This window comes from Musca domestica, unplaced genomic scaffold (genome assembly GCF_030504385.1).
Source record: "Musca domestica strain aabys unplaced genomic scaffold, Musca_domestica.polishedcontigs.V.1.1 6, whole genome shotgun sequence".
NCBI lineage: Eukaryota > Metazoa > Arthropoda > Insecta > Diptera > Muscidae > Musca > Musca domestica.
The window spans coordinates 12,362,677-12,651,034 of NW_026712363.1; the positions used below are offsets into that span (position 1 = coordinate 12,362,677).

Below are 288,358 nucleotides of genomic sequence, written 5' to 3' on the forward strand. Positions count from 1 at the left end.
AAAGATTTCGATGCTCGTTACGCCGGAAGTCAATGCACTGAGAACCGGCAAGTAAAGTGCATTAAAGAAATGATTGATACCTCCATGGCACCCGTGAGCTGATAAAATTGACATGTCTGTTATATATGTTCAGTGCATTGTGATTTTCTTCCAAAAATGTAGGTGCCATGTATTGGTTATCAAAGTTTATAGAAATATAGCGCGATATTGTGGGATTTTTTGTAATTAAGCTAAGTAAACACTTCAGATTTGGTCAGGCGTTGATATTGCAGTCTCACAATTAACACACACCTTTCTTAAAGCGCATTTGCGATTATAAACAATTTGATATAGGAAAACGTGAAATAAATCCTAATCGTGTAAAATTATTTTGACTAAATGGGTATCAGCTGAGTTTGATTGCAGATACATATATATAATTAAATACATAAATATTTATTAAAACAGAAAAACGTGCTAATAACGGGTTTCCATCAAAAATATTGTATGAGCTTTGCACAGTCCAAGTATAAAGATGTGGGTACATAAGCAACTTGAAATCTTCGCATGGCATATTTTGCGACGTATCATAAAGAGATGTCAGAGACGCTCTCGAATCCTGCCTTGGTTTTTTCCTTATAATTTGACATTAATTTGCCTAGATATGATACCAAGTTGCTTATGTACGCTCACCTTAAGGTCCCCCTTCCGAGCCAGCTGACTACCAAACGTAATGTCGATACTTAATGTTTATAATGTGTTCTATTCAGACCTCCGAAAATCTCACTTAAATTCGAGTAAAGAGTGAAATTAGCTTGAAATCGGGTGGAACAACTCCTGGGGGTAGAAAAAACAAAACGAGCAAAACTATATTTTTCATCACCTCGGGAGCACTGTCACTAAAAGCAAAAGTTTGAAGAGTAAACGCCTTAAAAAACTCCCACATTTTGAGGAATTCTGCTCGTGAACAAGTCTCGCTCCCGAGCGAATATGAGCAAATCTGTGCTATGGTTCTACCTTTTGTGGAAATTATTATCTATATGTATTTACGTTTTTTCTGTAGCCCCCATACAACTGACATTAATTTGCCTAGATATGATACCAAGTTGCTTATGTACGCTCACCTTAAGGTCCCCCTTCCGAGCCAGCTGACTACCAAACGTAATGTCGATACTTAATGTTTATAATGTGTTCTATTCAGACCTCCGAAAATCTCACTTAAATTCGAGTAAAGAGTGAAATTAGCTTGAAGTCGGGTGGAACAACTCCTGGGGGTAGGAAAAACAAAACGAGCAAAACTATATTTTTCATCACCTCGGGAGCACTGTCACTAAAAGCATAAGTTTGAAGAGTAAACGCCTTAAAAAACTCCCACATTTTGAGGAATTCTGCTCGTGAACAAGTCTCGCTCCCGAGCGAATATGAGCAAATCTGTGCTATGGTTCTACCTTTTGTGGAAATTATTATCTATATGTATTTACGTTTTTTCTGTAGCCCCCATACAACTGTACCCCCTGTTATTCAGTTTCCTGATTCACATTTTCTAACGTATCTCCTGAGAGAAAATTGCTTATGTAAGTCCATATCTTCGTATAACTCCCATATAACGATACCTCCTCATATTCCGTATTTTAATGATTTTAACTATATTATCCACCGGAATCGTTTCAAATTTCGTATTTGCAGTTCGTAACGGATACTACAGCCTGTGACAGAAAACTGCCTATGCAGGTCCAGGCCTTCGTATAGCCTCCATATAACTAACTATTGCTACCTACATACGGCATTTTTATGATTTTAACAGCATTTTTATACCCTAAGCCAAATGGCTGGAGAGGGTAATACGGCCAAAATATGCCTCATCGAAATAACGGTCTTACACCCTAGGTCTCTTTGGACCAAATCGATCTAGCGATGTCCGTCCGTCCGTCTGTCTGGATGGCTGGTGCGCACGATAAATTTCGAAGGTAGTATCCGAGTTGGTCCAAACTTGATGCATCGTAATATTATTATAAAACTTAGATCGAGTTCGGAGATGGGCATTATCGGTCCACTCCTTCTGGTTCGAAAAAAAAAAAAAAAAACAAGTAAAAAAGTATCGGTCGGTTTTGCTGATAGATGTATACCCTCAGCCAATGTTCGATTTTTTTTAAATATTTTGACCTCTTTTTTCAAACTTTTCAAACTCTTGACCCTCTATGGAGTGGGTTTGGAAATAATGGGTCAATATTGTCCATTTCGTATCGGCCCTAAATAAATATGATATAAATATGATATTCAAAATGTTTTGCGTTTGTGGGGGCGGTATCAGAAGGAGTGCACGGATATATTCCGTCTTCCTACCAGATCATGGGTTATAAAAATGGTAGGATGTGTGAAATTTGAAGACAATCGGACTCTTACATCACATTTTTTAAGAGTTATAATTATTCAAAATTTTGACCCAATATCGGACCAATATTGTGCACTTTGGCACGAGATCTAGAACTGACTCAAATATTAGGATTTGCAAAATTAGATTATTGCTTCCCTTTCTTTGCAAATTTCGAACATTTGTGGGGGAGGTACCAGAAGGAGTAGACCGACTTTGCCCATCTTAACACCAAACATTGGGTTACTATAAATATTGGGATGTGTGAAATTTGAAGACAATCGGACTCTTACATCACAATTTATAAGAGTTGTAATTATTCAAAATTTTTGACCATTTGTGGGGGAGGTACTTGTTGGAGTGGACCGATATTGTCCATTTTCAAATCTTAGTATATGCAAAGTTGGAGCAAAATCGCATTATCCTTTCTCCTTCTGTGCAAAAAATATATTGTTTGAAAAATTCGACATTTTGTGGGGGAGGTACCAGAAGGAGTGGACCGACTTTGCCCATCTTAACACCAGACTTTGGGTTAATATAAATATTGGGATGTGTGAAATTTGAAGACAATCGGACTCTTACATCGCATTTTATGAGAGTTGTAATTATTCAAAATTTTGACCCTTTGTGGGGAAGGTACTGATAGAGTGGACCGATATTCTCCATTTTCACATCTGACCTATTGCTGACGCAAATATTAGGATATGCAAAGTTGGAGCGAAATTGGATTATCCTTTCTCTTTCTGTGCAAAAAATATATTTTTTGAAAATTTCGACATTTTGTCGGGGAGGTACCAGAAGGAGTGGACCGATATTGCCCATCTCCGAACTCGATCTTAGTTTGACAAAAATATTACGATGTACCCAGTTTGGACCAAATCGGATACTCCAAATGTCCTGAAACGGATTTGGCCCAAAGATTTGGTAAAATTGTATATACCCTCTGTAGTCATATGGCTGAGGGTATAAAAAACATTTTACTGCACAGAAAGAGAAAGGATAATCCGATTTTGCTCCAACTTTGCAAATCCTAATATTAGCATCAGTGTTATGTCAGGTGCGAAAATGGACAATATCGGTCCACTCCATCAAGTACCTCTCTTACAAAGGGACAAAGATTTGATTCATTCTAACTTTTTTTAATGTAAAGTAAGAGCCCTATTGTCTTCAAATTGCACACATCACAATATTTATTAAGACAAGGTCTGGTGTGAAGATGGAATATATCGGTCCACTCCTTCTGGTACCTCCACCAAATCAAAATTTTTAATATCCATGAAGCTCATAAAACGCGCAATTAATATTCGATTCCATTCAGACTTGGTACATCACAACATTTCCATTAACATAAAATCTGTTATAAAGACGGTAGAGATCGGACCATTCCTTCTGGTACCTCCCCCACAAAGGGTCGAAGTTTTGAATAGCCAACACGATCATAAAATCCGAAATAAGCATTCGGTTCTCTTTATATATCACACATCCCATTATTTATACTAACACAAGATCTGTTGTGAAGATGGAACATATCGGTCCTCTTCTTCTGGTATCTCCCCCACAAAGGTCCAAAATTTTGAATATCCGTGAAGCTCATTAAACGTGAAATTAACATCCAATTCCATCAGACTAAGCACATCTCAATATTTTTATCAACACCAAATCTGAGCCCTCTCAAGTACTTCAACAACAAAGGGTCACAATTTTCAATCCTTTTACCTGTCATAACTTGCGAATCAAGTCAGCGATTTTTTACAACTTGCTATATCTAAATATTTCTCTCAACCAGAAACCTAAGATGAATACGGAATTTATGATTTTGCATAAAACCGGATATAAATGTTCGATTTTCTTGTAATTTTGCCCATACCAATATTTTTATCTGCATTAGATAAAGTATGATAATGGAATACTTCGGTCGGTAATTCGGTCATATTAAGTGAAGTAAGTAAACAACATAGACCAAACCTGGCACGTCGCAATGTTTATATTATATTTATTAAGGACCGATACGAAATGGACAATGTTGGCCCATTCCTTCGGATTCTACTCCAGAGAATAATCCTAACAGAAATCAAAATATATATAAATAATCGAACAATGGCTGGGCATACAACTGTCGGCAAACCCGACATTTATTTGAAAATTTCCAAATGTTTACCAAATGGTGGAAGGTATTGAAAGTTAGACCTGGCCGAACTTACTGCTTTTTTACTCGTTATTACTTTATTATGTCCATCATATAATGGTAATTGAATAATTATTTCGAAGTGCCCACTTAATAAATCCTCATTCGCGTAGCAGCTGATAACCACTTTTACTGCACCAAAGAAGTTGCGTATGGAACACTTGGGCATTTCCCCAAACATTTGCCATTCTCCAGCAGGCACTTGGTTATTTTTAATAAGCCCCGTGATTCAACCTTAGCCCACTGGCGAAATGGAAAATGATACATTTCAGTTTGAAATGTCGGTGTTTGTTGAGTTTTGGAAACATTGTGGAGACAAATACAATTGAATAATGCATTTTAACCTTTTTCCCATAATTTAAAAGAGAAAACAACTACCTGACTGTGAATCTCATTATGTGTTTATACAACATTTCAAATGAACACATCATTATTTCAGTCGCCAAGTTATTGACATTTCTTTTCAGGTATTGAAACGTTCTGCTCATAATGCATTTTAAAATCAGCCAATGTTTTTGTTATGTCAACACTGACTGACATATTGATTTTTGTAATGAATTTTTGGTCAGAGCAGGTTTTCAAAAGAAAGAATATTGTTATAAATTAATATATGGCAAGGGCAGGTTACTCTGTGAGAAAAAAATCTCTCATTACACATTATCTGAAACGCATTCATAATGATAATGACAGAATCTCTACACGATAATTGGAAAGAAGTACTTGCATAGCATTTTAACAGCATACACGAAATTCACATTTCGTATACGAGGGTTGTGTTTTTGGATTGTCAAGAGAGACACAGACTGCCGATTAAAAAACTCTTTGCGGTAAAATGAAGTCCTTGCAAGCGGTTAGAGTGATTTTCACAGACAGGTGAATGTGGCTAAATCGATATAGAATTGTGCGCTGAATCAGAGTGTATATGCTTTCGGTGGTCTAAAGTAGTATAAAACCAGTAAGGAAAAGTCAAAAGTCGGGCGGGGCCGACTATATGCTACCCTACACCACTATGCATATTTAGTATAGCTCCTGCAACAAAAGAATTTATTTGGAGTAGATCATACCCCCTATCAACATTTGTTTTAGAGCAGTTATAGTTTGGTTTCAGAGGTAAGGAATATATGGAAGGCATATCCAATTCTGAATCGATTTTCACTACATTTGACGGAGACATTTCAATTTTTTATATCAAATAACATTTCTGTAGAGTACATGATATCACTTCGAGAAGGATTATATTAAAAACAATTAAAAAAGCTGTAAATTCGACCTGAAATAAACAGTGAATAATGTAGCTAAAAGCATTAAAATACCGTATATAGGGAGGTACCGTTATATCGGTGCTATACGAAGACCTGAACCTGCGTAGACAATTTTCTGTCACAGGCTGTGGCATCCATTACGAACTTCAAACACTAAATTTGAAACAATTCCGGTGAATAATGTCGCTAAAATCATCAAAATACCGAATATCGGGAGGTACCGTTATATAGGGGCTATACGAAGACGTAGACCTGCACAGACAATTTTGTGTCTTAGGCTGTAGTTTTCATTACGAACTTCAAACACCAAATTTGAAACAATTCCGGTGAAAAATGTCGCAAAAATCACCAAAATACCGAAAAAAGGGAGGTACCAATATGTGGGGACCATACCAAAACGTGGATCTATATCACCCATTTTCAATACCAAAAGTCCTGTAGACATAATACACATTGCAGTAAAATTTTATCAACGTACTTCATTTCGTTCGGAAGCTAGAGGGATTTCTACAGACGAACATATGGATAGACGGATCAAGAATATATATACGTTATGGAGTTTAAAATGTATATTTCGATGTGTTAAAAACGGAATGACAAACTTAATATACCATCCATACCATGGTGGAGGGTATAAAAATGGAATGCTCTTTTCACTACTCTATTAGAATTCGTTCAAAACCTTCTCTGCGTGTTTTCTGAAAGAAAATAAATGCATAACGACCTGAGTCGCAACCAATGCACCTTCTCTATCAGAAATCATCAAGTTTTGTGCCCTCCTTCGTATAATTGTTTTAAGAATACATACAGATATGTATGTATGTGATCACACATGGGCGCAATTAGGGAATCAGTATAAAAGTGCCTATTCCACCCTTTAATGCTACCAACAGAATGCAATTTGAACGTAAACCCCGAACCACAAATGTTTCTTTTTCCTTTTACATTGCGTATTTTCTCGCATTTCTTTTGTTGTTTCATTCTGTTTGCTGTTTTATTGTCAGCATCAAATTCATTGGGAAAGATGTTGGAACATTTGGTGGTATTGTGGTGGTGGTGTGACGAGTTTTCTTTTAGTTCCAATTTTATATTTGTTTGAGTTACCTTTACAGATTTTGCGCGATCTCCCTGGAGAGAGTGAGAATTGAGATTAGATGTGTGTGCGTCAGTGATGGCAAAGTTGTACCATTTTCTGTATCTCGCAATTCCAGGACGAAATGTATCGTTTACGTTTTGTCACTGCACAATCAATTGGTAAAATTTACCGCAGCTGATCATCTGGATTAGTTGTCAAAATTGTTATTGTTAATGGAATCACAGCATGAAAGATAAGCAAATCGTAGACAAATTTTGGCCTTTAGTCTGATTGGTGTGACACATAAATTACGCATCTTTTTAAATTACGTATGTTAGGTGATAGTGTGTATAAACTAACCAATAAATAACCGACAAAACACCAACAAATCAAACATTCAAAATTTTTCTACAGTTACAGTCCATTCAAAAAACAAATTCGGCTGGACAGAACTTTGAAAACTGTCCACCATCTGGAACGAATTTGGAAATTTTTTAAAAAAAATAAAATCGGTTAAAAATTCTGTTAACAGAATTAACAGAAAGTTGTCATTATATTAGGGTCTATACGACGACGTGGCCCTGTATAGGCAACTTTTGTCATAAGCCACAAGAATACATTGCAATATTCAAATGCGAAACTTGAAAAAAATCGGTGCATAATTTAGCTAAAATCATCAAAATTCCGAATATAGGGAGGCACCATTATATGGGGGCTATACCAAAACATGGACCTGCACAGACAATTTTCTGTCATAGGCTGTAATATCCATTACCAACTTCAAATACCAAATTTGAAACATTTCTGGTGAATATATATTTAGAGGTGTTACAAACGGAATGACAAACTTAATATGCCCTCCATACTACGGTGGAGCATGGTAGAAATATAGAGGTAGCCGCATCGACACAGTTGAAATTTTTAGATGAAAAATTATTCAAATTTGCAAAATTTACAAAAAAAAATGGATATCGTATACGAAAACTTATAAAATCTACTAAAATCCAAGAGTTGATGCATCTACCTGTATTCTTCTACCGTGATGGTGAAAGGTATAAAAACTAGGTTAAGACACTGCTGCTGGGACAATGAACTGTCAAACCAATTTTAAAATTAAAAAGTTTGAATTAAAAATTATTTAAGTTTATAAAAATTGTTGAAAAATGCATATCGTAACAACTTCCGATTGGTGTTGTATATAAAAAAAAACTTATAAAAACCTATTTATATTAAAAAAAATCTAAATGTGATATATTGATGTTCAAAGCGTTGATGCATTCATAAAGTTTACTGAATTCATGTTGCCATATTTTATAATGATAATATGACAATAAAATAACAATCGTTTATTTTATATTGAAGAACTGAATTATAGATTTATATCACGAAATTAATTACAAAATTGTCTTGTTCTTTAAATAAAGATGCCACTAAGAAAAAAATGCAGTGACTACCAATTACTTTTACAAATAGCTTGCCATATCACAGTAAAATAATAATTTATTTTAACAGAAAGATGTAATAATGAAACCCCGATAATGTGAACTTTATCCTTTACTTTTCCTAAAGTATGGGATAACAAAATTGGACTATAAAGGAAATATAATAGCGAACCAAAGTGTGTCTCGTTACCCTAACAATTGAGTCGAATTGTCGTAGTCGTTTGACACGAAAGCTCTACAAAAGAGAGCGTTTCGAGAGAGAAAATTTGACAGTTCTTTTACCGAGAGTTTGCAAATTCTTGCCGGACAAATATCTTCTTGAAATCACTTGCAACTTTTCTCCTTTTTTGCGGTGATTTCTATTTGGTTAATCAATATTAATACATCTGTATTTTGCAAATCGCAAGCCTATTTATACGCACATTTTTAATTTTTACATGCTTTATTTCTTTTTATGGCGGACAAATTGACAAATCAGCTGATTGCTTCCAAGTTTTTTAAGGGATTTCGTCTGATTACCTTGTAACAGTTTTCTTACAAAAGAGAATAAAACTGCCTTATTCTCTAGACACTTTCCGCAGGAAATGCAACCAGACAAACCTATTGTCAACATTTGTCTCTTCACGCTTCGCTTCATTTTACTGGAATTTTGCTTAAAAAGATAATGTTCAGTCCATGGTAAAATTAAGAAGGTAGTCATATCAAATAAGCATATCCATCTCTGACTTTTCTGTAATTTACCTTGTCAAATTTCGCTGAATAAAAAGAGGTCCCCATTTCTTATTCCTGTGTATACAATGGATATTTGGTGCCAGATATCTTATAAAGCTCGGAAATACCTCTGCCAAATTTTATCAAGATCGGCTCAGATTTGAATAAAGCTCCCATATACAGGGTGGGATGAAAAAACTGCAACCAACTTCAGACTGCTGTCATTTCTAAGCCACTTGTCCGACAGCTGTTAAAATTATTCCAGTGATAGCTCATTTTTTGTTTAAAAGCTTACAAAACATTTTAGTGAGAATTTTCCAGAAAAAAGTTATTCGTGATGAAATTTAAGCGTGACAGAGTGATTTCTTTATATTTGGCTGGAAAACCACAAGATAACTCTAGCATTTAAATGTGAATAAATCTTTTGTGTCTCGTATCATCGCAAAATGATCGTCTTTACTTGCCAAAGAGGTCAACTGAAAATGTGCACCTTCGGTTGGCCACCAGAACTCAAGCGCCGGCCATGGTGATGGTGTGGGCCGACATAACAGCCGATGGTCGCTCTCCGCTCGAATTAATCGACAATGGCATAAGAATAAATGCCGAATATTATCGCGAAAATATTCGGCCAAAATGTTTTCGTGCCCAAGGCTTTAATAACATTTTGGCCGCAGATCTTGGACATTCTAACAGGACTCAGCACGCGTCACCCAAGAATGGTCACAAAATGAGGTTCCTCGCTTCATTGCAGCGCACAGTGGCCACCAAAATCTCAAGATACCAATCCGTTCGACTATTATATCAGGAGTATTTTGGAAAGCAAGGTTGGCACTAAAAAATACCAAAGTGTCGATCACCTCAAGCAAGCGCTTCGCCGAGAATGGGCCAAAATACCGTAGAGCAACATTCAGGCAGCGTGTGACAGTTTCATTGGCCGTTTGAAGGCCATAATGCGTGCCAAAGGTGACCAATTCGAAAAAATCTAAAATTATTCTAAAATTTGATGCTATTTCCGACATTATTTGCTTTCATTCAATAAAATTTAAAAAAATTTAAAAATTATGGTGTTTGACTTTGTTGTAGTTTTTTTTATCTCACCCTGTACATCTTCAACCGATTTCGGGTTAATTGTACACCAAATGGCCAATATCTGCCCAAAAGTTCTGAATCTTGGTACATCGGACCGAATTCTGTCTAGAAGAAAGTACATTAAATTTGGTGAAAATCGGCTCAGATATATCTATATCTCCCATATGTATGTTTCGTCCGATTTGGTGTTTAAATCCCTCACATTCGTAATATGCATTCGACAACAATGATATTTGGTACCCGATATCTTATAGAGTTCAGAAACATCATTGCCATATTCTATCAATATCGGCAAAGATTTGGATATAGCTCCCATGTACATGATTTATCCGATTTCAGTTTTATTGTGCAAATAATGGCTAATATTATCCCAAATGGAGTAAATTTCTGGACGTATGTACGTTTCCATTTTGTGGAACTCAGATCCCTTATATATTTTTTTTAATATAATCCTTCTCAAAGTGAAATCATGCACTCTATAGCAATGTTATTTGGTATAAAAGATTAAAATTTATTCGTCAAATTTTGTGAAACTGTAACTGAAACCAAACTGTAACTGCTTGAAAGCCAAATGATGATAGGTGGTAGATCTACTTCAAATAAATTGTTTGTTACGGGAGCTCTACTAAATATGCATAGTGGTGTAGGATATCATATAGTCGGCCCGCCCGAATTTTGACTTTTCCTTACTAGTTTAAATTGTGTAGCATATTTGTGTTTGACGTTGAATTGTTTGTCAAAAATTAACACGATGTAAAATTCTACATAATTAAACAGCATCCGAAAACAGAATCAACGTTGGAATTTTGTTTAGTGTCACCCGCTTACAAAAAACTATACAGGGCGAAACGGCAAGATCGATGATATGTGTTACAACATGATTTTTTTTCAGCGTCATCCTCATTCTATGTAACAACGTCCCAAGCGTTGGTTCTATTTTGGGATCTAGGCAAAGAAATTCGTTGTCTGCTGCTTTTTCTCAAAATTGTATTTTCTCAAGTCTTTTAAAAACTGTACACATTTAAAAATGCCATCACTGATAATGGGTCGATGGTGGTGGTGGTGGTTGTTCGATTCGTTCGTGTGAACACAATCAAGGCACACTTACTGTACTCACTGTATGTATTAATTATTCTACTGCTGCTGCTGCATACTGCCCGATCTGGCACTCGATGTGTGGTGAATGCTGTGTGCCTGCCTGTGAACCGCCAGCCACTGATAATTGTTTTATGTTGTTGTATTTTTGAGCGCATTCGAGAGTTGTCTGTATACATTATCGATTTTGTTGTAGAATACTCGTTCGTCGCTCAGCCAGCTCGCTTGTACGCTCACTCGTTCGAACAACACCTTTTGTTATGCGACAAACAACAAGGAATGATCATTCGTCGTCGAACCGCCAACCAGGCATAACGTCGTACGAGATTTGAAAGTCCGAAACGCGGCGCGACATTTTGGATTATTTCCACACACTTTTGTTTGAAGCGACAAAAAATACGCTTTCGTTGTTTTTTTGTTGTCCAAAAATTGTTTATGTTTTGTTTGCCGTTTTAATTAACAACACCCAGTTAATAATTGAGAGTAGTTAACGAACGGTTAACTTGTGGTTTGAGAAAAAAACCGACATAATTTGTGAAAATTAATTGAGTGCTCACAGTTTCCCTCTACGCGTGGCATTAATTACAAAAATTGTAAGAAATAAATAAATCGAGGGAAATTAAAGAATTTAAATTCAAAAATAAGCGCCGGTTATTGGAGAATTTCAAAGCAAAAGAAATAAGAAACAAAACTAAAAGCATGAACCAAAAAACACTAAAGACTAACAACAACAAAACACAGCGTCGACAAATAATATCAAAACCTTTAAAACACAACACGCACCAGTCTCATGCTCAGAGGAAAATTTAAAGAAAACATCAGCTAAAAAAAGAAAAATTGCTGAATCAGGAAAATAAAAACCAGCTAGCAACACCAGTGTGTTATATATTGTGATAATATTCATAAATAAATCCAAAAAGAAGAAGAAGAAAAACACGCACAAGAAGAAAACCAGTTCCTCCTGCAAAAGAAGAGTCCTATTATAATCGACAATACATAATAATCAACATCATTGCCATTGCCTAGGAATTTCTTTTAAAATAATCAGACACACAACAAGCCAGCCAGTCAACCAAATCACCCAGTTGATAATAAACACCAGTGAAAACATTGTCCATTAGTTTTGTAACAAGATTTAAGGTTAGTATCGCCGAGGGCAAACAAGAAACGCTTCTTAAATATTGCTATGATGCGCCTCGATTTTGTAGATTTCCCATTTAAATAGTCTTATCATAATCACAGCATAGCTAATTAGCACCTTACATTCACGAAGCATGCACAAACACAGTGTTTTGAAATTGTCATCCAATAAAACAGCATACAACCATATAACGTTTACACTTGAGTTTAGAATTCCCAAAGCTAGGCTTTAAATATTTTAACCCATTTGTTGCGGAGACCATTTATTTTCAATTTTTTATTTAACATTTAACACCCACCAATCTTGACCTGCTGATTGCCTTAATAAAACTACATATGACTAAAAGGGGGGTACGGTATGATACTGTCACAGCGATAGGGTTAAATCTGCATAATTTTAACTTCACAATGCCGGCGCATAATTCCAAAGCAATGTATGACATCTTTCGCAATCAAACCACAGTTTTTCAAAGTTTTAATAATTTTTCGCACAGATACTTCTCAAGGTCCATTGAAGTTCATTTATTATTAAAAAAAGACCTTCACATATAAATCTGGATTTTCAAACATTATTTATTTAATTTCATGATGTGGATTTAAGGTGGGAGTACATATAAAGCTTGAAGTCATGGCTAGGCATATTAATGTCAAATGATAATGGAAAACGACGACAGGATTTTAGTGCGGCTTATGTACTTATACCTTTATTACTTAATCTTTTGCTTTAACTCCTTTAATTGTCCTTGTTCGAGGAAAATGAAAATTTGTTAGAAGTTTTAATAGATCAGCTAGCATTAATAGGTGATCTTTATTATTCAACAATCATATATAATTTTTTACTTTCAAAAGATATTTCAATTCATTTTGCAAGAAATTTCTTGGTCATATTTCTTGCATGATAAAATTACGAATGTAAAGTCATTTTAAATAAGACTTTCTATCTCTATATATTCTGTAGTTCACCTTGTCAAATTTCTTTGAATAGAAAACAGTTTCCCATCTCTGATTTCTGATTTGACCATACCAAAACGGGAACCTTTATAGGCAATTTTATACTTCAAGCATTGTCATCTACCAAATCTTCTTAAATACCAAATTTGAAACAATATCGTGGGTAATGCTAGGAACACAATTGGAGCGAACGACGGTTTTTTTCGCGGCGTATGTTCGTCGTCAAAAATAAAACACATATGTGTATATGGAAGTGCACACAATCACGGCACCGGCGAAAATTTCGTCGGTCGCCGCGAACTCAATTAGCTTTATTTCTATTTCATACGCCGGCGACCGGCGAACAAAACAGTACAAGGTGGCCATACTTGTACGAATTTTATGTGTTTTAGTAAATAAAGTTACTTTTTACTTTAAAATTTATTATGGTCACTCTACTATCTGTTACTCGTATAAAAAAAAACATAATTAATTTGTTTATTTATTTGTGTACTTGCGCCTGAGTGAAGATGGATATCAGTGAATTTATAATAGAGAAGATGGACATAAGTGAAATTATAATAGAGAACGTAAAGAATTGTGTGTTCTTGTATAATTCGTTGTAGTCAACAAATGAGCAAAAAGTAAACAACTTCATCAGCTGTTTTATAATTTCGTCGGTATTGTGTTCCATACGACGAATTTTCGCGGCTCATTTTGTCGCCGCGTAGGGCGAAATTCGTCGTTTGCTCCAATTGTGTTCCTAGCATAAATGTGACTAGGATTATCAAAATGCCGAATAACGGTGGGTATCGTTATATGGGGGCTGTTCCAAAACGCGGACCTATATATACTATGTTCCGCCACCAAAGCTAGAACTCATTGCGAACTGCAAATACTAATTTTTAGACAAATCCGTGGAAAAATGTGGCAAAAACCATCAAAATGCCGAATATCGGGAGGTACTGTTATATGAGGGCTATACCAAAACGTGGACCGATATATCTCATTTTCAATACCAGCCATCCTAGATATAATACAAATTGTCTTGAAGCTCTACGTCAAATTTGGTGGACTGAATCGTTATTCAATAGACGTAGAGACGGACATCGTTAAATAAACTTAGAATTGTGTGCTGATTATGAATATATATACCTTATGGGGTCTACGACGAATATTTACCACCTTTTCAAGGTGGGTGGGTGCAAATTCTACATACTTTTATCGAACTCATTTCAATTACTCGTTTTACTCTAATATGTCGTTTACATGACATATAATCAAAAGTACTATCTATTTCATGACGCGTTCTATGTTGGGTGTAAATATATTCATAGCCTACGTTCTTGGCATAGTAGAAGAATACAGACAGATGCATCAACGCTTGGGAACATTGATATGTCAAAAAATTTAAAATGTTTTTTCAAATATAATAGATTTTTATATGTTTTCTTATACTACATCAATCGGAGGTTATTATAAACAATTTTTACAAACTTGAACATTTTTTCATTAAAAATTCCAAAATTGCCAACAGTTCATTGTCTTCTACCATGGTTCTTAGTTTTTCCGTCTCATGTAGGTTTTTGATTTTGGCTTACTAAAGGCAAAATAATTTTATTGGCTTTTTCTATCTTTTATAATTTAAGAACTCTCAATTTTTTATTAAGAACTCGCCATGTATTTTAATATTTCGAAAAAGACTAGCTGGGATTGAAAACATTGACATGTCAAAAAATTTTAAATGATTTTTCAAAAATAAGTAGATTTTTTTTATAAACAATTCCTACAAATTTGAACAATTTTTCATTAAAAGTCTTAAATTCCAAAATTGGTTTGGCAGTTCATTGTCCCAGCAGATGTTTCGTTGCGACTACCGGTATTCTTTTACCATGGCCTAATAATTTTATTACTTTAACATTGTTAAGAAAATATGGGTTTGTCATCATTTGAAGGTGGTAATTCTGTAGTATTTTCACCTGATTTTGACATATTAAATAATTTATCCGTACTATGGGAATTTCTCAAGGAAATTTTGTTATTTCCCTAGATTTTCGCATTGACGCCGAAATTCGTAATTAATGGAAAGTTCATCTGTTTTAGACTTAAAAATTGACAATCAGTTCAATAATCTTCATTGCATTACAATTAGTGCAATATTATTATCTAATCCATTTTCATTCATGACAATTTTACAATAATTATAACCTTACTCAATATATCACTTTCACCACTGACTTTGTTTGTCTCACAACACTTTTTATGTAAATTAAGCATTTTGAAGTATAAATAATTGTAGCCGCCTATTATACACTCAAATTGGCTAAACAAATGCCTTCATTGATTCGCACCAGCTTGTTTATTTTGATTTTTTTTTTTTGATCAATTGTTTTGTTTACATTTTGTAGTTATTGTTATCGTTTATTAAAATACGATTCTAAATGATTACCTCTTCTTTTCTTTTGTTTTTGTTATTGTTTTCTCTTTGCAGGCAAGGTACCTAAAAATAGTAACTATTTAAAGAAGAAGAAGAACAGCAACAACAACTCAAGAAGAGAAAACAAAATAAAAAAAGCATTTTCAAACTGTGATTAAAAGAACTTAACGTCAAATCATCTCTGGTTTAACGTAAACAACAACAACTACATCATTTCTTGGTTAGTGTGTCGTTTCTTCTGCGTTTACTGTGATTATCAAATCTCAGGCTGCTAAGGCGACAACAACAATACATATCATCAACATATTTTAATCTTCTACTAAATATTTGTTGTTGTGACAAATATCGCCACTAATACGCGCTTGGTTACCCAACCGCGTCAGCCTAATTGGTTGAGAGCAAAAGATTAAGAGACCTTATATTAAGTTAGTGTTTAGCTTCGAGTCGTGGTCATCGTCGTATAACGACATAAAAACAAACAACATCACTATGATTTCCCACAGTCCACCCATCTTTAGTCATAGTCCACCGGTCAGTTTCTTAGCCGACTTCATGAATAATCGTCAAAGTTTAAAGTAAGTAAAACAGAAACATAAAACATATAAGTGTAAACATTTCAGATATGTTCGTAAACATTCGTGGAATCTTTGTAAATAGTTGAGTGTATTTGAGATAAAAAAGTATTTTTTTTTTCTAAAAATAAACAATGTTTTCAGATAATAATGTTAAAGTACGTTTACACACAAAATCTTTACCAGGGTTACACCTGATAATAGTCAAATCACAATAAATCTGGCTCCATAAAAAAATACATTAAATTCATTGAGATTGGTCAAATATCAGAGTTAACCTGGGTAGAGGTGTGTGTAAACGTACCTTTATTCTCAAGACCAAACATGATAGAAGAATATAGGTAGTCGCATCGAGACAACTGCTGCGACAACTAACTGTCAAACCTAATTTGAAATTAAATGAAAAATTATTCAAATTTGTAAAAATTGTTAAAAAATGCATATCATAACAACCTCCGATTGGAAAAACATATAGAAATCTACTTTTTTTTGAAGAAAAATTAAAAAAATTTTGACATGCCAATGTTCCCAAGCGTTGATGCATCTAACTGTATTCTTCTACTATGAGACCAAACAGAAGTTGAGTGTATTTGAGATAAAAAAGTATTTTTTTTTTTCTAAAAATAAACAATGTTTTCAGATAATAATGTTAAAGTACGTTTACATACAAAATCTTTACCCGGGTTAATCCTGATAATAGACAAATCACAATAAATCTGGCTCCATAAAAAAATACATTAAATTCATTGAGATTGGTCAGAGTTAACATGGGTAGAGGTGTGTGTAAACGTACCTTTATTCTCAAGACCAAACATGATAGAAGAATATAGGTAGTCGCATCGAGACAACTGCTGCGACAACTAACTGTCAAACCTAATTTGAAATTAAATGAAAAATTATTCAAATTTGTAAAAATTGTTAAAAAATGCATATCATAACAACCTCCGATTGGAAAAACATATACAAATCTACTTTTTTTTGAAGAAAAATTAAAAAATTTTTGACATGCCAATGTTCCCAAGCGTTGATGCATCTAACTGTATTCTTCTACTATGAGACCAAACAGAATCAACATCATTGCTCATAGTTGTTTTCATTTTTGTCATGTTGTTGTTTCTTTTTTGTCAATTCTGTTTTAGGCTTAACAGGAATTTGTTTATTTTCTTATTAGATGTTTGTAACTTAATGTGTGTCTGGGTGACTTGAATAATTGACAGTAATTTGTGTTTTTGTCATTCTTGTTTTTGTTAGACCGTGTTTACACAAGCTTCAAGATTTTCGATCGTTATTAAAAGCTAAAACAGAATTAACGTTGGGGCCGTTGTTATATAGTTTTTCATTGGCTCACAAGAATTTAAATTATATAAAAGTCATGGCGTAACACACATCGCTCTATTATATTTTTTTTTGGCAACGCGTAGCACACAACAAAAATCTAACTTTGATTCTGTTTTGGGCCTAATTCTCAAAAATCAATAAATGTTAATGGAATTGACACAAATTATTTTATTAAATAAATACCAAATGTCGCTGATAGCAACTTTGAATAAATTTCTTCAATTACAGCTAGTTCTTTTTCATATTGACTGAAAATATCCACAATATAATCAGATTGTTTATTTCAATTACCTTCACTTAAGGTCAATTGATCTTGACGAAAAATCCATTAAATAATAAATATTCTCTGACTGCCCAAGGCACGTGTAGCTATGTTTAAATGCACTTTTGTTTAAATTTCATTTTTTGTTGGAAAAAATTTACTCCTGTAGACACAACAATAACAGACACAAGTTATTATAAAAATAACAAATATTTAGATAAGCGGCCGAAATAGTTCGGATACGACTTGTCTTATCAACAAACAACGTCTTTTTTATAAATTAAATGCATAATCACATATTCATATAAATATATTTTAAATACATTTTCAACAAAAAAAAAATGTACAAAACAGCTACTTAATTAAGTGCAAATAAAGGAGCCACAACTTTTTTTCTTTCTTTAACTCAAAATGCAATGCAAATACAATTAAATGGCAATTATCCATCGTTTGATGATTAGGGAACAAAAAACAATTGTAATTGCGCTTTTGTACTTTTCCACAACTTCCTTTGAACAGTTAAAAACGACTTTGCCACGTTTGCATGATTCGCATTAAATATTCTATTATTGTAAATTTGTTTGAAAAAAGGTCCGATATTTCATAGCTCTGTCATATTTTCAAAAATTTTATAATTGATCCAATGTGCAGCAATAGAACTCTTAGTTAAGGGTTTCAAAACTTGTTCTTTGTGCAGATATTCAGGAAGATAATTCTTTACTTCACGGAAAGACTAAATAGATTTATCTAGTTACTTTTCCTGCAGGACTTGTCCAGCATCTTCTTTCTGAGAGAGTTAGATATTTTTATTCTCTTTTGCAAGAAAACTGTAAAAAAGTAAACAGAGAGAATCCCTGCAAAAACCTGCAAGCAATCAGCTGATTTAAAAAAAAAACACTTTGTCCGCTATCAAATGAAAAGAAAGACCCAAAAATTAGAAATGAGTTGAAAAACAAAAAATTGGCTTGCAATTTCCAAAACAACAATGTTTTTAAATTGTTTGGCCAAATCTAAAACTTGGGAAGGAGAAGAAGAGTTATGGCAATGAGAAATTTATCCGGCAATAATTTGCTCACTCTCAGTAAAGTGTCAAATTTTCTTTCTCGGACCGCTCTCTTTGAGCTTTTGTGTTAACAGAATTCCAGTAACAATTGCAGCAATTGTTACAAATTTTAGGGTAACCAGCCACACCTATTATCATCGTAAATTACTCAATGTAAACGTAACATTAATGTTCACAGTTATAGGTACCAACATATTTGAGTTTAAAAAATAAGTAAAAAAACAGTAAGTTCGACCGGGCCGAAGTTTGAATACCCTCCACCATTTGGAAAGAATTTAGAAATTTTCAAATAAAAAAAATTAATAGTATTGGCATACATGTTACGGGATACCGTAGTATAGAAATTGGATTAAGCCAGACTATTGCAACAACAGAAATAAAATCTGTTAAAAATTCTATACAAATCTCAAAAATAACGAATATAGCCGTTATATTGGAGTCTGTACGAAAACGTCGACCTTCATAGGCAACTTTTATCATAAGCCATTGCAATATTCAAATACGAAACTTGAAAAAAAAGATCGGTGAATAATGTAGCTAAAATCATCAAAATATCGAATATACAGACGTACCGTTATATCGTTATTATAGCGTACGAAGACCTGCGTGATTACAAAAAACGGGCGCACAGGGCTAAATCGTCTTAGAATTTTATGCTGATCAAGAATATATGTACTTTGTTATGTTTAAAATTATTATTTCGATGAGTTACAAACGGAATTTCGAACTTAATATGCCCCCCATACTATGTGTGGTGGAGGGTATAATAATCATATGTTTTATTAAAATAAGTTTATTGCCAAAAATACATTAAACAGTCGGCAATAATATGGAAACAAATTGAAATCACTTGTCGAATATGTAGACATTTTGATGATGCATTGAAAATAATACAAATTTCTAATTAATTTTCATGAAAAACTTTTGATTTTATAAATAGTATTTATTGTTCATGAAAAATCGTCTATTAACGTCATATCCGTTGGCACTAAATACGAAAATATTTGTGTTTTTTTTTTTCAACAAAATTGCCATAATTCAAATGTATGGTATTTTACGACATTTATCTGAAAGTTCATCAATAGCAAATTTAATGCAAAAACACAAAATCCTTCTTTGGGCCAAAAACAACAAACCGGTCGTTGTTTGTCTAAATAAGTGCCAATCGCAGAAAATATATTTTATTTTGTTTTTGCAATATACATAGTATTAGTATTAAAATTTTAAGGTCAAGAATAACCAAAAGCTTTTAGGGACCGTTTCAAAATATTTTATACAGAGAAATATATGAAAATAATTGGGTCCTCCGATGGTACAATGGGGGAGAAAATTCGCTTTCTGTCAGAGTTATTCAAACTTAGGTGCAAAGAGTTGTTTTCATTTATTTGATGTTTTTCCTCATTTTTAAACCCAGTTAAAAAGCGGAAAAGATTAATTAGATGGATGGAATTTATTTCAAATATTGGGTTTTTAATACTTGACTTCCGTGGAAAACTTGTTGACATCAAATGTGAACCGTATTATTCATATGTCAAATAAAATTAGTTTTTTTAAACATTTTTTTTTTTTGGAAATTTTCCAACCATTCTAAATTACGTTCATATACAAATCATTATTCGGTTAAACCGTGATAATTGGCCAATCACATTATCGGGATTAATAGCATCAAACTAATTGTATGTAAACGTACTATTAATTAAATAATTTTATAGCGTCATTTATAGTGCCAAATTACAAATACGTGTCGTATTTTAATTAAATAGTAATTTAGTTTTCAACACGTAGTGCATGTTGAGCATAAAGCTTTTGCTAGTCGGTATAGTCCGATATTTTTTGTCCTGCTGTATTTAATGGAAAATATTTTTATTTTGAGTAAGCAAATTACGTATACGCTTATGTTTATACACGCGCATTTCTATATTTCCCCTTAAATCATATGATTGGGTCAGATGCAGACAACGTTAAAATCATCATCAGCGTTGCTAAAATAAGACCAATCATCATCATCATTGTCGTCGTCGTCATCATCATCATCGCCAAACCAGTGATGACAATCGGTATAATAAACATTATTTCTAGAAATATGGGACACTGATTGCTGTTGTGGCAAACAAAAGAAAGCTAACATACAAATTGCCTTGATCTTGACGTATTATTTTCGTTTCGAAATTTTGGGGAAAAATTGAATAAGTTTAATTTTGCGAAAATAAAAAACATCATAAAATGTTATAAGTTTTTATTGATTTATTATATGACATAGAAATAAGAATAAATTATGAAGAAAGAGAACAAAAAATCCAGTAAACATATATTTAAACGCCTAATGTACTTTTACTCAAATGCGTTTTGTATACAAATACTCCAAAGAAAATAACAATCTTAATCTAAGTTTAAAAAATTAGGAAAACCATGGTAGAAGAATACAGGTAGTCGCATCAACACAGCTGCTGAGACAATAAACTGTCAAACCAATTTTGAAATGCAAAATTTTGAATGAAAAATTATTTAGGTTTGTTAAAATTGTTGAAAGATGCCACCACCTCCAATTGTCGTTGTATAAGAAAAAAATATAAAAATCCACTTATTTTTGAGAAAACATTTTCGAATATCAATGTTTCCAAGCGTTGATGCACCCACCTTGATGTCTTCTTTTTTTTGGAGTCCTAGTATTCATGTACCATTGCTGTGTAGTCGATTATTAGTTATCGATAATTATTTCGAGTTCCTTGTTCCTTTCCATTTCTCTTTACCATGAAGAGAACCATGGCAGAAGAATACAGGTAGATGCACAACGCTTGGGAGCATTGATATGCCAAAAATATTTAAATATATTTTTTTTTTCAAATATAAGTAGATTTTTATATGTTTTCTTATACTACGTCAGTCGGAGGCTATTATAATTCGCGTTTTTCAACAATTTTTACAAATTTAAATAATTTTTCATTCAACATTTTCAATTCCAAACTTGGTTTGACAGTTCATTGTCCCACCAGCTGTGTCGACGCGTCTACCTATATTATTCTACCATGAAGAGAACATAGTCTTAAAGTACGTTTACACTCACAAATCGAGTGGAAAAAAATATCAGCGAACATACACTAAAACACCGGATATGGTGTCACTTTTAATTCTTAAAAGAATTGAATGATCAGTTTAAAAATTAGGAGAACATAGTCTTAAAGTACGTTTACACTTACTAAATCGGGTGGATTTCAATTGTCATATTTTTTCCATAGACGTATCTTTTCCATTGTAACCCTACAACCCTGGACAAAGATTTGCAAGTAAATGTACTTTTATTTCCGTTCATGGCACAATAAAAATGTGTTACTCCATATTTTCAAAATCAGACAAAATTTCATAATTTGTTTCCGTTTTTGTTTACTGTCTATTATTAACTGTAGTTTTAATACCATGACTTCAATCACACTAAGTGTTTTGACAGCTCGTCTAAATGACCAGCAAATGGGAGTACCGCCCTGCTTCCGTTATTTAGTGTTATGTTATGTAAACAAACAAACAAGGTATTTAAATAAAACTTCCATTGTATTTAATGGGTATCTATCATTATGTAAAACTATCAGCTGATCATCATATAAATCAACTTAAACCTGGTCTTAATTTTTAGAATTTGATAAAGCTGGCGAATCGAAGAATCCCTTTGTTTTTGCCAAATCCTACATAAGAAAAAAAAACCAAAGACCTAAAATGGTAAAGACTAGACAAAATGCATTTTGAGAAATGGTTTGTGTCTACAATACATAGAGTAACTGCTCATGGCAGTAACATGTTAATATAAAAACCACAATTACAGAAACGGATAACAAATAAAAATTTGAAAAATCCAAAATTTTGACTTCAAAATTCTATTCCATGGACTTTTCCGAAAATTTGCACATTGCCTTAGCGGTTTAAATCAGTTAACATTGGTAACTATGTTGTTATGATATCGTAACAACAGAGGTATTTTCACAGGGTTACCATATCTTGACTCTGTCTTGTCCTATCTTTACACTTCTATGTCTTTGAAAAAACTACAGAAAAAGACTACTTTTGTAAACGATTTGATCATAAACTTAGTTTTTTTTTAGTTTTCATGGTAGAATCAAAAAGGTAAAGTCATGCAAACATATGTTTACAATTTTTTCAAAATTATTCCTTTGACAATATCTCATTGTCAAAATATATATTTATAAATTCGTCGTAAATACACAAATCAGAAATGGAAACCTAACTTTTTTGCAGTGAAATTTTACAGGGTAAATTACCGAAAATTCAGAGATGAATATGCTTATTTGAAATGACTTTACCTTCTTAATTTTACCATGTTAGTTTTTACACTATTGTGATTTGTCTCTCTTTCAATTTCAACTCACAATTATTCTTTTGACAGCAAACTTAGTTGTCAGGGCTTACAGGACGACCTTATGGTGGCCATGATTTTTACCTAAAGCTAGCTATAGGAACAATTGGCGGCAGGCATTCATTTCGCTTTTTATCGTAAATAAAAAATAAGACTATGAAAAACCGACCACTTTTACCATTTAATTTTCAATTTGACTTAAGCTACTATGAAAAATCGCATATGTATCCATTGGAATTTAACATTTTGTTATTTCATTTATTTTTCGCAAAACTCGGAAGATATTTTCTAAAAATAACAATATATAGACAATGTTTAGCATTGACCGTGGCGTTCAACCCTCAGCACAGTTGTATGTAATGTCATTGAAAGATAATATGAAAATTCTGATTGAGGGTCATAATTGTCATTAAAATATTTTAAATGTTGGCATTTATATTAAAATATATAATAGACTGGTAATTAAAAAACGTCCCAAATAGTAGACACATCGTAGATGGAAGACAAAGATATAAATGCTTTTGTTTCTTTTTTCTATTCTTCAATGTAAATATTTTATATTAAAATAATACGGTATTTACATGAGCATTCATTTCAGGGTCAATTGCGACATGGGGAATATTTTGCTTAAAAAGTGAAAATACTTTTAATCGGGACAATAACTACTAATCTGAATACAAGAATCATTTTGACATATCCTATCAAAATAAACCCTGATAATGTTCCCAATCTAAATAATAAATGTTGCTTACATTTATATCAACATGTTTAGACGTGACAGCTGAATCCACACGATTTATTATATATATATCTTTATCCGTGGTAACTTTTATAATTGATCAATCACAATAAATTTGACCATGTAAAACATACGTCACATTTATTGTTACAGGTTAATTATCACGGTTACCACGGGTAAAAATGTAATGAAACCTTCCCGTTAGCGCTCATTTTGACCTGTTCCTGTTTTGTGCGCAAAATTTTTCCACTATCCCATTGCTCCAAATATTTACCATCTCAGCTGTGTGCCCTGACTTGGCATTTCTCTACATAACGTGTGACTAAATTTGAAATTCTCTATAAACAAAGTTATTTAATCAAACAAATTCGTAGAAATGACTATCACCTAGCAACATAAAGAACCAATAAATAGGCATATTACTAATAAAACATGACCTCAATTTGTTTTATTGTAGATATTAGAGTGGGTAGTAAAAGTTGGCACATATAAACGCCTAGTGAACATTTATATATACTCTTGAAATTATTAAGAGCACATGCACTAGCAAAAAGACTTGCTTTGAAATATATTTTATTAATAAAAATATCGATAGTTCTACAATATTACTAATTCGGAGAGAAAGTTTATACTAGAGTAGATAATTCTGTTAGATCATGTAGTATAAACGTAGCTTCAGCCCACTTTATCAGATAACATGGTAGACAGGTAGTCGCATCGACACAGCTGCTAGGATAATGAACTTTCAAACCGATTTTGGAAGTGAAAATGTATTGATTATTGAATATTGAAATTTGTAAAAATTGTTGAAAATACGATTTGCGTCGTATAAGAAAACATATAAAAATCTACTTATTTTTTACAAAACATTTTAAAAAATTTGCGTTGATGCATCATCCTCTATTCTTCTACCATGGTAGATAAGTTCTAAAGCTACTAGTTTGCCATACTTCTACAACATTTTTAATTTTGTATATATTTTCTTTTTTCCATTGCAGTTGTAATGATGAGCATAACCGTGCATCACGTTATTGCCGCCCTCCAGTTATAACATTGGCCTCAAAGGCTATGGTTAATAACGCCCAGCAACGTGTAGCTAGTCCTAATTTTGGTGGTACATCGTCTAACGATAATAATCGCTTAAATTCCACATCTAATAGTAATACTAATAACTCTAACGCCCAATATAAGGCAAATATAACAAGCTTCATGCCAGAAATGGGTCGTCGCCTTGAACGCATGACTTCGGCACCAACATTGCCGATGACACCGAAATCATGTCTACGTCGTAAATCCTGCCTACATAAATCTTCAACGGAATCGATTGAAGTCACAGATAAGGATACCAATACGGATACCAAGTGTTCAGAAAATAATGGGTAAGTTGAAAAATGTTTAAAAAAGGAGATAAATATATATTTTATATTTATGTGAAGATTTCTAAAAGTACGTTTACATACAAAATCTCCACCCAGATTAACCCGGATAATTGAGAAATCACAATAAATTTTCCGTATGTTTTCTATAACTAACAGCCTGTTCCACGATCTCGAAAGAAAATTTGTGCGAACGAAGGCTACTCACTCACTTTCGTATAAGAATGCGTTCCACTAACTTTCGTTCTTTCTTTCGCATAGCCTTACGTGATTCAGTGTTGCTAAATATTTTTTTGTAAAAATTAATCGCGAAATAAAGCAAAAAAAGCGTCAAATGTCTAATTTAAACGCGAAAAAGCAGCAGTGGTGCTGTCTCAACTGACATTTCAGTTGTAAACAAACAAATTGTAAATAAACAAACAAAATAAAATTTCTAGTGATTGTGTTCAAACTATTTGTGCTCTTAGAAAATAAAAAAAAGAATATTTCCGTAGCCCTATTTTTTATGGAGGAGGTTCGAAATGTGCCACGGAGGCATTTAAGAGATGCTTCGAATTTATTTGAAGTACCTAACAACCAGTAAGTATGATTGTATTTTTACATTTTTGAAATAATAAAAAATGATTTTTTCTAGGTTTGTGGCCAACTTTCGTGTGTCGAAGGAAGTTTTCGGGCTCTTTTGGATATGATGGAAGAGAAGTGGGTGCCCGGTTGCAGAACTACCCAAGTCCGCCCCGATTTAAAACTTCTTCTGCTGCTTCCAAAAATTGGCATTCCTCTGGCGAACACAGGATTCTCCTCCATTTACTCAACTAGTGCCCGCAGCTGTGTAGTTGATGATTTTTTCGTGCTGGAATTGAGAAAATAAAAAAAATATATATTTGTTGTTCACATATTAAATTGCATTTATTATTTTAACTTACATTTCTGTTTCCATTTTCAATCAAGCAATGTTTATGTTAAAACAATTTTCCTTAATTGTTATTATACGATAGCAAACACACAAGTGACTGATTTTGACATTTGTGTTCGCATGCGTACGAAAGAAAAAAGATAGTGGAACGCAAAATTACACTGAAATGCTTACGTTTTCGTTCGCTTTGATTTTCGTGCAAATTTTCGTTCTGATAGATTTTAGTGGAACGGAAATCAGCTGTTTGTCGTGTAAAAGTTGTGCGAACGTGTTCTTTCGATATCGTGGAACTGGCTGTAAATTTATTGGTCAATAATTAGGGTTTACAAGGGTAGAGATTTTTTATGTAAACGTGATTTAAGGTTTCTGAAGATCGTTAATGTGAACAAGGTGTTTATATGGATAATAGCCCGTTTTCATACCAAATCTTTGCCCGTGATAATTAGTGTCCAAACACAATGAATACAACCGACATTTCCCATAGACGAATTTATTGTGATTGAACAATTATCAGGGTAAACCTTGATGACGAATTTAAACACATAGACTTTAATAAAAGGTGTAATATAGATTGGCAATTGATCTATAAGAGATCTTTGATACTAAATTATTTGATTTTTAAAACATAATTTCAGTGTAATCGACAAACAATAGCAAGTTTTTTTCTTTGGAGAATTAAAGGTGTTGGCATCATTGCTAGGCATATTAATTTCAAATTATAATGGGAAACGGCGGCAGAATTTGAGTACGTCTCTGGCATCCCTTTATGATATGTTACAAGATATTCCATGCGAAGACTTCAAGCTGTTCATGTACTCTCTCTTAATCACTCTTAATTGTCTAACCTTCCTACAATGTTAGTGAACTCACGGTATATACATAAGCCTATCGATATTGATATTTGTACACATGTATTCGATTATATTAACAATGAGATATCATTTTATAATAACGAAATCATGTAATGCCAATATAATACACAGTCTGTGGTTATTAAAAAAAAAGTTCAAATTACATATATAACCAAGCGGCACATATATCTGAGACAGTATACAAAAGTGTTGAAAACGTTTAAGAATAAATTGAGTACAACGCACATAGTATGTATCACCCCAATTTAATTCATTTCTACGTTTTATTAACGCATAAAACACAAATCGGTAATGGAGAAGAGAGATCATGGTGGAAGAATACAGGTAAATGCATCAACGCTTGGGAACATTTATATGTCAAAAAATTTTAAATGTTTCTTTAAAAATAAGAAGATTTTTATATGTTTTCCTATACGACGCCAATTAATTTTTACAAATTTGAATAATTTTTCATTCAAAAATTTCAATTCCAAAATTGGTTTGAAAGTTTATTGTCCCTGCGGCTGTGTTGATGCGACTACCTAAATTCTTGAACCATGAGAGATATGTAAAAGACAATAAGCTGATGTTTGTTTATGTTTGAGTTTTTTCTTTACTTTTAGTCGCTGCTTGTCTATAGTAAAAAAAAAACATTTCTAATCCAGTTTAAAGAGGAAGTTAATTCGTACCATAAACACGGATGTAATAACTTATTTAATTCAAATCTGATCTCACATTTTAATAGCGACCCTCTAAAGCAGTTATGAATTAACTGCTTGTTTGTAAAATGCCAAGTTTATTATTGGCGCCAGTTTTGATTTCGTTGTCAAACAACAAACATATTTAAATATATATGAATGTATATTTACGTATATTAAATTGATAGAACCAAATTACGCTATAACCACATTTATTAACAGCAAATCCACTTTTATAGATTACAAATGTTAAATGTAATACGACTATTTTAGTCATGAAACCACTTAGTTTTATTCTAAAAATACAAGCTATCAATAGCGAACAAATACATTTAAAAATTACATATTAATTATTTAATACAAAGAAGCTACTCTGAAATACTTCACAGTTAGTGTGAACCCTTTATAGAACAATGTATATTTTTACTAATGGATTTTTTTAAAAAGTGTCATTTATAAAGTACAAACATAAAATGTAAGACCCTCCAGACAATTTCTGTTTACTGTCTAGCCCCTTGCGAAGCACGAGACCAACACTTGGCCGCTAGTTAAGTTATATTGAATATTTGTTTAACTGTGCCAGTGTACCATTCATCAACTTATATTTACTTTACATAACAAAAAACTTAAGATGGGGAAGTTTCTTTAAACGTTTCAAAACTATTTGAAAGTAAACATAGACAGAGCTTAACGTTAAACATTATCATCAAGATTATTCCGGACTGATCAAAGTTTAATGATGATGAAGATTATGTGTAGATAGCTAGAAGATTACAAAATATCTAAAATGATATGTACTTTTAAGTCATTTCGGTGGTCATATGTCTTTATCTAGCTTTTACACAAGACGAATATCATATTTACCAAAAAAACGTTACTCGTGTTAACCCTGTATAATTGTCATCAATCACAATAATTTTAACATATTCATTGTGATTGGTCATCGGGGTTATCCCGGCGTCAGGGTTTATATGTAAAGGTACTCTAATACTCTTCACCCAGATTTGTATGTCACTATCATATCTATGATAGAAGAATACAGGTAGATCCATAAACGCTTGCGAAAATTGATGTGTCAAAAATGTTAAAATGTTTTGCCAATAATAAGTAGAATTTTATATGTTTTCTTATACGACGCAAATCTGATTCTATTATGACATGCGTTTTACAACAATTTTTACAAATAATAACAATAAGCAAACATATAATAATTCATTCAACATTTTCAATTCCAAAACTGGTTTGAGAGTTCAGTGTCCCAACAGGTGTGTCGATGCGACTACATGTATTCCGATTAATTTTAATTAATTTCGATTAATTTGACTACGGAAAACATACGATAATTATTGGAATTAACCCTGGTAGAAATTTTGTATGTAAACGTATTTTTCTTCTATACAGTCCGGAAGTTCGTTTCTGTTAAACGTTTTATATGACAGACTCCTACTTCTAGTAATAGTCTTGGCTTGGCTTGGCTAAATCATCAGAAAGCTACCATCTAATTTAAAAGTCGATACAATATTGTCTAATATCAAACTCGTCTTATAACAAGTTTACATACAAAATCTCTACCCGGGTTAACCCTGAGAATTGACCAATCACAATCATTTAAATGTATGCTTTCATTAGACCAATTACCTTTACTGACTGTTTTGGTGAATAGATACTGATATGATTATTCCTATCATTATTAATTACGATATTTTGTCCCATGCATCCACATTTGTTGACATTTTACATAGACGTCATTGAATCTTCTTAACATTCAACTACATACAAATACATCTGAAAGTATCGATTATGCATCTGGCATAACGCCGACAATCGTGCTATTTTAGTGTTTTCATTTAGTTTTGTTTACAATTGCAAATTCGATTGACATTTTACCAAAAAAAAAGTTCCTGACGTACATCACACTTGACAAGATTAAAACTTTTGGCGCAATATAAACACTAGCACATTTTCATTTCATTTATTTTCTATCGTATATTCTTTAACAATCCGGCCAGTTTGGCAGCCTAGCGGTCTACGATATATATGTATGTATGTATCCACTACCAAAGAAAAAGTTTATATTTAAAAATAAATGTATTTTTGTCACAAAACAAAATACAACTTAAATAAAACTAACGACAAAACAAGAAGAAAAAACCCTTAGAGAAATTGTTTGTGTTATGCTGATCACGTGAATCGAACGTGTACACAATATGATAGAGTGCGGAAGATTTTTTGTGTAGAGTTCTTCACGTTATTATTGTAATGAAAACATATGACTTTCGCTTATACATAAAATATTTATTTTCTATTTTGGTATGCATGATAATGACAAAAATCTATGATGTTGAAATAACAAAATCTAATTAATTTTAAGTTATTGCAAAAGCAAAAATCATTTTCATTCAAAGCAATAATACTTTTTATGTTATAAAATTGCAGATAAAATGTTATGTAAGGGTCACATTATGTGTCAATTGAAGACGTTATTATTAATGTAGGAATGTGTGATTCCACTCACGAGTAATTTCATGAAATATCTGTGATGAAACTGTAAAAAAATGTTTCATCACTTTATTTTCATATGAAATTATGCATGTGTGTAAGGGGGCAATAAATGTATGTATTGAGTGTAAAGATGTGAATACATAAGCAGCCATGGTAGAAGAATATAGGTAGATGCATCAAAGCTTGAGAACATTGATATGTCAAAATGTTTTTAATGTTTTATCAAAAATAAGTAGATTTTTAATTGTCTTTTTATGCGACGCCAATAGAACGCTGTTATAATATGCATTTTTCAACAATTTTAACAAATTTCAATAATTTTTCATTCAACATTTTCAATTCCAAAATCAGTTTGTTTGTTCATTGTTCCAGCAGCTGTGTCGATGCAACTACCTATTTTTAAACTAAAATGAAGATGCCATTGTGAAAAAATGCACTACCAGTTACTTTTACAAAGAGCTTGCCATATCTCTGTAAAAAATGCATATATTTTAAAGGAAATGTGTAATAATGAGAACCCGATAATGTGAGCTTTATCCTAAGTAAGGGGAGCTTTCCTAAAGTAAGGGATGACAAAAGTGGACTATAAAGGAAATATATAAGAACGGACCATAGTTTTACGCTACAAACATGAATTTTCAAACCCTGTGTTTACAAAATACCAGCCAATATGCGTCCCGCAAATTACAAAAAAGTAAAATCTCATTTGATTTGTAATTTGTTTGTAATACCAAATTTGTTATTGTAAAATACAATTTTGATTCAAGACAACTTGTCTTGTGTAAACGCAATAACATATATATTAACATTAGCTTTGTTCCAGAACCTAAAAGAATCTACTAGTATTGCAAAAAAAAAAATTTATTAAAGTATGAAAAACTTTTACGTACTAGCAATTCTAGTTCGATTGTCATCCATTCAATAAATTTAAAAATAAAAAGTAGTCAAAAATTAAAGATATCTGAGTTAACGGTACATCCAGAGTTTTCCTTGACCATGGTAGGAGTAAATGCATAATGTGGCTATGAATGATTTTAAAACATATTTATAATTTTCAATTAAAAAAACAAACGCCCACCATATTGTTCGTTTTCTATTCAAACAAACACATACACATTGTTTTTTATTTCGAATTGATTAGATTACTTCTATAATTCGTAAAAATTCCCGAAAATTTTCATTTTCAAAAGATAATATACTATTCGTTTCATTTTTTTGTTGATAACATGAAAACAAAGGCATTTTAACGCCTTCTTCCATACACACATATATCGGTATTTTTAACCATAACAAAATAAAAAGCAAGAACAGCTGTTTTGGCTAACAGCTGTATGACGGATTGGATGTTTGTAGTTCCTTAAACCATACCGATCCCAAAGACAGTTATAAACAATGTTATGGGACAAATTTTTTATAATGTTTTCGACATGTTTTTGTTTTAATACTACGTTAAAATTGTATTGGAAAAGATACGGAAGCCCTAGTTTACGATGAACGGCATCAATGTAAACGTAGTCTAACAGTACAGTGTTTAATTTATTTTAAATAAGTTTCTCACATTACAAACTAATTTTTAATGCAGATTAAAATTTAGGCATGTAAATAAAACTGGTTTCGAAAAAAACTAATTTCAATTTCTTTTTTAAATATCCCAAATTGAAATAAAAATTAAAAAATGAAACCTTTACTGAATGACTCAACAAGTTTTGTTTACCTTTTTTTCTGTTATCATCAATGACCGCTTTTATGATTCGAAAATCACCTCTAAAATAGACATTTTCAATGTTTATGTTAACGACCCCACAAAGTGTGCCCGCCGTCTCCGCTAACACACATAATGAGAGCTCAGTATGTTTGAGCAGCAAACATATGTACATATTGGTTATTTAACCTTACAATGTAGTGTGTGAGAGTGTTATGAGTGCTGATCACGCGCTTGGTGCATGTTGCACATTTCACACGCAGCAGGTTTTTTGTTTCTCTTGTCGCCCAGCAACGATTCGATTTTTTGATTTTTTCTTGTATATTTGTTTTTTTCGAGTTTCTGTTTAAATATTCAAAAAGTTTTATATACATACATACGTAAAAGAGTTTATAATCAGTGTTATAAAAATATCTCTGCAACTGGTTGTACTTTAAGGTACAATTTTAAAGAGAAGTTAATATCTGGTTCCCAATGGCGTTTAATGGTTTTTTTCTGATTAAAATATTACTAGATTTTTTATTATTATTAGAGAAATAATTAAAGTATTATATTAGGTAATCGATTTAATTTACCCAGTGAAATTTGAAATGAGGATATTTTTTTTTCAAAAAATACATTTTATATTTTAACCAGTTTTTAAAGTAGGTGGTTGTAATTGTAAAATGCATTTTACAAATTAAGGTTTAACACGTGTGACATGTTGAAAACGGATGCTTAAATCCAACCCGATAAACTTCCATTGCTCTGTTTTAAACGGAAACCCTATTGAGCTAACAAGCATTTGAAAATTTAGGTTTTACAATAATTTATAGGAGAGTTAGTAAAAATCTTACCTTCATATATTAATATACAGCAGGTCCACCAAAACATATAAAATACAACTCAGGGGCTAAGACATGTATTCGTTTTCAAAGACTTTAGAAATTTTGAAAAAACTTATTAAATTAAAAAAAATATTTCAGAAGTAGGATCTAAACTGTATACTTCATCGATTTCATGCAAAAAATAGGTAATATCTTCTATGGGTGCTTCAATGAGCATTCTAAATTATGATCGGTTGATAGCTCAATAACAGCAAAACAGCATAAATGTCATAAACCTGGAGGAACACTAGTAAAAAGCTCCGGGTTTTACTATGTTAATTTTATCTTTTTTTGATTTTTTTAAACTATCAATAATAAACTACAAATTGTATATCATACACTACAGCGGTTAGTTTGGCAATCTATAGGTATTAAAAAATATATTAAAAAACAGATGTTCACATTTTCATACATAAATGTTATTCGATTTCTATTTAGTTAACATATTTCGTTAACAAATTATTTTGAGTTTATAATAGCTCACCGTTTTGATTTTTTGAATACATTAATACAATTTAATTTAATAGGACTTGGCTACTACATGTTTATATGCAATGCAAATGTGTTGCCATGAGCAGAAACAAGTTATTTTATCTATGAATTATTATTTTTTTTTTTATTTTTCAAATTTATAAAAAGCTTATCAAAGATTAATAGATTACCCAACACACATATTCTTGTAGAAACGCTTTTAGATAGGGAGCTTTTTTTACACATCTGATTTTGTAATACTTTGCGAGAAACACTTTCCTTTAACCGGCTTTTACAAAAGACAAAAGGACAAAGTTTGTTATTTTTTAAAATTTCTATCACATATGCATTAATAATTATTTGGACGTGGTGGTCTTCCACCCATGTTGTTTTCTTTTTAACGATCTCTTTTTCTCAAAAAAAGAAAAATAATTTTTTTACCAGACATTACGTAGGCGTATTTACATATTTCGAGGTTTTTATGGCGTACGAAAATAAACACAAAAATGCCATTGCAAACGATTTTATTTTGTTTTTACAGTGGAACCATCAAATCGTTTGAATTTCGATATAATTTATAAAATTTAATGGACATTTTTTGTATATAATTAAAACAATTGGTGCCAATACAAAGAAAAAAAGATAATTTATTAGTAAGGATAAAAAACTGATATGAACATTATGAATATTTCTTCGAAATTGCATTCTCAGCTACTCGACTTGATTTCTTACAAACGCGTTATAAAAAATCTACATTTTAATGATCTGACAAAATAAAAAAAGGTATTGGCTTAATTTATGTTGGGGAATCCAGACTTTTAAAATCTATGGGTGTTAAAAACACAATTAGTTAATAAATTAGCGTGTGGTTAGGGGTTATTACACATCATATCAGACACAATAAATTCGACGTATATTTTCAAATTTAAATCTTTGAAGCTCGATTTAAACAAAAAGTATACCATTCCTTAATTTTCAATCGCCTTCATACATTCATTGCCATCAATGATCAAAACAATAGGTATTTTAACATTGCAAAACACTTGCCAATCGCCACCTGACACACACAAAACAAACAGAAGAATTTACAAATTGAAATTTTATTGGAAGAAACAAAATGTCGCCGCCCGCTATGGCGTTCAATTTAAATTTGCCAAATTAAATTCTTGGCAGACAACAAATCAAATAAAAATAAATCCTAACATATTTACTTACTTTTTATGAATTTATATCGAAGGCGTTGATACGACACACCATCTCTGGCGCCAAATACAATTCACCTTATCACCTTAGCGAAAAGCAAAATCAAATCTCCGAACAACTGAAAAATCTTACATGCTGGTCAGGGCCATTTGTGATGAAAGCATCAAGCTCAGCAAAATGAACAATGTATGTATGCAGATAATTGAAATCGGATGTCAATGAACAGATTTTCTGTTGTTCTTCTTTTTGGGGTATGGGGTTTCATTACTCTGCAACCACTTGAGGAATTTTTAAAACGCAAATTGTTTAAAACACGCGCAAGGAATTCTAAATGGCAGAATTATCTTACGGTTTTTAGAAGTATTTTTAAAAATCCCTATCAACCCTTAACTACAGACGTCAAATTATTCGAACGTTAGTACAGACCACCTGTAATTTTTACCGGTTATATAAAACACATAAAATTTCTGTAAAACAATTGAAAAATTTGTTTAATATATGTCTCTTATATATTTTTTGTATATCAAGATCTTAAAAAAGTTTTAAAACTATTTACTTTAATAAAACCGCACAAGTTTTTTTTAAAGCAAAATATATTCAGTTATCCCCGAAATTGAAAAATCGTAAATGCTTACCGGTAAAAAATACCGGTCATCTGTAGTTAAGGGTTAAAGTTCCGAAAGTTATTCGCAATACGAGTTCAAATATTTTTTTTTTTTTCGAAAAATCATCACAAATATGCAATAGATGTAAAATAAATAACATTTACGCTTATATATTTAGTAAGCTTCAAAAACATACGCCTCAGAGAGCTCACAATTAGAAAGCTATTATAATCCTTCAAAAATATATGTTATAGAAATTATTTGCAAACAAAATACTCTGTTGTACAATAAATCTTATTTTGCGCGAATTTGGAAAAGAAAACATTTAAAAATATTGACATTTTAAATTACACATAAAACAGATTCGGTGTAAACATCACATTTGTCTAAATAAGACTACCTTCACACTACAATAATCTGTCTTGATAAACTACAACCTCATAATTTATTTGGCTTTAATTATAGCACCTAATGTATTTATTATACATTTTTCATTAGTCAATAATTAATAATTATGTTTTATGTTTCTTCTATTTTAGCCATCAACGTAAAAAAGTGATATTTGCCGATGATGAAGGCCTTTCTTTGACACAAATCCGTGTAATGTCTGAACCTTCAAATGTCCCTCCATACTGGAGTATGAAATTCTTGGAACAGATTACACAAGGTTTGGTTACACCCCATCCTGCCGATCAGTGGACTGTTGACTTTAAACAACCTGCCTCCGATTACTTGGTCTTTAGGTAAGTCTCATTGATCCATTTGTGCGAAATCTTTCGTTTCATTTGTTATTTTTGTCATGTTTTCTTTTTTCAGACAAACCATTGAACGTGATTTTGTTTCACTTGAAAATGTTATTGTCAAAGACGAGGAATCAATTGTGGTTGGCACCGTAAAGGTTAAGAACATATCCTTTGCCAAAGAGGTAGTTGTACGTGTTACTTGGGATGATTGGAAGAGCCAACAGGACATCTTTTGCACCTATAATAGAGCTTACGGTCCTGCCACATGTGCCCATGTGGTATTCGATACATTCTCATTCAAAATTACCCTTCCACCATCATCCAAACGCTTGGAATTCTGCATATGCTATCGTGCTGATGGCCAGGAATATTGGGATAATAATGGTGGCAAAAACTATACCATCACCAAACGCTCGCCCTTCTATTATAATGCCTTGTCGCCATATGAAAAGAACAACACATCATCTGCCATGCGCAACTCCGCATCTTGCCAGAGTCAAGTGAGATCAGCACTGAGTGCGGCTTTGGCAAATAAAAATTCTGATTCAACGCAAAATTGGCAACAAGAGCCCAGTCCTTATTGGTAGAATTGCAGATGTGATGGATGACCATGAGCAGGATCATGAAACAAGGTTTAGAATATTTATAAACTTGTACAGCAAAGGCTTTGCAGCTTTCAAACAATTGGGCTGCAGAGCTAAACTTCAAAAACCCCCCAGAGAGCTTTAAAATTGTTCCCTTTTTTTGAAAGCATAAACTATATAGAAATAGGGTTATTTTGTATGTAAAAATTAACTTTATTCGAAAGATGAAGGGACATTGGCACCAAGAAGAAGAAGAATATCAAAAGGGAATGCAAAATATTGAGGTCCTCATAGTGTTTTTGTAAAACATAGAAAGTAACTGAGGAAAATGCCCTTCAAAAATACAACTAAGATCAAATAATACTGATAATAACAAATTGAAAGAGAAACAAAGGTAAAGTTCTCTTCAGCTTGCATTGTTCCTCGGAACATCATGCCTAAATTACAAAAAAAAAGAATTAAAAAAACTATTTTGTTTAAGTCATGAGATTAACGAAATCTCATGGATTTTAAACTTGTGAAATGTGAATTGATGTTTGCTAATGATCTCCTGTCCTGTTTTGAATTTGGATATGTCTTTGTAAAGTGTTCATGTGTATTTTTCGTTATGTATCTTATGGATCTCTTTTAATTTTGAAAATGTAAATTTTCCAAATTCAAATCAGTGACTTTTAAAAGAAGACTTTCTAAACAGAGCTTAAGATTTGTCACATATGAACATTGAATACAAAGTGAGCAAAATCTATATGGTGTATATTATGTTCAAATTTTGAGCATATTCATAAAATTAAGACTTCAAGATATAGATAAATTATGATATTGCTAAAAGTTATTGCTCTCCAATCGCAAACATATACACCACTTCTATTGATTTACTAAAAATCACAATTTTTATCAATACAAGATAGGGTTAATGAGATTTTAACAAATGAATTTGATTTGTTGTGTTCGTGTACGAACAAGCATTTTATATTGGCTAAAAAGTTCCCCGAATGAAAATTACACATTAAAACTAAATGATTATTGTCAAAATGTTGATCATTAAAGTCTATATATATATAATTTTGTTTTAATTTTAAATTAGCCAAGGTAGAAATATGAATCTATACTTACATTTGTTTCGGAGATCTACTCAACATCAATTCAAATTATGCAGAATTTGCAATCATCTCAAATCAATATTGAGTTGTATAATGAGCTTAAAAAACTAAATACAAATAAGCACATTATAAATATTTATACACTGGAAGTCGCACAGTCTGTCTTGTGACTGCAAATAGGGGAAAATCGAATCGTGAATAAATACTAAACATTTCTGCAGTATCTGAAATGTTTATTGTTCATGAAAATCCCCTTGAAATGGCCCAAACAAAATCTCTCCCAAAAAAAAAAAGGAACAAAAATACTTTAAAACTATAACTAACTACTACTTTTGATATGACTCATGAATTTAAATCAAACCCAGAGAAATTAACTACAATCTTTCGATGCCCCTCAATGTTTGATGGAAAAACAAATATCCTCTATGGAAAAAATATTTATCGATTTTAAACCATTATGGTTATATATTTTTACACATATATATAAAAATGGCTTCAAGTTTAAATTGTTTATATGTAACGTTTTGTTTGCTTGTTTTGCTTTTTATTTAATTTTTTTGTTTCTTTTTTCAATACCATCCAAAAAAGATTATAAAATGACTCTAACAAAATTTCTAGAATTCTTCGAATATGTGGCCTTATAATAAACAAGAAACGTTTTAACCATTATTTTATATGTATATTTTACAACTTTTTTTTATTAATAATCATCAAAACAAAAAAAAAACTAGAAATCCTGCAACTTAAAAGACTGAAATTGTTATTGATGAAAAGAAACAAAAAAATATATCCCACAATAATTGTCAATTATCCTTTATGTTTGCGTTTTTGTTTATTTCTCGTAAAAAAATTTACCCCAACAAATTCTCAAGAAAAAGTAATAACGTTTGATTGTGTTTTTAATTTTGCCTTATATGTTTTATTTACAATGAGTTTTTTTTATTTTACGAAAATTTTGGGTATTTTTTTGTAATATTGATCATAAGTCTTTACATAGTTTGTAAATAAACAATAAAATAAAACATGATTTGCAAATACACATAGTTTTAATAATTTCCTGTGTAATATTTAGTTCTAAGCGTTTTTTAGTTGTATCCAACAAGCCATAGCTGTTCTTTATACTTTTTTTTAATAATTATATTTTAATATACGAACTGTACGTCCTTTCCTGTGAACAGTCGATTTTCGAGGACGTTTAATGCTATTATTTTAATATACATCATATTTTTCATTTTAATGCCATATATTATATACACATTAAAATAGGGTTTTCAAATAAACAAAGCAATAAATGATATATATTTTTTAATGAAAGTGTATTTTCATTTCCCTAATACTTATGACAGAGAAGACATTTTCTATACTTTTGGAAAAAAATATAGGCTTGGGTTTACAGGGTGAAATAAAAACTTCAACAAAGTCAAACGCCATACATTTTTTTTTTAAATTTTATTGAATGAAGGAAAAATGTCGGAAATAGCATCAAATTTTCGAATAAGTTTAGATTTGTTCGAATTGGTCACCTTTAGCACGAATTATGGCCTCCAAACGGCCAATCAAACCGTCACACGCTGCCCAAATGTAGCTCTGCGGTATTTTGGCCCATTCCCGGTGAAGCGCTTGCTTGAGGTGATCGACACTTTGGAATTTTTTAGTGCCAACCTTGCTTTCCAAAATACACCACACACAATAGTCCAACGGATTGTTATCCGGAGATTTTGGTGGCCATTGTGCGCTGGAAATCAAGCGAGGAACCTCATTTTGTAACCATTCGTGGGTGGCGCGGCTGAGTGCGATGGTGCTGAGTCCTGTTGGAATATCCAAGGTCTGCGGCCAAAATGTTTGCATGCCCAAGGCTTTCATACACCCTCCAGAATATTTTCGCATTTATTCTAATGTCACGGTCGATTAATACGAGCGGACAACGAATGTTTTCTCATTGGAGAAAACCTAATTCGGCAGTTCACCACTTTCGACCAAGCGAAGCAACTCTTTAGATTCTATTTTTTTTCTGTCGCGGTGTTAGGGATTTCAATTGCTTTACCCCGAGCTCATTTTTCAATATTTGCCGAATGGAATATTGCGAGCAATTTTTCGGCCACTGCGACGCGGGTTTCGATCAAGTCACTTCTTCACTTTTCGAACCATTTCTGATGATGTTCCTGTTTTCTTCTGTCCACTTCCTTGACGTCGGGCTACGCTACCAGTATCTCGTTAACGAGCGATGGTACGAGACACAAAGGATTTATTCAAATTTAAATGCTGGAGTGCTCTATAAAGAAATCACACTATCACGCTTGAATTCCATCACGAATAGCATTTTTCCTGGAAAATTCTCACCAAAATGCTTTGTATGCTTGTAAACAATATAATTAGCTGTCACTGGAATTTTTTTTTCCAAAGTTTATTGCAGTCTTTTTCATCTTTGTTTTTTTTTTGCTGTTTTCCAAATTGCTAATATTAGTCCAAATAGAATGGAATTTGGAACATAGCATAAACGAATTTGAACCCAGAAGCATATACGTAATTTTTTGTGAAAATCGGTTCAGATATAGCAATAACTCCCATATTTATTTTTCATCCTATTTGCTATTTTTTCCCACAGTCGTAATATACACCCTAAAACAACGATATTTTGTGTTATGTCTCCGCTAATTTGTTTAGATTCTTGTTTTCATCTGATTTCACGTTTATTGTGCACCAAAGGTGTAATATGAGCTCAAATAGGGTGGATTTACCTATAACTCAAAAAAAGGTTTGTTTTAATTGAAACATTTTCAAAGCCGAGAGGTACAAATCTCTTTAGTGGAAATCGATTCGGAGTGTATACCTCACATATGTTAGTTCCTTTTGTTTTAAAATTATAACTGCTCCAAAGCCATAACACGCATTTAAAACGATCATTGTTCGTATGATCTTTTTCACATACAGAAATTCCCAATATAAACATTTATTTGTTACGAGTATCTCTACTAAATATGAATAGTGTAGTGTATCATAAAGTCGGTCCCTCCCGAATTTTGACCTTTATTTACTTTTGACTTTATTTTAGGAATGGGCCAAATGTCTTTCTGGGCCTTCTTAAAGCCCTTACCTAAAACCTGACCTACGGAATTTTCAAAAAAATATCTTTAACAGCATGGGAAAATTTCTAGCCAATTTTTAATTAAGAGTAGCACAGGACAACCCTCATCGTACGTCCCTCGAAACAAATAATAATACACATTTAACTTTATAATTTTACCGGCTTGCTGAATTCTTTATTTAATTCTTTCGTTTGGTTGTTTGTTTTCATGGGGATTGTGGTAGTTTTGATTTGATATTGGTTGTGTATGAACATTTAAATAAACAATTACAATTAAGATACAAACTAATATCAACAAAATAAATCTACAATGAACATTAAATTGAAGTAACATTAGGGGATATAGGTGACGTTATGCTATTAAATGTGGGTCAACAGTTAGTGTGGATAATTCATAAAATTTTTAAGCTGTGTTTTTCTCTTTTAACAGGTAACCATTAACGTTTATTAAAATAAGGAAATGTCAAAAGAAAATGCTTTCAGAATATGGAATGAATCGTTTGATACAATTTATAAATGCCACTAACTGCTCATTCTTCGAAGAAAAGTGGTATAATTCGTACTAACATAGATACTAATGCCCCTGATTACTACGAAGACTGGCGTTACTTAATAGATCACAGAACCCCGATTGTAAACAGCCGGTTAATACGCGTGTTTTTCCCGTGACCTATTTTCAATTGTTCTATTGTTTGCTTTAGAGTAGAATAATTTATGTTCCGCTTTGAGTTTCTGATGCGTCCGAAATGATTTTTAACTTATATAGAAGAGCTTATTAGAAAGGTGAATTGAATATCTTATTTACTGCTCCTAAACTACTGCTGCTGCTTTTGCAGATGTTTATTGGGACTTGGCTTCAAGTTTGGCCTTGAGGGAAGCGGGCATCTCTGGTGGAGGGGGACGGGGCAAAGCCAAAGCTACCTTGACACCATCGTAGATGAACCATTGCAAGGCAGTCAATGTACCAATCATAATGATACGTGGAGTCAAACCGTTCCACATACCCATGAAGCCCAAGGATTTGGCGACTTGAAGAGCGGTGGAGCCCTTGGCTTGATTCAATTTGGAAACAACGACATCAGCTGGATGGGATACAATAGCGCAGAAGACACCAGCAATATAACCAGCAGCGAATGTGACAACCAATTGTTCGCCCTTCGAGCATTCGGAACGTGGCTTGGGCACAACATGTCTGAGGAAGAAAAATAAATGAATACACTTTATTTTACAAATTACTTTCTCAACTTACTTGTACAACAATTCAACGGTCTTTTCGAAGCAAGCGAACTTCATCATGGTGTATGGAATTTGTCTCATCCACAATGGAACCAAACCCTTGTAGAAACCGGCAATACCTTCTTCCTTCATGATTCTGGGCATGGCAGCACGCATAGTAGAGGCAAAGCCAGGAGAGGTTTGAATCTTAACCTTGGCAGCTTCGAATGGAGCCAAAGCAATATCGGCAAAGAATTCAGCAGAGGCCGAGGCAGCCAAGTACAACCAGGTACGGTACAAGTAGGCGTTTTCTTCGCCCAAAAGGTTGGCATAGTATACTTTGAAGACTTCGTAGAAGCCGAATTTGCAGAGACCCTACAGGAAAAAAAAAGAAGCAAGAATGTTATGGTGTATTTTGAACTATGCGCGAGATTTTGTGAAATGTTATACTAAGCAACATCAAAATAGTTATATTTGTTGTAATTATGGCCATATTAGAGTGAAATTATAATTGTAAGTATTGGAATACTAATTTACAAAATTAAATAAAATAGGCTAGTTTTAAACAAATTAAATGGGCCAAGAAAAATCATGTTAACTATATTAAAATTAATTCCATGCATCCCTTGGCCTCTTTTATTATCTTTTCATAACTGAACTTGGTAATAATCCTTTGATCTAGACCAACACCATAACCGGTTAAGAAAAGATAATCAAAACTTGATAAAAAAAAATCTAGCAGTGCTACTTTTATTTGTTTAGACAAAAGGTTATGAAATTTGAAATAAACTTACATAGAGTAGTTGATATTCATATCTTCACTGCAAGTTTTTAAATGTGAAATAACTAAATCTACCTTAATATGCTCAAATAGTAACACAAAAGATATTCCAAAAAATAGTATCAAAATGTAAATCTTCAGAATACATTTATCAGGATTTAAATAAATGCTCATTAGAAGATAATTGATTTAATAATAGGTGTAAAAAACAAGAGAATATGTATTAAATACAAGGTCGCAATATTTTATACCTATATATTGAAAGTTGGCTGATTTCCAATTGCGTCCCTCGTTCGAAGAGAGCTACCAATTATATAAATATTTTTTGTTTATAAAAGATAATACAAACGCAATACATTTCGTTGTACATTTTTTAAGACAATTCCGAAAAATATTCGATACAAAAGAATAATACTCGAACAAAGAATGTGTAAGAGCACATCTTGAATTCTTCAATTTAAAAATGTTAATTTCAATGGCGAGTTATTTCTCTGAATCCGACAGAATATATCCTAGATAAGATATTTTTGAAGTGTAATGGCAACAGTGAAACGATTATGTCACTAGTCTCAATACATACAGGTATGACGTACATGGCAAAATAAACAAAAATAAATATGAAATGTCTGAAAATCTTATAAAAGATAATATTTATATAAATTTTGAAGACTTGAGCAGGACATTTTTAATTTTTTGAACCCTTATCTTTTTAAATGAAAGATAGAGGTTAAGTCAATAGCAATTGGACTTTGTACCAGCGTCTTTTTTAAACTACGTTAATAATTATTTTACAAAATCAAATATTGATTAAAAAATTCAATCAGTTAGAGGAGTAATCACGAACGGTAAACGTGTCGCATTGTGTAGATAAGAATCGATGCATGAAAACGATAAACAAATTTTCAGTCCACAACCGAAATTATTTACACCCATTGTTTACTCTTTTACCCAAATCTTCTATCAATCAAATATGTTTTAATGCTAAAAAAATTTCACGTGATAAAATCCAATTCGGCAAATTATAGCAAAAGTTTGTATAAGACAAACAGAAAAAGAAGAGAGAGAGAGAGAGAGAGAGAAAGTAATCTGATTGATAGTGTTAGCGAAATTAAAACTACATTTAAGATCCATAGAAACTGTTACATTAATTCGATTTAAATACATGCTTGAAAATGAAACAGATATTGATTTTCCCTAAACGTCATTACAGTGTTAACATTTGTTACATAAGAGATATGGTCCCTTTTCTTTTTCGTACTTTATTTTCTATTTTACAAATTCCATTCCAAGTAGGCGTAGAATTACTACTTTATCAACTCACCTGAGCGGAGTAACCATACAAAGTAGGAGCCCAGCCCTTGGCCAAACCACGCATACCCTCTTCAGCTACGGTGACCTTGAATCCATGGAACAAATTCTTGTACTTAGCTTGATCGACTTGCAAGCGGCACTTAACCAAATCCAAGGGCACAACAAAGGTATGAGTAGTACCACAGGACAGAACACCACCAATACTGCACAAAGCGAAGTATTTCATTGAACCAAATTCGCAGGAATCACCATTATCGGGGGTGGCGGCAGCTTGGATTTGACGTCCAACAACTGGGCCGGAACCCTTGGCTGGTGTGTCGCATTGCACCTTAGTGAAAGGAGTGCGCAGAGGTGAGTTTTTGGCAGCTTCTAAAAGAGAGGCGAACATCTTTGATTTCTGACTCGGTATGTGTCGATCCGTTAAGCAAACTGTAATAAATTTAGAAAATGTTTTGAAAATTAATATCTATTCCAATATATGTCATAAATGTTTAAACAAAAAAACAACTTTCAAGTTCAATGCCACCCATATTTGAGTCATTTGTCTGGGACAGTGGCAATTTTTGTTTTTGCACATGATATTTTTAGGTTACATAACGTGGAAAAAATTCCAACCACACAAAAATGTCAAAATTTTTCCAAATTTCCATAAAAAATAATATTTTGGAGTTACTTTTGTCCTTAAAAGTATTATTATGGAATTGCACCTTAGTTTATTTAACAATTATACTATCTACAAATACATTATGCAATAAATTTAATTTTTTCGCACTTTTTTGCACTTACTAAAATTCCAGCCAGCCACAGAGCCACGGGTTTGAGATACAAAAGTTCCAGAGAACGACGGTAACGAAGCCGAAAACTTGGACTACGATGGCAGAGAAATATGAACATAACGCCGTTGTTCTCATATGTCACTGACATTGACTTCCAAACAATGCAACACAATTTTTGTTACGATTTGTCGATCAACATATTTAAAGCACAAAACAGAAACAACGTTTTATTTTCTTTTTGGTAATTTAAAGCCTCAACGCAAAACTATCCACACAGTGATTCTGTGGTAGGGTTTATATAATAGATCTCACAATAGTTTGAAGCATGGCTCAATAAGGTTTAATACATGGTAGAAGAATACATCGACACAGCAACTGTCAAAGCAATTTTAATTAAATTTATTAAATTAATTAAAGATTATGAATAAAAATTATTCAAATTTATAAAATTGTAGTAAATGCAAATAATAACAACCTCCGATTGGTATGTATCGTATAAGAAAACTTATAAAAAATTGTTGTTGCAAAATGGTCAGGCTTTATCCCTTTATTGTTGTTTTTATAAAAACAACGTTTGTTTATTAGTGGAGAACGATGGTAATGTTTACCAGGGGGTAAGGCAGGTACCTAGGTTTCGGAAAGAGCCACTAATCCTCATCAGTTCCCTTGTTTTTGTCTGGGATATTCTCCCCAGAAGTTATTTTAAAAATAACTTCTATGACAAAAAACATTTTTTATCCAAGTGACGAGATCATAAGCTCAATAGAAGAGGAACCAAAGAATTAAATAAAACTAAAATTCTTTTGGAAAGTCTTCTAAATCTTACAACCGCACTTATAAACATTTACATCTTTCTCCACTTGTTATGCTTTCGTTCAATCTGAACGAAGTAGCATAACCATGTAAGTTGGTTTTGTCTGTTACAACAAAAACCCCTTCGTCGACCGTGCCTTGTCTATTAATAGAACAGTGTGGCTTGTTTGTTCGGGATACCGTTGTTGTTGTTGTTGTAGCAGTAGTACATATATGTGTTTGCGTTCTGCTAATCTGGTTCCAGCTCCAGGTTTAGAAATTCGGCTACTTTAACGGGCTGTAGCCAGAGATCTTCTGGAGTGAGTTGGGTAGGTTTGGCTGTGCAATTAAAGAGGTGTAGCGTATAGTGCGGGCCTGTATCGCACGCCGGGCAGGCGTCACGCACATCTTCATCAATTCGTGCCCAATACGAATTGAGATGACTACACCATCCTGAACGTAATTGCGCCAAAACTACCCTGGTTTGTCTAGGCAGCTGACGTTCTTCAGCTGCAATGGATGGAGGGTGGACTCCGAGGACGGCATTCACTTTAAAACTGCTAATAGCATCCGCGACTGCATCGGTGTGAATGCCACTCAGACCTGCCTGATAGGCTTCTTGATCTAGAGGTTCTCTCTTATAGCGCTGGACCTCCCTCTCTAGATCATGTATGTCCTTCCTGACACGCCTGGGTGGCGGAGATTTATCCACAATATGATGGTTGGGATGACTCTCGCGGTAACACCCAAGCAGGTACTGCAACGAAAGCATATGATTATGCTGACGTAAGGGAAGGACTTTCGCCTCCTCATGTAGATGGTCCACTGGTGTCATGAGGAGGCACCCTGTCGCAGTTCTCAGGGCAGCGTTCTGGCAGGTCTGGATATGCTTCCACTGCGTAGCACTAGTATTCGCAGACCACACTGGAGCCGCATAGCTGACCACAGACCGACCTATCGCGTTATAAGAGGTCAACAAGGCTTCTTTGTCCGCACCCCAAGAGCTGCCGGCTAGCGCCTTGAGGACCTTGTTCCTACTTTTCATCTTGTCGGAGATAGCTGTGGCTTGCGCGGACGACTTGAACATGCTGTCGAACGTGACCCCAAGAATCTTGGGGTAGTTCGTGGTCGGTATTAGATTCCCCTCGACCTGAACATTCAGCTGTGTTCTCATCTCCGCAGACCATGTGGTGAAGAGTGTGGCCGTTGATTTCGTGGCGGATATTTTCATATTCCTCGCGTGGAAGTATGCGGCAAGCTCTGTGAGATAGGGGTTCAACCTTTCGCATATGTCATCGACCACTGGACCCGACGCCATGATCGTACAATCATCCGCATACGTTACGATCTCAATGCCGTCTGGAGGGCGAGGAATTCCGGAAATATAGAGGTTAAACAGTTCCGGAGATATCACCCCACCTTGGGGAACTCCCTATTTCACTCTACGGGCTTTGGACTTCTTGTATCGGAATTCCACGTACGACTGGCGTCCACTCATATAGTTGATTATCCAACGTTTCAAACTTGGCCGGAGGGTAGTTCTCTGCACGTCCTCGAACAGTGTGGCATGATTGACCTATCAAATGCCTTTGATAGGTCAAGGGCTACCAACACTGTTCTGTCACACGGCCTGTTCTGGTTCAGTCCTCTACTAATATGTGTGGAAATGACGTGTAATGCTGTTGTGGTACTGTGTTGTGGACGGAATCCGTGCTGGTGGTTGGCAGCTGTATAGCTTTCTCTAATGCTGGGGAGGAGTAAAACCTCAAGAGTCTTTGCTACTGGCGACAAAAGCGAAATCGCGGGATACCGTAGTATTTTGTTCTTGCAAAATGGTCAGGCTTTATCCCTTTATTGTTGTTTTTATAAAAACAACGTTTGTTTATTAGTGGAGAACGATGGTAATGTTTACCAGGGGGTAAGGTAGGGAATACCTAGGTTTCGGAAAGAGCCACCAATCCTCATCAGTTCCCTTGTTTTGTCTGGGATATTCTCCCCAGAAGTTATTTTAAAAATAACTTCTATGACAAAAACCCAAGTGACGAGATTGTAAGCTCAATAGAAGAGGACCAAAGAATTAAATAAAACTAAAATTCTTTTGGAAAGTCTTCTAAATCTTACAATCGCACTTATAAACATTTACATCTTTCTCCACTTGTTATGCTTTTGTTCAACCTGAACGAAGTAACATAACCATGTAAGTTGGTTTTGTCTGTTACAACAAAAACCCCTTCGTCGACCGTGCCTTGTATATTAATAGAACAGTGTGGCTTGTTTGTTCGGGATACCGTAGTATTTTGTTGTTGCAAAATGGTCAGGCTTTATCCCTTTAGGGGGTTTTTGTTGTAACAGACAAAACCAACTTACATGGTTATAATGTAGAGCTACCAGCTGTTTACAATTATTTTTCTTTTCTTAATCTTGCCAATTCTATGTATTAAATTGAAAAATTGAGCAGTTTGGATTATATTTATAAAAGAAATTCTGGGTATTCCATTCGTCGCGCTATTTAACTCATTTTAAAAATAAGGAAAAATATGAAGTAAATTAAAACAACAATGACAGTAAGAGAGCATAGCCTCAGTGTAGTATTTCTCTAGTTTTATGAAGCTGTTCTACCTCCTTATTGTACCAGGATTTTGACTATTACAGCGTTACCTAAAATTCGACGTACTCGGTCGATATTTTTCACCATACAAGTAAAACACAGTTACCCAAATACGTCTGACATTTCAAAGTTGAACATTTTCAACCATGGTATAATTATTTCAGTTAGCAGCAAACCGCAGCTGATTTGACCTATACTAACACTAGTGTCAAATTCGATTTGACATTTTTTGCCTAATAATAGAAAATTACGTTGTTGTACTTTAGAAGACTAGTAAAACTAGCAGAAGAGAGAACAGTTCGAAATGTCATTCTCAATTAGGTGTGCTCAAAAAATAAGGGAACGGAAAATTAGCAGAAATGCGATAAAATGTCAAAATTCAAAATTCCAAGAGTAAACAGTCCAAATCGGACTGGTGAAACCTTACTGAAACGGACGCCAAAATTTAAAAAAATTAGTATTGAAGACGATACGTTAAAACTAATAATCTATAATAATAATTAATAATCTGATTCATCATTCAGCCAGTCCTCTTCACTACTGGAATCATCCAAAAGTGTTCCATATTTTCTCTTTTTGTTTTTTTGCACTACAAATATTAGTTTTTCCTTTAGTTTTTAAGTTGATCATTTCTTTATTTTTGTTATGACGCGGAAACATTGAAATGTATCGATACATTTTTCAATCTTGTTAGCCCTGCCAATTAAATGTCAAATTCACAATTTGCACATTTCTGCTCGGCCAAATTCATGTAGCTAAAACAAGCAGAAATGTGCACCACTCAGCGCCATTTTTTTCTGGAGAGAGCTGCAAGTTTTGCTAGTTTTGCAGTACGGGAACGCGTTGTAGCAGAATTAGTACTAATTTGTAGGTTCTGGAACACAACTAATGTTTTTATTTGGTATATTATAAGATTTGGAATTGGCGTATTTTGGGTAATACGGACGTACAAAATATTTTACCATAGTGGGGATATGAAATATTTGTATACGCCACGTCGATTTTTTAACGCTATTAGAAAAATGTATTGACATAGTTTGGAGAAACCTGTATTTCTAAATGGTTAAAAGTTTAAAGGACCAATACAAGGCACATGTACGGGTTGCCCATATTCGACGGACCCATGGGCCCATTCCAATCACGAGGCTTGTCCGCAGGCAACATTTTTTGCGTCAATTGAATTTTGTACGGGAACAAATGCAAATCAATGCGAATAATCCGTTGTAAAGTGGACCGAGCCATGCCCAACTGCTGATAACGGCGTTTTTGGGATGTTCTTGGGGACCTCTCAAAACTGGCTCGTACGGCAGCGATATTCTCGGCCGATCGCCTTGGTCGACTTTTATATGGCCTCTTCGGATTAGAAAGAGCCTTACCAGTCGAAAATTTTTCGTATAAACGCTTAATGGTGTTCTTAGAAGGCGCACTTCTCACATTTTATAATGTTTTAAAAGCACGTTGAGTTTTCACAATTGACTTCTTCTCATGGTAGAAGAATATAGGTAGACGCGTCGACACAGCTGTTGGGACAATGAACTGTCAAACCAATTTTGGAATTGAAAATGTTGAATGAAAAATTATTTAAATTTGTAAAAATTGTTGAAAAACGCGAATTATAATAGCCTCCGAATGACGTAGTATAAGAAAACATATAAAAATCTACTTATATTTGAAAAAATATTTACATTTTTTGACACATATATGCTCGCAAGCGTTGATGCATCTACCTGTATTCTTCTGCCATGCTTCTTCTGTTCGCTTAGATCTGCCGATAGAAATAATGTTGTCATTGTAGAACTAAGAAGGTAAAGTCATGTAAAAATATGTTTACAATTTTTTTCAAATTATTTCATAAATCCGTTGTATACACACGAAATTAGAGGTAGGAACTGTTTTTTATGCATTGAAATTTGACAAAGTAAATTACAGAAAATGTATAGTTGGGAATGCTAATTTGAATGGGGTTTATTTCATTGTACCATGAATGTTGTTATGAAAGTTACTGTTTTGGTTCATAACTACAGAATTTTTGAGAATTCCACTATAGGTGATGTTCGACCAAACACAACCAAAATTTAAATAAATGAATTGCCTAAAACTGTGTTAAGGTGAGAGTACATAAAATACCTTTTTTGCTGGCTTAAAGTGAAAGTACATGAAGATCTTGTTTAATGGCATAAGTCATTGACTGGCTTCTTCGTAAAATATCAAAGGAATTTTGGATGGACTTAGTTGCGTCGTTGCAATTTCATGTTGCATCGGTCCAAACTATATTGTGGATTATTATATTTTTTGCATTTGCATGCCTGATTTAGCATCTTTTCTGTTGTGTAGTATTTTTACAACTTCTGGCAACACTGATCGTCACCTGTACGTTAACAAATTTTCAAAATGCGTGAAATAAGGGGATTTCCCTTTTCTTTATGGTGCTATATGTATTATTATGCTATATATATTATTATGCTATATACATATATATGTAAATGAATTTATTTTTGTTATGTTTTTTCTTAGTTTATTGTTTTGTTATTCTTTATAATAAATTTAAACATATTTTGATGTAAATGAAATAAATAAAAATGTATTCATACTTGTTTTTTTATCAAAAGTATAAAATTTTTTGCCTTGTTTTGAATATTTTCCACAGTAAATTACATTTCAGTGAATTTTGTATATGTATAGAAAAAGGTGATTCGATTTGCGTCGTTTTCATTTGCGTCGCGATTCTCCGGTCCAGTACTCTTTGGATCATAATTTCCTGAAATACGTTTTCGCCAGTACTCGATTGCAACCTGACTTATGTTTGAATCCTAAGGATCGCCAAAATGTTTCTCTTCATTAAGAGCATGGCTCAATAAGAATGCTTGGTCAACTTCAAAGAACTACAAAAATGCAACTCTGTGCTGGAGTCACAAAGTGTCAAATAATATCAACGCTTGGGAACATTGATATGTCAAATGTTTTTAAATATTTCTTCAAAAATAAGTATATTAATATATATTTTCCTACACGTCGCCAATCGGAGGTTGTTATAATATGCATTTTTTAACAATTTTTACAAATTTGAGTAATTTTTCATTCAAAAATTTCGATTCCAAAATTGGTTTGACAGTTCATTGTCCCAGCAGCTGTGTCGAAGCGTCTACCTATATTCTTCTACCATGGGATGTTCGCTGAATAGTCCAAAAACATCCCTTAGTTTCAGCTTATGGCTCCCTTGTCTCACACAGATGATTTTGATGATTTTGTTTTCCCATTTCTTATTCGTAAACAAATCAATCACACTGTTGGTCCGTATGCTTCACACTAATTCGTAAACAAGACACTATCTTGTATTCTCTTTTATCTTTATTGTTTGTATCGTGGAACGCTTTTGAATTTGATTGACCCAAAATGGCGACGAGAAAATCAGTCGGCCGGCTTCGTTGTCTGGATTGTGTGTGTTTTTTTGCACGAAAATAAATTTGTTGAATTCACATTCGTTTAATAATAAAAATAAATAATATTATTAATATTACAAAGAGGCAATCATGGCTGATGCTGATGTGATATTTTTTGAACACGTTAAAAAAAAGTTAACGGCGTCAAAATGACTACCTAAAGCCGGCCTCGAGTTGAAGGAACTTACTCCCCCGGTTCATTTAATGAATGTGGCCAGCGGTTCGATTTCCTCATGTCTCATTCGTAAACAACAGAGGTCCCTCGGGGATTTTGCTTTCTCGTTCTTTTTTATCGGGCATTTCTTTTTGAGATCTTATTTGTTCCGTTGGGGACGTCTTTCATTTTGGTTTCCCACGCGCTCATTCGATGATTCCACTATATAGGAGATATAGCATAATTTCGATCATTTCGTTTATTAATAAAAATATATAATATTATTAATATTACACACAATCAATCATGGCTGATGCCGCTGCAAGACAGCTGCAATATGAATATAAAGCGGTATGTATAAACTATTTGCGGTTCAACGGAGTATAAATCTAGCGTGCTTTCCGTGCTTTCAGTAAACGTTTAGTGATATGATTTATTAGTAGATGTGTAAATATTCCTAATGCTTATATATCGTCTTTGTTTAGAATTCAAACTTGGTATTGCAAGCTGATGTGCGTTTAATTGAACGTCCCCGCCGTGATGAAGCCACTGGAGAAGTTGTGTCATTGGTGGGCAAATTGGATGGCACTCGCATGGGTGATCGCTATCAACGATCCAAGCCAGAAAAAACAGAAGAACGCAAGGCAAAAAGACAGAAGCGTGATGAAGCCCAATATGATTTTGAGCGTATGAAAGGTGCAACTCTTCTCTCTGAGGGTATTGATGAAATGGTTGGCATTGTTTATCGGCCAAAAACTCAAGAAACGCGGCAAACATATGAAGTCTTGCTGAGTTTTATTCAGGAAGCTCTAGGAGATCAACCACGCGATATTCTCTGTGGCGCCGCAGATGAAATCTTGGCGGTATTGAAGAATGACAAATTGAAGGATAGGGAACGCAAAAGAGAAATTGATGGTCTGTTGGGTTCTGTAACAGAAGAGAGGTACATTGGTTAATTATGTTTATGTTTTTAGATATTTTTTAATATAAAAATATGCATTTCTTTCTCCATCAGGTTTGCTTTGCTTGTAAATTTAGGCAAGAAAATCACAGATTTTGGCTCAGATGCAGTGAATGCTTTAACGGCCAATATCAATGAGGAGCAAATTGATGAGACTTATGGAATAAATGTACAATTTGAAGAATCAGAAGAAGAAAGTGACAATGATATGTATGGAGAAATTCGCGATGAAGATGGTCAAGAGGAGGGAGAAGAAGCAAAAATTGATCATACTCTACATGCAGAAAATGTAAATGAAACTTTTTGGAATTTTTGGTTTATGTGGTCTATTCATAATATTACTTTTCTTTTTTAGCTTCTGGCCGAGGAATCTGTAAATGTGAAAAAGGAACGTGGTTTACATCCTCTTGATATAGACGCCTATTGGCTGCAACGCTGCTTAAGTAAATATTATAAAGACGCTATGGTATCGCAAAGTAAAGCAGCTGATGTGTTGCGCATTCTAAAGGATGCTGCCGATGAGAGGGACTGCGAAAATCAACTTGTTTTGCTGCTGGGCTATGATTGCTTCGATTTTATAAAACAGTTAAAACTTAATCGGCAAATGATTTTATATTGCACGATGTTGGCCTCTGCCCAGACCGACAGTGAACGGCAGCGTATACGGGAAAAGATGCGAAATGATCCCAAATTAGCTAAGATTTTAGTCCAGCTGGACACCGGAAAAACCGAAGATGACGAAGGATATGGAAACAACTCCAGAACGAGTAAAATGGATAAATCACAAATGGATGAAGGTGGTCAGGGTACTGCAGGTCAGGTTGCTGGTCAAAGACAAGTTTTAGAGTTGGAGGAATTGGCCTTCACCCAAGGTTCTCATTTTATGGCTAACAAACGTTGCCAACTGCCTGATGGCTCTTTCCGTAAACAACGCAAAGGCTATGAGGAAGTACATGTGCCTGCTTTGAAACAGGTTCCATTTGAGGATAAAGAAGAATTGCAACCCATTGATAAGTTGCCCAAGTACGTTCAACCAGTCTTTGAGGGTTTCAAGACACTTAATCGTATCCAATCACGCCTGTGGAAAGCCGCATTAGAATCAGACGAAAATATGCTGCTTTGTGCTCCCACGGGTGCCGGTAAAACCAATGTGGCATTGTTGTGTATGATGCGCGAAATCGGCAAGCATATAAACGAAGATGGCACCATTAATGCCGATGATTTCAAAATTATCTATGTGGCCCCAATGAAGTCTTTGGTACAAGAAATGGTTGGTAATTTTGGGCGTCGTTTATCGTCGTACAATTTAACCGTTTCGGAATTGACTGGAGATCATCAACTAACAAGAGAACAGATTGCTGCAACTCAGGTTATAGTCTGTACTCCCGAAAAATGGGATATTATTACACGCAAAGGGGGTGAAAAGACGTTTACTTCTTTGGTGCGTTTGGTAATTATTGATGAAATTCACTTGTTGCACGATGAAAGAGGTCCAGTTCTGGAAGCTTTGGTGGCCCGTACTATTCGCAATATTGAAGTGACCCAAGAGGATGTACGCTTGGTGGGATTATCTGCCACATTACCTAACTACCAAGATGTTTCGACGTTTTTGCGTGTTAAGCCTGATAAAGGTCTTTACTACTTTGACAACAGTTATCGACCTGTTGCATTAGAACAACAATATATTGGTGTAACAGAGAAGAAAGCTTTGAAGAGATTCCAAGTTATGAATGAAATTGTCTATGAAAAGACAATGGAACATGCCGGGCGCAACCAAGTATTGGTTTTCGTTCATTCTCGTAAAGAAACTGGTAAAACTGCTAGAGCTGTTCGCGACATGTGTTTGGAAAAAGATACGTTGGGTAGTTTCCTAAGAGAGGGCTCTGCTAGTATGGAAGTTTTGAGAACTGAAGCGGAACAAGTTAAGAACACCGAGCTTAAAGAGTTGCTTCCCTATGGATTTGCCATCCATCATGCTGGCATGTCGAGAGTGGATCGTACTTTGGTGGAAGATTTGTTTGCAGATCGACATATACAAGTTTTAGTTTCCACTGCTACATTGGCGTGGGGTGTGAATTTACCCGCTCATACAGTCATAATTAAGGGTACTCAAGTTTATAATCCCGAAAAAGGTCGATGGGTTGAGTTGTCTGCCTTGGATGTATTACAGATGTTGGGTCGTGCCGGTCGTCCTCAATACGATACAAAAGGTGAAGGTATCCTGATTACTAATCACAGTGAACTACAATTCTATTTATCACTGCTTAATCAACAATTGCCGATTGAGTCTCAATTTGTTTCCAAATTGCCGGACATGTTGAATGCTGAAATTGTTTTGGGAACAGTACAGAACGTGAAAGATGCTGTTAATTGGCTGGGTTACACATACCTATACATTCGTATGCTACGCAATCCCACCCTATATGGAATCGGACATGATGCACTGAAAGATGACCCCTTATTGGAACAAAGGCGTGCCGATTTGATACATACAGCCGCCCTGCACCTTGATCGCAGTGGTTTGGTAAAGTATGATCGGAAGTCGGGACAGTTCCAAGTTACTGCACTGGGTAGAATTGCATCGCATTATTACTGCACCCACGAAACTATGATGACTTATAATCAGTTGCTGAAACAGACTCTATCTGAAATTGAATTATTCCGTGTATTTTCATTGTCATCTGAATTTAAACATATCGCTGTGAGAGAGGAAGAAAAGCTCGAATTGCAAAAACTAATGGAACGTGTACCCATACCCATTAAGGAATCCATGGAAGAGCATAGTGCCAAGGTTAACGTACTTCTACAGGCATATATTTCGCAATTGAAGTTGGAAGGTTTCGCCCTGATGTCAGATATGGTATTCATTACCCAGTCAGCGTCACGTCTTATGAGGGCCATATTTGAAATTGTTTTGCACCGGGGATGGGCTCAGCTTGCAGATAAAACCTTGACATTATGTAAAATGATCGATCGCAGAATGTGGCAGTCTATGACGCCATTGAGACAATTTAAGAAAATGCCTGATGAAATTGCTAAAAAATTGGAAAAGAAAAATTTCCCATGGGAGCGTTTATACGATTTGGAACCCCACGAAATTGGCGAATTGATTAGAGTACCAAAGTTGGGCAAAACTATTCACAAGTTTGTCCATCAATTTCCTAAATTGGAGTTGTCTACCCATATACAACCTATAACACGATCCACGCTAAGGGTGGAATTAACAATAACTCCGGACTTCCAGTGGGATGAAAAAGTTCATGGCATGTCGGAAGGTTTCTGGATTTTGGTAGAGGATGTGGATTCGGAAATTATATTACACCATGAATTCTTTTTGCTTAAAGAAAAATACTGTCAAGATGAACATCAATTGAAATTCTTTGTTCCGGTATTTGAGCCTTTGCCACCCCAATACTTTTTGAGAATTGTATCAGATCGATGGATTGGTTCAGAAACCCAATTACCCGTTTCGTTTAGACATTTAATATTACCCGAGAAGAATATGCCTCCCACAGAACTTTTGGATCTGCAACCGTTGCCCATATCGGCTCTACGTAATCCCAAATTTGAAGAATTTTATCGCGAAAAATACCCTCAGTTTAATCCCATACAAACACAAGTCTTCAACGCCGTCTACAATAGTGATGATAATGTCTTTGTTGGAGCCCCTACCGGTTCGGGAAAAATGACCATAGCTGAATTTGCAATTATGCGCTTGTTTTCACAACAAGCTGATGGGCGCTGTGTTTATTTGGTATCTAAGGAAGATTTAGCCGATTTGGTATTTGCAGATTGGCATACGAAATTCGCTAACTTGGGACTGAAAGTAGTTAAACTCACTGGCGAAACAGGTACTGATTTAAAATTATTGGCCAAGGGTCAGTTGATAATAACCACTGCTGACAAATGGGATGTGTTATCGCGTCGTTGGAAGCAACGCAAAAATGTGCAAAATATACAACTTTTTATTGTTGATGAGCTGCAATTAGTGGGCGGTGAGGATGGCCCAGTCCTGGAGGTTGTCTGTTCGAGAATGCGTTATATTTCTTCACAGATTGAAAAACAAATTCGCATTGTAGCTCTCTCATCCTCGTTGGCTGATGCCCGAGATGTTGCTCAATGGTTGGGTTGCAATACAAATGCCACTTTCAACTTTCACCCCAGTGTGCGTCCGATCCCGCTAGAGTTACATATACAAGGTTTTAATATCACACACAATGCCACTAGGATTGCTTCAATGTCGAAGCCGGTGTATAATGCTATCTTGAAGTACAGTCCTCATAAGCCAGTTTTAGTCTTTGTATCTTCACGCAAACAGGCTCGCTTAACAGCCATTGATATACTTACATATAGTGCTTCAGATTTGCAACCGAATCGTTTCTTCCATGCCGAAGAGGAAGATATTAAGCCATTTTTGGATCGCATGACTGATAAGACGTTAAAGGAAACACTGTCACAAGGTGTGGCCTATCTCCATGAAGGCTTAACTGCATCGGATCACCGTTTGGTTGAACAACTTTTTGACTCAGGTGCCGTACAAGTGGCTGTCGTTGCTAAAGATCTATGTTGGGGCATGAGTATTTCAGCCCATTTGGTCATAATCATGGATACGCAATATTATAATGGTAAAAATCATTCCTATGAGGACTATCCAATTACTGATGTACTACAAATGATTGGTCGTGCGAATCGTCCCATTGAAGATGCCGATGCCAAGTGTGTACTTATGTGTCAATCATCGAAAAAGGATTTCTTTAAGAAATTGCTTAACGAACCGCTGCCCATCGAAAGTCACTTGGACCATCGTCTGCATGATCACTTTAATGCCGAAGTTGTTACCAAAACAATTGAGAATAAGCAGGATGCTGTCGATTATTTGACTTGGACATTCCTCTACAGACGTCTCACCCAAAATCCCAACTATTATAATTTACAGGGGGTAACACATCGTCATCTTTCCGATCACTTGTCGGAATTGGTGGAGAATACATTATCAGATTTGGAACAATCCAAATGCATTAGCATTGAAGATGACATGGACACTTTGCCACTTAATTTGGGCATGATTGCTGCGTATTATTATATCAATTATTCGACGATAGGTGGGTGTGCATTAATTCGCATCAATTCTTATATTTAACTAACAATTTTTCTTTCACAGAACTATTCAGTTTGTCTCTTAACAGCAAGACCAAGGTGCGCGGTCTTTTGGAAATTATATCTTCTGCAGCGGAATATGAAGATATTGTTGTAAGGCATCATGAAGAAAATATATTACGTACATTGTCTCAGCGTTTGCCAAATAAATTAACGGGTCCGAATGAGACAGCACCCAAGTATGTAAAATGCAGAGCATTTTTTATTTTTTATTGCATTTGATTATATGTTTATTCTCCGCAGATTTAATGATCCCCATATAAAGACCAATCTCCTACTGCAGGCTCATCTTTGTCGCCTTCAATTAGGACCTGAGTTACAAGGTGATACCGAATTGATTTTAGGAAAAGCAGTGCGTTTGATACAAGCCTGCGTAGATGTGCTCAGTTCAAACGGCTGGCTTTCGCCAGCAGTTGCAGCTATGGAATTGGCACAAATGGTAACACAAGCCATGTGGAGTAAAGATTCATATCTGAAGCAGTTGCCACATTTCAATGCCGATATTATAAAACGTTGCACAGAAAAGGTAAAATTTTGCTGTAAAATTGTTTCTTATATTAATCGAATTATTCGTGTTCTAGAAAATCGAAACAGTTTTCGATATTATGGAGTTAGAGGATGAGGATCGTTCTCGTCTATTGCAACTGAGCGATGCACAAATGGCCGATGTGGCTCGTTTCTGTAATCGTTATCCAAATATTGAGATGAATTTCGAAGTTGTTGATAAAGAACACATTAATTCTGGATCTACTGTCAATGTTGTTGTGCAATTGGAGAGAGAAGATGAAGTAACTGGCCCTGTTATAGCACCATTCTTCCCACAAGTAAATAGTTTAATTGTAATTCTTTACTATCATTTAACGTCCTATCATATTATCCTTTACAGAAACGCGAAGAAGGCTGGTGGGTTGTCATTGGTGATCCAAAAACAAATTCGCTGCTATCAATTAAACGTCTAACATTGCAACAAAAGGCTAAAGTTAAACTTGATTTTGTTGCACCCAGCCCTGGTCGCCATGATTATACATTATATTTTATGAGTGACTCATATTTGGGCTGTGATCAAGAATACAAATTCGACATAGATGTGGGCGATTTCCAATCAGAAAGTGAAAGTGAATCGGAATAATTTCTAATATAATATAATAATATATGCAGTTCTTTTTGTAGACATTTCTTCAAAATAAAAATAACAAAACAAATTAATTTAAAATTGGCTTTATAATTCAAATGTGCAAGAGCGGTGTAATGGAAATCAGAATCGATGGGTCCCACAAAAAGAATTATCCATTGGCGCCTAAAAGTATACCTTTTTTAATATATCTGTATCAGAGTGCTTCTGTGCAAATTTTATTCTATGGTAGAAGAATAAAGGAAACAGATATGTCAACATTTTTAAAATATCATATTAAAAATAAGTAGATTTTTATATGTTTTTTTATACGAGCCCAATCTGAGTTTTTTATGATATACATTTCAACAAAATTGTTTCATTGTTTTTAACCAATAAATTGTTTCAAATTTGGCATTTAAGACTCGCAATAGATAACAATCCTTGTAGTACCTTTCTGTAACTGTGGTTTTTATATTAACATGTCTCTGCTATGAGCTGTTACCAAAGACCTAAAATGGTAAAGACTAGACAAAATGCATTTTGAGCAAATGGTTTGTGTCTACAATACATAGAGTAACAGCTCATGGCAGAGACATGTTAATATAAAAACCACAGTTACAGAAACGAATAACAAATAAAATTTTGAAAAATCCAAAATTTTGGTTTCGAAATTTTATTCTATAGACCTTTCCAAAAATTTGCATATTGCTTTAGCGGTTTAAATCAGTTAACATTGGTAACTATGTTGTTATGATATCGTAACAACAGAGGTATTTTCACAGGGTTGCCATGTTTTGACTCTGTCTTGTCCTATCTTTACACTTTTATGTCTTTGCTGTTACTCTATGTATTGTAGACACAAACCATTTGCTCAAAATGCATTTTGTCTAGTCTTTACCATTTTAGGTCTTTGGAATAACAGCATACGACAAAGACATGTTAATATAAACAAGTAAAAAGGCTGTAAGTTCAGCCGACCAATCTTTGAATACCCTCCACCATTTGGAAAAAATTTGGCAATTTTCCAAAAAAAAAAATAAATAAATAAAATAAAATCCGTTAAAAATTCTGTTATGGTACGTTTACATATAAATGGGTTAACCCATTTGGATTAAAATTGTCATATCCATTACTTATAGGATAAGTGTACCAGTAGTCGGCACTTTTAGGATTTTCGATTTTTCAATCTTTCAACATTCTGAGTGAAATCTTTATATGGTAGGAAAATAAAGTTGTTCAGATTCCAATTTTTTTTTACTTTTCGAAATAATAAACACAAATTGAATTTATTTTTATTAAATTGGCAAAAATTGCAATTTTTACTAAAATAGTAGTTTTTTGCTCGTAGTCGGCACCATTTTTCAATGCTCGGTATGTCTATTTGCCAGTAGTCGGCATATGGTATTTCAGTAAAAAATATTATTTTGTATATTTTTTTACACCACAAGGTGGTCAGGGTATTATGTTTTTGTGCATTTGTTTGTAACAGGCAAAAGGAAACGAGATAGACCCATAGTTCCTTTTGATGATCTGCATAGAATCACATTCTGAGTCGATTTATGCATGTACGTCCGTCCGTCCGTCTGTCCGTCCGTCCGTCTGTCCATGTATTTTTGTAAACAAAGTACAGATCGCATTTATTGCCCTATCCAGATGAAATTTTGCACAAATCATGTGTTTGGCCCAAGGACGAACCCTATTGAAATTGGAGATAATCGGTAAAAATATAGATATAGCTCCCATATATATCTTCGTCCGATTTGTTTTTTTTTGTGCACCAAACGTGTAATATCAGCCCGAATAGTATGAAATTTTGCATATACAACCAAATTAGGCCTGAAAATAAGTATGCCAAAATTTATCGAGATCGGTTCAGATTTGCATATAGCTCCCATATAAAACTTCGACCGATTTACGTTTTATTGTGCACCAAACGTCTAATATTTGTCCAAATGGGATGAAATTTGGCACTTACGACCGAATTGAGTCTAGAAGCTAGTATGTCAAATTTGGTGAAGATCGGTTCAGATATAGTTATAGCTCCCATACATACTGTTCATCCGATTTGTTATATTTCTTACCCACAGTCGTAAAATGCACTCCGTAACAACGATATTCAGGGAAATATATCAAATATAGCTCAAAAATATCATTGCCAAATTTTATTGAAATCGGTTCCGATTTGGATATAGCTCCCATGTATATCTTTATCCGATTTCAAATTAATTGTGCACCAAATGGGCAATACAAATCCGAATTTAAAAAATGCTTCGGCATATATAGTCCTTTGAACTTTAAATTATAATTATAATTACATTATATATTATAATATTATATATATATTATTATAATTATAATAATTATATTATTACATATAATTATAATTACAATTAATTAATTATTTATAATTATAATTAATTATTTATAATTATAATTAATTATAGCGTGTATGTTGAATTCTCCCATTAAAACGTTTAATTGTCATGCGGAGCTCTACTAAATTAGCAAAGTGGTATAGGGTATCATAAATTCGGCCCCGCCCGACTTTAGGACTTTCTTTACTGTTTTTTCTTTACAAACAAGCACTATCGTACGCGTTGAAAGACACTCACTGACGAAACCCGTTATTCTCTCGTAATAAATGATCGGAGCTCATTTTTTTACAGAAAGAGAGCAGAGAACACTGCATTGCACATTGCACGTCAATTATTAATTTGGAATTAATTTGGAAAGTCTATGGAATAGAATTTTGAAACCCAATTTTTGGATTTTTCAAACTTTTGTTTGTCATTTTTTTCTATAAATATATTTTTTTTATATTAACATGGTCCTGCCATAAGCTGTTACCCAGACAGTATAGACACAAACCATTTGCTCAGAATGCATTTTGTCTAGTCTTTACCATTTTAGGTCTTTGGCCGAACTTAGGCGCACTTACCCTACTTCAAATAAATCATATTGAAGTGGATTAACCCTGCAAAAAGTTCTAACGTAAACATGGTATTAAAATCTTAAAAATTCCGAACGTATCCGTTATATTAGGGTTTATACAAAGACGTGGACCTGCATAAGCATCTTTGGGAAAATTATTGAATTTTGTAAATTTTTGTAAAAAAGAATATCAAAACAACCTCCGATTAGTATAGTATAGAAAAAACTTCTAAAAATCTACTTATTTTTGAAAAAAAAAAAACATATTAAATTTGTTAACCTATCAATAACGTTGTTCCCAAGCGTTGATGCATTCACCCATGGTGTGATTGACAATCATATGTTTTTTAACTTTTTTAATTTTTGTTTGGGAACAAAACTGTCAAATTCAATTTTAGGCATATTTTCATTTAAATTTCAAATTGTGTTTTTTTTTTGGAACTGACTTATCAATTTGTTAGCATTTCGTCCGTTTTCTAACAAGAGGCAAGACACATGGAATAATTTATAAAAAATAGATGTTGGGACAAACGAAAACCTATAACTGTCCAAAAGGATGAATACAAAAGAGAGTCAAGTAGTAGTGATTGAATTACATGTAAAATGTTCTATACTCGAAGATCATTTCTCCCGCTTTTAAATAATAAAAGGAGCTAAAAAAATAATTACTTCTCTACAAAATGATGAACCAATTTCTTATTATGGTTGTTGTATAACCCGAAAAGATAATGTAAATATTTTGCATGAACTCAATCTCGGGTTCCTTAAAACGGAATTGTGAAGGAGTTTAATTCTGAATAACAGCATTTGCATAACATAATTTCAATAATGAAGCGATTTTCACCAAATCCAAAGGCAACAATGCAATTCTTAAAAATCGTGCTTTTTTATAAATGTTGAAAGTAAACTATAAAGGAAATAAGGACATGGACAAATCACCATTTTCAATCGTGATTTGATAGAAATACAAGCTATACAGATAATACACATTCTATTGTATGTTTGAGAACTTTTACAGGGTGAGATAAAAAAAACTGTAATCAACTTCAGACTGCTGTCATTTCTAAGCCACTCGTCCGACAGCTGTTAAAATTATTCCAGTGACACCTCATTATATTGTTTATAAGCGTACAAAAGCATTTTGTTTAAAATTTTCCCAAAAAAAAGTTATTCGTGATGGAATTCAAGCGTGAGAGTGTGATTTCTTTATATTTGGGCTCGGGGTAGAGCCATTGAAATTCCAAAAAGTGTAAGAATTTACACCGCAACAGAAAGAAAATAGACTCAAAAGAGCTAAAGTTGTCCAGCAGTTTGTAAGCAAACAAAATGATCGTGTTTACTTGCCAATAAAGGTCAGCTGAAAATGTGCACCTTCGGTTGGCCATCAGAAATCAAGCCCCGACCATGGCGATGGTGTGGGCCGCCATAACAGCCGATGGTCGCTCTCCGCTCGTATTAATCGACCGTGACATCAGATATTTCGCGAAAATATTCTGGAGGGTGTATTAAAGCCTTGAGCACGCAAACATTTTGCCCGCAGACCTTAGACATTCCAACAGGACTAAGCACCGCACTCAGCACGCGCCACCCAAGTATGGTTACAAAATGAGGTTCCTCGCTTCATTTCCAGCACACAATGGCAACCAAAATCTACGGATACCAATGCGTTGGACTATTGTGTCTGGAGTATTTTGGAAAGCAAAGTTCGCACTAAAAAATACCAAAATGTCGATCACCTCAAGCAAGCGCTTCGCCGGGAATGGGCCAAAACACCGCAGAGCAACATTCGGGCCGCGTATGACTGTTTCTTCGAGCCAAAGGTGACCAATTTGAACAAACCTAAACTTATTCTAAAATTTGATGCTATTTCCGACATTTTTAATGTAAACAAGTAAAAAAGCAGTAAGTTCGGCCGGGTCGAACTTTGAATACCCTCCGCCATTTGGAACGAATTAGAAAATATTCAAAAAAATAGAATCCATTGAAAATTCTGTTAAAATCTTTAAAATACCTAATATCGGAAGGTGCCGATATATGGGGGGATATACGCTATTGTGGACCTATATAGATGGGGGATATACGATATCGTGGACCTATATAGACAATCTTTTTGAGGGGGTAAAATGCCTACAAGGGACTCCTTTTGTGGAATTTCAGACAATTCCATTGAAAAATGTGGATAAAATCATCAAAATACCAGATATCGGGTGTACCGTTATATGGGGGATATACGATATTGTGGACCTATATAGACAAATACCTTTCAGGGGTTAAAGAAATCCTTGTGTTGATTTTCAGAGACTACCATTGGAATATACAGCTAAAATCATCAAAATACCAAATATCGGGGGTACCGTTATATGGGGGCTATACGATATCGTGGACCTATATAGATAATTCTCTGCTGAGGTATAAAGTAGCCACAAGGAACTCCATTCACTCCGTTTTATGGGGGATATGCGATATCGTGGACCTATATAGATAATTCTCTGCCCTGGTATAAAGTACCCACAAAGAACTACTTGTGTGGATTTTCAGACAATTCCATTGAAAAATGTGGCTAAAATCATCAAAATACCGAATATCGGGGATACCGTTATATGGGGGCTATACGATATCGTGGACCGATATAGCCCATCTTCGAACTTGACCTGCCTGCAGATAAAAGAGAGATCTGTGCAAAATTTTAGCTTCCTATCTTAATTCGTTTAGACTGTAGCGTGATTACAACAGACGGACAGACGGACAGACGGACGGACATGGCTAAATCGTCTTAGAATTTTACGCTGATCAAGAATATATAAGTTAACACCACAAATATTCAAATCTCACAAATGTATCATCATGGACAGCAACGACAACAACAACAGCAATAACTAAATCAAATGCGCGTGTTATAATGCTGACATGCAGTTTCCCACAGAATGACCAGAAGGTATTCCAGACGACACACGAGCCGGTGTCCAATAACAATACAGGTGTGGGAACATGCAAAGTGCAGTAGCAACGGTGCAGTGCGATGAGTATAAGTTTAGGGTAGTTTTAGTTATTATTCGCTTTTTAACTTTGAATCTCAAATAAAACGGATGTTGCTCAAAAGCGCTAGCTTGCGAGACAACATATTTTTTTTAATAAAAACTTACAAATAAAGTTTTAATTGGCGCCCGAGCAGGGACCAGCGTCAGACTGGTCCGAACCCGATTCGAGATTAAAGTCAAGTCAAGCCTTCGGATGGGCCCCTCAGTACCTTCGGTGGAAACAGGAGCAACGTTATGTTGCAGCCCCTGAAGCCCGCGACGCGGAAAAATAATAAGTGATATAAATAAAGCCTCCGGAAGGGCCCCTTAGTACCTTAACTGTGAAAAAGGAGCAACGTTATGTTGCAGCCCCCGAAGCCCGTGACGTGGAAAATATAGAAGAACATAAGTTGAATAAGAAGATATAAAAATAAATATAAATGAAAAAGTGAAGAGTTTAAATAAAAAATATAAATATTAAAAAGTTGACAAGTGAAAAAAATAAATGAACAGTTAAACACTCCTTAGAAAAAAGAGAATAAAGTTTTTGAAAAAAAAAAAAAAAGAAAAACCATTTAATAAATAATCCTCGAAGGAAAAGTAACTAGAATATTAAAATAAGTGAACAGTAAAACACTCCTTAGAAAAAGAGAAGAAGTGAAAAAGTGAATAAATGAAAAAAATTAAATTAGAAAAGAACCATTTAACAAACGATACTTGAAGAAAAGTAAAAATAACTTAAATATAAAAATTACAAAATAAATGAACACTTCTAAAAAAGGGAAACTGGAACTGGTGAAAAAGTTAATAATTAAAAAAAAAAAAAAAAAAAAAAAATAAATAAGTAAATAAACCAGTTGACAATCCATAATAAAAAGAAGAACAAATCCATAATAATAAGAGAAAAATCCATAATCAGAAGAAGAAATCCATAATAAGAGGAACAAATCCACAATAAGAAGAGCCAACCTGATAACACAACAACGGATTGGACGCACCATTAATCAACAAGATGCTGATTTTTTTGTAAGAATTAGATATTAAGCTATAAACTTAAAAATAATATTATTTTATCGTGTTTGAAAAAAAGAAAGCAAAGAAAATAATTGAGAATTTTGTTTGAAAGAAAAAAGATAAAAAGGAAAATCGTTTAAAATTTTTCTGTAATTCTCTATTATGAATGAAGAATTAGAAGAATTGACATTGAAACTAAATAATATTACCATGAATCCAACCAGTAGTTCAAGAAATTCCGGACTCAACGACAGTCAACGTGAGGAAATTGTTCGTATTGTTTCAGGCCTACTGTCAGGCCAAAATTCAGTTTCAGATGAAGGTTCAGATGTTCCGATAGGTACTGTGTCTCCAAGATTGGAAGAATTAGATAAGGTCCCAGATCTTGTAAAATCTATTAGAGAATTCTCTGGAAAGCCAGGCGAATTTAGTTCATGGCGAAAGTCCGTAGATAGGGTGTTAGACCTTTATTCATCCCTCAAGGGAACCGGCAGACATTATGCCATTTTGCACACAATACGTACAAAGATTGTAGGCGAAGCAGATACTGCGAACTCCGCTCGATTGGCAGCGGATACGCAAATGTTTGATGGTCCATTATTCCGATAAAAGGGACATCGGTACTTTAGAGTACCAGATGAACGTCCTGTGCCAAGGACATAAGAGCGTAACAGAGTTCTATCAACAAGTGTACCAAACACTTTCCCTTATTTTGGATAAAGTATCGTGTCTCGATTTGGAGGAAAAGAGTCTTAGAGCAATGACTGACACATATAGGGAAAAGGCATTAGACACGTTTATTAGGGGATTGAATGGAGACCTTCCTAAATTATTAAGTGTGAAAGAGCCAACTTCACTACCACAGGCCTTACACCTCTGCTTGAAATTGGATAATATGAGTTTTAGACGGGAATACGCCCACAAGGGAGCAATGAAACTGGACGCGAGACAGTCTCTGAATACAGGAATGAAATTTTATCCTGAATTAGCGACTATTCCTTCGAATAGAAGTAGGAATTTGCCAACAATCCAATACCGTTATCCAAGCGACGTTAATAATCCACAATTTCAGCGGCCTCACTTTGGAGGACCCCAACACTCCCAATTTGCTCCTCGTCCTCAAGGAGTACAGCAATTTTTCCATAAAAATAATTTCGGAGGTCAAACTCCCAATTACAGTAATCAACGTCCAGAACCCATGGACGTCGACAGGTCCACACAAATGAGACCTCAACAAAAACAAATCCAACCTTATAAGAGACCAGCACAGTTTTCTATCCAGGCTCCAGTGAACAAAGTTCAACGAAACTTCCATGTGAATGTTGGATATCCTGAAAATGATTCACTTATTGACAGTGACAGTACAGACTTACCTTACGAGACCAGGACCGAAAGTTGCGACGAGTATTTCATGCAGTGCCCTGATAACGTTACCACAGAGGACTACCAGGACCAAGGGACAGACGACGTCCCCGCTAATTTCATTGACATTCATTTTTTAGATTAGGGTGTTCCTCGTTGCCGTACTTCCAGGCTAAAACGAGGAACGGGAAAATTTTAGACTTCTTATTAGACACGGGAAGTAGTAAAAATTATATTAAACCCGGACTGGTGAATAATCCTAAATCAAACGCTGATAAATTTAAAGTAAAATCCGTGGGAGGAGATGTGGAAATTTCACAACATACTCTCATAAATATGTTTGGTATCGATGATGTTCCGATTAAATTCTTCCTATTGCCCGGTTTAAAATCATTTGATGGTATCTTAGGCAATGACAGTATGAAAGAACTGTCAGTTGTAATTCATACTTCAAAGGATTATTTTGTGGTAAAGGGAGGTAAGAAAATTGCTGTTAAACAACGTATGTCTCAAAATGTGAACAATTTAGAGCTGAAGATGGACGATCTATCTGAGACACAGAAAAAATCCATTTACGAGATTGCAAGTCGGCACCGGAATCTATTTTCAGAACCGGACGAAAAATTGACGTACACTACCATGGTAGTGGGTGAGATCCGGACTAATAACGAGTCCCCAATTTATGCAAAGAGTTATCCTTATCCCTTGGCATTAAAAGATGTCGTAGAGGGAGAAATAAACCGTCTGCTACATGATGGCATAATAAGACCATCTAGATCTCCCTATAACTCACCGATTTGGGTTGTACCCAAAAAGGATGATAGTTCCGGAAACAAACAGTATCGACTAGTGGTCGATTTTCGGAAACTTAACTCCGTTACAATTTCGGACAAATATCCCATTCCCGAAATAACCGAGGTTTTATTAAATCTCGGCGGAAATAAGTTCTTTACCGTCGTAGACCTTAAAAGCGGATTTCATCAAATCCCGTTGAAAGAAGGAGACAAACAGAAAACCGCATTCTCCATTAATAATGGAAAATACGAGTTCAATAGATTGCCCTTCGGGTTAAAGAACGCACCGGCGATATTTCAGCGCACGCTGGATGATATTCTCAGAGAATTGATCGGAAATATATGTTTCGTATATGTCGACGATATTATTATTTTCAGCAAGGATGAGCAGTCTCACGTCGAACACATTGAAATGGTTTTCAGGACCCTAGAGTCGGCCAACATGAAGATCCAACTCGATAAATGCACATTTTTCAGAAGGGAAGTAGAATTTCTGGGATTCGTTGTGTCCAGGGAAGGTATCCGGACAAATCCCAAGAAAGTCGAGGCAATTCTTAATTCTCCAATACCTAGAACACTTAGGCAATTGCGTTCTTTTTTGGGCCTCTCAGGATATTATAGGAGATTTGTGAAAGGTTATGCAGATATTGCCAAACCATTGACCGAACTATTGAGAGGGGAGGAAGGAAGAATTTCTAAAGCATCCTCCAACCAAATTCCCGCAACTTTGGGTGAAAATGCTATAAGGGCATTCAACGAATTAAGAAATGCACTAGTATCACAGAAAGTATTATTGTCGTATCCTGATTTTCAGGAAGAATTCGAATTAACTACCGATGCTTCTAATGTGGCTTTGGGTGCAGTGCTTAGTCAGAAAGGCAAACCCATTGCATTTATTTCACGAACACTGAGTAAATCGGAAGAGAATTATGCCACAAATGAAAGGGAAATGCTGGCAATCATATGGGCTCTATCTTCTTTAAGAAATTACCTATACGGTACCAGGAAAGTGATCATTTATACCGATCACCAGCCCCTGACTTACGCGCTGAGCAGCAGGAATACTAATTCAAAGATGAAAAGATGGAAGTGTATTCTCGAAGAATATGACTATGAACTGAGATATAACCCAGGGAAACAAAACGTCGTGGCTGATGCCTTATCCAGATTACCACAGACTTCCCAGGTTAACACTTTGACACCTACTCAGCATAGCTCCGAGAGCTCTCCCGAGAACCTTATACCGAGCGTAGAGTCACCCATCAATGTATTCAAGAATCAGATACTTTTGAACATTGATGATTGTTCGACATACCAATTTAAGATTGTTTTCCCAGGCTTCCATCGTCATATTATTACAGAACCTTTTTATGACGAACAGAAAATGCTCTATATTCTCAAACGTTACTTGAATCCATCAGTTATCAATGGTATTAAAACACCAGAAAACGTGATGGGAAGAATTCAAAACGTCTATCCAAACCACTTCCTTCAGTACAAATGCCGATTCACTCAACGAATCGTGGACGACGTTATTTCAGAAGCGGACCAGGAAAGAATAATTATCGATACCCATAACAGAGCACATAGGAATGATAAAGAAAACAAGATTCAAATATTGGAAAAATATTATTTCCCCAGAATGTCCAGCAAAATAAGAAAGATTATTAAACTGTGTTCTACATGTAAGAAGAGCAAGTATGAGAGGCATCCCAATGAACCTTGTCTGGGTCAGACTCCCATACCTCGATATCCGGGACATATTGTTCATCTTGATATTTTCTGCACCGACAAGAGACTAATTCTGACATCGCTTGACAAGTTTTCTAAATACGTCAAGGTGAAATTATTGGACAGTAGGTCAACAGAGGCCATAAGGAAACCTTTTCATGATGAGAGACGAAATGGGAATAGATGTTTTCACTACGTATAAAAGTGAGGTAAACGGTCAGATAGAGCGTTTCCACTCGACTCTCGCAGAAATCATGCGCTGTCTGAAAAGCGATGGAACTTCTAGAAGTTTTGAAGAGCTATTGGAAAGGGCCGTCAACGAATACAATCACTCTGTTCACTCTACAGTGAATAGGAAACCCGTTGATTTGTATTTCGGACGAACGGTAGATTTTTCACCACAGGATATCGAAACCGTAAGGAGGAACACTATTGAGCGACTGGAATCGAAACAGGCTAAGGATTTAGAATATCATAATAGAAACAGACATCCAGCAAAGGAATATGTCCCTGGACAAGTAGTTTATGTGAAAAGGAATAAGCGATTAGGTACAAAATTGAGTGATCGGTTTGGAGAAGAAGTAGTGAAAGAAAACCGTAATACCACTATTTTGACCGAAAGCGGCAGGGTTATTCACAAATACCACATTAGGAACTAATACCACCAATAATTATTACAGACTACTACTTGGACGCGCCTTGGGCGACTTCAGCATTATGGACTATTCAAACGCAAGACTAATAACTATTCAGAACGGAATTGCTCGTAGACAAAATGGGACATTCAAGATCATCCATTCAATCGACATTACCCAGTACAAGAATCTTACCTTGGATATTGAATACCTGCTTGACAAAAACGTTACATATAATCATCCGCTCCGTCCGTTTATAAGGCAACAGATAAATGATATCAATGGGATCCTAAATCGCCTTAGTCCAAGCAGGAAGCAGCGGTCGATAGACTTTATCGGCAGTGCTTGGAAATGGATTGCGGGAACTCCCGATAGCCACGATTTCGAAGTCTTGGAGCAAAAGATCGGGAACATTTTGGAAAATAATAACAGGCAGTTAATTATAAATAGACTCGTATCAGAAAGAATATCAGAAATTACAAATATCACAAATGAAATCATAACAAGTAAAAAAGCTGTAAGTTCGGCCGGGCCGAACTTTTAATACCCTCCACCATTTGGTACAAATTTGGCAATTTCCAAAAAAAAAAAAAAAAATAAATAAATAAATAAATAAATAAATAAAATAAAAAAAATCCTTTAAAAATTCTGTTAAAATCTTAAAAATACCGAATGTCTATGCGACGACGTATACATGCATAGGCAACTTTTGTCATAAGTTATTACAACATATAAATGCGAAACATGAAGAAAAATTTGTTTATAATGTAGCTAAAATCATCAAAATACCGAATATAGGGGGTACCGTTATATGGGGGCTATACCAAGACGTGGACCTGCACAGACAATTTTCTGGCATGGGCTGAAGTATCCATTACGAACTTCAAATGCGAAATTTAAAACAATCCCGGTAAATAATGTCGCTAAAATCATCAAAATACCGAATATCGGGGGGTACGGTATATGGGGGCTATACGAAGACGTGGACCTACATGGTCCATTTTCTGTTTTCTGCTGCAGTATCTATTACGAACTTCAAATACCAAATTTGGAACGGTTCCGTTAAATAATGTCGCTAAAATCATCAAAATACCGAATATCGGGGGGTACGGTATATGGGGGCTATACGAAGACGTGGACCTACATGGCCCATTTTCTGTTTTCTGCTGCAGTATCTATTACGAACTTCAAATACCAAATTTGGAACGGTTCCGTTAAATAATGTCGCTAAAATCATCAAAATACCGAATATCGGGGGGTACCGTTATATGGGGGCTATACGAAGACGTGGACCTGCACAGATAATTTTCTGTCTTAGGCTGTAGTATCCATTACGAACTTCAAATGCCAAATTTGAAACAATTCCGGTGAATAATGTCGCTAAAATCATCAAAATACCGAATATCGAGAGGTACCGTTATATGGGGGCTATATGAAAACTTGGACCTACATGACCCATTTACGAACTTAACCTGCCTACTGGAAAAATATACATGTGTGCAAAATTTTAGCCTTCTATCTCAATTTGTTCGAAAGATAGCGTGATTACAACAGACAGACAGACAGACAGACGGACAGACAGACAGACAGACAGACAGACACACAGACAGACAGACGGACATGGCTAAATCGTCTTAGAATTTTACGCTGATCAAGAATATATATACTTTGTTGGGTCTGACGTGAGTATTTCGAGGAGTTACAAACGGAATGACAAAATTAATATACCCTCCATAGTATGGTGGAGGGTATAAAAAGAAAAAAGGAAGGATGGAATGACGAAACTGCCAATAATCTTGAAAGAAAATTAATTTTGATAGAAAAAGAACTAAAAAATATTGAATTAGCTATTCAGTGGGCCAAGGCCGATATAATTAACACTTTTATCCTTTCGGAGATTGAAATAGAAGAAATTAATAAGATTTTCAAAAATTATAATATCCCAGTTTATAATATAGAAGAACTACTAACTTTTGGAAGCGTAAAAATTGTAACAAATAAAAAAGAAATTTTATACATCTTAAGTATTCCAATAACTATGAAGGATGTTTGTAACGTTTATTTAGCAAAGGCAGTTAAGTCGAGAAATCTGATAGATAAAATAGAATACCAAAATATATTACAATGTAACAATTCAATATTTGCTATAAAGGATAAATGTAAAAAATACTATGATCTGACAATATGTCATAGAAATAACCTAATAGAATTAAGAGATGATTTTTGTATAACTAGTTTGTTTAAAAATAGAATAGGGAATTGCACTCAAGTCAACAACGAGCATGTTCCTGCGGTCGAAGAAATCGGAACGGATCTAATACTCCTAAACCAATACCAAGGCACCATCAGCTTAAACAAAGAGATGACTTATTTGAACGGGACGTATCTCATCAAGCACTTCAACAGCACAATCGAAATAGATAGCAGACAATATTACTCAAAGGAAATTACTGGTAACAAACCCCTTCCTGCATTCCTATAACCAAAGAGTTTTGACGAAAGGGTGGAAGAAGTGATATCTCTGGAACTTCTCAAACAACTTAACACCAAAAACATAAAAAGATTGGATATCCTGGAAGTAAGAAATCTGTCAACAATTGGAATATGTGGCTTCGCTGTATCTGTTCTGATGATAATAACAATATTCCTGCTGAGAGGAAAACTTCATAAACCTACCAGAAAAACCATCGCTACCCCAGATGAGACCGAGATGACAGAAAATGGGGAAGGTCCTGAAGTAAAACAACCTACCACTTCTAAGGACTCCAAAGCTTCAAGCATCTACAACATACATTCGTTCTAGACAATCGGGACGATTGTATTTAAGAGGGGAGGAGTTAACACCACAAATATTCAAATCTCACAAATGTATCATCATGGACAGCAACGACAACAACAACAGCAATGCGAATGTCATCCGAAACGCTAAGTCATCTAAAGCGTTGGGCCCGGACGGAATATCAATGGTAATGTTGAAGCAACTGGATACGCCGGGAGTTGAGTATTTAACCAAAGTCCTTAACTTGTCGTTAGCCACCCACATAGTTCCCGAAGCCTGGAAATTGGGCAGGGTGGTCCCGCTACTGAAGCCTGGCAAGGATGCCAGCAAAGGCGAATCATACAGGCCAATTTCGCTTTTGTCGCCAGTAGCAAAGACTCTCGAGGCCTTACTCCTCCCCAGTATCAGAGGAAGCTATTCAGTTGCTAACCATCAACACGGTTTCCGTCCACTACATAGCACTACAACAGCATTGCACGCCATATCCACACATATCAGTCGAGGACTCAACCAGAACAGGCCGTGCCACAGAACAGTAGTGGTGGCTCTCGACCTATCAAAGGCCTTTGATACGGTCAACCATGCCACGCTGTTCGAGGACGTTGAGAACACTACCCTCCGGCCAAGTTTGAAACGTTGGATAGTCAACTATATGTGTGGACGCCAGTCGTACGTGGAATTCCGGAATAAGAAGTCCAAGCCTCGTAGAGTGAAACAGGGAGTTCCCCAAGGTGGGGTGATATCTCCGGAACTGTTTAACCTCTACCTTTCCGGAATTCCGCGCCCTCCAGACGGCATCGAGATCGTAACTTATGCGGATGATTGTACGATCATGGCGTCGGGTCCTGTAGTTGATGACATATGTGTCAGGGTGAATAATTATCTCGCGGAGCTTGCCGCCTTCTTCCACGCGAGGAATATGAAAATATCCGCCACTAAATCGACGGCCACACTATTTACCACATGGACTGCGGAGATGAGAACACAGCTGAATGTGCAGGTCGAGGGGCATATAATTCCGACCACCAACTACCCCAAAATTCTTGGGGTCACATTCGATAGCATGTTCAAGTCTTCCGCGCAAGCCACAGCTATTTGCGATAAAATGAAAAGTAGGAACAAGGTCCTCAAGGCGCTAGCCGGCAGCACTTGGGGTGCGGATAAAGAAACCTTGTTGACCTCTTATAAAGCGATAGGTCGGTCTGTGGTTAGCTATGCGGCTCCAGTGTGGTCGGCGAATACAAGTGCAACGCAGTGGAAATGTATTCAGACCTGCCAGAATGCCGCCCTGAGAACTGCAACAGGGTGCCTCCTCATGACGCCTGTGGACCACTTACATGAGGAGACGAAGGTTCTTCCCTTACGTCAGCATAATCATATGCTTTCGTTGCAGTACCTGCTTGGGTGTTATCGCGGGAGTCACCCTAACCACCATATGGTGGATAGAACTCCCCCACCCAGGCGTGTCAGGAAGGACCTGCACGATCTAGAGAGAGAGGTCCAGCGATATAAGAGAGAGCCTCTAGATCATGAAGCCTATCAAGCAGGTCTGAATAGCATTCATACTGATGCAGTCGCAGAGGTAGTCAATAATTACAGTATGAATGCCATACTCGGAGTCCACCCCCCATCCATTGCAGCTGAAAAACGTCGGCTGCCTAGGCAAACCAGGGTAGTTTTGGCCCAACTACGTTCAGGATGGTGCAGCCGTCTCAATTCGTATTGGGCACGAATTGATGAGGATGTGCGGAACGCCTGCCCAGCGTGTGATACAGGCCCGCACAACACGCTGCATTTGTTTAATTGTCCTGCCAAGCCTACCCAACTCCGTCCAGAGGATCTATGGCTACAGCCCATAAAGGTAGCAGAATTCCTAAACCTGGACATTGAGGAAGAACCAGATTAGTCGGAAAAAACAACAGAACGTGTAAAACTGCTACAACAACAACAACAACAGCAATAACTAAATCAAATGCGCGTGTTATAATGCTGACATGCAGTTTCCCACAGAATGACCAGAAGGTATTCCAGACGACACACGGGCCGGTGTCCAATAACAATACAGGTGTGGGAACATGCAAAGTGCAGTAGCAACGGTGCAGTGCGATGAGTATAAGTTTAGTGTAGTTTTAGTTATTATTCGCTTTTTAACATTGAATCTCAAATAAAACGGATGTTGCTCAAAAGCGCTAGCTTGCGAGACAACATATTTTTTTTAATAAAAACTTACAAATAAAGTTTTAATTTATATACTTTGTTGGGTCTAAAATGATTATTTCGATGAGTTACAAACGGAATGACGAACTTAATGTACCCTCCATACTTTTTTTGGTGGAGGGTATAAAAATCGTTGGAGTCGTTGATGCTATTAGAAATAATTTTGGTGTTCGATGGTGGTGTTTTCATTATAGAAAACTCTCTGCGGCTTTTACAATTTTGTATAGGAGTTGCAATCGGACTTATGGACTCGAAAACCACTGCACAGATTTTCCTGAAAATTCCCAAGTATACTACAACATTGCAAACATAGGCTATATAAACTTTTGAAATTCCACTTGGAACTGGATATATATAATCAGAATCGGAGGTACCTCTCAAAATTTAGATTTGATATGCACATATCTATTGATCGATTAGAGATACGGTCTCCAAATTTGGAATGAGTGACGAAATTTGATCAAAAAATATATTTGCCTAATTATATTGAAATCGGTTCAGATTTGGATATAGCTCCCATAAATATTTTCGACCGATTTTGTTTATTTGGTGCCCCAAACGTGATATGTATATTCGATTTCAATGAAATTTGAAATGTGTGACGGTATTTGATCAGAAAATAAATTTATCAAAATATATTGAAATCGGTTCCGATTTGGTTATAGCTCCCATAAATATTTTCGACCGATTTCGTTTATTTGAGGCCTCAAACACGACATGTACGTTCGATTCCAATGAAATTTGTGACGAGATTTGATCAGAAAATAAATATGTCAAATTATATTGAAATCGGTTCAGATTTGGATATAGCTCCCATATATATTTTCAACCGATTTCACATATTTGATGCACCAAACACGATACGGATGTCCGATTCCAATGAAATTCGACATGAGTGACTAAATTTGGTACAAAAATAAATTTGTGGAATGATATATGTAAATCGGTATAGATTTGGATAAGCTCCCATATATATTTTTGGCCGATTTCACATATTTGAGGTTTGTGTATATCTCCAATATATGTTATTCGATTGATCTCATGTCCGATTCCAATGACATTTAGAATGTGAGTGAAATTTGGCATGTTCCTACATTTCTCATGGTCAGCTGTTCTTGGTATGTTCACGCGGTGGGAGACCGATCTATTTGTTTTTTTTTTACGCATTAAAGAATTACAATAATTATGATTTTTAAATTTTTGAATTTGTTTCATTTATTTATTTTGAATGCATATAAAAGCGAAAGGAGTAGCGAAGCTTGCCGGGTTCAGCTAGTTATTATATAAAATCAAAAATCGGGGAAGATTACTTTTTGAGGAGCTATAAGAGTCGATCGGCATTTTCTGAAAGTAGATCCTATTTAAAAAAAATTATGTGCCTGAAAATGATTTTTCCCAATTAATTTTAAACAAATGTTGGACTTTTATTAAAGAATTTCTGGAGAGATCCGACAATTTAGCACATTTGCCTCTAAGACCAGATTCATTGTCAAAAAACTAAATAATTCTCTTTTTATTTGTTATCAGAATGTAAGGGGGCTTAATACAACATTAACATTAAGTTTATATACTGAGAGCCATGGTTTAATTAAGAAGGTAAAGTCATTTCAAATAAGCATTTTCTGTAATTTACCTTGTCAAATTTAACAGTTTCCCAACTCTGCAAAGAAAATAGTTTCCCATCTCAGATTTGTGTGTATACCATGGATTTATAAATATATATTTTAATAATGAGATGTTCTGAAATGAATAATTTAAAAAAAGAAAAAATTGTGAACATACAATATTAGTGTTCTCCGAGACTTGACTAAAAACATCTATATTAACTAGTGAAATTCTATATTCGAAATATCAAATATTTAGAAAATATCGTGGTTGTAAAAAAAGTGGTGGCGTCCTTATAGCAGTTAATGCCAAATACACTGCTAATTCAATCGATCTAAATTGTTTTCTTGAAATAGAGTTTAGTGGAGTTTCCATTGAAATAAGCAAATTAAAATTGTTTACAACTTGTTCTTATATCCCTCCTTCATCATCTGATTAGTTCTCTGCTTTGTTTGTTTTTTTCTTTTTGTTGTTCTTTTTAAATCAATTTCTCTTGCGTTTTTATCCTATTCGAAACCATGTAAAAATAATCCAGTTTCTTTAAAAATCAGTGGTTAGGTTACCTTCCCCACCTTTAACTTTGACTGATAATCCAATTTAGGACAATGAGAGAGATTTAAGGGAGAACACACTATTCATGATTTTTTAATAATCTGCTACATATTTTTTAAATATATTAATAAGGTTTGTGTCAATTTCAGATAGGAAGGCAAATTTTTATATATATTTTTATCATTATTCCTTTCTTATACAAAAAAAAATAGTTTTTTGTCTTCAAATTTAAGAAGGCTTTCAAATGGTTAATTATTTTTTCTGGCTTAACTCAATTTTGTTATTTGTTGCTGATATGAAAATTAACAAGTAAAAAAACATTAAGTTCGACCGGGCCAAACTTTTAATATCCTCCACCTTAGGGTAAAGGAAACATTAGAAGAAATGTGGCAAAAACCATTAAAATGCCGAATATTGGGAGGTACCGTTATATGGGGGCTATACCAAATCGTGGACCTACACATGCAATATTTCGCTAAAGGAGCTAGAACCCATTATGACCTATCAATACCATTTTTCAGACAAATCCGTGAAAAAATGTGACAAAAATCATCAAATTACCGAATATCGGGAGGTACCGTTATATGGGGGCTATACCAAAACGTGGACCAATAATTACAATGACTCGCCACACGACATGGGAACCATTTTGATCTACAACTACCAACTTTCAGAGAAATTCTTGAAAAAATGTGTCAAAAATCATCAAAATACCGAATATTGGGAGGTACCGTTATATGGGGACTATATCAAAACGTGATACATACGTGATACTAGGACCCATTATTACCCAAAAATACCAATTTTTAGACAAATCAGTGAAAAAATGTGGCAAAAACCATAAAAATACCGAATATCGGGAGGTACCGTTATATGGGGGCTATACCAAATCATGCACCCATACATGCAATGTTTCGCCTCCCGAGCTTGAACCCATTATGACCAAAAAATACCAAATCCGTGAAAAAGTGTGGCAAAAAAGAATTAAAATACCGAATATCGGGAGGTACCTTTTTATGGGGGCTATATCAAAACGTGGACCTATACATGCAATGTTTTGCCACACACACAGGGACCCGTTATGACCTACAAATACCAAATTTCAGACAAATCCGTGAGAAAATGTGGCATAAATTATCAAAATACCGAATATCGGGAGGTACCGTTATATGGGGACAATACCAGAACGTGGACCGATATATCTCATTTTCAATACCAACCATCCTAGACATAATACAAATTGCTCTGCTAAATTTTGGCGCTCTACGTCAAATACTGTGGGCTGTATCGTGATTTCAACAGACAGACGGACAGACAGACAGACGGACATCGTTAAATCGACTTAGAATTTATGCTGACTATTAATATATATATATACTTTAAGGGGTCTACGACGAATATTTAAGGATGTTACAAACGGAATGTCAAAGTTAATATACCCTCCTTTCCAAGGTGGAGGGTATAAAAAAAACATGCAACGAAATGCTTCTTTTGAATTTATCTCTGATTTTGAGGATCTAAACCTATTGGCCCATAGAGAGACCTACTTTATGGGTGGTTTTATATTGGTATTTCTTTTAGTTTTTATCCACTGAGAAATAAAAAGCCAAATAATAAGTTTGTAAAAAATCTTTGTCTGAAACCTCCAAATACCTAATATAAAAGTGGACTTACTTCACAATATTTTTCAGAGAGACATTTTCAAAATACCTAAGTACCGTCATATATGGTCAATATATAATAGTGGAACAATCTTAACAAAATTAAGCAGGGTGAGATTCTGTCAATTCTAAACTCAAAATGTCAAGTTACTCATGAATGGATTTACAATTGTGTTTCGAAAAAATTTTTTAGCAAGGAGAGATTATATCTACTCCGAACTATAAATGTCAAGTTACACATGCTTTAGTTTAAAATTGTGGTCAAAATATTCAAAATACAGAAATTCAGGAATTAACGCTATATGGGGGCCTTGCCGAAATGTGGACCGATATGTCCCATTATTAATACCAATCATACTAGGAGTAATATAAATGCCATAGAATGCTTCCCTGATGCTAATCTTCGTTTTTGGGGATCGCACCCCACTGTAAGTCGGTAACAAAAGATCTGTTACATAAATTGATCATGTGTAAAGTGACTTCTTCCACAAATATCTGTAGCAGTTTTGTTACACACATCTAGACACTCCCCATAATTTTAAATCAAATATAAAAGAAGTTGTTTTACATATCACCTTTTTGAAGAAGTCCATTCAGAATCATTATAAGTTGTACTATTTCAAGTTTTTAATGCATTCGATTTGCATCCATATCACTGAATTTAACATTTTTCACTGTAACATTTTCAGCTTTGGTCAGAATTGGATGTCGATAAAATCCATAATAAGATAGATAGTTTTTTTTACTGAGGTTTCGATGTAAACATACCCCGGAATTATACGGATTGGTATCCGGAGATTTTGGTGGCCATTGTGCGCTGGAAATGAAGCGAGGATCTTCATTTTATAAACATTCTTGGGTGCCGCGTGCGATGGTGCTGAGTCCTGTTGGAAAGTCTAAGACCTGCGGCCAAAATGTTTGCATGCCCAAGGCTTTAATACACCTTCCAGAATATTTTTGTGATAACATTCGGCATTTATTCTGATGCCGCGGTCGACTAATACAAGCGGAAAGCGACCATCGGCTGTTATGGCGACCCACACCATCACCATTGCCGGCGCTTAAGTTCTGATGGCCAACCGAAGGTGCACATTTTCAGCTGACCTCTTTGGCAAGTAAACGCGATCATTTTGTTTCTTTACAAACTGCTGGACAACGAATTTTTTATCATCGGAGAAAAACAAATTCGGCAGTTCCTCACTTTCGGCCAAGCGAAGCAACTCTTTAGCTCTTTGGAGTCTGTTTTTATGTGTTGCGGTGTAAGTTCCTTCACTTTTTGGAATTTCAATGGCTTCGCCCCGAGATCATTTTTAAATATTTGCCGAACGGAATATTGCGATATGTTCAGCTCACGAGCCATTTTTCGGCCACTGCGACGCGGGTTTCGATAAAGTCGCTTCTTTATTTTTCGAACCCTTAAAACTCAGGCAAATTATTATTCCCAATGTTGAATTCTGGTAAGATGGTCCGATCCGAGGGAAATAACGGGCTTTCTATCAACTGTGACATTCACCACCACGCAGGTGTCATTTTTATTCAACCCATAATTTTAAATCAAATAAAAAGGAAGTTGTTTTACATATCACCTTTTTGAAGAAGTCCATTCAGAATCATTATAAGTTGTACTATTTCAAGTTTTTAATGCATTCGATTTGCATCCATATCACTGAATTTAACATTTTTCACTGTAACATTTTCAGCTTTGGTCAGAATTGGATGTCGATAAAATCTATAATAAGATAGATAGTTTTTTACTGACACGCAGATATATCGTTCTCTCCAAAAAGACTAAATATTCGTCGCGGCCCGATAATGTTATTTCCCACCAGGCTACTTTTATATACTATTATACCCTACACCACAAGGTGGTCATTATACCCTACACCACAAGGTGGTCAGGGTATTATGTCTTTGTGCATTTGTTTGTAACAGGCGAAAGGAAACGAGATAGACCCATAGTTCCTTTTGATGATCTGCATAGAATCACTTTCTGAGTTGATTTATGCATGTCAGTCCGTCTGTTCATGTATTCTTGTGAACAAAATGCAGGTCGCATTTATTATCCGATTGAGATGAAATTTTGCACACAACATTTGTTTCGCCCAAGGACGAACCCTATTGAAATTGGAGATAATCGGTCAAAATTTAGATATAGCTCCCATATATATCTTCGTCAGATTTGCCTTTTATTGTGCACCAAACGTGTAATATCAGCCCGAATTGTATGGAATTTTGCATATACACCCAAATTAGGGCTGAAAATATGTATGCCAAATTTGATCGAAATCGGTTCAAATATAGCTATAGCTCCCATATATATTTTTCATCCGATTTGTTATTTTTGTCCTCCACAGCCGTAATATGCACTCTGTAACAACAATATTCAGGGAAATATATCAAATACAGCTCAGAAATACATTTGCTAAATTTTATCGAGATCGGTTCAGATTTGGATATAGCTCCCATATATAACTTCGTCCGATTTATCTTTTATTGTGCACCAAACGTCTAATATTTGTCCAAATGGGATGGGATTTGGCACATACGACCGAATTGATTCTAGAAGGTAGTACGCCAAATTTGGTGAAGATCGGTTCAGATATAGCTATAGCTCTCATATATATTATTCATCCGATTTGTTGTATTTGTTACCCACAGCCGTAATATGCACTCCGTAACAAGGATATTCAGGGAAATATATCAAATACAGCTTAGAAATATCTTTGCCAAATTTTAAAGTTACAAATGCTTCGGCGTATTTAGTCCTTTAAATTTTAAATTATAATTATAATCATGGGGTGTATGATTGAATTCTCCCATAAAAACTTTTACTTGTTATGTGGAGCTCAACTAAATTAGCAAAGTGGTGTAGGGTATCATAAAATCGGCCCCGCCCGACTTTAGGACTTTCTTTACTGTTTTTTTTAAAGTTATCTAACTGTTTGTTAGATATTGCCTGAGCCCTATTTTCAAAACAAAAATAACAACAAACCGTTTATTAATGAATATTCAATTTATTTAGCACCAATTTTTTTTCGTATGAATTAATTAAGTCCCAAAATTTCACTACGATATATTGATATGTCTTAAGTTCGTTACCATTTGAAACTAGATTAGGATTTAACAGTGTTTTAGAGTTAATTTTGAAACAAAGAACAAAAAATTGTTATAAATAATATTATTGAGTGTTTTGTTGCAAAGTATTGACAAATTCAAATTTTAATTAACTGACACTGAACTACCTCGACTGTTGGCGGTATTGCCAGCCGGACCATTGGCAAAACTGTTGGTAGAAGCAAAATTAATCGTCTGACCATTTGGCAAATTGAAATTCAAACTATGCGAGGCTCCAGCAGAATTTTGTGCGCCAAAACGATTCAAATTCAAGGCCTGAGTACCGGTGCCAGCCGCCGAGGCACCAAATGAACCGGATGGTCCTTGAGCATTGAAGGCCTGAGCTTGTGCATTGGCAGCAGAACTTTGGAAGCCAAAGGGTGATGCATAGTTTTGATTGGCGGCCGCATTAGAAATGGCTTGCGATTGTTGAAACTGGCGCTTGACACGACGATGTAAAATCAGCGGTACAATGTTATTGTTAAATTCTGCAAAAATAGCATTACGCGTGCGTCTCAATTGAGGGCGAGGTTTGGGTTTGATGTACAGTGATGATTCGACAACGACCTCATCGACAGCAATATTGCCGGCTACATTAAAGAAAGTGTTAAAATTTATCAATTCGTTTTCAAACAACCGCGAACATTCACTTTACACTTACGCAATGATTGGGTCTGGATATTGTGTTGATTGGCAATATTTGAATCATCTGCCGCTGCCACAATTCCATTAATTGCAACGAATATCAATAAAACAATAAAACACTTCATGCTGGCAATTCACACAAACAGGCAGTCAGCCAATTGTTCGAGAGGGTAGACGGTATTTACAAATGAGTGATCTTTACACAAGCAGCTCCAAAAACATACTGAAGCCAACGCCAAAGACAGCATTCGATATGTGCCAACAACAAATGTTTTTTGTATCTTATGGATATACCACTCTCACTTTTTCTCGCATACATGCCTTTGGCCCGCACTCTTTACACACAATCACTACATTTGTCACACAAGAAAACCGTCCAAAAAGACCCCCTCTTTTTGAAAATCCCATCTCATGATCCCATCATAAAAAACGCCACACAGTGAACTTGAAAGTTCAGAGTTTTTAAGAATTTTATTTATATTTTTAGTTTTTTTTTTTGTTAATTTGAAACTAGAGTATCGAGTTTGGATGGGAGGTTAAAGACATGCATTTTTTGGGCCAGAAAAATACGAACAATCGATCATCATCTCCTTAGGCAACATTTAAACAATAGTACTTCCTTATGTACAGTGTAGAGCAAATGTGCTGCAAATACAAATGGTGCGTTGCTACATTGCAAAGCGCCGAAACTTATCTTTCTTGTGTTGTAATTTGAAATGAGAGGTTTCGATGTAAACATACCTCGGAATTAAAGTCAAACGTCATAATTTTTTCATTTTCTTTTTAAATTTTATTGAATGAAAGCAAAAAATGTCTAAAATAGCATCAAATTTCAGAATAAGTTTAGATTTTTTCGAATTGGTCACCTTTGGCAAGAATTATGGCCTTCAAACGCCCAATGAAACCATCATACGCTGCCCTAATGTTGCTATGCGGTATTTCGGCACATTCCCGGTGAAGCGTTTGCTTGAGGTGATCGATACTTTGGTATTTTTTAATTCCAACCTTGCTTTCCAAAATACTCCAGACACAATAGTCCAACGGATTGGTATCCGGAGATTTTGGTGGCCATTGTGCGCTGGAAATGAAGCGAGGATCTTCATTTTATAAACATTCTTGGTTGCCGCGTGCGATGGTGCTGAGTTCTGTTGGAAAGTCTAAGGTCTGCGGCCAAAATGTTTGCGTGCCCAAGGCTTTAATATACCTTCCAGAATATTTTCGCGATAACATTCGGCATTTATTCTGATGCCACGGTCGACTAATACAAGCGGAAAGCGACCATCGGCTGTTATGGCGACCCACACCATCACCATTGCCGGCGCTTGAGTTCTTGTGGCCAACCGAAGGTGCACACTTTCACCTGACCTCTTTGACAAGTAAACGCGATCATTTTGTTTGTTTACAAACTGCTGGACAACGAATTTTTTTCTCATCGGAGAAAAACAAATTCGGCAGTTCCCCACTTTTGGCCAAGCGAAGCAACTCTTAGCTCTTTGGAGTCTGTTTTTATATGTTGCGGTGTAAGTTCCTTCACTTTTTGGAATTTCAATGGCTTCGCCCTGAGATCATTTTTAAATATTTGCCGAATGGAATATTGCGATATGTTCAGATCACGAGCCATTTTTCGTCCACTGCGACGCGGGTTTCGATAAAGTCGCTTCTTTATTTTTCGAACCATTTTTGATGATGTTGCCGCTACCAGTATCACGGTAACGAGTGGTGGTACGAGACACAAATGATTTTTTCACATCTAAATGCTGGAGTGCTCCACTTGTGGTTTTCTTTTTTTTCTGGAAAATTCTCTCCGAAATGCTTTTGTACGCTCGTAAACAATATAATGAGCTGTCACTGGAATTAACAGCTGCCGGACGAGTGGCTTAGAAATGAAAGCCGCATGACGTTGGTTGCAGCTTTTTTAATCCCACCCTGTATCTGTGGGATGAGAAAATTTGATAGAAATTATAAATGTTATAAATTAGTGACTTAAAACCATTAAATTTAATAAAAACCCATATATCTAATAACGAGAATAGCCTGTCTAACAACCTGCATGTTTAGTTGCATTTATATCTCCGATGTTCATGTGTAAAAAACCTGGTCGTTGACTATTGACTATTTGTAGAAATTTCCATATTCCTGTCATCTAATCTTTCTAGTGTACTTACTTGTCTACCTTGAGCAACTTGTGCGTCTGGTGCTAGTTTTTCGACTCTGGGATCAGTAGTGTTCAACTGCCGAAGTCCATTACTACCTTCAGATATTTGGTTTTTTTACTAATCTGCTGCCACTGTGACGATGTTCTGGAAACCCCTTTTTTCTAATCTCCGAACATCTGAGGGACTGGACAGTTTTCTGGATAACCCTTAAAACTCAGGCAAATTATTCCCAATGTTGAATTCTGGTAAGATGGTCCGATACGAGGGAAATAACTGGTTTTCTATCAACTGTGAGATTCACCACCACCCAGATGTCATTTTTATTCACCCCGCACGGGTCCAAGAAACGGCGTAGAATGAAACCTAAGTATTGCTCCTTTAGAAAAATTACAGATTATAGTGGATTCTATGTTTGAACGTGTATCCATCTCACCTCTATATTCATCCATCTTCCAGTTTTATACATCATATGAGCTCTGGATCTGTAGAGTGTGATATGGTTTTATTCCGGGGTATGTTTCAACGACAATACTAGATCGTACTATGGCTAGAGGTGAGAATACATTAAACACTTTTTGACTGGCTTAAGTCAAATATATCAGTTTACAAATTTTGAATAGTTTATTTCTAAAAGAATTCAATTCAAAATACATTTCGATTACCAATTTAAAATCTTGAATATGGATTGAATACTAGCTGTACGGCAAGTACAGCAAGTACTTTGTATGAATGTTGCCGAAATACGTCGAGTGTTAAAGATTCCACAGTTTAACAAATTTAATTTTTACAGAACCTATTTTTATACCCTCAGCCATATGGCTACAGAGGGTATATATCATTTGATACGGTCAGGTCTCTTTAGACCAAATCCGTTTCAGAACATTTGGAGTCGATCTAGCCGTCCGTCCGTCCGTCTGTCTGGCTGGCTGGTGCGAACGATAACTCTCGAAAGGAGTATCCGATTTGGTCCAAACTTGGTACATCGTAATATTTTTGTCAAACTTAGATCGAGTTCAGAGATGGGTTCACTCCTTCTGGTACCACCCCCACAAAAGGACGAAATTTTCAAAAACAGGAAAAGAAACGATAATCCGATTTTGCTCCAACTTTGCAAATCTTAATATTTGCGTCAGTGCTAGGTCAAGTGTGAAAATAGACAATATCGGTCCACTCCATCAAGTACCTCCCCCACAAATGGTCAAAATTTTGAATAATTACAACTCTTATAAAATGTGATTGTCTTCAAATTTCACACATGCCAATATTTATGTCAACCCAAGGTCTGATGTTAAGATGGAATACATCGGTCCACTCCTTCTGGTACCTACCCCACAAAGGGTCAAAATTTTGAGTATCCATGAAGCTCGTAAAACGCAAAATTAACATCCGTACTATTCAGACTTGGAAGATCTAAGGTCCGGTGCCAAAATGGAATACACCGGTCCACTCTTCCTGGTACCTCTCCCACAAAGGGTCAAAATTTTTGAGTATCCATGAAGCTCGTAAAACGCAAAATTAACATCCGATTCTATTCAGATTTGAAGCTTCTCAATATTTTCATGACACAAGATCTGTTATGCAGATTGTAGAGATCGGACCATTTTTCTGGTACCTCCCCACATAGGGTTCAAGATTTTTAAAAACAAAACGCTCAAGGAATTCGAAAAAAAGATCCAAATGCATCCATACATCTCCTCAAGTTTCCCACATACAGACATTATTTCTAACACAAGATCTGTTGTGATATACATCTGCCAACTTATAACTGTCATAACTTGCGAAACAAGTCGGCGATTCTTTGCTATATCAAAATATTTCTCTTAACCAGTATTTTGATATGAATATGTAATTTGTCGGAATTTATGATTGGATACGATTGTTCGATTTCCTTCAAATTTTGCACATACCAATATATTTTATCTGTATTAGATTAATGGAATACTTCGGTCCGCTATATCTATTTTTTCCATTTTCCGAAAATGTGCACATATCTCATACAAAGTAGAAGAAGTAGTCGATATAGTCCAAATCTGTTACGTTCATAACTAAAGGCTGGGGGTATACATCTGTCGGCAAAACCGACTGATACTATTTTACTTGTTTTTTTTTTTTTTTCTTTTTATACCCTACACCACAAGGTGGTCAGGGTATTATGTCTTTGTGCATTTGTTTGTAACAGGCAGAAGGAAACGAGATAGACCCATAGTTCCTTTTGATGATCTGCATAGAATCACATTCTGAGTCGATTTATGCATGTCCGTCCGTCCGTCTGTCCGTCCGTCTGTCCGTCTGTCCATGTATTTTTGTAAACAAAGTACAGGTCGCATTTATTGCCCGATCCAGATGAAATTTTGCACAGATCATTTGTTTGGCTCAAGGACGAACCCTATTGAAATTGGAAATAATCGGTAAAAATTTAGATATAGCTCCCATATATATCTTCGTCCGATTTGCCTTTTATTGTGCACCAAGCGTGTAATATCATCCCGAATTGAATGGAATTTTGCATATACACCCAAATTAGGTCTGAAAATATGTATGCCAAATTTGATCGAAATCGGTTCAGATATAGCTATAGCTCCCATATATATTGTTCATCCGATTTGTTATTTTTGTCCACCGACGTCCACCATATATATTATTCATCCGATTTGTTATATTTGTTACCCACAACAGTAATATGCACTCCGTAACAACGATATTCAGGGAAATATATCAAATACAGCTCAGAAATATCTTTGCCAAATTTTATCCAGATCGGTTCAGATTTTGATATAGCTCCCATATATATCTTTATCCGATTTCAAATTAATTGTGCACCAAATGGGCAATACAATTCCGAATTTAAGAGATACAAATGCTTCGGCATATTTAGTCCATTGAACTTTAAGTTAACATTATAATCATAGCGTGTATGATTGAATTCTCCAATAAAAACTTTTATTGTTATGTGGAGCTCTACTAAATTAGCAAAGTGGTGTAGGGTATCATAAAGTCGGCCCCGTCCGACTTTAAGACTTTCTTTACTGGTTTTGTAATTTGAAAATAAAACCAAACAATGGAAGGCATGTAAATGTTTGGAATTGGTAAAAACGACTTTAGAAGAACTTCGAACATACTGTTTTTGTTGCTATCAAATACTAGTATTGTGAGTTTGTTGTGGCCCAGAAGTTTGTAACATTCCAAAATATATGTCCTATACCCAACTTTCATCGCACCGAAAGTTATATCTCCACAAACTAAGTCAATATATATGTATGTACGCGTGTCTGTTCATTATAAATTGTAATCCCTTGACCGATCGTCATGGTATATTAAAAAGAGGACGAGGTCTATCCGGATAGACATGTACGCTATTCAAAACTTTAGGCATTGAAAATACATTGTTGTATACTAAAAATACATAAACGTTCTTTAAGCTCGCACTTTTGTTAGATACTGTATGAAATACAAAAAAAAAAACAATGTAGGAGACAAGAAAATAAAAGACAATACCACTGCTCGCAAACTTGTTTTCTCCGACTTCGTCGTAGGTAGGTGTTATTTATTGCATTAATTGCTGGAACTTGTTTCCTATAAAAATCGAAATTATTCATATTGACATGTGTGATCAACGAGACCAAGCCAGAGTTCCATAACAGATGATTGCCACCAATAAGAGATTGAGTGCGAGAGAGTTTGTCAGAACCGGCTAGGAGAGTCTACCTCTTTAGAATGAATGATCACTCTTTGTATTACAGTTAGAGATGACGATTCAGATGTTCTTCTCTATTGTCCTCACATCAGATAATTAAACATAAGTGGTCATACTGTACCACTCGTACAGTTTAAAATCAATATATATGTTATTAGTACAAACAAATAAAATAACGATAATTTATTTTTCCTATGTATTATTGTCTGTTTCAAACACGTTAACATTCAATAAAACTTAAAATTACATATTGATCTTCATGGCATATCTAGTCCATCACTTCTAGCCTCAACGTTCAAATTTAATATATAATAACAAGTAAATAAGTAAAAAAGGAGCTAAGTTCGGTAGGGCCCAACTTTAAAGTACAAATTTGGCAATTTCTAAAAAAAAAAAATTAAATCCGTTAAAAATTCTGTTAAAATCTTAAAAATACCGAATGCCTGGACCTGCATAGTCAACTTTTGTCATAAGTTATTACAATATTTAAATGCGAAACTTGAAGAAAAATCTGTTTATAATGTAGCTAAAATCATCAAAATACCGAATATAGGGGGTACCGTTTTATGAGGGCTATACGAAGACGTGGCCCTGCACAGACAATGGCATGGGCTGAAGTATCCATTACGAACTTCACATGCGAAATTTGAAACAATTCCGGTAAATAATGTCGCTAAAATCATCAAAATACCGAATATCGGGGGGTACGGTATATGGGGGCTATACGAAGGCGTTGACCTACATGGCCCATTTTCTGTTTTATGCTGCAGTATCTATTACCAAATACCAAATTTGGAAAGATTCCGTTAATTAATGTCGCTAAAATCATCAAAATACAGAATATCGGGGGGTATCGTTATATGGGGACTATATGAAGACGTGGACCTACATGGCCCATGGCCCGAACTTAACCTGCCTACTGGCAAAATATACATGTGTGCAAAATTTTAGCCTTCTATCTCAATTTGTTCGAAAGATAGCATGATTACAACAGACAGACAGACACACAGACGGACGTGGCTAAATCGTCTTAGAATTTTACGCTGATCAAGAATATATATACTTTGTTGGGTCTGACATGAGTATTTCGAGGAGTTACAAACGGAATGACAAAATTAATATACCCTCCATAGTACGGTGGAGGGTATAAAAAGAAGCTAAGTTCAGCCGGGCCAAAAAATACCACTCAAATGAAACACGTTATATGGGGGCTATACGGGGGGCTTGTCATAGGCTGTACGAACTTTAAATACGAAATTTAAAACAATTCCGGTAAAGATGTCGCTAAAATCATCCAAATAGCGAATATTGTTGGTACCGTTGTATTGGGGCCATACGATATCGTGGACCTACATAGACAATTCTCTCCAGGAGGTAAAGTACTCAGAAGGAATACCTTGTGTGAATTCTCAGACAATTCCATTGAGAATTAAAATTATCAAAATACCGAATATGGGGTGTACCGTTATATGGGGGCAATATAGGCAATTCTCTTTCACTGGTCAGGTTTGGCTTGTTTCTATTTTCTTTCGTCCACTTGTTTAACGTCGGGCTACGCTACCAGTATCACGGTAACGAGCGGTGGTAAGAGACACAAAAGATTTATTCACATTTAAATGTTGGAGTGTTCTAACGATAGCCATTTGTGGTTTTCCAGCCAAATATAAAGAAATCACACTGTCATGCTTGAATTCCATAACGAATAAATTTTCTTCTGGAAATTTCTCACCAAAATGCTTTTGTACGCTTGTATCAATATAATGAGCTGTCACTGGAATAATTTTAATAGAAGTCGGACGAGTGGCTTGGAGCAGTTTGAAGTTGGTTGCAGTTTTTTCATCTCACCCTGTATACAGATAATTGCAAAACTAGTAGATACTTGCAGATACTGGTACGGATCATCTGACTTAAGGGGTTAAAGGGTTTTTTAGCCAGTAGAAAATACATTCTTCTGCATTTTTTTTTTCGATATCATAAAGGGAAAATCGATTATCAATGCAGACCGTTTGTAACATCACTAAATATTCATTATACCCCCATAAAGTATATATATTCATAATCAGCTTAAAATTCAAAGTCGATATCCCTCTGTCTGTTGAAATCACGATACAGCCCACATTATTTGACGTAGAGCTTCAAAATTTGGCAGAACAATTGGTATTGTCTAGGATGATATCGGTCCACGTTTTGGTATAGCCGCCATATAACGGTACCTCCCAATATTCGGTATTTTGATAATTATCACCACATTTTTCCACGCATTTATTTAAAAATTGATTTATGTACGTCGTAATGGGTTGTAGTATTTTGATGATTTTTGCCACATTTTCCCGCGGATTTGTCTAAAAATTGGAATTTGTTGGTCATGATGGATTCCTTCTCCGGTGGCTAAACATTGTATGTATAAGTCCACATTTTGGTATAGACCCCATGTAACGGTACCTTCCGAAATTCGGTATTTTGATGATTTTTGCCACATTTTTTCGCGAATTTGTCTAAAAATTGGTATTTGTGTGTCATAATGGGTTCTAGATCCGGGGGGCGAAACGTGTTGTTGTATAGCCCCATATAACGGTACCTCCCATGGTAGAAAAATGCAGGTAACAGCAAGTGTTGTTGTAGAACAATCGTAACAACAACCACATACAAATTTGTTTTTGTACGTAATACAAGTGTCAGAGTTATGTGCCCAAAAATATAAACAAAATAATTAATTTCCAATAAATTATTTTAATTTCAAAAATATACATTTTTGGAATTTGGATTATTACATTGAAAATGCAGAAAATAGTTCTTAGAATATTCCTCATTCCCCTGAATTCATAGTTGTTAGCTGTTGGTCCTAATCTCTCAACACTTCAACCAATCGCTGGAAAATCGCGGAAAAGGCAACATCACTTTCAAATTGAAACCAAACAGCATACATACATAAAGTGTTCTAAATTTTGCAATTTTAGGAAACATTAAATATACGAATATATTATCTAACGTGGTGTCGCTGTTCCTTAACCACAAAAAAGTTTCCGACCATCGCCTTTGTCGTTTTGTTAAGTAATTTAAAAATTGCAATTCCAAAATTGGTTTGACAGTTCTGTGTACCAGCAGCTGTGTCGATGCGACTTCCTATATTCTTCTACCATGTCCACATTGAATTTAAACACATGTATGACATACATATATAACATACCGATATAAGACATACATACCATACCGACATGATATACCGATATAAGTATAACATACAAATGTTCAAAGTTGAATGATTTAAAATAAGTTAAATTTAACAAGACAAATTACAGGTGGAATACTTATTTACAATGAGTTTTCTTTCCTAATGCTACCATGGTTTCTGTTTTTCTAATAAACTACCATAAAACTAGACTATACAATTATAGTTGTGCTTCAGAACCTGCCAATTTGTACTATATTTTCGATATCATAAAGGAAAAATAAACAATTTGGCAACATAATTTTTATAACTTTCATTTAAAGAATTTTTACGGATTAATTGTAACAAATTCCCTTGTAATATTTGGCGATGTTTCCCCCGAAAAAAGTCGGGGCATTCTCCTTCCTTTTTACATTCAGAATACACACTTGTGAAATTCTTTCCCTTTTTTACATTCAGAATACACACTTTCCCCTAGAAAAATATTCCCAAATTCGAATTTCGTTCAGAAAAATCCCATCGGAATGATGCTAGCCGCTTTTTTCTTTTTCTTAACCAACCAGTCTACCAATTACAACTAATAAATTGTTCTGTAAAATGAAACCAGATTTTATACATTTTAGCATTTATTCTCTTATATATTTACTATTCATCAAGGAAAATAATCATAATTTCCACAAACTTGAATACACATATTTTAAAATTAAATGATACATTTTGTTTTATTTTACACAAGTCACATATTAAATGGCGAATAGCATACTAATACTAATAGGAAAATCTCAAGTAAAGTAAGTATGCACATGATGTTGATGAACGAAAAAAATGAAAAGTGCGATGAAAATAACTAATTGAATAGTTACATAAAAAACAAAAACAAAGCAGTGATCATTGTGGACCTTAACGTATATAACAATTCTTTGTAATCTAATGCAATAAAATTCGCACAAAACTGATTACAATTGAGGTGTTGGAATCATATAAAATTTAAAAAAAAAATCTTAAAAATATATCGGATCTAATTTTGACATACGCGAGAGGTAATACTAATGAGAAAATTAAGAGACAATAACAATATAAACTACTAAACAAGCATAATCACACATTTAATTTTATTAAGGCCAAATTACAAATAAAATATATACTAAGTAATGAAAGCAAGTCATGGATACGTTAATCATGGACTACTGAAGAAGTTCATGACATTAAACGATTCTATATTTCGAAGAATTATCATTTAACATTAGTTATGGTAATATATCTGCTTACATTTCATTGTCTTTTACACAATGACAAAATATTGATGATCGTACCTAGTAGTGGAAAATACATAGTAGTAAGATAGTAAATCTGGCGCATCAAAGACGATGTATAACATTTCAATTGATAAATTCATAAAATAATGTTTCAAATTACTTTCGGTTTACTCCACACCATGAGCAAATATCATAACAAGACCAGGTTCAACCATAACATCTTCGGCCATGTGTGCATTATCACAACTCAGAACTAGAACAGCTTGTTTGCCTGAAAAAAAAAGAAATTACAAATAAAAATAAATCATATGGAATTTTGTAAATTCTGCGAGATTCAGGTTTCTGTGTAAAAATCACAGTACAAACTAAATAATAGCTTATATTATTAATAGATGTAACCAAAGTAACCAATAATAAACATACAAAACAGGTAAGGAAAAGTCAAAAGTCTGGCGGGCCGACTATTTGATAGCCTACACCACTATGCATATTTAGTAAAGCTGCCGTAACAAAATAATTTATTTGAAGTAGATCATACCACCTATCAACTTTGGCTTTAGAGCAGTTATAGTTATATATATATATATATATATATATATATATATATATATATATATATATATATATATATATATATATATATATATATATATATATATGGGACTTCAAACATCAAATCGGATGAAACATATATATAGGAGCTATAACTATTTCTGGACCGATCTGGATAAAAGTTGACAGAGGTATTTCTGGGATGTATCTGACATTTGGTACCAAATATCATTGTTGTGGAGTGCATATTACGCATGTGAGGGACCTAAACCCCCCAAATCGGATGAAATATATATATGGGAGCTAAAGCTATATCTGAACCGATTTTCTCCAAATTTGATGTACTTGCTTCTTGCTTCATTCCCAATTTCCTAATCCTTAGCCGTCTGCGTTATTACTTCATATAAAATAAGGTGTATCAGCATATCCGTGGTGCATTGCGTCCATTATGACCAATAAAAAAGAAGTACTTCTATTATATAAAAGAAAAGTACAAATTTTATTGTTCTTGAAGGCTCATCAATATCTCCCCATTCCCACCTTTCCAGGCAGAAAATGTCAATATGGTAGAGACCGTAAAAGACTAAAATATGTGATGACTGGGGCTTTACAAGACAGCCTATAATAAGTACAATTGTGAGATGAAGAAAATTAAACGCAAATCCTGGTTCTGCCTTAAAAACTCAATAGTGATGTACCCAGACATTTTTTAAAATATCCTATGTCCATCAAAGGCATCAAACAAGGAAAGTATATGAATTAACTGTATACCATAAAGATCAACCAACCTCCTATCCGTCGATCATTTAGGAACTATTATGGTTGCCTATAAATGCCACATCTGATGCACCGTACACTAGTACAGCTTTCACACAGGGTCCATGACATGTATCGGGGGTAAAATCTTCTTTCATTATGTGTAGTAATTCTCGTTTTTACTAATATTCAATTTATGGATGTCTGATGTAAGGCTCCCTGACATATGTAAATAATTAACAATTCACAAAAATATGGGACAATAATTTGTGTATATGAATAAAGTCTTAGATTTTATAGACTCATATCAAATTTTTCTGAAATAAATTTTAAATGGTACCTGGTACCCGCCGACAAATGTAGTTGTCATATATACGGCGGTTATTCTGTCTAGTCTCCAGTGAACTCAAGCCACGAGGCCAACGACGCTCATGGCAATTTTCCATTAGATTGTCTAAGATATGGGGAGGGCAGCCAGACTCTGACAACGCTCGTTTAATCATCATCTGAAAATATATTGAATGGGAATATTAATTGTAAAAGTTAATAGAATAATTTATAAATATTCTGAAAAAAACCCACTTGTAGAGCATCATCTGGTGTTGAAATCATACCACCCCAACGTGTAACTCGTGCTCTAGCCAAAGTACTACTCCAACGTATTACTTCGTCACGTTCCATCTGGTCGGCTATAGCTCGTACCGCTGGGTTGGACACACGCATAGCACGCATAAAATCCTTAAATAGTTGCACTTCACGCTTCAATTCATTTATAGTTAAATTTTGATCTGCTATTTCTGTTTTGAACTCGACCATTTTCTGTTGCTGTGTTAATATCATGGCACGCAGTTCTCGTACACAGTTGTGATCCTTGAGCTCGTCTTTTGGTATAACAATGCCACATCCCTTTTCACATGGTAATGGTTTTTTTGGATTATGTTCACATTCATCTAAATGAGCATTTAGGGCATCAAGTTTCAATACCAACGTACATCCATGGGCTGCGTTATCACAAGTTATAGAGAGTCTAGGAAAAAAATAATTTGTTAGTGTTTTATTTATTCCAATATATATTTTATATGTTTCAAATTGTAGGTACTTCAAGTCCAACTAACTTTGGATGTAATCAAATTAACTTTGCCGATTTACACTCAGGCAAGTTAGTCCTGCATGTGTCTATTAAGGATTTTAGATCCTTCCATAGGAAAAATATATGTATCAACAACAAAACAAGTAGATATTAAAAGTAGAAACAGACGTCAATTTGATCCAAACATGAAAAAAATCTTAATATGTTTGCCAAGAATTATTTAGTTTGAAACTGTATATTATGGATTTGGATCTAGATTTGTCACTGAAATACATGTTCTTTGAGCTAAGATTTCAAAAGACAGTATCTTCCATGATTTAATTATCTTACCTTGCTAAAAGATTTCTCAAAATCCTGGGAACAGCTCTTAAATTTGCAGTGGTCAGTGAATTACGATCAACAGGACAGGTTGGCTGCCGGGAGAGCCATTCATTTATACATGCACGACAAAATGCATGCTCACACATCGCCGCCTATAAAAATTAATAGTAAAATCGGCTCGGAATTTATAATTCAACATTAATGAATATACGAACCTGTAAAGGTTCCTCCAATACGCCGGAACATATTGGACATGTTAATTCTTCATCGACCTCGCCCTGGAAACGATGTAGGTCATAACCCATTGCTTTCTTTATTTTCTTGTTGTATCTGCAAGTTGGTAATTATTTGCGGAGGAAATGGGGAGAGAACCAGAATGTTGTGACAACAACACAACAACACTATTCACGCTGCTGTCTCCGTATATGTTGCCAGGCACCAACAATACATACAACTATAATTTTATGCACCTTGAAAAACCAGAGTCTCAGGCCGCACTGGCCAGCTAATGAGTTTCAAATTCCACAGTTAATTTCTTTAAGACTTTTATTGCGAAAATAATTATTTATCACAATTAACAATTAATTAAATGTTTAAATGTTTCATTACAGTGCTTCAAGCTATTTTCCGTCTTTCTGTGTATATTTGTCTGTTAGTAGGGATACTTAAATCGAATTTTGACTTATCGATTAATAGATTATTGTCGAATTGAAAGATTATTGTCCGTGAAATTAATTAGACCCTATCCACACAAGAGTATTTTTTAATATTGCAAATTACGTGAAACAATGCGTTTGTACGCACTGAAGGTTAGGGGAAAACTGATATACACTTTTTCACGTGTTGGTTATATTTGCTTTGTTGGAATATTTGTTCGAAATAATAAAAAATTTTGTTATTTCTAATTCCCTTTTTTTTAATCTTCTGAGTTTCACTGGGTTTTTACAGTGGTACTGGGGTACACTCCAAAATTGCAAAGGCTTCCGCAAAGGCGTGAATGTTTGTGAAAAATTATAAAGATTTTTAAAAATTGTTGAAAAATTCATATCATAGCAATATCCGATTTGCGTCGTATAAAAAAACAAATAAAAATCTAATGTTCTTCTACCATGATTCAAACAATACCGAATAAAACCATGGTACAATAAAAGGTAAGGTAGAGCTATCAGCTGAATATATGTTTTTATTGTTCTGAAAAATGAAAACAAAATATTTTCAAAACGAATGATTGGAAAAAAAGTATATGTTTTTATTGTTTTGAAAAATGAAAAAAAATATTTTCAAAACCAATGATTGGAAGACACCTACTCTGCGGCTCGCGTATTTAAGCTATTAACCAGTTTAGCCATGAAATTGAAAGATTAAACAGTTTGGATCAAATTTTTGAGAGAAAATACAGGCATTTCATTCATTTTTCGTGTTATTTAACTCATTATAAAAATAAGGAAAAATATGGAACAAATGAAAACAACTTGTTGTATATAATTTTGAATGAGTCTGACAGAAAGCGGGCATAACCTCAGGGCTGTATTTCTGTAGTTTTACGAAGCTGTTCTACCTCCTTATTGTACCATGCTACAACCAAAAATGATCAAAAACGATGTAGAGGAAAAACTAAAGTTAAAAAAATTACAGAATAAGTATTCATATTTGCTCTGTTCCAGGACTGCAAGGATGTGAAAGATTTTACTACGATAACCGATTTTCCCTTTATGATATCGCAAAAAAAAATGCAAAACTAGTAGATTTTTGCAGGTTCTGGAACAGACAGATTATTTGATTAGTGTCTGCAAATCCAAATAGTAAATTCATTTTTAATGTGTGTGTACATAAGCAGCTTCAAGTCTCCGCATGGATTTTTTTGAAATATAAATGTAATTGGTATGGTACCAATGTAATTGTTTTTGACATTTCATAAAAGGATGTGAGAGTCACACTCGAATCCTGTCGTCGTTTTTCCTTATAATTAAACATTAATATCCCTAGACATGATGCCAAGCTGCTTATGTACCAACATCTTTAATTGTAGTTTTGGCCAGACTGTAAACAATACGCTTACAATTCTTTGTATTGTCTAAAATGTGATGAATTTTTAAGTTTGGAACAGAGTTGGATAGTATTAGTATATAGCGTGACACAATTACAGAAGGTGGAACAAAACTATCCCCAAAATATATATTTTTTCTTTTGGTGCTCCTATTCTGTCAAAATATATACAAATTTTGTGTGTATGTGCGTATTGTTTTGAAATGGTAGAATCAACGAGGTAAATTCATGCAATAATATGTTTAAACATTTTTTTCAAAATTATTCATTTAACAACATCACATTGTCGCACAGAGTTGCATTTTTCTAGTTGAGCAACCTTTCTTAATAAGCCCTGGTAGATAGGTTTTGTGAAAGATTATTAATAAATCTTGTCATGGGAAGATATAGTTGAACAAACCTAAAAAAATACTTATAATGTGTATCAAAACGTTTAAAATGTTGTATCTTATTGAGCTTTTAATTTCTTTATCAAGCTAGCTTTAAGACAAGTGAAATAAAAAAAGTGAAGTTGCACAAAAAATATATTTATTTTTCACAAGGATTGGATCGTGGTAAAATTATAAAGGTGAAGTCATTTCAAATAAGCATACCCATCTCTGCATTTTCTGTAATTTTCCTTGTCAAATTTCACTTCATAAAAACTAAGTTTCCATCTCTGATTTGTGTAATTACAATAAATTTATAAATGTATATATTGACAATGAGATGTTGTCAAACGAATTATTTTGAAAAAGTTGTAAACATATGTTTGCATGACTTTACTTCCTTGATTCTACCATGGATTGGATCATCAAGAATTATAAAAAATTATTCATTTGACAACATCTCATTGTCAAAATTTGTATTTATAAATCCATTGTACATACATAAATCAGAGATGGGAACATGTTTTTTATGTAGTGAAATGATAAATTACAGAAAATGCAGAGATGATTATGCTTATTTGAAATAACTTTACCTTCTTAATGGTATAATTATATAAAATTGTTTTGACAGTTCATTTTCCCAGCTGCTGTGTTGATACGACTACCTGTATTCTTCTACTACGGTATATACAATGCATGAATACAAAGTCGCTTTACAAAATCCTAAGGCTGGAAATACATAAAACGCATATTTGGCTGGCTTAATGCTAGGAACACAATTGGAGCGAACGACGAATTTCGCCCTACGCGGCGACAAAATGAGCCGCGAAAATTCGTCGTATGGAACACAATACCGACGAAATTATAAAACAGCTGATGAAGTTGTTTACTTTTTGCTCATTTGTTGACTACAATGAATTATACAAGAACACATAATTCTTTACGTTCTCTATTATAATTTCACTTATGTCCATCTTCTCTATTATAAATTCACTGATATCCATCTTCACTCAGGCGCAAGTACACAAATAAATAAACAAATTAATTATGTTTTTTTTATACGAGTAACAGATAGTAGAGTGACCATAACAAATTTTAAAGTAAAAAGTAACTTTATTTACTAAAACACATAAAATTCGTACAAGTATGGCCACCTTGTACTGTTTTGTTCGCCGGTCGCCGGCGTATGAAATAGAAATAAAGCTAATTGAGTTCGCGGCGACCGACGAAATTTTCGCCGGTGCCGTGATTGTGTGCACTTCCATATACACATATGTGTTTTATTTTCGACGACGAACATACGCCGCGAAAAAATTCGTCGTTCGCTCCAATTGTGTTCCTAGCATAAGTCATCGGCTGGCTTCTTCGTAGATGAACAAAGGAGTTATAGGTTGACCTAGTTCGATTTTGGCCCTAGTCTCCTTTGTTCATTTCCGAAGAAGCCAGCCGATGACTTTAGCCAGCCAGATAAGCGCTTTATGTGTTTCCACCTTAAAAAACAAAAAGTGTAGTGTAACAGTGCAGTCATGGTAGATGAATATAGGTAGACGCATCGACACAGCTGCTGAGACAATGAACAGTCAAACCAATTTTGGAATTGAAAATGTTGAATGAACAATTATTTAAATTTATTAACATTGTTGAAAAACACGAATTATAATAACCTCCAAATGACGTCGTATAAAAAAACATATAAAAATCTACTTATATTAAAAAAAACATTTAAAATTTTTTGACATATCAATACTCCCAAGCGTTGATGCATCTACCTGTCATCTGCCATGAGTGCAGTTCTGGAACAGGGCATAAGTTGAATTGGACATGAGTTGAACAAATCGACTATGAATAGTCGAGTACTCGGTTCCCACACAAGTATCAGAACTTTGAGTACTCGAGGTCGATTATTGAATTAATCGGAAGTCAACAGAATAACATAGCTCTATTGTTTATTGCAAAAACACTAATATTGCGAAAAAAAATATATTAATAAACTGTGCACTATAAACAAAGAGAAAGCACCATGGGTATAAGCGCTAACAATTTACGCAGCCAACTGATGTCGTTGGTCAACTTTTCAGGAACCCACAAGGAACAGACAGACCGGTACCGTCAATTATTAGAAATGGTTCTAACCAATACCGGCAATGATCTTGTTGATACCTTAAAACTTTTCGTAGAAGCCATTGTTAACGAACACGTTAGCCTGGTTATATCACGACAGATACTCAACGACGTTGGCATACAGTTAAGTAAACTTCCTGACGATGTTTCCAAAGTAGTTTCGCACTTCACTTTGGACAAAGTTCTACCTCGAGTAATTTCTTTTGAAGAGCAAGTTGCTGGCATTCGCCAGCATTTGGCTGATATTTATGAACGGAATCAACAGTGGCGTGATGCTGCCAACGTTCTCGTCGGTATACCTTTAGAGACTGGGCAGAAACAGTATACAGTGGATTATAAGTTGGAGACTTATCTTAAAATAGCACGTCTCTTTTTGGAAGAAAATGATTCGGCACAAGCTGAGTTTTTCATAAACCGTGCCTCATTGTATCAAGCAGATACTCACAGTGAGGAATTGCAGGTAAATATGTGGTTAGACAATTAAGTGGATTGTTTTTTAATGATCAAATTCATCTTCAGGTCATGTACAAGGTGTGCTATGCTCGTGTTCTTGATTATCGTCGTAAGTTCATCGAAGCTGCCCAACGCTACAACGAATTGTCCTATCGTACAATTGTCGATGAAGGAGAACGCATGACGGCGTTGAAGAAAGCTCTCATTTGTACCGTTTTGGCTTCGGCCGGTCAACAACGTTCTCGTATGTTAGCCACGCTCTTCAAAGATGAACGTTGCCAGCAACTGCCAGCCTATTCCATTTTGGAGAAAATGTACTTGGATCGCATTATACGTCGTTCCGAATTGCAAGAATTCGAGGCATTATTACAGCCACATCAAAAGGCTGCCACTGTTGATGGTTCGTCGATTTTAGACCGTGCTGTCTTTGAACATAATCTCTTGTCAGCAAGTAAGCTATACAATAATATAACCTTTGTTGAATTGGGAGCACTTCTAGAAATTCCCGCATCCAAAGCTGAAAATATTGCTTCACAAATGATAACCGAAGGTCGTATGAATGGACACATTGATCAAATCAGTGGTATTGTCCATTTTGAAAAACGTGAAGTATTGCCATTATGGGATCGTCAAATACAATCGCTTTGCTATCAAGTAAATTCGATTATTGAGAAAATAGCTGCGGCGGAACCAGATTGGATGGCTCATACTTTGGATGAAGTGAACTCATAAACTATTTTATTTTAGCTTTAAATAAAACTTAATTGGTACATTGCTGTTTGCTGGCAACATCCCTACGAAAATGGAAATAAATGCTCCTTATTATTTTCGAAATTTCTTTTTTTAAAATTGTAATATTTACTTTCTAAAATAAATTTCAAATTATTCTAAAATTATTGAAGATTTTTTTTTAATTTATAGAATTATTATCAAAATTAGTTGTCATGTTAGTGTTACTACCAACGACAGCATCGTCACCGCTAAGCTTTTTACAAACTGTGGCATTATTTATTGAAATAATCTTTAATACTGTGGGACACCTTGAAACTAGTTCTAAATATGAGTTATTTGGAAGCATTGTTTCCTGTAGGACTTTGTTATAAAATGTAAATTCAAGGACACTAAGCAAAAAACTAACTACTGTTTTGGACTACAATCAAATCTTATTTTTAATCTTTTTAAAGAAAATGTTTATATATTTTTTGTGAATAACTGTTATATTTTATTTGTGTATAAAGCTAGTTACATTCCTTTATATTACATATACACTTCCGTAACACAATTTGTAATTAATTACATTAAAATGTAGAGTATCTTTACGCTGCCATTAATAAAATTAAAGAGTTATGTATAAATCTATTTCATTGCGCTCTCTTAAGACTATTGTCACCCATAAAGATTGCTTATCTGTTTGTACAATTATTATACAAATTATTGTTAGCAAACACTTGCCAAACCTCCGTATTGAGTATATTTTGGATCTTATCAAAAACACATTTGGCATTTAAAAGAGAGCAGGGAAATAAATCCACACTCCATTCATGTATTTAAAAAAATATTGTTTGCTTTTCCGTTATTAATAACAATAAAGAGATCAATGGTCTTTAGTTTAGTGAAAACATTCGGTGTGCTAGTTATGAGAATTGTGGTATTTTGTTTAGTAGCCGCAGTGGCAGTGTCCACTTTTCGTGGTTCGTCATCATCAACGCCATCATCTATTACTGTAGATTTACCAGGTCAAGGTACAATCTTGGGTGATTATGGAAAAACGTCATGGACAAATCAGACATTTATGCGATTTTTGGGTATACCTTACGCAGAGTCTCCCAGTAGAGAGCTAAGATTCAAGGTTTTTTGATAAATAAATTATATATGATCGTATGAAACATATATTATTTTCCAATATTGTCGTTTGTCATCTAGCATGCTGTTAAAAAGTCACCGTGGAGACACATTTTAGATGCCACAACCCATGGACGTCGTTGTCCTGTTATAACAACCATTCGAGAGCTAAGCGAATCTGAACTCGGTCAAGATTTGGAAGATTGTCTTAACCTGTGTGTTTATACGAAAAATGTATGTGTGACCAATAATTAAAATATACCAACAACTTATTTGAACGATAAATCTTCTCTTTTTTAAAGATGACGGAACAAAAGCCAGTAATGTTTTACATATATGGTGGTGGTTTTTATAATGGCTCGAATATTGATCATCCTCCCAATTATTTGCTGGAAAAAGATATTGTATTGGTTGTACCCAATTATCGCATTGGAGCTTTAGGTTGGTTATCAACCAGATCGGAAAATATGCCCGGTAATGCTCCTGTCAGTGATCTTTATGTCGCACTTCAGTGGGTACAAGATTACATACATCTATTTGGTGGTGATCCAAAACAGGTTACAATATTTGGTCAAAGTGCTGGTACCACCATGTCGGGATCATTATTGTTTAGTCCAAAAACACCAGAGACATATTTTCAAAGATCCATACAACAATCTGGATCCATATTTTCTTCATGGGCATTTACGCGCAATCCTTTGGAGCAAGCTGAACGGATTTGCAAAGCCGTTGGTTGCAGTTTTTGTGATAATATTGACTTTTTGTATGTGTGTTTGCGTAATGTGGCAGTACCAAAAATTCTGGAGGTTACCGAAGAGGTATATATAAATATCAACATTTTGGAAGTGCACAAAAGTATATTGGTGTTTATTTTATTATTAGGAATCTTTTGGTCCCATTGTAAACGATTTTTATGGTATATTGCCTCGAGAACCGGCAGAGTTAATTACCCAATTAAATAGATCCATACCATTGATGACGGGCTTTACAAAACATGATGGTTCCTTTGTACTGGCTAGTAAGTAATTGTATATAAGTATCATACTACTACATTTACTTGAGTTGTTAAAAGAATATTGGAAATCTTTATTTACATGTGTTTTTTCAATTGTTATTCATTGAATGTAGTTTGCTTTTTACAATGTTTACATAACATATATATTTCTTTCTTACTTTTCAAGCTGTTTACGATAATGTAAAGGCCGCCATAGGCAATTTCAGTCATATCACAGTTCGAGAATTCGCATATACTATTATCAGCAAGGCAAATGACAATACCGGCCTTGCAGATAACTTACTGCTCAAGATGTTGTTTTCCAATGAGTTACTTCACAGTACAGATCACAAAAAAGCCCTACCAGCCTACTTTGATGTAAGTCATTCCAGCATAATAATACGAAAATAAACTAGTCTTATAAGGTTATTTTTTCTTTTCTCAGTTAACAAACATTGTTGCTATGAAGTCTCCGGTGATCAGTTTAGCCACACGCATGTTTCGTAAAGCTCTTGCTCCCGTCTACTTGTACAGTTTCGATTATGAAGGTAGTAACACACGTTTTGGTTACGAGTTCGGTAATGATCATTATCCCTTTGAGGGAGGTGTTCATCATTCCAACGACAACATTTACTTGTTTTCTACACATAAACTGAATGAAGCTGATACCAAAGTTTCCAAAAATATGGTCCAACTGTGGACGTCCTTTGCCATTACGGGTAAGCCTAGTTTGGAAAGTCATCAGGAAATCCTACCAATGTCAGGTGAGTTTTATATCAGATAGCAAAAGTTTGTAAAATTATTACGATTTTTTCGTTTAGATGAGGATGGTCCATATTTCCACATAAATACTGGTGTAACCAACGATTATGATGTCCTTAAAGAATTGACTGCAACAATAGACGATCCTGAAAATTATAAATTAGATAGACCAAATATTGAGTTTTAGTAATGTAGCATTTAATCGAACGTGCATATTACTGCCATCAATGTTACTATACTATTTTAATATTTATTGGTCGGATTCGGCATCAAAAATTTGTAAAACACGATTTCTAGGTGCTATATATATACAATGAATATAAATCATTATACTTTTCTTTTTGTCTAATGTTTTTTTCAATATTAGAATAAGAATCGCTAATGTAAACAAAATATTGAAATAAAAACAATATAAACATTTACATAAAAAAGTAGTCGACTTTATTATTGATCTTAAAAAATAAAATAAAAAAAGATTTTTTTAATATACACATATATTTTCCTTTCGTGATACATTTCTGTATGCCTAACAATTTGTTTTTAATTTTAGAATGAGAATCGTTTTTTAACTTTATGTAAGTAACAAATGTTTCGTTTGTATGTTAATTATAAAACTACAAACAAGTCAAATGAGTATTCTAACTAAATGAAGTGGTATTCTTTGACATAGGCAACTCGTTTCCAAGGCGTAATTTTTTAAATATCATGTGATCTGTATGCTTTCAGTTGATGTATCATAAGATTCACAGGCTTCGCTTAAATCTAACAATTGAATATCTTCTTTGGCAGGAAAATCATCAAGGACTGTAATACCTAAAGCATTTTGTGTTAATGTGGCTGTATCTTCGTGGTAACCAAACCAATAGATCACAATGCCGGGACCAAATCTATGTAAAAATAAAAATATCAAACAAAAGAAGAGGAGAATGATATTGTTAAATTTTACCAACCTGTTACAATAACTACTCAATTGTTGTTGTATATAAGTTTTGTGGGTTTTTATGCAACCAAAATTTGCCTTACTCTCAATCCAATTTATTATTTCTCCTTTATAGAGAAACGGTAGTAGCATTTTAATGTCGGGTGTTTTATCATATCCCAATCGTCTGAGATCATTTTCGTCATAAAAGTGCATTCCTGCTTGTGTGGCCATTTGTTTTAACTAATAGACAAATATTTAATATGTTGCAATACAAACTTAATCTCAAGCACTAACAAATAACCAAAAGTAATATTCTATAATTGTCACAATAATTGCTATAGTTATATTGGAAAAAAGATCTCCTCTACGTTAATTTATAAAGTTTGTCAGAAATGTACATACCCGAAATTCATATTCCTCTCCAAGAACTCGACGTTTTAAATCAATTAGAGGCCCATCTGTGGAATCACTACAAATACACTGAGCAACATTTGCGGATAGCATTGGATCATCGATTAGATGTGGTGAACGTATTAGCTGGGTCAACTCGACTTTATTTGTAATTTTATATTTAACCTTTAACAGAGAACGACACATCATAACAGGTCCCATATCACATTCTCGGGCAATGTTCAGTAATATACTTCGATCCATTGGATATGATGATTGACAACGTTCTTCATACCTTTCGTATTGAATGAAAAGGAGTTCCTCATTAATTAGAGACAAAACTATAAAACATTTACTCACATTTTTAAATATGTTTTTGCATTGGCATCATAACGCCAATATTGATTACGCATACGATTTGTAAATATTGTTTCTAAAATGCTTTTCAATGTTAGTTTTTCAAATTGTGGAAATTGTTGCAATAACTCAATTTCACAGTCAATAGCTAATCCTTTATATCGGTCAATAAAATCACATATTACTTCAAATTCTTGTGCCTTAACAATACGTCGTTTTTGACTAGGATTTAGAGGAGAGCTTGGAATGGTGTTACTCATCTTTTTGCCCTTTTCTTTGTTTTTGTTTACAAATAAATACAGCACACACACTGCGCCTCCAATGGATCGGATTTCTAGATGAAAAAATGCACTTTATTTAGGATGGTTTAAAATATTTTTCGCATCTTACCTTTATAGTTTCTGCAATACGTCCATGAAATTAGGAAAATCCTTTTTATGTTAATGGTCTTCTGGAATATGTTATCCTTGAAACCATTTGTCAGCCAAGCAATTGTTCATCTTCACAAATCAACCAAATCAGCAACATGGCATCTCTAAAGAAAAATACGACACGAGTAAAATAGCAATAAATATGAAGAATCAAAACAGAAAGCCGACAGTCCGACGGGATCTATAGATCGACAAGTTTAAGGGGATTAAAGGTTCTAAAAAAGAATTTAAAAGCAATGCAAATTAAAATGATATCACGTTTTGTTCTCATGAGAAATACTTTTTCTCAAAATTGTCCATTTGACAACATCTCATTGTCAAAATGATTTTGACAAAAGTTTAAAAAGAATAGGTTTACTAGATCCTATATTAATGGAAATTTAAGGTTGTGGCATTCAATTCGCATTTAATGTCAATGTTATATTCGTGGGAAAGTTCCGAGCAGGACTGATACGTTCTATCCGCTCTTCATATCCGATCTTTCGTTGATAGATAATTTAATGTACAAGAAGAAGCAAGCCGAAACGGCCAAATTTGTCTGGTAAATAGTAGTAATTATTTCCATAGTCAAATTTAAAACATTAACACGAAAATTTTGTATGCAAAGGTACTTTATGTTTACATTTATTTATTTGACCCATTTACAATGGAATTGACAGTTTGAAAACCAATTTCGATAAACTATAACGAACTATTCGACAAATTTGGACGAGAAAAAAGTTATAGCAGATTGTTAGCATGGTAGAATCAAGAAGGTAAATTCATTTAATCATATGTTTACAATTTTTTCAAAAACTATTTATTTGACAACATCTCATTGTCAAAATTTGTATTTATAAATACACTGCACATACAATGGGAACCTGTTTTTATGTAGTGAAATGTGACAAGGTAAATTACAGAAAATGCAGAGATGGGTTTGCTTTTGCCATGATTGCCAGTTTCTGATTTAACTTTCCCGAAAATTAATGTATTTTAAATAGGCGAAATATATTATTGGCTGCGGCAAGCAAAATATACATTAAAAATTGCAACAGGTAAAGTTGTTTACTTGCCAGTTAACTTCATTCAACTGAAAAAAAATTCAATAAAATATTGGTTTTGTGTGATTAAATGTGCAAAGAAAGGTTCTGAATACATAAAACGCCTTTTTAACTGTCTTAAGTCATCGGCATGGTAGAATTAAGAAGGTAAAGTCATGCAATCATGTTTACATTTTTTTTTTCAAAATTATTCATTTGCCAAAAATTTTATTTATAAATCCAAATGTATATTTATAAATCCATTGTACATACACAAAGCAGAGATTAAAACTTGCTTTGAATGCAGTAAAATTTGACAAGCGAAATTACAGAACATGCAAAGATGGGAATGCTTATTGGAAATGACTTTACCTTCGTATTTTACCATGGTCATTGGCTGGCTTCTTGTAAAAGAACAAAGGAGCATAGGGTGAGCAAGTATAAATTATAAGTCGAAATTAAACTAAGTCAACCTAAATCTTTGTTCGTTTATGGAATAGCATTTTGAAAACTAATTTTTAGATTTTTCAAACTTTTATTTGTCATTTGTTTCTGTAATTGTGGTTTTTATATTAACATGCATCTATCATGAGCTGGAGGTAGAACAGCTTTGTAAAACTACAATATATTCATAATCAAAATTGGCAGAAGTCGGGCAAAAATTTTAACATTAGCCACAAAAAATTATCCAGAATTTTAGAAGTTTTCAGGTTCTGATTGACCTTTTAAACAAGCCTTGTCTAGAATTAAAATTTAAAACTCTTGTTACTAAATTCATTTAAGTTCTCGCTTATGGAATATTCTATTTACATTTGGAAAGTAATAATGAACAAGTTGTCCTTATCAAAAAGTTGCACTGGAGTATTTGTATATACTCATGACAAGCGGGTCATTATTTTCTTCGTACATTAGTCTATATAAAGTCCTTATCAATTTAATTAAAAATATTTATGAAAACGTTTTTTCTCTTTTCATGTTTGTAGTGTGATAATAGGGGCTTGCAGCTTTGAAGCATGGACAAGCTAATACCAATAGAGATCATTGACATTTTAAACTCTTCCATAAGACTGACCATTGTTAGATTGCGTTGAATGTGTGATAATGATTGTTTTGATATATTCTTGTTGTGTTCCTATACTTTTTAATGGTAAAACAAGTAAGGTTGGTCAAGAATATTACTTTTGCAAACAATTTGACGTAGAGTACGTCTGGCTTAAGTCATCAGCTGGAGGAAAGGAGTTTTAGGTTAATTTAGTTCGATTTTGGCCCTACGCCCCTCTGTTCTTTTCCGAAAAAGCCAGCCAGTTAAAAAAGCGTTTTATGTATTGTTACCTTAAAACGCCTTTTTACTGGTTTAAGTCACCGGCTGGCTTCTTCGTTAAAGGTGAAGTAAACAAGTGTAGATTATGGGCCAATATTGAACTAACACAACCTAAAACACCTTTGCTCTTTAAACATATACGTTTTTATTTTGAATTTAAAAATATGAGAACATATTTTCTTTGCAAAAAAAAAAAAACTATTTTTGGCCACAATGGATACTTTTTTATGTTCCCAAATCCAAAGAAGACCGTAAATGATAGTCCCAAGCATGTGACTCTCATGATTTTAGGGACATGTATCGTAAAATTTTCCAAACGGAGCTGCATTCCATCTTTACGTCAGATTTTGCGTATGCAGATATGCTGCGCTCCATTGTTCTATATATTCTCACCTTAAATATGTATTTGAATAATTTTTACCAATACTGTACCCATTTCTTAAAAATGTCTACAAAATGGCCTCAGCTGAGCAAATATGACCTTTTGCGAGAAATTTAGTTGTAGTCAATTTTTATTTTAAAAGGTTTTGCAAGCTCTGCAATTCTCTGATTGTCAAGTAAAGATAAAAGCTGACAAATGGGGGGGAAAATAAATACGGTGAACAGAATAAATAATACAAAATGTAATTGCAAAATAAAAAAAGAATCGCCGGCTTCTTCGTTTTTATTGCAAATGTGAAAGTATGCGTGTCTCCACTGAAACTCATCAGTGCTGGCAAGAAAATTTGTAATAAAATGAAAGTTAATTTCGTTAGAGGTCACAGTAAAACACAACGAAATTAATCGACAATTTTTATATTCCTTGAACAATTTAACTCAGAGATTAAACTTTGTTAATCATTTGCTTTGGATTTGCTTTATTGTTGTTAATTTTTTTAACAATGCGTTTAACCCATTACAATGACATTTCAAAAGTTCCTCAAGTTTCTCAACACTGTACGTTCTCAATCTCTAGCGCTCTTAACTGTACAAAACAAAGAACACAACACAATCACAGACATCACATACATATGCATAAAACCAAACGAAACTTTCAATTTGCAAATAAATAAATAATTCCGAACAAAATAGATTATTAACAAACTTAACCTCAAGCTTGGAGGTTCATCATACTGTGCGTCGTGTTGGTGGCATAGAAGAAAGTGTTTCAAATAGAGATTTTTATAATTAAAGTAAAACTGAAAAGTGAATTTATTGAAGAAACAAAGGAAAACAGTGATAAAGCCTAAACAAAAGTGCTTCTTTTTGGCAATCTCATAGGAAAATGCGTTGTGCATTGATATTTGTTTTTATTATTGGCTGTGCTGTTACAGGTAAAAACAATAATTCGTGATAATTGTAATTTAATATTTTTTTTTATTTTAATGTTATTTAAGGGTGACAAACAAGTGTTCATCGCTCATTTTTATAAATGGCTGAGTTTCTGATTGCATATTCTTGGTATCGTAATGCAAAAAACATTCAAAGTGTTAACCCATTTGGGGGAGGACAAATTACTTTTCGTACACTATTGAGGTAGCGACTTGTACTCAGAAAATGAAATTTGGTCTATATCATGGTAGAAGAATACAGTTAGCTGCATCAACGCTTGGGAACATTGATATGCCAAAATGTGTTAAATGTTTCTTCAAAAATAAGTAGACGCCAGTCAGAGATTGTTATGATATGCATTTTTTAACAATTTTTACAAATTTGAACAATTTTTCATTCAAAAATTTCAATTCCAAAATTGGTTTGACAGTTCATTGTCCAGCAGCTGTGACGATGCAACTACTTCTATTCTCCTACCATGGTCCATGTCAACAATACAACCACCATTGTTTTCCAACATCGCCCTGTAGCATAAACGCCCTATTTATGAACTATCAGAAAAGTATTTATCCATGGGTACCAGGTAAACGTTGGCTACAAAAACCCAGGTTACATTTAATCGATATAGACAGTATATGAATCATAACATGAATATTTCGAGGAGTTACAAACGACAAAGCTAATATACCCTCTATAGAATGGTGGAGGGTATAAAGATTATTTTTAACAGATTTTGAAAGTCGACGCATATTTCCATTTCGGTTTGTATAGTACAACTATTTTAAGGTCTCTTAAAATTTTCTTAAGGTGGTCTACAATAAAGCTGTTTTAATGCTTTTTGGTTAATGCTTGCTCATATTCTAAAATTTAATTTATTAAATATTTTTTTTCTGGTCATCCAAAAAAATGCCACCCACAACGCATTTTATGGTCCACCATAATGGCTAATATTAAGCCGATAATAAGTACAACAATTTCTTTGGGGCCAACTATATGCTTGTAAAGGATTCCTTATTCCATCTATAAAGGATAATTCTTTTATAAACATTTTCTCAGCTGAACAATATACTTCTTTCGTTTAATCATAAGATCTCTTTTCAGATATTCTATAAATATCAATTTTACAATGCGGGATAGGCATTGCAAAAAATCCTATATAAATTCGGGCTATTCACAAAGTTTGTTTCATGTGGTCTCCTCTTTTCAGGGCGTATAAAAAGACTCCTTGTAAGTCGTCTATAAAAATTTGGCGTATAGTCTCATTTTATGTTGTCATTCTTCAAGTCGATTATAAAGAGCATAGAGCATATACTTTTACAGATAGAAAAACATTTTTCTGTCTTTGAAGTATAATTTATTAACGTAATTTTCGATAACATCTTGATTATTTATTTCTTTTCAGCACTGGCCACCAAACCCCCACGTTGGGATCCAAATTACATTGTCAAGGGCACTTTGTATATACCATATGCTGAAATTGCAGAACCTTTCTATGCCTGGTATGATAAGAATACAAAACGTTCACGTATCGATTATTATGGCGGTATGGTTAAAACATATCAATTGGGCAATGAACATCCATATGGAACATCTTTGAAATTGGCACCCATTACTACTCGTGACGAACTGAACAAAGTAACATGTTTACAGTTGAATGGTACAGCTGAGAATCCTGTGGAAATTCAATCAATTCTACCATATGTAAAAGATTTCTCCTTGATTGGAACTGAAAGCTTTTTGGGTTTTACATGTGATAAATTCCGTTTGGAAGAGACAATCGGACAGAAGAAAAATGTCTACACATTGTGGGTGCGCTACAAGAAATCTCCGCATTATCCAGCATCTCGTATGCCAATTCCTGTACGCTACGAAATGAGAGGTTATAATACACTATTGGGTTCCCATTACGATCATTATTATTTGGATTATGACAGCTACGAACATGATGACATTCCCAATGAGGTATTTGAATTGGATGACGACATGCAATGCGTTGCTTTCCCTGGCCCCGGTAAAGGACACTATGCCACATTTAATCCCATGCAGGAATTTGTTCATCCCTCAGTGGATCATCATGTCGATCATCATTTTGAAGAGTTCAAAAACAAGCATAACATTGATTATCAGACTGAACATGAGCATGAATATCGCAAGAATGTTTTCAGACAAAATCTAAGATTTATTAATTCAAAGAATCGTGCAAAATTAAGTTATACCTTGGCTGTAAATCACTTGGCTGATAAGACTGATGACGAATTAAAGGCCCGTCGTGGTTTTAGGTCAACAGGTGTATACAATACCGGCAAACCATTCCCCTATAACACAGCCAAGCTAAGAGATCAAATTCCTGAACAATACGACTGGCGTATATTTGGTGCTGTGACACCTGTTAAAGGTAATTTCAATTAATACTTTATATGGATGCTTTTCTAATCCTGTTTTCATATGATTTCAGATCAATCGGTTTGCGGCTCTTGTTGGTCTTTCGGCACCATTGGCCACATTGAGGGAGCATATTTCCTCAAGAATGGCGGCAACTTGGTTCGTTTATCCCAACAAGCATTAATTGATTGCTCTTGGCAATATGGCAACAATGGCTGTGATGGCGGTGAAGATTTCCGTGCCTATCAATGGATAATGGAAATGGGTGGGGTACCAACTGAGGAGGAATATGGTCCATATTTGGGCCAAGATGGCTATTGTCATGCCAAAAATGTTTCACTTGTGGCACCCATTAAAGGATTTGTAAATGTAACCTCCAATGATCCAGAAGCCTTTAAAATTGCCCTGCTTAAACATGGCCCCCTTTCGGTGGCCATTGATGCATCCCCAAAAACCTTTAGTTTCTATTCGCATGGTGTCTATTATGAAGCCTCATGCAAAAATGGTCTGGATGAATTAGATCATGCGGTGCTGGCTGTGGGTTATGGCACAATTAATGGCGAAGATTATTGGTTAGTTAAGAACTCGTGGTCTACCTATTGGGGTAATGACGGTTACATTCTAATGTCAGCACGTAAAAATAATTGCGGTGTCATGACCATGCCTACATATGTAGAGATGTAAGAAGGTGTGAGTGGAGATTTAACTGCACGACAAAAATGCCGGCATTTTTTGTTAATTGAATATTAATCTTTTATACTTATTCAATGAAAATGTATGATTTTCTAATAAAGTTTAAAAAATGTATATTTTTCTAGTTACAAAAATTTGTTTTAAAGTTAACGAGAGCTCTTACGAAACTATCGTAAAAGTTTGGATGTGATATGTTTAGTGTGAAACATATTTCGGGTGTCCATGAAGTTTTTAATATCTGACAAGGTTTTACCATAAGTCCCATTTATTTTTCTTTATCTATATAGGTCCACGCTTTCTCATAGCACGCATGTAGGGGTTCCTACCGATGTTCGATATTCTGATGATTCTAGCCACGTTTTCTAACGCAATTGTTTAAAATTCGGTACTTGGAGTATGTAACGGCTTCTACATTTTGTAGCACATCATTACATTTATAAAATGTGGTGCAAAAGTAATCCTCCTATCAGGAAATGCTATAAATTTTATGACTGGCTGTCTGTCTGTTCTAATCACGATACATCCCACATTATTTGACATACAACTTCAAAATTTGGCACAACAATTTGTATTGTGTCTACGATGGTTTCGGTATAGTCCCCATATAATGGTACCTCCCGATATTCGGTATTTTGATGATTTTTGCCACATTTTTTCAGGGATTTGTCTAAAAATTGGTACTTGTAGTTCTTAATGGGTTCTAACTCTGGTGGAGGAACATTGCCCGTATAGGTCCACAGTTTGATACAGCCCACATATAACGGTACCTCCCAATATTCGGTATTTCGATGATTTTTGCCCATTTTTTTTTTCACGGATTTGTCTAAAAATTGGTATTTGTAGGTCACAATTGGTTTTACCTCCGGTGGAAGAACATTGAATATCTTCGCCTATAGCGGACATATTACGGTACTCACCTATATTCGGTATTTTGATAATACTAATCACATTTACCCACGAAATTGTTTCAAATTTGGTATTTTAGAAGATTATGTAGATGACAATCCTTGAAGTATAAAATGGTCTAAAGAAGTTCCCGCTTTAGTATAGCCCCATATAAAGGCCTCACTCATTTTATGGTTTTTTGATAAGCTTAATCAAAAGTTCGGCCCGGGCGAACTTAATGTTTTTTTACTTGTTATTTGTAAACGGGTTCTTTTCTTCATTATGGAGGATATTTCGGCCTGTTCATTTAATTTTCAATCAAGAACATTAAAATTGAAACCAAATCTTCTTGCTCGTTTTCTCCACCGAGTTTTGTTTGGTTCAAATTAAAGAAGGAGGATACAAGAGGCAAATCAGGGTCCTCAACGGCCGGGCCGGATTTCTGTTCTATGAAAATAGAAAATGACGAATCTTTATAAATGTTTTGTAAAAGTTTTCAATTCAATTTCTCATAGAACATTAATTGAGCCCCAGGTGGTAGAAAACAAAGAAGCAAACGGGCGAAGGCGAATGAAATATGTACAGGGTGAGATGAAAAAACTGCAACTAACTTTAGACTGCTGTCACTTCAAAGTCACTCGTCCGACAGCTGTTAAAATTATTCCAGTGACAGCTCATTATATTGTTTACAAGCGTACAAAAGCATTTTGGTGAGAATTTTCCAGAGCACTCAAGCATTTAAATGTGAATAAATCTTTTGTGTCTCGTCAAGGAAGTGAACGGAAGGAAACAGCAACATCAGCAGAAATGGTTCGAAAAGTAAAGAGCTGAGCTATATCATATCGCAATGTTCCATTCGGCAAATTTTGAAAAATGAGCTCGGGAATTGAAATTCCAAAAAGAAAGTAAATAGACTCAAAAGAGCTAAAGAGTTGTTTCGCCTGGCCGAAAGTGGTGAACTGCCGAATTTGGTTTTCTCCAATGAGAAAACATTTGTTGTCCAGTAGTTTGTAAACAAACAAAATGATAGTGTTTACTTTCCAAAGAGGTCAGCTGAAAATGTGCACCTTCGGTTGGCCATGAGAACTTAAGCATCCGCCATGGTGATGGTGTGGGCCACCATAACAGCCGATGGTCGCTCTCCGCTCGTATTAATCGACCGTGGCATCAGAATAAATCCCGAATATTATTGCGAAAATATTCTGGAGGGTGTATTAAAGCCTAGGACATGAAAACATTTTGGCCGCAGACCTTGGACATTCCAACAGGACTCAGCACCATCGCACTCAGCACGTGTCACCCAAGAATGGTTACAAAATGAGGTTCCTCGCTTCATTTCCAGCGCACAATGGCCACCAAAATCTCCGGATACCAGTCCGTTGGACTATTGTGTCTGGAGTATTTTGGAAAGCAAGGTTTGCACTAAAAAATACCAAAGTGTCGATCACCTCAAGCAAGCGCTTCGCCGGGAATGGGCCAAAATACCGCAGAGCAACATTCGGCCAGCGTGTGACGATTTCATTGACTGTTTGAAGGCCATAATTCGTGCCAAAGGTGACCAATTGGAACAAATCTAAACATATTCTAAAATTTGATGCTATTTCCGACATTATGGCGTTTTACTTTGTTTCCGTTTTTTTATCTCATCCTGTATACGTTAAGGTAATTCCTTCCTCGTCAGCCATGGAAAATGATCAAGGCATGGGCTTTAAGATGGATCTAATATTATAGTCCTTCAACAAAGAAAAGATCGAATCCCTTTTTCATTTAAAGTAATAAAATATCAAATATTTTAATGAAATCATAATATAATTTATTAAACATTTTCTTTAATAATTCTTGTTTTTAATATATATATATTTTTATACAAAAAGGTACTTCTTAATGACTATTTGAGTATTGTTTTTTAATCAATATTTTTGGGATCAATTCAGGGATAAATATTAAACAACTTTGGTAATTTATGTTATTAAAAAAAGAAAGAAATGTATGAACAAAGAAGGCGTTTGTTTTGTTGTATTTCTGTTTGTATGTATGTGGGCATGCGATTATAAAATGTTTGCATTGAATACCACACTATTTACAAAATAGTCTATTAATTAAAAAAAGATCTATTCTACTTATAAGTAGGTGTATAGTAATTAGAATAATTATAATCATATAATAATCTTTATTGTATAACTATGCAGATATGTTTTAGTTTGATTTCATTTATTAATATGTCTGTATGTATTTATGTTTTAAATAACCATTTGTGTTTTTGTATTTGTCATGACAATTATCATTATAAATATGGCCTAATTTATTAATAAAGTTGTTCTTTTGTTGTTGTTGTTGCTGTTGTTTTAATATCTAATATCACAAGGAGATCAATTAAACTTAAATAATTATGATAATAATGGACAAAACAAACAAAACTTAAATGTAATTTGTGTAGTTCAGATTTTTGAAAAAAAAATGTTTATTTTAACTTAAATTTAATTTAAAGAAAATTACAATGAATTCAAACGAAGAAAGGCACTTTGTTTAATTTTTAATTTACGCAAAAAAGAATTATTTAAAAACAAGTTGAAAATTAATTTGTCTTATTAATTTTTAAATTGCTGTCTCATTTATATTTATTGAAAAAAAATTAATTTTAATTTATATATTTTTTAAAACTATATTGGCACCAAGAATTCACACACTTGATCAAGAATAAAATTTACATTTTTACTAATAATAAAGAAAATGAGAAATAATTAAAACATATGTGGGTATTTGAAGAAGAAATGTGAACAGACAGACCATTTGCTAAGAAATGTAAGTAACAACCCGGGATACTTAATCCATTAAGTTGTTTTTTTAGAAATTCTAGATTGAAAAGAACTAGTAATTGAACCAAAGAGAGAATGTTTTTTTTTTTTTGCTGCAATGCTTGGGGATAGCGGTATTCAAAGGCGGTACACTGTATTTGGCTGATAAACTTTAAACTATGTAAATCCTCCCTGAGATTGGAAGACTGTCATGTATCAGACTGATACTAGCTAAAATTTACAACTATCGCTTTATGAAAGATTAACTGGGCCTTTATGTCTGCCTTGTTTGGCTGCATTCTGGCGATTTGGTAAGGTTTTTGGGTTTGCAAGTGGTTGAAATTATCTGCCAATCGATCACGAAAACACTGAATACGGCGTTGCAAAAGCTGAAGTAATTAGTGAAACTTATTCTAGGAGGGATCAAAGAGCGGCTGTTCAGCGATTTGAACACATGTCTTTAAATTCCAATATATCTCGCATTAACTCAAAGAGTTTTCAAGATTTTAAGTCATCGATTGAAATTTGACTCCCAACTACTCAAAAATAAGAATAACTACATAGACAATTATTTGAAAAGAGGTCACCAGATATCAGTGCTAAATTTTGTTAATTTATGTAAAACTCCAATCTTCAACTTCTTGAGTCCAATTCAATTTGAAATATGATGGAAATAAAGTAAAGTAAGATAGGTTGAACCAGTAAGGAAAAATCAAAAGTCGGGCGGGACCGACTATATGATACCCCACATCACTAGAGCTCCCATAACAAAATATTTTTTTTCAAGTAGATAATACCACCTATCAACATTTGGCTTTAGAGCAGTTATAGTTTGCTAAAGAGTGCATGATATCACTTGGAGAAGGATTATATTAAAAAATATACATCGGAGCCGAGTTGCACAAAATGGAAACCTATGTCCCGAAATTCACTCCATTTGGGCTGATATTAGCCATTATTTGCAGAATAAACCCGAAATCGGATTAAGGATATATATGGGAGCTATATCCAAATCTTAGTGTTTCTGAGCTTTATAAGATTTCTTGTACCAAATATCATTGATGTCGAATGCATATTACGAATTTGAGGGACTTCAACACCAAATCGGATGACAGATATATATGGAAGCTATAGCTATGTTTGAACCGATAGCTTAAAGGAAGCAGAGTGACATTTCATCGAACCCCGCGGAATTGTTGGTCTAAATGGAATTGATTACATTTTAAATAATTAATTACATTTAAAAACAAGTTAAACAGTATCAGTCGGTATTGCCGACAGATATATACCCTCAGCCTATGTTCGATTAAATAATCAAACGTTTGACCCTCTATGGATCCGTTTCCGAAGGAATGGGCCAATATTGTCCATTTTGTATCAGACCCAAAAATATGATATAAATATTCCTGATATGGATTATATTGACTCACTCCTTCACTTTTTATGAGATATGTAATAATTTTTAGAAAATGTTAAAATGTGCGTGGTGTACCATATAGAGTCTACCGAAATATTCCATTTTTATACTTCATCTGATACAAATAAAAAATATTGAGCGAAATATTGGGCTAAATTACAAGAAAGGATATTTATGTCCAATTTTATGCGAAATCATAAATTCCGATAAATGTCATATTCATATCAGGCTTCTTATTGAGAGAAATATTTGAGCATAACAAGTAGTAAAGAATTGCTAAATTGTTTCGAAAGTTATGACAGATATAATTATTGAAAATTGTGACACTTTGTGGGTGAGGTACCAGAAGGGGTTCGCAGATATATATCAACTTCATAACAGATCTTGTGTAAGCAAAAAAAAATTTATGTGTGGAATTTGAAGAGATTTGGATGCTTATTTCGCTTTATTTGAGCGTTTTGTTTCTCAAAATCTTGAACCCTAAGTATGGGGGAGGTACCAGAAGAAATGGTTCGATCTATACCACCTTTATAACAGATCTTGTGTTGATAGAAATATTGAGATGTGCCAAGTTAAATGGAATCAGATCTTAATGTGGCGTTTTATGAGCTTCATGGGTATTCAAAATTTCGACACTTTGTGGGGGAGGTAGCAGAAGGAGTGGACCGATACATTCCATGTTAACAGCAGATCCTGGGTTTATAAAAATATTGGAATGTGTGAAATTTGAAGACGTTCGGATCCTTACATCACATTTTATAAGAGTTATAATTATGACCCTTTGTGGGGGAGGTACTTGATGGAGTTGACCGGTACTGTCCATTTTAGCACCTGACCTAGCACTGACGCAAATATTAGGATTTGCAAAGTTAGAGCAAAATCGGATAACCGTTTCTCTTTCTGTGCAAAAAATATATTTTATATATATTTTTTGAAAATTTCGACCTTTTGTGGGGGAGGTACCAAAAGGAGTGGACCGATGTATTCCCTCTTAACACCAGACCTTGGGTTAATAAAAATATTGGGATATGTGAAATTTGAAGACAATCGGACTCTTACATCACATTTTTATAGGAGTTGTAATTATTCAAAATTTTGACTCTTTGTGGGGCACGTACTTGATGGAGTGGACCGATATTGTCCATTTTCGCAACTGACCTGGCACTGATGAAAATATTAGGATTTGCAAAGTTCGAGCAAAATCGGATTATCCTTTCTCTTTCTGTGCAATAAATTATTTTCTTTGCAAATTTTGACATTTTATGTGGGAGGTACCAGAAGGAGTGGACCGATATTGCCCATCTCCGAACTCGATCTAAGTTTGACAAAAATATTACGATGTACCAAGTTTGGATCAAATCGGATACTCCCTTCGAGAATTATCGTGCGCACCAGCCAGCCAGACAGACAGACAGACGGACGGACATCGCTAGATCGACTCCAAATGTTCTGAAACGGATTTGGTCCAAAGAGACCTAGGGTCTAAAACCATTATTTGGACTAGGCACGTTTTGACCGTATCAAATGATATATACCCTCTGTAGCCATATGGCTGAGGGTATAAAAAATAAAAGACTATAGGGTTGTCACATTTCTTCTTCGAAATTAATGAGATTAATTTTAAACTTAATAAATACAAAATCTCTACAACATTTCAAAATAAATAAATTGAAAAAAAAAAAAAAAATACAAGATTCGAAACCATTTGAGCTTTGCACATTTTCACTGGCACTTGTTTTGTTTTAAGACTACGATACATATTTGGTTCTCCACAAACCCATCAGCACCGAACCGGATGCCATAACCAATAACAAATATAAACTTAAATCATTCCAGCAAGGTATTGAGGCATTTTCAATACTGGGATCTAACATATTTGACATTGTCAGTCCGGATAGAATTAAATTTGTGGTGATTTTATGCGACTGGGCTGTTATTAGCGATGACAGCTTTTCCGCTTCGCGTATACAGGCTTCGATTTGCATTCGGTTTGGTGTCGAAGCTCTTGGTACAATGGCCACAAATATGCCCACCTCCATGGTAAGGAATCCGGTCAACTGGCATTCGGTGACTTGTACAAGACTATCAATCTCATGCAACACACTACGTAAAGTGAGTAAATCTTTATGTTGTCCCCTAAGGGCATAGAGGGCCCGATCGATTTGTTTTCTCGAATAGATTATACGAAATGCTGAGGCACACAGGGGACAACAGGCTCCAGGTGGTGTTATGGCTTGACAATACGGAGAGGGTAAATCTGGGCATTTAACCAAACGACAACGTTTCCTGTCCAAATCATGACTTAGCAGACCCACCTCACGGCAACGACCCTTATAGTCGACCAAAATATAATCCGACCAGGCGGCACATTCACTGGGATAATTGACGCCGTTGATGCCACACACTGGACCCTTCCAAGAACAACCACGATTACATGGACCCCAATGGGCAAAATTCGATTTGGCATTTAAAAGATCACAGGCTGATTTGTATGTAATCCCTTTGGTATCGCAAACGGGTTGATCGGAGTTTTCACATGGCAGAGTTTGATTAACTAAAAAATAAGAGAGAGGGAAAGAACAAAATGCTATTAATATTCAAGTCGGTACCAATGAATTGTCAATACTCACCACATTTGTACTGCAAACAGGGTCTGTGCATGGAGGACAAACAAATTTGCCTGTGTTCCAAACATTGCATTCCGGCTGGACAATGATAGGCTCCGGGAGCACAAGGATTCCACACTGAACAGGCGCCGAATTCCACATCGGTATCTTGAAGACCCAAACACCGTGCAATACAAAGAGAGGGATAGGTGCGACCATTGATGCCGCACACCGGAACATAGTGGGTGGGGCAGTTGCAAGGTAAACTCGTATAGGAGACATCAGTGTAACCTAAAACAATAACAAAAACAATAATATTACGACTTACTTTTAAGTGTGTAGTGGGGTTTTAAAGAACATTTTTTTGTAATCTTGAAGTGTATTTAGAATTCATTTTCAGGGGTTTACACTGCCTTAATCATGAATTATTTGTAGAATAATTTTCGAGGATTTTTATAAGATTATCATTCAAGGATAAGTAAAAATATAGTATAGAATTATAAAATTATAAATCAGGTATAAGTAAATATATAGTTATGGCATATGTATTTCACGAATTACAGAAACTTTTATCATGGACTTAAAAAAGGAATATTTTTGTAAAGGTCTGTCTGCCCTGCATGGCTCTTTCAAAAAATATTTCTGAAGAATAATACGAAGTATAAATGTGGATAGAAACTTTACTAGAAACAAGTAAAAAAGTTGTAAGTTCGGCCGGGCCGAACTTTGAATACCCTCCACCAATTGGAACGAATTTGGCAATTCTCAAAAACCGTTAAAAATGCTGTTAAAATCTTAAAAATACTGAATGGAACAGAACTGCATAGGCAACTTTTGTCAAAAGCCATTACAATACTCAAATGAGAAACTTAAAAAAAATCGGTGAATAATATAGCTAAAATCATCAAAATATTGAATATCGTGAAGTACCGTTATATGGGGGCTATACGAAGACGTGGACCTGCACAGACAATTTTCGGTCTTAGGCTGTAGTATCCATTACAAACTTTAAATACCAAATTTGAAACAATTCTGGTGAATGATGTCGCTAAAATCATCAAAATATCGGGAGGTACCGTTATATGGGGGCTATACGAAGACGTGAACCTGCACAGACAATTTCGGTGAATAATCTCGCAAAAATCATCAAAATACCGAATATCGGGAGGTGCCGTTATATGGGGGCTATACGAAGACGTGGATCTGCACAGACAATCTCCTGCCATGGGCTGCAGCATCCATTACGAACATCAAATACTAAATTTGAAACAATTCCGATGAATATTGTCGCTTAAATCACCAAAACACCGAAAACAGGGAGGTACAATTATATGGGGCTATACCAAAACGTGGACCTACATGGCCCATTTTCAATACCAAAAGTCCTGCAGACATAATATACATTTGAGTAAAATTTTATCAACCTACTTCAATTCGTTCGGAAGCTAGAGTGATTTCCACAGACGGACAGACGGAAGGACATCGCTAAATCGACATAGAATTTTATGCTGATCAAGAATACATATACTTTGTGGGGTCTAAAATGTATATTTCGAGGTGTTACAAACGGAATAGCAAACTTTATATACCCTCCATACTATGGTGGAGGGTATGAAAATTGTTTAATGCAGGTTCACTTTTTGGTGGTGGCTTTTTGTAAAGATACCACCTCCCCCATATTATTTATTGAGAGGGTGTTGGGGTGTCCGTTTATATGGGGACATATCGAAGAGGCTTGCATTATTTTTGCAACCGATTTGGCTTTTAATAGAAGAGGGCCTTAGAACACGTTTGGCAATGTAACGCAGCAACGCCCATATAAAGGATGATACAGATCTAATTTATTTCGAGGGTCTTTACTTTATAATCTAATCGACTTATAATCGACTTTGCCAATAAATTTAGATTAAGATTTTTTTTCGATGGTAGAAAAGCTTTCCTAGAAGGTATTTAGTAAATAGTAAAAATATAACGGTACATCCTAACAACCGAGCAATGACCCTCGAGTAACTCGTCTATTTCAGAGACTCCAGTTTGCACGTCTCTACTATTGTTCGGTTGTTTATTGATTGGTTCTCATATTTTCTGGAGCACCTTGACGCTAAGGCTCCCTCTTCTGATGCATTCATTTACAGTATGTACACTTTTTTGAGAGAGTGAAGAGTCGGAGCTATATGTGGTTCTGCTGTTACTATGGCCTGTGGAGTTTTGCCGTCTAATAGACGGCAAGCCGTGGTTTCTTCAGCATCTACAGCTACTATCGGTGAATTCACTGGGGTCCGACTCGTAAGCCACTTGCTTTTTCTTCGGTGGGTTTTGGGGTTTCTGTTGTAATCATTTTTGTTATTGGCTTGAAGCCGTTATACTTATACGTAATGGAGTTGCTCCTTAGTGATCCCGAGAGTGCATGAAAATGCAGTGAGGTCCTCTGAAGGGTTGAGACAAAGCTTTATGTTCAGGTGTCATCATTCCCGCCATGTTATAGTATGTTTCGGCGTCAATGTCTCCAATTTTGGGGGATATTTTCAAAGCTTGTCTGTGCCTATCTCACATCCCGGTTTTGTGGAGGGAAGTCGCCGTTACTTATCTCCCAAAAGCAGGAAAACCAAGTCACTCGGTTCCTAAGGACTACGGACCAATTAGTCTGTCATCCTTTCTATCGAAAATTCCAGAAATTCTGATCGACATAGAAATCAGATCTCTACTACCCCCGAGTGCCATCAGCACTGCTCAACATGAGTATATGAAAGATAAATCCGTTGAAACAGCGCAGCACGACGTCGTAGGATACATTGAGAAAAACATGAATGGTTCCCTGTTCAACTTGGCAGCTTTTCTCGATACTAAGGGAGCCTTCAACAATGCAACACTCGAGTCCATTCATAGTTCTCTTTTAAGACTTACGACACCAGATCTCTACTACCCCGACTGCCATCAGCACTGCTCAACATGTCTATATGAAAGGTAAATCCATTGAAACAGCGCAGCACGACATCGTAGGATACATTGAGAAAAACATGAATTCACCTTGGCAGCTTCTCTTAATATTAAGGAATCCTTCAACAAATGTAGCACTCGAGTCCATTCACAGATCTCTTTTAAGCCTTAAGGTACCCCAACTCCTCATCAATTGGATTGATACCATGCTTAGTAACAGAATTATCAATTCAAGCATTGGGGAAAAATCCGACAGAAAATCTGCCTATCACCATTACTCTGGCTATTGGTTATCAACAACATACTCATAGATCTGGAGCAAAATCAGACAAAGGTATTCGCTTACGCTGATGATGTTGTCCTATCAATTGCGGGGTAATCCCTGGAAACATTTTCAGATCTGATGCAAGGAGCTCTAGTTACCTTATCAAGGTGGGCACGTCGCAATGGACTAGGAGTAAACCCAACAAGGAGAGAGGTTGTCCTCTTTATGAGAAAACGTAAATGTCCTTCAGACTGCAGACGAATTGGATAGGCAAATATCATTGAAGTTGAGAAGTCGGTCAAACCACCCCTGTGCCACTTCTTCCAGGAAATTCATAGACACTACTCTGAGAGAATACAACAAAAATCAATAGATTAAAGGGATATAATATCTCCAAGATAATCTGGCCCATACTCTTTGAGAAGAGAACAATATCGCTATTGTCCTTGTCGAAACCTGATTTAAAACATGTGAGGGCAATGACTTTGAAATGGAACAGCGATGGTATTGATTACTGCAGAATCAGTCAAGATGAGGAAGAAATTGAGACGATCGAACATAGCCACATAAATTATTATGTATTATACTTTCTAACTTGTTAATATCAAATAACTCACCCGGCATTTTACATTGTTTTTTCGTGCAGGTTATCTCCTCGGCATAACAAGTGCACAGATTACATTCCAAGTAGAAGGAGGTTCCATGTTTTATTTTTCTACCGCCCGGCAGCACACAACTTTCAAAGGATACACTCGGCAGTGGTTGGCAATGTTCAATGCGACCCTGTAGACCGCAGCGACAAACCTTAAAACCTCCCCGATTGGCAGTCAACTGTACTGGTATGCGAACATAGGCTCCAAATGGTACCAAATAATTGGAGGTCTCTCCCAGAGCACATGCAGGTATACATTCGTACATTGATGAACCATTGCGTGCCGCCAAACACACTTCGCTGGCATTACATGGATGGCCCTTGCAGGGCGACGTGATTCGATGATGACCTCCAGTTTCTTTGGGGGCATCACTCTCCTCCAGATAAGGTCTTAGCGAAATACAAGGTACTCCCTCGCCCTCGGGATGTAGACGTGCACAAATGGCATCTGCATTCAGTGACGTGTTCATTCGAGTCCAATCCATGCATTCACTTAGAATTTCGTAACAATTCTCCCGGCATATGTGGTTATAATGGCCCTGCCTGGAACAGGGTTTGGTTTGCAGTACACATGCTATGGCTTTCCACTTTTCCGGCGAACAACGTGTCATGTTTTTAATGGGTAAATTGACACCGGGTAAGCTCACGTAACCCCTCTGTTGCCACATCAATAAATCCGATTTCGCCGCCATATCAGCCTCCACGGTACAACTGCGAAACAATTCCGTTGGACGATTATTGAAATTCGTACAAAAGCTCAGACCATCACAGCCCAGTTCACAGGGTTCATCGACCTCATCTATGCACTGCCGCAGCTCCAATTCATTCGGCTGCATAAGGCAGGCCTCCTCGAAATTATTCATGGTGTTTGTCCAGTCTGTGGTAAAAGTTTGCAAACACAGGCGTCGGCATTTGGCCGATAAGGCCTTTTCGCAGCAGTGCAATTTAGCGCCATCTATACCCAAACGATTTATTTGTGAGACTTCACTTTCATGATTGTTCACACTGACAGCGGGTACAAACATTTTCCTCTCGGCTGTGAAAAAACATTGCCACAGCGGTAGGTGGGGCAAGACGGTACCACATCCACCTGCCTCAAGTTCGCCTATGATAATGGCCGTACTCTCTGTGGTATTTAGAACGGTTCGACAGGTATTGCGACAATTTTCATTATCCGAAAAATCGCAGCAGGGTAAATCTGTAAAAAGTTGGTAAATCTGTAATGAATTGAACAGAATGGATCCTTGAAGAATTTGGACTTACATTTGTGAGAATTTGTTACCGGAGACATATCGGTGACATTTTTCACACACTGTATGACATCGGCATTTTTCTCACCACACATTTCGTGGAGATGTCTGCGATTGTTGCGTTTGTGCGACGGATGAGGTTCGAATATTTCACGGCATGCCTGAAAGAAGAGAGATATTTTGTTCGATCAATAAAAAAGTAGGAGAGAACAAAGCAATGCTATTGGGAAGTACTTCAAGAGGTTTTCCATTGATAGAAGAATTTTCGTGTAGAAGACACTTTCATGGATAAAGCATGGTAGATATATATCATTTTCACAACAGATATTTGGATATGTCAAATTTGAAGAGAGTTGGATGCTTATTTCGATTTATTTGAGCGTTTTGTATTTTTCAAAATCTTGAACCATATGTGGTGGAGGTACCAGACGGAATGGTCCGCTCTCTACCATCTTTATAACAGATCTTGTCTTTAAAGAAGTATTTCGTGTTTTGAGAGCTTCATGAATATTCAAAATTCATGAATATTGTGTACATCTTCAGTGGACTGATATATTTCAGCAGACCGTGGGTCAATATTGTGATGTGTGTAATTAGAAGATTTTGACCTTTTGTGGAGCAGGAGTGAACCGAAATTGCCCATCTCCAAACTCGATCTAAGTTTGACAATGTACAAAGTTTGTGCCAAATCGGAATCTCCCTTCGAGAGTTATCGTGCGCACCAGCCAGCAAGACAGACTGACGGACGGACAAAGAGACCTAAAACCGTTATTTCGACTAGGCACGTTTTGACCGTATCAAATGATATATCCTCTCTAGCCATTTGGCTGAGAGTATAACAACCTCTTCTATGTCTAGAAGGTCTTTTTTATACTCTACACCACCTACTTGTTAGGGGTATTAGGTCTTTGTGCATTTTTTGTAACATTAAGAAGGAAGCGAGATCAACCCATAGTTACTTTTGAGGATCTTCATAGAATCACTTTCTGAATCGAAAATGCAGGTCGCATTTATTATCCGCTTGAGATGGAATTTTCCAAACAATATTTGTTTGGCCCAAGGACGAACCCTATTGAAATTGGTGAGAGTCGGTTCGAATTTAAATATAGCTTCCATATATGTCTTCCCATGAAATTTAGTCTACAAGCAAGTACATCAAATTTGGTGAAAATCGGTTCAAATATAGCTGTAACTTCCCTATACAGGGTGATATAAAAAAACTGCAACAAAGTCAAACGCAATAACGTTAAATTTTTACATTTTTTTACATTTTATTGATGGAAGCAAAAAATGACGGAAATAGCATCAAATTTTAGATTTGTACGAATTGGCCACATTTGGCACGAATTATGGCCTTCAAACAGCCAATGAAACCGTCACATGCTGTCGAATGTTGCCCTGCGGTATTTTAGACCATTCCCGGCGAAGCGCTTGCTTGAGGTGATCGACACTTTGGTATTTTTTAGTGCCAACCTTGCTTTCCAAAATACTCCAGACACAATAGTCCAACGGATTGGTATCCGGAGATTTTGATGGCCATTGTGCGCTGGAAATGAAGCGAGGAACCTCATTTTGTAACCATTTTTGGGCGGCGCGTGCTGAGTGCGATGGTGCTGTGTCCTGTTGGAATGTCCAAGGTCTGCGGCCAAAATGTTTGCGTACCGAAGGCTTTAATAAACCCTCCAGAATATTTTCACCGTGGCCGACGCTTGAGTTCTGGTGACAAACCGAAGGTTTCATTTTTACAAACTGCTGGACAACGAATGTTTTCTCATCGGAGAAAACCAAATTCGGCCGTTCATCACTATCGAAACAACTCTTTAGCTCTTATAAGTCTATTTTCTTTCTGTTGCGATGTAAGTTCTTGCACTTTTTGGAATTTCAATGGCTTTACTCCGAGCTCTTTTTTCACTATTTGCCGAGTAGAATATTGTGATATATTCAGCTCACGAGCCACTGCGACGCAAGTTTCGATCAAGTCCCTTCTTTACTTTTCGAACCATTGTTGCTGTTTTCTTCCTCCACTTCCTTGACGTCGGGCGACGCTACCAGTATCACGGTAACAAGCGATGGTACGAGACACAAAAAATTTATTCACATTTAAATGCTGGAGTGCTCTAACGATAGCCACTTGTGGGTTTCCAGTCAAATATAAAGAAATCACACTATCACGCTAGAATTCCATCACGAATAAATTTTTTTCTGGAAAATTATCAACAAAATGCTTTTGTATGCTTGTCAACAATATAATGAGCTGTCACTGGAATAATTTTAACATCTGTTGGACGAGTGGCTTAGACATGACAGCAGTGAGAAATTAGTCTCATCCTGTATATGTTCAATCCGATTTGGTGTTTAAATCCATCACAGGCGTAATAAGCACCCCACAAAAGTGATATTTGATATCGGACATCAGATACAGCTCGAAAATACCACTGCCAAATTTTATCGAGATCGGTTCAGATTTTTATATACCTTAGATACACATAGATTTTTTTTATAATCAACCGAATTCTTCCATTTGGTGAAACTCGGTACGGTATAACTATTGCTCCAATATAAATTATTTAATAAGTATAATTCTTATCGAAGATATGTCATGCCTATACAGCAAATTTGTCAAATTTGTTGAAAATCGATTTAGAGTTGGATATAGTTGCCAAATTGTGACTTCTATAAAGCCACGGTATAATTCCCAATATATATATTTTTTTGTTACATTTGCTCCCTACTGATTCTCATCTATGTTAATCCTGTCCTATTTCCATAACTATATCGATAGAAGACCCATTCCACGCATAAAACTTTATTTTTTATATCTGTAAAAGACCTCACAACTACTACTTCGTCTTTTGACAAGAAAAGATTGAGTGATTCTAATTTATTTTGTTCTTTCTTCTCACCTGCAAACATTCGGAGGTTTTTGCATTTCCACAACATCGATCACCGGCCTCCTGACGTTCGAAACAGGCAAACATATGTTGTTCATCGCTTTGGCGGCAGGCATTTATTAGCTCGCCAGTTGACGACATGGTGGCGCAGGCATTACTGCAACGTGGCGAAACTCCCAAGGCACAGCATCGGCGTCCCGACCACTGAGAACCACGGGCCACAGCTGTAAAGAAATAATAGAAAATTAATGATATACTCGTGTTAAATAAAATTCATGCAATATTAAGAATAAATTCACTCCACATGGCAACTCTATCCATTGAGGCGTTACAAAATTGACTAATTAAGCTTTTATTTATTATTGCTGTTGTTGTTTATTTTTACAATTATAAAGTGCCACATGACAGCAACAACAAATAAATCACATTTCAATTAGATTTATTCGCCTTGTTGCGGTGTCGTCCCTGCTGTCTTTATTCAAATGTCTTGTCTTATTCAAATATCCGTTGGTTGTGGGGGTTTTGCCAATATTGAGTTGACTGACGGTGGAATCGGATTGGCAAACACCAATCAAACAAGTGTTGCAAAGTGGGCGTATTTTTCCCGCACTAATACTTTGTTATTGTTGTTATTATTGTTTTAGTCGCCTGAGAAGATTAGCATATGCGGAAATCGCTTAGATTAATAACAAATTCTTCCTATCATTTGCTAAATGGCGGGAGAAATTGTAATTTCCAATTTTTAATTCTAGAGTGATGTGAAAATTCCTTGGGGCTTGATAAATCTATTTCAATGTGTCAAAAGTAAATAACTCTAAAATGTCAGATAGTGAAGTGAAAAGGGGCGGAGCCATTTAGTTTTATAGAAATAAATACGTTAACGCAGACGTTGTGAGTTTAAAAATGCAAAGTGAATGTATAATTCTATAATAATGATCTGCATATCTCTCTATGGAGGCATATGCCATTCTCAATATAAAATGCCTTAAGGTGATAATACTTAAGACGCTTGCCATCATAATATAGCATATTTAGTGATATGTCATAAAGGGAAGTCAGAGATGTACTGGAATCCTGCCGGAATCCACTCTACAGGTCGCAATTAGGGCCCGATCTTCACGAAATTTAGAAAGAGGTGGGTCTAGAGCCAGAATAGATGCCTATGAGAATAGAAGCCTATTTGGAGATGATCGCATAATATTTAGGGGTTTAAACGGACCAAAAACTAAAAAATTTCCACATTTTGCAGTTGCTCTACAAATCGCAATTATAGACCAATCGGAAGTTAGCATGGGGCTAGAGCTTAGGGCTGGATAGAAGCCTTCCAATTTGGATGGTCATCGGGTAATATTTAGTGGGTGAAATAGGCCATGACATTTGTGTTAAATTAAAGTCAAATTTTCCATTAAACCGCGAATATTTTTATATTCAGACCATTATATTTTTATTCAGACCATTACGTCGATGCCGATAGTAAATATATCGGATATATATAACGAAATATATACCATGTATATATACAAAGGAAGGGGATGTTACATAGAATGCTTATATCTCAAGAATGGCTGGACCGATTTTTACAATTTTTGTCAATTCAGAATTCCCTCTTTGCATCAAAGAATAAAAGCTACAAAGATAGAAAAGATGCCAATAATGATGTTAATATAGCTTTTGTAGTATTTTGTGATATTTTTTATACTTTCACAGTTTTGTCGCATGCGATTTTTTCAATTTGACTTTTAATATTGAAGTGCATTTTTTCATCTTACAACACAGGTTGGGGTTATTATATACAGATTGGAATTATCGTCCGATCTTCAGGAAAATTTTCCCCAAGGGTAGGGTTAGGCTCAGAAGGGCTAGGCCTATTGTTTTCAAAGATGTCCGCATTATATTTTGGGGTTGAAATGCACCAACAACTGAAAATGTTCCTGATTTTGCAGCCGTTATAAGGGTCACAAATAGAAACCAAAGGACACGAAATCTTACATGAAATTAGAGCTTAGGACAGCGAGTAGAATGGACCACTACTTTTGTATGAAAAATACCAACATTTTTTACAGGCAATATCCGAAATACACAAAAGGCGAACTTTTGGCTTTTTTATGCTGATTTGGTTTACGAAAATTGACAAATATCGTAGAGAAGCAAATCATATAGATGAGTCTAAATTTGGAGATACAGAGGAGATGCTTTTGCTTTTGGAGATGTTCGCAAAATATTTAGGGGTTCAAATGAACCAAAAACACAAAAAGTTTCCTGATCATACAATGGAAGCCAATCGACACGCCTGAGAAGAGAGTTAAGGACAGGGAAGAATTCTAGCATATTGGATGAGCATTGGATTATATTTAGCTGTAAAATGGAGCACGACGGAGTGCGTAAATATTGGGCAAACGTCCCTGGTCAAAATGCTAAGGGTATTATCTGGGCAGTGCTCCGTGATATAATTTCAAAAACGAAATCTTCCAAAATGGATTTGGACATAAGGGGACTTCTAACATATTGTAGTGTTGTAGGGTATCACATGGTTGGTCCCTCACGCCTATAGCCTTTGCTTACTTGTTTTTATTGTTTTTAACTAAATTTTAAATTTTATAACCGGCTGATGTATTTACGGTAGCCGGAGTTCCTCAACATTATTAACCCCCCATTATCCGGATAATGGGATGTACACACGGAAGGGGAGTACGTAGGGGCGGGTAAGTGGATTTGGGAAACATCGATATAACAAGTAAGCAAGTAAAAAAGCTGCAAGTTCGGCCGGGCCGAACTTTTAATACCCTCCACCATTTGGTACAAATTTGGCAATTTCCAAAAAAATAAAATCCGTTTAAAATTCTGTTAAAATCTTAAGAATGCCGATACGACGACGTAGACCTGCATAGGCAACTTTTGTCATAAGTTATTGCAATATTTAAATGCGATACTTGAAGAAAAATCTGTTTATAATGTAGCTAAAATCATCATAATACCGAATATAGGGGGTACCGTTATATGGGGGCCATACGAAGGCGTGGACCTGCACAAACAATTTTCTGGCATGGGCTGAAGTATCCATTACGAACTTCACATGCGAAATTTGAAACAATCCCGTTAACTAATGTCGCTAAAATCATCAAAATACCGAATATCGGGGGGTACCGTTATATGGGGCTATATGAAGACGTGGACCTACATGGCCAATTTTTTGACTTAGGATGTAGTATCCATTACGAACTTCAAATACCAAATTTGAAACGATTCCGGTAAATAGTGTCGTTAAAATCATCAAAATACCGAATATCGGGGGGTACCATTATATCGGGGCTATATGAAGACGTGGACCTACATGACTATATGACCGTTATATGGGGGCTATACGAAGACGTGGACCTGTACAGATAATTTTCTGTCTTAGATTGTAGTATCCATTACGAACTTCAAATGCCAAATTGGAAACAATTCCGGTGAATAATGTCGCTAAAATCATCAAACTACCGAATATCTGGAGGTACCGTTATATGGAAGCTATATGATAACTTGGGCCTACATAGTCCATTTACGAACTTACCTACTGGCAAAATATACATGTGTGCAAAATTTTAGCCTTCTATCTCAATTTGTTCGAAAGATAGAGTGATTACAACAGACAGACAGACGGACATGGCTAAATCGTCCTAGAATCTTACGCTGATCAAGAATATATATACTTTGTTGGGTCTGACATGAGTATTTCGAGGAGTTACAAACGGAATGACAAAATTAATATACCCTCCATAGTATGGTGGAGGGTATAAAAAGTATCAGTCGGTTTTTGCCGACGGATGTATACCGCAAGCAATAGTCCGTTTTTATGTTTTTATTATTCATCATGTTGAGCCTTAATATTGTCCAACTCCTCTCTATTATACTATGTCTGATATAAATATTACAACGTGCCATATTTAGACTATATCACTTTGTAAGGTGCGCGAGGTGCCACATATAGTGGATCGAAGTATTCCACTTTATCTTATACCAATAAAAATATTGGAACCTGTTGAATGTAAAGAAAGTGGAACATTGATTTTCAATCAGAAATCAGAGGGAGTGGACAGAAAAATTCATTCACATCAGATCTCTTAAATATTTAAATGGTGATCGTTCGAGGCGGAGGTACCACAAGGGGTAGGCCGATATCTATCATCTTCACGCCATATCATGTGTTAGTAGAAATATTGAGATGTGTGAAGTTTGAAATGAATTGGGCGCTTATGTCGCATTTTTAGGGCGTTTTGTTATTAAAAATTTGATCCCTCTATGGGGGATCTACTCCAGAAGAAGTAGATCGGTATATATCATCTTCACACCAGATCTTGTGTTAATAGAAATAATGGTATGTGTGAGATTTTAAGAGAGCCGGATGTTTATTTCACATTTTAGAGAGATATAATTATTCAAAATTTCGACCTGTTGTGGGGGAGGTACCAGAAGAAATGGTCCGATTTCTACCTATCTTTATAACAGATCTTGTGTTGACAAAAATATTGAGATGTGGCCAATCTGAATGGAATCATATGTTAATTTCGCGTATTATGAGCTTCATGGATATTCAAAATGTTGACCATTTGTGGGGGAGGTACCAGAAGGAGTGGACAGATATATTTTATCTACACGCCAGACATTGGGTTAATAAAAAAATAGTGATCTGCGTAATTTGGAGACAATCGGACTTTTACGTCACATTTTATAAAAGTTATAATTATTCAAAAATTTGACCCTTTGTGGGGGAGGTACTTGCTGGAGTGGACCGATTTTGCCAATTTCCGAACTCGATCTACGTTTGATAATAATATTACGATGTGAGATTATGAATCAATCGGAACACCGAATGCAGCTTACTAACTTGTTTCGTATAAGACGTTACTTCGAAGAGGCGGATGTATGGGGGTATAAGGAACTGTATTATGTAAAACGTGCTAAAAATTATTCATAATAGATCTGCTTCATTGGCACTTATATTATATTTTTGGAAAACTTGATACTCTAGAAGTTAACTTTGTTAAAAATCTACTTTTGAATGTGGTTTAAAAGAACGATTTCGTTTCCTTCTGCATAATACAAATAAATACATAAATACATAATTTCCAGTGCCACAGTGTGGTATATGGTATAAAAATGTATCTATGGCAGATAGCCTTTTTTCCAATTTATCGATCTGCTCATATAAAAATTCGAAAATAATTTGTGCTAATTCATTTTTACATTGTAACGTTACGAAGCGAATTCACACCATGACATCCCTAACTAACTTGGTTGGCATTGTTATTGTGTTATGACGGTATGAAGTTCACAGTAACTTACCTTCTAACGTTCTATTCATACAAGACCAAAACTCCAATTGCATTGAAGGGCAGTACTTTTTCATTTCCAGACGAATGCTGCGGCCATTTACATCTGTGGGTGACAATTGGACCAACGACAACTGGAATGAAACAAAACAGGAGACAGTGAGAAAACAGAAAAATGAGAAACACAATCAAAACAACTAAGAGAAAGAGTAATTTACGCTTCAAACATGTATGATGGCATGTGTGTGAGTGGGAGAGAGACGAAATGGTAATGGAACACACTTGACATGCTTGCGATAATGCAGTAGTTTGATGCATTACAACTTTTTGGTTGTTCCTTCCTTATCACCATCAAACATGTTGGTTGTTGGCATGTTTTGGGATTCCAAGGCAACAACAATTAATGCAGATGGAATAATTTGATTTCTTTCGGTGATAACAGAACGAATTACACAATAATTTATTAGTTTGTGTGTCTGTATTTGTTAGTTAGTCCATGTTTTATGAGTTTTTCATTTCTATCTCCAAACATCATCATCAACGTCATAACCACCACCACCACCAATGGATGCATTCATTTATTCCAAGAATGGAAAACTTAGAACCAAAACAAAAGCAAAATCTATGACATTTTAGTTGTGGCAATGGCTTGGATTCTATTATTTTCTCTGTCTACGCCGTCGTCCCACTGACTGCTTGGCATGCTGTGGCAATAGCAAGTGGCTGGAGTTTGGGAATTAGTAGCCACTTTGTTGCTATTGTTGTTGTTTGTTTGTTTGTAATTCTTTGTGTTTTATTTGTTTTTCTTCATTCACTCATTCTTCTTAGTTTCCATTGTGTTTTTAATGCAGTTCGATGTGTGCGGAATTATTAATTAAGTTAGGCCGGCAAGGCGACTGGGCCAGCCAGCCAGCCACAAGGCAAGTAGCGCACATACCCGTACACATCGAGGCTATGAGAGTGCATTGTAAAATATTTGTTTTTTTTATGAATTTTTAAAAAAAAAAATCATTTAAATTCTATGGAAAATTATGTAGAAAAATAATTTTTATCGATTTTAAAGAGGTTCTCAGTTTGGTGTTCAGAATTATTTGTGTAATAATTAATATTTTAATCATAATTATGAATTATTTTTATGTTGGTGGTCCGTTAGGCGGATGTTGGTTGGGTGTATTTCTTCTTGAAATGAATTCTATTTAAACTTCTTAGGAAAAAAGGTGGAGAAAACCTTCCGACAGAAGTTTTTTAATATACTACTACCAACTAGTACTGTCAAATTCACATGAAATTTGCCACAATCTAGGCTGTATAATGGAAAGTGAAATTATAAGAAAACTTTGCAGTGAAAATATATGTAGGTGTAAAGGTAGGTCAACGGTTTTTGGTCGAAAGTAAATGAATTTCTTTTATAATCTAAAATTAGGGGTACTAGTCTATAGTAAATATTAAATAAACAATTTTTGTTTGTTCAGAGATTATTAAGGGAGATTTTGACTTAAATTGGAATCATATTATATTTGCAGCATATAACCCAAATTTATAATTTTTAATTGTAATACATAAATTTCGAATATGATTTTGTTGAAAACTATCTAACCTAGATATATCGTTTATTCTGAGAATTATAATAACATTTTTTATAACACATTTCTTTTCCTGGCACTTTATCATCTCGAAACCAGCAAAGGAATGTCAAAAGTCGGGCTCCATTTGGGCTGATATTAGCCATTATTTGCGCAATAATCGGATTAAGGATATATGTATATGGAAGTTATATCCAAATCTTAGCTGATCTCGAAGAAAATTGCCAAACGTATTTCCGAGCTCTGAACCGATTTTCACCAAATGTACTTATTTCTAGGATGTGCCAAAATTAGGTCATTTGGACTGGTATTGGCTATTTGGTGAACAATTAACCCGAAATCGGTTGAAGATATATATGGGAGCTATATCCAAATCTGAACCGATCTTGATACAATTAGGCAGATATGATATCCGGTACATAATATCATTCCTGTGGAGTGTATATTTCGAATGTGAGAGACTTTAACACCAAATCGAATGAAACATTTATATGGGAGCTATATCTATATCTGAACCGATTTTCACCAAATCTAATTATTTCTAGGTATTTTTAGGTTGCATCTGATATTTTTAGGCTGCGAGGTATTTTAGGCTGCATCTGATATCTGATACCAAACATAATTTTTGTCGAATGCATATTACGAATGTGGGGGACTTAAACACCAAATCGGATGGAACCTATATAGGGGAGCTATAGCTATATCCGAATCGATTTTCTCCGAATTCGATGTACTTGTTTCCAGACTAAATCCGATCGGATGTACCAAAATTCAAGACTTTTGGACTGATATATATGGGAGCTATATCTTAATCTGAACCGATCTCGATAAAATTTGACAGGGGTATTTTCTTTCGGGCATGTACCAAAATTCAGATAATTTCGACAGATATTGGCCATTTGGTGCACAATTAACCCGAAATCGGTTGAGGATATATGGGAGCTATATCTAAATCTGATCTGGTTATCACCAATTTCAAAAGGGCTCTTCCTTGGGTCAAACAAATATTGTTTGGAAATTTTCATCTTAATCGGTTAATAAATGCGACCTGCATTTTGTTCACAAGAATACATGAACAGACGGACGGACAGACTGACATGCATAAATCAACTCAGAAAGTGATTATATGAAGATACTCAAAAGTTACTATGGGTCTATCTCGCTTCCTTCTCCATGTCACAAACAAATGCACAAAGATATAATAACCTTACCACTGTGGTGTAGAGTATAGAAAGACAGAGGAAAATTTGTTAAAAAATTAGGAATTATTTTCGTGTTTTGTAATGTAATCTTCAATATTTCCGAGGACGTTATATATCTAAAATGAACGGATTCCAAGGAATCTTTATCCGAAAATCTTAAAAAATGTAGAAAAGCGCCACTCTAATTAAATTGCTTTGCGATGTAAACTTTCAAAACGCCGATACTCGTGTCTTCAATTTTTAGCTCTTCTTTCATGAGTAAACTAAAATTACTCGCGGGAGCACTCATGGGAATAGAAAACTTAAACGAGAATAGTTTATTTTTCGATGTCGCTTGAATAAAGGTGAGCAAGTTTTGCTCGCTTTAGAGTGGGGAAAAATTCTGTTTTTTTAAAGTCCATGAAAAGATAGATAAAATATTGCAGATCGTTTGTAGATGAAATATCTCTATGCACGAAAATTCATAAATATTTTCTTAACTTAATGGACTTAAGTTATCATAATTCTAACACCCTCCGCTAAAAGGTCACTCAACTTTTATGTAACCATCATAATTCGATTATGACCATATAACAATGGTAATATTCAACAGTTAATTTCGAATCTACAAACAAAAGCCGCCAACCGACACCGACGCCATTTGCATGGACGCCACGATCATCCGGCAGACAACAGTTGGCAGTCGCGTTGTCCACCCATTGACAATGTTTCATCGGTTGACAATCAAATAATTCTGACACTGTCATATCAGCCGCTATTCTAAGAGAAAACATCGACCAGAAAACAATGAGGATGATGACAGCAACGATCAAAACAAGCCCACTTGACCGTAAGCCGCTTTGTGGAAAATCTACCTTTCGAAAATTTCCTATAAAAATACAATTTTTTGTCATAAAAACAAATTACTCAATTAGCATAAATATTATCAAGCCTAAATGTCGCCTTCGTAACATGAGACACGAACCATCCAACCGGTGTGTTCAAGTCAGGTACGAAGTTTTCTGTGAGTAGTGCCAAGTGACAGCGGCAGTATTCGTGGTGGTGGTGGTATACAACCAAAGCAACATCGAAGCCTCCTCTTGGCTAAGAATCAATTCAATTTTATTTAAATTAAGACAGATCGGTTGATTGTCCGCTGAACGATCGCTGTGTTTGGGTTAGGTTGTGTTGTGTTATGTTTTACCCAGGCGCCGTTAAACATGTTGTGCGACACAAAAAATTGTAACGATTAAAAAAAATGTTACAATAAAACCAGAACATTTTTATATATATATATATATATATTTATGCATATATGGTCAAAAGATCATTTAAAGTGAATTATTGAGTTTGTTTTGTTGTGATTGCCATTAAAATGTCAATTCGAATAATTGATTATTTCAAAATATCGAACATAAAAATATTATTGATCTGATTTATATTGAGAGAAATAACAGGTTTTTATTTTAATTTTTTTTTCTGAATGAAAGCTGGGGTTTTTCGGAAATGATGGCAAGGCCAATGAAACATTCATGTTATTCCCTGTGAAAAAATTAAAGAGACGGCGCCAAACGGAAGTTCATGTTAGAAAACCAATAAAAGGTTTTATAAAATATAAAAAAAATAAAAAGGGTTCAGTAAGGTGTCTTTTGTATTAAAAGATTTTAAAGACGCTTTTTAGTTTTAAAAATTATAAAGGAGAAATTCACATAAGGGATATATAAGAAACCTCGAGACCTGCTTCTTTCCATAAGAAATTTAAAAAAAAAAAAAACAATTTTTATACCTTGCACCACATAGTGGCGTAGTTGTTTGTAACAGGGAGAAGGAAGCGAGATAGACCCATAGTTACTTTTGAGGATATTCATAGAATCACTTTCTGAGTCGATTTCTGCATGTTAGTCCGTCCACCCGTCCATGTATTTTTGTGAACAAAATGCAGGTCGCATTTATTATCCGATTAATATAAAATTTTGCAAACAATATTTGTTTGGCCCAAGGACGAACACTATTGAAATTGGTGATAATCGGATCGGATTTAGATAATAGTGCACCAATTGGCCAATATAAGTCCTATTGACCTCAAACAAGAATGATATTTGGCACCGGACATCAGATATTGCTCGAAAATACCTCTGTCAAATTTTATCGAGATCGGTACAGATTGGGATATAGCTCCCATATATATTCTTATCTGATATTAGGATTATTGTGCATCAAATGGCTAATAACAGAACAAATGGACCGAATTTTGGCAATTACGACTGAATTCGTCCTAGAAAGTAGTACTTCAAATTTGGTGAAAATCGGTTCTCTTTGTTGAGTGCATATTACGCATGTGAGGGACCTCAACACCAAATCGTATAAAACATACAGGGTAAGATAAAACAATTAAAAAAGCAGTAAGTTCGGCCGGTCCGAACTTTGAATAACCTCCACCATTTGGAACGAATTAGAAAATTTTCAAACAAATAAAATCCATTAAAAATTCTTTGTGTGGATTTTAAGACAATTCCATTGAAAAATGTGGCTAATATCATCAAAATACCGAATATCGGGGGGTACAGCTATATGGGGGATATACGATATCGTGGACCTATATTTGAGGGGGTAAAATGCCCACAAGCGACTCCTTTTGTGGAATTTCAGACAATTCCATTGAAAAATGTGGCTAAAATCATCAAAATACCGAATATTGTGGGGGTACCGTTTTATGGGGGCTATACGATATTGTGGACCTATATAGATAATTCCCTGCCGAGGTATAAAGTACCCACAAGGACCTCCTTGTGTGGATTTTAAGACAAGAATGAAACGAAGAACCTCATTTTATAACCATTCTTGGGTGGGGCGTGCTGAGTGCAATGGTGCTGAGTCCTGTTGGAATGTCCAATGTCTGCGGCCGAAATGTTTGCGTTTTCAAGGCTTTAATACACCCTTCAGAATATTTTCGCGATAATATTCGGCATTTATTCTGATGTCATGGTCGGAGTGCTCTAACGATAGCCATTTGTGGTTTTACAGCCAGTCTGAAGTTGGTAGCAGTTTTTTCGTCTCACCCTTTACATCTGTCGGCAAACTCGACTGATACTTTTTCACTTGTTTAATGATAATTTTGAGTGTATTTATACTTCTAAATACATATGGCTTCTACTTATGAAAATGTAGCGGTTCGTGACGTGTCCCTTTGTTTTTAAAAAATCTTCTATTTTTGTTACAGCCTAGGGAAGTCTTTTGGATCATAAATCTCTCTATCCATCTACCTTTGCGCTTAGCTGTCCCAGTTATTTTATTTCGCTCTATTATGGTATTTATAATTTTGCAAGTTTAAAAAAAGCTGTTTTCAATTAGTATTAACAATAAGAAAAAATCTCTCAAAATATCTTGTCATGTTCTCAAACAGATTTGCATAGAAATCCAAAGGGGGGAAATACGGCATTCAAAGATCACACAGATTGAATGATAATAAATTATTTCCACATGAGTGGATTTGTTATACTTTAATGAACTTAAAAATGTCTCTATTGATTATTGTTAATGCCATGGCGAACATGGACCTACTGTTCCGCTAAACAACAACAACAACAAAATTGACGGCAACATGCGCTGATTGCTTTTGGAATCTGCCAAATCAAGCCACCATTGCCAGTTGCCGCTGAACAAGTTTCGTTATTCCTGTGCCAATATTTAGATGCTGGTATGGCTGACAGCATCCAATGCCGAGTGATCTCGACACTCTAAGGCCGTTGTTTGGGGTTGCAACATAAACAACAATTTTTTTTTCAAAAATTACAACAAAATCAAAAAATCATTTAAGCACTTAATGGTTGACAATAAAAAAAAAGACCAAGAGAAAAAATTAAGCTGGATTTTCAAAACGAGATAAGACAGTTATGCATTTTTTCGTGCTTGGATTTTTGCATAAAGATAACAAATAATTTTATAGGCAAGAGATACGGACGGTTGGCGACATGCATGAAAACCTGAAATCTGAAACTGAAATGTTCAAAATTTTAAGGTGTTTCTTAATCACAACAAGATTACAATGATCCCGGCGATGACGACAGCAGCTGCTTTTAATAAAAATTTGCAAGTTTTTTCGTTTTTCCTGGGGTAAAAATGAAAATTCAAATTTATCTAAGAGCCTGTTTAGAGTTTGTCTGTGCGTGCCTGTTTGTGTGAAAATGTAAAGTTTATTTTCCATTTCACAGGCTCTGGGTATGTCTCATCTTGTTGCCTTTATTTATGTGCAATCAGTGAAAAGTCCGCCTATTTTCTGTCCCACATGAATAAACTCTTTCAAGAGCAATAAATTTATGCAAAATTCTCAACAAATTGTTGTTGTTTCTGCTGATGATCAAGGCGTTATAATCCAAAATTGCATTTCCACAAAGATTTGGATCAAATTTACGACAAATTGTTAATAATAGGGTATTGAAACAATGTTGTATGCCAATGAAGAAATCATAGGATTAGACGATTCGAGAGTAAGATGACATAGGGTAGGTTATTTATCAAAAATTTTTTATTTAAATTAAATTATGTTTTTATCACTGGAAATCATGTGAAATTTTCGAATATCAAAAAAGGAAAGTTGTGATAGTCTTTGACAATTTCTTTTCCATGTTTCGCAAATTTGTATTGTCACTCGCTGCTCGTTAAAATAAAAAATATAGTATATTAGTGACGAATTTATGTAAAAATGCAAATATCAAGATGGCTAAATTGTGCTTAATTTTTCTTTCATACACAATGAATTTCCCCCTTTACTAACGAAAAATTAAAAAGTAAAAAAACAGATAAGTTCGGCCGGGCCGAACTTTTAATACCCTCCTCCATTTGGAAGGAACTTGAAAAAATTTAAAAAGAACTTCCACTACTATATGAAAACTGTTATATGGAGATTATAGAATTCGCGGACCTGCTTACAAATGTTTGATGCTTTTTTACTTATTCCATCATGATTATATAACTGCTGTACAAAAAGGTGGACCTATATTGATATTTTTTTTAATATTTACAAGGAGATTATTAAAAAAAAAAAAAAAAAATAAATAAATAAATAATAATAATAATAAATAAAAAATAAAATAAAAACAAGTAAAAACAAGTCATAATGGATCCTAGCTCCGGTGGCGAAACTTTGCATATATAGGTCCACGCTTTGGTATAGCCCCCATATAACGGTACCTCCCGATATTCGGTATTTTGATGATTTTTGCCACATTTTTTCATGGATTCGTCTAAATATTGGTATTTGTTGGTCATAATGGGTTCTAGCTCCGGTGGCGAAATATTGTATGTATAGGTCCACGCTAGTGTATAGCCCTATATAGCGGTACCTCCCGATATTCGGTTTTTAGATGATTTTTGCCAAATTTTCCCACGAATATGTCTAAAAATTGGTATTTGTGGGTCATAATAGGTTCTAGTGTTTCCATTATCCTGAGGTGGAGAGTATTAAAAGTTCGGCCCAGCCGAACTTAATGATTTTTTAACTTGTTAAAAAATGTTTAAAGATTTAGCTAAATTTGTATACAAAATTATCTCAAATTTAGTGTGAGGAGTTCGTAATAGGCGCCATCTTCTCTGGCAGATAATTAGCTCTCGGCACTTTCAGACATATTTTGAAAAGTGTAACTTCCGATTACGATTCTAGCGTAATTACAGCAGACGGATAGGTCTAAATCGTCTTAGAATTTTACGCCGATCACGAATATATAAACTTTGGTACATCTAAAATTATTATTTCGCTGAGTTACAAACGGAATGACTAACTTAATATACGCTCCATACTATGTGTGGTGGAGGGCATAAAAATTGTTTGTAGCGCTCAAAAGTATGCTAAGGCCAATAAGCCACTTTACATATGACTCTAACATGATGTCTAAACTGGCCCATAGAGATACCCAGTTTCAGTTGGCTCTGTATGATAGATTTTCTTTCAATGTTGTTTTTGTTCAGCTTAGAAATAGGTAGGCATAAGGAGTTTGTCCGAATTTAGTTAGGGCAAGCAGAGAGGGGTAAGGGATATGGACATGGAAAAAATGACTCGTACTGCCAATTTTCTGACAATTTCTTTTGTGTTTATATTTTTACTCAAAAATATAAATAAAAATGATAGAAAATACAATGATGAAAAGCGAAACTTTTCTATATGCATGCAAGAGACAGGGCTTTTGAAGGATTTAATTTGATTTTAGAAACAAATGATTGTAGTTTATATATAGTTGTCAAAATTACTTCCCTTAAAAAAAAAAAAAAAAAACATATTTTAATATGGAATATCTTTCCCATCAGTTCCCAGTTTATATCATTTGAGACTTTCTCTTTATTTTTCGTGATAAGATCTCTTTACAAAGCGCCCCCATCTATCGATGTGGTCTCCGAGACATGTCATTCATTCGCAGGACTATTTAAAACTAACAAAACAAATAATTCAGATTTCTTGAAATGAGATCGCAAAATAATAAATGTTTAAAAAAGGATTTTAATTGATGTGAGGTTTCACACGGACACCACCAGTAGCAGCAGGTTAGGTTCCATTATTCTCCATATTGTTCATGTTCGACAGAAAAAAACTTTTTATTTGCAATCTTTGGCCTGCATCTGATCTTCACAGATCGCCATGGTTGTTGGTTCATTCATTCATGGACTCAAATATTGGTGGTGGTGGTGGTACATTGTGTTGTGTGGGACTGCTGGAGAGTGTAACATGATCCTGTATTTTAATTGTCATTGCTACAAATGTTGTTGGTGTTGTTGTTGTTGCTGGTGTTGTCGTGTTGTATAGCAATGTTAAGATCATTTTGGCCAGATAACCACCGCAATGTGCAGACAACGACACCACATGTGTGGTGTTCTTGCTGTATTCCGATGTACAAGATATGCCGGCTCAATCGACATGTCAGTTGTTCGCTATGTCTGCCTGCCTCTCCCTGCTGCATTGAATCTGGGCGTTTTGCAATTATTTTTGTGTAGGTGTTATGAAAACATTTTAAAGATCCAATAAATATTGTGGTGGAGATTGTTTAGTTTTTGTTAACTTCCTCGATATTGTGCTCTTGATGTGGACGTTTAAGTGTAAATCGCTTCATACCCCTCCCTGTTATTATTATCGACCGCAATCACTGATCGTGTTGATCACAAGGTGCAGAAATTATGTTGAAGTGTGAAATTCGATCAAAATTGTAAATTGAACGGTGAAAAGGTGTTCGTTCAATTGATGGCTGAGGTGAATGTTTAGATATTGTAAGAAAAAACAAATAATGAAATTAAAAGTGTCACAACTTTGGAAATAACGGTTTGTGCGATGCGGGAGAATTATTGAAGACAATTATGGGAAAGTGTAGTGTGATTTAAAAAATTGGAGAAATTTAATTTTGGGTGAGAAGATGAGCAATGAATTGTCGTTTATTACCTATATTTTTATTGTAGGTGCCCCAAACACATTTTCAATATGCCAGAAGTAACAAGTTAAAAAGCAGTAAGTTTGAATACCTTTCACCTTGGAATGAATTTGGAAATTTTCAAAAAAAAAATCTTTTAAAGTCTTAACAAGTAAAAAAACATTAAGTTCGGCCGGGCCAAACTTTTAATACCCTCCACCTTAGGGTAAAGGAAACATTAGAGCCCATAATGACCCACGTATACCAACTTTTAGACAAATTCATGGGAAAATGTGCCAAAAATCATCAAGATACCGAATATCGGGAAATACGGCTATATGGGGCTATACAACAACGTGGACCTATACATACAGTGTTTCGCCAAAAGAGCTAGAACCCATTAAGACCAACAAATACCAATTTCTAGACAAATCCGTGAAAAAATGGGGCAAAAATCATCAAGTACCGAATATCGGGAGGTACCGTTATATGGGGGCTATACCAAAGCGTAGACCTATACATGCGATGTCTCGCTACACGAACTGGGACCCGTTATGACCTACAAATACCAATTTTCAGACAAATCCGTGAAAAAATGTGCGTTATATGGGGACTATACCAAAACGTGGACCGATATATCTCATTTTCAATACCAACCATCCTAGGCAGAATACAAATTGCTCTACTAAATTTTGGCGCTCAACGTCAAATAATGTGGGCTGTATCGTGATTTCAACAGACAGACGGACATCGTTAAATCGAATTAGAATTTTATGCTGATTATGAATATATATACTTTATGGGGTCTACGACGAATATTTAAGGATGTTACAAACGGAATGACAATGTTAATATACCCTCCTTTCCAAGGTGGAGTGTATACAAATACCGACTATAGGGAGTTATCGTTACTTTGGGGTCCATATGAAGACGGGGACTCGTATAGGCAATTTTCTGTCATAGGCTGCAGTACCCATTTCGAAACGCAAATACGAAATCTGAAACAATTCCGGAGAATAGTGTAGCTAAAATCAATAAAATACTAAATATAGGGAGGTACCGTTATATGTGGGCTATACGAAGACCTGGACCTGCATAGAAAATTTTTTGTCATAGGATGTAGTACCTATTACGAACTTCAAATACGAAATTTCAAACAATTCCGGAGAATAATGTAGCTTAAATCAGCAAAATGCCGAATATAGGGTGGCACCGTTATATAGGGGCTATACGAAGACATGGACCCGTATACAAAATTTTCTGTCAGGGGCTGAAGTACCAATTACGAACTACAAATACCAAATTTGAAACAATTTCAGTTAATAGTGTAGCTGAAATCAGCAAAATACCGAATATAGGGAGGTACCGTTATATGGGAGCTATACGAATACCTGGACCTGTATACACAATTTTCTGTCATATGCTGAAGTATCCATTACGAACTTTAAATACGAAATTTGAAACAGATGCAGTAAATAATGTCGCTAAAATCATAAAAATACCAATACGAAAGTCTGGGCCTGCATAGACAATTTTCTGTCATAGGCTATAGTACCTATTGGGAACTTTAAATACGAAATGTGAAATAGATCCGGTAAAAATGTCGTTTGAACCATCATCGTAATTATCATCGAATTTGGGGAGGTACAGTTATATGGGGGCTGTAACTAAACGTGGACCTTTATAGCCTTTATTCAATCCCAAAAGTTCTGCAGACGAAACACACATTTGAGTAAAACTTTATCAACCTACTTCAATTCGCTCGGAAGCGAGACAGATGGTCATCGTTAAATCGGCATCGAATTTTATACTGATCAAGGATATATACCTTGTGGGGTCTAAAATGTATATTTCGATGTGTTACAAACGGAATGACAGACTTAATATACCCTCCATATTATGGTGGAGGGTATAATAAGACCATGTCGAAATCTTTGGAAGATCAAATAAAATCACCAATCTTTTTGCATATCTCTGTTCGCCTTCAATCTGTTGTCACGTTTTTAAGCGTGCCTTAGGTTGTACATTGCATTATCCGAAGCTTTGTATACCCCCAGCTCAGGCATAAACAAGCTGGCATAAAAAGATTTATTATTGACTTAAAACCTCCCAGACTACCTGCAGCGCATGCGCCTAGAATTTATGTGCAGTGATTTTTGCAGCAGTATTCGTACGCGTAGCTACGCACGCTTAAGTGCACACCGGCTCATTCACTACACTTTGCTCCACCTCGCCATAGTACACCGCATGATGTCGATGTCAGTTGCTGTTAAGGCAACTACATACATTGCCTATAATGAAATGTTTTTTTCCGTTGAATGCGTATTTAAAAGCCACCTAATGAGTGAAGGAATAAACGGGTTAGGCATCTATTGAGGGATGTACAGTGGGGCTAGAAAGTAAATGCCTTTCTCCACTTAATAACCTTTTACGTTTTTTTTTGAAAAACACTACTTCCCTTTACTGGTCCTTTCATAGTGTTTCGCATCCAAAATCTCGATTCTACATACAACTTAGTGTACACAGTCTCGGCAATCGAATTTTCTCATGGTTTGAAAGTAAGATTGAAAAATTAAGGTGGTACTAAACGGAACTAATTTTGGAACAGTTTGTTGGAAGGTGAACGGAAGCTGGAATTTTGTAATTTTTTATTGGGGTGCCTGTGCTGGTAGGTTTGGGATAAATGGGTGATTTTGGAAATGTGTACTACAAGTGCACGAAAAATACTAAATGACAATTGTGTATTCGGTGAACACATAATGTTCGAAAAGTACTAAGTAGTACTATTAGGTATTAGGTGAAAGGAAAGAGCTGATCCCCAAATTTGATATTGAGGTCTCTATTGGTATCTGAGGTTGAGATGTGAAGACTGTTTCGGAAATGGTACTTTAACTGTACGAAAAGTGCTAAATAATACTAAATTGGTATAGGATGAAGGAATAGAGCTGGAATCCTGAAATTTTATATTGTTATGAATGTTTGTGTCTTTGATTGAGGTATTGAATGGTTTTGGGTATTGGTATTGGGTGAAGGGATAGAGATGAAATTGTGCAATTTGATATTGATTGAAATTGGAAAAATTGGATGTGGGTCCATTGTGCAATGACCTTACTAATTTTCTCCTCGGTAAGTTTAATATATAAAAATAAAAAATTTGGAGGCCTTTTTGTGTAAGAGGTAAATTTCCTATTATTCTTCCCGAAAAAGGAAACACTTGAATAATATACAGGGTGAGATGAAAAAACTGCAACCAACTTCAGACTGCTGTCATTTCAAAGTCACTCGTCTGTTAAAATTTTTCCAGTGACAGCTCATTATATTGTTTACAAGCGTCTGATGGAATTCAGGCGTGATAGTGTGATTTCTGGCTGGAAAACCACAAGTGGCTATCATTAGAGCACTCCAGAATTTAAATGTGAATAAATCTTTTGTGACTCGTACCATCACTCGTTACCGTGATACTGGTAGCGTAGCCCGACGTCAAGGAAATGGACAGAAGAAAACAGCAACATCAGCAGAAATGGTTCGAAAAGTAAAGAAGCGACTTGATCGAAATCCGCGTCGCGGCCGAAAAATGGCTCGTGAGCTGAACATATCGCAATATTCCATTCGGCAAACATTGAAAAATGGTCTCGGGGTAAAGCCATTGAAAGTGCAAGAACTTGCACCGCAACGGAAAGGAAATAGACTCAAAAGATCTAAACAGTTGCTTCGCTTGGCCGAAAGTGGTGAACTGCCGAAATTGGTTTTCTCCGATGAGAAAACATTCGTGTTTACTTGCCAAAGAGGTCAGCAGAAAATGTGCACCTTCGGTTGGCCACCAGAACTCATGCGCCGGCCATAGTGATGGTGTGGGCAGCCATAACAACCGATGGTCGCTCTCCGCTCTCGACCGTGGCATCAGAATAAATGCCGAATATTATCGCGAAAATATTCTGGAGGGTGTATTAAAGCCTTGGGCACGCAAACATTTTGGCCGCAGACCTTGGACATTCCAACAGAACTCAGTACCATCGCACTCAGCACGCGCCACCCAAGAATGTTTACAAAATGAAGTTCCTCGCTTCATTTCCAGCGCACAATGGCCGCCAAAATCTCCGGATACCAATCCGTTGGACTATTGTGTCTGGAGTATTTTGGAAATCAAGGTTGGCACTAAAAAATACCAAAATGTCGATCACATCAAGCAAGCGCTTTGCCGGGAATGGGCTAAAATACCGCAGATCAACATTCGTGCAGCGTGTGACGGTTTCATTGGCTGTTTAAAGGCCATAATTGCCGAAGGTGATAAATTCGAACAAATCCAAACTTATTCCAAAATTTAATGCTCTTTCCGACATTTTTTGCTTTCGTTCAATAAAATTAAAAAATTAAAAATTTAAAATTAAAAAAGAGTTTGACTTTGTTGCATTTTTTTATCTAACACTGAATATTTAGTATTGTTTGAAGGAATAGAGATAAAATTCTCAAGTTTGATATTTAGATAACTCTTGGTATCTGATGTTGTGATTTGAAGGTGGGTTTGGAAATGCGTACTATAGTTGTTCGTAAGGTACTTTTGCGGTACTAAATTTTGTATTGGATTAAGGGATAGGATTGGAATCCTCAAGTTTGATATTGAGGCCTCGTTGGTAAAAGTACTAAGTGTGACTAAATTTTGGCATTGAATGAATTTATAGAGCTGGAATACCGAAATTTGATATTGAGGTCACTGTTGGTATTTGGTGTTGAGATCTAGTGGCGTTTTTGCAAATGTGTACTATAATTGTTCGAAGTGACCTAACGGTACCATTTTTGGATCACAGTTGGTGTCTAGGATGGAGAGATGCAGCCTGTTTTGGCTGAATTTGGTATTGGGTGAGGGGATAGGGCTGAAATTCTGAAATTTGATATTCACTCTCTTGGTTTCTAAGGTTTACATATGGAGACGGTGCTATAGTTTGGACAGAAAAAATGGATGTGGGTCCATTGTTCAATGGCTTTAATTTCCTTTGAATTTCCTATTATTCTTCCCGAAAAAGGAAAAACTTGAATAATATATATAATTAGTATTGATTAAAAAATTTTTGTCAAACTGTAAAAATTGTGCATATTTTAGTACTAAAAACACAAACTGTTGGAACAAATCTAAAATTTTAAATTTACCCTCAACCCACTGTGTCAGTTTTGAATAAAATTAAAAAATTATGAACCATCAAAGTTACGACAATTCCAACTCCTTTATTTTCAAGGCGATTAAACAAATGCAACAAGTTTTCATTTAATTTCAGGCCGTATCGAATATTGTTTGCTGAGGATATGCCAATACAACACCAAAGCTTGTTGTCCGCCACTCTTCTTGTTGCCTTGACTCAGGCACACCGGCCAAATCAACAAAATGAATATACATTTTATCAAGTTAATTGCTTTCGAAGTCATTGCCAATATCTTAAGGCCTACAACGTCATCCACGGCCAGCCATCCTCCTCATTGACATCAACGCCGTACGGTGCGATGATATTGACAATGGCAGCAATATAAGCTGCATAAACAGCCCACCACCATCCGGACAAAAGTATGAATGAATGACTGTCTACAACGTTTCCGAGGGAGTGCTAAAGGCAGGATTTCAATTTTCACAACTGGATTTGTTCAGCAAATCGAAAATTTATTTGTGTTTTGGAATTTCCTTTGTCCATGCTTTTGACTAAGTGGGTGTCAATCTGGTTGTTTTCGGCTGGAATTGCATTTGCATTCGTTAGCCTGAACAAATTGTTTGGCAACAAGTGTTCGAAACGGTTCAATGCTTTGGAATGATTTTTTTTGTGGGCTTACACAAAATCTTTTGTTAATTAAAAGACCATAAAAAAGAGCTTTTGTTGAGATTATTGTTATAAATCTGTTGGTCATAATTCTTTGGTATTGTGCCATTCACATTCCCACCCTGGGCCAAATGGTCAAAATGTCTTGCAATTCTCGTTTGCAGCTTTATTATTTCTAACCTATAAATGCCAAGTTACTTGATCACCGTTAGACCATAAACTTATTTACGATCGCACACACATATGCATGTGCGGTGCACAGGCCCAAGAATGTGTTGTCCAGAATTACAAACAGCACATGTGCGGATCGCGGCTGTTGCAATTCAATACCGATTTCATGGTAAGTAAGCTGTCGTTACAAAACCATTACCAAGAATCCGGTTATTTTAATGCCCTCACTCCGACCTACTGGTCTATGCAAAAAAACACATTTTGTTTAAAACGGCACACTTTCGTCAAAGACACCTCCAACATTTCTCCAATGTTTGGCGATGGCAAAAGAAGAGAGCAAGAAAAAAGATTTATTGCTGCCATTTCCAATCAAAGGCTACCGGTTGGCTGTATGCCTTGAATTTTAGATTAGCTATGCCCTGATTTTAGGCTTCGGCAGCCGTGGAGACTTCAAATGAATGATAGTGGCAAATATAATGCAAAGATACGATAAGAGCGTGGCGGCAAATCCTTAAAGCTGATTTCATTGGAAGTATGGATAAAGTGGGCTATCTGTGATGTTGTGTTTGGCACTCATTTTGAGTTATCTGCTCATTATGGGCAAGTTAGTAGAAAATCAAGTGATTGGCATAACAGTGCAATATATAGCCTCTCGTTGGTCCCGCATCTGTAAAAACAGTACGTTTTGTAAACAGAGCCCTCTCGATTTAATACAGAGTATTTGTGTTACCTTTCATGGAGTACCTTCGAAAGACACTTACAGAGAAGCAAAGGTCTTTACTGTTAATAGTAAAAAATAATACCGTGTGCTAGCACTCCCCAGCCGTATCTAGCCTCCATATAACCGTATCTTTAAATATTCGGTATTTTGATGAATTAGGCAACATTCTAGACTGCAATTGTTTTTTAATGGGTACTACAACCTTTGAAAAAAAAATTACTTATGCAGGCCCACGCCTTCGTATAGCCACCATATAACGATACCTCCCGATATTCGGTATTTTTATATTTTAGAGACATTGTTCACCGGAATCGTTTAACATTTCGTATTTGAATCGGTACTACAGCCTATGACAAATAATTACTTATGCTGGTCCTCGTCTCGTATAGCCCCCAAATGGCAAGTTCCTTCAAAATGTTGGAGGTTAATAAAACTTCGGCCTGACCGAACTTACCATTTTTTTTTTACTTTTTAAGATTAAAGTAGTAGTTCTGAACAGACCTCCGAATGAGATACTCGAGAACTTTAGAGCGTAGAAAAAAAACGATTTTACACTACTTTGCGGTTTCGCTCAAAAAAGAGCGAGAATATGATAGTATTTTTGTTTTTTGTTTTTGAACACAAAATCCACCTTTTGGTCTTCTCTTTTTTTCTCTTCTTGGCTTTTGAACAAAGACTGGAGAGTAAACTTCGTTCAAAACGCGGAGTCTTCGGGAACTTCAGCTCGTGAACAAGTTTCACTCCCGAATAAAGATATAGCAAGTCTGTGCTCTAGTTCTGCCCGATCTGATGGAAGCTTTTATCCCTCCACCATACGTAGTATGGGTATATATTAAGTTTGTCATTCCGTTTGTAACTCATCTAAATAATAATTTTAGACCTATTATTAATCATTAAAAAATGTGCATAAAATCATCAAAATACCGAGTGTCGGAGAGAATTGTTATATGGGGCCCATACGATATCGTGGACCAATATAGCTTCCTCTCTTAACTCGTCTTGACTTTAGCGTGATTACAACATACGGACTGATGAACAGGGCTAAATCGACATAGAATTTTACGCTGATCAAGAATATACATTTATACTTTGTGGGGTCTACAATTTATATTTCGAGGTGCTACAAACGGAATGACAAACTTAATATACCTATATTCTTTGAAAGAATATTCCGGGATTGTTTGTTTAGTCTCTTGGGCGCCATTGTAAATGCTAATAATCAAATAATTATTCAGACTTGCAAAGTTGTGAAGAAGAAGTTCAAACCCTTTCATTTTCAAATAAACCAAAGAAGTTGCTAGTATCCTAGTATCCAGTTGGGCGCCAGTGTAGCTTATTCTTAAATTAATCATTATAGTCATTAATTAATGTAAATCACGTCACCAGATTGAGGGAGCTATATGTTATCGGATGAATAGCATTTCAAATAAGCAGATGAGGATCGTACACTACAACTGATTCCTAGTGCACACACATTTTAATTGTTGTTGGCTACAATTGATTGATGAAATACTATGGCGGGGATATATGCCCATATCTGATTTTTTAGAAATAATAAATGAGATTCCTGTTCTTTTCAAGGTCTAAGGATTGGTATGACGGGCCTAAATTATCACATATAAGACGTCGAAAACGAGCGCAATTTATAATATTTTATCTGGTATAAATGGAAATTCCGTACAAAGCAATGATTACGTTGGGCGCCATTTATGTGTTTCTGTCTTGCTATTAATGATAACAATAACATATCGTCAATGTATAACGAAAGTAACTTCAGGGAACAGTTTATGTTTAAAACAAAAACAAAATAGAGATTTCTAAAATCATTTTCATTGTCATATCGTCGTTGTGAATTCGCAGCTAATACAACCATAAATTGTGCTCTTTTTTAATTTTTGTGTGTTTGCATTTACACAGTCTGACTGACATATTTTGGCAGTTAATCAGTGACTAGGATTGAAAAATTACCAAGGCATACAAAAGCTCACACGACGAGGCTTCATTTCTCATCAGGTATTTCGTTGGTGGCAGGCAGCAACAACCAACCAACCAACAAAAAAAATCAATTTCCTTGGTTAATTGAAAAAGAGCGAAGACTGAAATTCTGCAATGAAATATGCAAAAAATATTGTCTGCAAAGACAAATTGTTGGCAATTTACTTGCGACATGAATAATTTATGAGAACTTTGATGATTAAATGCAATCACATGTCAACGAGAAGGTTGGTTAAATTTTACAATTTTCTTGATGCGTGTGTGGAAAATATATTATAATATATTGTTGATGGTAATGAGGATGAGATGGCGAAGGGACAACAAGGGCCTCACTTTGAAGACAAGTGTCGTCAATGTGTGTGTCCTTAGAAATGCAATAAAATTATAAAAAAAAATATTTAGAATATTAAAGATATATGAGGTTTTATTCTGTAGAACGGAAAACCACAATGGTAATGTACAACATAGTGTTGCCAATGTAATGTTTAAGATTTATAAAAAAACCTCTTATGTCGGATGAGGTTGTATATTAAGAGAAAAAGCTTCGAAGTTGATCAAATAATTTACAACCAACTAATAAAGAAAATAGGCAAATTGTAAAATAACTCCAAAGTCATCAACGGAAAGATTTTTTTAAGAATATTAATGAAAAACCCTTTAAATTGCACAGAAGGAAAAATGTCAGACGTTTAAAGAATGTAATTTATGTTGAGTTCGTAAGTAGTTCTATTTGTATATGCTCCACCATAGTATAGAGGGTGTGATGAAAAAACGGCAACCAACTTCAGACTACTGTCATTTCTAAGCCATTCGTCCGACATTATTTCAGTGACAGCTCATTATATTGTTTACAAGCGTACAAAAGCATTTTGGCGATAATTTTCCAGAAAAGAAGTTACTTGTGATGGAATTCAAGCGTGATAATGTGGTTTCTTTATATTTGTAGCAAAACCACGAGTGGCTATTGTTAGAGTACTCCAGCATTTAAATGTGAATAAATCTTTTGTGTTTCGTACCATCGCTCGTTACCGTGATACTGGAAGCGTAGGCCGACGTCAAGGAAGTGGACGGAAGAAAACGGCAACATCAGCAGAAATGGTTCGAAAAGTAAAGAAGCGACTTGATCGATACCCGCGTCGCAGTACCCAAAAATAGCTCGTGAGCTGAACATATCGCAATTTTCTATTCGTCAAATATTGAAAAATGAGCTCGGGGTAAAGCCATTGAAATTCCAAAAAGTGCAAGAACTTACACCGCAACAGAAAGAAAATAGACTCAAAAGAGCTTGGCCGAAAGTGTTGAACTGCCGAATTTGGTTTTCTCCGATGGTTTGTCCGGCAGTTTGAAAACAAACAAAATGATCGTGTTCACTTGCCAAAGAGGTCAGCTGAAAATATGCACCTTCGGTTGGCCAGGGGCCACCAAAACTCAAGCGCCGGCCATGGTGATGGTGTGGACCGCCATAACAGCCGATGGTCGCTCTCTGTTGTATTAATCGAGGCATCATCGAGGCATAATCTTGGCATCAGAATAAATGCCGAATATTATGGCAAAAATATTCTGGAGGGTGTATTAAAACCTTGGGCACGCAAACATTTTGGCGGCAGACCTTGGGCATTGCAACAGAACTCAGCACCATCGCACTCAGCACGAGCCATCCAAGAATGCTTACAAAATGAGGTTCTTCGCTTCATTTCCAGCGCACAATGGCCACCAAAATCTCCGGATACCAATCCGTTGGACTATTGTGTCTGGATTATTTTAGGAAGCAATGTTGGCACTAAAAATACCGAAGTGTCGATCACCTCAAGCAAGCGCTTCGCCGGGAATGTGCCAAAATACCGCAGAGCAACATTCGGGCAGCGTGTGACGGTTTCATTGGCCGTTTGAAGGCTATAATTCGTACAAAAGGTGACCAATTCGAACAAATCTAAACTTATTCTAAAATTTGATGCTATTTCCGACATTTTTGCTTTCATTCAATAAAATTTTAGGAAACAAAGGTCCGAATTTCAATGTAGTCCTGATATTCGATATTTGGTTGGTATTAACCTCATTTTGGTATTTCGCATTGGGTGAAGGAAGGAAGCTGGGATCCTCAAATTTGACATTGATAACTCTGTGGGTGTCAAGTGGTGGTTTGCAAATACTAAAATTGGTAATGGATGAAGGGATAGCGCTGGAATCCTTGTATTTGATAATTAAGTCTCTGTTGTATTGGGTGAAGGAATAAGGCTGAATTCTCTAATGTGACATTGAGGCTTCTGTTGGTATCTGGTAATGGGTTTGCAAAAACGTACTTAATTTGTACGAACAGTACTAAATGGTACTAAATTTGGTACTGGGTAAAGCAATAGGGATAGAACCCCGAAATTTGATATTGTGGTCTCTCTTGTTACTTGGTGGTAGCTTTGTAAATGCCTACAATACTTGTACGAAAAACACTGTGTGGTACTGAATTTGGTATTGGGGGAAAGGATAGATATGAAATCGCCAAGTTTCATATTTAGGTTTCTGTTGGTGTTAGCAGTTAATATATGGCCAAATTCTATTGTTCCTTTTAGTGAATAATTGAATTAAACCAGATACAATAAAAGTTATGTCCTGTTGTTGTGGCCTTAATATATTTAATCCTCACTCTGTAAATCCAGATATAACAAGTAAAAAAGCAGCTAATTTCCGGCCCTGTCGAAATTTTAATACCCTCCACAATTTTGATGGAGCTTGAATAGTTCCAAAAAATCCGTCGAAATTCACCACTAAATGAAAACCGTTATAAAGAAATACACGAAGACGTGTCATAGGCTGTAGTATCGATTCCGAACTTCAAATACGAAATTTGAAACAATTCCGTTGAATAATGTCGCTGATATAATTAAATTTAAAACAATTCCGGTGGATAATGTTGCTAATATCATCAAAATACCGAATAAAGGGAGGTACCGTTATATGTAGGCTATACGAAGACGTGGACCTGCATAGACAATTTTCTGGCATATGTTGTAGTACTTATTACGAGCTTCAAACGTTATATACGAAATTTGAAACAATTCCGGTCAAAAATGACGCTGAAATCATCAAAATATCAAATATCGGGGATACCGTTACATGGGGGCTATAGGGACCTATATAAACAATTCTCTTCCCGGGGACAAACTTTTAAAAAGGAACTCCTTGTGAGGATTTTCTAGACAATTCCATTGAAACATTTAGAAAAATGTAAATTAAAAACCGAATATCGGGAGATACCGTTATATGGGGTATATACGATATCGTAGACCTATATAGACAATTCTCTTACAGGCGGTAAAGTACCCACAAAGAACTCCTTGTGTAGAATTTTAGACAATTCCATTGAAAAATGTCAGAAAAATACCGAATATCGGGGGGTACCATTGTATTGGGGCCATACGATATCGCGGACCTTTATAACCCATCTTCGAACTTGACCTGTCTGCACACAAAAGACTGAACTGTGCAAAATTTTAGCTTCCTATCTTAATTCGTATTGATTCTAGCGTGATTACAACCGACGGACAGACGGATGGGCGAACAGGGGTAAATCGTCTTAGAATTTTACGCTGATCAAGAATATGTATATATATTTTGTTAGGTCTAAAATTATGATTTCGATGAGTTAAAAACGGAATGGCACACCTAATATACCCTCCATACTATATATGGTAGGAGGCATAAAAATTGTGTCTAAAGATATTCTTTTGTGAGTTGGGTAGGTTTATTTCATGCTGGATAGAAATTCCGATCCGCTGATTGGGCAAAAACTAAAATGGTTTGTCTAGGTAGCCAACGTTTTTCTGCTGCAATTGAAAAAGTCAGCGAAAAAAGAGCATCCACCGATGGGATTCCATTGAAATTCCGTTCGGACCTAATTTTTTGGACGACTTGGCGTTTCCTCGGAGGGAAGAGATAATCTTCGGTCCGCCCCATAACATTTGGTGTACTAGGTTTTGCTACTCCATTCAATGAATTTGTTTAGTTGAAATACACATCTCTTATGGGGATTTTCATGTTGAAAATAAATCGTATTGAGCTGTGAGAACGTAAAACGCCACACCTTTTGGATTACATCACTATTCGACTTCTATGCTATTAGTATTAAGGCAAACGAAAGGTCTTTGTAAGCTTTAATTCAGATACTTTGTATTTTTGCCAGAACATTTAATTATTATAATCGGCTCTTTAAAATTACGCACATTTCTCATTTCTTTTAATTAAAATAAAATGTTCTAAAGTCTCCGGTGCTACTTACTCAGCACAAATCTACATACACATGCAACGCATATAATATTATCATAATGTGTATGATTTCATTCTGACCCCAATAGCAATTGCTACATCGGGATGCAGAGCTACTAGCCTATACGTGGATAGAAGGCAATAAAAATGCTGATGAAAAACATGGCTTGGCTCACAACTCATTCAGAGGACCCCATCATCATCGTCATCCAACCACCACTATTCTGTGACAGTTGACACTTAATGGAGCGTCACGTTTCTGTTTGTGTTGGTCCAGTCTCAATTTGAATGGTGTTCCCGAGTTTTATGCCTCATATGAATCTCAAGCGACATCATCAACACCACTAAAAGGGGTTTCACTTTGTTTTGTTTTTTCATTCTTTCTCTTATTTTGCAACTGAGTGTCTGAATGAAGCAATAATTTAAACTAATTAGAAGAAATTGCCTTGGAAATTGATTTAAAGCTTCTGGAGAAGTGTTTTGTAGCTCGACAACGCATAAGCTTAGACTTGACTTTGGAATTTATTGAAGAGAAGTTTTAATGTTTTAATTATGTCATTTCTTGACTTTAATGCTGATATATTCACATTGAAACATAGGCTTTTGTAATTTTTGTTTAACTAAAATGTGGAAGAAGGAATGTAAAGAATAATAAGGTAATTATGATCCATCTGATACATATGTTTTTGAAGATGTTTCCAGGTGAATTACTATAAATTGCCCTAAATTCAGAATGGAACAAAATCTTCACAATGGGATGTCTTCCCGCACAACTTCAGCTCTAACTCTAATGAAACTTCTGCCCTAACCCTAATGGAAGTTCTCCATGATATGAGTAAAGTATAACATATATTCAAACAAACTATTCGTCTTACATTTTTCGAGTCTGACCCGAAAGGCGGTAAATATACTTTTCCGTTCTTCAATTTTTCTAATTCAATACGTTGGAGACCCAAGTTTGTTAGAGATTAAGAAATCGTCACCTCACGTCGAAAACAGGAAGATCCGAAATATTTAGTTACCATGGGTAAAAACTATCACTTCGTTGGGCTCAATACTTTGTTGGGAGATTGCTGATTCCAAGTCTAATACCTGTGTGTTGTTTTATGCGGTTTTTCTCACAGTGGTCTTAGTACCGGGTGAATACAATACGTCTATCAACGCCGACACAAAAAGTAAGTACCAATCCGCTCGCGTGTTAGTTAGACGCGGTTGCCTCTTTGGTTTGAAGTGGAACCTATCTAAAACCCCTTCCTTTTTATGGGTAAGACACTCGGTTGATGATGCAGCTCCAAATTTGCGCAACACACTCTCCCTGCGATTTGGGTTTAAACCACAGCCACCGCGATGCTCCCACAAAGGCGCCAACACCAACTGCCAGGATAGATCCGAGGATCTAGGGCACCTGGCACCCGCGGTACCAGAATATAGCCTTCGATACTACCAGTTGAACTCCAAATAGTTCGAGACTGGTCACTCATCAACAAAAAATCAGCAGGGAACACGCACTCAAGGCACGACAAATAATATGATGTCCTCACGGATTGCAGAATGGGTCCACTGGGACTGCAGAAGCGGACTACACAAAACAAACAATAAACAGGACTACCCTCATTGATAGCCTACCAACATACACAGGGAAACACCGGCCCACGACCCACAGTCCACTATGTATGGGGACCCCCTCCACCAAGTCTTGTGCTTCTACTAAATACTTTACGCGCAAAATTACTTAAACATCTAAAGGTCCGATCCGGAGTCATGCCCCGTTAGTAAGAAACCAGTACTTTAACCGAAGCGAAAGTCTGGCCGGTACAGTACGAACGTTGCGTGACGACGTCGCCCTTGCTTTGCCACTGTTCGTCCACCTTGTCCGACGGAGTGCCTTGTACCGCCTAATATCCCAATCTTCCAGATCAGAAGGGCTAAGCCAGCCCTCATCCTCAGACAGCAAATCGTGCTTCATCTTATACAGAATAGCCCTACTTCTCACTTTCAGGTTAAGCGGCACGGCGCCATGCAGCACCTGCAGTGCATCAGTGGACACACACAGCAAACAAACTAGCATGACGACCCTCTGACAGGACAGGAGCTTTTTCGGACCCAACACAGACGAACCGGTTTTGTACCACACAGGAGCCCCATAAGTTGCGTAAGCAACAAAAAGTCCACCATATATGACAGGCACAGAACGCTCAGTCCCCAATCAGTCCGCAAAACACGCCTGACCATTCCCACCATTCTAGTTAGCTTCTCCTTAATATGTGTGTGTTCCAAGTGATTAAGTCTATCCTTTATATGAATGCCTAGGTACATAATCGTACTTGCGTACATTATGCCACGTTCACCAGCTCGTATAAACGGAGGTCGACTATGAGCAAGTCTGCCTTTTAGCATCATCATGTCTTGTCATTCGCAACCTCAACGGCAACTCGATCACTCCACGCTTGAAGTATACGCATAGCCTGCTCAGCTCGAGGCAGGTCACACCTTCAACCATAATGAGAGGATCATCTGCGTAGGAACAAACCTTGAAGGATGCCGAGATTTCACGTAACAGATGATCCACCATGAGATTCCAAATAAATGGGCACAGATGAACCCCTGAGGGCAACCACGTTGGATATTCTACCAGACCGAATCACTGGATCCCATGACACAAGTCTTTCTTTCATGAAAGAAACTAGATCAAAGACTTATTTCCTGGCTATTCCATGAAAGGAAGTCAAATGCACCTTTGAAGTCGACAAAAATGCCAACGACATAATTGGCATTTGACCCACTCAGGGTATTCTGCACATGCATCCACGCGTTCACAGTACATAGTACATCTACCCTCGGTAAAATCGAATTGATGCGCGATGTACCTTCGGAGTAGCACTCCCTAAGCATATCATAATCCCCTCCTGTACTTTTCCAAGGACTGGAAGAAGACAAATGCCCCGATACGGGCAAGGATCACTCCTTACTCTATCTGGCGACTTAAGTAGCACCATCACTCTAGCACTTATCCTTGCTTGGAATTCATGGAATCTAAAAAATTGCTTGAAAATTGAAATTTTGATCCATTATAAGAATAGCTTGTTCGCCTCATAAGAACTCATTAATGGAAGCCTTTAGAAAATTCTACAAGTCCATAAAAACTGTTTAATAAAGTCCCTTAGCATTACAAACTACGGCTTTCTAAAGCAGATAGGGGAAAATGTTCACAATGAGAAGGAACTATTACTCATTACATATCCATGTTGGGCGCCACTTCTTAAAAAAATTATTGTAATACTTAATAAAGAACTAACTGAAAGTACGTATACGAAAGAAGTTTAGCTGCAATAAAACTTTTGCAAATTTAATTTATATATTATAATTCCCATTACCGCCTTATGCTCCTTTCCCTACAGAAAAGCAAGTGCTTCCATTATTTTCCAAATTTTCCCATAAATGGTCCAAAATGTTTGCTAATGGACCACATAATTACACTTTGAATGTGCATTTCTGAAGCAAATCTATTTCACTTGTTATCGACTCAATTTAAATACAAAATCTCGTCGATACTTTTTTATTTGAAAACAACACTCACACAATTTGTTTCAACAACAACAAAAAGTCAGCTACCCAGTCAGACAGCCAGCCAGCAAGTCATCCAACCGAACAGCCCAACAACCATCCAACTGGGAAAGGTAATTAGTTTTGACATGTTTTTGCTGCCATTCGAATGTTAAGAGCGTCACAGAGCGAAGCACTGCAGAGTTGATATTCTGTTTAAATGTTGCCATATTTCATGAATACGAAAGTCATTTAAATTTAAATTAAAAGACATTAACAACAAAACCTGAATCACGAAAGCAAGCAAAAAAGGATATGTTGTTGGTGTTTTATTTTTGTTGAAAGAGAAATAAACAACAACATTTTTGAAAAACTAGTTCAATTTAATGGAAATATTTTCCATTAGGTCTAGGTGTGAGCAGGAACGTGGTTTGGGGGCATAGGGAATTATTGGAGATAAGAGGATTATTGGAGATAAGTCCTTGTTCTAGTTAGGACTACGAATTTTAACTTAAGAGAAGACCACCACCATCAAGACCAAGATTATAAGGTCCTATTTTTTGCTGGACCTCTCGATATTCGTATATAGAAGATCACGAGTACCCTTTTCCATGACGGAAAACTTCATGTTTTTCTGTGAAGAAAGAACTTGTGACATTTAATCAAAAAAGACTTCATGGTCTTCAGAGAAAGAATATCATAATATTTTTTCTTATAGAAGAAGACCCTATGGTATTTCTCAATAGGACTTCTCTCATTTAAGGAACAGAAGAAACCTAAGGATTTTTTTTATAGAAGACCGAGTCAACGCCTTTCAAAGATTAACCTAAGGTCTACTTTCTTAAAAGAACACACTAAGGTCTTCTTTTTTTAAAGAAAGTCATGGTGTTCTATTCCAAAAACTACTATGAGTTCTTTATTCTGGCATTATCCTCGGGTCTCTTTATACCCTACACCATATAGTGGTAAGGGTATTATGTATTTGTGCATTTGTTTGCAACATGAAAAAGGAAGCGAGATAGACTCATTGTTACTTCTGAGGATCTTCATAGAATCACTTTCTGAGTTGTTTGTCCGCCCATGTATTTTTGTGAACAAAATGCAGTTCGCATTTATTATCCGCTTGAGATAATCGGTTCAGACATAGCTATAGCTCTCATATATGTTTCATCCGATTCGGTGTTAAAGTCCCTCACATGTGTAATATGCACTTCACGACAATAATCTTTGGTATCAGATATCAGGTACAGCTCAGAAATGAGTTCTCAAAATTTTGTCAAAATCGGTTCAGATTTGGATGTAGCTCCCATATATATACTCATCCGATTTCAGGCTTTTCGTGCACCAAATGGCTAATAGCAGCCCAAAGGGACTGAATTTTGACACTTTCAAAGGAATTGAGCGAAAAAGCAACTGCTTCAAGTGTTGGTGAAAATCGGTTCATATATAGCTATAGCTCCCATATATGTGTTTCATCCGATTTTGTATTTAATGATATTTGATACCGGACATCAGATACTCCTTGAAAACACCTCTACCAAATTGTATCGAAATCGTTTCAGATTTTTATATATAGCTTCGATATACATCTTCATCCGATTTTACGGTTATTGCACACCATATATGTATAGTTTTGAATAGCTTATATTTTATATTCAACCGCGTTTTATCATTCGGTGAAACTCGGTCTGGTATATCTATTGCTCCAATATTTTTTTTAATATAATCCTTATCGAAGTCATATTGTGCATTATACCTCTAAATTCATAATATAAACTTTTTTGTTACGTGAGCTCTACAAAATACCCATAGTTGTGTAGGGTATGATATAGTCGACCCCGCCCGACTTTTGATCTTCCCTTACTGGGTTTCATTCAAGATCCTTGGTTTTGCTTTAATAGAAAGTCCTGAGGATTTCATAGGAGATTATGGGGCATTTTTATGAAGAAGAGTCTTAGATTAAGTTTTGTAGTTGAAGTTTAATTGAATATGGCTCTGTGGTCTTATTTTTTGGAAGACCTTGAGGTGGTTTTTGGTGGTATTCCAGTGGGACTTCGCTCATGGTAGACCGTGTGGGCTTCTGTCATAGAAAAGTGTGACATCCCCTTTTATGGAAGTTTTTAAAACCATTAGAGTCCATTTGTATCACATTCTTTCATAGAATGTTTTAAGGTCCCTTTCAATGAAGAAGGGCTTTACATTAAATTTCACAGTAGAAGGCACTGGTGTTCTTGAATTGAATTTGGTCCTGTGGTCTAATTTTCTGGAAGACCTTGAGGTGGTCTTTGGTGGAATTCCAGTGGGGCTTCTATGGTAGACCTTGTAGGCTTTTGTCATAGAAAAGCGCGAGATCTTCTTTTATGGAAGTTTCCAAGGACATGGCCTTGAGTTCTAATATCAAAGAAGACCTTGGGTTGGTCTTTCGTGAAAAACCAGTTGGACTTCCTATATGTGGTAGTCCCTGTGAACTTCTGTCATAGAAAAGTATCAGTTTTTCTTTTATGGAAGTTTTTGAAGTCTTCTGCCATGGAAGAACATAGGTTTTCTTAATAATAAAAGACTTTGCTTTATAGAAGGGCATGGGGTATTTCTCAGAGAATACCAATGTCATGTCCTTTTTCACATATCTTTTTTCCCTTAATTGAAACCTTGAAAGAACCTCTAAAAACCCAAAATGTATTTCTGCCTACGCCATTGCCTGATAGACTGAAGGATTGCCATTATTGGGAGAGGGGGGAAGTTTCTTTTGCCTCTTGTCATGCAAAAGGCCTCATGTTGCAAAAATCAAACAATCGTCATACGAACAAACACACGAACAGCTTAAATGATCTTAAAATTTTCAGAGCTGTTGGCAATCAAAGCTGTGGCATGTTCATAAAATATTGCCATCGTCACCACCACCACCGTCGATTGTGGCTAGAGGTTTAAGGCTTTACTCTACCCTGGTGATATTTTCAAGTAGTTGCTTTGTCATTAATCAGTTTTAATGTCAGTTTTAAAAATAATTTATAATGCAGCAGAGAAGCAGAAATAAACTGCACCACAAGGAGATCAAGTTTTTGGTGTTTTGAAATTTTAAGCTTTACTTACATTTTCACAGGATGTCCTACATGAGCCGAATACTTCGTTACAGCAATTGTAGAAATCTGAAAAAAAAAACAAGAAACAGGAAATGTTAACACAAAAATTGCTTAGCCTTAAAGAAAGTTTGGTTGTAGTTGTCTTTTAGCATAAAAATATAAAAACTGAAAAAAATAACAAAACTCTGGTTGTGCCGAAAAATTTGTTAAATGTGACAGTAATGACTTCATTAGCCGGCCATGCAGCCGAGAAGCCGCCATACACACGATGCTGGCAGCCCCTGGTTCGGTTGCTCTGGATGCTGTGTGTTGCCATTAGTTCTTTATTAAAATGTTATTATTCATCATTAAATGTGAAAGCTGTAGACTAGTAAAGAAAATAGAAGAAGGAAAACAAATGAATCTGAATTAAAATGGGACTGGGCGAATTTCAGATACCCTACAATAAAACAAATATTCCATGGCCCACAGAAAATCTCAAGAAAATCCCGATTTTGAGAAACAAAGTTCTAAATGTATTAAAAATAGATCCTCTAAGATAGAGTCACAATCGCAAGGAACATTAAAATCTCCATTCGAAAAAGTAGTCTAAAACGATTGTAAATCTTTAAAAACTTCCCTCCCTCGTCTACCCATCTCCTCAGATAGAATAGCTGTGATTATCTATTTCCTCATTATGGGCCATTGAGTTGGATGTTGTGCGTTCCCTGCAACTTGTCCAACTTGCAATGGTGCGTTGGCATATTATCGCACAACGTACAACAAAAATGTGTTCCCCTCCCTCCCACATACATTTGTTTATAATATCCATGCAATTCTTGCATACATGTTCGTATAGTTGTTGTTGCTGCTGTTATTGTCATCATAGTCATAATAGTTTATTTAACAATTTCCATATAAAGTTCTTGGTACTCTGTGGCACTACATGTGTTTTCTTGCGACATCAAGTGAACTCGAACACACAACACATTTTGCGTATGTGTGTGTGTGAGTGTAAAGAGATTAATGTTGAGACATTAATTTTCATGGGAGACGTACACAATAGTTGGGTATGTTGAATGCCGCAGGGAATTTGGGACCCGGAAAAAGTTCGCAGGACTATAGAAGTAAAACTTTAACACTGCTGGAGGTATGTATTTAATTTTAAAAGAAGAAACAGCTAGGGCCGTTTTTGTTTTTGGAAATTCATACAAAAAATTATTAAAAATTGTCTATTGTGAGATCATTAAACGTTATCTCTCACTCTCTGGTATTTATAACAACTGCTATGTTTGTTATTTACATTCGCTCATTTGTTTGTGAACGTGTTTGATTCCCGACGAGGTGCTATAAATACAAGTGAGTTGAAGGACAGCCATGCGTTTCAGTATTGAATCGCGACTTACAATCGTAGATTATTGAGGAGATAAAGTAAAGTTGTGTGCTAAGGAATGTATGATTCTTAAACAAGTAAAAAAGCGTAAGTTCGGCCGGGCCGAACTTTGAATACCCTCCACCATTTGGAACGAATTAGAAAATATTAAAAAAAAAAAAAAAAAAATAAATAAAATCCATTAAAAATTCTTTTAAAATCTTTAAAATATCTAATATAAGAAGGTGCCGATATGTCGGAATATACGATATTGTGGACCTATAAAGACAAATCTATGTCTGCGTGTAAAGTACTCACAAGGAACTCCTTGTGTGGATTTTCAAAATACCGAATATCGCGGGGTATCGTTATATGGGAGCTATACGTTATCGTTAACCTATATAGAGAATTCTCTGTCGGGGGGTAAAGTGCTAAAATGCTGACCATTCCGTTGAAAAATATGGCTAAAAACATCAAAATACCGAATATCGGGGGTACCGTTATATGAGGGCTATATGATATCGTGGACCTATATAGATAATTCTCTGCCGGAGTATAAAGTACCCACAAGGAACTCCTTGTGTGGATTTTCAGACAATTCCGATGAAAAATGTGGGTAAAATCATAAAAATACCGAATATCGGGGGTACCGTTATATGGGGGATATACAATATCGTGGACCTGTATAGACAATTCTCTCTCAGGGGGTGAAGTACTCACAAGGAACTACTTGTGTGGATTTTCAGACAATTCCATTGAAAAATGTGGCTAAAATCATCAAAATACCGAATATCGGGGGTACAGTTATATGGGGGCTATACGATATCGTGGACCGATATAGCCCATCTTCGAACTTGACCTGCCTGCAGACAAAAGAGAGATCTGTGCAAAATTTTAGCTTCCTATCTTAATTCGTTTAGACTGTAGCGTGATTACAACAGACGGACAGACGGACGGACAGGGATAAATCGTCTTACGAATTTTACGCTGATCAAGAATATATATACTTTGTTGGGTCTAAAATGATTATTTCGATGAGTTACAAACGGAATGACGAACTTAATATACCCTCCATACTTTTTTTGGTGGAGGGTATAATAAAGCGTTGTAAGACTTGTAATCTAAGCGAACTCATATTTTATTTGGTGCAATTTGCGTTAAAAATTTGATTTGTGCAAAAATCTGTCATATTTGGGCTGATTTTACGTATTTGGTGCAATAATAAACTAGAAATCGAACGAGGATATATATGAGAGCTACATGCACGTTTAAACCATAAACCATAAAGTATCGAGGTTCAATTATGATTAAGTTGCATTTAAAATTGCACATGTCAGCGAAATTCTTTGATAATACTGTATAAGTCCCACAAATACCATAAAACGGCGGAACAAGCTGTGGGTGTTATCAAAATCTGAACGTACATAGGCAATTTTCTACAACAGGTATTGATGTCTATTGTGAGTTCCAAGTATCAATTCCGTCAACAATCTGTCTAAAATCATCAAAATACAGAATATGGGGAAGTAGCGCTTTATAGAAGCTATAGAGAAACGTGAATCTATTTGGACAACTATGTGCTACAGTGGTTCCTGTCTATTGCGAGTATCAAACGTCACATTTATAACAATTTCTTTGAAAAAAATCTGAATGCCTGGAGGTATCGTTACTGTGGGGGTTATATAAAAAACATGAATGCATATAGGCAATGTTCTGGAAAATGAGATAGAGTCCATTCATAGGAAAATGTGGACAACTTCGTCAAGATACCAAGTATTTGGAAGCACCATTATATGGACACTATAGGAAAACGTAGATATATAGAGTGAGATTAAAAACTGCAACCAACATAAGATTGCTGTCATTTCTAAGCAACATATAGCGTGATTTCTTTATATTTGGTTGAAAAACCGCAAGTGGCTATGGTTAGAGCACACCAGCATTTAAATGTAAATAAATCTTTTGTGTCTCGTACCATCGCTCGTCACCGTGATACCAGTAGCATAGCCTGAAGTCAAGGAAGTGGACGGTAGAAAATGGTTCGAAATGGTTCAGCAGAAATGGTTCGAAAAGTAAAGAAGCGTCTTGATCGAAACCCGCGTCGCAGTGGCCGAAAAATGGCTCGTAATCTGAACATATCGCAATATTCCATTCAGCAAATATTGAAAAATGACCTCGGGGTAAAGCCATTGAAAATCCAAAAAGTGCAAGAACTTACACAACAAGAGAAAGAAAATATACTCAAAAAGAGTTGCTTCGCTTGGCCGAAAGTGGTGAACTGCCGAATTTGATTTTCTCCGATTAAAAAAACATTCGTTGTCCAGCAGATTGTAAACCAACAAAATGATCGTGTTTACTTGCCAAAGAGGTCAGCTGAAAGTGTGCACCTTCGGTTGGTCACCAGAACTCAAGCGCCGGCCGTGGTGATGGTTGGATACCGCAGAGCAACATTCGGGTAGCGTGTGACGGTTTCATTGGCCGTTTGAAGGCCATAATTCGTGCCAAAGGTTACCAATTCGAACAAATCTAAACATATTCTAAAATTTGATGCTATTTTCGACATTTTTTTAATTCATTCAATAAAATTAAAAAAAAAAAAAATTAAAAATTATGGCGTTTGACCTTGTTTCAGTTTTTTATCTCACCTTCGAGGGAAAAGAGAAATGAAGCATATTCTCTTTTTTAATGTCACTCGAAATTATTGATTGAATTGAGTTAGAATTTTCAAATTTTGCACCAAAGATATCTCGTGCGTAAAGATTAATATTTTGTTTTGGCTTATAAAGCAAAATTTCAATATTTCAAAAGTAGTATTTTTTTCGTTCTTTGGTAAAGTACCAATGTTGTGCTGTACAGCTAAATTTCTTAAATTTGTTTTACGGATACTAAGAAAGATACGAATAGTACTAAAAGCGATGGAATTGGACTAGAATTTTTAAATTACGCACGACGGTTACTTCCTGTATAAACGTTTCGAAAATGACAGTCTGTAAATTAAGTATTCGATCGATTCGACTATTCGATTAAAAGCTCTAAAAATTTGTATAAAATCTTCGAAAACGATAGGTTGCCCTATATACCACAGGTAGAATTCTAAAATTTCGTTTGGGTTTTCTGACCCATTTGAAATATTTTCAGAAATTCGATTTCTTTTGTTCTCTCTGTTGAAAAAAGTTTACAAAAAACATCCCTTCTGAATCATTCAGGAACTTCAAAAAATCTTCTTTCTCAGAAGATTTGACTTGTTTTTAAATTTGTTCCCATTAGGGCATTTCCGAGCCTCTATGGCGGTCACTTCTTTACACAAACACCAGTTTCTTAAGCCATATCTCGCTTACATATATCTTCAAATTTCAAACTTGTTAAATGTGTTTTTATAGAGTGTTATGTGCGTATTAAATTCGTTATAGTTTGCAATGTTCTAAATTTTCAATAGGTCCACACTCCATTTGCCCGGCTACTCAATCATTTGGGGTATGTGTGAATGTGCATTTTTTTTCTTTTCCGTCCAGCTACACAGATAACGACATATGGCCCTGTTGTACATGGCATTCGGCGGCATGGCATGCATGCAAGTCTCGTAGTTTCCTTTACTCCTCTGTGGATCTGGGAGTCGTTAAGATGTTGACGGGCTATCGCGTTATGCGCCGTTGTATTCGATTGCACTACAAGTGTCACAAGTTAAGAGTGATCTACATGAGTATGGTCGATTAGAAGAGGCTTAGATGAGGAAGGGGCCTTACATTTAATATACGATCATGTGAATATATGTGTGATGTATTTACATGTAGATCTGTTGTTGTGACCATCAATGGAGAAATTTAAGTGTGCGCCAGTCAGGCTTTAAATTTAATACTCATCGCTGGATGGCTGGCTAGCTGGTGTTGAGTGGGGTGCTTTATTTGAATATCAACAAAAAATAGTAAGAAAAATTGGTGATTTTTTCATGATTGCATTTGGGATGTATGGTGCAAATGTTGTATGCAACTTAGTTGTATTACACTCGATGTGATGTGAGGTGTATTTGGTGCGTGTAGTGGGTATTTAAAAAATGAAGCAAGTTTAGTAGTCTGGCAATGTAGCAACATTGTTGAGGCAGTTTTTGGGATATGTACTTGTTAAATATTACTCTCTAAGATATAAAAATTTACCACAGGTCAACGATTTTCAGGTTGACCGCATATAGTCGAAAGAGCTGAAGCGAGGATTTTGAATTTCACACGTTCTTCACTCTTGCTGTATTGGATTCATTTTATCAGATTTGTTAAAATTTGAACTAAAAGAACAGGTATTAAGGAAATGGGTAAAGTGGGAATACTGAAATTTGCATTTTGGTCATTATTGGTCAAGTTTGTGGAAATTCGTACTATAAGGACCCAAAAAGTACAAAAAGTTCAATGTTGTGCTATTTGAATTGAACGTCGAAAAGATTGTTTGCATTTCCCTACCAAAAAGGTACTATAGTTACGAAATGTTGAACGTACGGTAGTTAGCGACTTAAAATATCCACAGACCTGAATTTTTATATGTGTATGATAATCTTAATGGTGTGCGAATAGTATAGATATTTTGAACTGAAAGGGTACGAAAGGGGGAAAAAGGTACAAAGTATTAACATTTGCATTTGAGGAACAAATATAAATGGAGTTTGTTCCTCAAATGCAAATGTTAATACCTTCGTACCAAATTTTGCGAAAAGTACTAAAAGGTAGAAACCTTCTGCAACACTTAAATAATTGAAGGACTAAAATAATTAGTGTGAAGGGTTTTGGAAATTGATATCATATGAGTACGAGATGTACCAAACTGGTACCATTTCCATAGCTTCTATTTGGTTAGTGTCTAGAAATTTGATATGAGAACCACTGGTCGAGTTTGTGGAAATCCGTACTACGATGACCCAAAAAGTCGGGAAGAGCTTAAATTGTCTATGATAAACATATTAGCGTACTCAATTTTTATACCCTCCACCATACATAGAATGGAGGGTATATTAAGTTCGTCATTCCGTTTGTAAATTGTAATCATATTTTTAGACATAACAAAATATATATATTTTTGATCAGCGATGTAGCCTTGTACGTCCGTCCGTCAAAGGAATAAAAATTTTCTATTTTTGCACAGATCAGTCTTTTGTCTGCAGGCAGGTCAAGTTCAAAGATGGGCTATATCGGCCCACGACTACGTATAGCCCCCATATAACGTTAACCCCGGATATTCGGTATTTTGATGATTGTAGCCAATTTTTTTTAAAGAAATTGTCTGTAAATAAACAAAAGGAGTTCCTTTTGCGTACTTTATCCCCTGGAACAGTATTGTCTATATAGGTCCACGATATTATATACCAATGCAACGGTTCCTCCCAATATTCAGTATTTTTATTATGTTAGCTACATTTTCCAATAGAATTGTCTAAAAATCCATACTAGAAGTTGTTTTATATGTCGTATTTGAAGTTCCTAATAGGTACTACAGAAAATTGTCTATGCAGTTCCAGGTCTTCGTATAGGTCCCATATATCAGTACCTCCCTATATATTCGGTATGTACAATATTCACTGAAATTGTTTGAAATTTCGTATTTGAAGTTCCCAATAGGTATTACAGAAAATTGTCTATGCTGGTCCAGGTCTTCGTATAGTCCCGATGTAACAGTACCTCACTATATTCGGTATTTTGATGATTTTAGCTACATTGCTCACCGGATTTTTTTCCAAGTTTCTTATTTGAATATTGTAATGGCTTATGAAAAATGTTGCCTATAGAGGTCCACGTCTTCGTATAGATCCCAATATAACGGCTATATTCGGTATTTTTAAGATTTTAACAGAATTTTTAACGGATTTATTTTTTTGAGAATTTGCAAATTCGTTCCATGTGATGGGGGGAGTTCAAAGTACAGCCCGGCCGAACTTACTGTTTTTTACTTGTTCCGTACTACAAAGTTACAAAACTGTATGGGGTACAAAAAGTTAAAGAGATTTCCAACTGAAAGGGTGCAAAAAGAGGTAAAAGGTTCTAAATAATGTACCATATGCCTTTGATGAACAAATGAAGCCAGGAGATTTGTATGCGGGGATATGAGGAAATTTGTACTAAAATGTCCGAAAAGTAGGAAAAGGTGCCTCCTTTTACATACCACTTTACATACAACTTGGAATTAGGATTTCTATTGGCCTGGAGAAAGGTTTTGAAAATTCGTATCGTATTAGTATGAAAAGTATCAAATAGTAGCTTTGCTTATACTTTGGTACCATTTGGTAAGTGTAAATCATTTTAGACCCATCAAAGTATATATATTCATGTTCAACTTAAAAAATCTAATTCGATTTGACCATGCCCATACTTCTGCCCGGTCGTCTGTTGTAATCACGAAATCTTCCAAAGGAATTGAGATAGAGTGGTGAAATTTGGTACACATGGGTTTTGGGTCTGAACTTAGATCAAGTTCGAGGATGGGCTAGATCGGCCAACTTTCGTAGCCCCATTGAAGGGTACCTCCTACTTTTAAATATTTTGACGATTTTCGGCACGTTTTTTAACGGAATTTTCTGGAATTTGTATATACCATGGTGGAGGGTATCAAAAATTCGGCCTGGCTCAATTTACTACTTTTTATATCCTATGGAGGGTATATTAGGTTTGTCATTCTTGATCAGCGTAAAATTCTAAGGCGCTAGAGAAAACGAATTAAGATAGGAAGTTAAAATTCTGCACAAATCGGTCTTTTCTCTGCAGGCAGGTCAAGTTCGAAGATGAGCTATATCGGTCTTCCCGATATTCGATATTTTGTTGATTTTAGCCACATTTTACAATAAAATAGTCTGAAAATTAACACTAGGAGTTCCTTCTGAGTACTTTATCCTCTGGAAGACAAGTGTCTATATGAGTCCATGATACCGTATATAACCCATACAAAGGTACCCCCAATATTTTGTTGCAATGGAATTGTCTGAAAATTAACACAAGGAGTTCCTTCTGAGTGTTTTACCCCCTGGAAGAAATTTTTCTACATAGGTACATGATAACGTATAGCCCCCTATATGACGGCACCTACCGATATTCGGTATTTTGATGATTTTAGCCACATTTTTCAATGAAATAGTCTGAAAATTAACACAAGAGTTCCTTCTAAGTACTTTACGTCCTGAAAGATAAATTTCTATATAGGTCCACGATATTCTATAGCCCCCATACAACGGTACCTCACGTTATTTGGTATTTTGATTATTTAAGGGACATTATTCACCGGAATTGTTTCAAATCTCGTATTTAAAGTTTGTAATTCGATGACAAAAAATTACTTATGCCGAACCATGTCTTCAAGAAAAATAAATAATTTCGGTCTTTTTTACAATAAGTGCACGAAAGGTACTTAAATTAGTATAATTGTTTTTGGAAAAAATAATAGAGCTAGACATTTACGATTTGGCAGGTGGGGTACTATTGATACGTAGGCTTGTGAAACGAGCTGGTTTAAAATTTGGTATAATTAAACTTCACTTTGGAATACTCGGATCTATTCCATACACGAATTTATCTTGTTCTTTTCTAAGTACTTCTGTTAAAATACGACAGTCACACGATTTGAAATTTTTTCGAAGCGTAGCGTCTATTCTATTCTGGTTTCGAAATATTTCGTCTAATTTAATGCTAATTTTTAAAATTTTTACATTCAGTAATAACCAAATTAAAAAAAAAGCTTTATTTGCTGGAAAACTAGAATTTATTTGCCTTACATGACCCCTCTCACATATTCTAGACACTTTCCGTTTTTATTTTTAAAAGAGAGACATTGCTATGAATTATAGCCTCTTCAATTTAATTGAAATTAATTAACAATTTAGAAATCAACATTTGTCTTTTTTCCATTCAATTCAAATCATTTTTAAAGAACAACAAATTCAACCACACGAGGAGCACAATAATGATCATCATCATGACGAATGTCATCACCATCTTCCATTTCTTCGTCGTCGTCATCATCATCTACATATATAGACCATCCAAAATTCTGCTGGCGCCTTTATTTATGAAGAACCATAAATTCTCCATCGCTGTGGTGTTTTTGTTTTTTTTTTGCTGAACCACCAGACAAAGATCAATTTCTCCATTCATTCATTGCGCACATTTCTTGCAAACATCATGCATATTAATGGAATTAAATTTAACACTTTTAATTAAAATTTTAATAGCACTTCAGGAAAATGAAATTCGTAGATAAATGTGACGACGGAAAAGAAAACAATTTAAATCAGTTGTCTATTTGAGTGAAACTGCAAGCCATTCTCGAGACTAGAAAATGGCAGGATGCGAATTCTATCACATAACTAGGAAACTGGAGTGGGTGGTCAAAACTTCTAAATTGCACAGCAAAATAATATTTTTTTAAAATGTACATATACCTATGGAAAACCAAATTAACTCAGGGATTTCCTCCAATGTACGCAGAAGAGTCCATTCAGACAGCTTTAAAAGTTGGTAAAGTAGCCCGGAATGATTTGCCTCAAGCTTCTGGCGAATTAAGGTCTTTCGAAGCTTATTCTGCCAAAATGAATGTAATTTTTTGAAATACATATAAATAATATAAACACAAATTGCGTTTTATCCAATTACAGAAATTTCGGTGGGAAAATTTTTGCTAGGTCCTCTAGAAGTATTAAACTTGGCCGGAGATTGTACCAATGTATGTCCAGTTTTTTTTAATAGCCCTATATAAAGGAGGTTCACACTTGTTGGAATTTAAAACCAGTAAGGAAAAATCAAAAGTTGGGCGGGGCCGACTTTATGATACCCTATACCACCATGCTTATTAAGTAGATCTCCCGTCACAAAAGAATTTATTTGAAGTAGATCATACCACCTATCAACATTTGACTTTAGAGCAATTATAGTTTGGTTTCAGTGGGAACTTATATGTGGGAGGCATACCCAGTTATTTAACATTTTAAAAATACCGAATAGAGGCATTGTTTGTCACAAGTCATTACCATATTCAAATTCGAAACTTGAAATAAACGGTGAATAATGTAGCCAAAATAATTAAAATACCGCATATAGGGAGGTACCGTTATATAGGAGCTATACGAAGACCTGGACCTGCATAGACAATTTTCTGTCATTACGAACTTCACATACGACATCTCAAAGAATTTCGTTGAGTATTGTACCTAAAATCGTAAAAATACCGAATATAAGGAGGTACTGATATATGGGGCCTATACGAAGACCTGGACCTGCATAATCAATTTTTTGTCACAGACTGTAGTTCTCATTACGAACTCCAAATACGTAATTTGAAACAATTCCGGTGAATAATGTCGTAAAAACCTTCAAAATACCGAATATAGGGAGTTACCGTTATATGGGGGCTATAAGAATACGTGGACCTACATGGCCCATTTACGAACTTAACCTGCCTACTGGCAAAATAAATATGTGTGCAAAATTTTAGCCTTCTATCTCAATTCGTTCAAAAGAAAGCGTGATTACAACAGACAGACAGACAGACGGACATGGCTAAATCATCTTATAATTTTACGCTGATCAAGAATATATACTTTGTTGGGTCTAAGATAATTATTTCGATAAGTTACAAACGGAATGACAAAATGAATATACCCTTCATAGTATGGTGGAGGGTATAAAAAAAAACTTCATTTGGGCAGATATTAGCCATTATTTACAAAAAAAAAACTTAAAACCGGATTAAGGATATTTAGGACCTATATCCAAATTGTAGACGATCTCGATAACATTTGGCAGAGGCATTTCCGAGCTCTATAAGATATCTAGTACCAAATATCATTGTTGTCGATTGCATATTACGAATATGAGGGACTTAAAAACCAAATCGAATGCAACATTATATGACAGCTATAGCTATATCTGAACCGATTTTCAACAAATTTGATGTACCAGCTTCTTCGCAGAATTCGGTCGAATGTACCAAAATATAGGACTTTTGGGCAGATATTGGTCATTTGGTGCACAATTAATCCGAAATCGCTTGAAGTTATATATGGCTAGCTATATCCAAATCTGAACTGATCTTGATAAAATTTGGCGGAATTATTTCCGAGCTCTACAAGATATCTGCTACCAAATATCATTGTTGTCGAATGCATATTACGAATATGAGGGACTTAAAAACCAAATCGGATGCAACATTATATGACAGCTATAACTATATCTGAACCGATTTTCACCAAATTTGATGTACCAGCTTCTTCGCAGAATTCGGTCGAATGTACCAAAATATAGGACATTTGGGCAGATATTGGTCATTTGGTGCACAATTAATCCGAAATCGCTTGAAGTTATATATAACTAGCTATATCTAAATCTGAACTGATCTTGATAAAATTTGGCGGAATTATTTCCGAGCTCTACAAGATATCTGCTACCAAATATCATTGTTGTCGAATAGATATTACGAATGTGAGGGACTTGAACACCAAATCGGATGAAACATAGCAATATTTGAAACGATTTTCACCAAATTTGATGTACATGCTTCTAGACTGAATTCGATCGAGGCACGCTTGCTATTAATCTAGTATACTCTATTCCGTCTTATTTAAATATCAAATACCATAAATGGGGGACATGAGAATATTTAATTTGTAATATATCGAAATGTGCGTCCAAGATTTCTTAAAGTATACACAGGCATTGATATTATTCCCAGAATTTCTGGTATTGAAAGTAAAACATATCCATCCACGCATAGTCTCCACGTAACGGTACCTCCTGTCAGAGATGGGCATAATGCACTGTATTTTTAGTGCACTAATAATTTCACTATCACTGTTCATTTAGTGGTAGTGCAATTTTTAATTCCACTACCGCTAAAGGGTTTGTGGTAGTGAAAAATAAATTGCACTACCACTAACCCTTTAGTGATATTTAATAAAAATTGCACTACCACTAAATTTTAGTGGTAGTGAAATTTCAATAGCACTACCACTAAATTTAGTGGTATTTAAAAAAACTTGCACTAAATTAGTGGTATTTCATAAAAAATAGCACAAAATTAGTGCTATTTAGAAAAGTAATCAAATTTTATGAATATGTACTATATATTCTGGATTGTTGTTCCCTATTCACTTCAATAAATGTCATTATAGCTTGTATAATACTTATATACATAGTGTTTTTTTGGCTTCGCTAAAATTTAGTGGTAGTGCAATTTTTTTTTGAAAAATCACTAAATTTATTGGTAGTGCTATTAAAATTTCACTACCACTAAAATTTAGTGGTAGTGCAATTTTTTTTAAATATCACTAAAGCGTTAGTGGTAGTGCAATTTATTTTTCACTACCACTAACCCTTTAGTGGTAGTGGAATTAAAAATTGCACTACAACTAATTATTTAATTCTTAGTGCACTAAAAATTTAGTGCAATATGCCCAACCCTGCCTCCTGACTTTCGGTATTAAATCGCTTGAATTTTGACATTAGACTTCTCTGTGGGTAGATGTACTTCTCGCTCCACTTTTTGCTACTCTCCTCTAGACAGGTTCCTCTTGATATCCTTTATTTTGAAGGTTTCGCCCCCCCCCCCAATAATTTCAAACCACATCACAAGTGATTTCATGGTATGGACTCTCTATGAGCAGTTAAATTTCTCCCAATTTCCTTACATATTGGAACTTTAAAATTTTAGAGAGTCTAATTTGGTCATAAGTCAAGTCTTCAAATGGTGGAGACTTTTCACAGTTCAGCCAGGTCGAACTAAACGCCGCTTTTTAATTACAGTTTATGGATCCCTGAGATATGCACTGATGACTGGGAATGAGCCGATTTAAGATTTAAATAAAACAACTTTTTCAGAGCTATATTGTTGCTAATTATACCTGTAAGAGTTTTGCTTTGTGTTAATAGTCAATATTATTTTTTTAACCTTCTTATATGGACCTGTACTACCAGTTCCTTACTCTAAAATTATGAAAAGCTTATTGTACATCCCCTTTTTATTTATTTTTTATACCCTCCACCATACTATGGAGGGTATATTAATTTTGTTATTCCGTTTGTAACTCCTCGAAATACTCATGTCAGACCCAACAAAGTATATTTATTCTTGATCAGCGTAAAATTCTAAGACGATTGTCCGTCTGTCTGTCTGTGTGTCTGCCTGTCTGTCCGTCTGTCTGTCTGTTGTAATCACGCTATCTTTCGAACAAATTGAGATAGAAGGCTAAAATTTTGCACACATGTATATCTTGCCAGTAGGCAGGTTAAGTTCATAAATGGGCCACGTAGGTCCAAGTTATCATAAAGCCCCCATATACCGTACCCCCGATATTCGGTATTTTGATGATTTTAGCGACATTATTTACCGGGATTGTTTCAAATTTCGCATGTGAAGTTCGTAATGGATACTTCAGTCCATGCCAGAAAATTGTCTGTGCAGGTCCACGTCTTCGTGTAGCCCCCATATAACGGTACCCCCCATATTCGGTATTTTGATGATTTTTGCTACATTATAAGCAGATTTTTCTTCAAGTTTTGCATTTAAATATTGTAATAACTTATGACTAAAGTTGCCTATGCAGGCCTACGTCGTCGTATAAGCATTCGGTATTTTTAAGATTTTAACAGAATTTTTAACGAATTTAATTTTTTTTTTGGAAATTGCCAAATTTGTACCAAATGGTGGAGGGTATTAAAAGTTCGGACCGGCCGAACTTACAGATTTTTTTCTTGTTTATATACAATTTCGTGCCAGCGGGTTACCAAAAAAGAACTTGAACTTGTTTATTTCCTCACTCAAAAATTTTTCTTTTTTCGGATTAGGAAAGCCATAAATCAAACATTTTGCTATTTATTTATTTTTTATTGCCCATTTTATTTCAAAAACTCTTGCACACACAAATATCCAATGCCCGCGGCTGACCGGGAAGATATAAAAAACAACATTTTTTATTTCTTCCTGGTCTGGGTGTTTGATATTTATTTAAAAACAGAAAACGGCGAAAGGAACAAAAATAAAAAACGAAAGTAATTTAATGCAACATTTATTTCGTTTGACACTTTATAAAAATACTTCACACACAGAAATTAGTTTTCAATTCCCGCTAGCCCTCGAGCATGAAAATGAAAAGATGGAGAAGACCCGCATGGGAGACAGACCGGCGGACAATCTATGGTGATCTATGCTTGCTAACTTTATGCTTTCATGTTCTTGATATCTTTATTTTGAAAAATTCAATTTGAATAATATGAAAAGAAGAGGCACAACAACAACAACGATTACAGATATTTATGGACTATTTAGAAAAAAATGGCACACTCTGTTCATCTTTTAGAATGTTACATAAAATTCAAATGTGATATTTGAGTGGATAATTATGACAGAGGTTTACCGTTGAGTTCAATTAATTATGCGGGTTGTCTAATTATGTAGTCAGTCCAAATTACTGCTCAAATTTCAGTTTGTAAGAATTGCAGAAGTTTCGTTAATGCTCTAATAAATTTATTTCAAAATACATAGAACATACACATATATTTGACCCGTCTGTGACTCATTTGTTTATCCCACTGTGTGGCTTATCATGATTTCAGTAGCCAAAATGAAAACATAAAAATAAAAAAAAACATTTAAAAATAGTTTCCCAATATTTTTTCGTTTCCCTAAAAAAAAAGAGAGAAAACGAAACGACACTCTACATAAAGCCAACAAACTAATTTGCCAGACAGACACAGACTACACTGGCCAACATCGAACATTGGTGACAGCATAGATGCTAAATATCCGACAAGAATGAGGAACAAAGAGCAATTCTCTTTAGGTTTGACACCAAAAAACATCATCATCATCATCAGCCGTCGCTGCAACAACAAAAACATAATTGTGAAACAAACTCATTCGATGTAATGTCACGTTCTGTTGTAGTACCACGCATGTGGCTCTTGGCAATAAATGGCCAATTGAGAAGTACGACAGCCGACAATAAAAATCCGAAATGGACACATAGTTGTACGACAGAAAGAGAACACAGCGGAGAAAATTTGGGTCTTTAAACATGTATTTTTATTTCGAAAAAACGTTCTACAGTAGAACCCCTTTTTACTTCTAGGGAGGTATATCTTCTATTGGCTTTCTGGAGAAGATAACCTCTTATGTAGATAAGGACCAGATATTCCATAATGGAAGACCTGCACGAGTTCATAAAGAAGAATACACCATAAGAGGTTTATATTGAAGAACCCCACATCAATATTTATACCCTACACCACAAGGTGGTTAGGGTATTATGTCATTTGTTTGTAACAGGCAAAATTAAACGAGATAGACCCATAGTTCCTTTTTATGATCTGCATAGAATCGCATTCTGAGTCGATTTATACATACCCGTCCGCCTGTCCATGTAATTTTGTAAACAAAGTACATGTTGCATTTATCGCCCGATCCAGATGAAATTTTACGCAAATCATTTGTTTGACCCAAGGATGAACCGTAATCGGTCAAAATTTAGATAAAGCTCCCATATATATCTTCGTCCGATTTGCATTTTATTGCGAACCAAACGTGTAATATTCGTATTAGCCTAAATAGTATGGAATTTTTCATATACGACCAAATTAGGCCTAAAAATAAGTATGGCAAATTTGATCGAAATCGGTTCAGATACAGATATAGCTCCTATATATATTGTTCATCCGATTTGTTATTTTTGACCTCCGCAGCAGTAATATGCACTATCTAACAACGATATTTGGGAAAATATATTAAATACAGCTCAGAAATGCCTTTGCTAAATTTTATCAAGATCGGTTCGGATTTGGATATGGGTCCCATATATATTACACCAAACGTGTAATATTAGTCCAAATGGGATAGAATTTGGCACTTACTACAAAATTGAGTCTAGAAAAAAGCATGCCGAATTTTGTGAAAATCGGTTCAGATATAGCTATAGCTCGCATACATATTGTTCATCCGATTTGTTTTATATGCACTCCGTAACAACGATATTGAATCATCAAGGTCTTGGAATAAAAGAAGACCTCTTCAAGGTCTCTTATAGAAGAAGACCACGTCGTCTATAGAAGGAGACCTCTTCAAGATTTCTATAGAAGATGGCCTATAACAAATCGGTTACTAAAAACCCTAGGAAACATTATATAGAAGAATGATTCGTCAATATCATATAGATAAATTTCTCTTTAAGATCTTCAATCTTGATCTACTAAGCAAAATGCTTCGAAAAGTTCTTCTATAGGAGGCTTCTTCAAGATCTTCTGTAGAAGAAGACCTCTCCAAGGTCTTCTGTATAAGAATATATGTCATAGAGAAATAGCTCTTTAAGATCTTCTACAGAAAGAACCTTTTCAAAGTATTAATGGTCCTCTATTAAAGGACTTCTATCCTTTTAAAGCTTCTCTATAGAAGAGAAAATGTTGTAGAAGACAAAGTTTTCTGTAGGAGAATTTCTCTTCAAGGTGTTCTGTAGAAGAAGGGGTCTGCAAGGTCTTCTATAGAAAATTGTTCTTAGAGATCGTTCTCGGAAATAGACTTCTTCAAGAACTTCTATAGAAGACCTTTTCAATGACTTTTTTAAGAAGTCATATTCAAGGCTACTATAGAAGAAGGCGTCTTAAAGGCCTTCCATAGAAGAAAATGTTTTAAAGGCCTTCTATAGAAAACCATTTTCTGTAGAAAGAATATTTTTCTTCTACGGAAGAACATTATCTAGATTTTTAATTGTAGGATTTTTTAAGAAGAACACATTTTCAAAATTATCATACACAAGGCTAATAATATAACATATCATATAAGCCAGAGGGAGGGTCTTTTAAATTCTGTTTTTAGAGGAAGATGTTTTATATATCTTTTAAAAAAGAAAATCGTTTTTAAGGTCTTCTGTAGAAGAAGATATTTCAATGGTTTTCTACTGAAAAAGAAGAGGTTTTAGGTGTTATACAGAATAATGAATACTTAATAGGAATAGGAATGGATACTTAAGAGTTCTTTTAGAACTCTTAAGACTAATATCATTAGAGACTAATATCATTTAAAGATTTTTTATAAAAAAATCAATATCTTTTAAAGACATTCTATTGCAGATAATTTTTTGGTATTCTTTTATAGAAGAAGACATTTGGAAGTCTTTAATAGAAGAACTTTCAAGCAACTTCTATAGAATAGTATCTTTTCTATAGCAGAAGGTTTTCTGAGAAGATAGTATTTTCAATATCCTTCAGATTATGACTTTCAGATGACCTTTTATTCTTACGTCAACTTTTGAAGAAACTTCTGAAGCAGGTGAGTTTTCCAAATTTTTCCCATATCAGATGACCTTTGAAATATCTTAGAAGACTTTTCTTCACTTTCTATAAAAGAGGAAACTGTTTGAACGTTTGATTGATTGTTTGTATGTTTGTAACTTATGGACTCAATAACTGCTAAACTGATTTTCCTGAAAATTTCCATAGCCTGAAAGTAAAAAAGGCTACATATATTGTTCATATAACACTTGGAAGTGGAGATATCAAAGATACCTATAAAATGTGATGGATTGCGGTACAAAAATAAATTTGCCAAATTATATTGAAATCGGTTCAGATTTGGATATAGCTGCCATATATATTTTCGGTCGATTTCGTGTATTTGAGGGACTAAACATGATATGTATCTGCAGTTTAACGAAACTTGGAAGGAATTGGTACAAAAATGAATTTGCCAAATTATGTTGAAATCGGTTGTGGCTTGGATATATATTTTCGGCCGATTTCAGGTATTTAATACACCAAACAAATTTCAAATTCAATGAAATTTGAGATCTGCAACGGAATTCGGCACAAAAAGAAATTGTCAAATAAAATTGAAATTGTTCCCGATTTGAATATGGCTCCCTTATATATTTTCAAACACGCTATGTATGTAAAATGTCTACAAGGTATGGAATGTGTGATGGAATTTTTAGTTTTTTTCAAAAGTTGACCTTTCAAAAGTCTCTCTGTAATATCTGTATCTGTCCTCCGTAAGCACTTCTGATTGGTTTCTCTCAAAAGGCTTTGACGTTAGTACCTACATCATTAGGCAAGAGCAAATGATTTGAGCATTTAATTGAAAACATCAAAAGTGGATGTTCGAAACCCAATACAAATAATAGACATGTCATGACATGTCACATGACATTTCTGGCGGCAATTGTTACAATGAATATTAAATTTCCTGAAAACTTTGTTGAAAATTAATTAACAACCACTACATACTCACACAAGCGAGGGTGGTCAGAAAAAAAACTTAAACAAAATTAGAGAAGCAATTAGCTTTTTCCTTCCAAATTATTATGCTCTTGTCAACACCTTTGCAAAACATTTATGTCTAACTCAAAAGAAGTTCTGTTTTATGTTTCAATTTAGTGAATTCTACAGCATCAATGGTGGTATGGTGGTTTCGTCCTCCCGCATTCACTTTGGCTTTGTAACGTCCAAAGAGGAAAATCTTTTGATGTTACTTTTTTTCGTTCTATTTTATTAAAATTGTTGGCGTTTTATGTGCCACACTTCAGTTTGTTTTATTTTATGTTGTTGCCGTTGTCATATGCATCATAGAGAGACGACTACAGAGAATTTTTCTCAAATAGTTTTGCTTTGAAATCTTTTTTTCACAATAAAAGCATGAACGACACCAGAAAGAACATACTAACAGCAATAATAACAATCTGAGCAATAATAACATCAAACACAACAAGAGCGACAAAAAAGTACTTTCAGCTGTCATCGGCACTTGTCATCTGTCATACAGTGTTCTTCTTCTGTTCTTGTTGTACGAGGGACTTGTCAAAAGCCCAAAGACAAAAGGCAACAAATATAAACAGTGGCACCAGAGCATTGGGAGGTTGTTCGTTCGCCTGTCGAATTTCAAAGCACTCTAACTCGCATGCCATGTGGAATTCTGCTGGGTGAGATATTTTAAATTAGCTGTTATTGAGATCGTTATTTTGGTCGCACAAATTTGAAACGAAATTTCGAAATGGAAATTAGCTTTATGAGCATATTAATGTCGTCGTAGAGCAATAATCAAACTAATTGTGAAAATTTAAAAAGTTTTTTTTTTTTTTGGAAAAAATAATTTAATATAGATGTGCATATTTAGTGCAGGTGAGCACTCATTTTTAAGAAAGATATGTATCTATATCAAATATATAATGATGGATTTTAAATACAAGTTTTTCAAAAGTCTCTCAAATATATATTATCGTAGATTTTTAATGGGGACCATAACATATTAAATGTTATATTCTTTAGGCAATATCAAGGAAAAATATATTTTTTTCTTTAAAAAGTGTGCCCACCCATAAATTTACGTATATAATTAAGCCTTAAAAAGTTCGAAAGTATCTTTTTGAAAGTTCTTGAAAATCTCTTAAAAGTTTTTCTAAACATCCAGCATATTATATTTAAAATCCACGATGATATCTGAGACTCGCTAATAAAAGTGCTTCTTGAAATCAACGATTTCATCTTCGTATTGCCGTCATATTTGGTATTTGAAGTTCGTAATGGATACTACAGCCTATGACAGAAAAATGTCTGTGCAGGTTCACGTCGTCGTATAGGCCCGTATATAACGACTATATTTGGTATTTTAAAGATTTTAACATAGTTTTTAAATGATTTTGTTTTTGAAAATTGCTAAATTCGTTCTAAATGTTGGAGATTATTCAAAGTTCGGCCGGGCGAACTAACAGCTTTTTTACTTGTTTTATCAGATAAATTATTTTATATGTAAAGTTTGACTATCTAGTAATCCGATCTATGTTTGATAATATTACTACGAATGGACCTCTAGATCAACTCCTAAAGAGCTGAAACGAATTTGGTCTTAAGAAATCTAGGGTCTTAAACCGTTATTTGGATGAGGCAGGTTTTGGCCTTATTAAATGATATATACCCTCCGTAGCCATAAGAGGGTATAAAGACCCAAAGAGCTCATAAAAAGACCGTGAGAGCTCATAAAAAATCTATAAAAATTCAAGCCTATGGCTCATAAAGATCCAAAAAAAATATTTTGGTAAAATATTAGTCTTGTCGATTTCAAAGACCTTAAATATATTAAGGAGAAAATCCACACTTCTAGATTTAAAAGACCTTGTCAAAAGTCGGGAGAAAATCTACGCTTCTATATTATATATAAGTCGTCGTAATGTGAAAGTCAAGAAAAAACTGTTTTAAAGTCCTTACAAAAATAATTCTACAGAAAAAACTAATTCGGACAAAATCCGCGTTTGCATTAAAAATATATTCTTAAAAGTAATTCACGACTGTTGCTCTGAAGGTTAATGAATAAAATTACAATTGTAGTCCGAAGTCCTTGAAAACTCTCCACACTTGAGGCCCCGAGAATCCTTGAAAACTTTTATTAACAATGCACTTGTGTATTTCTTAATATCATTCGAAATTTTTAATTTTTAAAAACTTCACGATTATCCTTCCGCTAATACTTGGAAATATATTTTACAGAAAATCCACGTATGTGGCTCTTGTGAGTTCTTGAAAAATATTCTTTAAAAAATGAAATTCTATTTTAAACCTTGAAAGATATTATTTCCAAAATCCATGGTTATGCGAGTCCTCGAATATTAATCTTTCAAAAAACGACAATCAAGTGAGTCCTCTCTTAATTTTTTTTTCTTGAAAAGTTTCACAATTTGTGAGTCCTTGAAAATTTTCTCAAAAGAATTCCTCGATTTTGTAAGTCTATGAAAAAGTATTCTTTCAAAAATACACAAATTCTTTCAAAAATCAGGATTATGTGAGATCTCGATCTGGATGATCCAGTTCTCAAAAAATCCACGAGTTCTTGAACTCATTTTTTAAAAATAACGTCAACCATTATGTGATTCGTTGAAATATATTCTGCGGTATTCTACGATTATGAAAGTCCCTGAAAATAAGTTCTTCTTCTTCAAATTCTTTTCAAAATCTTCTTAAAAAATCTATGATTTAAAATTTTACAATTAGTTTAAAAACATGTACAATTATATCCGATTGCGGTTCTATGTATTTTTGAAAAATATTCTTCACCACCATTTCGACATGAGTTGTCAATATATCTATAATATATATTTATATAGTACTTTATACCCTACGGATACCGGAAGGGCTTTACCCTTTTCACCTCTCTTCCCCAAATAAACTTGTCTGTTGTTTTTATCAATGGAAATCTTGTAATTTTCATTAAATGCGACATATTGACAGCTAATAAATGTCACTGAAATTGAAATCTTTCAATATTTCATGTAGCTGCCAAAGATGAACGTTTGCCGTTTTGAATTTAAAATTTGACATTCCGTTGTGTTGTGTTCTTTCTCATAGACATCCTTCTGCGGCAATTCTATGGAAACATGATTTGATTATCTTTTGCAAGAAAATTATTTATGCAAAATTCTTTGACTTCTTTTGCAGAGAGTTGCGTTTCGTTTCTTTGAAAACGAATGCTTTTGAGACGGCAAAAACACTTTACGCACACAAAGTAAAGAGACTAGAAGATAATCAAAGACTAAACTTTTTGATTCCTTGCTTTTGTTTTGCAAAACTAATTGAAATTCTAATAATGTTTTCTTTGATATTCTGGGGGTTTTGTTTGAGACACTCACACACACACACACGGGCAACATACAAAGATGGCCTGAAAAACAAAACACCGCCATTTTTATGAAGTCCCCTCAAACAAACACTTGACAAACACTTATTGAAGGTGGTCATCATCACGGCTGGTGGGGATGTTCGGGACTTTGGCATGTTTTCATGATTATTGTTATTGTTTTATTGCCAATTATATTAATTTATAATAATTTCTTAGCACGTTGTGCTTTGCATTTTATTTTCGCTGGGTGAACGTGGACACCTACTCGTAGAGCTGAGCTGCTTTCGTTGGCATGTTTGCTATGTTCTAGGTGTATGGTGGATATTGTCACCTTTCCAATTAAAAATTATTGAATTTACATTGAAAATTGTTTTTAATGAATACTAATTAAATAAATCACCAATACCACAACAAAATTGGCCTGAAGATGGGGGGTGGGATATGAGTAAAGTTGTTGATGGAATGGAAAGAAGAGAAAATGAGAAATTTTAATTCTTTAAAATACATTTTTTTGAAGGATTAGCAGAATTACGGACATGAATTTTTTAAAGAATATATTTTATCATCTATAGTTGTGAATATTTTAAAAGGAATCTTATAGCGACAAAGGCGGATTTTTTAAATAATATTTTTCAAGGTCTCTCCAAGCAACAAGAATGGATTTTTAAGATTACGTTTTTCAAGGAATATCTTTCTACGAAATCTCAGAGCCACAATAATTATTCGTTTAAATAATATTTTTAATGACCTTACATGGTCACAATCGGGGACGTTTCAGATAATGTTTTTGAGGACTTACAGAGCCATAGTCCTAGATATTTGAAGAATATTTTTAAAGACGTCATATGACGTAATAGTGGAGTTTTAAGAATATTTAGAGTACCATAACCTGCATTTTTTTAAAAAAAGAATATTTCCTGAAGAGCTCTCAAAGTCACAAAACTGAATTTTATTAAGAATATTTTTCAAGGACCCTCAAGGAAAACAGGCGTATTTTTTAAAGAAACTTATATTTATATATAATATTTACAAAGTCTCATTTTGAATTTTTTTAAAGAATATTTTTTTAGGAATCTTAATAACAAATGTGGATTTTTTTGAATACTTGAGGACTTTCAGAGCCCCATAGACAATTTTTCAAAACTAATTTTTCAAGGATACCCTAAAAACCCATGCGTGGATTTTTCAAAGACTATTTTTATATGGAACTCTTACATCCACAATCGTGAATTGTTTTAAGTTAACTTTTCAAGGACTCTCAGAGTGAGATGATTGGTGTTTTTGACGAATATTTTTTAAGGATTCTCAGAGCAACAAGCGTGAAATTTTTCAATGGCTCCCGGATCCACGTGAGGTTTTTCACGAATATTTTTAAGGACTCTCAAATTAAAAGCGTGGATTTTTACAAAAAAAAAAAATTTGAAGGACTTTTGTCAAGGTCTCTCAAATACACAAACACATATTTTAAAAGAAAATTGTTAAAGACTCTCAGAGTCTCAAAACCGATATTTAAATAATATTTTTTTTCAAAGACTTTCAAGCATTTACTCTTTGAGCCACAAATGTGAAGAGGTTACTATGTGACAAAATTATTTTTTTTTAATAATTACGGAAAAAATCCAGCAGAATCGAGTCAACAAAGGGATCATTTTGAAAAATATAGTTTCAAATTTTCTTTTAACGGGATCGTGCAAGTCTTTAGAAACATATGGTAAAATTTGATGAAGAATATTTTAATATGTAACATCATCCTTCTTAAATGATGCCGATGTAGGAGATTTGAATATGAATTCCTGGAATTTAGGTATGATTTTGACTTTTAACGTCTTCTTAGACATATAGTAGAATATTGTGATAAATAAATTTTAGTATATTTTGACTTGCTTCGCCCCTTTGTTGACTCGCTTAAGAGTTTAAGTTGACCAAAATAACCTCATGTTTTCATCTACAATGTTGCCAAAGACACTTTATTCATAAAATCAATGAATTCCAATGCATCTTGATCCGAAATTTCCAAAAAATGATGAACAGGGGGAACTTGTCCTCTCTATATAGGTTTGTTTTTTTAAGTGTTTTCTATTTTTAGCTCTACTTTCATAATCTGCTGGATTTTCTCTGTAATTATTTTTTGTCTACCTCGAGTAAACTCAAATCCTCAAGCGCGCCTTTTTAAAGAATATTTTCTAGGATTATAAATTCCATAGCGAGAATATTTTGAAGAATATTTTTAACGATCCTAAGATTGCCAAAGTCGATTTTTCCAAAATATTTTTTCCAGGAGTCTCAAAGCCAAAATCATGGATTTTTTTCAAGGAATCTCAAAGCCCCAGGTATGGATTTATATTTTATTTATATTTAAAATAAAAAAATATTATTTCAAATTATCATTTAAATATTTTGCTTTTAAATCTCCGTTAAATACATTTTCTTTACTCTTGTAGGTATTATTTGTTGACTGTAAAGTTTTTTATGGACACGTTAACAGGTCATTTAACTTAATGTATTGCTTATAAACAAATACTTATAAATTAAACTGCATCATTATCCATAGTTGATGTTGAGAACTGTGTATGTAAATATATGAGGATGGTTTTAAAGGTTTGGGAAAAATTGAGTTGTCTCCAAAGACTGTGAGATTTATGAAAGGTCTTTTTTGGGAAAAAATTGTAGATTTTAATTTCAAGCAATGATTTTAAATTAAAGGACCGTTTTAAATTTTTAAGGATTTTCGGGAGAATAAGCAGATTCAGCATTTTGATGGGAAATTGTATGAAGGACCAAGAGAGAAATCCATGTTTTTATACCCTTCACCACATAGTGGTTAGGGTGTTATGTCTTTGTGCATTTGTTTGTAACATATTTACTTTTGAGAATATTATAGAGTCACTTTCTGAGTCGATTATGCATGTCAGTCCCTCCGTCTGTCCTTGTATTTTTGTGAACAAATTCAGGTCGCGTTGGCACAAATGATTTTGTCACATCCGATCGAATTTAGTCTAGGAACAAGTACATCAAATTTGGTGAAAATCGGTTCAGATATATCTATAGCTACCATATATATTCATTCGACAACAAGGATATTAGGTACCATATATCTTATAGAGCTCGAAAATACCTTTGCCAAATTTGATCAAGATCGGTTCAGATTTTGATATAGATCCCACACATATTTTTAACAGATTTTGGGTTAATTGTGCACCAATTGGCCAATATCTGTCAGGAAGTCCTGTATTTCAGTACATCCGATTAAATTCAATCTAGACGCAAATACATCAAATTTGGTGAAAATCAGTTCAGATATAGCTATAGCTACCATATATATATTTCATCCGATTTGGCGTTTAAGTCCCTCACATTCGTAATATGCATTCGACAACAATGATATTTGGTACCAGATATCTTATAAAGATCGGAAATATTTTTGCCAAATTTTATCGATATCTGCTAAGATTTGGATATAGCTCCCATATAAATCCTTAGTCTGATTTCAGGTGTATTGTGCAAATAATGGCTAATATCTGCCCAAATGGAGTGAATTTCAGGACGTACGTTTCCATTTGATGGAACTCGCTCCCGTCCGACTTTTGACTTTTTCTTACTGATCTAAATACAATTTTTTGATGGAACGCGTCGACTATAAAACAAATTGTTTGAAGGACCCAAAGGGAGGTTGGTGGACCAACAAAGAAAAATTCATAGCTTTTGAAAATAAATGTTTAAAGAAATACCCAGAATTTTTAAGGAAAAACTTGGATCAACGAACAGATAAATATTCGTCGATGTTATGGAAAATTTCTTGAGAAATAATCATGGACATTTTAAGACAATTTCTTGATATTCCCGCAAACGAAGGATCATAGGTGTATATATATAGAACAGTTTTGAATTACTATTAAAAATATAATTCTGGTTTTTTTTGAACAGTTTTTCCAGTATTGAGATTTTGTTTCTTCATGTATGGGAAACCTTTGAAAGCTTCCCTCATATCCATGTATCCAACATCAATTCCCACTTAATGCTCCAGACACACACAAGTGGTTGCTGATAATGTGGATGATGAGATGATTGTCCAAACAAACATCACATCATGGCCAATGATGATGTTTATGTTTTAATTACTTTTGTTTGTTTACATTGGGAAATCGCTTCATGAGTTTCACACGCTCGTAATTGCTCGGCGAGTGAGAGAGAGATTTGTTTACAACAAATCGGAGCAAATCAGCAGGGACTTTAATTAAATGGTTAAGAACAAAACACAAATTAAAATATATCTCGCAATGAAAAAAATATTTAATATATGTGAGAACGATTCCTGGATCAATAAGTCAAGGCGTTTTGGGTATAATATATTTACCTCATATTTCCCCTTGAATAGTTATTGGCCATATTTTATAATTTAATTAAGTATCACATTTTCCACTTTTTTAATGAAATAATTTTCTTTTTGATGTTTGTTGTGTTTTTGTTTTGTTTCACTTTTTAGCTTTGTTCTGCCTAGTTGGTTTTATTTGACTTTTCTTGCCAAAATTCGGAATGATGAACATCCGTCATGGATGGAGGGGAAGAAGAGGGCAACTTTTCAGTTTGCCATTTTAGTGAATTTCTTTAGAAATTCACACATGCTTATTTTCATGACTGGGGTCTCGTTGAATGAGCGGCGCGTTTTTTATTTTCGTTTTGTCTGTTGTTCAACGCCCTCATCTCGCTTCGAGTGAGACGAAAATAAAACACATGTACGTCATGTATTTCAGATGACAAATGTCTAAACTAAATACCCGGCAGCCACATTTATACGCATACGTACGTGGTTGCCCCGGGTATTGAGGGTGATATGAGGAACGGACAGTGGATATAAATGAAAAATATTGAATTTGAATGGTTATCGTGGTTCCTTTTTGGTATATTCTCGGGAGGACTCTTAGACTTTCGTCGGGAAGTTTTAAATAACTGATTTACTTAGAAAATCTACGCCCAAACGAAACGGAAGAAGCTAGAATTTTAAAATTTAGCACTAGATGAGTCTTGGTAAGTAGGCGTGTGTTAGGTCTGAGTTTTTGGAAATTTGAAAGGGTGCGAAAAGTACTAAAATGTACTAACAATTTGGAATGGGAGTCAGTGATGGAGTGCAGTATAGATGTACCAAAGTGTTTTTGGAATTTTGGACTTTAAGTTTACGCAATGTTCTAAAATGCTACCATTTGGTATTATTTGAACGGATAGACCTAAAAACTTGAAATTTGGTATAAGGAAGTTTTGGAAATGTGTACTAAATAATCGGACTGTACTAAATCGAACTAAATTTGCAAGAGTTTCGTTTAGGGTGAACGGATAAAGCTGGAATTTGGAATTGGAGTATCTGTTGGTGCTTGATGGTGACGGTGGGTTTGGAAATGGGCACTTCAAATGTACTAAATAGTACTATATTTGAAATTTAATATTAGGGTCGATGATCGTGTGTAGCCACGACATATGGGGATGGTTTCGAAAATGTGTATTGTATTTGTATGAAAAGTACCGAATGGTATTATGTTTGGTATTGGGTGAAGGGATAGAGAAAAAATTCTTACATTTGATATTTAGATACCAGTGTTAAAGATTTGGCTGTAGTTTTGGAAATGTGTACTATTATTGTACGAAAGTTACTAAGATGTTTAGTATGTTATTGTGCATTGGGTGAAGGAATAGAGTTAGAATCCGAAAATATGATATTGAGTTCTCTGTTGGTATCTGAGGTTGAAATATAGAGATATTTTAAAAATTCGTATTTTAACTGTATTAAATTTGTTATTAGGTGATGGGATAGAGCTGGAATTCTGACATTTTTATTGCTATAACTGTTTGTTTCTAGGATTGAGAACGGTTTTGGAAATGTGTACTGTAATTGTACGAAAAGGACTGAATGGTACTACATTTGGATTTTGGGTGAAGGAGTAGAGCTGGGATCCCGAAATTTGATATTGGTATCTGGGATTAAAATGTGGAGCTGGTTTCGGAAATTCGTTCTATAATTGTACGAAAAGAACTGACCGGATACATCTGGAATTCTGAAATTAGATATGTAGATATCTGTTGGCATCTGTGTTTGAGATTTGGGGTTGGTTACTGAATTGGATATATGGAGAAGGACTGATATCCTCAAATTTGTTGCTCTGTTGCTATTTAGAATTGACATATGGAGGTGGTTTTGGAGATGTACACTATAATTGAACGAAAAGTACTAAATAGCCCTAAATTTGGTATTGAGTCAAGGAATAGAGCTGAGATCGCGAAATTTGATATTGAGGTCTCTGTTGGTATCTGGTATTAAGATTTCGCAGTGGTTTTGGAAATGTGTACTTTTATTGTACGAAGAGTAATAAGTGGTACTAAATTGGGGGTTGGGTGAAGGGATAGAGCTGGAATCCCGAAATTTTACATTGGTATAACTATTTGTTTCTAGGATTGAGAACGGTTTTGCAAATGAGCACTACAATTATACGAAAAGTACTAAATTTGGTATTGGGTGAATGCATAGAGCTGAAATCCGATATTTGATATTGAGGTCTCCGTTGATATCTGGTGGTGGTTTTGTAAATGCTTACAAAATTGTTCGAAAAGTGATACTAATTTTGGATCACTGTTGGTGTCTAGGAATGACAGATGTAGATTATTTTGGCTATGTGTACTAAATCCTAGTAAATTTCGTGTTGGTTTTCTGTTTGTATCTCGAATTGAGATCTGGATCCGGTTTTGAAAATATGTACTGTTATTGTACGAAAAGTATTGATTGGTACTATTTTTGGTATTGAGCGAAGGAAAAGAACTGGGATGCCGAAATTTGATGTTGAGGTCTGTGTTGGTATCTGGGATCGAGACTTGGAAGTGGTTTTGGAAATGTGTATTGTAATTGCACGAAAAGAATTAAGTAGTACTAAATTGGGTATTGGGTGAAGCGATAAAGCTGGAATTCTCAAATATAATTTTAAGGTCTCTCTTGATATCTGAAATTGAGATATGGAGGTGGGTTTGGAAATGTCTACTAGAACTGTACGAAAAGTACTGAATAGTACTATATTCGGTATGGTGTGAAACAATAGAGATATAATTCTGAAATTTGATATTTAGAACACTGATGGTATCAATATTTGAGATGAGTACCTAAAGGACTAAGTGTTACAAAATTTGTGTGAAGGAATAGGGCTGGAATTCTCAAATTTGTATCTGGAATGGAGATATGGAGGTGGTTTTGGATATGCGTACTATAATTTTACTAAATGGTACTAAGTGTTACTAAATTTGGTATTGTGTGAATGTATAGGGTTGGAATTCCCAAATTTTGATATTGAGGTCTCTGTTGGTATCTGGTAGTGGTTTTGGAAATGTGTACCATATTTGATCAAACTTTTGCAGTCTAGGACGGAGTGATGTTGTTTTGGATATGCATACTAAATGTTACCAAATTTGGTATTGGTTGAAGGGTTAAAGCTGAAAATTTTAATAATTGAGATTTTAAAATAGTTTTCTACAGAAAAATTGGATGTGGGTCCTATGGGCAATGGTTTCATGAATTTCAAAATGGATGATCTCAAGACTTTTTGGTGTATAAGGTAAACATTTTCCTATTGCGAGTATTCTTCCTGAACAAGGAAAAAACTTAAAAATTGGAAAAATGCTGTCAAACTGTACAAATTGTGCATTTTTAGTGTTAAAAATGTACAACACGAACTGTTTGAGGGAATCTAAAATTTTAAGGAGGACTTTTGGCTAACGAAGTTTCAGGCACTTCCTAGTTATATGTTCTTTATATAACTAGCAAGTTCTATTGTAAGGCACTATAGTCCTTCCAATAGTTTATTTGGGCGTCTCTCCGTGTCCTTGAACATTCTTAAAAAAAAACTCTTCCATCAATAATCCTCAAAAAAAAAAGTTTTTCTCATTGGGAAAATATGTCCATTCAATGTTACCCTGACTATGATTGTACGGTACTGTAAGATCCCTTGGAAAAATAGTTTCGAAACAATCCCCGCTTGTGGCTTTTAAAAATAATATTCAAAAACTATTTATAGAAATATTACGTTTGCAGATTACCACAATGTGCCGCCTTACCCACTGTTCCCCACAGACCAAATCTCTGTTTCCCGAACCCACCTTATATCACAATTTTTGTCACTTCATATCAAGCGAAGCTGTGTAAGAAAATATGCACTTTTTTGAAGAAAATTTGCACGACACCATGCAAAACCGTAACAATAACACCCAAAAAAAACATGAAAGGACAACACCAAAAATAAAAGTACAACAAAATAAAAAACAAACATTTGGTAGCTGGGGGCAAGCTGCAAGTGTTGGCGTTACGCTGTGATATGCATAATGCAGCAAAGCAAAGGGGAAAAATCTGTTTTAGATCAAAAACCACTCATTAATTAAGTGTGTAATTCCTTGTTACGTGTGTCGGCTGCTGGTTGATCCGATACTCTGCTCTGCCCCGGTTGGTCGGTAGTTGGCACGTTGTGCGTAGCACAGAAGCCAGAAAGAAGCCTTTGCCAGCATAATTCTGTTGCATGATCCAGATATTCATAGATTGCATGGTGTTCATCCTCATGGTCTTTGGCAAGATATTTTTAGTAAATTTGGACCCCACCACTGGCGGCCAGCAATGCCACCTACAACACCCAACCACTCGCGCTCTCTCTCTGAAAGTTGTGGTTGTGCTGCCAGAACAGCAGCAGCTGCAGCAGCAGCGCCGCAACATCATCCACAACAACAAAGAGAAAATAATGTATTTTTGAAAATAAAGGAGCTTTCGTTTGATGTCTGTCTTAAAGAGTTCTTGTTGTTATGGATTCCTCCTTGTGATGCCGCTGCTGTTCCATTTCTATTCCTTCCTCCGATGTTGTTCGTTGCCGTATGAGGGTGTTTTGTTTTGTAGTGTTCATATTTGCTTTTTGTTTCATTGAAGCTACCAAACAACCGAACCCAACCCAAACAGCCATCCAACCCGGCAACAAAACCATCATCCAACCAGCCAGCCATCCATCCATCCATCTAAGCGTCCGTCCGTTCAATTCATTCATTTACTCACTTTATTGTTGTTGTAGCTTTCATGTTCTTGCTTTTTGTTGTTCTGCATCTTTTTGATGTTGTTTGTTGTTGGTCTGTGTTTTGTTTTCTTCAATGATTAAATATGATTTAATGTGATGTGGTATAAATTTTGTAAATTGCAAGAAATCCTATGTTTTTGTTTTTCATTCTCTTTCATGGCTTCCCTTTGTAAGAAACAGACAGTGATCGAAAAAGGGGGGACGGACAACTGAGAATAGGGGACCAATGAAATATGTCTGGAAAATAACAAGCATAACGGACATTTTTAAAATAGCTTAATAAGGAAATTGCATATCAGACAGTCTGCAAAATTATTGCATTTCGCAACGCGCGTAAGTGCGAAAATAAAGGAATTGGAGGTCAGACAAATTAGGGCGGGAAAATGTTCTGTTCTTTCTCTAATTCCTACCTTTCTAGTTTATCAATTAATAGTCTATTGCATTGCACGAACAATTTGGGAATTTGAGGTAGTTTCCGCATTAAAAGGTAATAACAATAATATATCTCCTCCATTACAAGTAAGTCACAAATTGATAACAAAAAATATACATATATTTTTCAATTTTATTTCAAAAACTATATTGGAAGGAATTCCTCAATAAAAGCCGTCGGAGTATGGTAACATCCAACAGCTCATTGTACACATTTTATTTCAACCATTGATTCTACTTTTTTAAAGGTTTTTTACGAATCATAAGAACAGTGCGAATCATAAGAACAGTGCGAATCATAAGAACAGTGCATAACAGTGCTGAAAGTCAAGAATAATAACAAGTTAAAAAAGCAGTGTGTTCGGCCGGGCCGAACTTAAATACTCTCCAGCATTTGGAAAAAAATTCGAAATTAAAAAAAACCTTAAAAAATTCTTGTTAAATCTTAAAAATACCGAATATAGCTGTTACATTGGGGTATATACGAAGAAGTTCACTTTCTCGTTAAATAAGTTTCTGTCATAAACTGTAGTTTCCATTACAAACTCTAAATACGAAATTTGAAACAACTCTGGTGAATAATGTCGCTAAAATCATCAAAATACCGAATATTGTGAAGTATCGTTATATGGAAACTATACGAAGACGTGGGCCTGCATAAGCAATTTTTTTGCGGATGCTTCATGGTATTTCCGTTCTATCCGATCTTGCGTCCTTCAACCACAACTTGCGTCCTTCAAAAATATTCTTTGAAAAATCCACGTTTGTGCCTCAGAGAGTCCTTCAAAGATATTCTTTGAAAAATCCACGCTTGTGCCTCAGAGAGTCCTTCAAAAATATTCTTTGAATAATCCACGCTTGTGGATCAGAGAGTCCTTCAAAAATATTCTTTGAAAAATCCACGCTTGTGCCTGAGAGACTCCTTCAAAAATATTCTTTAAAAGGTCCACGCTTGCGGATCAGTGAGTCCTTCAAAAATGTTCTTTAAAAGGACCACGCTTGCGGATCAGTGAGTCCTTCAAAAATATTCTTTTAAAAATCCAGTCCTTCAAAAAATATGATTTTCAAATCCACGCTGGTGGATCAGGGAGTCCTTAAAAAATGTTTCCTTTAAAAATCAAAGCTTGTGGATCAGAGATTCTTCAAAAATCCACGAATGTGGGTCAGAGACATATTCAAAAATATTCTCTTAAAATTCCACGCATGTGGCTCAGAGATTCCTTCAAAAATATTCTTTGAAAAATCCACGCATGTGGCTCAGAGATTCCTTCAAAAATATTCTTTGAAAAATCAATGCTTGTGCCTCAGAGAGTCCTCCAAAAATATTCTTTGAAAAATCCACGCTTGTGCCTCAGAGAGTCCTTCAAAAATATTCTTTGAAAAATCCACGCTTGTGCCTCAGAGAGTCCTTCAAAAATATTCTTTTTCATTAATCCACGCTTGTAGATCAGAGAGTCCTTCAAAAAATATAATTTTGAAAATCCACGCTTGTGTGAGAGTCCTTCAAAAAATATTCTTTTAAAAATCCACGCTTGTGCCTCAGAGAGTCCTTCAAAAATATTCTTTTTCATTAATCCACGCTTGTGGATCAGAGAGTCCTTCAAAAATATTCTTTTTCATGAATCCACGCTTGTGGATCAGAGAGTCCTTCAAAAATATTCTTTGAAAAATCCACGCTTGTGGATCAGAGAGTCCTTCAAAAATATTCTTATAAAAATCCACGCTTGTGGATGAGTGGGTCCTTCAAAAAATATAATTTAAAAAATCCACGCTTGTGAATCAGAGAGTCCTTCAAAAAAATTTTCCTTTAAAAATCAAAGCTTGTGGATCAGAGATTCTTCAAAAATCCACGATTGTGGGTCAGAGACATATTCAAAAATGTTCTTTTAAAAATCCACGCATGTCGCTCAGGGAATCCTTCATAAATATTCTTTAAAAATCCACTTTTTTTAAATTCAAGTTTTAACTCAGATGGATGTTTTTTAAAAATGTTCTTTCTTGGGTGGCAGAAAACCTTTACAAGCTAATCCAACATTCGAGGTAAGACTGAACTTCTAACTAGTAATTGATCAATGAAATCTTTGACTATTTAGTGGTTGGGAAGCAATATATCAGGATGTCGGCTCTGAAATAATTGGAAGAAAGTAGGGGTGTACTAGAACGTCTTCTGTCGTAAAGAGGATACAGACTGTGAAGTTCTTATGATATCCAATCACTTTCCTACTCGTAGTTCTCGGTCGCAGAACCTGTGGTCTTCGCTATGGAATGGGTGAATATTTAAGTCTACGTAAGACCATCTTCTCCCAATATATTTTTACTATCCTAATCCTATCCTAATCCGGATATAGTTGTTATGATAAAATAACGGGAGCCTTAACCTCTCCTAGGAATGTATATTTTACAACTCTGTGAAGCTTACCTTTCCATAACGACGCAGAAACTCATTTCAATTTTGAATAACAAACAGGCTACCGTCAAATCTTTTATTTCGTCCTAAAATATTAGTTGGCGCCCAATGATAGAAAATTAATTTGTTTGAGGATCATACATAAAAGTCAATTTCCAAAGTTCAACTACTTATAATTATAATATAATTATAATATAATTGGTCAATATAAGTTTCGAAACAAACCGTTTTTGTCATATTATGACTATTAATCATGGAAAAGCGATATGCTGTAAGTGGTAAAAAAAAAGGATGTAAAATATGATCCTATAACTATTCCTGATTATTCAAAATTTGTCTTAAATTTTGATATATTTGAGGGCAAAATTGTTTACTAATTAGAAAGTTATCTCTTAATTAGAACCTTCGACAGCAAAGGGTAACTGCCGCCAATTAATTTTAAGTAAAAATTGAAAATTTTAACTATCAGGTACGAGGAATTTTTATATATTTGATTTCTAGCTTTTTTAATTGAAATCTTTATTATCTTCAACAATAATTAATGGGGTCGTCCAAAGCTTAATTTGCTTCAAAAGTTTTACTTGGGCGCCAATATAGTAACCAGACATACAACTTTTAAATGTAAATTGTAATCAATTCCAATTTTTCAAGAAAAAATCATAGAAGTTGATTGGCAACTCTAGGAGTCACATGTTTTGTAGTCCTCAAACTTAGTGTGTTACAATTTCGTCATACAGTGACAGCAAAGTTCAAATTTTGTTCCAGTTCACATTTCCATTTAGGTCATTTATCTCTGCCAGTCCCTTATCTTTAACACTCATAGGCTCAGAGCAATAAAATTAAAATAGTTTTCTGTCTTCACTTGTTTAGCAGACGCATGTCGTGCATCTCTAATCTCTCTTTCTCTCGTTCATTATAAATAGCGACGACTCTAATTTGTAAATTCTTTAAAAGTTCAACGCAAAAGGTTATCATCGTCGACATTTGCAAAACAACGCAACGCAGCACAACTCGAATCGCTGGCCGTTTAACCAACAACCACAGCCTATGTTTTCGCTGTCCGCCGTCCGTCCGGGCAATGAACAATCAATTCTTTGAAGTGTCGAGGAATTTTTATAAACATTTCAAAGATGCCGCCTTTCAAATAAATAAGAAACTGAACTAAAAAAAGAGAAATAAATACATTTTTTTATTTCTGTGTTATCAGCCAGCAGATGTACAACCCTACTTGTCTGCGTGTTTGTGTGTCGAAGCGAGTTCAGATGCAAAGCGAGTGATTTTCTTTGTGCTAAAAAGAGAATAAATTATTTTAAGTTTTCCTTTTTCAATTTGAAATGCAAAACAAGAGCAAATAAGTGTAACAGCGATTAAAGGCTGTTTTGAAATACAATCTGAATAGCAGGGAGGCAGTCAGCCAGACAAACGGTCAATAGCCTCCGGGGGTAAGTTATCTAATAAGGATAATTATGTCAAATGGAAATTATGCAAGCGTTAAGTCAGCCGTAAATTCAAAGACAAAGTTGTGATACCTAAAAACAAATTATATTTTTTTATAAATAAACAACATTTTCCATAGAAAATTTGTTCGATAATAAAATTTTCAAAAGAAAGGGTTTTCAATAACAATATTTTCTATAGAAAAGTTGTTCTATAACAAAATTTTCTGTAGGAAGGTTGTTCGATAACAACATTTTATATAGAAAAGTTGTTCGATAACAACATTTTATATAGAAAAGTTGTTCGATAACAACATTTTCTATAGGAGAGTTGTTCGATAACAACATTTTCTATAGAACAGTTGTTCAATAATAAAATTTTCTATAGAAAAGTTGTTCGATAACAACATTTTCTATAGAAAAGTTGTTCGATAACAACATTTTCTATAGAAAAGTTGTTCGATAACAACATTTTCTATAGAAAAGTTGTTCGATAACAACATTTTTTATAGAAAAGTTGCTCGATAACAACATTCGATATAAAAAGTAGTTCGATAACAATATTCAATATAGAAATGTAGTTCGATAACAACATTTTCTGTAGCATGTTTGTGTTCAATATCAATATTTCCTATAGGTAGGTTGTTCGATAACAAACATTCTTTTGGAAAAAAATCGATACCAACCTTCCCTTTAGAAAGTGGTTCGAAAATAGATTTTATTAGAAAATTTTTAGGAACTTACCGTACGGTGGATGTTGCATATTCTGTTTAACATTCGGCGATCGAACCGAACCCACCGATGCCTCAACATCGATAGAATCATCCGAGTACATGTCATCCTCATCTTCATCGCCATCGTCTGCGTTATCCTCCCTCAAATGGTATTGATTGTCATTGGGATCTTCTTCGTCATCGGCATATTGAGCCTCAGCACTTTGTGGATATTTGGTGAGGGCCATTGATAATTTGTTGTTGTTATTGTTGTAATAGCTAGTTCCAACACTTGTGTAATATTGCTTGTTAATGTGTTTCCAATGTTGTTGTGATTCATTGGGTCGATGATTAGCGGACGTGCTTGTAAATCCGCTGCTACGACGTCGTTGTAATTGCTGTTGTTGTCTTTGGTTGTGGTGCTGTTGTTGTTGCTGCTGCTGTTGATACCGTAGCTGTTGTTGTTGTCGCAACAGTTGTTGCTGCTCATCATGATATTCATCGTCATTATCAATATGGCGAACGGAAGTGACTAAAGCAGGCATGAACAGCAAAAGCAGAAGTCCAGCAGCTATTAGTAGCTGGAATTGATAAATTCGTCGTTTGGCGGAAGAATTCTGCATTTTCTACGCAATGTTGTTGTTGACAGCAATTTGTACGCATTTGATTTGGATGGGTATGTCTGGGCGTTTGTGCGTGTATGCCCGTGTGTGTTTTGTACTTTGGAGTGTCGGACTCTTGGTGACGTTTAGAAAAAAGGTTTCACCCCAACAAGGCGAATAGTCAGCCAGCCAGCTACTTATTCCGGCTGGGCTATGTGTCAATCACCACCGGTTTGTTGCTGTCAATCGTATTGTTTTTTTTCGTGTTTTGTCAAAGTGTTCGTTTGACCTGGCCACCACTCAAAATTGGACTTTGCTTCCTCCGCTCCACAGCGATTATAATTTGTGGTTTCTTTGTTGAGAAGACCCCGCTTTTGAGTCCTGTAATGGAATTTGCATGGGGACCCTTGCTTATCATTCGCCTATTTGAATTTTAATGCATTTCCAGGGGCTTTGATAAAACGTGTTTTATGTAAAAACGAAAAACAAGAAAGAAAAAAAACTGAAAAACAACAACCAGAAAACCAAGGGATATCACTTGTTTTTCCCCAACAATTCCCGATTCGGATTGTTGTTCCGACTGTCGTTGAGTTCTTTTTGTGATTTCGACTCTCAGCTATTTTGCAAGTAAATGCGGTTTTAATTGCTTTTTATGCTGCTGTTCTTCATCATCATTGTCGTCTTTATTATCACCAGCAGCAGCCCGGCATCGCTTTGCCAGTAGCTTAATGTTGTAGCTTGAGGTTCGAGCGTAGTTGTTGTAATTTTGTTTTTGTTAATTAATCTTTATTACTTTTAATTGTCTCATTCATATTTCTTGCCTTTTGTGAAAATTTTCTCATTCGTTTTGTTGTTGTTGTTGTGGGTTGTTAGCTTTATGGCACTTGTTCCTTCCTCGTTTTTGCTGTGGGATTTGGGTTGGTGTTTTTTTTTTTGGTTCGTGTTTTTTTTATGGGACACACAGTTCTTACTTTCTAGCTTTGTGTTTGCTGCTTTTCTTGAAGTTGTCGGTACTTTAATTAAAATAAGAATTGTTGTTTTTTTGGGCAGAAAACTTTAAGAATTTTTTTAAAATTTGATGACGTATAAAATCTTTCAATTCTGAAAAGAAACAATAAAGATTTTAATTTTATTTTTTTAAGAAAATTATAGAAGTTGACAAGAATTTCTACGATATGTTATCGATATAAACAGATGCCTTGTTCCAAAAATTGCTCTGTTCCAGAACCTGCAAGAATCAACTATTTTTGCAATTTTTCTTCGATAACATAAAGGGAATGTCAATTATCATAGTAAAAAATTTCACATTGTTGTAGTTCCGGAACAGACCAAATGTAAGAATCTGCAAGTTTTGCAATTTTATCGTTTATTTTACATTCTTGCAGTTCGAGAAACAACCAAGAGTTTGTAATGTTGCGGGATTTCCAAGATTCTACTAGTTTTGCAATTTTTTCAATATTACAAAGGATAAATCGGTTATCGAAGTAAACATTTGATACGTTCCAGAAATGAAAATATGTAAAACTAAAATAACCGATTTTCCCTTTATGACATCGAAACCAGTAAGGAAAAGTCAAAAGTCGGGCGGGCCGACATCATGACACCCTACACCACTATGCATATTTATTAGACCTCCCGTAACAAAAGAATTTATTTGAAGTAGGTCATACAACCTAATATATAACTAATATATGGAAGGCATATTCAATTCTGATCGATCTTCAACATTTATACCCTCCACCATTTTTATACCCTCAATTATTCTATGGAGGGTATATTAACTTTGTCATTACCTTTGTAACTCCTCGAAATATTTATAATAGACCCTATATATATATATTTTGGATCAGCGTAATATTCTAAGACGATGTAGCGATGTCCGCCTGTCTGTCTGTCTTTCTGTCTGTGTGTCTTTCTGTCTGTCCATCTGTCTGTTGTAATCACGCTATCTTTCGAACGAATTAAGATAGAAGATTAAATATTGCATACATGCATAGTTTACCAGAAGGCAGGTTAAGTTCGTATATTCCCCATATAACGGTACCTCCCGATATTCGGTATTTTCATGATTTTGGCGACAATATTCACCGGAATTATTTCAAATTTCATATTTAAAGTTCGTAATGGGTTCTACAGCCTATGACAAAAATGTTTGTATGCAGGTCTAAGTCTTCGTATAGCCCCCATATAAAGGTACCTCCCGATAGTCGGTATTTTGATGATTCCAGCAACAGTATTTACCGGAACCGTTTGAAATTTCGTATTGGAAGATCTTAATGGGTACTACAAGCTATGGCAAAAAAAAAAAAAAAAAATCGTATGCAGGTCCACGTCTTCGTATGCCACTATATGACGGTACCTTCTGATAGTCGGTATTTTGATGATTTCAGCAACAGTATTCACCGGAATCGTTTGAAATTTCGTATTTAAGGTTCGTAATGGGTACTACAGCCTATGAGAAACAATTTTGTAGGCAGCACGTCTTCGTATAGTTTCCATATAACGGTTTTATTTTAAGTGGTAGTTTCGGATTTTTTTTGAAACGAACTTAGCTGTTTTTTGTTATTTGTTATCTTTTATACCAAATACCAATGTTATAGAGTGCATAATACCACTTCGAGAAGAATTATATTAAAAATATAGATATCGAAGCCGAGTTCCACCAAATGGAAACGTACTTCCCGAAATTCACTCCATTTGGGCTGATAAACAACCATTATTTTCACAATAAACCTGAAAACGGATTATGGATATGTATGGGAGCTATATCCAAATCTTAGCCGTTCACGATAAAATTTGGCAAAGGTATTTCCTAGCTCTATAAGATATCTGGTACCAAATATCATTCTTTTGGAGTGCATATTACGAATTTGAGGGACTTAAATACCAAATCGGATGAAACATATGTATGGGAGCAATAACTATATCTGAACAGATTTTCACCAAATATGATGTACTTGCTTCTAGACCGAATGTGGTCGGATGTGCCAAAATTCACTCCATTTGGACGGATTTTAACCAGCAGATGCACAAATAACCCGAAATCGGTTGAAGATTTATATGGGAGCTATATCCAATATCCAAAACTTGGCAGAGGTATTTTTGGGCTGCATCTGATATCTGGTTCCAAATATCATTGGAACCAGATGCATATTACGAATGTGAGGGACTTAAATACCAAATCCGATGAAAAATATATAGCTATATCTGAACCGATTTTCACCAAATTTGATGTACTTACTTCCATACAGAATTTCGGCGGAAGTGCCAGAATTTACCCCATTTGAAGGGATATTAAACATCAGATCCACAATCAACCCGAAATCGGTTGAAGACTTATATGGGAGCTATATCCAAATCTGAACCGATCTTGATACAATTTTACAGAGGTGTTTCTGGTCTGCATCTGATACCCGGTACCAAATATCATTCTAATGGAGTGCATATTACGAATGTGAGAGACTTAAACACCAAATCTGATGAAACATATTAATGGGAGTTAAAGCTATATCTGAACCGATTTACACCATATTTGATGTACATGCTTCTAGACTGAATTCGGTCGGATGTGCCAAAATTCAGATCATTTGGATTTATGTTGGCCATTTGGTGCACAATTAACTTGAAATAGGTTGGAGCTATATCTAAATCTGATCCGGTTATCACCAATTTCAATAGGGTTCTTACTTTGGTACATAAAAATTGTTTGCAAAATTTCGTCTCAATCGGATAACAAAAGCATTTTCTTCACAAGAATACATGGACGGACGTACAGACATGCATAAATCGACTCAGAGAGTGATTCTATGAAGATCCTCAAAAGTAACTATGGGTATATCACGCTTCCTTCTCCCTGTTACAAACAAATGCACAAAGACATAATACTCTTACCACTATGTGCTGAATTCCTACTATGCACTCCACAACCGTGATTTGGTACCAGGTATAAGATGGAGCACAGAAATAGCTGTTTTAAATTTTATCGAAATCGGTTCAGATTTAGATATAGCTCCCATATATATGTTTTATCCGATTTGGTGTTTAAGCCTCTCACATTCGTAATATGCACTCCACAGCCCAGAAATAGCTGTTTGTAATTTTATCGAAATCGGTTCAGATTTGGATATAGCTCCCGTATATATCTTCATCCGATTTCGGGTTAATTGTGCACCAAATGGCCGATATAAGTCCAAATGGACTGAATTTTAGTACATCGGACCAAATTCAGCCTAGAAGCAAGTATATCAAATTTAGTGAAAATCGGTTCAGAAATAGATATAGCAACCATATATATGTTTCATCCGATTTAGTGTTTTAGTCCCTTACATTCGTAATATTCACTCCACAACCGTGATATTTGGTACCAGGTATTAGATGGAGCATAGGAATAGCTGTTTTAAATTTTATCGAAATCGGTTCAGATTTGGATATAGCTCCCATATATATCTTCATCCGATTTCGGGTGATTGACCACCAAATGGCCGTAATAGCATCAATTTTGGCAAATCCGACCGAAACCAGCTTAGAAGCAAGTACACCAATTTTAGTAAAAATCGGTTTAGATATAGTTATAGCTCCCATATATATCTTTCATCCGATTTGGAATGATATTTGGTACCAGATATCAGATAAAGCCCAAAAATAGTTGATTTTAATTTTATTAAAATCTGTTTCGATTTGGATATGCCTCACATATATATCTTCATCCGATTTCGTGTTAATTGTGCATCAAATGGTCAATATCAGCCCAAATCACCTGCATTTTCGTACATAAGACCGAATTCAGTCTAGAAGATAATACGTCAAATTTGGAGAAACCCGGTTCAGAGAGCACGATAGAATTAGATAGATTTCGATTTTGTACCAAAGAGCTCTGAAATGCCCTGTATAAACCTTTTTACGAGAGATCTACTAAATATGCATAGTGGTGTAGCGTATCATATAGTCGGCCCCGCCCGACTTTTGAGCTTTCCTTACTGGTTTCTTTATGATATCGAAAAAATACTGCTAGCAGTAATATGAAGGTTCTGGAACACTTTTTATAGAAATGTTGTTGTTTATTATCCCCTTTTTTTTCTTATATGTCTTATTATCTTAACATAAAAACTTTTTCTTTGTATCTCTTTCTGTCCAAAAGACACCTAATTACTTTTGTGTAGGTGTGGAGGAAAATAGGACTACTCCACTTTTAGCCTTTTTGGCCACATTTTGAGATTTCAAAGAAATTCGCTTACTTTGGTTGTTAACTTGCCTTTGATGCTAGTCAGTCAGTCAACCAGCCAGCCGACTGCCTCCCTGCAGATTGACAAAGCCTAAGTGCTTTGGGCCACAAAAACGTTGCACATTGATTGCCAAAAAAAAAAAAAAACAAAAACAGAATTCAAAACGAAACAAGTGGAAGGAAGAGTGGGAGTAATGAAATCACCTTCAAAGAGTCCTTCGTATTTGGGTTATGACTTTTGTGTGAGTGAGAGCGTGTTTGTGTCAGAGATCTCTCGTTGAGTTCTCGTTTCGACAACGACAACAACAACATAAAATAAACTTTTTAACCAATTTATCTTTGTCCTTTGTTTTCTTTTCATATTTCACTTTGTTGTGGAAACAGTTGTAAAAGAATAAATGGTTTCTTTTGCTGTTTTTGGGTAAACAATTATTGGATGAAAAAAAAAAGATTCAACTTCATAGAGGCCATAAACAAAGCAGCAAGGGTGCAGAACCCTCGCTTGATGGAGGAAGGGAGATAGAGTAGTCAGGGAAATGGAACATTGCTCTTTGAAGAATTGTAGTGTGTCTTTGTCACAAAGTCACAGAAACAAGTGGAAACATCAAAATAACATCAAAAAGTACATGTACATATACAAATACACATCACTTACACACGCACACACTTTCAAACACACCCACACAAAAGGAAAGTGGGAAATGTACGCTAACCAACCAAAGAATATGAAAAAAAAAACTGTAAAGTCAACAACAAAGATTTTTGCATATTCAAGTGAACGTTTTTTTTTTTGCAGAATAACCGAACATTAATGCCAGAGATGGGAAACACTAAGGCAAACATCCTGCAATACAAAATTATATGCAGCTATGGTAACTGCTTTTCCTTTCCATGTGCCAATTCTGTGTCACAAATTCATAACATCCATCCCTGTGGCAAATCAAAATACAGAGAACCAAATGCCGAGAGAGCATACAAGTCTAAGAGAGACCAACATTGCGACAAATAAAATCATAAAACGATGACTTATTTTATGCAGTTTTTGGCCTGGAGAATGGGTAAAGGTTCGGTTGATGATATTTACGAGACAGGGAATGAGGAAGAGGTCCACGATGATGATTATGACGATGTGTGTCGTCATAGTCACCGAGGATTTTCCTGCTGAATACCATGGTGATGCTGTGAAGGATACTCGACAACTCGATGCCGCTGCTCGCTGCTCGCTACCTCCCTTGCAACAGTGGCAGCAGCAGCAAAAGCGTTTGTAACTGTATTTGACAGTACAGAGGCAGAGCATTAAAAACATCAAAGAGAATTCATAAGCACACAAATATATACATTTCAACAAAACACACACACATATACATAGATGTATACACATACACAGACAATTACATTCTCAAATAAAAAGTGTATTCACACAGAGAGAACATTTCCGGCGGCAATATTTATAAGGCCTTTTCTGTTCCACAACAATATCAGCCCAAAGAGATGCAATACTCATTCCATTCGGCAAAATGGGAATGTTAATACCGAACACTCACGGCTGGACCTGATAGAACTAATTAAAAGGGACAATGTATTTTAAAAAGTCCCTACAAAGTTAAAAGGAAACGATAAAACCCGAATTGGTCAGGAAAACGAAATAGGTTAGATAAAGTATATATTTTATTTCGTTGATTTTTATACCCAAGGGGTTAATAATATATCTACTTTTAGACCAAGGCGTGAAGATGTATAAAAGATACATATACTCTCCACCATACATAGTTTGTAGGGTATACAGGGTTGCCCATATTCGACGGACCTTTGGGCTCTTTGGGCCCATTCCAAACGACGAGGCTTGTCCGCAGGCAAAATTCATTGCGTCAATTGAATTTTGTACGGGATCAAATGCAAATCAATGCGAATAATCCGTTGTAAAGTGGACCGAGCCATGCACAACTGCTGAGAACGGCGTTTTTGGGATGTTCTTGGGGACCACTCAACACTGGCTCGTACGTCAGCGATATTCTCGGCCGATCGCCTTGGTCGATTTTTATATGGCCTCTTCGGATTAGAAAGAGCCTTACCAGTCGAAAAATTTTCGTATAAACGCTTAATGGTGTTCTTAGAAGGCGCACTTCTCACATTTTTTAATGTTTTGAAAGCACGTTGAGTTTTCACAATTGACTATTTGTAAATTTCAACTATTTCAGAGCGCTCGCGTGGCGTGTATTTGTTCATGGTAAAAATCTGCTTGGATTGACGCTTCAAACGCGGTATTCATTAAGCGATGTGACATCTCTGTCAAAAGTTATAGCGTTTCCAGATGGGTCCGTCGAATATGGGCAACCCTGTATTGAGTTCGTCATTCCGTTTGTAGCTCATCATATATTCTTGATCAGCATAAAATTATAAGATTTTAAGATTTAGATTTAGCCCTGTTGGTCATTTCGTCTGTTGTAAACAAGCTAAAGTCAAAACGAATAAAGATAGGAAGCTAACATTTTACACAGATCGGTCGTTTGACTGCAGGTAGGTCAAGTTCGAAGATGGGCCATATCGGTTAACGATATTGTATAGCCTCTATACAGGGTGAGATAAAAAAAACGGCATCAAAGCCAAACGCCATAATTTTTACATTATTTTAAATTTTATTAAATGAAAGCAAAAAATGTCGGAAATAGCATCAAATTTCAGAATAAGTTTTGATTTGTTCGAATTGGCCACCTTTGGCACGAATTATGGCCTTCAAACGGCCAATGAAACCTTCACTCGCCGCTCGAATGCTGCTCTGCGGTATTTTGGCCCATTCCCGGCGAAGCGCTTGCTTGTGGTGATCGACACTTTGGTATCTTTAAGTGCCAACCTTGCTTTCCAAAATACTCCAGACACAATAGTGCAACGGATTGGTATCCGGAGATTTTGGTGGCCATTGTGCTTTGAAAATAAAGCGAGGAACCTCATTTTGGGTGGCGCGTGCTGAGTGCGATGGCGCTGAGTCCTGTTGGAATGTCCAAGGTCTGCGGCCAAAGTGTTTGCATGTCCAAGGCTTTAATACACCCTCCAGAATATTTTCGCGATAATATTCGGCATTTATTCTGATGCCGCGGTCGATTAATTCGAAGGGAGGGCGACCATGGCCGGCGCTTGAGATCTGGTGGCAAACCGAAGGTGCACATTTTCAGCTGACCTCTTTGGCAAGTAAACCAATTGTTTTGTTTGTTTACAAACTGCTGGACAACGAATGTTTTCTCATCAGAGAAAACCAAATTCGGCACTTCACCACTTTCTCCCAAGCGAGGCAACTCTTTAGCTCTTTTGAGTCTATTTTCTTTCTGCTGCGGTGTATGTTCTTACACTTTTTGGAATTTCAATGGCTTTACCCCGAGCTTCATTTCATTTGCCGAATGGAATATTGCGATATGTTCAGCTCACGAGCCATTCAATCAAGTCGCTTCATTACTTTTCGAACCATTTCTGCTGATGTTGCCGTTTTCTTCCGTCTACTTTCTTGACGTCCGGCCACGCTACCAGCATCACGGTAACGAGCGAGGGTACGAGACACAAAAGATTTATTCACATTTAAATTCTGGAATGCTCTAACGATAGCCACTTGTGGTTTTCCAGCCAAATATAAGGAAATCACACTATCACGCTTGAATTCCATCGCTAATAATGTTTTTTTTCTGGAAAATTCTCACCAAAATGCTTTTGTACGCTTGTAAACAATATAATGAGCTGTCATTGGAATAATTTTAACAGCTGTCAGACGACTGACTTAGAAATGACACCAGTCTGCAGTTGGTTGCAGTTTGTTCATCTCACCCTGTAATGTATCTGCGTTATCCTAATAACGTAGATAATGCATCTACTTTATCTAAAAATATGGGTAAGAGATCTACGTTATCCATAAACGTGGATAATTCATCTACATTGTCCAAATAACGTGGATAAAGTATCTACATTAACGATATAACGTGGATAATATATATACTGTATACAAATAACGTGAATAATGTATCTGCGTTATGGAAATAACGTGGATAATGCATCTGTGTTATTGAAATAACGTAGATAATATTTCTACTTTATCTAAAAATATGGATAACCTATCTATGTTATCTATAAACGTGGATAATGCATCTTGTCCAAATAACGTGGATAATGTATCTGCGTTATGCAGAAAAAGTGAGTAATATATCTACCTTATCCAAGTAACGTAGATAATGTATCTACTTTATAGGCAAGTATAGATAAGCTATATACGTTATCCATAAATGTGGATAATGCGTTTACTTTATCCAAACAACATGGATAAAGTATCTACGTTATCTATATTACGTGGATAACGTATCTACGTTATCTATGTATCATGGATAACGTATCAACTTTATTAAAATATGTGGATAAATACCTATGTTATTTTAATTACTTTATCTGAAAATATAGATATGGTTTCCATCTTATCCATAGACGTGGATAATGTATCTGCTTTATCTAAGTAATGTGAAAAAATAATCTACATTATCCAAATAACGTGGATAATATATCTACTTTACCTAAAAATATAGATAAGGTGTCTTACTAATCCTTTAACGTGGAAAATGTATCTCGTTTTTTTCAAATAACGTGGAGAATATATTTATTTATCTAAATATGTGGATAAGGCTTTCATAAACGAGGATAATGTATCTACGTTGTCCAAATAACGTGGATAACGATTCCCCGTTATCGAAATGACGTGAGTAACGTGTCAACTTTATTTTAAAATGCAATCCATGAACGAGAACACTTTTTTAGATAAAGTAGATACATTATCCACGTTATTTGGATAACGTAGAGACCTTATCCACACTTTTAGATAAAGTAGATACATTATCTACGATATTAGGATATTGTATATTAATAATCCACTTTATTTATTAACATAGAAAACTTTCCCGCGTCAAGCGGATAACACGTATCCGGACAAAGGTGGATAATTTGTCTGCAATATCCAAATATTACAGATAATGCGTTTGTTTTATCCGCAGGGTGTGGATAAATTTATTTACCCTTTTCAATCACAATATTTTCGATAGAGGCCCCTTATAGCTCTCAATCTGAATTATACAACACATTCACACCATCTACATTGTAACACACAAATAGGACAATAACAACAACATACACACAATCTCTACAACAAAAAAAGAATTTTCTTTTAGCTTTGATGTTGTACTTTAATTGCTGTTTTTAAAAGCATATTTCCCGCGCTCACTCGGAGCCAACTAACAACAAACAACAACTAGTTAAACACCCGGACCACTATTCAGCGGGATGTCTGTGGTGGCCAAAATCCAGCGGTAATGGGTGGGTAGTTTCAGAGATTGCACCTAATACATGGTTCAGCCACCGCCTGTCGGCCCACCACCAGTAGTGTGGCATCACACGTTTTAGCATCTCGATGGAAGGGCTTAGGGAGAGTGGCAAAAGGGAGCACAAAAAAAAAAAAACTAGAGTTAGCAACCCCATAGAGCCTAGAACACAGAGTATAGTAGAATGCCACGTTTATAAAGGATTTAGTTGTTAACTTGGTTGTTTGCTGTGTTTTTTTCTCTGTGTTTTTGTTTGTTTTGTTTGCTTTCTGTGGCTTTAACATTGGCTAGCAGGTCGGCGGCATGGATAAAGGCTTTTTGATTTTTTTTGAGAGAATGGGGTAAAAGTGTATTTGGTGCTGTTGTCGGTGTTGTTGTTGTTGTTGCTGTTTTTGTTATCCTTGCTTTGTTGCTTCAAAAGGTTTTCATGTTTCGTTGTTGTTGTCGTTGTTGCACTGCCGCCCGTAATCATCCACAAATGGAGCAAGCCTCCCCTACTGCTATGCTAAGCATCACAAAGAGGACACTTTTTCGATGAAAGAGAAGTGATGCTGGGCTAAGGAGATGGGAGATGTGTAAAAATCGTTTGAACTCTTAAGAGAAACCCGGAGAGCAAAAAAGTATTTTAAGGACTATTCGAAACCTATTTAGGGAAAATGGAGTAGTCGCATGAATGATGAACGATGGGAGTTCCCCATCAACGTCATCACCATCATCCTCGTCACCAGCAGCAGCTTTGTGCTAGCTGTCGTCATTTGTTCCTTTAATGTTGTTGCTTTGCTTTTACTCTTCGCCCTTTTCTTCTGTTTTGTGTTGTAGTTGTTGCTATTGCTGATGTCGTTGTCGTCGCCATCGTGTTACTGCCTTTGTTTTTATTATTCACTCAAAGGATACACAGAAGAGCCAAATGAAGACAAGAATAAAAACAACATCAAAAAGCCGAGCCAACATGCCGGCATGCATTCTGCAACACACAGGCACACACTCACACATAGTCAACTGTATAAACAAAAAGAATAATGTGCTTACAAAGGCATCACGACACGCTTAGCATCACACACACACAACCACACACACACACTCTGGCCCGGACCCATGCAATTCTACATCAAAAGGATATAATGTGTGTGATGTGAACGTTTGTTCGTTCGTTTGGTAGGTACGAGGGTATGTTTAAGGAAGCTTTGTGCCGCTTCACCCATTGTCCATGCATTGCATCATTTGTCTCTTTTTCGAAAAAAGGGGGTCACTGTTGCACATGTGTTTTGCCACAACGACTGTGGGGACCATTCTTTTGTCCATCCCAAACAAAACGTTGCGTTTCATTGCGTTCCTAAGACATTAAGCTAAGCCGTGGGCGTAGTTGGTATCCAACTGAGCAATAAACATAAAACAGGTATTTTTCGTTTTTGTAAACTAGTGAACTCTTTTTCGCCAAATATTAGACAAATAGATCCTTTGAGAAAAATAGAGAAAAAGTCCTTTAGAAAACGTTGTTAGTTAAATGTGCCATTATTAGATTTCTTTGGCAAGAGAAAATACTAACCATGTCATACGGCATAAATAATGAATATGGTGACAGGGATAATGAAGTTCATGTGGGAATAAAGAAACATTCACGATTTCAGTATTGATGGCTTTAAAATAGTTTGTGAAAAAAATCACGATTTATGGCAATTGAAAAATATTTAATAAAATCCACGATTTTCGTACTTAACTTAAGTTCGACATAAATTTTGCGATGTGGAGGACTTTAACCAATTTATTTGAGAATCAAAATTTTTGGAATGTTTTGAATTTTTGTGGGGAGAGAGAGTAAACTTCGTATGAAACTCGTACTCTTCGAATACTCTCCTTTCGAGTAATTCAATTCCGCGAGTTTGATTGATATTTTGCCAGTAATGTGGCAAAAATCATTAAAATACTGAATATTAGGAGGAACCGTTTAGTATGGGGACTATACGAAAACGTGGACCTACATTGCCCATTTACAAACTTAACCTACTTGTAAAAAATATTTAGAAATCAAAGCATCCAGTTCTGAGGGTCCTTGAAAAAAATATATAAAAGTTACTTCTTTTCGAAATTATGGTTACCGAAAAATTACAAGCTATTAGAGTTGATAGTCCCCAAATTTGGAAAAGCAAGCCTTTGTATTGAAAGAAATAATTATGAAGTAAATCCACGCGTTAAGCTCTAAGGGTGTAAAAAAGTTAAGAAAAATGTCTTTTTTGATTTACCTTAAAAAAGCAGATTTTCAGCACAAGGATCCTTGAAAAATCTCACTTTTGTAATCATAATAAAACGTTAAAAAGTTCTTGAAGAAAAAAAACAATCTTTAAAAATCCAACGTTGTGGAATCTATTGTCCTTGATTTTTTGAGCTTCAAGCTTTTAATAATTATGGGAATTGAAAAATTCTTTAAAAGTGCACGAATTTAGAAACGATTGTGGCAACAAGTTTAATGGACTATGTCTGAAATTTGAAAATTTTTGAAAAAATCTAAGGTTTGAAGTTAAAGTCTAAAATTTGGGTCTTGAACAAAGTTTTTAAAAAAATTCACAGCTAAAATATCTTAAACTAAAATTCGTTTAAAAATCCAGGCTTTTGAATTGATTATTAATAATTTTTTCTAAATTCATGGTCGGTGGTCCTTGAAAGTATTCTTTTGAAAATCCGACTTTTGGAATATATGACAAACGTTTCCTTGGAAAACGTCTTTAAAAATCTACGATTTTGGAAAATGTTTTATTTTTTAAAGTCCACCAATTAGAAAAAAAAAATCAGAAAATCCATGAAATTAAACAAAAGTATAATCCACACTTCATGATTCCAGGAAAAAATCTTTAAAAATCCTCTCTTTATGGTCATAGGAACAAATTTTAAAAAAAATCCGTGCTAAGAATTGTAGATCTTTGATTTGTATACCCTACACCACATAGTGGTAAAAACTCTTATGTCTATGTGCATTTGTTTGTAACATTCAGATGGAAACGAAATAGACCCATGTTCATTTAGATGATCTTTATAGAACCACGTTCTGATTCGATGTCCATGTGTTTTTGTAAACAAAGTACAGGTCACATTTATTGCCCGATTAACGGACGAACCCTTTTTGTGAGAATTGGTCCAAATATAGATATCGGTCCCATATATATCTGCAGCATATCGCAACGGAATACAGTTTTCCCTATTTGTTAAAAAAAGAAATAAATCACTCATTTGGTGCAATAGAATATTGAAAAAATCCACAGAATTCGACCCCACGTTGGGCGCCGATTTATGTAATGTTCAGTAGGGTCAGGTTTTAAATGTATTCTTCAACTAGTTCTAGTTATTACTTAAAAAAACCCTGTTTCAAGGTATTCTATTGAACATTACAACACAAAGCCGCATTCAGCCAAGAGACAAGTACTTTAAATTTGGTGAAGATTGGTTCAGATATAGGTATAGCTCCCATAATACGATCTCGTATTTAAGTCCCTCACATGGTATTTGGTAGCAGGTATCACATACAGCTCAGTAATACCTATTTCAAATTTTATCACGATCGGTTCAGATTTGGATATATCTTTATCCGTATCCGAGGTACGAAAAAAAATTTTGTGGTTCCAAAAAAAAATTCTTTAAAATTCACGCTTTTGGAATTAGTAAAGTTGTTTAAAAATCTTCGTTTTATGCTACGAAGGACTATAAAAAATTATTTAGTAAAGCTTTAGACTAGCTGTGAAAAAAATGCCTCTATTTTGGCATTAGAAAAATATCCACAATATCAGATAAAGAAAATTAAAAAAAAATCGCGACTTATTTTTGACAAAAAATATTTAAAAATCTACATTTTCGCCTTCAAAGAACTATGAGGAAATGCGGGGATTTAAGGCCCAGAAAAACTTTACAAAACTTTGGAAGAATTCATTTAAAAGTCCAAGATTTATATTTCAAAAAATGTATTAATAATTTAAATTTTTACTTTTTCAGTCCGCCATGTATCATCTTCACAACAGATCTTGCGTTGCTAGCAATATTGGAATGTGTGTGTGCTTATAATGAATCGGATGCTTATCTCGTCTTTTTTAATCGTTTCCAAATTTTAGCCCTGTGTGGGGTACCAGAAGTAGTAGGCCGATATAACCCATCTTCACATCGGATCTAGCTTGTTTCGCATTTTATGGGAGATATTATTCACAATGTAGACCAGTTGTGAGATAGGTACCAGAGGGAGTGGTCCGTTCTATCCACACTTCATACCAGATCATGTGTTGGTAAAAATACGAGATGTATTTCACATTTTACAAGAGTAATGATTATTCAAAATATTGACCCCTTTTGGTGATGATAGGAGCGGGTCGATATTTTCCATTTTCCTTCCTGATAAAAATACTAGGATTTGCAAAATTTGTACAAAACTTGATGATCGTTTCCTTTCTATAAGGTACATGCTTTTCTGTGAAAATTTTGACCTTTAGTCGGGAAGGTACAAAAAGGATGGATGGTTTGATTTCCAAACATGATCAAAGTTTGTTAAAAAATATTACGATGTACAATTTTTGGACCAAATTGGATACTTCCTTCGAGAGTTATCGTGCATATCAATCAGTCAGCCAGCCGGACCGACGAACGACCAACTTAGGTCGACTCCACATGTCTTGAAATGGATTTGGTTCAAAGAGACCAAGGGTCTGAAGCCCTTTTTTTTATATACCCTCTATAGCCATATGGCTGAGGGTACAATCAATATTTCTAGCCTTGAATTTCCTTAATTGCCAGGATTTTAGTTTTATAAAAACTACGAAATTTCACCATTTTAGGTTTGGAAAAATACATACATTTAAAATGCTATGATTTATATTTTCAAAAAATAATTATTATAAACAACAAGTGAATATGCAACTAAGTTCGGCCGGGCCGAATTAATACCACATGCAAGGAACTTGGAAAATTTCAAAAAAAAAAAGAAATAATAAAAAAAATTCAGAAAACTACCACTTAAATAAACACCGTTATATGGGGACTATATGAAGACGTGGACCTTCTTACGAAATTTGTTGTCATAGGCTATAGTACCCATTATGAACTTCAAATACGAAATTTGAAACAGTTCCAGTGAATAATGTCGCTACCGAATATCGGAAGGTACCTTTATATGGTGGCTATACAAAGACGTGGGCCTGCATACAATTTTTTTTTCACAGGCTGTAGTACCCATTACGAACTTTAAATATGAAGTTTGAAATAATTCCGGTAAATAATGTCGCTAAAACCATGAAAATACCGAATATCGAGAGGTACCATTATATTACACTTCCGATAGTCCCACAAAACTTTTGAGTTCTGAAACTATTTTCGAAATCAAGCATATTTCGTGCGACTAAGTCCTCTCAATACAATTTAATCTGTTCAAATCAAATGAGAATTGTTTATTATCTTCAATACAAACATGTTATATGCCAACTCTCGTATGCCGGTATGTACCGGCATCTGTTATCCCTGCTACAAAGCAAACAAAATCTACAACAACATAAGTATCATCAAAATCATCATCGTCGTCGTCGTCATTTTATTGTGCTTTAATCCTTTCATAATCATCAACATCATCATCGTCGTCCTCAAAGTCAGAAACAGCGGCAACAGCACCAACATCGGCATCTTCATCATCACCACTTGCATCCATTAAGGCTTTCTTATGTCCACACAAACTCATACACACGCACATGCTGCACTCAAACACTTGTGCAAAAAACATGCCACATAAAAATTCTCTCTTCAAGGCGGCTGGCTCTCCAAATCAAACCCACACATTTACAGCATTAAAGACGGTTTGATACTTCCCTCACCGCCACTGCCACCACCACTACAACTACAACAACTGGTTGTGGCATACAAATACATACACCGGCACACATTAATAAATAGGATCCTCTTTTTATGCATCTTTTTTGTTGATTTGCTCTCTGTGTGTGTGTGTGCCGCTTTTAACACCGACCGGCACGAGAACCAGACGAGGGGTATTTCTCCAAAGCATGCCGCTGCCATTAGAGTTGGCGCTTTGCAATGTTTGCTATTTTCATTTTGTAGCCAACAAGCCAACCTAACAGCCAGGCCGCCAGTCAGCCAGCCAACCTGCTTTATTTCTTTTCTTTTTGATTTCTGTTTGTTTTGTTCGTATTTTCCTGTCTAGTATTACCCCAAACTACACTAATTCTATATTGAATTTATTATTCCGTTTGTAACAAGCATATCCGAATAATTATCATGGTTGGACGTGGGCTAACTCAACCGGAAGAGATTCTTGATTAAATGATCAAATAGTGCAGCATACTTTTAGGTATCGGGGATCAAAAGAGAGCTTAATACGCCTCATTCCTCGAACTTTTAAAGCCTTTAAAACGTAATGCAATGGAAATGCAGAAAGCTTAAACTTTTTTACCTGCACTACAAAGCTGATATATTTAATAACACTTTCCTCAGATAACAAAAATATTCTCCAAACAACTTTCTCACCTTATTAAAGCATTTAATTCAAAATATTATTCTCAATTCTTTTTATTTTTTGTTGGAAACAAATTTCGCATTTTATATAGTATATGATTATTCAAAATTTAGACCCTTTCTTGGTAAGGTACCAGCGAAGGTGGGTGGATATAAAGTTTCAACAAATATTGGAAGAACAATGTTTTTGAGTTTACGAGGCTGGACCGAAATTGATCTTTTGTGTACCTGACTTAAAGACCAGTTTCCACATCGCGTTAGGGTCACATGAAAAGTGTTTCTTAAAATTTTCAAATTAACACTTTTGTAGCAGACTTATAGGCGCGGGCAACTATATTTAAACTTATACGAAACGTTAAACTTAATAAAATGTCCGAAATAGCATCAAATTTTAGAATAAGTTTAGATTTGTTCGAACGGCCAATGAAACCGTCACACGCTGTTGCTCTGTTGCTCTGCGGTATTTTGGGCCATTCCTGGCGAAGTGCTTGCTTGAGGTGATCGATATTTTGGTATTTTATAGTGCCAACCTTGCTTTCCAAAATGCTCCAGACACAATAGTCCAACGGATTGGTATCCGGAGATTTTTGTGGCCATTGCGCGCTGGAAATGGAGCGAGGAACATCATTTTGTAACCATTCTTGGGAGCGCGTGCTGAGTGCTGTTGGAATGTCTAAGGTTTACGGGCAAAATGTTTGCGTGCCCAAGAATATTTTCGCGATATTATTTGGAATTTATTCTGATGCCACGGTCGATTAATACGAGAGGAGAGCGACCATCGGCTGCTATGGCAGCCCACCATGGTCGGCGCTTTAGTTCTGGTGGCCAACCGAAGGTGCACATTTTCAGCTGACCTCTTTGGCAAGTAAACACGATCATTTTGTTTGTTTACAAACTGCTGGACAACGAATGTTTTCTCATCGGAGAAAACCTAACGAACCCTTTAGCTCTTTTGAGTCTATTTTCTTCCTGTTGCGGTGTAAGTTCTTGCACTTTTTGAAATTTCAATGGCTTTACCCCGAGCTCATTTTTCAATATTTGCCGAATGGAATCCACTTCCTTGACGTCGGGTACGAGACACAAAAGATTTATAGCCACTTGTGGTTTTCCAGCCAAATATAAAGAAATCACACTATCACGCTTGAATTCCATTCTGGAAAGTTCTTACCAAAATGCTTTTGTACGCTTGTAAACAATATAATGAGCTGTCACAGGAATAATTTTAACAATATTCCCCAATTAATTTCCTAGAGTAACATATTTTTGTTTGCAAGTTTACTTGAATCAGCCCAATGGGCAATCTCTATCACCTTTCCCAAAATTCATTTCCTACAGGGTATATACAATTCGTCCTTGCCGCAGACCCTTCTACTCGTTTTTCTTTCATCTTTTATTTCTCTTCCTATTTTCTTTTTTTAACACATAAAGCATTGACATACATACATGTGAACGGGTGTTTTTGAACTGTTCGGAGCGGAGGCCTTTTGTAGTTGTTTGGTGCTTTTGGTAGTTGTTTTTTTTTTTTTAATTTTCAAACTTGCCTTTGTGTGAGAGCGTGTGTGTGTATGCGGGTGCACACAATAATACCGTTAGGATAGCATTTCCGGCGCGTACATCACATAGAAGTTAAGTTGTGAATGTGTAGCGTGTGTGTGTTTGAGAGTAGGACTATAAGTCTGTGTTTTTAACGGTTTTTGTGTTAAATGTGAAAATAGAGCGTATTAATTATGAATGTAAATGACACGAATGTGTGAGTGAGTCTGTATGGGGACAATCGATTCTGAATAAATGGAATTTAATTTTATTTTGGTTATCTGACGTTTTCAAACAGCATTAGAGTGGCATAGATTTTTTCGCAGACTGCTCTACTTTCTTTTCAAAGGTGAACAATGCCTCCTAATTCGCAATATAAATGCTGTCTGATTTGAAGAAGTTGTTTTTATTCCCTCTACAATAAGGTCGTCTTTCTTTTTGTTACACCTTAAAATATTGCTCTGAGACCCTATGAAATAATTATGTTCGCGATCAGCATACAATTTTAAACTGATTTAACGATGTCCGCCCATCTGTTGAAATCACGATAGAAGTATGTGTAATATATACGACATATGAAAAAATTGGTATAGACCATTGTAGTACTCTTAAAATGAAAGTTGAAAAGGAGCCCATTGTGGAGATACATACCAAATTATAGCTAACCTTTTCAAAATGCTATGTTTTTTTAACTTTTCTCGATCCAGAGATATGGGTCTTTGATTATACTTAAAAAATTATGTCAATATACTGAACGCAATCCGGTTTCAAAGACCCATATCTCTAGATCCAGAAAGATTATAGCTTCAACTATACTCTGGCACACATTTCATTTTTATATAGAAATGATAATATAACTTCCGGACTGTTTTGAATAATAGATATTTTCATTATTTTTCAAATGATCCCCATCCATGCCCTTAGAAAAAATTATTTCCCGGAATCGGGTTACCTACATCTGGAAAAATATTCTGACAATTTTTATTAACCTACAATTAAGCTCCTTTACGTTCGCAATGGGGGCACAATATGAAGTGCGGTTAACTTTATATTATAATGGTGCGGGATTATAAAAAACGAAACAATTGACTTTTTAGACATATTTGTCGCATGTTAGTGGTCAAATAGAAACTACTTATTTCGGGCGAAATGCCTTTGCAAAAATAATGGGTTAGTAGGTAGGAAACTCATTATTTGACAATGGAAGTTTCTGCGAAACTTCAATCATAACACATTGCAATATTCCGATTACCTCAAGATCTAGGGTCTATCACCTGCAGATCGGGTTCCTTCGCTCTTTTATGTTCTCCCAATTTTGTTACTCTCGATTACATTATTATACCCTACAACACTATGTGTTGGGGGTATTATCAGTTTGATTGGGCCAGAATTTATGTAACACCTCGAAATATTGGTTTCCCATATAGGAAAGTATATATGGATCTTCCTAGCTCGCCGAGCTGAGTCGATCTAGCTATGTATGTCCGTCCGTCCGTCTGTCCGTCTGTCCATGTTAATTTGTAATCACTCTACAGGTCGTAATTATGGTCCGATCCTAACGAAATTTTGCACGAAGGTGGGATTTGGGTCAGAATAGACCCCATTTGTGCGATATATATGTCTATCAAAGAAGATATGCTTGAAAGATCCCTTATATGTCGAGAACGGCTGAACTGATTTCGACAGTTCTCATTAATTCAGAATGGCCTCTTGGCAGGAAAGAAAAAGCGTCTAAAAAAATCGCATAAAAATATCTCTCTAAAGATGAAAATATTGATTTTGTAATATTTTCTCATATTTTTTCAATATTGTCATATTTTTGGCATATTTTCATTTTGAATAAAACATTTGGTAATATTTCTACTGCTAAAAAAAACTAAGTAGTTAGGATATCATATACAGATTGCATTTATGGCCCGATCCTTCCGAAATTTTGAATGGGAATAAGATGAGGGTCAGAGTAGAAGCCTAATCTTTTTGGAGATGATCGTCATATATTTAGGGGTTGAAATGGACCAAAAAACTGCAAAATTGTCAGCAGGTCGTAATTATCGCCCGATCCTCACGCACATTTGAATGGGGGTTTCCGGACATTGCGAAAGCCAAGCAGTTTTGGATGGCCTTCTAAAAATATTCAATGTGTGAAATAGTTTGCCAACTTTTGTAGATAAAATACGAAAATGTCCATTCCAGTGACTTTTTGGAGAATTCACAAATACAGGAAAGACGCACTTCTGACTATTTCGTTAACGCTGATTTCGTTGAAGAATATAGTCAAATGTCTGTTTCTCATATAGATGCGTTTCAGTCAAAAACCAATAATAAATGTTAATCTTTTGCCACTTCTGAGAGATTATAGGTCTTTGGGAAATATTGGTTCCAGATCTAGGAAGATCATTTACGTGCAAAATCTGCCAATAAATTGGAAATGAGCAAATTAGTTCAAGTTGCTATTATTTGAAAATTAGAGAACGAAACCTGATGGTTTTTTTATTATTTGTCACAATATCTTGTGGAATTCTTTCGAGTTTCTCGCCTATATAAACTGTATCGTTTATTATAGTGTTGTAGAGTATTCAACGGTCGGCCACGCTCGACTGTAGCCTTTGCTTACTTGTTTTTTTAATGGTTCTGATTGTATGTGTAGAGAGAATTACGCTCATTGAAGACACGGGGTCCACTTCTTCTGGTTCTTTCTACACTCCAAATATATCTTAGAAATCGAAGTTTATTGAATTTTTAAATATTTATTTCAGGCTTAAAAATATGAGAAATATGTGAGAATCCGGTTTGAATAATTGACTTTTTTGAATTGAAAAGACTGCAAGTCGTAGTCGAAGTTTTGTATTTGCAAAAATTACAAACTTGATTTTCCTTTTTTTGCCGAGCCTATACATGTTTAAAATTTTATTTTTGTTTAATGCCAATCAACATGTCGAAAAAACTATTTTATCATCTGTTCCAAAGTCAAAAAAGTCAAAAATGTGAAATCAAAACCAACCTTCGTGAACTTCGCTAAAAAGTCAAAATCGATTTTTAGTTGATTGGATAAAAATCGAAAGATCAAAATGGCTTTTGTAAGCAAGAATCTAAATGTCCTTTTTGATTACGTGTCTGTTTCAATGGCCCAGTTATTTTGGTACCAACCACGGCACAACCCGAAAAGTAGTTAAATTTCGAAGGAGCTAGGAGAAGAAAAGTCAGCATTTTGAATAATTACAGCTGTTATTCGCTGATATCCCTTAAACTTTGCACATCATAATATTTTTACCAAAACTAGATCAAGATTGATGATCGGATATATATGTCCACTCGTTCCAAAAATTACTTAACAAAGGACCAACATCAAAAAATAATAATAAAAAAGAGCGAAGAAAGGCGCGGCCGACCATATGATACACCTTTATGCATATTTAGTAGAGCTACTCGTAACAAACAAGTCTTTTTATTAGAATTTATGTGAATTAGATCATACCAATTATGAACCTTTTTTGAATGTGTATTATGGCTATAGAGCAATTCTGATTTGAAATCAGATGGAACTAACATATGGCAGTATACCCAACTCTGAATCTTTTTCCACCAAACTTGACGAATTCATTGAATACCCACCACCATTTGGAAAGAATTTGGAAATTTTCAAAACAAAATAAAATCCGTTAAAAATTCTGTTAAAATCTTAAAAAATTCGACTATAGCCGTTATATTGGGGTCTATACGAAGACGTGGACCTGCATAGGCAACTTTTGACATAGGCCATTACAGTATTAAAATACGAAATTTGAAAAAATCCGGTGAATAATGCAGCTGAAATTATCAGAATACCGCATATAGGGAGGTAGCAATATATGGGGGCTATACGAAGACCTGGACGTGCATAGACAATTTTCAGTCATAAACCCATTACGAACTCTAAACGGAATGAAGAACTTAATGTACCCTCCAGGCTGAATTCGATCGTACGTGCCAAAATTCAGTCCATTTGGGCTTGCATTTACAATAAAACCGAAATCGAATAAAGATATACTTGTAAGCTATACCAAATCTGAACCGAGTTTGATAAAATTTGGCATATGTATTTCCGGGCTGTATTTGATATCTGGTACCGAATATCACTCTTGTGGAATGCATATTACGAATGTGAAGGACCTCAACACTAAATTGGATGAAACATATATATGGAAGCTATAGCTAGCTATACCTGATCCGATTTTCACTTCTTGCTTCTTCGATCGGAAGTGCGGAAATACATCCCATTTGGGCGAGTATTACACATATGAGCACTATAAAATTCAGATCGGACGAAGATATATAATGGAGTTAAATTGGATTCGTCCTTGGGACAAACAAATAATTTGTGGAAAATTTCATCTCAATCGTACGATAAATGCGGCCATTTATTTGTTTACAAAAACACATGCCGGAAGGACGCGCGGACGGACATGCATAAATCGTCTGATAATGTGATTCTATAAAGATCATCAAAAGGAACAGATAGCGAATAGATTATCCGTACCTAACCTCAAAAGGTTGACATTTTCATTAATTATAGCTCGCATGAATTATGGAATTAGTGTCCGATTTTCTTCAAACTTTGCACATTTCATATATCTAGTTTGACGATATATCGGAGCACTACATTGGTATCTCCCTGACAAACGGTCAAAATTCTAAAAAATCAATGGGCATTTATTGCTTTGGTATTTTTGGAATTCACTTTTGAAATTTATTTTTTGTTTTGTTTATATGTAATAAAATTTCGGTAATGCAATTATTTCCACCCCCTCACGAATTGCCATTATTAGGAATATACTGTATATCTATATTGCACGTGTGTTTTTGTATTACTTTGTATTGGGATTTCGCTGTTTTTTAAGTTCTTTCATTTCCTCAGATGATGGCATCAAAGGAAAAAAACATTCACTCGTAAAATCAAATGAAAAATTTTATTCACCATAAAATGCCATTAATAATAAAATAATTAAAAAAAGAAATGAAATGCTTGGTTGGTAGCTTGGTTAGTAGGGCGTCGGAGCAAAGGCCCTCTGATATATTTAGAACTCACACAAACCTTTTGAAATTTTATTTTTGTTTCTCTTTAAAAGCGCGAAGATTATATTGTTATTTTATAAATCTTTTTTTTTTGGTATGGAAATCACTATTAAAATTTTTTAATTGATTTTTTTTTTTTAAACCATTTATATATGTTTTGTGATTAATTAATTAATTCTTATAAACGCTTTATTATAATTTTTGTCATTTATTTGTTGCAAATTTTCATTTCAATGCTTGTTTTGCTTTTTTCAATTATTTTTTAAAACGCATTTGTTATTCAACAGACAACATTCGCTGCTTTTCCAGAATCACTATAATATTCTTATTTAGTTTTGTATTGACTGAAATAAGTTTCATATCAATTTTTTCATCAATGTATATTTTTTATTATTTTTCCCCGTTTTAAAAAAAGTATCCACCGTATTGTTTGCGGCTTCCGTTTCACTCGCTTAAACGACCCGTTCGCGTTCTCTTTCCGTAGAACACTAAAAATTCATTGGCGTATTTCCATTTTCAAATAGGAAAAATGCATAATTTTGTTGGCTCGTTATTTTGTTGTTTCCACGCTTCTCTTAAACGATTCCAATTCCACATTGTTCCCATGTAGCAACGTGCTAGTGTCTCTCTTTGATACAAGTGCCGGTATTTGACAACAACAAGTGTTTTGTTTAGCATTCGTTGTATGTGATTATCTGGTGGTTGTTCGCCCGTTGAATGTAAATACAACCACATGCAACATGTATGATGGCGCCAAAGATGGTATTCGAGTTGCCAGAATATTTTGAAATGTGGGATGTCATGGGTTTTATACCCTTCACAATGCTATGAAGGGTATATAAAATTAGTCATTCCTTTAGTAACTCCTTGAAATACTCCTGTCAGAACCTACAAAGTATATATATTCTTAATCAGCATAAAACTATAAGTCCGCCTGTGTGTCACGCTATCTTTGAATAAAAATAAGATAGAAGGTTAAAATTTTGCACACATGTGTATTTTGCCAGTAGGCACTTAGTAAATGGCCCATGTCGGTCTACGGTCTATACACTGAGGGAAAAATCCCGTTGCGAAATCAAGCACGTATGTTGTCATTTTCGCAACGACCCGTTGTTATATTTTTCAACAACGGCTGTTGGTGAATTGTGCACGAACGTGCTCAAATTGACACCGAGACGTGGTCAACTTTCGGTACCAACAACAGCCGTGCTTAATTTGTCCATTTGTAATATTGGTAATTGCAGCCGATTACACACGAGTAAAAAATGACAACGGTGGTGCATGATTCACACACGGTCGTTGTCAATATGACACCGGTCGTGTATGAATTATGCACCACCACCTGCATAATGATGCACCACCGTTGTTACTTTGTACACCGACGTGCATGAATCGTACACGATCGTTGCCATTTTAGCAACTACCGTGTATGAATCATGCACCACCGTTGTCATTTTTTTTACTCGTGTGCAATCGGCTGCATATTTACCATTTTTTCCGTGTTATTGAAAGAGAAAGGACGCATTGTGCAAAAAATTTATTGAAAATGAATAATAATTCGCAAGATCCTCAAAATATCATTGGTGAGTTGTTAGAAATCGATGGCAATATTGTTGTGGTTCGCGATACAAACCATTGCAGCAGTCAAGATGCGGAAAACAATGAGGACGATTATATGTTAAGGGAGTTCTTAAAAGGAATAAATATGGAGTCGCTTTTTGAACAATTAAAAGGTAAGTAAATAAAAATGAATTTTTCAGTTAATCAGTGTAATTAACAAAGAATTTTCTTTTTTGTTCTTTTAGCATCACATGTAACATTTCGCAGCTTGCAGTACTTGAAAAAAGAAGATTTAAAGGAAGCAGTGCCACCATTGGGACTGCGTGTTGAATTCAGAGAAAAGCTCTTTGCTTGGAAAAAACGAAAGGTACGTATTATTTGTTTTACAGAGTTGAACTCAGTATTAATATTGTCATAACAATAGCTCGGGATTGATGACGAAACTATGTCAGTTCCATCTAAAATAGGTGAATGGTGGAAACGCAACGAGACACCTGCAAGTACTCCTGGTACTCCCGACACTACAGGTTCGAACTGCTCAAAAGCCAAAGGAATTTTGTCAGAGGTAAGGTAAGAGTAATATTTGTGTAAGCATAGTTAATGTAGTTTTTTTATTTAATATAGGATCTAACGGAATTGTTAACACATACCTCGAAGGGGAAACTAGCGCTTGAATGTAGTAGCGTTAATAAGAAATTAAGTGACGAGCAAAGAGATGATATAATTAATATAATTATTGAAGATATTTTAACCAACAATGTTACTCTTTACACTCAAGACTATATGCGCATATTGGATGAAATTTGTTCCGTTTTTCCTCTTGAAAACGAAATGAGGGTAAGATTAACAATATAAACAACGTATCTGATTATGTAGTTTCTTAACTTATAATATGTCTTTATTTTTAGGATTATTATTACATTTCAAGAAAAGGAAAGAACAACGCAAGCGGAAAACTTTATGCCAAGTATAGAAACAAGAAGTCCAAAAGAATAAAGCTTTTGATTTCCGAGCCTAGCACAAGCAAAGCAGCAACTCACACATCTCCTAATTTTTGTAACAAAGATGTTCCCGAAATTGATGAATCAGTTGAAAATTCATTGAAAGCTTCCTTACTAAGAGAATGTAATGATTGGGGATCGATCTGCGAAAAATGGAAAAGATCTTTTAACATACGGCAAAGAGATATAAAAAATTTAAGTAGCCATACATTTCTCCTTGAATGGACGAAGTTGTCCGATGCAAGAGCTTCAGAATTGGTAAGTAGCCATGAGCTATTTATTTGTATATGGATACTAATGTTTCGTTTTAGGTCAACATTGATTTCGATATTATGTATCCACAGAAAGGCAATCTTCTACTTTCTAAATGGGACCAATTTAAGAAAAAAATTTACAATTATTATGGGAAAAATATTCATAACGAACATTGCAAACAACTCTTCGCAAATGTTTTGACGGCAAGCAGCATAGGTAAATTTTAATTCCTGATTTATCATAAACATTAAAAGTAATATTTATTTTATATTTCGGTTGCAGATGCTCAAGATTATATATACGCAATACTGTTGAATTCAGTTTTACCATCACCTGCTAGGTTTAAATGTGGAAACGGTAAATTACGAAAAAAAGTAACAATAGCTGATTCGCAGGAAAGTTTCGTACTGCGACTACCGACAATTAACGATTATAAAAGGCAAATTGATACAGTCACTGAAAAGTATTACAATGCTGGATTAACTATACAGCCATTTATAATTGTGGAGGGTTTGTCCGATTTCAATATAAAAGGTTTTTATGTTTTTTTTAACCACAATTTGTTAAAATTTCAATCGTTCCTCGAATGTTTAGATACATGTTTTAAAATTTTTCATGCACTTTCTTTAAAATATCCAAATGCCTGCCAAATTCCATGGATTTTTATCCAAAAATATTTTTATGAAATTAATACTGTATATGATATAAAATCAGTTAATTTGACTTCACTTATTAATTTCTGCAACAATAATTAAAGTACAATTCAAAATGTATATTTGCTTTCGTTGCCGTAAGCATTTTGATAAGGCAAATCTTTTAATAGCTCATTTGAAAACAGACCATTTAATGTCCACTAAATTTTTAAAAGTACAATGCGTTCAGGACAACTGTAAGCAAACATTTACAAAATTTACGTCATTCAGAATTCATTTAGAAAAACTTCACAAGAATCACACAAAAGCTCCACCAATGGTTAAAGCCATTAATGTGCCAGTTGAAATGTCATCATCAAAAGAAAATGATTATACAAACAGTGAAACTGTTATTAACAACAATACAATAGAAAAGGATTTAAATGTTTTGAAAAAGAAAACCTTATATCTGTCTTTACAATTACATGGTCAAAGCTATATGCCTAGAAATCATGTTATAGAAATACAACATTCTGTTTCAATTCTGCTTTCATCCATTTCATGTACAATTGAAAAATATATAACTGATCATCCAAATTATGAAGACTTAAGGTACTTACTAAACTTTTGTAAAAATCCTTTCGAAGAAACTAGAACGGAATATAGACTTTTAAAAATTTTAAAAGAACTAAACTTTTATGATGATCCAAAGGTTTATGTAATTAGCAATCAAGTCTCGGAAATTGTTATCAGCGGAAATCCCAGTTTAGGTCCAAAGTTATCCAATATTTATATAATGCCACTGAAATTCATGATAAGTGCCCTTTTTAAAATTCCAAATCTCTTAGATTTGACATTAGAAAACTCCAAAAAATTCCTAAATTCACCTGTTTTACAAAATTTTACAAACGGTGAGTTATATAAAACTAAATTATTAAAATATCAGTACAATTTAGTTATTCCCTATGTCCTTTACATGGATGATTTTCAAATTAATAATCCTCTTGGAACCCATACATTTTCCATATGTGGTTGTTATATTAGCTTTCCTTCAATGCCACAGCACTTGTTGTCAAAACTTGATTATATATTAACTGCTGCGTTTATACCATCAAAGGATTTAAAAGAACGTGGAAATGAAGTTTCATTTCACAATCTTGTAGAAGAGTTAAAAATTCTAGAAGAAGGGGTTGAAATTTGTGTTCAACAAAGTGTTCAGAAGGTGCATTTTATTTTAGGTGTAATTATTGGAGATAATTTAGCAGTTAATAGTATTTTAGGCTACGTGCAATCATTTAACTCTAAAAGATTTTGCCGGGTATGTAGAAGAAAAAAGTCCCAAATGCAATTCGACGCAATTCAGCATTTAGATAGTTTAAGAAACCAAGAGAATTACAACTCAAATGTATTGGAAAATAATTTTCAAGAAACAGGTATTAAAAACAAGTGTATCTTCGAATCTTTACCAAATTTTAACGTCACTGAAAATTTTTGTTTTGATATTATGCATGACATTTTCGAGGGCATATGTGTCTACGATATGTCTAATGTAATTCTCGGGCTGATTCAAGAAAATATTGTTACGTTAGATTGTATTAACAGCAGAAAATCTTTATTCCAATTTGGAGAAATTGAAGTGGGAAATAAATCTGGACCACTAGATTTATGTAGATTGAAAAACTATAACTTAAAAATGACAGCTAGTGAAACTATGTGTTTTACTAATTTTTTACCTTTAATGGTAGGCGATTTAATTCCTTTCTCCAACGATCACTGGAAAGTTTTTATAATATTATTACAAATAATCGATTTACTTTTAAGACCAAGTTATATAGAAGACGATTTAATAAAATTGGAAGAATTAATTAGAGATCACCATTCACTTTATATAACATTATACGGTTCGTTAAAACCGAAACACCACTTTCTTGTCCACTATCCCACAGCTATCCGAAAATGTGGTCCCCTTAAATATCTCTGGAGCATGAGATTCGAAGCTAAACACAAGGAAGCAAAAGCCTATTTAGGAAATACTACATCAAGAGTAAATCCCTGTCGTTCATTATCTATTAAGTCTGGATTGAAATTTTCCAATTTTTTATTAAAACACGAAGATAACTTAGAACCAAATGTTATCATTAATACGCATACCATCGAAGATTTGGCAAAAGAGGAATATTGTTACAAAAAAAGTAAGCCAGTTTTAAATTACCAAAATTGCAAAGTGTCTGATGACATTTTTTTTAAGGGAACTAGGTATAAAAAAAACTATTATTTAGCAACAAATAATGCCGCAATTGAACTTTTCAAAATTAAACATTTAATAATTGAAAATGAAAATGTTTACATTTTATGTAACCAAGTAAAAGTTAAAAACTTTGATTACCATTTACAATCGTATGAAGTTGGTTCTCTGAATGAGGATACAATTTTTTTAATACCAATTTTAGATTTTATTACTTACCCATTTCACTTATATCCTATGAATAATGGAAAAGTTTATTTCAGATTTAAGTTAATTTAATTTGTTTCTATACATTGAATATATGTAATTCGAATTGTTTTGTTAAATCAAATATGTATTTATATTGAATTTATGTAATTGGTTTCGTTCAATAAAATACTTTTCAAAAAATGTCGTTTCTTCTACTAAGGGTATAAAATGGAAAAGGAACGGATATCAAAAAATGACCACCATTGATTTCAATCTGACAACGGGCGTTGACAATCCGACAACGGAGCGTTGACAATCTGACAACGAAGCGTTGACGATCTGACAACGAAGCGTTGACAATCTGACAACGGGGCGTGCTCGAAATGACCACTCATTTCATGCACATCTGTTGTTGAAATCGTTGCCAAAATCTCGGTGTCAAAATGACAACAGCGTGCTCATTTTGACACCAAACGTGGTTGATACACTATCATACACGGATGTGGTCATTTCATACACGGATGTTGTCATTTTTTCTCTGGGTGTAACGGCATCTCCCAATGTTCGATATTTTGATGATCTTAGCAATATTTTTTTTTTTACTGGAATTGTTTCAAACCTCGTACTTAAAATTTGTAATGGGTACTACAACCTAGGCAAAAAAATACTTATGCTGGTCCACGTCTTCGTATAGCCCCTATATTACGGTACCTCCAATTGTTCGGTATTTTTATGATATTAGAGACATTATTGGTTGGAATTGTTTAAAATTTTTATGGTTCACGTCTTCGTATAGTCTCCATATAACGATATCTCACGATATTCGGTATCTTCAAATTTCGTATTTGAAGTCCGTAATGGGTACTACAACCTATGACATAAAATTGTCTATGCAGGTTCACATATTAGTATAACCACCATAGAACGATACCTCCCGATATTCGGTGATTTAATGAATTTAGCGACGTTATGCAGCGGAATTGTTTCAAATTTCGTATTCAAAGGACATAATGTGTTCTACAGCCTATGAAAAAAAATCGATGCAGGTCCTCGTCTTCGTTTAACCCCATTTTATTATTTTTCGACGACGAGTTGGTCCACTCTTGGCACATTATAATATTATTATCAAACTTGGATGGTGTTGTGTGTTACCACAAAAGGTAAATTGTTCACAGAAAATAATTTATCTCATAGAACAGGAAGGGTTCATCATATGTTGTTCAAACTTGGTAAATCCTAATATTTGTATGAGTGAAAATATTCAACATTGGCCCACTCTTCCTAGTACTTTCCCACTAAGGCTTCACTCAAAACTTTGTATATTTGAATATATATCTCAAAATCATATGTTAATATGAGATTTATTGCTCTAATGATACCTTCCCAACATTAGGTCGAAATGTAGAATATGTTTAGTCTCATAACATGAGAAACAAATCAACGATTTTATACAAACTTAACTTCCAACAAACAACCTCAATATTTCTAACAAGCATTGATCTAATGTATATATGGGTAAATATCTGATACCTTCCCTCACAGAAGATAAAACTTTTGGTTATAGATCTTTTGTATGTGTGTCCGTTTCTCTTTAAGCTTTTTAATTCCATGTCGGTTTAAGATGAAGAGTGAAAAGGGGCGGTTCTCTCTAACGGCTTCATCTTTTTTGGACGATGTTCAACGTATCCAAAAAAAAAAAAAAAAAAACAATTAAGCAAAGGCTACAGTCGAGCGGTGCCGACCGTTGAATACCCTACATCACTATAATAAACGATACAGTTTATATAGGCGAGATACTCGAAAGAATTCCACAAGATATTGTGACAAATAATAAAAGAAAGCCATCAGGTTTCGTTCTCTAATTTTCGAATAATAGCAACTTTAACTAATTTGCTCATTTCCAATTTATTGGAAGGTGTTGCACGTAAATGGTCTTCCTAGATCTGGAACCAATATTTCCCAAAGACCTATAATCTCTCAGAAGTGGCAAAAGATTAACATTTATTATTGGTTTTTGACTGAAACGCATCTATATGAGATACAGACATTTGACTATATTCTTCAACGAAATCAGCGTTAACGAAATAGTCAGAAGTGTGTCTTTCCTGTATTTGTGAATTCTCCAAAAAGTCACTGGAATGGACCTTTTCGTATTTTGTCTACAAAAGTTGGCAAACTATTTCACATATTGAATATTTTTGAATGGCCATCCAAAACTGCTTGGCTTTTTGCAATGTCCGTAACCCCCATTCAAATGTGCGGGAGGATCGGGCAATAATTACGACCTGCTGACAATTTTGCAGTTTTTTTTGGTCCATTTCAACCCCTAAATATATAGCGATCATCTCCAAAAAGAGTAGGCTTCTATTCTGACCCTCATCTGATCCCCATGCAAAATTTCGTTAGGATCGGGCCATAAATGCAATCAGTATATGATATCCTGATATCCTAACTACTTAGTTTTGTAAGCTTTAGAAATATTACCAAATGTTTAATTCAAAATGAAAATATGCCAAAAATGTGACAAAATTGAAAAAAATATGAGAAAATGTTACAAAATCAATATTTTCATCTTTAGAGAGATATTTTTATGCGATTTTTTAGACGTTATTTCTTTCCTGCCAAGAGGCCATTCTGAATTAATGAGAACTGTTGAAATCAGTTCAGCCGTTCTCGACATATAAGAGATCTTTCAAGCATATCTTCTTTGATAGACATATATGTTATAACCAGTGTTGCCGTTTTGGGCGTTTCCGTCCAAATTTGGGCGGAAAAAAGATAAATTTTGTTGTTTGGGCGGATTTTGGGCGGATTTTTTCCATATTGGGTACAAATTTAATTTTCATTGTTTATAACGAGATGAATCGTTATTTATGTTATAGATTTTTGTTAAGTTTTTTAATAATATATATAATACATTAGGCTATAGTCGTGCGGAGCCGACCATGTGATACCCTACAACACTACAATATGTTAGAAGCCCCCTCATGTCCAAATCCATTTTGGAAGATTTCGCTTTTGAAATTATGTCACGGAGCACTGCTCAGATATTACCCTTAGCATTTTGACAAGGGACATTTTCCCAATATTTATGCACTCCGTCGTGCTGTTAGTTTTTGTGGTTCATTTTACGGCTAAATAGGTTAGGTTAGGTTAAAGGACGCGCGATTGACATATGGCAACCGCTCCACTCGGAGACCTATAGGTCCATTGTGTTCATCCTAGAAAAGAGTTTTGAGAGATAGAGGAAAAAGTGATTGATAGAGAAAGTGAAGATAAGGGATAGTGTAGTAGAGTGAGAATCTACGGCTGAAGAGTTTGCCGTGTCGTCTTAAGCCATTTGAGTCTTCTGGCTAGTTGAAGTATTACTACTGGGTCAGTGTTAGAAAAAGATGACAAGACATGTGACACTAATTCTACCATTAGCCTATGCCTCACATTAATAAGTGCTGGGCAGTGGCAGAGTGAGTGTTCGATTGTCTCGATTTCTTCTTCATCTTGACAGATCCTACAGTAGTCAATGCCGTCGCTATCCCATTTCGATGTCATAGCCCTCACCTTACAGTGACCTGTGATGATGCCCACCACGAGTTTTAAGTCAGGTTTTGACAATGACATCAGCGACCTTGTTCTCTTCTCCGAGAGCGTGGGCCAGATTCGTTTGGGGATGTTACAACCAATTTCATCCAGCCATTTTTGTTGGATCTTCTCAGAGTAATGTTTGTGAATAACCTGCAGGAAATGGCACAGTGGTGGTTTAACCGAGTTGTCTACTTGAATTGTAGTTGATTCGGATCCTAATCTGGCCAGTTCGTCTGCAGTCTCGTTACCTGGGATGTTAAAGTGTCCAGGAACCCAACAGAGCTTGATGGATAACCCAGTGTTTCCCAAGGCTTCCCTGCAGTTCAAAACAGCCCTAGACTTGATTGTAAAGGAACTCAAGGCCTTCAGTGCCGCTTGACTATCGACATATATAGTCACCGGACTACTGACTTCAATGTTCCTCGTGACCAGCAGGTCAATGGCCTTTTTGACTGCAGTGATTTCCGCCTGAAAAACGCTACAGTTGTTTCCAAGCTTGTAGGATTCACGAACGTTAAGAGTATCACAGAAGACACCAGCTCCCGTTCCACACTCCATCTTTGAACCGTCAGTATAGACAGCTATGCCGCGGAAAGGTGGGTTGTTTTGAGCCCAGGTGTCTCTGTCAGGTATGTGTATGTCAGGTGGGTGGAAGCTTAGTCGTGGTGAAATATAGTCACTTGCAAAGTCTGTCTCTCCCACATTCCTTACACGCCTTAGAATCGCAGAATGTCCAAAGGGTTGACTGCGCCATTCACCTAGTTCTCTGAGTCGAAGAGCACTCCTGGATGCCTGTTCCTCCACAAATAAATTCAGTGGGCCTAGACTCAGTAGAGTATCCAGTGCTGATTGAGGCGTGCTCCTGAAGGCACCCGTTATTAATAAGGATGCGGCTCGTTGAACTTTGTTAATATGTCCTAGATAAGTTAACTTCTTCAGAGAATGCCACCATACTAGAGCTCCATAGGTTAGAATGGGGCGAACGATTGACTCATACATCCATTTGATGATGTGCGGTTTGAGGCCCCAGCTTTTGCCTATAGAATTCTTGCAGGAATAGAGTGCAATTAAGCCTCTCTTAGCTCGTTCCTCGGTGTTCCTCTTCCAACTTAGTCGGTGGTCAAGGATAGTGCCAAGGTATTTGGCTTCTAGCGTAAGGTTTAATCTGACTCCATCTAGTTTCGGTGGTGTAAATGTAGGGTATTTACGTCTCTTAGTGAAAAGGACGAGCTCTGTCTTTAATGGGTTCACGCCTAGTCCATTGCGACGCGCCCACCGTGATAGGGTGACTAGAGCTCCTTGCATTAGATCCGAGATTGTTTGCACGAATTTCCCGGCGATTAACAGGACGACGTCATCAGCGTATGCGACTACTTTCGTTCCTGTTACCTCTAGATCCATAATTATATTCCATAAATATATTCCAATGGTCATCCAAAATGCCAGAATTCTTACCTGTGCTTACCTATCTTCTCAGGCGTGTCGATTGGCTTCAATTGTGTGATCAGGAAATTTTTTTCTGTTATTGGTTCAGTTAAACCCCTAAATATTTTGCGATCTTCTCCAAAAGCAAGAGACCTCTCTGTGTCTCCAAATTTAGACTCATCTATATGATTTGCTTGTCTACGATATTTGGCTATATTCGTCAACGAAATCAGCATAAAAAAACCAGAAGTTCGCCTATTGTGTATCGCCTGTAATTAATGTTGGTATTTTTTTACACAAAGCTCTAACTTCATGCGAGATTTCGTGTCTTTAGGTTTATATTTGGGATCTTTATAATGGCTGCAAATCAGAAACATTTTGAGTTGCTGGTCAATTTCAACCCCTAAATATATTGCGGACATCTTTGAAAACAATAGGCTAAGCCCTTCTGAGCCTAACCCTACCTTTGTGAAAAATTTCGTGAGGATTGAACGATAATTGCAATCTGTATATAAATAATTACCCTAACCTGTGTTGTAAAGTGAAACATATATTACAAAACAAATACTTCAATATAAGTCAATTTGAAAAAATCGAATGCGATAAAAAATATGAAAAAATAAAAAAATGTCACGAAATACTACAAAAACTATACTAACATCTTTATTGACATATTTTTATGCGATTTTTTAGTATTTATACTTTAATGCCACAAGGGCATTCTAAATTGACAAAATTTGTCAAAATCGCTCCAGCCATTCTGAAGATATAAGCATTCTAGCTGACGTCCCCTTCCTTTGTATATATTTCTCTATATATATCCGATATTTTTACTATAGGCATTTACATAACGGTCAGAATTGACCTGTTCGTCTATTTGTGATTTCGCCGGCAGTAAAAATATTCGCGGTTTAAATGAAGATTTGACTTTTATTTAACACAAATGTTGTGACCTATTTAACTCACCAAATATTACCCGATGACCATCAAAAGTGGAAGGCTTCTGCCCAGTTCTAAGCTCTAGCCCCATGTCAACTTCCAACTTTGATTGGTCTATAATTGTGACCTGTAGAGCAACTGCAAAATCAGGGAATTTTTCAGTTTTTGGTCCATTCAACCCCTAAATATTATGCGATCATCTCCAAAAAATAATAATCGATCATCTCCAGAAATAGGGTTCTATTCTGACCTTAACCCCTGCTACATTCTAAATTTCGTGAAGATCGGGCCATAATTGCGACCTATAGAGTGATTACAAATTAACATGGACAAACGGACAGACGGACGGACGGACATACATAGCTAGATCGACTCAGCTCGGCGAGATAGGAAGATCCATATCCTATGTGGGAAACCAATATTTCGTGGTGTTACATAATTTTTGGCCCAATCAAACTTATAATACCCCCAACACATAGTGTTGTAGGGTATAAAAACCAGAATAATAATAATGACTTTAATGTATTTAATACATTGAATTCTTGTATTATGTTACTTTTTCAAATATATAATAATATATATAATATACTAAAACTTGAGTACCTTTTTTATGTATAGTGTAAAATTTTCAATAAAATTTATTTGAATACAAACTACATATAAATTATTCAACTTTTTACAGTTTGGGCGGATATGGTCGATTTTGGGCGGTTTTTAGAAAAAATTTGGGCTGAAATAAAAATTTCAAACGGCAACACTGGTTATAACCCAAACCAAAATGCCTTTCCAATGACTTGGCAATATATTCATATTACAATTATCGTATTCATATTACAATTATCGTACCATCTGTCATTTAGAAAAAAAAGCCACACCCTTCTTGCAAATCACACAATCGATCGTATTTCAAATCATACGATCGAATCAAAAGACCAATAAATAATCATACGATGTATCTAGAATTAAAATAAACAATTATGTATATTGCACTCATTCACAAATAAAGATTTAGTTCTATTCCAGCAGCAAACTTTAATTGACGTGTTATTTTTTAACGCGAGTTTCGCCAAAGGAAGGAAACTCACTTTAGTTTTTAAAAAATATAATACTATTAAGAATGATTATAATTGGCGCAGTCGGTAGGATTACCATGATCGTTTGGTAGTCCGTGAAACGAAATCCTACGTAAAAGGATAAGTCCTCCGGAAAGGGACAATAAACTTAGTGATTAAAGAAACATTTTAGTGAATAGTAAAAAAGAAACAAGTTAACAAAATTACGTTAAACAAGAAAACTAGGAAAAGTTAAAAGTGGACATCACATCCTAATAAGAGAGAAATAAATTTTTAAGATTAACAAATTGTTACAAATTTAAAAAAAGCAAATAATTACAATATAAGAAATAATTACGAAACTTAAAAAGTGAAAGTGGTAAAACATTAGAGGAAAACTAAAAAACATTAAAAGACTTACAAATAGCCAAAAAATAGCAACGAAGTGAAATTTGGAACATTAATAAGATTATAAAAAAATTGAAACAAAATGAATAACGCAAATCAACCAGCCCTTAACCCAGCGCAAAACAACATATAATTACGTACGCTAGACATCAATCCCCTTACATATATTGAAAAATTAAGGGAATTTGATGGGAAGAAGGAAGACCTCACAACATTCATAACAAATGTAGATGACATAATTCCTACATTAATGTTATACAACGAACAAGCTCAAAGAATGTGTATGAACATCGTAAAATCAAAACTAACTGGAAACGCCAGAAGAGCAATGGAGGTTCATCCCCATTTGACCCTTTGGACTGACATAAAAGCGATGCTAAATACCAACTTTGGTGGCTTTGCCACTGTGGACCAATTATATCAGGAACTGAGAGCAGCGCAGTATAAAGGAGATACTATGGATTTCTACAACCACATCCAACACAAACTAGCAATTCTTAACCAAAAATGTGGTCAGGAGAATCGATTGGATGAAGTCGATAGGAATATCCAAACTGGTCTGAAGACTTTTATAACACGTCTTCCAATCCATATGAGGACTGTATTATGCGCATTAAAACCACAAAGTATGGAGGAAGCTTTGCATGAATTGAGCTCTGCGGGATTCCTGAACAACGAAAAGAAGAAGGACAAACCACAACCAAGTCCCCAACAACAACATTGGCAACCAAAAATAATGCAGCCACATTACCAACAACAGCAACATTGGCAACCAACGATAATGCAGCCACATTACCAACAACAACAACAACATTGGCAACCAAAAATAATGCAGCCACATTACCAACAACAGCAACATTGGCAACCAAGGATAATGCAGCCACATTACCAACAACAACAACATTGGCAGCCGAGAATTGTACAACCAAATTTCCAGCAACATGGATCGCAACAACCTTACTACAAGCCTCAGCAACCACAAATCAGACAACAGCCTCCAACATCATATCAACAAAAGCATGAATCAATGGATGTTGATGCATCTCAACAATCAAAAAGGCAGACACACCACCAGGAGCAGAAATCATGTAAGAATTTAGAAGGTATTAACAATAAAATAGAGATAAGCGAAATGTATCAAGATGATTTGTATCAAGACAGTGTATATCAGGATAATAAAGAAGATCAATACAGTTCTGAATATGAGTATGGTACTAATGAAAATTTTGAAGCCAAAGCGGAAAATTTTCGGTTAGTTCCTTACAAGGAGCCACCGGACTTCCCTATATCATACTCAAAGGAAGATCAAGGAAAACAAGATTATTAATTGACACGGGTTCCACAGAAAATCTAATATGTAAAGATCATTGTCCTCCACAGTATATAAAAAATTCTCACACTCCAATATACATTAAAACTGCAGCAGGAGTCATTACGGTTGACCGCAATGCCCATTTTCCAAAAAATTCTATTAAGATTCCCCTTAATTCAGGTACAACATTTAGGGTGTATACCTTTCACAAATTCTTCGATGGAATATTAGGCAACCAAACATTACAAGAAAATTGTTCTGTAATTGATTATAGGAAAAAAGAAGTAAGTATTAACGGTCAAAAGTTCAGGATATATTTTGAAGGAGATTCTGAAGATGACGAATTTTCACTACAAACATTGCCAGAACTCCATCATATTAACATACTAGGAATTACTGAGCAGCTAAGGACAGACCACCTAAATACAGAAGAAAAATCAGAGCTCCAAAGATTAATAACTAAATATGAAAATGCCTTTTACCATCCGGGAGATGATCTGACCTTTACCAATGAGATAAAGCACAAGATAGAAACAGGAGATCATGGCCCTGTATATACGAAATCATATAGGTATCCAGCAATACATACTGAAGAGGTAGATCGACAAATGAATGAAATGCTAGAACAAGGTATAATAAAGCATAGTTCATCTCCATATAATTCTCCTATCTGGGTAGTACCCAAGAAGGAAGATAAAGTAGGAAACAAGGAATGGAGAATTGTTATAGACTATAGAAAATTGAATGCTATCACTGAAGATGATAGATATCCAATACCAGTAATTGACGACATACTAGATAAACTAGGTCGAGCTAACTATTTCACAACATTGGACTTAACAAAGGGATTTTATCAGATTGAGGTAGATCCAAAAGATAGGGAAAAAACAGCCTTCTCTACAACAAATGGACATTATGAATTTATAAGAATGCCATTCGGTCTAAAGAATGCTCCGGCAACTTTTCAGCGAATGATGAACAACGTGCTCAGAGAGCATATAAACAGGATATGTGTGGTATACATGGATGATATTTTAGTATTTTCGACTTCATTACAGGAGCATATGGAAAACTTGGGAAAAGTTTTGAAAACATTAGAAGTTGCAAATCTAAAAGTATCCTTAAATAAATCAGACTTCTTGAAAAAAGAGACTGAATTTTTAGGACATGTAGTGACTAATAATGGGATAAAACCAAACCCGAATAAAATAAGATGTATTAAGGAGTTCCCCATACCAAAAGATGTTAAGGAAATACAAAGTTTTCTGGGATTAACGGGTTATTACAGAAAGTTTATCCCAAGTTATGCAAAAATTGCAAAACCCTTGACCATGAGACTTAAAAAAGATGCAATAATTAATACTGAAGATGCTGACTATGTACAAGCATTTAAGAAGTTACAACAGATTCTGATGTCCGATATGGTACTTCAATACCCGGATTTTGAAAAGAGTTTTACTCTGACTACCGATGCTAGTAATTATGCATTAGGAGCCGTCCTGTCACAAAGCAATGGACCAATAGCGTTTGCTTCACGCACTTTAAACCGTCATGAGATTAATTATTCCACAGTTGAAAAAGAATTACTTGCAATTGTTTGGGCAGTTAAGCAATTCAGACATTATCTTTACGGTAGGAAATTCGAACTAAGAACCGATCATAAACCCCTTATATGGCTGGCAAATCTTAAGGACCCTAATTCCAAACTAATCCGTTGGAAAATAAGGTTAAATGAATACGAATTTGACATCAAACATGTAGAAGGAAAGGATAATAAAGTAGCTGATGCTCTCTCAAGAATTAGAGAAGTTAATGCAATCACAGCTAAAAGAAAACATAAATGTGAGATATGTAATAAAATGTTTAGTAAGAAGAATCTGCTTAGGAAACATTTGGATGAACATTTAAAGAAAAGACCACCTTCACCTACTTCTACAATACACAGTGCTGACGAAGATGGCCATAATTTCTTTAAGATATCAGAGAAACCTCTTCAGCACTACAAGAACCAAATAAAAATTGACAATTCCAAGGACAATAAGACGACACATGAACGGATATTTGATAGGAATAGGAAAATATACGCTTACGAAACATTCGACGACGAATTAATATCACGAATATTGAATGAAGCCATGGAAAATAATCTTTCAGCATTGTATTGTGAGGATACGGAAATTTTATTGAAATTACAGGAAAAATATAAAACCACAAAAGATAATCCTTTAAATACAAAACAATTTGAAATCATATTAACAACTAAATTTCTGCAAGATGTTAGATACGAAGAACTCCTAGAAATCATAAATAGACACCACCGATTTGAAAACAATCATCCAGGAATAGATAAAACATATATTGAATTAAAAAGGAAATACTATTATCCGAATATGAAAAAGGAAATTGTTAAAATTATAAATAACTGCGTTATATGTAATTTCAAAATAGAAAGAAACCCCGTCAAATTACCATTCGAGAAAACGGAAACACCACATGGACCTTATGTTCATTACCACTTGGATATTTGGTATCTTAATAACCAAATATTTTATTTGACCATGATTGACAAATTTACAAAATATGCAGCAATGGAAGAATTATCTGACAAAACACCATTACAGGCTATAAAAGCTGTAAATAAATTGTTCCTCATCATGAAGAAACCCCAAAAGATTACTATGGATAATGACCCGACGTTTTCTAATCCAGTATTTACGGGACACCTTGAAGATAATGATATTCAGTATCACTTTACAACACCTCATAGACATACTGGTAATTCGGACATTGAACGTTTTCATAGCAGTTTAAATGAGAATATTAGAATATTAAAAATTAGGGAGGAAAATAATGATGTAGCATACAACTATGATTTACCTTTGCAGGCATTACAGGCATACAACAATAGTTTACATCTTTCTACGAAACAGAAACCCATTGACCTTCATTTTTATAACTCAGATATTCATATGGAAAAAGTTTATAATGAAATTGAAACAGCAAAGGAAAAGATGTTAAAATACAGAAATAAAGAAAGAAAGGATGAAGATATTAATCCTAAATTTGGAAGAACAGCAATCCCTCATAAGACCGAGACTAAAATAAAACAGTTGACTACACGGAAAATTAATGACAAAAAATATAAATTAGATAACCGAAATACAATACTTCATAAAGACCAGTTCATTAAAAGGAAATGTCTTTCCAGGTCTCTGGAAGTCCTTGCTGGCGATTTTCTTGATGATATCCCCAGTGGTAGCGCAGAAGCTCGAGGTAGTCGATTTGAATAAAGGCAACGGATATGCAATGATACAACTTAATGACAAAATGTTAATAGATGACTATATTAAAATTCTTCACATATTTAACACCACAAAATATATGGATTTTTTGAATGAATTGGGAGAGGAAGTTTCGCATATTAATGATTCATTTTTATCGCATGAAATCGAGCACATACATTTACGACTTAAAAGTATTATTCCCCATCAAGCTAGAAATAGAAGAGGTTTAATTAATCTTTTTGGTACAGGATTAAAATATCTATATGGTACAATGGATAATAATGATAGAGAAGAGATTGAAAGACAACTGCAAAATTTGGAGAAGAATGAACATAATATAATAACGCAAACTAATAATCAAATACACATAAATACACAATTTGACAATCAATTAGCTAACTTAACAAAATTATATAATGACCAAACAAAACTGTTGATTAAGAGCATGTCAAACGTTAAATCAATTAAAGATAACACAGCAAAAGCTGATAAAGTTTACCGTCTTAAATACCAAATTGATCATATGGGCAAATTATTAGATAAAGTAAGAGACCTAATCTTGGCTTCCAAATTAAATATTCTCACTCGAGATATCCTGAGTGATGAAGAAATTAGAATATATAATATAACCATAGATAAAATGAAAGAAATTAAGAGGAATTTAGCCCTTTACAAAAATAATATAGTATTTGTCTTAAAAGTACCCCAATATAATCCTAAAATATTCCAAGTATATATTCAACCAATACCTAATAAAGAAAAAATGCAAATTAATATTGCAGAAAAATTGTATATCACAAAAGATAATAAAATTTATTATGATGTTAATGAAACACCAAATCTAAGGGAAGTTGAGGATGATTGTATATCCAATCTGTTTAATTATAAGCTCATGAAATGTCATTATATACAAAATACTAAACCAAAAGTTGTCGAAATTGGCTTAAATATTATAATTGCTATAAATACTAATCAAATTGTTAATCATACATGTAACAAATACCCATTAAAATTATCTGGAAATCACATGCTGATCATAGAAAATTGCAAAGTAAAATTGGACAAATGGTACAATAAAGTAATGTTTCAAAACATGTTAATAATTCCAAATCCCTACAGAGACATACATATGATAAATGATTCATATGATTCTTTAGAGGAAATACAGTATCATCATATTAAAAATACCGAATTCATATCAGAAATAAAATTTGAACAGAAAGTAACTAATTACACAGTAATAGTCTTGACAGCTGTAATTATACTTATTATAGCATTGTATCTGTATGTAAAATATAGATCAAGCACAGTAAAAGTAAAAGTAACTATGCCCTTCCCCTCAGCTCCTTTGGAACACGGGAAAGAGTCTTCGTCCGGGGGTGTTATAACCCAAACCAAAATGCCTTTCCAATGACTTGGCAATATATTCATATTACAATTATCGTATTCATATTACAATTATCGTACCATCTGTCATTTAGAAAAAAAAAGCCACACCCTTCTTGCAAATCACACAATCGATCGTATTTCAAATCATACGATCGAATCAAAAGACCAATAAATAATCATACGATGTATCTAGAATTAAAATAAACAATTATGTATATTGCACTCATTCACAAATAAAGATTTAGTTCTATTCCAGCAGCAAACTTTAATTGACGTGTTATTTTTTAACGCGAGTTTCGCCAAAGGAAGGAAACTCACTTTAGTTTTTAAAAAATATAATACTATTAAGAATGATTATAATTTATATATCGCACATATTTTGCTATATATCCGTTTTGTTGGATGTTAACATCAATGTAAAGATCCGGAGTGATTTCGCCGGGATTTAAAATATTCGCGGTTTAATGAAAAATTTTGAATTTTTTCAACACAAAAGATATGGTCTATTTTACCCGCTAAATATCAGTTTTGGTCCATTTCGACCTCTAAATATTATGCGATCATCTCCAAAAGAAATAGGGTTCTATTCTGACCCTAGCCCCACCTCCATTCTAAATTTCGTGAAGATCGGGCCATAATTGCGACCTGTAGAGTGATTACAAATTAACATGGACAGACGGACAGACGGACGGACGGACATACATAGCTAGATCGACTCAACTCGGCGAGATAGGAAGATCCATATATACTTTCCTATGTGGGAAATCAATATTTCGAGGTGTTACATAATTTTTGGCCCAATCAAACTTATAATACCCCCAACACATAGTGTTGTAGGGTATAAAAAGTCAAGAATCTAGTCTATATGGTCTAAAACTTGGCAAGTCATAATATTTTTTCGTCCGATGCGAAGTTGTCAATGTCAAAAGGGTAAACTTTTTGAATAATCATAACATAAGTCAATATATATTTTGAAAACCTGATATACGCTGAGGGTATACGTCTGACTGATACTTTTTCAATTGTTTCAATAGAATTTTTTACAACTCGCGTAAGTTTAGTTTCATGTTGTCATGTTATTTTGGTTTAGAATTGTTTTGTATCGAGAATAGAGTGTCTCTTGGATAACGTTTAAGAATCGTTGAAATTCATTTGGCAAAATACACGTTCTATGAAAAATGGGCTGCATGCACTTCTCTCATCTTATCACCATCACCTATTTTGAGACCCAGCATTCATTATTGGATAATAGTCGACCAAATAGATGTTTTCATTCATTTCATTTATATTTCTGAAGAAATGCACAACTGTTGGCATTTTATTTGAAATAGCGTAGTATTTTGTTTAGGTTTTCATACATTTAATTTACAATAGCATGTATCTTGACAATACAAAATACAATACCACCGATATACCATGTGGGAAACTTTATCCTGCTAACGAAAACGCATTTTTTGGGTCGATCCAGTGAAAAAGGTTACTAAAGAGTTTACTATAGCCTCAGCCATATGGCTAGAGAGGGTATACATAATTGGATACGGCCAAAACGTGCCTCGTCGATGTAACAGTTTTAGAACCTAGGTACCTTTAGACCAAATCCGTTTTAGGACATATGGAGTCGATTTAGCGATGCCCGTCCGTCCGTCTGTCTGGCGTTGCAAATCCTAGTATTTGCATCAGTGTTAGGTCAGGTGCGAAAATGGATCGGTCCACTCCATTAAGTACATCCCTCACAAATGGTCAAAGATTTGAATAATTATAACTCTTATAAAGTGTGATATAAGAGTCCAAATTACACACATCATATATTTTTATTAACCCAAGGACTGGTGTGAAGATGGAATGTATCGGTCCACTCCTTCTGGTATCTCTTCCACAAGGGGTTACCATTTTGAATAACCAAAACGATTATAAAATCAGAAATAAGCATCATTCACACATCCCATTATTTCTACTAACACAAGATTTGCTGTGAAGACAGAATGTATCGATCCGTTTCTTCTGGTACCTCCCTCACAAGGGGCCATTTTCTTAAAACGCGAAATCAACATCTAATTCCATTCAGGCTTGGTACATTTCAATATTCCCATTAATACAAGACCTGTTATAAAGATGGTAAAGATCGGACCATTCCTTCTGCTATAAAATCCGAAATAAGCATCCGGTTCTCTATAAATTTCACACATCCCATTAATTTTTCTGACAATAGATCTGCTGTCAAAATGGGATATATCGGCGCACCCAGTGGGTTCAAAATTTTGAAAAACACAACGCGAAATAATCACCAAAATCTGTTCAAATTTCACACATCTAAACATTTTTGCTAACACAAAATCTGTTGTGAAGATAATACATATCCGCCAAATCCATGTGGTACCTCACCCACAAGGGGTTTCAATTTTCGATACTTTTATCTGTCATAACATTTTATCTGTCTTTACAACTTGCTATATCTAAATATTTCTCTCAACCAGAATCCTGAGATGAATATAGAAATTATCGGAATTTATGATTTCGCATAAAATTGGATATAAATGTTCGATTTTCTTATACCAATATTTTTATCAATTTTTAGTATAACTCATCGAAATAATAATTTTAGACCTAACAAAGTATACATTTTTTTGATTAACGTAAAAAATACGATTTAGCCCTTCCGTCCGTTTGTCCGTCTGTTGTAATCACTCTAGAGTCAAAACTAAATAAATTTTGTCTCTAGTCAGGTCAATTCGGAGATGGGCTATATCGGTCCACGATATAGTATAGGCTCCATATAACAGTACCCCCCGATATTCGGTATTTTGATGATTTTAGCCACACTTTTCAACGGAATTGTCTGAAACTTCACATAAGAAGTTCCGTGTGAGTTCTTTATCCCCTGAAAGAGAATTATCCACGTTTTGGTCCACGTTTTGGTATAGACCCATTTAACGGTATCTTCCGATATTCGGTATTTTTATGATTTTTGCCACATTTTCCCACGAATTTGTCTAAAAATTGGTATTTGTAGGTCATAATAGGTTCTAGCTCGTTCGGCCCGGCCGAACTTACTGTTTTTTAATTGTTGATATTAGCAGACTCTACAATAATAGAAACGGCTCGACCTTCTCAAGCTGTTGAAAAGATATAACTTTTTCGAATTGAATTTTGTTCGGAGAGGATGCTCAATTCTAGCTTAATGGGTACATTTGTTTTACATAAAGGTTTCTATTATAATCGTGCGGTGAGTATCCTATATTAAATATCCTAAACTACTCCCATAAGAGTTACACGAGGATTAAAAGAAGACAATTACCATTTGGTCAAAAACTATATCACATTTTAAATATCCTTTCATATTTGTGTGTGCTTTTACCTAACACTTGAAATAAAAAAGAACCCCTTCGTTTGTTTTATTAAATTTTTGTTAGGATTTTATTACACATTTATACACAAATATACATATATAATAGTATTAGTAGTAGTAGTAATAATATAAGTATAGGAATGGATAAATTATAATTAAGTTGGTATATATTTACACATTTCCTCTCATAGTTTGTAAATTATATTTATTTTAAATAGTACTTTTAATTTGTTTTATCATCAATATTTAATCGTATAGACAAAGTTCTGGTTTTAAGTTTATATAATTAAAATATTATATAAGTAATTTATATAAATTGTTTTTTTAGCTTTGTAAAGTTTTAACATTTTCAGATATTGTATATATAAAAATGCAATAGCTTAGTAGTTGTTTATTGGTATTGTTGGGTTTTAAAGAAATTTAAATTTTGTGTGTTTTCTTTATAATATTAGTTGTTACTTTTATCTTTCTTGTTTTTGTAGGACAAATAATTTGATTATTTATAGTTGTTGTGTTTTTGTATAGTTTCATATAATTATATAGGAATATATTTTTGTTGGTTTATTTTCCTTGGTTTTTGATTTCTGGACATTTGTTTTCAGTTTCGTTTCATTTGTAGTTGGTTTTAGTTTTTTTTAGAAAAAAATATTATTTATAAATTAATATAAAAATATTATTAAATAGGAAACATTTAGTAAATTGTTTATATGAATTTACTTATTTTATTGTAGAATTTGTTAATTTTATTTTTTTGTAATACAAATTGCAGTTTTGTTAATATTTTTAAAATAATTTCCCTTAAAATGTCATTTGTTAATTTGTGTGTGTGTAAGTGTTATAATTATAGCTATCTTAGACTTGTTGGGATGTCAAATGTTTGCTTTTTTAAAACTCTGTTCGTACTTATAACTTTAAGGAAGTATGGAAAATTCTTAATATAGAGAAAATTTAATATAAAGTAAAACCACTAAAATTGTATACCCTCCTTCAAGAGAAATTTTGAGTTCATGAAAAATTTCAGGATCCGGTAATATTACTGTAAATTTTCGCGAGATTTGATTTTTTGATTACTAACTCAAAATTTGAAAAATATGAATTAGGCCCAATGTATTAAACATTGAAAATCTTTATTTTAATTTATTTTAAAAATCTAGATCCGTATTGAGCATTTTTCGTAGATTGAATTTTTATCAACCAATTCGGTTAAAAAATTGAATTCCTTTTTACATTTTTTAAAAATGACTCTCCATTTTAATATTTAAACCTTTTTTGCCACTGATCTAATTCAGATGCTCCTTTTTATAATTGCTTATTTGAACTAGGTTATTCTTCAACTACACATATCTACCCCAGCGGATGCATAACTTCAAGTCAATGTGGTGCTGTGTTGGTTTGGGTTCAAGTGGTACCAAAATTTAATTTCTTAAAATCTGGTACAAGGCGCTTGGGTTAGGTAAAGCCCTTAATACCCACACCATAAGCTCCAAAAAGAACTAACCTGTCGTCTGGTTGCTGCTGTACCAGACGGGAATGAAACTGTTGTTGTAATATCTACTTCGCTTTGCATATGCTCCTACTAAATGAGCTTCCTTGGTTGAAATAGTGGGATTCTCTGACCGATTTTTTGAGTTACCCACAAATATCGGTAAAATTAAAAAGCAAAACTATGAATGAGCATGATAGTATGATTTCTTTATATTTGGCTGGAAAATCACATGTGGCTATCGTCGTCAAGGAAGAACAGCAACATCAGCAGAAATGGTTCGAAAAGTAAAGAAGAGACTTGAACGAAACCCACGTCGCAGTGGCCAAAAAATGGCTCGTGAGCTGAACATATCGTAATATTCCATTCGGCAAATATTGAATAATGAGTTCGGGGTAAAGCCATTGAAATTCCAAAAAGTGCAAGAACTTAAACCGCATCGGAAAGAAAATAGACTGAAAAGAGCTAAAGATTTGCTTCGCTTGGCCGAAAGTGGTGAACTGTCGAATTTAGTTTCCTCCGATGAGAAAACATGTGTTGTCCAGCAGTTTGTAAACAAAAAGAAAAAAATGATCGTGTTTACTTGCCAAAGAGGTCTGCTGAAAATGTGCACCTTCGGTTGGCCACCAGAACTCAAGCGCCGGCCATGGTGAAGGTGTGGGTCGCCATAATAGCCGATGGTCGCTCTCCGCTCGTATTAATCGACCGTGGCATCAGAATAAATGCCGAATATTATCGCGAACATATTCTGGAGGGTGTATAAAGCCTTGGGCACGCAAACATTTTGGCCCCAGACCTTGGACATTCCAATAGGACTCAGCACGCGCCATCCAAGAAATGTTACAAAATGAGGTTCTTCGATTCATTTTTAGCGCACAATGGCTGCCAAAATCTCCGGATACCAATCCGTTTGACTATTGTGTCTGGAGTATTTTGGAAAGCAATGTTGGAACTAAAAAAATACCAAAGTGCCGGTCACCTCACACAAGCGCTTCCCCGGAAATGGCCCAAAATACCGCAGAGCAACATTCGGGCAGCGTGTAACGGTTTCATTGGTCGTTTGAAGGCCATAATTCGTGACCCATCCGAACAAATCTTAACTTATTCTAAAATTTGAAGTTATTTCCGACATTAAAATTTAATAACAAATGTAAAAATTATGGCGAATTCGGAACGAAAATAGGCGAAAAATATCAAATATTCGCACAATATTACTTCCGAGTTCGGTCGGACAGCTCTAATTTTCTTTCTGATTTTCCCATGAATATCTTTGCGAGTTAAGTCAGATTTTGACGATAAAGTGGCAAAAACATAAGACTTTAATCCGACTCTTCGGTCCATGAACACATTATCCTGTCCATGTAACTTCCGATCAGAAGTCGGCCGAACACGTTTTAGAAATCAGAAGTTTTCTCCGAATTTCGTCGCGGAGTTGGACCAAACTCGGACCTTTTGGTTCGCTAGTAAACTACTTCAAATAACGTTCCGTTACACTTCATCTCAAAGCTAACAATTTAAGAGAAAATATTTCAATTGCAATAGAGCTCTGAACTATTTTATAAGTCGCCTGTATAATGGTGTATCTATCTGAGGAATGAGGCCGGCCATGGCCGTTTTTTTGTTATTTCACCGATAAAGTCATGTAATTTAAATATTATTAAATATTAAATTTGTCATTCCGTTCGCAACACCGCGAAATATTCGACGGAGACCCCAAAAAGGATATATATTCTTAATCAGATCTCCGTCTCTCTGTTGAAATCACGATAGAGTCCGCATTATTTTCTCTAGAGCATTGAAATTTGGTACCAAGGTTTATACTATTTGCAGGCTGGTTGGAATTGAAAATGGGCTATATGAGTCCACTTTTGGGTATAGCCCCCGGTACGTCTAGATTTTCGGTATTTTGAAGGTTTCTGCCACAATTTCTAACCATATTAGACGATAATATGGATTCGCTATTTAGGTTATTTGTTTCTACAATTCACCATAATATACTCTCCACCATAGCTTCCGAACGAAATGAAGTATGTTGATAAAACTTTACTCAGATGTGTTCATTCTGAGGACTTTTGGTACTGAAAATGTGCTATATAGGTCGACGTTTTAGTATAGGCCCCATATAACTGTACCGACAGATTTAAGGTTTTTTGACTGCTTTGGTCGGAATTTTAACCGAAATTTTGCTGTAAACTTGCAGCATATGTTCCCAATATGTAAGAAACATCGTTGCATAGAAGTGTAAATTTTAAGGTCTTAGTTTTGATTTAAAATTTTAATTTGAAGTTCCTAATAGATATTACTTCCCATAAAAGAAAATTGCACATGTAGGTCCACGTCTTTGTATAGCCCCCCCTATAAGGGTACATCCCTATATTCGGTATTTAGATGATTTTAGCTGGAAATGTTTCAAATTTCGTTTTGAATTTTATAATGGCCTATCGCGAAATTTGCATTTACTGTCCTCGTCTTCGTATAGGCCCAATATAATGGTACTTCCCTATATTAGGTATTTTTATAATTTTAGCACAATTTTTAACGGATTTCTTTGATAATTTGCAAATTTCTTCCAAATAATAGAGGGTATTCAAAGTTCGGCCCGGGTGATCTTACTGCTTTTTTACATGTTTTAATTAAAACGGATTGATATTCTACGTTAACAAATTCTACTCTTTTTATTATTGCATCATACTTTGATAAACATAGTTTTGGAGGGTATAAAAAAGTTAGTTCCGTCCGGACTTAAAGCCCTTTTTACTTGTTTTATACAAAAGGGTAAAAAACTATTCTTCAATGTTTATGAAGAGAACTCACATTTCGAACATTCCTCTTTAGAGTTCCACAAAAACAACAAAATAATAATAAAATTATTTTTTCTGGCGACTCCGGCGCTTGACAAGCTTAGCTCAGCTTCAAAGTTAAAACACATCGTTACTTTACAAACAGAGTTCTAAATACTATAAATTATTCTAAGTACGAAGATGTTTTATCGTAATTCAAATGTTTTCGTGTAAAAAACGGGCATAAAATCAAACAGCTTAGTAATGTAGTAATCAAACATTATTTATAATAGTAATAGTTTTAAAAAATATATTATTATAAAATTTAGTTTATTTTTTGGTGAATTTTAATATTCTTAAATTCATTGTTAAAGTTTCTTTGTTATACAAGACATTGGTTTTTTATTGTTTAAAGTAGAGCTTATATTATAAGTATGTATGTATGTATGTATTTTTCAGTTGTAAGGTAAATATATAAATATTTTGTGGTTATATGTATTTTTTTTTAATATTTATATTTAAGGTTATATATCTTTCGTCGTAGTATATTTGTTTTTTTATATTTATTATTTGTTCCTTTCTTTGTATCTTGGTTTTTGATGTGGGGTTTGTCTTTGTTTTCGATTTTCGATTTTTGGTATTTGATTTGTTTTTATTTAAATGTTAATTGTTCTCAATGATTTCTTATTTGCTGTTTTTCTTTTCACTTATAACATTAATAAACTTTTCAACATTCATAACAATACAATATTATTTATTACAGCATATTTATTAAGCGTATAATTAGTTCAAATTTTTACATGAATTTTCCATTTCCATTTCTTTTTGTTTTTTTTTTGTAGATGGGTAGATTTGTTTAAATATTTTTATTTAATTAAGATTTGTTTTTTTTTTTTTTTTTGGAAACATTTCAAAAAAATAGAAATTTAGTTTTAAAAGTATTATGAAAATTATATTCCATTTCGATTTTATTGGATAAAAAATTTAATTTATTTTTTTGTTCTGAAACCATTTTAGTCTTTAACTATGTACTTGTTTTGTTTTCAAAAAAGAAAAAGTGTAAGGAAAATTGAACAGATTATAATGGCCTGTAGGGAAAAATAAGTTGCTATTAGATAAGTTTCATATATGGATAATTTGACCCAAGACAGTCCGATTTTTTCCAATCAAAAAAAAAAAAAAAATTAAAATGACGAGTTAAATAAAATAGAATAGGGGCAACATATAATATTGTTCCGATTTAAAGGATAATTTTTAATATTATTTTGATACCGACAGTTTTAGAGTTTTTGCATAACTAGCAGATTGACCACTTATATATATTATAGATATTGTATATCTTTGAAAAATATGGCCACCTTAGGGTAAAGGAAACATTAGCAGAAATGTGGCAAATACCATTATAATGCCGAATATCGGGAGGTACCGTTATATTGGGGCTATACCAAATCGTGGACCTATAATTACAATGACTCGCCACACGAACTGGGACCCATTATGATCTACAACTACCAATTTTCAGACAAATCCATGAAAAATGTGGCAAAAATCATAAAATTTCCGAATATCGGGAGGTACCGTTATATGGGGGCTATACCAAAACATGGACCTATAATTACAATGACTCGCCACACGAACTGGCACTCATTATGATCCACAACTACCAATTTTCAGAGAAATTCTTGAAAAAATGTGTCATAAATCATCAAAATTCCGAATATTGGGAGGTACCGTTATATGGGGACTATATCAAAACGTGGACCTATGCATACAATGTTTCGCCACACGAACTAGGACCCATTATGACCCACAAATACCAATTTTTAGACAAATAAGAGAAAAAATGTGGCAAAAACCGTCAAAATACCGAATGTCGGGAGGTACCGTTATATGGGGGCTATACCAAATCATGGACCCATACATGCAATGTTTCGCCACCGGAGCTGGAACCCATTATGACCTACAAATACCAACTTTTAGACAAATCCGTAAAAAAATGTGGCATAAAAAATAAAATACCGAATATCGGGAGGTACCTTTATATGGGGGCTATACCAAAACGTGGACCTATACATGCAATGTTTTGCCACACGCACCGGGGCCCGTTATGACCTACAACTACCAATTTTCAGACAAATCCGTGAAAAAATGTTGCATAAATTATCAAAATACCGAATATCGGGAGGTACCGTTATATGAGGACTATACCAGAACGTGGACCGATATATCTCATTTTCAATACCAACCATCCTAGACACAATACAAATTTCTCTGCTAAATTTTGGCTCTACGTAAAATAATGTGGACTGTATCGTGATTTCAACAGACAGACAGACGGACATCGTTAAATCGGCTTAGAATTTTATGCTGATTATGAATATATATTTTTTATGTTTACGTCGAATATTTAAGGATGTTACAAACAGAATGACAAAGTTAATATACCCTCCTTTCCAAGGTGGAGGGTAAAAAGGTTTCATGACAAATCGAAGGTCCTAAGGCTTAGAATATTCAAAGTTTTTCTTTTTTTAATTACGAAAAACATCTCCATAGAGAATTCATTTAAAATGGCATGGCTCCTCCTCAAAAATCGAAGATGACCAAAAACTAGCTCTTCTAAAGCTTCCATACTTTGATTGCACTCGGTGATTGTGCCCTACACCACACTGTGTTACAGGGTATTATGTCTTTGTGCTTTTGTGTGTAACAAGCAGAAGGAATCGATATGATCTCCATTGATAATTGATTGCAACACCTCGAAATATTCGTCGGAGACCTTATTTTTGCCAATTTATCAATGGCATCTTTTATTAATTATTCAAACCCCACACTGTTGTCGCTAGATGTCGTTGTCATTTTTTTCTTCAATCGATCACATTTGCCACTCCAATAAGATGTATAGGTTGATATCTTTAGTATTCTTATTGGATCGTTTAGAGTTGAATATGAAAACAGAACCTATTGAATTCTTATTAGATTTACAAAGAGTTATGCTTTGCCGTTCTGAATTTCCCAGTATTCAATAGTTTTGTCAATAAATCTGTTCCCAAAAAAAAAAAAAAAATAAAATAAAAATGGTTGATATATCTAGCGGCGTTGAGAACTATAGAAATTATATTTTGAAAGTGAAGGGTAGTGGTAGGAAAATATAAGTTAGTGCAGAATTTATTAACTTCGATTATGACGACATCCCGCCATTGAAAACGATAGCACAACAAGGTAGTCTTTAAATTGATATATTGCATTAAATTTGGAACAATTAGTGATCCTTTATGGAACTTTTTTTTGGGAGAAGATAGGCAACATAGGCTTCGGAAGCCAAGATATCAAATAGCAGTTGTTTCGCTTTGAAATTGCGTCTGAGACTTTAAAGAATAATCAAATCGAAAGTAGTACCAGATGATGTATCAATATTGATTTTTTGCGGGAATTTAACTCACTAACTGAGATCCCGAAATGTCAAAATTATCTAATTCTGGAAACTACTGTGAGGGATGCACCAAATAGTGGGCATATAAAATAAATAGAAATAGAAATAAAATTCCCGCAGAAAGCGCGAACAGTCACTCCAACTCCATTTCAAGGACCTTGTTTGTCGACCCAGACATGATATATAATTCGTTCATTTAATCTTTAATTGAATAATTTCGAAGAGAGTTCCCGATTCGGAGTAGAACTTTCTTTTTATACCCTCCACCTTGAAAAGGAGGGCATATTAACTTTGTCATACTGTTTGTAACATCCCTAAATATTCGTCGTAGACCCCATAAAGTATATATATACATGATCAACTTAAAAAGTCGATTTAATGATGTCCGCCTGTCTGTTTGAATCGCGATACAGCTCAAATTTTTTGACGTAGAGCTTTTAAGTCTGGCACAGTAGTTTGCATTGTATATAGGATGTTTGGTATTTAAAATGAGATATATCGGCCCACGTTTTGTGATAGCCCCCATATAACGGTACCTCCCGATATTCGGTATTGTGCTAGTTTTAGCCACATATTTCCACCAATTTGTCTGAAAATTGGTACTTGCAGTTCATTATGGGTTCTAGCTCCAGTGGCGGAACATTGTACATACAGGTCCATGATTTTGCATAGCCCTCATATAACGGTAACTCCCGATATTCGGTATTTCGATGATTTTTCGCCACATTTTTCCACAGGTTGGTCTAAAAATGGTATTTGTTGTTTGTAATGGGATCTAGCTTCGGTGACAGAACGTTGATTATATAGGTCCACGTTTTCGTGTAGCCCCCATATAAAGTTCGTAATGGGTTCTAGCTCCGGTGACAGATCATTGAATACCTACGTACACGTTTACCTATAGCGCACATATAACGGTTTCTTCGGATATTCGGTATTTTGATGATTTAAGCCATATTTTCCAATAGATTTGTGTAAAATTTGGTGTTTGAACATCATAATGGGTTCTACAACTGCTGTTTAAACATGTCCCTATTGCTCCTAGTCATTCTAGTCACATTTATCCACGAATTTTTATCAAATTTGGTATTTAAGACTCGCAATAGATTACAATCGTTGTAGTACAAAATTGTATACAGTACGGCCCCAACCATTCTCCTACTAATCTTACTGGAGGTTATAGTTTAAAGTGGAACACGTTTGAATCCAGATACTTTTGATTAAAAATGTTTTCTTTACCCAATGATGGAGGGTATTAGAAGTTCTGCACGGCCGAATTGTTTTTGATACTTTTGGCCTTTAAGATCCGCTTCTGGAAATGTTCTAAAAATTTCAAAAAGTTTACAACGGTCTTAAATAAATTTTTGTTGTGGCTTGTTTCCTCAAATTCTCAACTGTTTGATAACTATCCTAACTTTGTCGTGCGACGTAAGCTGACGAAGATTTTTATACCCTACAACACTATGTGTTGGGGGTATTATAAGTTTGATTGGGTCAAAAATTATGTAACACCACGAAATATTGGTTTCCCGCATAGGAAAGTATATATGGATCTTCCTATCTCGCCGAGCTGAGTCCGTCCGTCCGTCCGTCTGTCCGTCTGTCCGTCTGTCCATGTTAATTTGTAATCACTCTACAGGTCGCAATTATGGTTCGATCTTCACGAAATTTAGAATGAAGGTGGGGCTAGGTTCAGAATAGAACCCTATTTCTTTTGGAGATGATCGCATAATATTTAGGGGTTGAAATGGACCAAAAACTGAAAAAAATCCTGATTTTGCAGTTGCTCTACAGGTTGCAATTATAGACCAATCAAAGCGAAAATTAGCATGGGGCTAGATCTTAGGGCTGGGCAGAAGCCTTCCAATTTTGATGGTCATTGGGTAATATTTAGTGGGTGAAATAGACCACAACATTTGTGTTAAATAAAAGTCAAATTTTCCATTAAACCGCGAATATTTTTAATCCCGCCGAAATCACAAATAGACGAACAGGTCAATTCTGACCGTTACGTAGATGCCGATAGTTATATATAGCGAAATACATGCAATGTGTATGTTTGTGTGAAGGGGATGTTTATTAGAATGCTTATATCTCCAGAATGGCTGGACCGATTTTGACAAATTTTGTCAATTCAGAATGTCCTCTTGACATAAAGGAATAAAATCTAAAAAATAGCAGAAAAATAAGCCTATAATGATATTAATATATATTTTGTAGTATTTTGTGACATTTTTTTATTTTTTCATATTTTTTATCGCATGCGATTTTTTCAATTTGACTTTTAATATTTTGTAATATTTTTTCATCTTACAACACAGGTTGGGGATATTATATAAGTATTGTAAATATCGTCCGATCCTCACGAAAATTATCACAAGGGTAGGGTAGGGCTCAGAAGGGCTAGGCCTATTGTTTTCAAAGATGTCCGCAATATATTAGGGGTTGAAATGGACCAGAAACTAAAAATTTTCCAGATTTTGCAGAGGTTATAAAGGTCACAAATAGAAACCAAAGGACACGAAATCTCGCATGAAGTTAGAGTTTAGGACAGCGGGCACAATGGACCACTAATTTTGTGTGAAAAAATACCAGCATTATTTACAGGCGATATCCGAAATACACAAAAGGCGAACTTCTGGCTTTTTTATGCAGATTTCGTTGACAAATAAAGCCAAATATCGTAGACAAGCAAATCATATAGATGAGTCTAAATTTAGAGGTACGGAGGGGCTTCTTGCTTTTGGAGAAGATTGCAAAATATTTAGGGGTTCAAATCAAACAAAAACATAAATGTTTTTCCGATCACACAATTGAACCCAATCGACACTCCTGTGAAAAGAGTTAAGGACAGGGAAGAATTCTAGCATTTTGGATGACCATTGGATTATATTTAGCTGTAAAATGAACTACAGCAACTAACAGCCAGACGGAGTGCATATGGACAATAATGATTTGGACATAAGGGGGCTTCTAACACATTGTAGTGTTGTAGGGTATAAGATAGTCGGCCCCGCACGACTATAGCCTTTTCTTACTTGTTTTCTTTTTTTTATTGGAAAAAATGTGAATAGGAACATTTCAAGGTTTTATAACTTTTGGCCCAGTCAATAGAGTTATATCGCAGAAAGGTGGTTACAATAAAGCACATTTAATGAAAGAAACTAACATAAAATATTATTTTCATATAATTTTACTTCACATCTTCACTACTTCACGAAAACCCCTTTTATTCTGGTGATGAAGATTGTGGGAACCACTTATCTTTTTCGTGATTATTGTGGGAGAAATTTAATGTAAATCTGCCGAAAAGTCTGGTTGAAAAAGTCAGTTCCCTATTAACACAAATATCCAACTATGATGCTCAATTACTTAAGACGATGAAATGTCAACCTCCTCTTAAGGAGAGACTTAACAACGCGTAGAGAAGGGTGTGTCCTCCGAGACCAATAATCGCATTAGCAACGACAATAAAACAGCATCAAAGCAAATTTGTCAACGTGCAAAAACAAAAAAAACAAAACTCCTCACAAGAGCTATTCAAAGAGGAGAGGGGCTTTTCCCCTGATTTTATGATTTCTTCATTCATTGTCCTTTTTCGGTAAGTGAAATTTATGATTGACGATGACAAGTCGTTCCTCTTAGCATTGATCTGCATACAAAGCAGCTACTACTTAAGATCCTGTGTGACATGACGGCGTTGTATGCGGAGCTTTTGAAAATGCCTTGGAAGCAAAATATCCATACAATAGTTATGCAAAAAGTGCTTCAATTGAGACGTTAAACGAAAGTGAAATGACGTCGTCATCAATCTTCAAAAAATATATGACATTATTCTTTTATGATTTCGTTTGGTTTGGAAATGTCAAGTGTTTTTGTTATTGTTTTCTCAAAGAGAACAAGAACAATTTGATGGAAATTATATGGTGTGTAGTATTGCCTATAAAGGCATGTAATTGAGGTGGAGTTTGAAAAGACTTTATTCTAATTTATAGAAAAAATATATTTAGATGTTAGGGTGTTGGCTACCAGTACATGTTTACGAGTTAATAGAAAATTCCATACTAGAGAAAAAATCTTATTACCAAATAATGGATGTATTGGAACCCCATACTTTGATAACCACTACTTCGACAAAAATATGTCATAGGAAGTAAGTACTTGTCATAATGCCACCCAAAGCCAATAGCCCAAGCCAGAGATCTTCACATTGCCCCCACAATCAATGATAACCTCTCATATTAGGTATGTATGATAACTTTACTTTCAATCAGCTGATATTACTTAATAATTCTTAGTGAGTAAATTTTTTAGTAAGAATTTGCAAAATCTCAGTAACTCAACTGAAAAAAATTGCTCCATTTACTTGCTCTCATTTACTGGACTTTGGGAAGCCACAACTCATGGCCGTTGAGTATTCAATCGGGTTAACCTACGGTCTATTACTACCGTACCCGAAATGAAGGGAAGATCATGGACAAAATTACTCACAATGACACATAAGGAGCTCCAGTTGGTTTAACCTAAAGTTCACGAGGAACCTCGAGAGGAGCTATTCCCACATAGCTTTGAGCCCACTCAAATAGACTCGATTTCAAATTTTCATACGGTTACCTTCCCCTTTACAACTATGATAGCCAACTCAACAAATTTATAAGTTCCCCAGCGGAATTTTTTGCACATTCATCTTCCATCTGAGACCACTGACAATGTAGGTGCGACTCATCCAAAGCCTGTATACAATTTCTACTTACATTTACACAGCGATGGCCTAGGCCTTCAGACGAGTCCGAAATCTACCGACAATGTAAGCGAATGTTGGATGGGTCCGAAATCTATCGACATTGTAAGGGAAGGCTGGATGGGTTCGAAATCTATCGACAACCGATTCAGATGCAAGTGCGATGGACACATTTTATTATATTTTGTTTGTTCTTTAATTCTAATATGGATTTTGTTCCACAATGTAATAGCAATACGACTCATCTAAATCGGATGCTAGTTGTATGCTATAAACTACTGTTATTTCATTTTTTTTCTATTGACAAAATAGCGTACATTTGGATGGGTATTAAATTGTAATGGCCAGCGGACTGCTGGGTCATGACGAAATGTGAGTTGTTGTAGTAGATTGTAATGTTGTGCTCATTTGAATAATCTGACTCTGCCGTTTATTCCAAGCTCTAGAACAGGGGTCGGCAAACCATACATATGCAAGTACGCGACGAGTTTGAGAGTAACTATCGAATCAAGTAAAACCAATAAGGAATGGTTAAACTATATGATACCCTACCCCACTATATGTATTTAGTAGAGCTCACGTAACCAAAAAGTTTATGTCAAGTAGATCCTACCAACTATGAACCTTATTTGAATGCGTATCATGGCTTTAGAGTAGTAACAATTCGGAAACTATATCTAACTCTGAATCGATTTTCAACTAATTTGACGGAGGCTTTTGTACCTCTAATACCAAATTACATTGCTGTATAGTGCATAATGTGACTTCGATAAAGATTATGTATGTTATTTATATTAATAATATTTATCGGAGCTATATATATACCGGAACGAGCTTCAACAAGTGGTAAAATTCGGTTAAATATGAAAAAATCTATTCAATTTGGGCTGATATTACATTTATGGTGAGCAAAAATAGGATGAAGATGTATAGGTATATGAAAATCTGAACCGATTTCGAAAAAAATTGGTAGAGGTATTTTCGAGCAGTATCTGATGATCGGTATGGAATATCATTGTTTGTGGAGTGCATATCACGCATGTGAGGGACTTTTACACCAAATCGAATGAAACATATATATGGAGCTATAGCTATATCTGAATCGATTTTCACCAAAAATTTGAAGCACTTGCTTTCAGACTGAATTCAGTCGGGAGTGCCAATATTCAGGCCCTTTGGGCTGATATTAGCTATTTGGTGCACAAAAAACCTGAAATCATATGAAGATATATGGGAGCTATATTCAAATCTGAACCGATTTTGACAAATTTTTAAGCATTTATTCTTAAGCTGCATCTTATATCTGGTACCAAAGGTTATTGTTGTGGAGTGCATATTACGCATATGAGTGATGAAATCGGATGAAACTTATGTATGGGAGCTTTAGCTATATCTGAACCGTACGTGTACATGCTTCTAGCCTGATTTCGGTGGATTTGCCAAAATTCATTCATTCATTTGGACTGACTGACATGCATTCATCGACTCAGAAAGTGATCCTATGAAACTATGGGAATATCTCGATCCTCAAAAGAAACTATGGGAATATCTCGCTTCAATGAAGTTTTCTTAAACCTCTGAAAAGAAAAGACCGCTGATTTTTATGGATTTAAGACCTTTGAGAGTATTCTATGGATAGAAGACCTCGTATGGGACTTGTATGGATAGAAGATCTCAGATTTCCTCTAAGAAAACTTCTGACAAGAATCCTATGCAAAGAAAATCTTTTGCAGGTCTAAATCAAGGAAAAAGTCCCAGAGGCATCTTTTTTGTATAGAAGATCTGTGTTGGCCCATTACTGATACTTCTGATAGGTCTTCTATAGATAAAACTCACTCCTCAATGGATAGCAGAACTCTAAAGGTAATCTGCCAAAAAAAAAAAAAAAAAAAAAAATCTGAAATTTTGTTTACAAAAATACATGAGCAGACGGACTGACATGCATAAATCGACTCAGAAAGTGATCCTATGAAAATCCTCAAAAGGAACTATGGGAATATCTCGCTTCCTTTACAATGTCACAAAAAAGGCACCAAGACATAATATCCTTACCACTATGTGGTGTAGGGTATAAAAAACATTTCTTCCACATTAAACTGCAACTACCGGTTGGAGAATATAATAAAAGTTTACAAACTACAATAAAATGGGTGGTACCGTTTATGGGGGCTATACCAATTCGTAGACTGTAATCGAACATTTTTCGCAATTAGAAGAACCCCAAAGAACCTCTAATGTCAAGTTTCAGCAGATTTTATTGGAAATTGTGATAGAAACCTTCAAAATACCGAAAATCGTGAGGTATCGTTATATGGAGGTTATATCAATTAGTGGGCCTGAATCGAATCGAGAGAATAGACATACCAAGAACACCAAATGTCAAGTTTCAGCAGATTTGGTTGGGGATTGTGGCAGATACCTTTAAAATACCGAAAATCAGCAGGTATGGTTATATGGGGGCTATAAGTTTGGCTTGGCAGCTATGGAGGGGCGATTCCGGTCGGATTTTACATTTATTGAGACAGCTTTAAAATTCTGATTTCACTTGTGCCAAACCCTTCTGGTTTGTCGTGGAACTCGTAGTACCTCTTCTGTAATGGATGGGGATTTTTTTATTGCATCTCTTGTGTAGCGTTGGTCCTTCTCCTTTGTAGATCAGGTCTAGGCAGATTTTAGTACTTTTATGTTCTCCCAATTTTGGTTCTGATTGCGTGTGCAAAGAATTATGCTAATTCATCTGCCTGATTTTGTCTGGTTCTGTTCTAGGAGAAGTTTCCTGACGCGTGAGAATGCCTGCGTTTATAAAAAAAAACAAAAAGGTTTACCATGGCCAATATCTTGCTCTCTCGAAAGCACGGGCAAGACCCTTGGCCCCTCATTTGGTGGTGTATTTGAGTCAAGAGTGGTGCAGTTCGTAATGTGTAGTTCTGGGTATGTATAACTAACCACAGATAATTCTTAAGTGTTCCCTCCGAAATGCGAGGACAATGTGTCAAGTGAGTTCGCAAAGTCATTGAGTGGACTAATGATAAAACAGGAAGTGATGACAAAGAAGAAGGTGAGGATGATGCTTCTGCTAGAGTGTTGACTGCTTTTTCCAAGTTGTACGATTCAAAGACCACTACTTTTTAAGTCTTCTGATAAAATAGCAAGCGGAAGTTTCCCATAGAAAATTAGAAGACTTTTACATACAAAACAATACTACGTTTTCCTATGTATGGCGGAGATATGTCTTTAAGATCGATTAACTCTATGAGTTTTTCAAACTATGGTAGTTCTATGTCTGGCATTTTGGCTTCTGAAAATAATTTTACTTTCCCATTTCACATGGAAAAGTTCATATTTTATTCTTTTCATTGATCGTTTAATATAAGAAGTGAAATTGTTGCCTAGTTTTAGGCGGAAATTCTTGAATTGTCTCAGGCCTAATTTAGATTGCTGTCAAAGTTGTTTATGTGCTGGTGTGTGTGTTTGTTATATTTAATTGTAATTAAAATTTAAAATTAATTTTTCTATTTAGTTTTTTTTTTTTTGTTAAAGTGGACTGTTGTAATTTTTCTATGATCTTCTAACTGTCAAAGACAAAAATATGTATTTGTTTTGTTGTTTTCGGTTTTTTTGGATTTTTAAAGTAAATTTCATTTATTGTTAACATTTTTGTTCATTCTTTTTTGTTGTTGCTTTTTCTCGTCTTTGTTTTCGTTATAAAATAACAACAAAATCAGTTTTCGTTTCAATTGTTGTCTATTTTGATTTCAATTTTCATAGTTGCCTTGTGCGACAACTGTTTTCATTGTTTTGTTGTTGTTCTTTGATTTTAAGGTATTTTTGTTGTTTAGTTGTTGTTGTTGTTCTTGTATACTAAATTTGATTTTATTTAATAGTTTCTGTTGTTATATGACTCTTTGTAAATAGTTATTATTTTAGATTATAAACTAAGTTGAAGGTGCCAGCTAAAATGCAAAAGTGGATAACTTTCTTTTCGAATAATCATATACATCGAAGACTTCCTAGACTTGTTGGTTACGGTTAAATATTCCTGGAAAGTGTTCGATGGATAGAAGACCTCTGAGAAATTTTCCAGGAATATAAATCTTGTCAAAAGTAATCTTAAAGAAATTCCTACACGAGATCTTCTATTCAGACAAGACCTACCCTAGGTCTTTTATATACAGAACTGCTAGAGGATGTCTATCCATAGAAGACCTGTCAGTGGCCTTCAATGAAGTCTTCTAAGACTTTTGAGGATAAAAGACCTCTGATTTTTTATGTATTTAAGACCTCTGAAAAGACTTCATCAAAGGTTACTGGCAGGAATTGTATGAATAGAATGAATGGGACTTGTATGGACAGAAGATCTCGGACAGGACTTCCGTCAAGAAAATTTCTGACAAGAAATCTATGTAAAGGAAATCTTTTAAAGGTCTTCGGTGAAGAAAAGACCCTCAGAGGCAACTTTTTTTTGTGTAGAAGATCTGTGATGGAGCGCTTAAGAACTCTGATGGATATTTTATGGATACAACTTCTCTGGGTGGTTTCCTCTGGATAGAAGACCTGGTTAAAAGATCTCTGACAGGTGTTTTATGAATAGAAGTTCTCTATGAATAGAAGTTCTACCAGAGGTTATCTATCCATAGATGACCTATCAGTGACCGTCAGTGAAGTCTTCTAAGACCTTTGAAAATAAAGACCTCTAATTTTTTATGGATTCAAGACCTTTGAGAAGACTTCGTCAAATGCCACTGGCAGGTATTCTATGGATAGATAACCTCTGGCAGAAAATAAGCACCTTTTTTATGGATTCAAGACCTTTGAGAAGACTTCATCAAATGCCACTGGCACGTATTCTATGGATAGAAGATCTCAGATTTTCTCTAAGAAAACTTCTGACAAGAATCCTATGCAAAGAAATTTTTTTGCAGATCTTAAATCAAGGAAAAACTTTCAGAGGCATCTTTTTTGTGTAGAAGATCTGTGTTCGCCTTTTACAGAGATGTGAAATGAAAGCGCTAAGGCCTCTGATAGGTCTTCTATAGATAAAACTCCTCTGAGTGCTTTTCAATGGATAGCAGAAAAAAAGAAAAAACAGAATATTTCTTCGGACATGCTAAGACTTTTTCTCGAAATGAAACTTGAGTTCCTTTCCATTTCAGCTGGCATCGTCATATTTATATATCGTACTATACATACATATGTGTATATATTCTATATGTTTTGTTATCCCTTGGAAATATATTTAATTCTATATAAATTACTTGTTATATTTGTTGTTATTTTGTTGCTGTTCTTTTCTGTTTGCGTTTCTATGGCATATTTTATTTGTGCAATTTATTTGTTGTAATAGGATTTGTCTGTGTATGTGTCTGTTTGGCTATCAGCCTTAACGTATATAATGCCACATAGCTGTTGGTTTTCGGGCATTATTAATCATATCATGCCAGTGTTGACACCCTGTACCACTTTCTTGTGGTCCCAAACCAATGCTGCCGATTTCCTGGGACTCACCACCAGCTGTAACTAAATAAATCTGTGTAAAGGCGGAAGGAAGTGTGGAAGAGAAGAGAGAAAATGCTCAAGTTATATAAATAAAATATTGAAAATATATATAATAGAAAAGGTCAAATCACAGACAAACATGGTTATGACGAATAATGTTTTTGTGAACAGATAAGTCGATCTCAAAACGGAAATAATTTTTTTATGATTCCCGATTATTATATAAAAATAAGAACATCAAAGTATTCGTCATAAACTGGTTTAACTGTGTTTTCTTGTAACTCTTTAACTTTTGAAATTGACAGCTTTTCAACATCCGGCTTTTGATTGTAAAGGTCAAAGTTTATTGCTATATTTACATATCCTTAACAACTTACCTCAATGGCCGCATTGTGTAAATATGACGACTGTAAATTAAAGGTGAAAGGTTCATTCCATGTCGGATGGGTGGGGTCATCGGTTTTGCTAATACTGGTCTTACGTTTTTTTACCCGCTTTCCATTTTGAATCAAATATAACTGGAAATGTAGAAGAGAAATACAGATTTAAAAACTCGCTCTTGGGGTTTTTATAGGGTGCAGAGATTCCCTTGTAGCTACTCTACAAAAGTAATCTTCGGATGGCGCGACTACACAGACAACGCTATAGAGAGAGAAATAGACGACTGTCAAATAGAGATAGAGAGAGAAGGAGACGACCTTTAGCTCGTTAATAGAAAGAGACGACCTACAGCTCGTCTATAGAAAGAGACGACCTTCAGCTTGTCTATAGAAAGAGACGACCTTCAGCTCGTTTGTAGAAAGAGAAGACCTTCACTCGTCTATAGAAAGAGAAAGAGACGACCTTCAGGTCGTCTATAGCAAGAGAAAGCGACTACCTTCAGCTCGTCTATATAGAGAGAGACACGAAATTCAGCTCATCATATACAGAGAGAGAGACGAAATTCAGCTCGTCATATACAGAGAGAGACGACCTTCAGCTTGTCTATGGGGAGAGAGACGACCTTCAGCTCGTCATATACAGAGAGAGAGACGAAATTCAGCTCGTCATATACAGAGAGAGACGACCTTCAGCTTGTCTATAGGGAGAGAGACGACCTTCAGCTCGTCTATTGAGAGGGACGACCTTCAGCTCGTCTATTGAGAGGGACGACCTTCAGCTCGTCTATAGAGAGAGACGACCTTCAGCTCGTCTATAGAGAGAGACGACCTTCAGCTCGTCTATAGAGACGGACCTTCCGCAGTCTTAGAGAGACGACCTTCAGCTCGTCTATAGAGAGAGACGACCTTCAGCTCGTCTATAGAGAGAGACGACCTTCAGCTCGTCTATAGAGAGAGACGACCTTCAGCTCGTCTATAGAGAGAGACGACCTTCAGCTCGTCTATAGAGAGAGACGACCTTCAGCTCGTCTATAGAGAGAGACGACCTTCAGCTCGTCTATAGAGAGAGACGACCTTCAGCTCGTCTATAGAGAGAGACGACCTTCAGCTCGTCTATAGAGAGATACGACCTTTATCTCGTCTATAGGGAGAGAGGCGACCCTCACCTCGTCTATAGAGAGATACGACCTTCATATCGTCTATAGGGAGAGAGGCGACCTTCACCTCGTCTATAGAGAGAGATAGAGACCTTCAGATCGTCTATGTTGGGAAGATCTTCAGCTCTTCTATAGAGCGAAAGAGAGACGAAATTAATCACTTCTATAGAGAGAGATAACCTTCAGCTTGTCTATAGAGAGAAAGAGAGATGAAATTCAGAACGTCTATGGAGAGAGACGAAATTAAGCACGTCTACAGAGAGAGACTTCGTTCAGATTGACCATACAGAGAGACATCGTTCAGCTTGTCTATAAAGAAAAAGAAACGACTTTCACCATGTCTGCATATCACGGTCCTGCAGCTCTTCTGTGCAGCGCTCCGTAACAAATCTCTAACTTATCACCTTCTCTTTAATGATTCTCTGAGCCCTCTGTTTATCTGTAACGACTCTCCGGCCATTTAGGTCGTTTGTAACGACTCTATGGCCCTTCAGCTCGTTCGTAAGTACCTATTGGCCTTCAGCTCGTTTGTAACGGCTCTCCGGCCCTTCATCTCGTCTGTATCGACTCTCATGACCTTAAGCTTGTATACAACGACTCGCTCACCCTTTAGATGGTCTATTAAGACCTCATTCGCTTTTAGCTATTCTCTAATGACTCTCTCACCCATCAGCTTGCCCATATCTTCCCCCACCCTATAATGACTCCTTCACTTTCGGCTCTTTCTACTCTTCGACTTTCAGTTCTTCGGCTCGACTTCGACTCCGGCCCTTCGGTGCGTTTATAACAACTGTTTGACCCTTTAGGTCGTCGGTAGCTACTCTCTTAGTCTTCAATTGCTCTGTTGCGACTTTCTGACCTATCAGCTCGCCAGTAATGAATCTCTTACCGTTCAGCTTGCTGGTAATTACACTCTAACCATTCAGTTCCTCTGTAACGACTCTCTAGCCTATCAGCTCGTCTATATCGACTCTTCGCCACTTCAGCTCAGCTATAACAACTCGCTGACCTTTCAGTGTCTCCGTTTCGACTCTCTCACTGTTCGTCTGAAACGGGTCTTTGGCCTTCCAGTTTGTCTATAGCGACTCTCTGACCCTTCAGCTCGCTTGTAACTACTCTCCGGCTTTTCACTTCATCTATAACGGCTTTCCGGCTCTTCAGTCTGTAAAGAATCTTCGGCCCTTAAGCTCCTTTGTACTACTCTGGAACTTTAACTCGTCTATAGCGACTAACTGAATGTTCAACTCGTCAATAATGATTCTTCTTCAGCCCGTCCATAAAGACCTCCTTGCCGATCAGCTCATCTGTAAAAACCTCTCGCTTTTCAGATCTTCTAAAAAAGATCTCCCGCTTTAAACTAGCCAACGGGAGACTCCTTTTCGGGTCGCTTCTAACAAAGGACTACCTCATTCCTTACCTTCACATATGTCTCCTGAATGGTATCCAAATTTTTCGCCTTCATAATGACAACAGTTAAACGCTCCGCTTGTGGTAAATAATTCAAAGAACAAAGTAATTCAGGACGATCCTCTGGTGGTTTTTTTGTGCGTAATAAATCACCCCAAATCTGCAACAACAAAAATTTCCAATTAATAATTTTACTTATCAAGGAACTTGCACTTATGTACTTACCTCCACCGATTTTGATAAATCTAAACTATCGATACATATGCGTACCTCTCCAATTATGTCATTGTGCGAATAGCGATCATAATCCAAAACCTGTAAAATTAGCTCCTTGCCCTGCAACTGGTCTCGCGATACGGGAAATTTGAAATGTTGATCAAAATAGGGATTCGATTCGCCGCGATGGATGACAGTTTGACGTTTGCGTTTATCGACTTCAGGTTCAAGCAACAGACGAACATAAGGATCCCGAAAACCACCCTCTTCAATGGGACACAAATTGTGAGCTACAAAGGAACAAGATTAGAATTTCAAAGTTAGGTGGATTGTATGTTGGGACCTATACCTTCAATCAAATGCACGGTCAAATCAAATAAATGATAATCGTATTTAACCCTCAAATGTAAACGCCCCAATGCTGGACTGTTCTCTGGGGCATTCAAATATATCGGTCCATCTGGTCCACGATAGAGATCAGGTTGTATGGCGCCCAATGGAGAAGCTGGTCCAATATTGGGGTCCGAATTGGGTTGTATTCGTGGCGGTATGAGAAGTGGTGAAATACAACGTCCCGAATGTTTGCTGCCATGTGGTGAAGTCATCGAAGTATTCGGTATGCTAGACAAGGAGTTTAAGCTATTCTGTGAAGGACTTGGTGTGCGTAAATCGCCGACTTCGGCTGCTATCTGACTGGCTGCACGGGCATCCAGAGATATTGTGCGCATTGGACTGGGGGTACGGGATAACTGAAACATAAGCGGAGGTTAAATATTTACAATATAATTCTTTAAGTCTTAACTTACATAATAGGGAAATATCGGTTCCGAAGGCAATGAACTACGGCCATCTGGACCAAAGGTACGAATTTGTGGCGAGGAACCACGATGACACTATGGGGAATAGCAAGAATGCATGGTAATAATGTTAGATGTGAAGAAATTATGGGAAGGGAAATATATCCTACCGATTGCCTTGATGGTGCACTATCTACACTGGATTGGCTAGATATCGAGGGTGTCCGTTGCAGTCTTGGCGGAAAGGAACGCGACTGATGATGCAAATGTAATGGACTGTGCAATGCCTCCGATGGACCACGCAATACATCGGCATTGACCGTATGCGAAGAACCCAAATTTGATTGTGGCTGTATGTGTTGCGATTCCTTTGTGAAGTTTACTTCCTGAAAATATATAGAGAGAGTTTGAAATTAGTTCGGAACAAGAAATTTTGGCCAGAAAGTCAAAGTAAGGAATTCTCAGTATGTCCTAGGAATTTTTGAGGACTTCTTGAAGAGCAAAGTCTTGTGGAATTTGTAAGTTTTTGAGACAGATTTTTTCATTATTTAATTTTTTTAGATCCTTAAGGTCTTCAAAATAGACTCTAAAAAGCCTTACCGAGCGGATTTTTTCGTTACTATATGCGGAAGACCCAGAAGCCATGACATGGTGGATCTTTGGAGATTTTTAAGACCCTATTGTGAGAATTTTTATGACTCTCTTAGAGATCTCTTATGCATTGTAAAGTAGATTCTTTAAAAATCATCAAAGGCTCTGCAACATGGGGTTTTAAAGGTTCTTAAAGTTTTTAAGTGCCTTAGAGCGTGGATTTCTTTAAAGACTATTTTAAGGCCTTTAAAGTCCATACAACGTGGATATTTTAGAGAAATGTTTAAACGTTTTACAGTGTCGATTCCTTAAAGATTTTTTGAAAGAATATGGAAGGCATAACATTGTGGAATTTTAGAACTTGGATTTTGTGATGATCCTTAAAGGCTTTGCAATGTAGAACTTTAACGATATTTTTAAAACTTCTGCACAGGCACGTGTGTATCTTTCAAGAATTTTAAAGGATCTTAAATAGGATTTTTATTGATTTTGTAGTAATTTTTGAAATAATTTTTTAAGGAAACATAAAAGCATTAGATGATTTTAAAGATCCTTTAAGGACTTGTTATTTGATTTTTTTAAAGTCTGACAGTATAGTTTTGTATAAGAATTTTAGAGGACTTTATACGCCTTAGAGCATGGATTTCTTAAAGGGTAATTTTAAAAATTCTTAAATGTTTTTCAACTTAGATTTAAAAATGGAATTTTTTAAAGGTCCATTAAGGGCTTAATTGGGAAAAATTTACAAATTAAATTTTTAAGGAATTTTTGGAGAATCGTTAAAGATCTTACAACAACAATTTGTTTAAAGAATTTTTGAAATGTCTTTCAAGTGCTTACAACGTAGAGGTTACTTTTGGCCTACAATGTAGATTTTCAAAATAATTTTTCTAGATGTGATTTTTATAAATTTAACAATTTTCCTTAAGACTCTATAACGTTGATTAAAAAACTAAAATAATTTTGAAACATTCTCAAAAAAATTAAAACGAGTATTTTTTGAGATTATTTTTCCGTTAAGTCCTTTTTGAAACATCTCTGAAAAACGAATTAAGCATTTTTGACGCTTTTCATAATTCTTTCAATATTTATTCTTTGAAGAATTTTTGGAAGTTTTGTGAAGAGATTACGACCTACAGGGTGAAATAAAAAACTGCAACAAAGTCAAACGCCATAATTTTTACTTTTTTTTAAATTTTATTGAATGAAAGCAAAAAATGTCGGAAACAGCATCAAATTTTATAATAAGTTTAGACTTATTCGAATTGGTCACCTTTGGCAAGAATTAGGGCCTTCAAACGGCCAATTAAACCGTCACACGCTGCCCGAATGTTGCTCTGCGGTACTTAGGCCATTCCCGGCGAAGCGTTTGCTTGAGGTGATTGACACTTTGGCATTTTTTATTGTCAACCTTGCTTTCCAGAATAGTCCAATAGTCTTTCCAGACACAATAGTCCAACGGATTGATATCCCGAGATTTTGGTGGCCATTGTGCGTTGGAAATGAAGGGAGGAACCTCATTTTATAACCATTCTTGGGTGGCGCGTGCCACGTGCAATGGTTCTGAGTCCTGTTGGAATGTCCAAGGTCTGCGGCAAAAATGTTTGCGTGCCCAAGGCTTTAATACACCCTCCAGAATATTTTCGCGATAGTATTTATTCTGATGTCGAGGTCGATTAATACGAGCGGGGAGCGACCATCAGCTGTTATGGCGGCCCACACCATCACCATGGCCTGCGCTTGAGTTCTGGTGGCCAACCGAAGATGCAAATTTTCAGCTGACCTCTTTAGCAAGCAAACACGATCATTTTGTTTGTTTACAAACCATTTAGCTCTTTTGAGTTCTTTCAGTTCTTGTATTTTTTGGAATGTCAATGGCTTTACCGTGAGCTCATTTTTAATATTTGCTGAATGGAATATTGCGATATGTTCAGCTCACGAGCCACTTTTCGGCCACTGCGACGAGGGTTTCGATCAAGTCGCTTCTTTACTTTTCGAACCATTTCTGCTGATGTTGCTGTTTTCTTCCGTCCACTTTCTTGACGTCGGGCTACGCTACCAGTATCACCGTAACGAGCGATGGTACTAGACACAAAAGATTTATTCACATTTAAATGCTGGAGTGCTCTAACGATAGCCACTTGTGGTTTTCCAGCAAAATATAAAGAAATCACGCTTAAATTCCATCACAAATATTTTTTTTCTGGAAAATTCTCACCAAAATGTCTTTGTACGCTTGTAAACAATATAATGAGCTATCACTGGAATAATTTTAACAGCTGTCGGACTAGTGGTTTAGAAATGGCAGCTGTCTGAAGTTGGTTGCAGTTTTTTTCATCTCACCCTTTATATTTAATGAGATTTTTCAAGGACTTACGAGTTCGATTCTTAAAAAATTTGCGGAAGCACCCTAAAAGATCTACAACGTGGCTTAAAAAATAATTTTTGCCATGCCTTGCAACGCTGTCTCTATGAATTTTGAAATGACAAAGTGTTTTTTTATATTGAAAAATCCTTAAATGCCTGACAATATGGATTATCAAAGGATTTTTGGAAGATCCTTAAAGCTTTGCAACTTGATTTTTTCAAAAAATGATGAAGATTTACTTAAAAAAAAGAAAAAACAATATATAAATAAATAAATAAAATAAATAAAAAAATTAAATAAATAAATGAAATCAAGTCTTGTAACAGTTTTTAAAATGGGATTTTTCAAAAATTTTTGAAAGCTTGTTAAAAGCTTTACAAAGCGGATTTTTACAACATTTCTATTTTATTAGTGTTTTTTATTAGCACACTGTCTGACAAAAAGTTAATTAAAAGTTATTGTATGGCCCTACAACGAGAATTATTTTTTAAAAAATTTTTAAAGTTCTATGAAAGGCCTATAACTTGGATTTTTAAATATTTCGAAAAGGTTCTTAATTGCTTTAAAAAATTGATTTATTAAAGAAATCTTGGAAGGGCCAGCAACAATGTTTGAAACAAACAAAACATTTAAGTCGTGAATTTTTAGGGTTATATTGAAGGTCTACCATATCCTTAAAGGCCTTACAACGCAATTTTGTTAAAGAATTGTTAATATAGCCTTGAGATTTAACAACGTGGATTTTTGTAATGTTCTGTTGAAAATATTATGTTCAAAATATTATTAAAGGCTCTGTAAAGTCCTTAAAAAGTGATTATTTAGAATTTATGATCAAAAAGTCTAACAGCGTGAATTTTTAATTGATTGTTGTAGGAACTTTTAATGCGGCATAATGTGGATTTTTAAGGATTTTTGAAAGTTTCATATTCTGGATTTTTAAATTATTTTTCGGGGTTTCTTAATGCTTTAAACTTGGATTTCTTGTAGGTTTTTGAAATACTGTATAGGTCAGGACTATAAAGATTTTTAAAAGACTGGATTTTTAACAATTTGTTTGTGGTTCTTAAAGGACTCATACATGAATTTTTATAGAACTTAGGGGTTTTCTAAATGCCTCAAAACAGATTTTTTTGGAATTTTTATGAAGACCACCATCTACAATTAAATTGTATTGTAGTATTGAATTAGCATACTTCTTGGCGCTGATCTGAAATAAAAAGTAAATACCAAAAGTACTAAATTTTTAATTTGAAAGTTTTACAATTTTTACATTTCCAATTTTTTTTGCAATTCCCACCTGTTCCGAATCCGTGTGCAGTTCATAACTATCCGTTACGCTGCATATTCCGCTCGTATTTGAGGTTATCGATGATGCCGATGGCGGCGGTGTCATTGGCTGTGATAGCGGTGGTGTGTGCGACGATGTTGCATTGGCATTGCTGCCGATGCAACTGCTGCTGCTGGCATTTGTGGTCGAGTGATTGCTGTTACTGCTGCTGCTACTCGCTTGGTGTTGTTGTTGCTGTTGTTGTGATGTTGAAGGCGCCTCTTCGGAATTACGATCTAATGTAACTTTACGTACCGCACCGACACGTTCTTTGGCCATGCGCGACCATGATTCGATACGTTTGTGGGCAAGCCAGCATGCAGCTGGACCAAGACCACTCATTATTTGAGAAAATATTTTGACAAATTTACGGTAAACACGGTGAGGCTAAGTAGATGTTAGAATAATTTGGCAGGTTAATTATGTTTTCAAAGTTGTTTTTGGTCCGTTTTGCGTGCTTTTTGGTGTCAAACGGACTGGAAGGAAGAGTGGTGGTTTATTCGTGGTGTTATTTGTTTTTTTTTCAGAGTTGTTTATTCATTGAAAAAAGTTTTGTTCAGTTGTTGGCAAAAAGTTTTTTAATGCTGAAATTACACTTTGGGTTAAACAGTGGAACACGGTTACATGGATTATGACAAATTCGGTTGTAAGGTTCAAGTCGAATTTTATCTACAGTTAATATTGTCTATCAGTCATTTTTTTTTGTAACCAAAAGTTTCCTACAACTATTGTTCGTTGTAACCGTGTTTCACTGTGTTTACTTTTACGGTTTTCATAAATATTTAATTGAGATCTTTCCTTTGTGTGTGCTTTGTTGTCCCATACTGTTGTTGTTGTTTTTTATTTTTTAATATAGATACGGTTTTATTTATTAATTTATCAGGACGAAATGTATGCTTGGTTATTGGCCTTGTCCCTGGTTAGGCTCACTCAGCAACAGAAGACAATTTTACCACAAAGAATGAAGATGATTATCATGGTTGTAGTGGTGTTTCTGGTTAAAACATAAGTACGAGTGTGTGCGTGTATGTGAGCGTGTGCAGAATTCATCCTTACTTCCCACCTTACAATTACACAAACCAAAAGACTTTCACATTTTCTTGTTGTGGTTTTTTTTGTCGCTCATAATTCATCCTAACTGCTCATCCCAGTTTACTGGTGTGGCCTCCATCTACAATCGAGACTATCACTGCGGTATGCTTTCGGTTAACCATGTGAATTTTGACTTTCCCGTAAAGTAACCATCACCCAATTAGTCGCAAATATCCTCTAACCTGCATTATTAAACAGGCTGTAGTTTCGTGGTGGGAGTCATTTATCTGTCCTTTATATACTCGGAGATTAGAAGCAACGACGAGAACATGTCTTTGTGCTGGTATGGCTTTAATGGTTAAAAAAACCACACATAATTTGCTTGGTTTGGCCAAAAAGCCGTCAAAACGAGTAATAGCAGATGAGGAGACAATGGAAATGAGATATGGAAGGACACGTTGTTGGTTGGGTGCTCCGATGCATGATGAGCGAAAGAAGTGATTTTTGTTTTCCAATGAAAAATGTGAGATGAGACAGAGGTCAGCTAACATGAGATATTGGAAAATGGTGGGTCATTTGAGAGATGCGAAATTCTCAATTAGGTATATTGGCAATACATATACCTAGTACATTTCTGGATCAATTATCAATCGAATTGCAAATGTAGTCGGATATGCTTTGAGTTCGTAACATTTGGATATTCTCACAAAATTTCCCAAAGTGCTGTACCCTCCAAAATCTTTAAATTTTGGATTGCTAGATCCTGTAAAAATAATCACCTTAATTTTGAATTTGTCATGTACTCGTTATGTTCTTTCGTAGCGTTATATTCCACAACCGTGTTTAGCTATTAAATTTCAAAACAACAAATTACAGGCACCTAGGCTAATATCATTCAATACTATGCGATATTACTTCAAAACGTGGACGGATAGGGAATACTTTTTATTGGTCGAATTTTCATACAACAATAATTCATTAATCCGAACAGCTAAGACCTTCAAAGTATGCGGATGGAACTATGAATATGGACTATATATAAACGTGGCTGGTTGATGAAGGTTTGATGCTCCTCCACTACATCTACTACGAGACGAAATTCAACCGCAGCATACCTCCTTCAATTTAAAGTCTAACATTATTGGAAATACAGAAGAGATGACAATTTAACTTTTATGAGCTGATGAAGTTTTCTTGGAAGGTAATGCACACTGCTGCCCCAATAGAGTGGGCCAATGTTGTCCATTTTGTATCTGACATATATCCGATATAAATATTACTAAGTGCCAAATATGCATGGTGCATCGACTGCTTCATTCACTTTATAAGTGATAATTTTTGAAAAACGTTGAAATGAGCGTTTGATACCAGATGTAGTGGAGCGAAGCATTTCATTTACACTTCATTTAAAACTGACTAGCAAGTGTCCGTTATTTCGTTAGCGAAAAGTCCTCCTTAAGGCTTTTTTAGGGAAATGTTAACCTTTTACACAAAAGTCTTCAAAATCTTTTGAAAATTACCTAAGAAGATATTAGTAAAACCACTGCATAATGGACCCAATTTTCTGTCCAAAACTATTTCAACGCCTTTTCATAGTAAAAGTTGACCACCTACACATCTAAATCCAAGAAATCAACATTGACTCCAATTTTCTTATTAGCTCAAACTTTTATAGGGGTTTCGCCATTTTTCGGCGGTTTTGGAATAACATATTTCTATAATATGTCCAATGCATTTTTGGCATATCGTCTGCCTTCTATTGACTGATTGAGGCATTAAACGGTAATATGCGTTTTGTCCAATCTTTACAATTTATCGTCTTTACATTTAGTACGCGCATCCAAAATAATCTACATCTCTCCAACCTACACACCAATAGAGATCCAATATTAATAGCATTTAGTACTTTTTGAAAAATTATCGTATGCATTTGCAAAACCATCACCAGGTACCAGCATATAGCTCAATATCAAATTTCGGAATTTCAGCTGTATTCTTTGACTCAATACCTAAATTAGTAACATTAGGAATTTTTGTATACTTTTAATACTCGTTCCATATCTCAATCCTAGACTCCAACATTTATCGCAATATAAAATTTCATGATTTCAGCTCTATCCCTTCACGGTACACCAAACATAGTACTATTAGTATTTTTCGTACAATTATAGTACACATTTCCGAAACCACCTTCATATGAACAGCGAGTGTAATACCGAATTTCAGATTTCAGGTACTATATGTTTTCCCAATACCAAATTGTACCAATATACGACATATTGCAAACACAGGTACTAACAGAAATCCCAATATGAAATTTCAGAATTTTATCTCTAATCCTTCACCTTCCATATCAAATATAGTAATATTCAATAATTTTCGTACAATTATAGTACACATTTCTGAAACCCCATCCATATGTCCAGGCTACACATGAAGAGCGAGCCTAATACCAAATTTCAGATTTGAAGCACTGTCTGTTCACCCATAACAAATTGCACCAAATATTTAGCCCTATTTAGTATTTTTCGTGACCTTGAAGTACCAATTTCCCAAATTTCAGCTTCATGCGTTCACCCTAAAATAAACTATTCTAAATTTAGTATCATTTGCCCGCTTAGTCCACATTTCCAAAACAGCCTTCATACATCAAACTTACTATCTCTTACCTTGATTTCCATACCAAATTTCAAGTTGTTAGCTCTATCCGTTCACATAATCCGTCATAACCATTTCAGAAGTTTAGTGCCATTTTAGAACTTTTCCTGAACGGACAATTTTCTGTCATATCCATTTTGAACTTCAAATACCAAATTTGAAACTTTTCCGCTGAATAATGTCGCTTAAATCACCAAAACACCGAAAATATGGAGGTTCCATTATATGAGGGCTATAACAAAACGTGGACCTACATGACCCATTTTCAATACCAAAAGTCCTGCAGACATAATATACATTTAAGCAAAATTGTATCAACCTACATTATTTCGTTCGGAAGCTAGAGGCATTTCCGCAGTTTTACAGACGGATAGAAGGGCGGATATCACTAAACGTAGAATTTTATGCTGATCAAGAATATATATACTTTGTGGTGTCTAAAGTGTATATTTCGAGGTGTTACAAACGGAATGACAAACTCCATTCTATGGTGGAGGGTATAAAAAAACATTGGAATGTGCAAAATTTATAAAATTGTGATAAATAAATTCCATACTCATTTTAGCATTCTGGTATTGAATATTGTGTCCCTTTGTGGGTGAGGTACCAGAAGGGGTTAGCAGATATATAGCATCTTCACAACAGATCTTGTGTTAAACAAATGTTTGTATGTGTGAAAATTGAAGAGAGTTGGATGCTTATCTCGCTTTCTTTGAGCGTTTTGTTTTTAAAAATCTTGAACCCTATGTGGAGCAGGTAGCAAAGGAAATGGTCCGATCTCTACCATCTTTATAACAGATCTTGTGTTGATGGGAATATTAAGATGTACCATACTAGAATGGAATCGGACGTTGATTTCGCTTTTTATGAGCTTCATGGATATTGAACATTTTGAGCCTTTGTGGAGAAACCAGAAGGAGTGGACCGATATATTCCGTCTTATTTCCAGATCTTGGCATCATAAAAATAGTAGGGTGTGGGAAATTTGAAGACAATCGGACTTCTACATCATATTTTTTAAGAGTTATAATTATTCAAAATTTTGACCCATTGTGGGGGAGGTACCAGAAGGAGTGGACCGATATTGTCCATCCACCTAGCACTGGTGCAAATATTAAGATTTGCGAATTTGGAGCAGATTATCGTTTCTCTTTCTGTGCAAAAATATTTTTTTTGAAAATTTCGAACTTTTGTGGGAGAGGTACCAGGAGGAGGATATTGTCCATCTTCAAACTCGATCTAAGTTTGACAAAAATGTTACGATGTATCAAGTTTGGACCAAATCGGATACTCCCTTCGTGAGTTATGGTGCGCACCAGCCAGACAGACAGACATTCGGACGGACATCGCTAGGTCGACTCCAAATGGTCTGATTCGGATTTGGTCTAAAACCTCTATTTCGACTAGGCACGTTTTGACCGTATCAAATGATATATACCCTCTGTAGCCATATGGCTGAGGGTATAAAAATATGAGGATGTGTTGAGCTTGAAAGTAATTGGATGCGTTTTTCATGTTTAATGAGTTTCATGAAAACTAAAAAATTTGACCCGTTGGGAGGGAGGTACCAGAGGCAGTGGTTCGTTCTATTCGTTCTTAATGCCAGATCTTGTGCGAAATTTGAAGACCATTTCACTCTTATTTCACATTTTGTAAGAGTTATATTTATTTCAAATTTTTATCCTTTTGTGGGGGAGGTATTTGACCCCTAAAGACACATTTATGTTCCTTTCGCACAATAATTTTAGAAGATATTTAATTTTATTCTTATTCAGAATTTATAATTTTTGACGGCATTCTGCAAACACCTGAAAAAAGTATTGAATCTACGTATTACGTGGCACATACTTACTTTTTATCATCTTATGTAATTTGCTTCCGTCAGTATCGACAAAATTCCTTATTTACCCAACATAGGGATTAGAAATCCCAGTCAATATCCCGACTAGATAAAACGTCCAATCTCAAATTAACAAATTTTCCTCATCAGAGATAACGATAATTTATTTACTGAAGTCTAAAAATAACATAGAAGACAAGCTATTTCAGGAATTCAGTAAATCTTTGTCCACCTGCGTGAACTTGAACCATCACCTCCATTGTCCTTCGATGGCAACGACTTCTCTTTTCATCATTGGTTACCTTTTGCTGTGTCACATCACATCATCATGGTGTTACATCAAATGGCACCACATCAAGGCATACCCTATCATTGGAAGTCATAAATAATAAGAGTAAAATCTGATCCGATACGAGGACACAAAAGAATGCAAACCATAAAAGAGAACTTGATAAAACTGCAACCTTGAAACAATTTGTGTTTGTGTGTGTGTGTGTGGCATTACAGCCAGGAAAGGTAAATGGGACAACAATATCTGAAACTGTCACACCATCTCCGTCCTCAATGAAGGATTGAAAAGCAATTACCACCTTCGGATGCTGTGTAAAATATGGCAAATATCCTGTCACAAGTTTAAGATTGTCTGTTATGAAGGTTTGATGTAATATTTTTTCTAGGAAATCGAGAATGCAAATGCAGTGTGGCTTAAGCTTTCGTACCACATATTCGCAAATAATTTATGAAAATATATTTCAAGGATATCTTGCATATGAATATTTCCTGTGGCAGTGACAGATATCAACTTAATTATTTTTCATTTCTTTACACACACACACACATACACTCATTTGCAGAGATAAGGAAATCAGTGCCATTAAAAAGACACCCACACTTGAAATATCACAAACTCGTTTGGGTTTTTGCCATGAGTTTTTGAGGTCACAAGATTGTGGTACCAGCGAAAAAAAAGATTTTCTGCCAAATGTCTACATTAACTCTTTAATGTCCTTTCATTTATCATTGTTGGCTCACATATACACTCTCAACCCATTAAACATTTAAATTATATACAAATGAAAACAAATAAACTGTCACACAAACAGACAGACAGACCGAGACACATATTCATGGAATTGAGGAAAACCTTAATAAAACAGACTCCAGCCTGTCTGCTGGCATAAATAACAAAGCAAATGTGTTTTATATGTTTCGTCAGGCCTATGTTTTGAATAAGAAGTTATAAAATTTGCTTGTCAAAGAATTCTGCGCCAGCACCTATTGCATGTAAAAAAGCAATACGGCTCCGAAGAGTTAGGCATTGAAGGAGTTAGATTAAGGACACGGACATGAGCCAATCGAAAAATATAGGGCCAATATCTATAGCAGGTATTTAACACATCTCACAGGTCTTCTATAGACAAAAGAACTTTAGCTGGTCTTCTGCTACCAAGGACCTATAAAAACCATTTTCTGCCTAAGAATACATTAAAAGCATTTATATAACCTATAAAAACCATTTTCTGTCTAAGAATACATTAAAAGCATTTATATAAGGATGACCTGTAAAAGCAGAAAGAAATCACACTATCACGTTTGGATACCATAGCTAATAACTTTTTTTATAACCTCAGCCATATGGCTACAGAGGGTATATATCATTTGATACGGCCAAAACGTGTCTAGTCGAAATAACGGTTTTAGACCCTAGGTCTCTTTGGACCAAATCCGTTTCAGACCATTTGGAGTCGACCTAGCGATGTCCGTCCGTCTGTCTGTCTGGCTGGCTGGTGAGCACCATAACTCTCGAAGGGAGTATCCGATTTGGTCCGAACCTGGGACATCGTAATATTTTTGTCAAACTTAGATCAAGTTCGGAGATGGGCAATATCGGTCCACTCCCCCACAAATGGTCGAAATTTTCAAAAAATATATTTTTATGCACAGAAAGAGAAACGTTAATCCGATTTTGCTCCAACTTTGCAAATCCTAATATTTACGTCAGTGCTAGGTCTGGTGCGAAAATGGACAAAATCGTCCACTCCTTCCTTCAAAGGGTCAAAATTTTGAATAATTACAACTCTCATAAAATGTGATATAAGAGTCCAACTGTCTTCAAATTTCAGATATCCCAATATTTATGTTAACCCAAGGTCTGGTGTTAAGATGGAATATATCGGTCCACGCCTTCAGGTACCTCCCCCACATATGTAGACATTTTCAAAAAATTATTTTTTTTTGCACAGAAAGAGAAACGATAATCCGATTTTGCTCCAACTTTGCAAATCCTAATATTTGCATCATTGCTAGGTCTGGTGCGATAACAATATCGGTCCACTCCTTCTGGTACCTCCCCCACAAATGGTCAAAACTTTAAATAATCACAACTCTCATAAAATGTGATATAAGAGTCTGATTGTCTTGAAATTTTACACATCCCAATATTTATATTAACCCAAGATCTGATGTTAAGATGGAATATATCGGTCCACTCCTTCTGGTACTTCCCCCACATATGGTCGAAATTTTCAAAAAAAAAAAACATTTTTTTGCACAGAGAGAGAAACGATAATCCGATTTTGCTCCAACTTTGCAAATCCGAATATTTGCATCATTGCTAGGTCTGGTGCAAAAATGGACAATATGGGTCCACTCCTTCTGGTACCTCCCCCTCAAAAGGTCGAACTTTTGAATATCCATTAAGCTCATAAAACGCGAAATTAATATCGGATTGCATTTAGACTTGACACATCTGAAATTTTCTATCAACACAGAATCTGTAAAAAAACGGTGGCGATCCGACCATTCCTCTTGATACCTCCCCCACTAAGAGGCAAAGTTTTGAATAACCAAAACGTTTATAAAATCCGAAATAAGCATCAGGTTTTCTTTATATTTCACACATCCCATTATTTCCACTAAGAAAAGATCCGTTGTGAAGATGGGATATATCGGTCCACTGCACTTGTAAACAATATAATGAGCTGTCACTGGAATAATTTTCCTATCTTTATTCGTTTTGACTCTGGCGTGATTACAACAGACGGGCAGACGGACGGACAAGGATAAATAATCTTAGAAGTTTACGCCGATCAAGATTATATTACTTTATCGGGTCTAAAATTATTATTTCAAAGAATGATGAAATTAATATACCCACCATACTATGTTGTGCGGTGGAGGGTATACAAATATTAATATACGGAGTAGAAGTAGAAGTGAGTTGTTTTTGTTCGACAGACTCCTATTCTAGCTAAATTGTCCGATTCCTACTGCACAGTCCTGGTTTAAGGACGTGATCCGTTTATTCTTCTAAAAAAATGTTCATGCTTAATTAGAATTATCCTGTAACCCATAAATTGACTTAGATCTTGTAATCTGCATTAAAAATTTTAACATTTCAATCAACTTCCGTACTCAGTTGCCCTCAAATTTGTATTGAACACCGAAACAATGTCATAATTTCTTTAAAGTTAATCCTTAACTTTGTGACTTTATAGTTTTACATTTGTGACATGCCTTAATCTGCAGTCTGCACTGCTGACAGTTCACCTTTTGTTACCACAAACGTGAATGAACAACTGGATAATCTTTGACTTCCGTTTGCTGTAGATTTTTGTTCATTGCAATCTGAAATTAATTAGTGACATTTCTTTGCTGTTCTTTTGGCTTGGAAGAATAACAAACGTATTACACTTACACACACGTTGGCAAAATGTTGCTATAATAACCGAATGACATACATTTCGCCATAGTTGAAGATAATTTGCATAGTGATTTCCACTTAATAACTTTCGGTTAACGACAGACAATGAATGGTTGGATGGTTTCACGTGCGTGTGTGTTTGAGTTACAAGCCATATCCCAAAAGCAAACGACAAAATTACGTTGGCAATTAACAATTCGACTGTCAACACTCACACGCACACACCAACACATACGTGCACTTGTAATAGTGCAATAAAGTGGTAAATCTCAACAATATCCTTGAAAAAAAAAATCATTTGTCAGTGTATGTGTGTGTGATTTAATATGTAAATTCCAGCGAATATTTGACTGTGTCAATGCGAGTGAAGCGTGAGTGTAAAAATGCCTCAGAGACATTTACATTGACATTAACACAGACTGTCTGTATGATGTCGTATAAACGGCGTTTGCATTACATAGAGGAATGTGGAAATTGACATGCTAAAGATATATTTGGAAATATTTGCTCGGGAAGATACAGTACAGTAAGATGAGCACTGGAGTCCAGGGAAAACTGATTGAAAAGGTTAAGGAGAAAATCATCTGGTATATGGATAACATGATTTATTGACATTGCTTATAGATTAAATATCCTCAACTAAACTCTCAATACATGTTTTGATTTCTGCACATAGCAGGTTTTCTATATGTCTTTAATGTATAAAAGTTTTTCAATGTGCCTTCTCTAGGCCTTCCACAAATAGGAAGTATTTATATCTCCAATAGGTAACCTTATACAGGGTGAGATAAAAAACTGCGACAAAGTCAAATGCCATAATTTTTACATTTTTTTAAATTTTATTGAATGAAAGCAAAAAATGTCGGAAATACCATTAAATTTTAGAATAAGTTTGGACTTGTTCGAATTGGTCACCTTTGACACGAATTAAGGCCTTCAAACGGCCAATGAAACCGCGGTATTTTGGCCCATTCCCGGCGAAGTGCTTGGTGATCGACATTTTGGTATTTTTCAGTGCTAACCTTGCTTTCCAAAATACTCCAGACACAAAGTTCCAACGGATTGATATCCGGAGATGTTGGTGGCCATTGTGTGCTGGAAATGTAGCGTGGAACCTCATTTTGTAACCATTCTTGGGTGGCGCGTGCTGAGTCCTGTTGGAATGTTCAAGGTCTGCAGCTAAAATGTTTGCGTGCTCTTGGCTTTAATACACCATCCAGAATATTTTTGCGATAATATCTGGCATTTATTCTGATGCCACGGTCGATTAATACGAGCGGAGAGCAAACCATTGGCTGTTATGGCGGCCCACACCATCACCATGGCCGGTGCTTGAGTTCTGGTGACCAACCGAAGGTGCAAATTTTCAGCTGACCTCTTTGGCAAGTAAGCACGATCATTTTGTTTGTTTACAAACTGCTGGACAACGAATGTTTTCTCATTGGAGAAACCCAAATTCGGCAGTTCACCACTTTCGGCCAAGCGAAGCAACTCTTTAGCTCTTTTGAGTCTATTTTATTTCTGTTGCGGTGTAGGTTCTTGCACTTTTTGGAATTTCAATGGCTTTACCCTGAGCTCATGTTTCAATATTTGCCGAATGAAATATTGTGATATGTTCAGCTCATGAGCCATTTTTCGGCCACTGCGACGCGGGTTTCGATAAAGTCGCTTCTTTACTTTTCGAACCATTTTTGCTGATATTGCTGTTTTCTTCCGACCACTTCCTTAACGTCGGGCTACGCTACCAGTATCACGGTAACTGGCGATGGTACGAGACACAAAAGATTTATTCACATTTAAATGCTGGAGTGCTCTAACGATATCCACTTGTGGTTTTCCAGCCAAATATAAAGGAATCACACTATCCCGCTTGAATTCCATCATGAATAACTTTTTTTCTTTAAAATTCTCACCAAAAATGCTTTTGTACGCTTGTAAACAATATAATGAGCTGTCACTGAAATAATTTTAACAGCTGTCGGACAAGTGGCTTAGAAATGAGAGCAGTCTGAAATAGGTTTCAGTTTTTTCATCTCAACCTGTATTTATATCTTCCCATCGGCGCCATTATACAGACCAGCTACACATAAACATTTTTAGCTAATTTATAAATTCTTGAATTGGGAAGATGTTCTATGAACATGAATATCGTATTTCGAGCCTTTTTAAATAAATTCAATCCAATTAAAACAAATTTCATTGCACTCATGCCAGTTGTAATGTCAAAATCGATAACATCTACATCTGAAAATAAAATATTTGAGGTCATGACAATGCGTGAACATACACATATCTCCCTTAAATAGAATTTCCAACGAAATAAAATGTCAACAACAATTCTATTATCCTAAAATAGTCATAACATTTATAGATGCCTTGTAATTTATGTACTTGTATGCTGCTAATTCACACACATACATCTATGCAATAACACACCTAAGGATATGTGTTACTTTATAAACGATTATGTAAATTTTAATAGGATTAGAACAATGATTGTCGATAAATTGTGTAATATCCCTCATTCATTTTATATGAGCATGCAAATGTTATAAAATAAACATACTAACAAATACATAAATATAAACAAGATTTTTAGTAAATATTTGTGTAGGAATTCTTAGGGAAGAAACAAAAAAGGATTAAAGAATTTTTGAAGAATATTAAAAGGAGTTGGAATTAGATTATTATTTTTTTTATTGATTTAAGGAGGCTAATAGAATGATGTGCATATCTTTAAAATAATTTAAGGAACACTATAAGTGTACTAAATGACCTTTGTTCGTTTTAATAATATTAGAATGGACTGAATGGACTTCAGGGTATAATAATATAGGATAACATTTTAAGACGATTTAACGAAGCTTAGAAAGATAGACTTCAATTGAAATCACGATAGACTCTACATTATATAAGGTAGAACTTTGAAATTTAGGCACAATAGTGTGTACTATGTATACGATGATTGGTATTGAAACATAAATATCGGTCCACGATTTCATATAGCCCCAATATAACGGTGCCTACGGATATTCGGTATTTTGACGATTTAAGCCATATTTTCTAACGAATTAGTCTAAATTTCGGTATTTGTAGTTCGTAATGGGTTCTAGTTCCGGGGGCAGATGAATGCATATATACGTACACTTTTTCCTATAGCGCACATATAACGGCACCTCCTGATGATTGGTATTTTGGTGATATTTTAAGTAGGCAGCCTTCGGCCATAACTTGTGGTTTTCTCCTCAGAGTATATCCAAGATCGGCTACCCTGTTGAAAGACCTATATCTATGGATCCAGGAAAGGTAATAACACATACTGTACCATTTTGGAAAAGCTATAGTGCCAACTACAATTTGGCATATTTTTCGACTTTTGAGGGATTTTTTTTTAAAGAAAGTCGATAGTTTTGATATAACATCTAAACCATTTTAAATAATATGTAACAAGTTTTTTATACCCTACACCACAGAGTGGTAAGGGTATTATGTCTTTGTGCATTTGTTTGTATCATGTCAGTCTGTCTGTCTGTCCGTCCGTCCAGGTCGCAAAATGCAGGCCGCATTTATTATCCGAGTGAGATTAAATTTTTCAAACAATATTTGTTTGTCCCAAGGAAATATTTGTTTGTCCCTATTGAAATTGGTAATAATTGGATCAGATTTGGGAATAGCTCCTATATATCTTCAACCGATTTCTGGTTAATTGTGCACCAAATGGTCAATATAAGTCTATATGACCTGAATTTAGGCACATCCAAGAGAATTCAGTATAGTAGCAATTACATCTGAAAATCGGAGCTATAGCTCCCATATATATGTGTCATCCGATTTGGTCTTTATGTAACTTACATTCGTAATATGCATTTTAAAACAATAATTTGTATATAGCTCCCATACACAACTTATATATATATATATATATATATATATATATATATATATATATATATATATATATATATATATATATATATATATATGTATATATATATGTACATATATATATATGTATATATATATATATATATATATATATATATATATATATATATATATATATGTATATATATATATATATATATATATATATATATATATATATATATATATATATATATATATATATATATATATACCGATTTGGTGTTTAATCCCCCACGTTTGTAATATGCATTCCACAGCAATGATATTTGGTAGCAGATATCAGATACAGCTCCGAAATATCTTTGCCAAATTTTATCGAGACTGGTTCCGATTTGGATATAGCTCCCATATATAACCTCAACCGATTTCGGGTTAATTGTGAACCAATTGTCTAATATCAATCCAAATGACTTGAATTTTTGGCACATTCGACTGAATTCAGTCTAGAAGCAAGTACATCAAATTTGGTGAAAATCGATTCAGAATTGGATATGCCTCCCATCTACTTAAAATAAATTCGTTTGTTACGGGAGCTGTACTAAGAATACATAGTGGTGTCGGGTATCATATAAGAGTAGTCGGCCCCGCCGACTATTGACTTTTCCTTACCAGTTGTTATTGGAAATAGCGGTACCAATTTTTACCATTTTCTGTCTATCACAAAGATAATATTTTATCCATTTCAGTGATATATTTGAAAAGCCTATAAATTTAAGTTTGAGTGAAAATAATTCATGTTTTTCTTTGTTAAAAGCATAACTAAAATAATGTAAGAAGCATTCTAAAAAGATCGCATTTTGAAAGTTTGTAATATGTACTACAGACTATGACAAAAAATTGCGTACTCAGGTCCACATCTTGGTATAGCCTACATATAACGGTGCCCCCGATATTCGGTATATTGATGATTGTAACTCCAAAATTCAAATTTTGTATTTAGAGTTTCTAATGTTTACTACAGCCTATGACAAAATATTGTCTATGCAGGTTTAGGTCTTCGTATAACCCCCATATATCGGTACCCCCTATATTCGGTATTTTGACGATTTAAGGTACAATATTCACCGGAATTCAAATTTCGTATTTTAAGTTCCTAATAGGTAATACAGCCTGTGGCATGAAATTACAGTGTATATCCCCATATAATATGGTAATGGCCTATGGCAAAAGCTGCCTGTGCAAGTCCACGCCTTCGTGTAAGCTCCAACATAACGGGGACTTCCTATATTCGGTGTTATTAATTTTTCAATGGAATTGTCTTAAACTCCGCAAAAGGAGTTCCTAGTTACCCCCTGGAAGAGAATAACCCATATCATGTATCCACTATATAACAGTAAACCCCAATATTCAGTATTTTTATGATGTTAGCCAAATATTTTAATAGAACTGTCTTAAAATCATCACAAGAGGTTCTTTCTGAGTATTTTCTCCTAGAAGATAATTTTTTAAATAGGTCAACGTTTTAGTATAGCGCCCATATAACAGTACTCCCAGATATTCGGTATTTTCATGATTTTTGCGACATTATCACCGAAATTGTTAGAAATTTCGTATATTAAGTGCGAAATGTGACACAAATTACTTAAGACAACATCCTCGTATAGCCCCCATATAAAGGATTTCATTTGAGAGGTATTTTTCGAAATTCTTATAGTTTTTTTTTTCAAATGGTGGAGGGTATAAAAAGTTCGGCTCGGCCGAACTTAGCTGTTTTTTACTTGTTTAATTTCGTTCAGTGTTCCATTTTAATCAGCGATTACGTCAATAGCAGTTCCAAATTATTACACAGCATCGATTACTTTTCACGCCACTAATTACATACTGAGATTAACAGTTTCCATCTCATAAATGACAATCATGCTTCGCTTGAATGATTTTTCCAAAAAAAAA

General features: G+C 35.1%; 12 protein-coding genes and 2 long non-coding RNA genes across 16 annotated transcripts in view; 7 read left to right on the plus strand and 7 right to left on the minus strand.

The window, feature by feature from the left end:
- Positions 1-11,465: 11,465 nt before the first annotated feature.
- Positions 11,466-38,976, plus strand: LOC101894250 (protein phosphatase 1 regulatory subunit 3C). 2 transcript variants are annotated; one of them, XM_059129136.1, is made up of 5 exons: positions 11,467-12,349; positions 15,771-16,291; positions 25,052-25,432; positions 35,780-35,983; positions 36,057-38,976. In XM_059129136.1, exons 2-5 carry the CDS (start codon positions 16,206-16,208, stop codon positions 36,568-36,570), a joined length of 1,185 nt encoding a protein of 394 aa, XP_058985119.1. In that variant the 5' UTR covers positions 11,467-12,349; positions 15,771-16,205; the 3' UTR covers positions 36,571-38,976. The 2 variants fall into 2 exon arrangements, with proteins under 2 accessions (XP_058985120.1, XP_058985119.1); XM_059129137.1 differs by lacking the exon at positions 15,771-16,291 and having other exon boundaries at positions 11,466-12,349.
- On the plus strand, positions 25,461-26,329 carry LOC131805662 (uncharacterized). The gene is made up of 2 exons (XR_009343756.1): positions 25,461-26,008; positions 26,064-26,329. It is a non-coding gene; the product is annotated as an uncharacterized LOC131805662 (long non-coding RNA).
- LOC131805663 (uncharacterized) lies at positions 25,967-26,918 on the minus strand. The gene is made up of 2 exons (XR_009343757.1): positions 26,353-26,918; positions 25,967-26,279 (listed from the first exon to the last, which is right to left on the minus strand). It is a non-coding gene; the product is annotated as an uncharacterized LOC131805663 (long non-coding RNA).
- A 1,916-nt stretch (positions 38,977-40,892) lies between the features above and the next one.
- On the minus strand, positions 40,893-45,003 carry LOC101894415 (phosphate carrier protein, mitochondrial). Its single transcript, XM_005178359.4, has 4 exons — positions 44,846-45,003; positions 44,070-44,488; positions 42,002-42,342; positions 40,893-41,944 (listed from the first exon to the last, which is right to left on the minus strand). Exons 2-4 carry the CDS (start codon positions 44,445-44,447, stop codon positions 41,593-41,595), a joined length of 1,071 nt encoding a protein of 356 aa, XP_005178416.2. The 5' UTR covers positions 44,448-44,488; positions 44,846-45,003; the 3' UTR covers positions 40,893-41,592.
- A 7,033-nt stretch (positions 45,004-52,036) lies between these two features.
- On the plus strand, positions 52,037-59,129 carry LOC101894579 (U5 small nuclear ribonucleoprotein 200 kDa helicase). Its single transcript, XM_005178360.4, has 8 exons — positions 52,037-52,180; positions 52,315-52,772; positions 52,845-53,079; positions 53,146-57,892; positions 57,952-58,126; positions 58,191-58,473; positions 58,529-58,771; positions 58,834-59,129. Exons 1-8 carry the CDS (start codon positions 52,136-52,138, stop codon positions 59,074-59,076), a joined length of 6,429 nt encoding a protein of 2,142 aa, XP_005178417.1. The 5' UTR covers positions 52,037-52,135; the 3' UTR covers positions 59,077-59,129.
- A 23,224-nt stretch (positions 59,130-82,353) lies between these two features.
- Positions 82,354-83,360, minus strand: LOC101894740 (uncharacterized). Its single transcript, XM_005178361.4, has 2 exons — positions 83,135-83,360; positions 82,354-83,063 (listed from the first exon to the last, which is right to left on the minus strand). The coding sequence occupies exons 1-2, from the start codon at positions 83,241-83,243 to the stop codon at positions 82,579-82,581; spliced, it is 594 nt and encodes a 197-aa protein (XP_005178418.1). The 5' UTR covers positions 83,244-83,360; the 3' UTR covers positions 82,354-82,578.
- Positions 83,361-92,745: 9,385 nt separating this feature from the next.
- On the minus strand, positions 92,746-96,781 carry LOC101894904 (E3 ubiquitin-protein ligase NRDP1). Its single transcript, XM_005178362.4, has 5 exons — positions 96,328-96,781; positions 96,122-96,264; positions 95,284-95,728; positions 95,042-95,207; positions 92,746-93,664 (listed from the first exon to the last, which is right to left on the minus strand). The coding sequence occupies exons 1-5, from the start codon at positions 96,415-96,417 to the stop codon at positions 93,561-93,563; spliced, it is 948 nt and encodes a 315-aa protein (XP_005178419.1). The 5' UTR covers positions 96,418-96,781; the 3' UTR covers positions 92,746-93,560.
- Positions 96,782-100,421: 3,640 nt separating this feature from the next.
- Positions 100,422-101,993, plus strand: LOC101895066 (COP9 signalosome complex subunit 4). The gene is made up of 2 exons (XM_005178363.3): positions 100,422-101,107; positions 101,167-101,993. The coding sequence occupies exons 1-2, from the start codon at positions 100,547-100,549 to the stop codon at positions 101,830-101,832; spliced, it is 1,227 nt and encodes a 408-aa protein (XP_005178420.1). The 5' UTR covers positions 100,422-100,546; the 3' UTR covers positions 101,833-101,993.
- Positions 101,994-102,550: 557 nt separating this feature from the next.
- LOC101895240 (glutactin) lies at positions 102,551-105,051 on the plus strand. Its single transcript, XM_011292161.3, has 7 exons — positions 102,551-102,949; positions 103,024-103,176; positions 103,245-103,760; positions 103,825-103,960; positions 104,124-104,314; positions 104,382-104,700; positions 104,758-105,051. Exons 1-7 carry the CDS (start codon positions 102,698-102,700, stop codon positions 104,883-104,885), a joined length of 1,695 nt encoding a protein of 564 aa, XP_011290463.2. The 5' UTR covers positions 102,551-102,697; the 3' UTR covers positions 104,886-105,051.
- A 65-nt stretch (positions 105,052-105,116) lies between these two features.
- Positions 105,117-106,963, minus strand: LOC101895414 (CDAN1-interacting nuclease 1). Its single transcript, XM_005178364.4, has 5 exons — positions 106,758-106,963; positions 106,371-106,701; positions 106,023-106,305; positions 105,649-105,860; positions 105,117-105,585 (listed from the first exon to the last, which is right to left on the minus strand). The coding sequence occupies exons 2-5, from the start codon at positions 106,625-106,627 to the stop codon at positions 105,402-105,404; spliced, it is 936 nt and encodes a 311-aa protein (XP_005178421.2). The 5' UTR covers positions 106,628-106,701; positions 106,758-106,963; the 3' UTR covers positions 105,117-105,401.
- A 3,214-nt stretch (positions 106,964-110,177) lies between these two features.
- LOC101895593 (digestive cysteine proteinase 1) lies at positions 110,178-113,641 on the plus strand. The gene is made up of 3 exons (XM_005178365.4): positions 110,178-110,454; positions 111,855-112,847; positions 112,908-113,641. Exons 1-3 carry the CDS (start codon positions 110,406-110,408, stop codon positions 113,516-113,518), a joined length of 1,653 nt encoding a protein of 550 aa, XP_005178422.2. The 5' UTR covers positions 110,178-110,405; the 3' UTR covers positions 113,519-113,641.
- A 2,776-nt stretch (positions 113,642-116,417) lies between these two features.
- On the minus strand, positions 116,418-225,000 carry LOC101896271 (reversion-inducing cysteine-rich protein with Kazal motifs). The gene is made up of 9 exons (XM_059129336.1): positions 224,539-225,000; positions 200,312-201,983; positions 164,268-164,323; positions 134,551-134,671; positions 129,238-129,449; positions 126,348-126,495; positions 125,050-126,282; positions 121,255-121,521; positions 116,418-121,178 (listed from the first exon to the last, which is right to left on the minus strand). Exons 2-9 carry the CDS (start codon positions 200,901-200,903, stop codon positions 120,373-120,375), a joined length of 3,435 nt encoding a protein of 1,144 aa, XP_058985319.1. The 5' UTR covers positions 200,904-201,983; positions 224,539-225,000; the 3' UTR covers positions 116,418-120,372.
- A 569-nt stretch (positions 225,001-225,569) lies between these two features.
- LOC131805685 (uncharacterized) lies at positions 225,570-228,775 on the plus strand. The gene is made up of 7 exons (XM_059129204.1): positions 225,570-226,252; positions 226,325-226,446; positions 226,504-226,644; positions 226,704-226,916; positions 226,988-227,338; positions 227,392-227,551; positions 227,618-228,775. The coding sequence occupies exons 1-7, from the start codon at positions 225,949-225,951 to the stop codon at positions 228,088-228,090; spliced, it is 1,764 nt and encodes a 587-aa protein (XP_058985187.1). The 5' UTR covers positions 225,570-225,948; the 3' UTR covers positions 228,091-228,775.
- Positions 228,776-262,491: 33,716 nt separating this feature from the next.
- LOC101895766 (synaptotagmin-5) overlaps positions 262,492-288,358 on the minus strand; it is a 180,799-nt gene continuing 154,932 nt past the window's right edge. Inside the window, exons 1-8 of one of the 2 annotated variants that reach the window (XM_059129245.1) lie at positions 273,252-273,693; positions 269,193-269,390; positions 269,032-269,118; positions 268,575-268,974; positions 268,235-268,515; positions 268,020-268,169; positions 265,443-265,583; positions 262,492-265,096 (exon numbers count right to left, since the gene is read on the minus strand). In XM_059129245.1, the coding sequence (XP_058985228.1) occupies positions 264,950-265,096; positions 265,443-265,583; positions 268,020-268,169; positions 268,235-268,515; positions 268,575-268,974; positions 269,032-269,118; positions 269,193-269,390; positions 273,252-273,650 (1,803 nt within the window). In that variant the 5' untranslated portion in view covers positions 273,651-273,693 and the 3' untranslated portion in view covers positions 262,492-264,949. Of the gene's footprint in view, positions 265,097-265,442; positions 265,584-268,019; positions 268,170-268,234; positions 268,516-268,574; positions 268,975-269,031; positions 269,119-269,192; positions 269,409-273,251; positions 273,694-288,358 lie in introns of those variants that run through there. The other variant, XM_059129244.1, reaches the window with a different exon arrangement.

Excerpts from the sequence above, each read along its gene's own strand:
- LOC101894250 (XM_059129136.1), top strand. The coding sequence starts at position 16,206 with ATGATTTCCCACAGTCCACCCATCTTTAGTCATAGTCCACCGGTCAGT. Across the intron at positions 16,292-25,051 it reads AATAATCGTCAAAGTTTAAA|TTGTAATGATGAGCATAACC; the intron begins GTAAGTAAAACA and ends TTTCCATTGCAG. Across the intron at positions 35,984-36,056 it reads TCCGATTACTTGGTCTTTAG|ACAAACCATTGAACGTGATT; the intron begins GTAAGTCTCATT and ends TTCTTTTTTCAG.
- LOC101894415 (XM_005178359.4), bottom strand. The coding sequence starts at position 44,447 with ATGTTCGCCTCTCTTTTAGAAGCTGCCAAAAACTCACCTCTGCGCACT. Across the intron at positions 42,343-44,069 it reads TGTATGGTTACTCCGCTCAG|GGTCTCTGCAAATTCGGCTT; the intron begins GTGAGTTGATAA and ends TTTTTCCTGTAG. Across the intron at positions 41,945-42,001 it reads ACCGTTGAATTGTTGTACAA|ACATGTTGTGCCCAAGCCAC; the intron begins GTAAGTTGAGAA and ends TTTCTTCCTCAG.
- LOC101894579 (XM_005178360.4), top strand. The coding sequence starts at position 52,136 with ATGGCTGATGCCGCTGCAAGACAGCTGCAATATGAATATAAAGCG. Across the intron at positions 52,773-52,844 it reads GGTTCTGTAACAGAAGAGAG|GTTTGCTTTGCTTGTAAATT; the intron begins GTACATTGGTTA and ends TTTCTCCATCAG. Across the intron at positions 53,080-53,145 it reads ATACTCTACATGCAGAAAAT|CTTCTGGCCGAGGAATCTGT; the intron begins GTAAATGAAACT and ends TTTCTTTTTTAG.
- LOC101894740 (XM_005178361.4), bottom strand. The coding sequence starts at position 83,243 with ATGAAGTGTTTTATTGTTTTATTGATATTCGTTGCAATTAATGGAATT. Across the intron at positions 83,064-83,134 it reads TATCCAGACCCAATCATTGC|CCGGCAATATTGCTGTCGAT; the intron begins GTAAGTGTAAAG and ends TCTTTAATGTAG.
- LOC101894904 (XM_005178362.4), bottom strand. The coding sequence starts at position 96,417 with ATGGGTTATGACCTACATCGTTTCCAGGGCGAGGTCGATGAAGAATTA. Across the intron at positions 95,729-96,121 it reads TTGAGAAATCTTTTAGCAAG|ACTCTCTATAACTTGTGATA; the intron begins GTAAGATAATTA and ends TTTTTTTCCTAG. Across the intron at positions 95,208-95,283 it reads CACCAGATGATGCTCTACAA|ATGATGATTAAACGAGCGTT; the intron begins GTGGGTTTTTTT and ends ATATATTTTCAG.
- LOC101895066 (XM_005178363.3), top strand. The coding sequence starts at position 100,547 with ATGGGTATAAGCGCTAACAATTTACGCAGCCAACTGATGTCGTTGGTC. Across the intron at positions 101,108-101,166 it reads CTCACAGTGAGGAATTGCAG|GTCATGTACAAGGTGTGCTA; the intron begins GTAAATATGTGG and ends ATTCATCTTCAG.
- LOC101895240 (XM_011292161.3), top strand. The coding sequence starts at position 102,698 with ATGGTCTTTAGTTTAGTGAAAACATTCGGTGTGCTAGTTATGAGAATT. Across the intron at positions 102,950-103,023 it reads GTAGAGAGCTAAGATTCAAG|CATGCTGTTAAAAAGTCACC; the intron begins GTTTTTTGATAA and ends TTTGTCATCTAG. Across the intron at positions 103,177-103,244 it reads TGTGTGTTTATACGAAAAAT|ATGACGGAACAAAAGCCAGT; the intron begins GTATGTGTGACC and ends TCTTTTTTAAAG.
- LOC101895414 (XM_005178364.4), bottom strand. The coding sequence starts at position 106,627 with ATGAGTAACACCATTCCAAGCTCTCCTCTAAATCCTAGTCAAAAACGA. Across the intron at positions 106,306-106,370 it reads GCAAAAACATATTTAAAAAT|GTATGAAGAACGTTGTCAAT; the intron begins GTGAGTAAATGT and ends TCAATACGAAAG. Across the intron at positions 105,861-106,022 it reads GAGAGGAATATGAATTTCGG|TTAAAACAAATGGCCACACA; the intron begins GTATGTACATTT and ends TTTGTCTATTAG.
- LOC101895593 (XM_005178365.4), top strand. The coding sequence starts at position 110,406 with ATGCGTTGTGCATTGATATTTGTTTTTATTATTGGCTGTGCTGTTACA. Across the intron at positions 110,455-111,854 it reads TATTGGCTGTGCTGTTACAG|CACTGGCCACCAAACCCCCA; the intron begins GTAAAAACAATA and ends ATTTCTTTTCAG. Across the intron at positions 112,848-112,907 it reads TGCTGTGACACCTGTTAAAG|ATCAATCGGTTTGCGGCTCT; the intron begins GTAATTTCAATT and ends ATATGATTTCAG.
- LOC101896271 (XM_059129336.1), bottom strand. The coding sequence starts at position 200,903 with ATGCAGAATTCTTCCGCCAAACGACGAATTTATCAATTCCAGCTACTA. Across the intron at positions 164,324-200,311 it reads TATGCAACATCCACCGTACG|ATTTCTACAATTGCTGTAAC; the intron begins GTAAGTTCCTAA and ends TTTTTTTTTCAG. Across the intron at positions 121,179-121,254 it reads CTGTTTGCAGTACAAATGTG|TTAATCAAACTCTGCCATGT; the intron begins GTGAGTATTGAC and ends CTTATTTTTTAG.
- LOC131805685 (XM_059129204.1), top strand. The coding sequence starts at position 225,949 with ATGAATCATGCACCACCGTTGTCATTTTTTTTACTCGTGTGCAATCGG. Across the intron at positions 226,253-226,324 it reads GCTTTTTGAACAATTAAAAG|CATCACATGTAACATTTCGC; the intron begins GTAAGTAAATAA and ends TTGTTCTTTTAG. Across the intron at positions 227,552-227,617 it reads TTTGACGGCAAGCAGCATAG|ATGCTCAAGATTATATATAC; the intron begins GTAAATTTTAAT and ends TTTCGGTTGCAG.